Here is a 261,152-nt window from a genome sequence, read left to right on the forward strand (position 1 = left end):
CTAAGAAAGGATATTGTCAATGGGGGAAAATGTGACAAGTGGGGAGTGGGGCATACGGGAATCCCCTATACTTTTTATGTAACACTTATGTAATCTAATTATCTTCTAAAATATTTCTAATATATATTTTTAATTTTTAAAGGGCTTTATAAAACAGTATGTGGTAGTGGACATGGCCCAAGTGGTTGAGCTCCTGACTCCCACAGGAGGTCCTGGGTTTGGTACCTGGTGCCTCCAGAAAAAAAAAAGCAAAACAAATGAAATAACACCAACCAGGGAACCTGATGTGGCTCAGTAGTTGAGTCCTGGCTTCCCATAGATGAGGTCCCAGGTTCAATCCCCAGTTCTGGTACCAAAATAAGCAAATAAAAGCACAGTTATTGTTTGAAGACTGGTATGGCTAGATGGTATGGGCCTCATATTATCACACATGGTGGCCAGTATGGCTTTAGGATGACAACAGAGGTCTCCCCAGGCAAGAATATAGGAATGTAGTGACCAAGGCCCAGTTAGGCCAAGACGACAGAAATAAAAGCACAGTAAAAATCACAATGATTGGTGAGCTCAGTTGTCTGAGTACCTGCTTCCCATGTAGGAGACCTAGGTTCAATGCCTGGTGCTGCCTTTTAAAAAATTATGATCGCTAGGATGGCTGTAATGAAAAAGACTGACAATAACAAATGTTGGCCATAATGTGGATAAATGGAAACTATCATACATTGTGATGGGGATATAAAATGGTGCACCCCTTTAGGAAAACAGCTTGGAAGTTCCTCAAAATGTTAAATATATAATTAGCACATAAGCCAGCAATCCCACTCCTAGGTACATATTTGAGAAATTAAAATATGCATGTCCACACAAAACTTGTACGCAAAAGTTCATAGCAGCATTATTCATGATAGCCAAGAAGTAAAATTAACCCAAGTCCATCAACTGATGGATAAAAACTTGGCGTAGCCGTACTATGGAATATTACTCATCTGTAAAAAATAATGAAGTACTGATACATTACAGCATGGATAAACCTGGAAAATATTACACCAAGTAAAAGAAACGAAATAACAAAGACCGCATATTGTACAAATACATTTATAGGAAATGTTCAGAATAGGCAAATCCAGAGAAAGTAGATTTGTTGTCAGAGACCCAGGGGAAGTAAATGGGAGTGACTGCTAATGGGTACATATGGTTTCTTTTGGTGATGATGAAAATATTCTTTTAACTAGATAACACTGTGCATAATCTAAAGCCACCAAATTCCATTTTTTAAGAGTGAATTTTATGGGATGTGAATTATATTGCTGTTTTTTAAAAGTTGCATGAGAAATGGGTTAATTAAAGCATTTGCTCAAAGTGGTCCACAGGCTTGATAGGAGGCAGAAAACAGGCAGGCACTGAGAGGAAAGAAATGATAGAATCAGAGGCTGACATATATTAATATATGAACTACAGCTGTGTGTATAGGAGCCAGAAATAATGAAGGGCCTGGGATTGGGAATAAAAGGAGGCAAAGCTGGAAATTGTGGATCTATAAGCTTTAATTCAAAGGGAAGGATGAATCAGAGAAAGAGGTTCACTAAGATGTTAGAATGGAAACACCAGGCAGGTTGAGATCTCCCTTTTATTCCTCCTTACAAACCAAAGTGACAAAAAAAAAAAACATCTGGGACTTATACTTGATGGGTGAATTAAGGTTAAAGGAACACAGGTATATTTAATTGGACCCTAGAATTACTCCCTTCAAAAATATTGGGGGTAGTGGGAAAAATTTGAACATGGACTGTATCTTAACATATAAATGTTGGGAAGCAGACTTGGCCCAGTGGTTAGGGCGTCCATCTACCACATGGGAGGTCCGCGGTTCAAACCCCGGGTCTCCTTGACCCGTGTGCAGCTGGCCCATGCATAGTGTTGATGAGTGCAAGGAGTGACATGCCATGCAGGGGTGTCCCCCGTGTAGGGGAGCCCCACACGCAAGGGGTGCGCCCCGTAAGGAAAGCCGCTCAGCGCGAAAATGCAGCCTGCCCAGGAATGGTGCCACACACATGGAGAACCGACACACAAGATGACGCAACAGAAACACTGATTACTGTGCTGCTGACAAGAGAAGCTGACAAAGACGACGACTCAGCAAACAGACACAGAACAGACAACTGGGGGGTGGGGGGATAAATAAATAAATCTTTAAATTAATAAATAATATCAATGTAAAATTATCTGATAAGTGGCTTACCGTAATATAGATGAAAATAATCTTTTTAACTGAAATATTGGGGGCAATATTAAGAATATCTGCAACTATTCTCAAATGGTTGAGAGAGGAGAAAGCAAACAAACACTACAAAATGATAAATGGTGAATCTAGATGAAAAGTATATGGGTTTTCAGTATACTTTTCTTGCAACTTATCTGTTTGAAATGTGTGAAATTAAAAGGGAAAACACAGATGAGAATGCCTGCACATATACATACTAGTTTGAGCAATATTAAACCCTTTTGGACTTGTCAAAATGGAAAAACTTCTGAGCCGATCATAGAGGTTTCAAGAGAATGCTTCTGTGATTGCATGTGTCATATCAAACCTTACCTTCCCCAACACCTGTCTTAAGAGAAATATGTTTAATGAACACTTACTAGAATGCTAGAGTAATTAATCTAGAAATGCTTTGTGGTTCAATTAATGGTATCCTTGATACATTCCTTTACTTCTTAGTACAGAATCTACACTTCCATAATATGCTCAATTGAAAATAATTTCAAGTTAAATAAAAACTCCACTGTATTTGGTGTGTAAGATTTGCGCTTTTAAGTTTTGGCCTATGGAACCAAGTTTTAAAAATTTACAAAAAACTAAAAACAATCAACCAAGTGATCATGTAAAGCAAGCACTGTGAACGTTTTCTAAATGGTGGGAAGAGACTATGGCACACTATTTCTCAGTATGGTCCATGGACTAGCCAGATTGGTGTCACCCAAGAGACTATTTGAAATACAGTACAGTTATTTGTCCATACCCTACTTTGTCTTTAAATAAATCACTCAATACATTAAAGAACATAAGAGGTTCCCATATAACCCATTCCCCACTCCTCCCACATTAACATCCCCTTTCATCAGTAAGGCACATTCATTACATTTGGTAAACACACCCTGGAGCACTGGACCATATTCGTAGTTCACTCCCCCCAACTCCAACCAGTGGGTTATGGAAGGCATACACAATGTCCTGAGCATCTGTCGATGTAGTAGCATTCAGGAGAACTCCAAGTCCTGAAAATGCCCCAAATCACACCTCTTCCTCCCTCTCCCTGCCCTCAGCAACCTCCACTGTCTATACCTACTGAATCAGAATCTGCATTAACAAGATCCTCCCCCCATATTCATTAAAGTTTGAAAAGCAGTGCTCTAGAGACCATGGTTCTAGTTTTAACAGATCACTATCAGTCGAGTGTCACAATTTATTAATAAAGTACTAAAATTTATCAAGAATTTCCTTGATATTTTAAGCCAATTCAAAATTACCCCTAAGAATGTCACTAACACAATTGCATTGCCACACTTTTCTAAAGGGGTATAAAGTAGTTATAGCTGCAGCAAGAAATTGGGTATAACCTGCAGGTCATTAAATGCCATTAATTGTAGCGTCAAGTAAAAGCTGGTATATGTAGTGTTCTGCCTTTCCCTGCCATAGGGTTTTTCTGTCTAATGGGTTCCCTTTTTCCCCAATCAGATTTTAGCTCAAATGACCATTCCCTGACTAGAGATCACCCAAGTCCACCAATGAAAAGCTTTTTACTCTCCATCCTAGTAGTAATCAGTTCATAATTATAAAAAATGATCACACAAATATCTATAACTCCATGAAGAAAAAGATCACATTATTGTATTAGGATAATTAACACTAGGCTACATTGGTAAAAAACAAGCAAGCAAATAAAAAAAACAATCCCCAGTACCTCCCAAAAAACAAACAAAACCACATACCCACACATCCCTACTTCTTATTTACGCAAAATCTGATTTCAGTTGAGGTGACTTTCCTCTATCCAGTTGAGTTAAGGATACAGGATACCTCCATCTTATAACTGCCAATTTAGGAAGTGGTTTCCAATACCACATTAGAGAGATGAAAGGGGACCATTTCTGACCATGGTCTGAATTGGCCACATGGCACCAATTAAGTGCAAAGTAGCCTGGAAAACTGAGGGGATCACAAGGATTATTTTAATAAGCACTGTTTCTGCCTTATCTGTTATGCACCCTTAGTGTTAGCACAATGCCTGGCACATAGTAGGGACTAAACTATCTACATGAACAGTTTTAACATAGGAGGCAAGGGAAGGGGATGCAAGTTGGTGCATCTGCACTTACATGTAGAAACAAAGCTTAAATTGTTCTTTAAGAGGATAAATTAACCAGAAAGGAGTCCACTAAACGCTATGCTTATTTTACAAATTCATAGTTTTATATCAAGATTGTGCCCACTGTTGCCAGACACTGGGGTAGGTAAAAGCCTTCAGGAAGTCTGTTTATAAGCATATAGACAGGGGAATTAAAAACTTTTGATTAAAAGGAAACACTTGGACCTAAAAAGGCTCTTACTTGTTGAATATCGTGTTGTATATTTTCTCTATGCTGATAAAGAAGCTGAAATAAAGACCTGGTGAACTAAGTAAGAGCCCTGGTTAGTACTGGTGGCCTTTTCCATTATGCGCAATGGATCTGTTTTCCTGACATTCCATACAAAGAAATAAATACTCTTATCAAAATGATTTACTAAGAGCACTCATTTATCTAAAATGTAAACCTATTTAAAGGACCTCAAAATTTTCTAAGTCCTAGATACTGTGAAAATAAAACATGGCCACTATAGGAGGAAAAAAGTTTAAAATTAATCACTTTAGATTTAACTATTTACAAAAGAAATAGTTTATAAAATTCTTTCCCCACCTAGGTTAATCCGATCGTTGTTCAAGCCTATTCAACACTCAGCTAAACTATCTTCTAGCTGCTCCCACTTACAATTGAATTAAATAAGGCTTCTAACATATTTAAAAACTTAACATAAAACACAGTCTCACTCTTCTACATGTATAATGCCATTAGTATTATCAAAGGGTGGACAAAGCAAATGGAGTTAGTAATAATGCTTACCTACTAATATGGCTATTTGTAACAAAAAACTAATATAAAACTTAAGAAGACTGCTTGTTCATATTATTTGATTACCTTACAAATATTCAGTAGGTGCCTAAAATATAAAGATTCATTTTAATAAAACAACTGAATATTTTAAGCATTCAAAGTCTTTTTACTTTTCCTTATTACAGTTAAGTTCTTCAAACAGGGGAAGCGGACTTGGCCCAGTGGTTAGGGCATCCGTCAAACCCCGGGCCTCCTTGACCCGTGTGGAGCTGGCCCATGCGCAGTGCTGATGTGTGCAAGGAGTGCAGTGCCACGCAGGGTTGTCACCGGCGTAGGGGAACCCCATGCGCCAAGGAGTGCGCCCCATAAGGAGAGACACTGAGCACGAAAGAAAGTGCAGCCTGCCCGACAATAATGGCGCCACACGCGGGAGAGCTGACACAAGATGACTCAACAACTCAACAAACAGAAACACATTCCTGGTACCGCTGATAAGGATGGAAGCAGGCACAGGCGAACACACAGTGTATGGACACGAGAGTGTACACAACTAGGGGAAAGGGAAAGGGGAGAGAAATCTTTAAAAAAAAAGTTCTTCAAACAGATCATTTCAACAAAAAGATCCAAAAACCTCAGTTGACTATTAACCACAAAGGCTTATTTTCCACATATATTACACAGACCTAATGGGTCTTCGCTAAGTTTTCTCTCCATTTCTCCTTACACACTTTGAAAGGCTGATAGAACAGCTACCTTCTCAAAAACTGTCATGGAAAAGGGGACAGTGAAGTAAACCACGTACTGGCTCTTAAATCATCCATCGAAATGAAACATGTTACTTTTGCTCACATTTCATTGGCCCAAGAAAATTAGATGGACCTTGCAACCTTACCATGTCTATATCCAGAAATCAGATGTGAGAATTCGGTTAACAGTAATCATGATTACCAAGTTACCTTTATTCACATTATGCCTCTCCCCTACCCTAAATCCCTGGCAGTATTTGCTTTACTTTTTCTCTAAAAAGAAAGTGTACATGTCCACATATGTAAACAGCCCTTATTGTGTGTGCTGGCAGGAAGGAGGTTGAGATCATACTTTTGTGCAACTGAGAAAGTGAGAAGTTTCACCCATCACTGTTTATCCCCTTACTCCTGTTGCAATAGTCAACTGCCCTGAAAGAGATTGCTGTGAGGAAAAAAAAAGTGCTCGCTCACAGTGACAGGGTGGCAACAGGCACTGTGAATTACTTGGAGTAATACATGAGCTTCTACTGCCTTTTCCCAAGTTACAAAGGCAGCTGCTCCAAATATAAATCTTAAGGTCCAGAGGCAATCTATTATTATCACTGCCTGGATCTTGCCTATACCATTCCCATGCTTCCCACCCTCAGATATGCAGACAGAGCCTGCTACTGCCAGATCTCGTTCTACTTTCCAGTAATTTCCAGTAACTAAAAAATCCGAGGCTTTTAAATATCTCTCCCCTCCTTAATCTCTCCAGTACTTTCACCTTTCCTCTGAAGCTCTTCAGCATTCCTCTGGGTGGTTCCCAGGATGGAAGGATCCATAGCAACTGAAGGTAGGCTTCTGACTCTTCTGGAGAGGCAGTGGTGGTACATGAGCTTACAGAAACATATAGTCAGAATCCACAACTGTTAGCATGATTACAATATGCAGTTTATATACAATTCCTAGAGGTGGAGGTAGTTTCAATAGCGTAAATTTACTGAAACTGAGAAAAAGCAATATTTTTATAAATTAGTACTGCAAAGAGGCCATATGAATGAAGGTCTTCCATAGGAATGACAGAATAGTTTTTATTTTAATAATTCATAATAAAATAATTAAGTACCCTTTCAAAATACAGTATTTGTGACCCACATGATTGTTATTTGAGGGTGTTCAGAGTCCAAATAAAAGCACGTAGTAGCAGAAAACTGACAGTGTCTTTACTGATAAAGGTGGCCTAGATTTAGCTTTGTTAAAATTCTAAAATATGGAACAATGTGGTGATCCCGTTGGTAAAGTTTCTCTTTCTCTCTCAAAAGCATTTCTTAGCAGGCTGGAAGGCTGGATGTCTTGTAAGAGGTGTTATTCTTCTGACCGAAACTAGGTCTATGTAAAATGACTTAAATTGATTAAGTGATCAAAGACTCCAAGAAAGAAACAAATGTTATACTTCAATGTCTGCACATTTTATAAGAGCTCATTACACAAAAACAGAAAGCCAACCTTTTTTTTTTTAAATTGTTTTATTTGGGAAAAGTGCTTCTTACAAAAGGGCAGCTGCAAAATACAGAGACCTCTGCAACAATTACTGGTTTTTTCTTAAAGTGAAAGAATGGTTGGGATCCAAGGAATCAAAGCAGTAGACGGACAAATCAGGAGCATCTCCAAGCTATTTTCAGGAAATAGAGCAACAAAATGCAAAGCTAAAATTTCCGATTAAGGGATTCTTCTAATGACTTAACTTTAGTTCGCCTCATGGATGACCACCCCTCTCCCCCTTTAGTGGGTACTACAGCAAACCAACGACTCCACCACTACAATAAACACTTTAGAAACAGTTTTGAATCACATCTGTCTACCTGTAAAAAGCTCAGGGGTGGAAGGAGGCAAATACCCACAAAAACAAACACAAAAAACCCAACAACAAAAGCCCTCATGAGGACAAAGATTTCTCAAAAAGTGCTGGACTGGAAAGGCTAGGAGATTATAAAACATTAAATACAACTGTGTATCCGAGACCCAGTTTGTGTTAATATATGGGATAACCAGATAGTTTTAACCTCTATGGCTAACCCCATTTTGATATTTATATAGACAGAAAGAGCTAGTACTGCTATATTAACTACTACCAATATCAATATACTGCTTTGTCCTTTAAGATCTATCTGCCACACTAGGCTGAAACCACTAAACCAAGTTTTCCCACTAAGGCTAAGAACACTGCATCTATGCAGGGATCAAAAGTTTATCACACATTCGCACTCATACATGCCAAGTCTATCAGCCCTTGGGAAACACCTGCCAACTCTGCATTTATTTTATGCCACCATAGCTTTTATATGCATTCTTTCACAATTTTCCCAACATGCTAAACACAGTAAAAATCTCAACACATTCGCACCTGGTTCTGGTTACCCAGTAGTATTACTTGTGTGCAATTAAACAAGAGACCAAAACCACGAACAAGTGCATGTGGTAGGATTACAGGGAAGGGAACAGATATATAAAAACACAAATGTGCAGATTTTACCAGGAACCTTAAGTATCCACCTCTGAAGTCTGTAGCCTACTTGCCAGTTCAGATCCCTTCACCTATCACCCCTATTCTCAGACCCCAAAGCACGGCCAGTGCTTTATATTTTGAACCTGGGGTCCTCAAAATGAGTGTGAAAAGTCCATCAATGCTAACCCTAAAACTGTGTGAATCTGGTTGATAACAGATGACGCAACAAACCTACACTGTCTGACAGGTAAATTCATATTACAAAAAAAACTAACTTTAAGATTTATTTTTTGTAACTTTTTAAACAGAAAACACACTCCTTGGAGAAAGGTGAGGGATTGAGAAGACAGACCCTGGGTAAAAATTATTACAACAGCACCTGAAATTGATAGGCCTGCCTAGGAGAGAAACACAGGCACTGCCACACCACCACAGGTAATAGCTACTGTCTGAGGCTCAGCAGACCAGTTCATTCTCCACTGGAAGTTGCTATAGATCCAAGTCATAAAAATCTTCCAGCTCATCATGAAACAAGTCCCACTCATCTTCAGAGTCTGTTAAGTCGTCGTCCCCACCTGCAGCCAAAAGCATAAGCAACATCTCGCCCAGCTCAAAGGTGACAACCTCCTCTTCATCGTTGTTAAAGGGATTGCTGTTCTCTCTTTCCTCAATGAGCTCCCAGAAGTGGTTCCTTCGTTGGGCCTGTAAAAAACAAGGCCATGATAGGGATGGCACTGTCGAGTAGTATCTTCTATTCTGTTGTTTATAAGGCAAAATGTCCAGCACACCAGAGGGCATGACGAACCAGACTTCTTATTTAGGGTTTCCATTTTACCAATTCCTCCCCTCTGGTTACTTGATGCAAACAGTTTTAGTCTAGAACTTTTCCATTCATATCCCTCCCAGTTTTCTGAGGTTTGTTTCCTCCTTTAATACTCTAGTCTCACTCCCAGATCTGTATGTTAATCTTCTTCCCCTACCCCATTATGTGCAGGACTCAACTGATATGTGGTATTTCCCCTCCTTTAAAAAAACAGTGAGAGTTACCCGGTATCTGCTTGATGTTCCCACTTTCTGTCTCTGTGGCTCCTCTCTACGGCCATCAGGGTACGCATGCTTGTAAAAACAGTTCCCTCCAAATGGGCAGCTCCCACGTCCTTCATCAAAATACCTGCACGCCTTGTTGCTGGAAAGGAAAATATCGCAACCCTTATTCACAGTGGATTTCAGACCTGTATCTGACTATCATCCAGGATTTCTTTAAACAGGTAGGGATAGAATCAGTATGTCTGTTTACGGCCCTCCCCAAGGTGTGTTCTTAAACGTGTGTGCTAATGCATAAAATACTAACAGGAAAACAGATACTATGGCTCAAGTCTATACTGTTTTAACAGCTCTAGTACCACAGGTCCAGTAGAAAGCCAACATATAAGAATTAATACAGGACAACTACAACATGGATTCAGAACAAGGCACAACCCCAGACATGGGGATTTAGCTATCAGTCAGACTTCATTATAACACAGTCCTGAGGCACATACCCCAAGGACTGTGTTATAACAAGATACATGATGGATGGTATTAGGGGTGACAAAATAAACTGCACCAGGAAGTAAAAGAAAGGGTAGGAAGGAGGTAGGAGTATATAATGCAGCACTGTTCTTTTCAAAGTGAACCCAAGCTATGTTGGGATCTTAGCTTGAGAAAAGGCTGCAGTGCTCATACCTCATTGCCTCCTTGTATTTCTGAATGAGTTTCTGCTTCTCTTCTTTCTCCTCCACCCAGTACTCACTTGGAATGACAAAGTTAGATGTGATCCGGCATTCTGGGCAGGACCTGGGAAACAATGAACAGGCTGCAATGCAAATTCCCTTTTACAGGCCCACTCTTCTTCAAGGACACACCCTGGTGTGTACAGTCCAGATTTTAAGACTTAACTGAAAAGCATGTGGGCATTTCCTGAAAGGGTTCCACACACCATCACAGAACTGACCATTTCTTTTGAGGCAAGACAAAGTATTTTATAAACTCAAATCACTGGCTAGCCAGGTCATTAAAAAATAACTTAGGTTAAAAAAAAAAAAAAGACATTTCACACAGACTCCTTTTTCTTTCGTTTAAATAAATTTATTTCTTGTAACTTTGCTCTGTTTAGATTATGTAGTTTTGTTCAGTTATGAGAACAATCTTAAAGGATGGTGGATCATTGGCTAGCTTAATGGATGGAATAGGAAAGTGGAAAATGTAAAACGTCAGGAAACATACATTCAGAGCTAGGTAAATTTGTTCACTGTGCCTAAACTGGCTAATCCATTAAACACAATCTCCTCAGAAAAAGCACGAAGATTCTATTAACTGATACACAGGGTTTCCTCAATTCAAATAAAAGGTAGATATACCAACTAACCTAGAAGCTAGCTGAAATACAAGGAAGAAATAACCCCAATTAGAATACCCCAGTTTCAAGATAAAATGCATGCATTTAAATGTGGTCCATCTGGTTGAAAGTTGGCACAAGATACTAAATTCTTCCCCAAAATAGAAAGCACAAACGAAGATTGGGGAGGAGTCTCACTTTATGATCTTGCTCTCAAATTGCTTAGCACTCCTCCACTTGCGAATACACTTGAGACAGTAGGTGTGATTGCAGTTGGAGAGAATTCCAAAGCGGCGCTCACTGGGGTTGGCTTTCTCATAGACTACCTCCATGCAGATCCCACAAACCATGTCCTTACTGCGCTGGACAGCAAATGAGAGCTCCATGTCCTTCTCATGGGCCTCAATGCAAGACTAGAAAAGGTGGAAGAGATAAGAAGTGTAATCAAATCACTGAATATGGAAAGATTTAAGACTTGACAGTTAATGACTCAGATAATCAAATAGTCAACTGAAGAAAGGATGGTAAGGGTAACATTCTTAATTTGACATTAAGATTTGCTCACAAGTGAATATAGGTGCACTAACACTTTGTGACTTCATAACACTATAAAATCAGATGATGAAGACTCAAATTCTGGAACTGAAAAATTTGTTTCTTCTATTCTACCCTGCAGCTCAACCCCTAACAATTTTTCATACTAAGTTTGCTGACTTTGTTTTATACTGGAGAATGTAATTAGGATTAAGGCCCTAATCTACAACCTGTCAGAAAAGAATGAGTGTATTGCATATTAACATTCATTAGGTGACAATTATGTGCCAGGCACATATTTTCATGCTTTTAAAAATGTTTTTACGATATCATTCACAAGCCATATAATTCATCCATTTCCAATTAAATAAATTTTAGTGTATTCACAGTTGCACAATCACCACAATCAATACTAGAGTATTTTCATTACCCCAAAAAGAAAACTCCCTATTTATTAGCAGTCACTTCCCATTCCCCCATTCCCTGAGCCCCTGGCAACAACTAATCTACTCCCTATTTCTGGATTGGCCTATTCTGACATTTCGTCATAAATGAAATCATACAATATGGGTCTTGTCTCTTTCACTTAGCATAATGTTTTCAAGGTTCACCATGTTAGAGAAGGAAACTTCACTCCTTTTAATGGCCAAACAGTATTCCATTGTATGGCTATATCACATTTTGTTTATCCATTCATTCATTATCAGATAGACATTTAAGTTGTTTCCACTTTTTGGTTATTGTGAATAATACTATTGTGAATACTGTATTTAAGTTTTTGCATGGAAATCATGGTTTTTAAAAAATTATAAAAAACTGATTATGAATATGAAAAATGCAGAAAGCAATACAAGTCAACAATAATCCTACATAACCACTTAATATTTTATTACTGTTCCTTGTCATTCTTTTAAACCTTTTAAACAATTCTCAGATTAAAGATAAAGAAGGCTTTGATCTGCCTAAATCTACACAGCTAATATGTTATGAAGACAGAACTTAAACTATGTCTAATCTTACACCATAACTCACCCCCCCACCACCATAATTTTTATTAAACAGAAACAGCAATGATGATTAGAAGCAACATTTACTCCAATAAAGACCAAGGTTTGTAATGCAACTCTTCCCACAAAAGAAATTCATGCTGTGGGTGGGTTTAAAATCACAGTCCACAACTCTCAAAACACCTTGTCTAAGGGTGTCCAGCCACTTTGGAAAACAGTTTGGCCACTGGTCAAAATGTTAAACAGAGTGACCATATGACCCAGCAAGCCTACTTAGAGAAATGAAACAAACGTTCACAGAAAAACTTACACACGAACGTTCGTAACAACATTATTCATAATACTCAAAGGTGGGAAAATCGTCCATTACGTCCATTTACAGATGAATGCATAAATCAACATGTAATCTATGTGATGTATACAATGGAATGTTATTTAACCATAAAAAGGAACAAAGGACTGATAGAGGCTACAACATGGATGAACCTTGAAAACATTAGTAAATCAAGACACAAAGGCCACATATTCTATGATCCCATTTTATGTGAAATGCCAGAAAAGGCAAATCCAGAGACAGGAAGTAATTAGCTGCTGCCAGGGTCTCAGGAAAAGGAAGAAGTCGGAGTGAATACTAATTGATACAGGTTTCTTTAGGAGGTAGTAAAAATGTTCTAAAATTAGCATAGTGGTTAACTGTTGCTCAATCCTGCGAATACAATGAACTACTAATGAAAGAATACATTTGACAACAAATGAAATGGATACTTTAAAAGAATGAATTGAATGGTATGTGAATAATCTTAAAAGGCTGTTACTTTAAAAAAAGAAAAACAAAAACAAAACACTCACAATTTGAGGTTATGGCATCTTGACTTCTTGAAAAAGCATTTCGAGAAGCCCAGGTAAGAAAATATTCCTACTCAAAACTATTCAATTCCCCAGTTCTCCAAAAGGAAATGACAATGTTGTAAAAGGGAAAATAGTTTCTCATGCCTATTGACATATATATCTCCCTAAAGACTTACTTTTATATGTTGTGATCTCTGGGCAGCATCCATTGGATGTAGGACCTGCAGCCCACACATATCACATGAATCTCCATGGAGATACACACAGTTCTCCCCATATCGGCACTCTCCCACTGCAGCATAGGGGCAAAGCTGCTTCTTTGTTTCCACAGCGGTTTGCTCTTTCTCTGATTCTTCCTTGGTCACTGAGCCCTGCGGGGGTGCTTCAGTGCAGGAAGGGGCAGCTGAAAATGTGTAAGAGGGTAGTAAAGGTCCAAAATGGATAATGCAGATATATGAACTATAAGGTAACTGAGAACCTAACTGAAAAGAAAAAATACAAAAGAACTTCAATTAAACTCTAAAACAGTCCACTGAACTAATTTCCTCACTCCTGAAATTAATTTTTTCTAATGCTGATATTTCCAAGATCAGATGTGTAGAAAAAGTTTAAGTATTTCTTGTGCAAATGAAATTTAATTTTAGAAAGTACTGATTATAAGAAAAAATGCTTGAGTTTTTAAAACATTCTAAATTTATTACTAGTGGGGCTAAAAAAATTTTCTTTCACTCTACCTACAAATCTTAAGTAATCCGGTGTAATGTAGTAAGATTAAGTTAAATATGAAGATTGGAAGCAGGAAGGTTGTGAAAACTCAGCTAATTGAGGAACTATTATCTAACCTTCTCTTTTATTTTATCCTTCAAAATACTTACTACGGCCACAGTAGGGTTGTCCAGGAACAAACTCAATGGCATTCACCCAGTCTTCTGTGCCTGCTCCTACAACAGTTGCAAAGTTTGAACTTCTTGACTCAGCTTCACCTGCACTCATTTCGACAAGTGGTCCAACTACCGATGAAAGACTTGAGGAAGCAGCAAGGGATGATTTTGCAGTTATATCTGCTGCACTTGCGTCTTCCTGTTTCAATGGTTTGCTATGTTCATATCTAAAAAATTTAAAAGTAAGCTGTCACTGTCAAACCACAACAAGCCTTCGGATGTATTTTCTGACACTTCCATGGATTCCTCTCAAAAACTTTAATGTACATAATCAATCACCTTGAGAACTTTTTAAAATGCAGGTATATTCCTTAGCTATCAAATCCCCATGTCACCAATAATGCTGGTCCAGGGACCAACTCTGTATAGCAAAGTAATAGACCAAATAGACCAGGGGTCAGGAAACTTAAGGATCAAATAGATATTTTAGGCATTGCAGGATATACAGTCTCTGTTGCAACTACAGTATTCAACCATGCAGTTTTAGTGCAAAAGCACTCACAGGCAATATTTAAATGAAAAGGCATAGCTGTGTCCAAAACAACTAGTCTGTAGCCAGTTGGCTTGCAAGCCATAGTTAAAATCCCAGCTGTAGATGATTTATTATCTTTCATATTCCACTCATCAGGAGTTTTATGTAAGTGGACAATTTATAGTTTCCACAATAACACTGCTAAAATGACTATGAAGTAAAAATTAACTGTTTGGGAAAAAATTAACTGGTTGATTAAGAGTATGTTATTTTTTTCTATATCCAGTCACCTAAAACGATTTCTTTTTCCAGTAATTTCCTTACACCTTTTCTCCTTCATCCTTCAACTAAACGGTCATTAAACCGTATCTTCAAGAGTAGAAAAAACCATTTCCTTCAAGGAGCAACTTTCTGGATATTATACTGAGCCTAGGGATTTGAGCACTTTAGGTTAAGTTTCATTCAGACATAAAAAACTAAGCAACAATGTATGTATAAATCTAAACTGTGCTATAACTTCTAGTATGCTTCCTGCAAGTAAGCAGTACTAACCATCTGCTGTTATAAGGTGTCTATGTTTACATTTAAAAAGTAAACCAGAGATTGGTTTTATCTTAGGGCAAACATTTGGCGAGCAAGTCTTTATTCTACTTTATTATATTTCAAACTTTCATATTCCTACTCTTAATTAGGTAACTGGCCATATTTGGCTATTTAAATTTAAATTAAAAAAATATAAAATTCAGTTCTAGTCCTTATGTCTTTAAGTGTTCAACAGCTGCATGTAGTTGGTAACTATCATATCAGCATGGATGTAGAACATTTCCACCACCTTAAGTACTATTGGATGTCACTGCTCTAAAGCCTTCTTTAGAGTTGGCACAACAAACCTTAAATTCTAGCCCCAAATCTCTTTTCAAATTAAATAAATTCCCTACATTGAAAGGGAATTTCAGAAAAATATTTAAATTATTTTTAGTCTTTAAGTTAGAAATAATCTGGGCTTTGGAAGACAGGCTGCCGCCTCAAAGATTTTAGAGATTTGAGTTTTACTCCAGTCCCCAAAGATGATCTCTATAATAATGTAATAGTGAATCCTCCCTCAGTGGGCCTTGTCAATCAGGAACTGGCCAGGGTGGTTAGTAGAGCTGTGTCAAGTGGCTACAGCTACATTACAGTAGGAGAATACCAGTCTGGCCATGGGTACCATTAGTGGCCACACCCAGCACTGCCCCAACCTCTGGGGCATCTGGATTGATGCACACGCTGACATCAATACACCCCTTACCACTTTATCTGGAAATCTCCATGGACAGCCAGTTTCATTTCTCCTCAGAGAACTACAGGATAAAGTACCACAACCCCAAGGTTTTTCCTGGATCAAACCTTTTATCTCTTTTCCAGATACCGTGTATATTGGTTTAAGTGATGTGGACCCGCCTGATCATTATATTTTAAAGAACTATGATATCCAATATTTTTCCATGAGGGATATTGATCGACTTGGTATTCAAAAGGTCATGGAACAGACATTTGATCTGCTGATTGGCAAAAGACAAAGGCCAATCCACCTGAGTTTTGAAACTGATGCATTTGGCCCTACGAAAGCTCCAGCCACAGGTACCCCTGTTGTAGGGGGACTGACCTACCGAGAAGGCATGTATTATTACTGAGGAAATACACAATACAGGGTTGCTGTCAGCACTGGATCTTGTTGGAAGTCAATCCTAAAGTGGCTACCTTCAGAGGAAGAGGTAAAGGCTACAGCTAGCCTGGCAGTGGATGTGATTGCTTCAAGTTTTGGTCAGAAAAGGGAGGGAGGGCACATTGTCTATGACTAACTTCCTACTCCCAGTTCACCAGATGAATTAGAAAGCGAAGAATGTGAGAGAATTTAGGAAATACTGCACAAAGACGGATATTCCAGAGCTACAAGGCATTGAGGGAACAGATCCTAAAGGTTATATTGACTAGGTTTATACTGCCTTAATGCAAACATTTGTATTCTCATAATTGTAGTTTCCGCTCTCCATTTTGGTGACCAATAATACTACTGTAAATTTATTTAGACTTTTGCAGCTTACAGGGGGTTAATATGCTGGAGTATATGCAAACTTAAAGATGTCATGAACAGCATTTATTACCTTGGTATATTAAAAAAATAATAATAAAATGCCAGCTCTGTCAATATACAAAATCTTCAGGGCTTTGAGAAAGTTTTTCTTTAAAAAAAGATTTCTTTCTCTCTCTCCTCCCCCCCCACCCCCGTCCTGTTCTCTGTGTCTATTTGCTGAGTCGTCTTCTTTGTCCGCTTCTGCTGACAGCGGCACGGGAATCTGTGTTGTGTCATGTTGTTGTGTCAGTTCTCTGTGTGGGCGGCGCCATTCTTGGGCAGGCTGCAGTTTCTTTCGCGCTCGACAGCTCTCCTTATGGGGCACACTCCTCGTGCGTGGGGCTCCCCTGCGTGGCACAGCACTCCTTGCGTGCATCAGCACTGAGTGAGCATGGGCCAGCTCCACATGGGTCAAAGAGGTCCAGGGTTTGAATCGTGGACCTCCCATGTGGTAGACAGACGCCCTAACTGGGCCAAGTCCACTTCCCTTGAGAAAGTTTTGAAGGCTTAAATGAATTAGAGTGTACTTCTTGATATTCTACTGTAGAACTACTACTCTGACTAGAATGGAAGAAATTGTAGCACTGATGTGGAGAAAGTGGCCACGGTAGTTGCCGAGGGCAGGGAGAGGGAAGAAGAGATGTGACGTAGGGCATTTTTGGGACTTGAGTTATCCTAAATGATACTGCAGGGAACAGATGCTGGACATTATTTTTAATATAACATTTTTTGGTCATCTATGCATCTTCAAAAAAAATAAAATAAAAAATGATGAGGGGGGAGTGGAATATATGGGAACTTCATGTGTTTTTTTGGGGGGGGTTCAACTTTTTTAATGTAATGATTTGTTTGATCTATTAACTTCAAAAAAAGATAATTAAAAAATTTAATTTAAAAAGGTTTAAATGACAAGCTATAAAGGGTCAAAGAGAGAAAACATTCGTATTTTAGTTCTTTTTTCTTCTCCTTTGCTTACTCACTTTAAGGATTTTCAGGGTAACAAAAAAACACAATATGCAGGACTGGATGTCACAGGATGTCACCATTTAGTTATCCAACTGCAAGTACTATGATTTTTTTACAGGAATGCATTCTGGTTTTTTAGGTAAATTTAGCTATCAAGGTATCAACAAGGTTTAAGACCATCTTTGAAAGTATGGGAAATATTAACAAATATTCTGTAGTTTTAAAAGAACCTGTTTTAAGAATATACTATTACATTCAGGTATTTATTTGATCAGTATCAGGTAATAAATCTCTACCACTCCGTAAGAAGTGTACCATACACTGAGGAGTCAAAAATGAATAAAACAAGGTCCATGCCATCAAGTGAAAACCTATTTTGAAAACTGAAAACTTTTAAAATAGAAAAAAAAAAAAGAAAGAAATACAAAACCCCTGACTTCCATTTTGAAAGTGTTTCCTTAAAAAGTATGGGTTCATGAACAGACATGAACAGGTATTGGCAAACTATGACTCCTGGGTGAAATCCAACTTGAGTTAATGCTAGTTAAAATCATCCGTTCTGTTTTGAGCAGATGTGCCTCAGTGTATGAGAGCCAACTTCCCACATAAGAGGTCCTGGGTTCAATCCCTGGGCCCAGAACCTAAAGAGAACCTAAAAAAAAACACAATAAAACCAACACTCTTAATGGAAAAAAAAATCTGTTTTGACCTTTTTAAATGGTTGGGGAGAAAGTGATTATTTTACAGAAAAATTATATAATGATTTAAGTGATGAATACACAACTATGTGATTATACCAAATACCACTGATGCATTTTGGATGAACTGTTTTATTAATATGTATCAATAAAATGGATTTGTTTTAAAAAATTGTCAAAAAATTATATGAAATTCAAATTTCAATGTCCAAAAATAAAAGCTTCACTGGAACATAGGACCTTTAGGTTACGTATTGTCTGTGGCTGCTTTCACACAAGAGACCATAAAGCCTACAGTGTCAAAAATATAACGCATATCACAAAAATCTGATTCTTTTTGCAAGTGTTAAGTGATGAATTAATAAAGCAACAATGAAACCCAACATTGATCTTTTCCTCATTTAATTAATACTTTGCTATAATATGAATTAAATCAAATTTCTTTCTCCTAACTCCGAGCAAGAGAAGTCAGAACCTTTTCCCTCTGATTGGCTTGCAACTCTTCCATTCATTCCATCTCTAATATCTGTCTTTAAAGACTTTAACTTATGCAATTCAGTAGACTCATATACAAAACTCCCAAGGGAAATGAAAAATCTACCTATAACAATGGTTATCAACCAAAGCAATACCATCCCTTTCCCCAGGAGGTTTTCAAAAACAATGAAAACAATTAACTATATCTGATGGCATTGGGGGAGAGGATGCCAGATGTCCTGCAATGTGCACAACAGTCCTGAATAACGAAAACTAGCTTCCCTAAATAAGAGTGCCGTCATTACAAAACAATAATACTGGTAACACTTCTGAGTTGTTGGAACTATGGCATTGTCTTTGATTAGAAATTTTCCATTACCTCTGGGAAAACTTAAAATCACTTGGAATCCCTGGGCACTGGAGAAGTTGAATAAAAAGACCCCTAATATAGTAAGAGTGAGAAGTAGGCTTAAGTCCCGGGTTTAATTTTAATAAGAAAACAAGCCGTCTTGGAACAAGGATTCCATAAGAATCTTTCTCATCATCTAGTTCATAACCTTTCAAGAAAATCACTTATATTAGCCTATCCCAAACAATTACCACCAAACTTTCCTTTCACACAGGGTATTAAGAAAACAATTATGGAAGCGGATGTGTCTCAAGTGATAGAGCTTCCGTCTACCATATGGGAGGACCTGGGTTTGATCCCTGGGGCCTCCTGGCGAAAAAGAGGAAGAAAAGCATGCCCGCCTGGTGAGCCAGTGCCCCGCAAATGAGTCACGCAGCAAGATGACGATGCATCAGAAGAGAGACAAGGGAAGAGTCAAGGTGAAGCACAGTAGAAGCCAGGAACTGAGGTGGCCCAACTGACAGGGAACTTCTCTCCCCAGAGGTCCCCAGGATCGAATCCTGGTGACTCCTAGGAGAGAAAATGGAGAGAAGACAACACAGACAGCAAAAACAGCAGGGTGAGAGGAGTGGGCGGGGAGATAGATAAATACATCTTAGAAAAGAAAAGAAAACTTTTAGTATGAAGGTTTCCTTAATTTCCTTCCCTTTACCCTAAGAGGTCTAAACTTGGTTTGAATCAGGACCATTCCTTAAAGGATTTTAGAAAAGGACCTGCACTCTTACTGGATTTCAACTATAAAGGATAAACCCAGTTCCTTCAAGTCAACTCATCTATTTACAATGTCAGAACCTCTCTAAAATAGGGAGCCCATCTCACTTCCTGGTCTTAAACCCTGGTCTTCCACAAAGACTTCTAAATTTGGGGATCTGCTTAAGATGGGTCTCTAATATCCCACTTACCATTAAGTTATTATTTTAAATGCTAAATATTAGAAAATAATTTTTATCTCAACAATATAACAATAAAATTGGCTATGACTACCTGAAAGTAAAACTACGTCCACAAATTGTTTTTGACACTCTTCTCCTTCAAAAGGTAGCCAATTCTTCTCCCCTTTAATGTGGGCTGGACTTAGTTTCTTGCTTCTAATAATATAGTGGTAGTAACAACCTGTGACTTCTGAGACTAAGTCATAAAAGGCATTCCTCCTTGCTTTCTCTCTTAAATCACTTACTCTGGGGGAAGGTAGCTATCAAATTGTGAGGACACTAAACTATCCTATGGAAAAGTCCCCGTAAACCGAGACCACCTCTGAACAGCGACATGAATAAACCATCTCAAAAGTGATCCTCGAACCCTGTCTGGTCTTCAAGCTAAATCTGCCCTGGAATCATCTTGCCTATATAATCTCACTGAGAGACCCTGAGCCAGAGTTACCCAGCTAGGCTGCTCAGATGCCAGATCTTCAAGAAACTGTGTACGATTTTTTGTTTTAAACTGCTAAATTTTGGGGTAATTTGTTTAATAGCAATAGATTACTAAAGCACCTTGACATTTTCTAAAGTGGGAAGTTGAAGAGAAGCACTGTTCAACTGCTAAACAAAATCCACAACTGCTGAATTGCAATCTAAGAGATTATGGTTCTAATCCGTGACTAATGATAGAGATTGCTAATCCTTCTTCATTCTCTAACATTCTGAGGTGCTATAGGCATTCCTGAAACATTGTCCCTAAATCTTAAGTACACTCGAGCTTACTATTAGTCTGGTAAGCTCAGGGGGTCCAGGAAGGCCTAGATGGAAGACAAGCCCTCCCTAACTAGTAACCTATTAATGTACCACCAGGGCCTTATGCCTGGTCAAACCTAGATACCAAAACACACAAGTGACAGAAGACTGAAACAAAGTTGCCCATTCATTACAAGCCAATAGAAGGTACGTGTCACACTAATTGAAACAGCCATGTCATTATTGGAAAGAAAACCATTATTCAGAACCTCACAGATGAGCAGAAGACCATAAAAAAGCTGAATTTGAGGTACATGAAGTATATACTATGGATGACTGTCTGCTCAGGAGAGAGCAAGGCTAAGGATGCAGCACAGAGAATCAACACTTACAAACGAGACCCGTCTAAACGATATAGCCTGAAAATGAAAACTTCAAGTGAGACATGATGTTTGATGCCATGTCATTTACTTTAAGAGGATGTGAAAAAGAAGGGCCAGATTTTGTATTAGGTGTGCCAAAACATGAACGCTATAACCATTTAATGCTTTCTATAAGAAGCAGGGTGAAGCTGTTGGCCAGTTTAAATGTACAGTTAGTTCTGCTCAAGCCCAATGCCCCCATGTGGATAAACAGGGATAGGGATCCCTTTGAGTCTGACCCCTGCCAAGTCTGAGATGGAGGTCCAAGATGGGAGCTAAAGGCCTTCTACCAGAATTCTGAAAGTCAGAAAACCTAGAAAAAGAAGAAGAAAAAAAAGACCTCCAAGACTGCAGAGAATACCAGTAGTGGGGAAACCCTAGATGAGAATGAAGCTGGAGACAGAGGTGTGGGTCCCATTTCCCCAGCTTGCCACTCCTGTCTCACCCCCCTACCACCCTCACCCCAGGCTCTTAAGTGCATTTCATCTTCTCTACCCAGGACCACCAGAAAAGCAGGGTCTCCCTGCCCCCATTCCAGTCCCCCAACCCACCCCCCCCTTCCAACAACCAGCTCCAGCTGACTGTGGTCTTAGGAGGCCAGTCTTCCCAGCCACTGAAGACTTCTTTAAATAGAAAAAAAGGGACTGAATAATAAAATCAGGGGTGAAATCAGAAGTTGCTCCTTGAGCATTAAATTTAGGACTGTATTACAAACTCATTCTTAAGAAATGTGATACACATATTCCCCACCCTCCTCCCCCCAAAAGAGAGGTGTTAGTACTTCCTAAGGAGTACTTTTTAAAACTAATATTCATAGCTATTTGAGAATTATGTATTTTACTCATTTTTTTCCCAACTCACCCCAACAAAATTAGCTTATAAACAAATTCTTACCTGCAGCGGTCTCCGTAAATACAGTACCCTCGCTGAAAATACTTGCACACTACACCATATGGACTGTCAGAGAGGTCATGCGAGTAGCGACAGTTATCTCCTTCCTTACAAACCCCATGCATAAAATACCTGTGAGACAAAGGATGATAAAATCGGATTTGACTAAAAGTCAGTGCTCAAAGAATTCATGACTAATATATTCTACTAGTAAATACACAAAAACATACAAAATAAATACACTGAAAGTAATGGGGCTGCGTGGCCATAAAACTACACATTACTATACTACAGAAAGCCTACCTATAGATACATGCACCAATTTAACAATTTTATGTTCTTCATTTAACAGATTACTGTTCTTCTGCCAGGTGCCTTAAAGGAGTGCATGTGTATATTACTAGCAGCTCCCAAAAACCAGGTACTAAAGACTCTGGTTTCTAACTGGTCGCCAAAGGCAATTGAAGACTTGCCAAAATCGCAAATCTTGAGACCCTAGCCTTCAAACCTACTAAATGGGAAATCCGTGTTTTTCTGAGTCCAAAGTGGATTAGAGAAGTGATAAGAAAAAGAGGGAAGAGGATGTGGCTCGACTCATACATTGTCAGTCTACCATATGGAGGGTCCAGGGTTCGATCCCCAGGGTCTCCTGATCCGTGTGGTAAGCTGGTCCATTTGCAGTGCTGCCCCCGCATAGAAGTCCCCCATGTGCCAGCAGTGTGCCCCGCAAGGAGAGCTGCCCTCTGTGAAAAAAGCACAGCCTGCCCAGGAGTGGCACCGCACACATGGAGAGCTGACGCAACAAAAAAAGACGCAGTTTCCCAATGCCACAGGATAACGCAACACACAACGCATGGGCACAGTAGACAATGGGGGGAGGGGGGAAGGAATAAATAAAATAAACTTAAAAAAAAAAGAGGAAATGTATTCAGCCTAAAATTGAAGCTGGTGATAATTCTCCCCCCAAAAAGCTCCTGTTTTGGGTAGATAACCTTGACCCTATTAGGTGGAGTAGAACCTTCCACTATCTTCCTATTACTGACTTCTGTCAGGGTTCATTTTTTAATTGTTTGGCCTTTTTAAAAAAAAAAAAGATATTTTTTATTTATCCACCCCCCATCACCGGTGTCTGCTCTCTGTCCATTCTGCTTATCAGCGGCACCGGGAATCTGGGAATCTGTTTGGAATCTGTTTCTTTTTATTGCTCCAGGTGTGCTGCGCCATTCTTGGGGAGGCTGCACTTCCTTTCGCGCTGGGCGGCTCTCCTTACGAGGTGCACTCCTTGTATCAGCACTGCGCATGGGCCAGCTCCACACGGGTCAAGGAGGCCCAGGTTTGAACCTCCGACCTCCCATGTGGTAGATGGAGGGGCCCTTTCCTTTGGGCCTTTCTTATTTCTCTTGAGCAAGGTTATGAAGATTTCAGTTTGGCAGGCTACACAACTCCCAAAACATGCATCTACAGCTGATACAAAGTTAGTGAAAGAAAAAGTGACTATTTCCTGGGTGTAACTAAAGTTGCCCAAAATTGAAATGTAAGTGGTTCTATTTAAAGATTATCTGCAAGTATTATCTGCAAGTAAACCTTCTATGAACAGGTAACATAGAAATGTAAGGTCTTGGTGAGAACAGTTACAATGATCAAGATTCTAATGTACCCTAGGGTTGTAGTCTATGAAAATATAAGTACATAGCAAGAAGTGAAACTGGAGCTATTATTAACCTAATTCCAACTATTATTAGGCTTAACTTTAACTCAGGTTTGAACATTTGCTCAACTACAGAGCTACTTTCTACAAGCTCTGAGACTGAACTCCAAATATCCCAAGTTTTGTGTTGAGCCTACTGATGCCAACAGATATGACTGCATGGATTAATGGATCAAAAAACTTAAGAACAAAAAACAAAACACATCAAATACAGCCAGCAAGTCAATGATAATTACATTGTAATCATGACTACAGGATAACCATGTTAAAAAAGTAACCACAGTTAATAATGCGTTATTCCCTTGAGGCAGTGTCACCTTTTGAATAGCTTACTGTCCAATCCTAGGTCTAATACACTTCACCTTCTCACATTCTATACACACACAACAAAGTTGGGTCAGATAGGCACAAGGACAAAGACACCTGTAAAATTTCTTTGTTATCAGTTTAAACTCCAAGATACAGATATCGACACAGTTTTAAGACTTAGCAAAATATATCTACTGAGAAATCTCAGGTTGGTATGGTAACATTACATAGCTCCTAAATCTCAGGCACAGTGCTAAGGAATTTTAGGTGTGTTCTTTAAATCATACTTTGCCACACCATCATTCATTCAGTTGTTGGTCATTCCCTCCCAACGTGCACTTAATGTTTATGATGCTCATTATGTCAAATTGTGTCTTCCACCAATCAATACCCCACAGGTACTGATTCTTTAAGTATGTTTCCTCACCAGTTGCTTCAAAGTGCTCAAAGCCCCTAATACCTGCACTCTAGCAACACTTGCCCAACAATTACTTTTTGATACACACGATGGGTGAAAATCGTTTATAGGACTGAAAATGACAAAGTGAAAATGAGAATCAACAAAGAGATTGGCTGGCTGAGAACAGTGTAAAAGGGCCTATTCTAGCAACTTTTGGCCAAGAGCATTTATATATAGCACATTACACCACGTTAAGTTTTCACTATCTGAGACCATGTTAGTACTCTATTTTCTGCAGATTTTTATATAAAAATATTTGTGGGGGGAAAATGCAGGATCAGAGTGAATCAGTCACTCGGGGGAGTGCTAATAAACAAGGTCTGTACCCCCATTTACAAATAAGGAAAATGAAAAGTTAGAGATTAAACAATTCACCTAGAGTCAAACTCCAAAGATGTGAATCAAATTTACAACCCATCATCCAAATGAGTATTCAGGGAAGCCGCCTTGGCCCAATGGATAGGGGGTCCACCTACCAGCCTACCTCATGAGAGGTCCGTGGTTCAAACCCCAGGCCTCCTTGACCCATGTGGAGCTGACCCATGGGTAGTGCTGATGCGCTGACAAGGAGTGCCCTGCCACCCCCTGCATAGGGGAGCTCCATGCCCAAGGAGTGCGTCCCATAAGGAGAGCCGCCCAGCGTGAAAGAAAGTGCAGCCTGACCAAGAATGGTGCAGCAAGATGACGCACAAAAAAAAACAGATTCCCGGTGCCGCTGATAAGGACAGAAGCAGACACAGAAGAACACACAGCGAATGGACAGAGAGCAGAAAACTGCGGGGGGGACGGATAAAAGTTAAAAAAAATAATAATAAAGCCAACCTGAGACACCAGGGTTTCAAAGAAAGAAAAAGTTAAAAAAAAAAAACCAAACAAACAAACAAAAAAAAAACACAAATCAGTATTCATCAAAATGACGGCCTATTTGCCTGATGCTGGGTAGTAAGGAAATAATGGCAATTACACTGATGTCCCTATCTTCACAGAGCTTGAATCTAGCAGAGGCAAGACATTAGTAAAATAATCCCACAAATGTAAAAATAAAATGGCAATAAGTGCTACAAAGGAATTTTAAATTAGCCATATAATGGTGATATGACCTAAACAGGTAGCTCAAAGGAAGGCTTCCTCCCCAACAACGTGATATTTGCTCTAAGAATCAGTAGTCGAATAGGTGGTCCCTGTTAATCTACAATTAAAAAGGGAAGGAAGAACCTCCTAGGAGGAGAGAAAAACATACAAAGGCCTTGTGGTAGGAAAGAGGCATGGCCAGTACAAGGAACTAAAGTTAGCAGGGAAAGTAAAGAGAACGTAGACCTGGTGGTACATGAGGCTGAGGGATAGCTATTTAAGAGATTCTGTAGTGCCATGTAAGCAAAGTTATCTTAAAGCAGTAAGAAGCACGGAAAGATGTGGTATTGATTTGATTTCAATTTTAAAACACTAACTCCTCATGTGACCTGTCTTGGCTAACTGGTTATATAAGTAAGTCTAGGGACTTTAGCTGATCCCAAGTTTCATGAAGCAGAGTGAATACAGTTATCAGAACAGTCAGTATACAATCACATACAGTAACAGAAGTAGATTGTTCAAATTAAAGTAGTAATAAAAAGCATACATTTTAATGTAACGTTTTGTGCATCTATTAACTTTAAAAAAAGATAAATTAGAGAAAAAAAAGCATACAGATCCATAGCAGGAGCTTGGAACAGACTCTCAGCCAGCAATCCAGAGTCCAATGGCTGAAGTGAGGTACCCTGTACCCGGGCCTCATAACCCAATTCAGACTACTCTCCCCTGTCCTTTAAAAAATAAAAAAATCTGAAAAACCACAGGTTCAGAATCAGGAAGATTACAGCTCCAACCACTCAGACCTTCACTGAACTATTTAATCTGAATTTCACCTCTCTCAAATTTACGTGTTTTTTTTTTTTTAAGTCAATATGTAGTAACTGGCACGTCTTTACCGCAACTAATTTCATTCTCACTTTCCCTCCACATCTTTACTCTGCCCTATCAGACTATATCTGGGACACATCTTTTTCTAAAAATGCATTTTAAGATAGAGACATGAGCGCAGGAGACCTAGATTACACCAATACCCAGCAATGAAACAACTGCATGAAGTACAGAACCATCATCATTGAAGGAATTCAGGGATACACCAAAACCACCTGATATGCAGAATCAACAGAGACACCACAAGCCCTAGTTAGTTTCTGCCAAATAGTGAGGATTATTTTATGAAATTATTAGATATGTATGGTCCAATTTTTTGGCTTATTTTAGCTGACTGCATTTTTGCCTTGTCTCCGTGATAACATTGTTGGTATATCCAGAATTATAAACAAACCTCACGGTAAAATCACTTCTTGCCTATTCCTTGCTGTAGAAATCGAAGAGATTATGGAATGATATTCTAATTACAAAAGATAGAAAGAAAGAAGGCAACCCATTTCCAAACCCCTTTCCCCTACCCCCAATGAAAACATGTGTTTTCAAATACCACAACCAAAAAGTCAACCACCAAATTCACCTTGATGTCACCACCCAGACTGAATCTGCATTGGGAGAAAAGTTGGGCTGATTTCTAAAGTTCTTTCCAACTTCAAGATTCCATGACTCCAAGTAGACATTGTCCAATAATAAAGACTTTATTTAAAAAAAAAACTTTATTGACTAGAAAACCCTTTCTGCTGTACTTCTTGAAAACCTAAATAAGCATGGCAGCCAAGATACATAACAAGAAACCCAACAGTAGCTTATAAAGATACTAAAGAACCAACCCACACTACTCAAGCACTGCCTCTAAGAATCACAAATACTCTAGGGATTTAAAGAGACTACAGATTAACTAATCTGGTATTTAATTTAATCATTTAATCAGCTCCGGAAATGTTTACTTCTATATTCAGTTTTTGGGAAGTATATATCCTGCTTCTCAAACTGTAAATTACTGGTGGGTAAGAACCTACAGTTTACTCTGCTTTTTATCTCCGCCAGCACCTATACCCCTAATACTTAAATATTTGTTTAATAAAACCTGTAGATGACAGCTAGAAGAAACACAGTGCCATAGCAAATTAATTTTCCTTTCCCCAAGCTTTTTAAGTGTACATTGCATCCACCGCGTCCTCACCCCCAAAACACTCCTATAGTTTACAAATAATAAATGTTAACTATGCACATCACAGCACTTGTATTAATAAACTTACTGGGTATATATGGTCTGGCTTTTAAGCTAGGAGAATCCCCTGCATTTTTTATCTATATTAACCATGTTTTTGTTTTGTTTTGTTTTTTAAATAACCAAAAACAGGGAAAAAATGTTTGGTTTAATTAAGTGTATTATTTCAAACTTGCAGAACACCACTCCTGTCATTGTAGAAGCACTCTAATAAAGCAATGTCTCAAATTCAAAATTATAATTTGCAAATTACAACTTTACAAACATCATTTAACCCCCACAATCAAGGAAACTGGAAGCAGCAACAGCATTGCTATTTCACAGTAATCTTCTAATAAAAGATATGGAAACTAAACAGACCAGTGAGGCCAGCATAATACAGTTTCGTAGGAAGGTATACTGAGGATTTTCTTAACCTGCAGAAATATAACAAAAGGAGATAGAATTTCAAGAGGAATATTAAGAAAATAGTAAGCATCAAGAAAAAAATACTGGACAGTTAAAAACAAACATTCTTATTCAGAGATCTTCCAACTTCTAAGAGATTACCTTAGTCAAATTCCTAAATTTAGGAGTGATTATAGTTTCCCTCTATAAACACTAAGACACACCACACCACCCTGAGTTCAGTTCAAAGGAGGTTTATATATCAAACACATTAAAATTACTCCCTTTTACTTCTAGCATTTCCCCTCATTGTAAGCCCTCAGTGCTTAATGAATGATTGAATAAGGTAGTTTTAAAGATATACACGTTCTGTAAGTCCCTTGTCTTTGTTTAAAAAATGAAAGCAATCATATAAGTACACATTAAAAGCCATGTACTTTTAGGTGTGGATATATATATCAACATCAAGCATTTACTGAGTTATCTGCTCTATGTCAAGCACTGAGCAAAACCCTACTGGAACAATGAACAAAATAAGATCCCTGATCTCAAAGAACTCAGTCAAGAATAAAAAGGAAGATATATTTGAGCCTCTTCTATTCAATGAAGAATTTTTTTTTTAATAGAAAATTATGTTGGATACCTAGATTAACTGAAAATGCCGAACATTAAAAGCCAAGACCTTTCACCTAACCTGGACTACTTTTTAACGATGATTGTCTCAATCAAGTTATATAAAAATATATATATATATATAAATATACACACACACACTTGTACAACTAAACCTGCTTCTTTTTACATAATGTTTTTTCAAATTATTAGGTTACTTGGCAAGGTAAATTTCTTAAATACACAAATTCTCACTAGTCCAGGACAAATGTATTTTCATTAAGCCAAAGATCCTACAGAAAGGCAAAGAGGCATGATTAGTCTGGTCGGCACTGTTTCTGATTCTGAAAATGATACTCCTGAGGAACTAGCAAAGAGAAGGGGAAACGGAATAAGGGAAAGTGCCTAACAGGGGAATGGAAAGTTTTGTAAGTGGACCATGACTTCTATGCAGAGATGTAAAACTGGGCTCAAGTTACAGACCCAAGAGAGGGTAAGTATAGAAAAGTCAGTTTCAGGTTGATGGAAGAGGCTAGACTATATTTCAATTAGAAATGGTGGGTAAAAACAAGGCACTCTAAGAGTTAAGAATTGGTAATATTCAATAAAGATTATTTTCAGTGCATGGGGGTAAATTGTTAACAGCAGAACGAATGGCTAGAAAGTTCAGGAATAAAATGATTATTTCAATTATTTAATTTTAAGAGTCAGTACATATCGGTTAGCCCACTGTTAAGAGAGAAACAAGCAGGTTCAAATAACTGGTTCCGTGAACGGGAACTTTAAAACTCTTACTCCTTGGGATATTCACTTGTTCCATTCTTAAGATCCACAGATGAATTCCAAGACAAGCTACCTAAAACAGCTTTTAGGCTTTCCCCATCCCATTAGTGATATAATAAAGTTAATTAAGCTTATTCACGCCTTATATGTATCAAATTAAAAACCGGGAAAGCTTCGTTTTCGCGGTTAATACTATGACGCCGAACGCCGCATACTAGGAATATTTTTATGTATTTACATATAAATTCCAGCAAGGTGAAAACCAGCGCTTCAGGTATAATTTTCTAACCGATAGAAAGAGAAAAGCCTACAGTAACTACTGATTACTTTTTAAAAATCGAGGTATAACAAGCGTACAGTTTAAATGCCTTAATCTTAGTTGTACGGCTCGCTGATTTTTTACACGAGTATACATTCGCATAACCGCCATCCGCCAATCACTTATTTCGGCTTTTCAGCTAACGTACTACAAAACCCAAAAAAAACCTTAAGGAGGGACGAGGCTTTTCACTCCTTGAAGGAAGATGGGTGAATTTCAAGAGAGAAACATTTCCGTGGAAGAGAGTAATGGCATAGCTCATAAAATTAAGAATGCTGGAGACGACCCAGGCCAATCCCTTCATTCTAAGACAAAGGTCCGAACCGCCAACCTCGATAAACACACAAAGAAGAAACAGAAAAGCTACTTCCCACGGCTGGGAAGGGAGCGGGGGCGGAAAAACGTGAAGAGATGTTATAAACGGATCACACAGAAGAGAAGCCCCCGGAGCCAGGCAATCTCGCTGGGGCCCTCTGCGGGGCATCGTAGGTCCGGAAAAGGTCGTTAGAAGACCGGCTCCAAGTGACAACCACCCACCCCCTTCCCAAACCTCAAGAGCCGGTAGGTAGGAGGAACGAGAATTAAAAAAAAAAAAAAAGAGGGGAGGAGTTATCCTACCTCTCTCTGAATGGTGCAAGATGCCGAATCTAGGCTAGGGCGAAGGGAAAGGAGGAAGTGGGGGGTAGGCGCTCCGAAGGCATCTCGCGCGGCGGCGGGGCCTACGCGGACCGCGCTGGGGCCTATGCGGACCAGCGGGGGTTGACGCAGTGAGGGAAAGGGGAGGCCGCGGCCGCCGCGCAGGCGGCGCGAAGCGCGCAAACGCCAGGTTCCCTCCTCCTCCGCTCACTTTCAATCAGCCAAGATCCCTCCCTTCCTCCTTTCCTCTCCCACTCCGACCTAGGCCCTAGGCCCTCGGCCCTCGACCCCCTCCCCTCGCTCTCGGCTCAGGCACGCAACGTCTCACCTGCAGGTGACCTGTTTAGTCCAGCCGCCGCCACTGCCGTCGCTGCCGCCTCCCCCTCCTCCCGCCCCCAGGGACGGGGAGGTGACTGTGGGGATAGGGGTGGGGGAGGCCGCTGCCACCGCCGCCGCTGCCGCTCCTGCTCCTGATGGTGTGGCTGTTGTTCCGGGAGCTGCAGCCTCCGCCATTACTGTTTATCCCACACAGCAATGGCACCGGAACTTCCGGGATCACATAGTTCCGGCCCGGCTTCGGGGAGAAGGCGGCGAAAGGAGGGGAAGGGGATTGAGACTTCGGCTCGCCTCCCGGTGCGGCTCTGCGCCGGGTCTCCTAGCGCTCTAGCAACTTGAACTGCAAGGACGCGTCCAGAACACCCTCGGCCCGCCCCCAGCGCCGTCTGATTGGCGGAGGAGAGACCTCACTGGGAAAGGGGAGGAGCTAGAACTGGGGTTTTATCCAGGTGTGTGTCGAGGTTCAAAATCTAGGGGGACACAAGTCCAAAGTTAACGAGCCACTGAGTCAGAGGATTATTTCTTAGTAGAGGCTACTGTTCTGGAAGGAATTTGGGACCTGGAGTTGGAAGACGTGGTTTGAATTAGGATTTTCCATTTATTGGCTCGCCCAATTATTAACTGTATGAATTTAGCAAGATACTTATTCTCTGTAAACCTGTTTGCTAATCTTTCAGATGAGGATGATGATAGACCCTATCTCATAGGGTTCCTGTGAGGATAATGTGATATGCGAGGGAATCACTGAGCCTGGAATGTAGTAAGCAATAAATATTAATTCTCTTCCTCTAACCAGAGGTGTGACCTTGGTCAAGTTTTTTTGTTTGTTTGTTTTTTGAGATACTTGGGCAGGTATTGAACCTGGGACCTCATATGTGGGAAGCCAGTGCTCCATCACTGAACCATATCGGCTGTTTGGCCAAGTATCTCAACCTCTATAGAAGCTCAAGAGAAAAAGCATGGCGGGTAAGTGCCAAGCAAAAGCTCTGGAGTCAGCTTGTATCTTGTTCAAACCGCAGGCTCCTGCTATTCCAGGCTACATGTTTTTGAGCAAGTTATCTTACCACGTGGTGCTTTGGTTTTCCCCGTCTGTAAGAAGGGGATAATAATAGTACCTGCCGCAGAGGTTGTCTTAAAGATTAAATGAAAGTCCATGTAAAATTCTCAGTGCTGTACTTCACGCTGCAGTTAGTACTTAGTAGAGAACAGTAACTAAAGGTGTCTGGAATATCTCAACTTTTGAGAGTAATTTCCAAAACTATGAAAATTAAAATGTCTTTAATCCTGTTTCCCCATTAGTGCCACTGTCCACTCAGATGCTGCATATTAAATTATGATCTTCCATAGGCAGTTTTTCATAAGCCCTTACAAGTCTACTTTTCTATAGTCTGCCTTGAAAAAGTGAAAAATCAGCCCTACTGATAATTGGACCATGATGTACCTAATAGATGCAAACAAGGACAGTGGCAAAGCCAACAGAAAACAATGTTTCTGTCAAGGTCATACCACAGCAGCAAAATGACTATTAATTCCCTTCTTTTGAGTAATTTCTACTTTTTTACTAATGACTTCCCCAGCCCTACTTCATTTCTCCTTCCCCCTCCTGAACAAAGACTGCTGAGATACCCAGTGCCTAAACAGTCCCCACTTCATGACAGTACCCAACCTAAAGCTGGTCTCCACTTTCACTTGTCCTTCCTCAGAGTCAGCCAGCACAAACTTGCACCCTGTAAGCACCCCTCTCTGCTCCCTCTTTCCAAGATGCCCCACAATATAATACCTCTGCTGCATGATTTCTCCTGCTGCATAATGGATTTAACTTTGTGTGAATACAAGTGTGTTCCCGGTAGTCTTTACCTGTTGGATTTTATCAGTCTAGTATTAACTTGGAAAAAAAAAAAGGGGAGAGGAGCACACACACTTTTTTTTGTATAAGAGTCACTTAGAACGGTTCTTCTATTTTAGATAAACCCTTTTGTAAATTATGGATTCTTTTTGTCCTTTTTACTGCTGCCCTTACCTCAGAAGCTTTGGTGTCCAGTTCAGAGTCCTCGGTGCTTTTCATATGAGATCACAAAAGATATGAGTCTTAGCAACACACCTTGCAAGGCCTTGTGCCTGAACTTTATTAACAACCAGACTTGGATACTTAAGTGTGGAGGGATGAGAGGACCCAGCGCTGTTCCCAAGTCCACACATGCCCCACCACAATGACCACACATGTCCCACCACAATGAGAGTCTTGAAATTTAGATCTTCCTATTCAACATGGCAGCCAGAATAATGCTTTTAAAATGAATGCAGATCATGTCACTTCTCTGCTCAGAGCCCTCCAATGAGGATTTCAACCAGGGTAAGTCCTTACAAAGGCCTAACAAAGCCCTATATGATCTAGTTTCTCTCTGTCCCTGTTCATCTCCTCTATTTTCCCATTGCTTGCTCCTTTCCAGAACTCTGGCCTGCTCTGACGCAAACATATTAGTCACACTGTCAGTTTTGCTCAAATCTCAGTTTCTCAGCAGGACTTCTTTGACTGCCTTTTAAAATATGGCAGCCTGTTTCCTCACCCCGTCCCTTCTCTCATCTCTATCCCCTTACTTTACTTTTACTTTTTTACTTTATCCCCTTACTCTATTTTTCTTTATTTCCTAGCATTTGCACTAATTTACCATAGAAGTTGCTTATTTATTATGTTTATTGTCCGTCTCTCTAGCTAGATTATTAGCTCTATGAGGACAGGGATCTTTGCCTGATTTGTTCACAGATGTCCCTTAAGTGCCTGAAACTATGCCTGGCAGTAGTAGGTGCTCAAGAACATTTGGGTAAAGAAGGAGGGAACTCTCTGATGTTTTGAAAGTGCCTGGCAGTACTGTGTCTTGGCTCACCATTCATACCAAATAGGAAAAATGTTTTTTTATCATAAGAAAACAATATAAACAAAGCAAAAATCCAGTCTCTGGGGAATGGATGTGCCGCCAGCAGTTGAGTGCCTGCTTCCCACATGAGAGATCCCAGGTTTGGTTCCCAGTACCTCCTAAGGAAAACAGAAACAAACAACAAGCAAAAACATATGTAAAAACCAACTCAGGGGAGCCTATGTGGCTCAGTAGTTGAGAGCTGGCTTCCCACATACGAGGTCTGGGGTTCAAGTCCCAGCACTGGCACCTCAAAAAAAAAAAGCCATCTCTGGCTTAGATTGTGGGGTGAAAAGTTCAGCAAAAGGGCAATTCATACATTTTGTCATTTACAAAATATTTATTAGTGACTCTGCTGTACCCACACTCTAAAAATACCAGGGTTTTAATTATAGGTGGCTTAGATGGCTGCCTATTTGGTGTAAAATTAAGGAACCAAGAACCTCAGATTACGAATGCCTTCTCAGATGCTGGAAGTCCAGAGGAGGATGCCTATATGCTGGAGGAGCTCACCCGGGAGCCAAAGAGACTTGTGTTATCCTCCTCTGCTGACTGGGGATCAAGGCCAGCTTAAGGAAACATTTGGTAGGAAAAAGAGAAGGAAAGAAAGGAAGGCTAACAAGCAGAGTGTGTGGAGGATATCTCTTCACAATTTCCCATAAAGCTACAGTCCTTTTTTGAGTGGACAGTGATATTTGTTCGAACAAAAGTTGCATAGTTTGACAAGGAGGGTGCAGTGAGAATAGGAGAACTCAGGATACTGGGAAACTTAAAATTGGACCTGAGCAGAAAAATCCAAGGATATGTGGTTATAGAATCATGCAGGACTATTGTGCCTGAGCATAGTAACTGTCTGACATTGGGCAAGTTACCTACTGCCTCAGTTTCCTCATTGGTAAAATAATACCCTCCTTATAAATATTAAGTAAGATAATATATGCAAAGCTCAAAGGACAGTCGCTGGACATACTAGATACTTGATAAGTGTTTGCTGTTATTGCCTTCTGCAAGATTACATGGCGGGGACTTGGCCCAGTGGTTAGGGCGTCCGTCTACCACATGGGAGGTCCGCGGTTCAAACCCCAGGCCTGTAAGGAGAGCCACCCAGCGCGAAAGAAAGTGCAGCCTGCCCAGGAATGGTGCCGCCCACATGGAGAACTGACACAACAAGATGACGCAACAAAAAAACCCACAGATTTCCATGCTGTGGTCAACAACAGAAGCAAAGAAGAAAATGCAGCAAATAGACACAGAGAACAGACAACCGGAATGGAGGGTGGGGGGGAAGGGGAGAGAAATAAATAAATAAATCTTAAAAAAAAAAAAAAGATTACATTAGAATAGGGTTGCCAGATTTAGCAAATAAAATACAGGATGTCCAGATATTTAGATGAATAACAGACAGGGTGTTTTTTAAAAAAATATATTCCAAATATTGCATGGGATATACTTATACTAAATAAAAATACTCATTTCTCTGAAATTCAAAAATAACACACATCCTACACTTTCTCTGGCGACTCTACACTTGGTGGATTTTCAAAGGCCTTTCACCTATCTACATTTGCTGTTATGGCTCTCACAATAAATAGCCTTTTGAAGTAGGAAGAGCACAGATCACTTCGTCCCTTTAAAGCTGAGTAAGTTGGAGAGACATGCAGCCCAGGATCACACAGCCAATAAAAGACTGAGGAGAGTTTGGAACCTGAGGATTTTAGGTTCTAGTCCAATCCTTAGCTCCTTCCCCTGCTGGTGCTGGAAGTCAGGTGCCGCCCTAAAGGAGCTCTAAACCTGAAAAGGGAAGATTACAAACATGAAACAATCAATCACACTTATTTGTCGGGCACTTTCCCCCTGCTAAATGCTACAGAGCTAAAGAAAGTATCAGATAAATCTGCAATTTGTCAAACTGTGGAGTATTTTATTGGGAACAGGTCCAGATTGTATTTTTATACACAAGCTTTGAAAACCTTAATCTGGAAACTCTAGTCTACATGACAAACACAATGCTAAAACATGAGTTATTTTCTTTCCAATTTGGGATTTAAATATGATTTGGTCCCTCTAAAAACAGTTTATATTCTCACATAGGTCAGTAGTTCTCTGTCATTTTAATTTTAAATAACCCACACACACCGCATTTATGAATTATTTTTTATTAAATGCTGTGCTAATTTTTGGTTTGTTTAAAAACATTTTTAAAAGTAAGGAAAAAGAAAGAAGGAATGCAATCACATGGCTCAAATAATCTAAAGAGTGGAAAAGGATATATAGTGAAAATTCTGTCTCCCAATCCCCATACTTTATATACAAACAAATATGTCTGTGTACTCTTTTTTTTTTTGTCTTTTAAATAAAAAACAGTGGCATATATCTTTGCTCCCCCACCCGTCCACTTAACTGCCATATAAGTTGGCACTCTATCCACATGAGAACCTAAAGGAAATCTTCACCCTTTTTAATAGTTGCATTGTTCTTCATTGTGTGGATATTTTATAATTCAAATAACCAGTCCCCTACTATGGATAATTGGTTTATTTTCATACTTTTATCATAGTGAATAATGCTACCTAGAGGTTGTTCCAATTTACAGTCCATCTAGCAATGTATGATAGCAACTGTTCATAACTCTCACCAATCCCAACAAGACACCAAACCTTCAGATATTTGCCAGTCTTATTTCTGAGAAGTTTACAAGATAATTGATTTCCTTTTATCTCCATATCCTTTGTACATTTTTCTATTAGGCCGTTGGTCTTCTTCGTATCAATTTGTACACTTGATAAGTGGAGTTAAGGAAATTATTATTTTGCCATGAACTGCAAATGTTTCTCAGTGTTACTTATCTTTTGAGTCCCCTTGCTTTTTTTGCTACACAGACCTTTTTATAATGCAATTGAAATGCATAATTTCTGGATTTTGTTGTCATAAAAGTTTTCCCTCTCTGAAGTTACTGAAGTATTTGTGCAGTTTTCCCCCCCAAATTTTATGGTTTAATATAAATTTTTGTAATTTACCCAAATATAAGTTGTTAGCTGTAATTACAACTTTGATTTTTTTCCTGAGGGTTACCTAGTTGTCCCAGTACCATTTATTGTAGAGTTCATCTTTTCTCTGGTGATTTGAGATGCTTCATCACATATTAAATTCTTGCACTGAAAAAAAAGATTCTTGTACTTGAGTCTGTCTCTGAACTTTGTTTTGTTCTCTTTATTTAAAAGCCACACCATTATTGAAGCTGTATCTTTCTTAGGGCTTCATTAAGTTTCTTTTTCAGAAATGCTCTGGCTTGCCTAATTTTACATATTAACTTTAGAATATGATTATCTTATTGTGGAAGTCCTGCTATATTTCTTTCGCAGGACCCTTATTAACAGGAAAACATTTTGAGGACCCACCCCCATCCCCATTGTCTACAGACAATGCTTGGTGCTCTTTATCATCAGCTCAGTGCCTGACCCAAAGTAGAGATCAACAAATATTTGGTGAGTAAACAAATGATAAATCAACCAAGGCTTACAGAAAGGAACACAAATTTAGATATGTAAGGCCCTTACCCTAGCTCCAAGGCCCTCACCCCCAAAAGAGAAGGGTTGGGAACCAGGGTTTTAGGAAATTAGAATAACTTGGAGGAATTACTCAAAGCCTCTCCTGTAAATGCCCAGGTACCTCAGTCTTCCCTCCCCCTCAGGGGTTGGTAAAAAGCCTTCGTGCGGACAAAACAGCTTTTCCTGCTTGAGGGCATTCTCTTAGGGAGGGACGGAAGGGGACAAAAATGCTAAAAACATTCCATCTTCGCTTTTCCCCCACTGCTCCCTTGAGCTGCTGTCCTCCTATCTCCATAAGAATAGTAAGGGCCTGGGGCCACCCACGAGAAGGAGAAAAACTAAATTTTAGAAAAGCGTTGATAGTAACCATTTAAAATACCAACAACTTAACAGTTAGGAAAATCTTATCTCCTTTAACCATTGTTTCCCAAATTCTTTGTGATTTAAATGTTTAAATGAGACTACGTGCATTCTTAATTTGTCCCACCCAGTTTGATAGAAAGCCTACATTGCCACGTGAGTTGTGGGTGTGCTTCAGCCCTTTGTACAAAGGCTGCTCCGACTTCTTTTGTCATAATTAAACCAAAGTTTCCAGGAAAGGAAGTCTGGGAAGGGCAGTCTAATTTCCATAGAAAAATACCCATTTCAGAAGAGTTCTTAAGTCCAGGCTAACAAGTGGATGCTAAAAATGAATTTGAGAGAGGATGTGTGTGGCTCAAGCACTTGAGCACAGGTTTTTTGGTTTATTGGTTAAATTACAGAGCTGCTTAAAAAAAAAAAAGGCATCTTTCTGGTACTCAGCTAAGTGGGCCACGGTCTTAGGGGCTGATGACATGAACTCATTTTATTCATTCATTGAGAGAGGGTGGACAGGGAGCACCTCTCTAACAAAATGACATTTGAACAGACACCTATAGGATTTTTAAAAGTGAAGACCTAAAGGAAGGGGCATGAAGGGCAGAGGGTACTGCAATTGTTAAAAGCCCCGAGGTGAGGACAAGCTTGGTGTGACTGTGGAGCTCCAAGAAGGCTGGCGTGGCTAGAGCCCAGTAAGAGCTGAGAGTGGTCGTTAGATAGCGGGGCTGGCTAAAGAGTGATGGGGAGAGATGTATGCTACTAACATCTCAGCTCTCTGACGTGTGCTTTGGGGTACCATTTGAGTGTGACTCTACTAGCCACACAGAAGGTACTGAGCCCCTGGGGCTGTGGTTACGTAATGGGCTAGCCAGGGGTAGCTACCTGAAGGGATGTTAAGAGAGGGGTCAGAGATCACACAGCCTTCTTTGTAGTCCTTGGATAATCATAGGTGCAGAGTGTGTACCCAGTTTTCTGGCAGCTTCTCGTCCTGGCTTCACACATGTCTGGGTTTTTTTTTTTTCTGAAGAACTACAGCAGGGCACTCTGGACTTGATAGTTCTTTAGCATATATCTCATAGCATCTTGTGATTAAAATTTAAAAACCGCACATCATTGGTGGATGAAAACAATGTCCTTGGGTCAGAGAACTGGGCAGATGACACCTGCATTTATCTTCCTTACTGGAGTGGGAACTGAGCTTAGGGACTTGAGAACTCACCTCCCAGAGTAGTATACGCCTGCTCCTCAGCCTACTGGGGAACCTGCTTCTTAGTGACAATGTGGAGCAATTGATTCAGGGTCGGCAACCACCTTCTCCATATTTATTGTGTGAAAAATATAAACCTCAATTGGTGTAAGCCACAGGCAGTCAAGTTTTTCTGAGCCCAAAGCACTTCTAACCAATACATAACCCAAACCTTTGCACATCTTTTCCTTCTTTCTGGAATGCGTTTCCCTCCTCTCCTTCTCAATCTTCAGGTCTCACTCACGTGCCGTTTCCCTCGGGAAGTATTCTCTGACTCTTGACCAAGGACTACTCTCTCTGATCCATTCTTATACCCCTGGTACCTGGCCTTTATAACACTGTCATAGCTGAAGCATTACATTTGTTCGCATGTGCTTTTTCAAGTGTTTTTCTTCTCCTCATAAGCTCTTTTTTTTTTTCTTTTCAGGCACCGGCTGGGGAATGAGGACCTCGTACATGAGAAGCTGGTGCTCAACCACTGAGCCACATCGGCTCCCCTGAGTTCGGTTTTTATGTTTGTTTTTGCTAGTCTGTTTCCATTTTCCTTAGGAGGCACCAGGAACCAAACCCAGGACCTCCATGTGGGAAGCAGGCACTCAACTGCTTGAGTCACATCCTCTCCCCACACCCCCACACCACATAAGCTCCTAAGAGCAGGAACCATCTTTGTATTTGTTCACTCTTTTACCTCCAGTTAGTCTAGCACACTCTCTAAAATGAGTGACTATCAAGATCACTGAAGCTCAATAAGTCTATGCTTAAGAGTAAATGAATGAATAAATGGGGGATACAAAGATGAGAAGAGATCATGCTTGTCCTCAAGGAGCTTGGAACCTAATAAAGGGAACAAATACAAAAGCAGATCATTTTATTGGGGAATGTGCAGTGAAAGAGGTCTCTCTGTAAGTTACTGTGGGAGTTCAGAGAAGCAGCATTTAACCTTGCCTGGGTAGGAGTGAGGGTAGCATGCAAGGCACACAAGGAGCTGAGTTTTAAAATAGTTGGGAGTTAGTGGTGTGTGCCCAAGTACAGGCAGCAGAAGCACAGGCGCAATGCTGAGAGCCAGTCTCGTATAGGAGCGAAGCTGAAAGCAGATCTGTATTCATGGCCAGAGCATAAAGTCCTAGGCAGGAGGGGCAGGTTGCAGCCAGCTGGCGCGGGGAGGGGCTTGGACTGTTCCTGCAGGTAATGGGGAACCCCTGGAAGGCTTCAGGCTGGGGACTGGCAGGTCAGATTACATTTTAGCTGAGGAAGAAAACAGGAAAGCATTGGTCTTGATGCTGCCAGCTCTGCCATTGTTATCTCCCCACTACTCTGCTAACTGGGATGTTTCCAAGTCCTAGGGCAAGGTTTCTACACATGGGCAGTTCTGAAAAACAAATCAACCTTGTTAAACTGAGTCAAATAAACGGGTCCTGACAATTCATTGGATACCTTGTCACCTGACTTACAGTCTCTCTACCCCAAGCCGTATCATAATGCTAGGTGTCTTTTAAAACCATGTGGATTGTAATGACCTCTGGTTTTTCCAGGTGTTGTGGTTTGTAGTTTTTTTCTTTTCTTTTCTTTAACCCTAGCTACACTCTAGTAGTTACATCCAGGTCTTTTCAGCTCCCATAACTGCAACATCTCTAACCACTACTGACATATCCCATCGTCTGACTACAACCTACCTCTCCTCTTTGGACCCTTCAATCTAGGCACCTCTTATCTTAGTAGGAATCTGAGGGGCAATCATTTTGTGAGCCCAGGACCAACCCAGAAAATGCCTTTTGTCATAAAATCCTTTGTCATCAGATCCTCCCCTAAATAGTGAAAGGCTTTAAGTATAAAGCTAGCTGATTCCATTTGATTATAATCTAGCAGTAGGAACTGTGGTTCCAACATTATATTAAAAGTCTAGAAATGTATGGTGTGCAGTGCTTGGCCTTTGCCTTGTCAACCCCAACACCTTTCCTGTCCACATGCCCCAGCCCTGCTCAGGTTTGGGGCTCTTGCCAAGCTTCAGATCACCTTGAGTCATGTATGTTATTGGATGCACCATGTCATGTTGGAATCATCTTCTCTGCTACAGAAAGTTCCATGAGGATGAGGAGCCTCACATTTATCTTGTGCCCCTTTACTTGCCAGGGTACCTGGCCCACAGAAGATGCTAAAGGAACATATCTTGAAGGGGATCACAATTACCATTGGTTTTAGGGGTGGTTCTGTGAGTTGGGGTGGGGTGGGGATACAGGAGGGATGTGGAGCTTTGTGTCTTGATTAAGTTAAATGCAGTGGCCGCAGCCTGTGCTGAAGGAAATCTAGAGGGTGTTTGGGGAAGGATTCAAGAGGGAGAAACTTGAAAGCTGATACTTTATAATTCAAACATCTCTTTTCCCCCCAAAATAAATAGAGCTGAACAAGAGTCCAGCTCAAGATGTTCTGTGTAAAATCAGAGAACAGAGAAGAGGTGGGGAGAGGAGAGACTGGTACCCATAGTGCCCAAAAATATGTCACAGGAAGGGAATGGGTGATGCTTGTGAAAGTTTAGGTGGTTGGTGAGTATCTCGGATTGGTGAGAGCAGGCAGGTTGCGGTGAGCCCCACCAAAGAGTGGTGTCTCACAGAGGGTCCTATGCCCCATTTTCTTCCCTCCAGGCTCCCACTAGCCCTAGGTAGAGTCAGTCTGAGGAGCCCTGGGAAGGGGCAGCAGCTCCAGGAAAGGTCTCCTTCCCCTCCAGGGTGGGGTTGAAGGTCAAGAGCCAGGAAATAAGCTCTGCCAATTGGATTTGATTGCTGAATGAAGGCCTATTCACAAAGGAATTCCATCAGCATTGATTATAATACTGAAAAACCAGAAGCCTAAAGGCCTAACAATAGGAACCAATTTATGGGATACGCACAAAATGGGCCATTGTATGTATGATTACGAAAAACCTATTTCCATAGATACATGAGAAAGGATGCAAAACGTGTACAAGATGATTTCAACCAATATTTAAAATATGCTTAGGTAAATAAAATGAGGATCCTGGCTTCTCTGATACTCTGATACCATATTATAGCAAGATGGGTAAGATAGACAGATTTAATGGGTATATTTGGGACAGCATGATTAAAATAAGGGCCATGTGGCCCACACAAGAAATTCACCATGTGGGAACCTGGATGGCATCTCAAAGAGCAGATTAACATCTTTTAAACATATGCCTAGGAGGAAGAGTAGAAGGAAATTTACCAGAAGAACCAGGGGGTCATTTTGGCTGCTGGATTAAGGGTGTGAATGTATTCTTTGTATGCATGTTTTGTATTTTCCAATTTTTCTACAGTATATGGGTATTATTTTTAGAATCTGAAGAAAGTCATGAAAATAAATGGATTTAAGGAGCATTTGGAATAGATAGCGCAGAGTGGAATGCCTATTCTGTGTAAAGCCCTCTGTGAGGCAGACCTGCCTCAGATGCCTTGTCTGCTGTCAGGAAGGTAGATGTCCATGTGGAGAGAAGACACAGCACCAGTAGTGTAGTCAGCTGCCAAAGAAGGAGGGAGGTGGACAAGCTCTAAACTGCTGATTTTGAATGTAATATTTTTTAAAAAATGAATTAAAAATAAATAAATAAACTGCTGATAACGCAAGCTGGGACCTGTCCTTACTTTAGGGTTAGCTCAGTCATTAGCTGCCTGGGAGACACTGGGGCAACAACTAATTCTTTGTCCCCTCTTTCCTCAAGCTCTACCTATCTTTTCAGGGAGTCCAGCTTTTCTCTCTCTCCCAATCTGCTAGTGGGATCATCAGTTTTAGGCCCCTGGCATCCTGCCTTGGACCAGGCTGTGATGGGCACAATTCCTGCATGTGGCCTCAGGTGTTCCTGAGTAAGATAAGGCTGGGGTCAGAAGGGACACCCTACCCCCACCTTGTTTTATAGATGCAGAAACAGAAGGTCAGGAGAAGAGAGACAACCCACGTGTGTTCCACAATAATCTGGAGGCAGAGCTGGGTGAGGATGCTGCGTGCCTTACTCTTTCTCTAGTACCAAACTGCCCCTTTGGTGCCATGGCCTCCCTGGGGGACAGTAAGGATCTGGAGCAGTGGCTGGAGCAAATCACCCCCTACAGCCAGGTCAAGCCAGGGCCTCATTTATTTGCCAGTGAGATGCCAGCCTGCTGGGCTTGGCACATAACACCCAGGTCTTCCTGGGATGATGAAGCTTTCTTTTCTTTCATTTTGGGGTATGTTATGTGTGAAAACATATGAAGAGAAGGATGTGTAAAGCTAATGTGCACAGTTTAAACACATATCCATGTACCTACCACCGAGATCAAGAAATAGAATATGAATGTACCCTAGAAGCCTTGCTTTGGGGGCAGACCTGTACCACAGCCTCGCCACCCCCCACCCAAGTAAACTACTCCCCTCAATTTCATGTTAATCGTTTTCTACTCTATATGAATCCCTAAAAAACACATTTGCCTACTTTTAAATTTTATTTAAATGGAATAATATCCTTTTGTTTAATATTATGTCTGTGAGCTTGATCTACGTTAATGCATGTAACCAAAGTTCATTCATTTTCAGTGTTGCACATTATTCCATTGCATGGTTCTATTATACCTTATCTATACATTTTACTGTCAATATTTCATTGCTTCCAGTTTGAGCTATTAAAATTATGCTGTTCTGAACTTCTCAGCAGACTTAGATAAGTAGAGATACTATATTAATGTATAGGAAGAGTCAGTATTATGGAGTTATCAGTTCTCCCTATATTAATCTATAAATTCAGTATAATTCTATTTTAAACCCCAAGAGGACTTTCTGTGAACTTTATAAGCAGATGCTAAAGTAGCCAAATTTGACTACTAGAACTGATGAATGAATTCAGCAAAATTGCAGGCGACATAATTAACACACAAAAACCAGTTGTGTTTCTATACACTAGCAAAAACCAATGGAAAATGAAAATTAAAAACACAATTCCATTCCCAATAACTTCTAAAAGAATAAAATATCTAGGAATAAATTTAACCAAGGAGGCGAAGGACTTGTACAAAATTATGAAACCCTGCTGAAAGAAATTAAAGACCTAAATAAATGGCAAGACATCCATGTTCGTGGGCTGGAAGACCTGATAGGTTCTGAAGGCGGTACTGCCTAAAGCCATCTATAGGCACAACCCAATCTCTGCCAAAATCCTGGCACCCTTTATTGCAGAAATAGAAAAGCCGATCCTCAAATTTAAATGGAATCACAGGGAGCCCCAAATAACCTAAATCATCTTGAAAAAGAAGAATAAAGTATGTCAAAGGTCATTAACAAGAAAAAGGAAAGACAACCTACAGAAAGAGGGAGAAAATCATGGCTAACTATATATCTGGATAAAGGTTTACTATCCAAAATATAAAAGAATTCCTTTAACTCAACAAAAAAGACAAACGACCCAATTAAAAAAATGGGCCAAGGGTTTGAATAGACATTTCTCTAAAGAAGATGTACAAATGACCAATAAGCTCATGAAAAGACATCAGCAGGGAAATGCCAGTTGAAACCAAAGTGAGGTGCCACTTCACACCCACCATAGCTGTGTGAAAACTGAAAGGAACAAGTGTTGGCAAGGATGTGGAGGAATAGGAGCCCTTGTTACATTGGTGGTGGGAACACAACATAGGTGGAAAACAGCTTGGCGGATCCTCAGAAAATTAAATATGGAACCATATGACCTGGCAGTTCTGGTCCTTAGATAGCCAAAAATAACTGAAGCAGGGACTGGCACAGAAATTTGCACACTGATGCTCATAGCAGCATTATTCACAATTGCCGAAAGGAGGAAGCAAGCCAAGTATCCACCTGCAGATGAACAGATAAACTGATATATACACACAGTGGGATATGACCCATCAAAAGGAATGGGTTCTGCTACGTGACAATACAGATGAACCTTGAAGACACCATGTTGCATGAAATAAGCCAGAGACAAAAGGACAAAAATTATATGATCTCACATATATGAAATACCTAGAATAAGCAAATTCATAGATACAGAAAGTAGACTGGAGATTCTGTGGGGCGGGGGGTGAAGGGAATGGGGAGGTATTGCTTACTTAGTGCAGAGTTACTGTTCGAGGTGATGGAAAGGTTTTGGTGATGGATGCATTAATACCATGGAATTGTACACTTGAATGAGGTCAAAATGGGAAATTTTGAGTTGCGTTAGTGCAATAAAACGCTTAAAAACAAAAAATTATGCTGTTCTGAATATTTCCTTACATGTCTTTTGGTGCATAAAGGTATACATTTTTCTGGGTGTACACTTAAAAGTGGAATTGCTGGTCATAGGGTATGTGGGAGCTCAACTTTACTTGGTAGTGTCAGGGTTATACTCCTATCATCTCCTGTTCTATATCCTCATACTTTAACCTGCGTACTCAAAAGAAACTAAGTGTTCCCAAGCTCATGCTTCTCTACGCCAGGTCATTGCCTGGAGTCAAATTGCAACACACATCAGTGAAAATGGTTCTAAAATTTTTTGTGGTTATGAATGCACAACATTGTGATTATACTAAAAGTCATTGGTTATACACTTTGGAGCAATTGTATGGTATGTGAATACATCTCAGTAAAACTGCTTAATAAATAACTTTGCAAGAATAACCAGAAACAGCTGCTTTGTACACCAGGGGAAGCAGAGAGAGATTGAGAAGTGAAGAATTTTGTTAGTCTGTTTTTTATTATTATTATTGAAATAATGAAAATGCTCTACTAGTGATTGAACTGATGAATGCACAACTATGAGACTATACCAAATACCATTGATTGTACTCTTTGGATGGATTGGATGCTTTATTAATATGTATCAATAAAATTGATTTTGTGTAAAAAAAAAAAAAAGAAAGAAAACACTGAAAAGCTCGAGCAGAACAGAAAGAGGTAACTTGTTTCTAGCAGAACCTGTTTCAGATATCTAGAACCTGCTTCTGAAGTTACTGATATCTCACAATGCCTCCAAGAGTAACTGAAGCATCTTTCCCTGAATTAATAACTTTTTGAATATATTATACCTCCTGTCCTTCCTCATTCATGCTATGAGTGCAAATAAATGGACAGCCAACGGCAAAAACAAAACAAAACAAATAACAGTGTTGAGAAAGGGAGGGTCCTGTGGAAGTGGGGGGAGCAGAAAGCCTGTGCACGAAAGGAGGGCTTGGCCCAGGACACAAGTGTCTGAGCTGCTTCAGGTTCACTGGCTGGAAGCACCACCAACATCCAGTGAAAGCTTGAAGTCTGAATGTGTATGGTGAGCAAGTGAAGGGTCGTTTGGGATGAAACTGTCAGCTGTTGCAGTGAAAATAAGCTTTACTAATTAGCAAGGGCTTTAATGATTATGATTGCATTAGGTTATTGGTGCTGCACTAGTTCTCCTTCCCACAGGCCCCAAAGTCAAACACCCAGATCTAAGGGCTTTCTCTCTTCTGGTCTTGGGGCGGAAGTGCTGCTTATACTTTCTCCTGCTTGCTTGGTCCCGTGACTTCAGCCGGTTAGTTTCAGCTGCCTTATCGGTCAAGCTTTACTTCCCCTGGCTTGTCCTTCAGTGGCTGGTCTCATCTTTTTTTTCCCAGTTGAGATATTATTCACTTCACAAGCCATAGATTTCATCCTTTTAAAGCATACAATTAGTGGGTTTTAGCATAGTCACAGAGTCATTGTGCAATCATCACAACTATCTAATTCCAAAACATTTTTATCACTCCTGAAAGATCTCAGCTCTTTTTCACCTCTGTGAGCGGCCTCTTGGGCAGGACCTGGAGTGGAGGAGCACTGGTTTGGGAACACTTCCTTTGGAATAGTTTAAAGTGAAGAGGCTTCAGTGTTCCCCTGAAGGCCATCAGTAGGAGGCCAGGGGAGGGCAAGTGGCCCAGAGCAAGTGGTGGCTGCCTTAGATGTTGGGAGGGTTTGGATATTGGGGGACTCACTTCAGTTAGGCAGGTCGAGTCAAAGTGGGGATGGCAAACTACAGGATAAAAGTCAGGATTGTGATCTATTATCTTTTTTTAAAAAGACAATTAAAATTTTTTAAAAAGGACATTGGGGGAAAAACAAGGGGGAAAAAAATAGTCAAGATACCTTCACCCAGAGGCTATCTTCTCCTGCCAGTCTGAAATCCACTCTCTGCCTGTAATGCCTGTAAGAGCAACTCCTAACGCTATTATCACCACAGCCAGTTTTCTGAGCTAGTTTATCTTTGAGGCCCTGAGGGAAGGACAGATTGAGCTCTGGAGATCAGTGGAGAAAGGGGTGGACTGATAGTCCTCTCTTCTTGGGGTTAAGAAAGTGGGGCAAAGGGTGTGCAGCAGGGCTGACCTGCCTGGAGCTGCTATTTAGGGACAGGGGAGGAGAGAAAGGAGACTGAGTTTTACCAAAATCCTATCTGGGGCCAGGGAGAAGGCAGAGATAAAGGACCCCTCAAGGCGCCACTTCTCATTCTTCTGTCTCTGAGGGAGGGTTTTAAAAATTCCTTCAGTTTCCTTGACCCTTCCTGGAAAACAGTTTTAAGAGGAATACACATATATATATAGTGGCAGGTAGACTTAGGAGGAAGCACTCTTCAGGTCAATAACTGGAATGGAAGGGAAGGAAGCGGACCTTCATAGAGGAGAAGTTGTCATTAATCATACAGAAATACACCTGCGGGAAAGTGCTGTATACCCATGGTGAATGTAATTGTATTAGAATATAAGTGTTTTGCAACATTGTTTTTCTTTACAGAGGCATATTTTGCTGTGGCCAGGGAGTGCAAGTCAAAGACCATCCCAGTTCGGTATAGCACAGCCCTTCCCCTACTTTCCCCCCCAGAGGGCAAATGTCCTGATCTTGAGATGTGGGTGGCTTTTGGCTTTACTCTTTATACTCCTTGCTCACAAGTCCATCTTGACTAGCCTGGCTGGAAGCAAGGACATGGGGACTAACGGAGCCCATGCCACCAGAAATGGGACCAATGTACATCATATACAAACCACCCTGGCATGGCTGGCTTAGGTGCAGGGCTGCCGAGCTGCTTTGGTTCCAGTCCAGAGCTTCCCACAGGCCAGATACAACAAGGCAGGGAGGGGAGAAAAGCAGCCTTTGCCCCAGGATCTGAGAGCTCCTGCTGCTGCGGTGGTTCTGGACCCTGCCTTCTTCAGGGCAAGGTAGCTGTCTGCTGCCCCCTGCCTTAGTGAATCCCTGCTCAGCCCCAGCCACCCGGCCAGCCTCCTGGCCTGCCACCTTCTGCTGCTACTCAGAACCCCATTGACTAAGCCCTTGCACACCTGTCCATGGGTCTAGGGAAAGGGTGAAGGGTGGGTCTGTATGAATCTGGAGTTCTCTGCCAGAAAAGCAACTCAGTACACACTCCACCCATGGTGGCAACAGAAACTGGAATTAGCTCTCTTGTAGGAAGGGCATCCTCGTGTGATGTTTGGTTGTGGGGCTTAACTGTAAATGCTCTTAGGATTATGGCCTGGTTGGAGGAAAGTGTGGTGGTGGGGAGAGGCTGGAGGCAGAGCCAGAGGAGAGGAAGAGGGGACAGGTGAAGAGCCCAAGGTTGGCTGTTCTCTCATACCTGATCAAAGGCAGGGTTATTTGCTGTTTGGCCCATTGCTATGTAAACTGGCCCTCCGCCTCTGTTGATTATAGCCAGAAAGAAGTTTAAGGGTTGGCAGTTGCACCACACCCAGGTGCTGGGTGAGGGCAAGGTGTGGTCACTGGCCAAGGAACTCAGTGAAGTTAACTGGTTTTGACAGGTGCAAGCAGTTAAATGGCCCTTCTCTTTTGCTCTCCTTATGACCTTTGTTCAGGCCTGGAATCTTCCTTCCTCCTCTGCGGGTTCAGCCCCTCCCATCTATCAAGTTCAGCTCAGAATCCTTATCAACTCACATCAACTCCCCATGAAGCCTAAGCTGACTGCCTTCAGCTCTTGCCAATCTTGCTCTTCTGAATCAATTCCCACACTACTCATTCTCTCAGGCTTCTTTGGGGCCTGCCATGCATGGTGTTGTGTTCACTTTTCAAGTGTGTGCAAGGTATCCAGAATAATGGGGCCTTTTTAAAAACTAATTTACCAGGTTTGATCTACCAAAGTGAGTGTGGACCCTCTGTAGGGCCTTGGAAGCTTACAGCCATTAAACTGATGTTTTCGTTCTTCAGAGCATTTAAGAAGCTCTTTGGTAATTCTGTACTCAGAACATGGGGTTGGGGGTGGGGGCTGCTAAAGACTTATTTACAAAACTTTGCCCCAAAATTACTGTCAGTGAAACTTAAGGGAGAATTTACATATAACGGATGAGGTAAGTTTCCTAAAGAAACGACTCACCTAAGACAATCCTGGTAATGTCTGCATGAAGATATTTTGGGAACCCCCAGCCCATCAGGGGTTCTAGATGAGTTGAGGTGGGTCTAGGCAAGTGACTTCAAACAAGTATCCCAGGAGAATCTGAGGCAGGTGATGTCAATCACCCTTGAGAAAGCTGGGTCCTCTCTGAGGTATGGCTGGAAGGTAGCAGATCTAGCTAAGAAAACTGGAACCTGTCTGAAGAAAGGAAGGAAGCACAGGAAAGCGGGGAGCCAGGAATGGAGAAGTTGGCAGGGCTATCCAGCACTGCCCAGGCAGAAGAGGCAAAGGGCCTGGCGGGTTGAGAAAGAGAACGTTTGTCAGGCTTCCCCATCTCTCCTCAGGGAAGTGTCCCTCACGATTCACTGACCCTCTTTGCTCTGACTTCAAATTCACCAGGCAACCTAATGATTATTAATCTCCTAGACAGGTTCCTTGATGTGACAACAGAGCACCTGAGATAAAGGAATGGCTGCTCCAGCCAATAGAAAGGCCCCTCAGTAAAGGACTACATTGGCTCTGTGGTGTACACAGCCCTCTCTAATGGGCTCGCTGTCCAGAGAAAGGGACAGTAATAAAACTCTGAAGATTGCTGTGACAGTTGCTCATTTGTTTTGCATTGGTGTTTTGGTTTTTTTGTTTTGTTTTTCCCACAGATATTCACACAGCATTATTCATAATAGCAAATGGTAGAAACAACCCAAATGTCCAACTGTTGGATAAACAAAATGCAGTACAGCCATACAATGGAGATATTACTATGCCTTTATAAAGAATGAAGTTTTGATATATGTCACATGGATGAACCTTGAAAACACGCTAAGTGAAAAAAATAAACCAGACATAAAAGGCCACATTGTATAATTCCACTTACACGAAATGTCTAGAATATATCTAGAACTCTGAATACTCTAAAAACCATTGAGTTTTACAATTTAAATGGGTGAATTGTACGGTATATGAACTATATCTCAACAGAGCTGTTGCAAAAAAAAAAACAACCCAAAACAAAAAAAAAACCTCCCTAAACAAAAATATTTCCTTTTAGGGTCCGTATTGTACCCCCAAGGCCTATAATAGTGCCTCATCTAGAGGAGGTCAGCACTGTTTTCAAGCTCTGGGAGTTAAGCAGTGAACGAGACAAATACGGTCCCTGCCCTCATGAAGTCTATGGTTCTAGTGATTCAGTAACACATGGGAAGAACTTAATGTAGTGATGGGCAAAAACAAATGCTCAGTCATGGGCAGTTTGATATTTTTCCTCTGAGTGATTAGCTTCTGTGATAATTTCTAGGAATTTGTTTTGCCTTTGGGCCAGCAGTGGTGATGGCACTGTCTTCTCCCTCAGTATAGCTACCTATGGCCTCTGACTGAGACATGCCAGTTGTCCTTGCTCCCCCTCAGCCGTTCTTTTGCCCACCAGTGTCTCTGATATTCCACAGCAATAAAATTGACTCAACGATACTATGGCAACTTTTTTTTCTCATGACCATAAAGTTTACTGTACATTGAAAAACAGTAATGGAATGTTTGTAAACACACATTCTTCATGATAAAAAGTAGGTTTTAAATTGGAATTATTATAGGTTTTCATTCTTAGCCAGAGGGGTTGGCATGAGGCAAGCCACGATGGTTGAGTGGCAGTGATCTGGTCCAGCATGCCCATACTTTAAAGCTACACTTGAGTTTCGGAACCCAAACAGTATTATCTACCAAGGATCTGCCCTAGGTTGTAAGCAGGCATCATGACTGCACTTTTTCCTTCTGCATTAGCCCTCCTCAGCGTAAGCTACCACTTTGCATGCTGTAGTCAATTTAACAAATGCAGTATAGGATGGGACAAATGCGGAGAACTGGGGCAGGAAGGGGTTCCCGGGGTTCTGATGATCTGCTTTTTGATCTGAGTGCTGATTACAGGATGTGAAAGTTTGTCAGGCAAGCTGTATACTCATAATTTGTTCACCTTTCTGGGTATATTTTACTTCAATAAAAAATTTTTTTAATTTAAATAAAAACCAGGCAAGTATCTAAAATACTTGTACAAAGATGTTTTTCTCAATGCTCTTTAAGATATTAAAAGCTGGAAACATACTGCATGTGTAAGAGTAGAGGATGGGTGAAAAAATGTCCAGTATATCTATAAAATAGAATATTATGCAGTCATTAGGAATGTTAGTGAAGATATATATTTATTTACTTGCATGTATTAAGTAAACAATATAATATGAAATAAGTTAGAAAAGGAGGTATATCCCAAAATATTAAAGGTGATTATCTCTGGGCAATATAAAAATCTGTGGAATATTGTTAATAAACTTAACTAATCCAAGGAACTTGTTAAATACAATTTCTGGGAACTCCATACTCAGATTCTTTTGTATGCCTACCTCTACCTGCGCCCCAACCACATACACCTATCCAGGTTAATTTTTATGCATAGCTTGAGCCCTACCATTTTGGGGTTATCTTGGATCTCTCTGAGGATCTGATCTCTCCCTTGAAAACTGAATGGATACACCAAATCTTGGATACAATTTGGCGGGTTTAGGGAGTGAGCGGTGGTCCATGACTCCAGCTAAGAACCTCTGTTGGGTGGCACAGGCCCTGTGGGTCACTGCCAAGGTTAGAGCACATCCCGTTTGTGTGTTTTCGTCAGGGTTACCGTGGCATCCATTAGCAGGATATGCAGGCGGCAGGTAGGCTGACAGCGCTGCTCACATGGGGTTCTTCTACCTCCCCGCGGTGTCTCCTGCAGGACAGTTCCTAGAATGCAGCCTTTTCCTGCACTCTCCCTGCTTCTGGTTCAGAGGCAAGCTGCCTTTCTGGCAGCACAAGTCTAATGAAGCTGCCCCCGAAGTTTTGCTCCTTCTTGCTGTTAAAAGCATCGACAACAAATGTCCCTGGCATTTATCCTGCATATATACCATTTCATTTATGTTGCTCTGGGTCCCTAGTATAAGATGGAAATTACATACATTATAAATGGGCACTGGGCCAAAGTAGGAACTTAAGTGTTACAAGGCGGGCTCTAGGGAGAATCATAAGCTCTAGGACCCCAAGGACATTTTATTAACAGATCTTACGAGGAGATTTCCTGTTTTTGTATGTACCTCTTAAAGTCATGGACTGCTTTGGCAGTAGATGGTTCCATGGCTTCCTTGAGGAAAAAACGCAGTCAAGAAGGCAAGGGTCCACTGGGGACGGGAAGAGTCCCTGGCGTGACAACAACTGGCCTTGGACACCAGGGGGCATCACTGACCATTCTGGAAAAGCAGCTCATCTCAGGAAATCCCTCTAAAGCTCCAGGTTTTTCCTTCTGGCTCATTCCAGCAGAGGACAGGCACCCTGAAACCTGCAGGCCTCACCTCCTCCTCCCCTAACATCCTGCATTTGTCCTTCATCCCGCCTAGAGGAGCTCCTTTGTTCCTAATCCCTGGTCTTTGCTCCTTCCCATCTCTTCCTTTCCTCCTGGCTCCAGAGCTGAGCTGCCAGGCAGGATGAACAGGGAAAGACGAAGTAGAGCAGGATAGATTTCCTTAGCTCTGGCATAATAAAATGAAATCCAAATACTCTTCTTTTTTTTTAATATCTAAGATGAAAAAAACGAAAAGATCAACAACCGAAACAACCTATTTGAACGGCAGCGACGTGCCTGGTCTCGGACTCCCTTTCCAGTGCCGTCTGAAGAAGCGGGGCCTCCTGGGCTGTTCTCGGGCCTGGATCCTGGGAGAAGGCTCCCCAGTGGTGGCCTGAAACCATCCTGGACTTTCCCAGCACCTGGGGCAACCAAAGATCCAAACCTTTCAGAAAGGCACCAGCAACTTTTCTTAACACATGTGGTTGCTCTCGGATGAAGTTTTCTCTTGAGGCTGAGCGGAGAACTACTTCTTGTGGAGAAACTTCATTTTATTGCCTAAAACAATTAAATGAGGAAATGTCACCAGGCAGACAGAGGAACGAGTTAAGTCTTGCCCTTTGCTTCCTACATGCAGTGTGGACAATCACGGCCTCCCAAGCCCCTTCCAGGAACCTCATCTCTGTGCCCTGGAGAAATGTGGGGAGGAGGGATCCATTCACCCCTTCCAGAGTTTCCCCTGCTCTGAGCCCTTCATGCGCCTGCCCCTTCCCTAAGGAAAAGCCATTTTAAGACCCCCCAGGCTAAATTTTTTTCTTTTTTTAACAAATCAATTTTATTGATACCTATTAATAAAGCATAAATCCATCCAAAGTGTGCAATCAATGGTATTCGGTGTAAGCACATATGTGTGCAGTCATCATCTCAGTCATTCTCAGAGGACTTTCATTATTCCAAAATAATAATAAACAACAAACAAACCTCATCATTTCTCAATCTCTCTATGCTTCCCCTGCCGTGCGTAGCTGCTATTGTTTCCTTCTCTCTAGTACATTTATATTTTGTAAAAACAGTTTTATATATGCAATATCACTCATATTCGTGTTTTACATGAGGCTTTTTATCTTGTACAGTCCCATATTACATTTCTTAGCTTTCCTTCTAGTGATATACATGACCTGAGACTGTCCCTTTCAACCACTGTCATAAGCTTGGGGAGTTTTGAAAGGGAGAATGTCAGAGCTTTGGGGAGGGTTTGCTTCCGAAATGGCAAAGAAGGAAACACCAAGTATAACGGAGCCGGTGGGGAGAAAAGCTCTGGGAGCCCGGGTGGGGAGAGGGTCCTTTTGGGAGTGGGCTGTCCTTAAGGAGGTAGCCACACAGCCTCTCCTCGGTCCTCCCGTCCATGTGTCCCCACCCCACAGGCTCTTCTTTACTGGGCCTGCTCCTTCATTCCTCTTTTTTTGCTGTCTTCTTCATCCTCCCTTTTCCAGTCAGAGTCTTTCTACTGACTTAACCACATTTCTTATAATTCCTACATTTCTACTTTGCAGGGGGAGTTTTGGAGGCCAGTCCAGGTCTCTTCTTTCCTCCTGCCCTTTTTTCTTCCAGACTTCCTTCTCTGGTTCCATTTCTTCTTCCCAAACCCAACTCCTCAGACGCTTATAGCAGAGGGGACAGATAATATAGAAGGAAGATAGCAAGATAGCTGTGGGGCCAAATAAAGGGGGGGGGGGGGATACTTCGTGTCCTTTGTTTACATTTAGGGGACAGATGAACAGGAGAGGGAGGTGAGACCGCTGACTGATCCTACCTGCCCAGCAGACTGTGGACTGCTGCATTATATTGCTCACACACCCCTCACCCCCACCCTGCTCCAAGGGAGGGAGCTGGCCAAGACTCCACCACTGCTAAAGAGGGCAGGCTGGGGACAGAGAGCCTGGGACTTACCTAGTCCCTTTAGGAACTTATTGACTCCACTGTGTTCTCCACTGGGGAGCGTGTCCAGGTATTCTTGGGCTCGGACTTCAAAGAGACCTATTGATAAGAAAAGTCCCAGGCTTTTTAGTTCCTTCTCTTTGCACTTCTCAACACAGACATTTCCTTACTGATAGAAAAGAGAAACCTTGCTCCTGAGAAGAAACTGCTCCTATAAACATGCACTGAATCATAAGGTTTATAGGCGTTTTTATGATCTTTAAAATTTCCCAACCTTGTGCAGTAACTCTTTGGAAAGCTGCAAAGCTAACATGTATTCAAAATCCCATTTTTATTCAACAAACACCTACCAAGCAGCTACACTGTGCCAGGCATGGGGTTTCAAAGATGAAATAGACGGGTACTAGCTCCACGTAGTCTCCCATTACTTGCATTCCCCTGTAGAGGGACCCTGGCCAGGCCACTTAGCTTCCCGAGAATGTTTCCCATCTGTGACCTCAGGAGGCCGAACAGGAATCTTTGGGGTCTGAGCCTCAGATGCTGCCTTCGATCATGACTGATTATCTACCACGGACAGAGGGACCCTTTCATTTTACTTCTAGCATTTTATGTCTCCCACCCCTCTATCAAACAGTGATCTGTAAATAGATATTTAAATGTGCCCAGCTGCTCGTTCCATTTAAAAGAATCCTTTCATCAGGTACATCATGTGACTCAACGCTCTCTGATTTTCTTTTGTCCCTTCAGATAGGAAAATATCAGAATTACCTGAAATGTGGAGCACTTCTTTGCAAAGAGCTCTGGGAATGTAGGCCTTTGCGTTTCTTAACTTAGTTCCTCTGAGTTCACAGCACCAGGGCACACCAAAGCCTTGAGGCCAGGTACTCACCTGGAACCTTCCCCAGTCCTGCCTGATTTCCTCACACTATAGCCATTCTTCAATATAAGCCTCTTTTCTTTACTGAGGTTTAACTGTCATCTGTAAGAGCCTTTACTAATGTTTCTAGTTTTCAGATTTCCCCAAAGGGCTCAAGATGATGTTGGAAAGAATTTGGAATGATTTCTTTCTCTTTTCTCACACCTTTCCCTTCCTCAATCCCTGGAAATAGTATGATGGAACAAAGCAGAGAGTGATAGAAGGAAGGAGAGAAAGAAGAACTCAGAGGAAAGGAGAATGAAGGATGAGATGTGGAGGTCTCCACTCCTCCTCTACCCGTCCCCAACGCACCCCTGCCTTCTAGTTCCACACCCCGTTGAGGTGGGGAAAGAAGGGTGGAAGGAGCAGGTGCCTGAAGAAAAGAGGGGCAATACAGAGAGGAAGGAAGGGGCGTTTTTGAGAGTTTCATCAAGTTGGAAAGAATGGAATAAAAGGAAAACTTGCCAGAAGAAACTAGAGTGGGGTTCTGGGACAGACTAGTAAAGGGGAAAAGAGAAGACCAGAGGAGGTGGGCGGGACATCGGGGGCAGTTTTCACTGGCTTGGATGTGGCAGGAACTGAAAGTCCTCCAAGGGAGCTCTTCCCCCACAACCTGGTCCCTGTTCGCCAGCCGCCTGGAGGCTGGGCATCCCTAGCTGACGCGGCCCCAACGTGGAAGATGCCCCCTAACCCTTGGCATCCTGCCGGCGCAGCTCCCGCTCCTGGATGAAGCCCCGAAACGTCTGGGTTTCCATGAAGATCTCCAGGAAACGGCGGAGGCTCTTGGAAGAGACGGCTTTGCGGAAGGCTTCTCGCTGCAGGGTCCTCTCTTCATGCTCGCCCAATGTCAGGAACAAGGAGTAGTGGCCCACGATCTCCACAAAGAAGCGGACAAAGGCTTCAGATACCACCTCATTCAAGGGGCTGGACCCTGGGCCTGAGCAAAGTAAGAAAAAGGCCAGGAAGGATGAGACCCCAGGAGGGACTTACCTGGAGCTTCTGAGACTAGCTCATTGGAAACACAAGTAAATGTTAGGGGGGGGGGGGATGTAGCTCAAGGGTTTGAGTGCCTGCTTCCCCGGTACCTCCTAAGAACAAACAAATAAAAAGAAACAGCTCTCACTGGGGAGAGGATATAGCTCAGTGGTTGAGCACCTGCTTCCCACGTATGAGGTCCTGGGTTCAATCCCATGTCCCCACTCCCCCAAAAAAAGTAAATGTTAGTTCCCTCAATGGCAGATTGTAATTACCCATGAAAAAAAGTTGCCTAAAATTATTGTCATGCCTTTCCCACTTTAAACCAGTATCTAGGATCAAAATGGGGGAGGTGGGAAAAATGTTTCCCACAATTCATCATTTGGATGACATCCAGAAAAAGCAGCTAAGCTCCCAGTTTTTCTCCATTGTCCATTTTCCTAGTTAGCTTAAGGTCAAGAGAAATGGACAGACTGACCATCTGCTATTTGTTGGGGACTGAATCATGACCCCATAAAGACATGTTCAAGTCCTAACCCCTGGTCCTGAGGTTTGAACCCATTTGTAAATAGGACCTTTGAAGATGTTCTGATTAGTTAAGGTGTAGACTCATTTGTGAATAGATCTTCAAAGATCCTATTTAGATGAGGCCAAATTGAATCAGGGTGGGTTTTAATCCACAGGACTGGAGTCCTTATAAGCAAAGGAAATTTGGAGGCAGTCAGTCAGTAGAAGCCAGAAGTCTGTGGAAACCCGAGGAGCAGACACAGCAGAGAGACTGCTGTGTCTGGAGGATTTCTGGAACATTCCGGTCTCCAGGAGAAAGGAAGCCCTGAGAAGACCTCGATGCTAGACTTCTAGCCTCTAAAACCTCAAAGGCAATCCTTTCCTTTGTGTAAGCCAATCCATTGTGTGGAATTTGTGGTAGCAGCCCTGGCAAACGGGCAACACCCCTAACCCTAATGGGGGAGATGGCAGGCAGCAGGTGGGGTTTGAAGGTAGCCATGCAGTTACCATGCCTGCAGTCCAGAGGCCCTTCATCCTGGTCACTGGCCAGGTCATTCCTCTGTTCCAGAATGTGTTCCAGGGCTACCTGAAGCTTCCGGGGCAGAATGGAATCCTCGTCATCTATCTGTAAGGCAGAAAAAGCAGGTGGGCTGTCACCCCAGTGCTGCTGGTGATGGTGGCTGTAGCTGGCCAGCAGGACACACTGGGTCCACCCCAGGGCAGGCCTGCCTCAGTCCTGGGGCTCAGTGGAAGGAACACTTTTAGGGCCAGAGCTCTGAGAGTTGAATCCTGGTTCTATTTTTTTTTACAAGCTCTGTGAGCCTTAGTTTTCCCACTTGCACAGTGGGCTACCAAGAGCTACCTCATTCTGAAGATTAAGCTGCAATGCAGTTACCTCGTGGAAGTGCTTAGTGCTTAGTTCCCGCTACCTTCAACCTGAGTGGTGACTAGTGCTAATCGGGGGACTCTGGTCAGGGCATGACAAACAGTCTGATCCAAAGCTGACCTTATGGTCTGGGCCTGAGCAGGAGGGTCTCTGGGAAGGGCCAATGGTTTCATCTGGCACTGGGACCCTGCCAGCCTCTTGGAAATGAAGGTAGATGGAACTAATGATTAATTACAGGGAAGCAGATGTGGCTCAACTGAGAGAGCATCCGCCTACCATATAAGAGGTCTAAGGTTCGAACCCAGGGCCTCCTGGCCTGTGTGGTGAGCTGGCCCATGCACAGTGCTGCCTCGTGCAAGGAGTGCCGTGCCATGCAGGGGTGTCTCCTGTGTAGGGGAGCCCCACGCTCAAGAAGTGCACCCCACAAGGAGAGCTGCCCTGCGCAAAAAGCGCAGCCCACCCAGGAGTGGCGCCGCACACGTCGTGAGCTGAGCAGCAAAATGACGCAACAAAAAAGAGACAGAGATTCCCGGTGCCACCAAGAATGCAAGGGGACACAGAAGAACACACAGTGAATGGACTCAAGAGAGCAGACAATTGAGGGGGGAGGGAAAGGAAGGGGAGAGAAATCTTAAAAAAAAAAAGATCAATTACAGAAATTAACATTAGTAAACATTTTAGCAAGGTGGCGACTCCAAGTTTAAAAACCATCTGTCAGAAAGCCTAGAAAACCTTTCTGTAATTATTCTTTACAACATCTGATTGAAGTTAGTCCTCTCTGGCAAATGAAGAAAAGAAAATAAATGTTTGTTATTTTAGCTACTAATGAAAGTAATTTATGATCATTATAGAAAATGCATGAAAGTAATAAGACAATTTAAAATCACTCTTAATATGTCTCCCTTTCAGTCTCCCCTGCCAAGACAACCAGTGTTAGCATTTTGGGTTAGTTTTTCTTTCAGTCTTTTTAAGATGCATAAATGCTTATATTTTCTTTGTCTTTTTCTCTTTTTTTTTTGTAAACCACGATCAACAAAATAATGGTTATAATTTTGCATCTTAACTTTTTCAACTTAATATTATATAATGAATGTTTCCCTTTGTCATCAGATATTCTTTAAGCCTTTCTGGGGACGTTTTCTAGAGCCATTCAAAATGGTTCAGCGTTTGACATACCGTCGTAGGCTGTCCTACAGCACGGCTTCTAACACAAGTAGGCTTTCCCGGACCCCTGCTAATAGAATTGTTTATCTTTACACCAAGAAGTTGGGAAAACACCAAAATCTACATGTGGTGTGTGTCTAGGTCGACTTCGAGGGCTTCGTGCTGTGAGACTTAAAGTTCTTATGAAGTTATCTAAAACAAAAACACATGTCAGCGGAGCCTATGGTGGTTCCATGTGTGCTAAATGTGTCCGTGACAGGATGAAGTGTGCTTTCCTGACTGAGGAGCAGAAAATCATTGTGAAAGTGTTGAAAGCACAAGCACAGAGTTAGAAAGCTAAATAAAAAAATATGAAGCTTTTTTGAGAAATAAAAATCACAGACTTGTAAAAAATAAATTAATAAAAACATGATAAGTATTCGGTACATTTAATTGAGAAATGTATGTTTTTATTCGACTGTGTTTTCTTTTTAGTTTTTAATTGTTTATATTTTCAATTATTAAATGTACAGAATAAAGTTAAAAAAAATGTTGAAAGAGACAAATGCCTATAGTTTTAACCTTATAACCTATAAGAGTCTAATTGTGAGGATACCATTTAGTGACAGAACACGTGAAAGCTTATCTTTCACCCAAGCCCTCCTCTTTGCTCCCTTCTGCTTCATATTCAGTCCAGCTGTAGTCTGGTATCCTCCAACTCAGCCAGCCTGTTTCCTTCTCCCAGGCCTAACAAGGAGCCTTTCCAGAGCTGGAAAGCTGAGCCCCCAAACAACGGAGAGGTGAAAACACAGCAACAGGCTGAAATGGGCTTTCTTACTCACCTGTCTAAGGAAGCGATTGTTGACGAGATCAACCACGAGGACCTACAAGGAGAGAGGAAAAGGGGCTATTATTGCCACTGGAGCCTCCAGAATATAGAGAAGGACTCTTAGCCTTCTTCCTTCTTGGCACTCAGGGATGCGCTGGGGTGGGGAGGGGAGAATGACCCATCTGTGGTTTCCTGACATTGCCACAGTAGCCACAGACGATGAAGAGGGGAGGTGGGGGCAGGGGTTTTCGTGACTTGCACGCTTTCAACACTGAAACCACAGGCTGGGATGCACTTTTGCCACAGGCTGAACTCTCTGCCCTGTCCTCAGACTTGCTAAGGCAGGGCTTCTCAGACTCCTCGTGTGTGCATGTTTGGGGGGTGGAATACTGAGGTGGGACAAAGATGCTAGAGGTCCCCCACTTGTTCCCACCCACTCAACTCTGCCACTCCCTATCTCCTGGGCATGTCTCTCCTTTATCCTCTCAGCTATCCACTTAATCTTGTCATTTCCCTTTGTGGGAAAAAAGGGTCCATGCCTCTTGGATATGAGGAGAGAAACGCAGAGGAGAGGGACCCACCTGAAGAGTGAACCCGGCTGCTGGTGGTAGATCTCCGTTAGTTAGAGCTTTCAGATAAAGCACCTTCCCCCTCCCTCCTCAGAGTGGGGCTGAGACCCCGGGCCCAGGACGAGGATGAGACAAGTGAGGGACCTAGGGTGCAAAGTTTAGAGGGTGCTCATTCTTGGGGTCATGCCAGGGCCATCCCTTCCCTGCAGGACCTTGCGAGTGAGACCCTCATTGAGGCCCCAGCCTCTGCCACGGCTTTAAGGAGAAAGAGCAAGGGGCCTGGATGGCCAGCTGGAAACACCTGGACTCAAGTATACCCCAGACACCTGCCCACAAGCCGAGGGAGGCCCCTCCTGCCTTCTCAAACATGCCCTTCTGGGGTTGAACTGGGGCATTTCAGGGGTCACAGGTGCCCAGAAAACCCTCCACTAGAAAACCTGGGACTGATGCTTAACATTGAGGGGCTTTAGGACTCCGGGCAATTAGAGCAGCTGCATCTAGTGAGCTCCCCCACTTTCCCTGAGCTTCTGGGGACCCAGGGAGAATTTCAGGGATAGGGCTCCCCTCGTGGTTTGGGCCGAGCGGCATTATTTAGGCCCTCAGGCTATTGCTCTGACTGTGGAGACGTTCCCAGTTCCCAGGGCCAGTAACTCTCCAGAGGAAGGCAGCAGTGTGAGACCACAGAAATGCCAAGCAGAACCTCCCCACTTGGATGCTAATCTGAGAACCCAGATTTTGACCAGCACAAACATTCTGGCTGTCTTTTAAAGTGATATGAAAGAGGTCCAATTTATAAGAGCATAATCTTTGTCAACTTTATGAGCCAAAGCATAAATGCCAGTATATCTCCATGGGATGCCCCACCCCCAGCACTGGGGAGTGGGAGGGAAGGGAAGGATAGGGTGAGTGGCTGTTTGTCCTAGGGGCCTGGACATCCAGCACAGTTGTGCACTGCTGCCCTTCTCGCTGCGTGGTCCCGCAGGCAGGTTCATTTAGAAGGGAAACCACCTTTGCAGCCGCTGAGGATCTGCTGAGTCAGATGTGTGGAGGTGACCTACTTGACAGACAAAGAAAGGCACAGTGTCCCTCTGCGCCACTCTACCTGCTCACAGAAGGACAGCCAGTACCTTCCTCTGCTCTCGGCACAACAGGCAGGGTCATCCCAGGAACTCACCTCTTCGAGGGGCAGCTCCCTGAGCAGCGGCAGCGAGCTGGAGAGCAGCCCGATGAGGAAGGGGGTGGGCGAGCACACGATGTCGATCATGGAGGGCGGCAGTACGGGGATGTAGGTGTGCTGCCAGGTGAAGGGGTAGATGAGCGCCACCATCGCGTGGCAGCACTTGGACAGGGTGCTGTGGTCAAGGAGAGAACAGAAGGAAGAGGCTGCTGCGGGGAGGGCCATGGAGACGCGGGTGGGGAAGGGCTGGAGGGAAATGTTCAGACACACTCCCAAAGGCATGTTGGTCAGAAAAGGTGTCATGCACGTCTTAGGCACATCCAATAACCCAGTCCCCATCCAGGTTATACCACCACATGGCACCTAAGCCAGAGGATTTAAGACAGAGTGAGAGGGATTAATTTAAAGTCTCAGATAGGGTAGTGGGTGTGGCTCAAGCAGTTGGGCACCTGCTTTCCACACGGGAGGTCCCAGGTTAGGTTCCGGGTGCCTCCTAAAGAAGATGAGCAGAAAAACAAGGGGGCTATGGGTGGAGGGAATTTAAAAAATACAGAAATAATGCCTCAGGTAATATTTATTAGTGTGCTTTCACATGTGAGGTCTTGCTTAAATCATTCACTCCTGCCCCTTATCCCTCATTCCCAGCAAAAAACAAAATAACTAAAGCCTTCTCCAGCATGCTTATTCTCTTCTGGTGAAAGCTTTACATTCTTACAGCCTGGATTTAAATTTTCTTTGTTCTATTCCAAATTTTCACTCAGTTGAGCACAAATATGTAGAGGTAGATGTAAACAGAGACAACTAGGATGACTCCTTTAGTATTCAAATGTCAGCCCTCAACTCCTCAGAATTGGTCTGTTTTGTAAAAGTGAAATTCATATACATTTACCTCTTATCCAGAATTCTGGTCAAAATAATCTAGATAACTGAGGGCTGAACTTCATAAGCACCAAAGCTCCAAAAAAGAAAATGCTTAAAATGAAAAATTTTATGCTGTATATGTGTTACCATAATGAAAAAAAAATTAAAAAACACAACTGTACAACACAAAGAGTATACCTTCAAGTAAACTAATATTTAGTTAATAATATAAATATAATATTGGTTCATCAATTTGAATAAATGTACCACAGTAATGCAAAATGTTAATAATGGCAGAGGGCCCTTAATGTCAGCCAAAGGGTGTTGAACTTTGCTGTGCAGAACCTGTATGATGGATATTATTTCTCCTGGCAATGCCAATTGCTAGATGGGGCTACCTCTCAACTAAGTGGAGAAAGAATCAAGCTATCCCCAGTATCAGTAGGAAATAACTTCATGGTCAATTAGGGATGTCTGACCTAATTGGAGGAGGGAGGTACCTTCCTGAGGTGCAGATGAGCTAACTGTGCTGGAGGCAAGACCTGGAGAAACAGGCAGTCCTGACAGTAATGTTTTTTTTTCATGTGTGTGATTGATATATATATATATATAATTATCTTTAAAAAAAATCACATACATAGATCACACAAAATGTTACATTAAAAAATATAAGAGGGGAAGCAGGTGTGGCTCAAGCAATTGGGCTCCTGTCTACCATATAGAGGTCCAGGGTTCAATGCCCAGGGCCTCCCAGTGAAAAGCACACTGGCCTGTGTGGCGAGCTGGCCCACGTGGAGTATGTGCAGGAGTGCTGCCCTGTGAGGAGTGCTGGCCCGTGCGGAGAGCTGGCACAGCAAGATGATACAACAAAAAGAGACATAGATTCCCGGTGCTGCTGACAAGAATACAAGTGGACACAGAAGAACACACAGCAAATGGACACAGAGAGCAGACGGCGGGGGGGGGGGGGGGGCAGGGAAGAGAAATAAATTGAAAAAACCATACCAAAATAAAACAAAAACACATTAGAGGGAAGCGGACATGGCTCAACTGATAGAGGGTCCATCTACCACATGGATTGTCCAGGGTTCGATCCCCAGGGCCTCCCGACCCATGTGGTAAGCTGGCCCACACGCAGGGCTGCCCCCACATAGGGGTGCCCCACGTGCAAGGAGTGTGCCCTGCAAGGAGAGCCGCCTTGTTGAAAAAAGCGCAGCCTGCCCAGAAGTGGCACCGCACACACGGAGAGCTGATGCAGAAAGATGATCCAACAAAAAAGAGATGCCGTTTCCCAGTGCCGTCTGGTAATGCAAGTGGATGCAGAAGAACACACAGTGAATGGACACAGAGAGCAGACAATGGGGGGGAGGGAAGGGGAGAGAAGTAAATCTTTAAAAAAAAACACGTTAGAGGCATACAGCAGCAGAAAGAGAAGAAAGAATAAGTGATACAGAAGACAGAACAGCTGAAATTGAAGAGAGAAAAGAATGGGAAAAAATGAGCAGGGCCTCAAGGAGTTAAATGATAACACAAAACACAACAACATATGTCATGGGAGTTCCAGAAGAAGAGAAGGGAAAAGGGGAAGAAAGAGTATTTGAGGAAATGATATTAATAGCTGAGAATTTCCTAACTCTCATGAAAGAAAGAAACTTACATGCCCAAGAAGCACATCTTATCCCAATCAGAATAAATCCAAACAGACCAACTCCAAGACACATACTACTCAAAAGGTTAACCATCAGAGATAAAGAGAAAATTCTGAGAGCAGTAAGGAGGAAGCAAACCATCACAAACAAGAGATGCCCAGTAAGACTTAGTGCAAAATTCTCATCAGAAACCATTAGGTGAGAAGACAGTGGTATGATGCAATTAGGATACTGAAAGAGAAAAATTGTCAGCTGAAAATTCTTTATCTGGCAAAATTGTCCTTCAAATATTAAAATGAATTCAAAATATTCACAAATAAAGAGAAACTAAGAGAGCTCATAAAAAAGAACCCTCCAAGGGAAGCAAGTGTGGCTCAACTGACAGACCATCCGCCTACCACATAGGAGGTCTAGGATTCGAATCCAGGTCCTCCTGACCCATGTGGTGAGCTGGCTCACGTGCAGTGCTGATGTGCACAAGGAGTGCCCTGCCACGCAGGGGTGCCCCACACACAAGGATTGAGCCCCGCAAGGAGAGCCATCCTGTGTGAAAAAAGCGCAGCCTTCCCAGGAGTGGTGCTGCACACATGGAGAGCTGACACAGCAAGATGACACAACAATAGAAAAAAATGACACAGTTTCCTGGTGCTGCATGACAAGAATGCAAGCAGACACAGAAGAACACACAGTGAATGAACACAGAGAGCCAACAAGGGGGGGGGGGTGGGGAGGGGAGAGAAATAAATAAAATAAGTCTTAAAAATAAATAAATAAATAAATAAATAAAAAGAACCCCTCTTTGCAGGAAATAGTAAAGGAAGCCTTACAACCCAAAAGAAAAAGATAGGAGAGAGAGGCTTGGAGGAGAGTGTAGTAGGTAAGAATAGCAGAAAGAATAACCAAAAGAGTAAAAGGAAAGATGAAAATAAGATATGACATAAGAAAACCAAAGAATAAAATGGTGGAAATAACTAATGCACTTAAGTAATATCATTGAATGAATGGATTAAAGTCCCCAGTCAAAAGGTATAAAGGGGAGAAGCATATGTGGCTCAAGTGATTAGGCTCCTGTCTACCATACAGGAGGTCCAGAGTTTGATTCCCGGGGCCTCCTAGTGAAGGCAAGCTGGCTCATAGGGCAAGCTGGCCTGAGCAGAAAGCTGGCCCACGCAGAGTGCTGACACGCGTGGCATGCTGGCTTGTGCGGGACTGCTGGACCGCAGAGGAGTGCTGGCTTGTGTGGAAAGCTGACATAGGAAGATGATGCAACAAAATGAGACACAGAGGAGAGACAATAAGAGATGCAGCGACTAGGGAGCTGAGGTGGCGCAAGATTGAGCACCGCTCTCCCACTCTGGAAGTTCCCAGGATCAGTTCCTGATGCCATCTAAAGAGAAGACAAGCAGACACAGCAGAACACACAGTGAATGAACACAGAAAGCAGACAGCAAGCACAAAACAACAAGATGGGGAGGGGAAAAATAAATAAATAAAAATCTTTAAACTCCCTCTTAATTGAGAGGTGGAATGAGCATCACTATCCCAGGGTCCTCAGAATTGGGGAATAAAATATGGACTAGAGTGGACTTACTGGTATTCAACTATAGTATTATTCTGACTCTAGCAATGGAAGAAATAATATCATTGATGTGGAGACAGTGGCCACTAGAATTGCTGAAGGCAGGGAGAGGGAAAAGGAGGTGTGATATGGGGGCATTTTCAGGACTTAGAGTTGTCCTGAATGATACTGTAGGAACTGATGCAGGACATTATATTTCCTGCCATAACCCACTGAATGGACTGGGAGAGAATGTAAACTATAAACCATGCTGTGTAGCAGTGCTTCAATATGTAATCATCAAATGTAATGAATGCACCATACTAATGAAAGAAGTTACTGATGTGGGAAGAATGGGGGGTGTGGGTAATTGGGGTATATGGGGACCTCTTAAATTTTTCAATGTAACATTTTGTGTGATCTATGTATCTTTTAAAAATAAACAAAAAATATATTTTAAAAGAAAGGACAATTTTTAAAAAATCTTTAAAAACAAAAAGATATAGGGGTAAGCAGATGTGGCTTAAGTGACTGAGCTCCCACCTACCACATGGGAGTTCCCAGGTTCAGTTCCCAGTGCCTCCTGGAGAAGATGAGCAAGACAGCGAGTGGTGCGATGGGCTGGCATGGCGAGCTGATGCAACAAGATGACACAGTAAGAGATACAAAGAGGAAATACAATGAGAGAGAACAAAGCAGGGAGTGGAGGTGACTCAAGCTATTGAGTACCTCTCTCCCACGAGAAGTCCCAGGTTCGGTTCCTGGTGTCTCCTAAAGAGAAGATGAGGAGACACAGAGAACGCACAGTGAATTGTGATGGAGTAGATAGTGAGCACAAACAATGAGGAGGGGGGAGTAACTAAATAAAATAAATCTTAAAAAAAAAAAAAAGCTGACAGAATAGACAAAAAAACACAAGCCATCCATATGCTGCCTACAAGAGACTCACCGTAGAACCAGGGATACAAACCAACTGAAAGTGAAAGGTTGGAAAAAGATAATCCACAGAAACTATAACCAAAAAAGACCAGGGGTATCTACACTAATATTTTTCACAACAGACTTCAAATGCAAAAAAGTTATAAGAGATACAGAAGGCTTTTATATAAATATAAGGGTCAATCTACCAGAAAAAAATAAGAGTCATAAATGCCTATGTCCCTAACCAGGGTGCCCCAAAATACATGAGGCAAATCTGGCAAAACTGAAGGTAGAAACACAATCAGTGGTAAAGATAAAATTGTAAATTACATCAGTAAATATATTGATCCAAATGAAAACAAGAACACAACTTATCAAAACTAATAGGATAAAGTTAAGGCAGTGCTGAGAGGGAAATTTATAATCCTGAACGACTGTATTTAAAAAGAATAAAGAACAGGGCCAGGATAGTTCAGTTGGGAGAGCATTAGACTGAAGATTTAAAAAGAAGAAAGAGCCTAAATCAAAGATCTAACTGAACTGGAGAAATTAAAAAAGAACAGCAAACCATTCCCATAGCAAGAAGAAGGAAAGAAATGATGATGAAGATCAGAGGAGAAATAAATGAAATTGAAAACAAAAGAAAAACAGTAAGGAAAATAAACAAAACCAACAGATCAATTTATTTATCAGTTTATTGAGAAGATCAATAAAATTGAGAAACCCATAGCTGGACTAAAAGAAAAAAAGAGAGAAGATGCAAATAAATAAAATTAGAAATGAAAGGAGGGAAGTTATAACTGACACCACAGAAATAAAAAGAATCATGAGGATATTATGAGGAACCACGCCAACAACCTAGACAACCTAGATGAAATGGACAAATACTAGAAACACAAAAATAACCTACATTGATGCTATAAGAATTACAGAACTTAACAAACCAATCATATTTAAAGAGATGGATCTTCCGACAAAGAAAGTCCAAGATTGGATAGGTTCACAGGTGAATTCTACCAACCATTTTGAAAAGAATTAACACCAATCCTGATTAACTCTTCCAAAAAATTGGAAGAGGAAAAATTACCCAACACATTTTATGACGCCAACATCACCCTAAAATCAAAGCCAGCTAAAGATATTTTAAAAAAGAAAATTATAGACCCATCTCTCTAATGAACATAGATGCAAATATTCTCAACAAAATACTTGCAAATCGAATCCAAGAGCATATCAAAAGAATTATACACCACGATCAAGTGGGATTTATTCCTGCTATGCAAGTGTGGTTCAACATAAGAAAATCAGTTAATGTAATACAGTACATTAACAAACTGAAGCAAAAAAAATTCCACAGAATCATCACAACTGATGCAGAAAAGGCATTCAAGAAATTCCAGCATTCTTTCTTAATGGAAACACTTCAAAAGATAGGATAAAAGGAAAATGCCTCAATTTTATAAAAGGCATATATGAAAAACCCACAGGGAAGCAGACTTGGCCCAATGGATAGGGCGTCCGCCTACCATATGGGAGGTCCGCAGTTCAAATCCCAGGCCTCCTTGACCCATGTGGAGTTGGCCCATGTGTAGTGCTGATGGGCGCAGGGAGTGCCATGCCACACAAGGGTGCCCCCACATAGGGGAGCCCCACACGTGGGGAGTGCACCCTGTAAGGAGAGCCGCCCAGCGCAAAAGAAAGTGCAGCCTGCCCAGGAGTGGCACCGCACACATGGAGAGCTGACATGGCAAGATGACACAACAAAAAGAAACACAGATGAATGGACACAGAAAGCAGACAACTGGGGGTGGGGTGGGGGGGGGGGGGGAGAAATAAATTTAAAAAATAATAAAATATAAGAGAGTTTTAAGTTCATTTAAAATTTAAGAAGAAAAGAAAACCCCACAGCCAACATTGTATTAAATGGGAAAAGTTGAAAGCTTTTCCTTTACAATCAGGAACAAGACAAGGATGCAAGGATGCTGTCACCACTGTTATTCAACATTTTGCTATAAGTTCTAGCTAGAACAATTAGACAAGAAAAAAAAAAAAAGGCATCCAAATTGGAAATGAGGAAATAAAACTATTGCTATTCACAGATGACATGATCTTATATTTAGAAAATTCTGAAATATCTACAACAAAGCTACCAGAACTAATAAATGAGTTCAGGAAAGCAGCAGGAAACAAGATCAACATGCAAAATCAGTAATGTTTCTGTACAATAGTATTTAAAAATCTGAGGAGGAAATCAGGGAAAAAAGTCCCATTTACAATAGGAACAAAAAGACTCAAATACCTAAGAAGCAATTTAATCAAAGATGTACAGGACTTATACTCAAAATATTACAAAAACAATGCTAAATCAAAGAAGACCTAAACAAATGGAAAGACATTTTGTGTTCATGGATTGGAAGACTAAATATTGTAAAGATGTCAATCCTACCCAAACTGATTTATAGATTCAATGCAATGCTAATCAAAATTCCAATAGCTGAAGAGCAAATGTGGCTCAAGCATGGTGTCTACCTCCCACATGGGAGGTCCTGGGTTCAGTTTCCAGTGCCTCCTAAAGAAGATGAGCAGATGCCACAACAAGCAGATGCTGCAATGAGGAAACACTGCAACCAGAAAGGCACCTCAATGATCAAATTCCACAACGAGCAGACACCGCTAGGAGCAGATGCTGCAACCAGTGGACGACGCAACCAGCAGGTAGTGGAAGTAGGTGAGGCAGTTGGGCAGTTGCCTCCCCCATGGGAGGTCCCACTGCCTCCTAAAGGTGAGCAGACAACGAGCAGATGGATCAGGGAGCCATCTCGGGGTGGGTAGGGATTAAAATAATTCCAACAGCCTACTTTACAGAAATAGAAAAGGCATTTACCAAATTTTTGGAAAGGGAAAGTGCACCCAAATAGCTGAAAGCATCCTAAAAAAGAAGGGTAACATGGGAGGACTTTCTCTGTGTGGCCCTGAAACATATTAAAAAGCTACAATGGTCAAAACAGCACAGTACTGGCATAAAGAAAAGACATACCAATCAGTGGAATAGAATTAAGAGTCCAGAAGTAAGCCCTCCCCTCTAAGGTGAATTGGTTTTATTATTATTTTTCAAACTATTAGTGCTTTTATTTTATTTATTTATTTCTGCCCACCCCTGTTGTTGTTGGCTCTCTGTGACCATTCACTGTGCGTTCTTCTGTGTCTGCTTGCCTTCTTTTAGGAGGTACTGGAACTGATTCTGGACCTTCCAGAGTGGGAAAGAGGTGCTCAATCTCTTGCACCCCCTCAGCTCCCTGGTCTGCTGCATCTCTTATTGTCTCTTCTCTATGTCTCTTTTTGTCATGTCATCTTGCTGTGCCAGCTCTCCATTTGGGCCAGTTTGCTGCACAGGTCAGCACTCCTGTGCGGGCCATCATTCAGCTGGGGCCAGCTCACTGCGTAGGCCAGCACTTGGCGTGGGCCAGCTCTCCACTTGGGCCAGGCCCTTGGAATCAAACCCTGGACCTCCCATATGGTAGATGGGAGCCCAATTACTAGAGCCACATCCGCTTCCCTGAACTGGTTTTTGACAAATGTACCAAGTCCATGTTAACAAGCAAAACAGTCTCTTCAATGAAAGTTATTGGGAGAAATGGATATCTATAATCACAGGAATGAAATAGGACCCCTACCTTATTCCCGATGCAAGAATCAACTCAAAATGGATCAAAGACCTAACTATAAAGGTTAGAACCATAAAACTATTATTCTAATACTAGAAGAAAATGTAGTGAAACATCTTCAGGATCTCATGGTAGGTGGATTCTTGGACCTTACACACACAGCATGTGCAACAAAAGAAAAAATAAATGGGACCTTCTCAAAATCAAACACTTTGAACCTCACAGGATTTTGTCAAAAGGGTAAAAAGGCAGCTGACTCAATGGTAGAAAATATGTGGAAATCACATGTCCCAGAAGGGTTTAATATCCACAATACATAAAGAGATGTTACAACTCAACAGTAAAAAGACAAACGACCCAATTAAAAAATAAGCAGAAGACTTGAATAGATATTTGTCCAAAGAAGAAATAGAAATGGTAAAAAAAACACTTGAAAAAAAATGTTCAACATCATTAATGACTGAGGAAATACAAATCAAAACTATGAGATATCATTTCACTCCTATCAGAATGGCCACTATGAAAAAGACAGAACTACAAGTGTTAGAGAGGATGTGGAGATGGGAATACTTAGTCACTGTTGGTGGGAATGCAGAATGGTACAGCCACTGTAGAGGACTGCTTGGCAGTTCCTAAAGAAGTTGACTATAGAATTGCCACATACACTGCAATACTACTACCCAGAAGAACTGAGAGCAGTGATACAAACAGACACCTGCACACCGATGTTGACAGCAGTGTTATTCACAATTGCCAAAGATGGAAACAACCCAGGTGTCCATCAACCAATGAATGGATAGACAAATTGTGGTGTATATATATATGATGGGATATTATGCACATGTATGAAGAAAAGAAGTCATGAAGTAAATGACAACATGGATGAGGCTGGAGGGCATTATGTTGAGTGGAGCAAGCCAGATATAAAAGGACAAATACAGTATGATTGTGTTACTATGAACTAAATATATTGTGTAACATATTGTATGATTCCATTTATATAAAATGTAAATACAAGTCAAGTTATAAAGAGAAAACAAAAGTAATTTTACAAGAATAGCCAGAAATGGGAGCAGTGGACAGCAGGGGAAGCAGAGAGAGAGCGAGAGGTGATGGGTTTTCTTGTTTGTTTTTTGTTTTATTGAAATAATGAAAATGCTCTAATGATGATTACGGTGATGAATGCACAACTATGTGATTGTGCCAAATACCACTGATTGTGCACTTTGGATGACCTGTATGTTTTGTGGATAAGTATCAATAAAATTGATTTGTTAAAAAAAATTGTCAAATTGTACACCTTAAATATATGCAATTTATTGTATGTTAACTATATCTCAATAAAGTGGATTAAAAGGGAAAAAAAGAGCCAGAACAGATACTTCTGTTGAAGTCTTGAAAAGAATCAAGGCTTGTCATCAGAAAGTAATTCTAGGTCTCATTAATGGAGCTAAGACAGAAGGACAACGGTGACACCTCACTCTGAGAAACTGATAGATAAGAGTGGTTAAGATGTTTTCAGCCACAAACGGCTCAACGGGAAGATTACAATACAAAGCCATCACAGCCTAGAAGGAATCTGACTCCAAGAGAAGGAAGATTACATTAGTGATGGGTTTGGAGTAGAAGACAACACCTTGTGGCTGTGCTATTCTGTAAATCTTGCTTCAAATGGTATCGTCTTGGTGTTCATAAGCAAAAATAGGTAGTTACTATTTAAGCAGACTGATGGTATTATGTTATTAAAATTGTATTTTTCATAGGACTTTGCTGAATTGGATGTATTTATCTCTAAGACTCTGTTAACCACAGAGGTCTGTTAATCAGACCTCTGAAGTGGTATTTTGGACCCCAGAGCACACTTTCGGGTAGGCCTTGGTCAAACTCAGAGCCTAGAGAAGGGTGCTTTCAAATCCAACCTTCTTCTGAGATGGCAAACGTTGTTGGATGCAACAGGTTCAAGAGAGGATATGGGACCCAGACTTAAGGTTTTGGAAAATGATTAAAAATGGACCCAGAGAACACTGAAAGATGAAGGTGCACAGCTGCATGTGAACTTACTTGTATAGTTGCCTATTGCCAAAGCAAAAGTTCAAATGCCAGTATGTGTCAAGTTTTGGCCATCTAATCTTATTTAACATTAGCCAGTAGTCAGTCATTAGGCTTATGTATGGTCTTAATGTCCTACAAAAAAAAGATAAAGAGTAATTTCTGAAATATTAGAGGGGAACAGATATAGTTCAAGTGGTTGAGTCCCTGCTTCCCTTGTACAAGGTCCTGGGTTTGATCCCTGGTACCTCCTAAAAACAAACAAACCAACAATTTGGGGGAGCCACTGTAGCTCCGTGGTTGAGCGCTGGCTTCCCATACATGAGATCCTGGGTCCAATCCCTGGCCTCAGTTACCTCAAACACACACACACACATATTAGAAACTTTGCCTTATCTAAAATGTTTGTTTACATACACCTCTGATTTTATTATTTAGCCTGGTCTGTAAATTTAGCCGAAATTTGGGGGAATTGAAATTAATAAACTAAACAACAAAATGTTTATCCTCAGGGAAATGAAGAAAAGGGTATAGGGAAATATTTATTTGGGTTGTTATGCCAACAGGATAAGCCATTGCAATAACATTCTCTCTTTTCCCTCTGTCAAACTTTGGCTTGACAGATCTTTAAGAAACACTCAGTGTCCACTCTAAAGATGAAACGGAGCAAAAATGTTATTCTAAATTTATTAGAATTTTGGCTCAGCTTAAAACCCTTTTGTAATTCATACAATATTTGCCACAATTCCCTGCTATTTCCTCTTGCAGTGGACAGATTCACTAGCGATGATGAATAAATAAATTATGTGCATGTGGGAGTACACTGGGGGGAAGTGTCCAAAGTCCTAAAAGAGGCTCATCTCTACCCTGGGGATGTCACAAGGTCACTCAGTGAGTTCATGGCATGTCCTGTTCTCATGCGCTTTCTACGGTCTCACAAAGATTGGGGTTGCAAAGGGATATCTGAAGAATGAGGAGGTTTCCTCCAGCTTCAGCAGAACGGGGTTGGGAATCAGGGCCTGTGCACCTTGTAGAGGACTGTCCCAGGTGACGGGTTGAAAGCATGAGCTATAACTTACACTGAAGACCTTCACAGACTTTTCCAGGTCACACAACTTGCAACCAGTGACTCTTCCCCAAACACTTGGTTGTCCAATTTCATAGCATGGCCAAAGAACCCTTTGATTCTCTATGGCCATTTTCCCACAAATCAGAAAGAACTAGGTGATACCTAGATTTTTCATTCCTTTCAGAGGAACACCCTTTAAGTGGAGCAGGCCCCAGAAGAGACGATGGGTTTCTTACCTTCTCACTCAGTGAGCGCACCACCACCCACCCCTGCTCTCTCACAACACACAAAACCAGTGTTCTCAGGTTCTGTGCTTTGATCATTACCTTTCACTTTCCTGAACTGGCTTACTTGGCCTGCTATAGAGGCACCACTGAGGGTCAGAGAGACACAAAACCAGAAGGTTAGACTGAGGCTGTGCAAGATTAAGCAGTTAAAGCTGCAAGAGGAGTTGCTGAGGTACCCCTGACTTGTGAGCGCTGCTTAGAGCAGGGGCCGAGGGTGGCCATTTGGGTTTGAGGATCCCATTAGAGAGGACCTAAAACAGGGTGTATATTTATCTTAGTCTGAAAGAGAGGGTTTAAAGTTAAGAGGGGCATTGGATGAGCACTCATGGGCTACTTCAGCACCTCCAGCTCCTAGAAAGTTTGACATTCCCATGATTAGAATCCTTCCTCTAAGTTAGGCAGCAAAGGTAGGGACATGGTAGCCAGAAGAGTTTTCCTGAACCGAGAGGAGAGGAGCAAGTGGTGTGAGGGCAGGAAGGAGATGGAGATTTAGTGCTGACTTTGCCTGGGGAGCAGATTCACAGACCACAGAGCATCTGAGCCCGGGGGGCCCTCAGGAATCAGGAAGCCCACTCTCCCATTTCACAGTGATCGCAGGAGGCGGATGTTCCCTGGGACACTTCGGGAAGCACAGGGAGTGTGAGGGGATGAGTCCTGGGTCAGGAAGGGGCAGCTGAGCAGGTTCTGGACCACAAACACTGGGAGGACACCAGGGAGCTGTCCCAGGAGGCCTGGCCCCCGGGGCCAGAGAATTTCAGAGCTGGGCGAGATTTGGGGGGTGAGCCAGTCCCCCCCTCACTGGAGGGCGAAGGCCTGCTGCCAGGGAGGGAGGGAGGGGGCCCTGAGGAGGAAAGCACAGACCTCAGCGCTTCTTCAGGAGGCAGCTCTGACCTGACTGCCCAGCACAAAGGGGGTCGTAAATGGCATGTTTGACAAAAGACTGTCTTTATCGCCTTCTGTAGACAGACAGGGTCACACACACTGCCCTTCAGCCCCAAGCCCCTGACTGTCTCACTCTGCTCCTTCCTTGTTTCTCTGGAAACGGCTGCCTGGGTCTGAATCCCAGCTCTCCCACTCACTGTTTCCTCAAGCAAAGATACTGGATCTCTGTGTGCCTTGTACCTTCCGGACAATAATACCTCTCTGATGGGGTTATTGAGAGAATGAAATAATCCAGGTAAAACCCTTAGAGCAGTGCTGGCCCGGAACCAACATTCCAGGGCATGAGGCAGGTGCCACTGTTATTATTCTCATCAGGTTTGCTCACTCTGTTTTTCCTCTTCTTTCCTAAATGCTTTTTTGGCCTTCTCTCTACCCCCCACCTTTTCACCTCTTCAGGGCCACATGGAACTAGAGCAGGAAAGATAACTCATTGATAAGAGAAAACGTTTCAAGCCATTTGTAATAGGAAAAGCACAGGCTGTCGTCTTTAGGGAAACAAGTTCAAGAACTTTAAAGTTAATACAAAGTTTACATTCTATATTCCAATTTTCCCTATGTCCCAATAGTGTCCTTTTGAGCCTTTTCTCCTCCATTCTTAGATCTCATCCAGGATCATGGATTGCATTTAATTGTCACTGTCTTTTATGTTTTCGGTTTCTCTCGCTTTCTCTTCTTTTCTCTCCCCCCTTCCTCACCTCCCCTTCCTCCTCCCTCACTTCTTTCCTTCCTTCCATTTATGGAAACATATATACAATATAAATCTGCCCATCCCACCCCCTCCCAAGTATACCATTCAGTGCGATTAATCACATTCACAATGTTGCTGTACCCTCACCACTATCCACTGCTAAAACTTTCCCTTCATTCCAAACAGGAACACGCCACTCATTACTACTAATTAACTCATTGCATTAACCCTCCCATTGCCCCTGCCCTCGAATCCTGGTAACCTGTACTCTCTGTCTCTATGAATTTGCATATTCACTGATATTTTCTTTTTGGTTACCAAAGGGCTTAAATTTAGCAACCTAAATCTCTAACAATAGCCTCTACTTTGATACCAGCTCAATAACTTCAATAGCACACTTAACTTATGTTCTTAAACCCCTCTGTCTCTCCACTTGTTTTTTTTAGAAGGTACCAGGGATTGATCCCAGGATTTTGTACATGGCAAGCAAGCGCTCAGCCACTGAGCTCTATCTACTCCCCAATGAGGGTTGGGTTTTTTTGTTTGTTTTTAGGAGGTACTGGGGATTGAACCGAGGACCCTGTACATGGGAAGCAGGTGTTCAACCACTTGAGCTACATCTGCTCCCATCCTCCCACTTTTATGTAGTTCTCACAAATTACATATTTATACATTATAAGTCCCACATCATTGATTCATCATTATATATTATGCATTTTCCTTTTAGATCTTGTAGGAAGTAAAAAGTAGTGTTACAAATACAATAGTACTGGTATTCGAATTTACCCATATCATCTTTTCCGGAGGTCTTTATTTCTCCATCTGGCTTCAGTCAATTCCCTAGCATCCTTTCATTTCAACCTGCAGAACACCCTGTAGCATTTCTTGTAGGGCTGGTCTAGTGGTGAAGTCCCTTAGCTTTTGTGTATGACATGTTGCTTCTTTCACATCTCTCAGAATTTTCTATAATTTGCATTAGACAGTTTGATTATAACATGGTGCAGTAGGGGTCTGTTTGGGTTTAACCTGTTTGGAATTCATTCAGTATCTTGGATATGTATGTTCATTTGGAAGTTTTCAGCCATTATTTCTTTGAATAGTACCTCTGCTCTTTTCTCTCTTTCTGCTCCTCCTGAGATTCCCACAATGAGGATATTGGTACACTTGATGGCATCCCACAGGTTCCTCAGGCTCTGTTCACTTTTCTTCATGCTTTCCTCTTTCTGCTTCTCAGACTGAATGATTTTAGTAGTCTTATCTTCAAATTCACTGATTCTTCTTTCTGTCAGCCTTTCAATCTGCTATTGAACCCTCTATATAATTTTTAATTTCTGTTACTGTCGTCTTTGGCTCTGGTTCCTTTTCATAATTTCCATCTCTCTGCTGATATTCTTTTTGTCTTCATCTATGTTTTCCTGATTTCCTTTAGCTCTCTGTCCAAGCTTTCCTTTAGCTCTTTGAGCATATTTAGGACCATTTTAAAAAGCATTTGTCTGGCATGTCCCAGGTCTGGTCTTCCTGATTGATGGTTTCTAGTGCTTTAATTTAATCTTCTTTGTCTGGGCAATCATTTCCTGCTTCTTTGTATGCCTGTCATCTTTCGTTGATACTGGGGCTTTTTTTTTTTAAGGAGGTCCTGGGGATTGAACTTGGGACCTTGTATATGTGAAGCAGGAGCTCAATCACTGAGCTATGCCCACTCCTTGATACTAGAGCATTTTGATAGTTTAATGTGTTTTTACTGAAATTTAGACTCTGAGGCATCTGATCCTTATGCTTGCATTCAGCTAGTGTTATGACTGAGCTTTCCTTGAATACCAGGAGCTAACAACAACAACAACAAAAAGAAAACACTTTTCTCAGTTTTTGCAGTTTGACCTGTGCAAGTGCTCTCCTTCAGGGATTATCTGTATAGTATGATGAGTTTGGAGAATAGCTCCAGGCCAAATAGGGGCCTCCCAGATCCTTTTAGTGCATGCTTCTTGACTTGGGCCTGTGCTTCTGGCCCTAGGAAGTCCCACATTTACAAAGACAGGAATGTCCCCACTTCCCTAGGAAACAGTTTCCTCTCAGCTGGGCACTGCACTGTCTGTTCTACAGTCAGCAGCCCCTTGCCCCTGGCAGCACGAATTGGCTGCTCTCCACAGCACTCCACAGGAGAGTTCTGTGAGGGGCCTTCTACACCCAGGGCAAGTTCTGGGCTGTGGGTCGCTCAAGTCGCCACCACACAGATTGGGCCAGAAACGCACTGTGTCCAAAAGTCATCCTGCTTCCTCCGAAACTGGGACCAGGGACCTGCACAGGGAGTATGGGCCAGCACCACACCGAGCTGCTGAGGGGGTGGGGAAGGGGCCAGCCAAGGCACCCGATATCCTACTGCTTTTAAATTGCCTTTTATTTGATTTGGCTCCCACCCTTAAGTGTTTCTTTCAGTTCTGGCTTGTTCAAAGTGTGTGTGTGTGTGCGAGTGCATGTGCGTGTGTGTGGTATCGGAGGAGGGGCTGAAGCGCCCAGAAGCTTCTCACTCTGCCTTCTCATGCTGGAGCAGAGGTGAGGGGCTTCCTACATATTGCCTGAGCCTTTTTGAAACCCATCACTATCTCCTCCCCCAAATCTGAGCCTGAGAATTCTGTGCCTAAAGGACAGTGGGAGTGGGGGAGTGACAGATCTTCAAGAGAATAAGGACAGTTACTATAGTGCTGATGAAATCTGATCTCGGTCACTGAAGGGTGATTACTCATCCCAGGCTTCCAGGGCTCCAACCTTGAGAATTCTCCTCTGAATTCCCCAGTGCCCAGTGAGCTTGGAGAGCTGCCCAGCACCAGCTGTAGACTTCAAGAGCGGATTTGCTTCCTCAGCTGACAAAAGTGCACAGGGGAGTACAATAACTATGACATTAAAAGTGAATTGCTAACTAAAACCCAGGGTGGGGGCCGGCTGAGAATAGCCAAGTGGCTGCTGTCCAAAGAGGAGTATCGTAAAAGTGACCAGATGGGCTGCTGTGGGGAGGAGAGGGCTGGCTTTCTATTTCCTACCACGCCTCAGGACGAAGTCCATGTTGATGCATTTTGTTCTTTCCATTTTTCTTTCCCTTTTCTTCTTCCTTCCTTTTGTTTTCCAAAGCTGAGAGTCATATTTCCTCGCAAACCACCATTCTTAGATTTTTTTTTTTTTAGTTTTGGCATTTCTTTCCTCCAGATGAATTTCTCAGGTGGCTTCATCTGTCTTTCCTGGTGGGTTGGCCCATCTCTAGCCTGGCCCCCCACATCCCAGCCCTTCCCAGAAATTGCAGTCACCACTCATGCTTCTGCACCCTCAGCTTCAAAGTAAGAAGGCTGTGATTCATTATTTTCAAATGATAAAAATGATGAAAAAACCAGGATTTAAAAAAAAAATTTTTTTTTAAGTTCAGAATTAGCTCAAACGTCTAACAGTATCTCCTTCTGGACCTTCACCGATTTAAGAAATGGCTTTTGCAAATCAATGACTAGGTTATTAGATCAGAGCCAGGGATCCCCTGATGGGGCAGAGACCAGATTCAAGGGGGCCTGGGGATAAGGACAGGGGAGACTCCAAAAAGCCATTTTCCCCCATCATTCCCTGGCCTGCCAGCAGGTGGCACTCTTCAGCGAACTTTTCCAATGAGGCAACTCAACCTCCACTGGCTTATCTTTCTGTGATGGCCTGAACTACAACTCAAACTGGGGCCCTCCTATCCAAAACCACTTGAGAGAAAGCACACTCAGACCTCTGCCTCACTCCCCACCCCTTCCCAGGGAGGAACAGATCAATTCCTCTCAGTTGGCTGCACCAGCCATAGGTTTTACAATACTGTTCACTTGTGACTATGGGACTCGGTAGCATCCTACTGTGCAGTGAGTAGGTGTGTGTTTATACATATATGCTTTATTTTTATTTTTATTTTTAGGAGGTACTGGAGATTGAACCTGGGACCTTGTACGTGGGAAGCAGGTGCTCAACCACTGAGTTACATCTGCTTCCAATGATTTATTTTAATAGTGAGAGAAAGGGATGCCTTTAGGGTAAAGTGTGTACTTTTTAGCATGGCACTGGAGACCTTCATGAACTGGCTCTGCCAACCTCTTGCTAATCTGCCTTTCTCCCTCTCCTCCAGCCACAGCAAACTACTCTGCAGGTCTGAGGGTGACGTGCTTGGCCGCCTGTCCCTGCCTTTGTGTAGACAGCTCCTTTTGCCATCTGAAATGTGTATTCTACTTGCTCTTGGTTTTAAGACTCAGAACTTGCCTCCTCTGGAGTGTGTGCCCTCTCTCAGTCTCTAGAACTCACTGCCTGTAATCAGCCTTTACCACATGATACTGTTACGGTCTGCTTACTTTTCTGTTCCCCCCACTGGACTGAGAACTCTGAGGACAGGGCTGTGTCTTTGATCTCAGTTTCTCTGGTACCTAGTAGAGTAGCAAAATGTGTGAAAAGTAAGCCAGAGACCAGTTAAGTAATACACAAGTGCAGGCTTACCCCATTTCATACAACAGATGTGCCTTACAAACATCCAATCTTAGCTTCCTACAAACTCTGATCTCAGAGGAGCTTCACCTTCAATCCTAGGCCATCATCTGTTCTACACACTTTAGACAGTTCAAGACTAACTGTTATTCAAACATTTCTGCAGAAGTAGCCAAGGTCGGTACCTGAGCTTGTCTGCAATGAAGATGACCCTCCTTTCCAGAAGCAGGGAAGCAAAAACACAGACCAGGTGGCGGACGCTGAGAGAGGAGAAGAGAGACTCAAAATCCACGTGTTCAAGTCGGGAGTCCAGTGGGCGACACAGTTCAATCACCTGCCAGGGAACGGGAGCAGCCATGAAGGAGGGGCCCAGCCTACTCAGCCAGGCCTCTCAAGGTGCTGCAGTCCCTGGGGCTTGGAGGTCCTCAGCAGGGTGACCCACTGGCAGGGGAAAAGGGAAAGAAAACAAAAAGCAACACAAAAGGGATTGGGGAAAACAAAGATCCCGGGGGGCTGGGGTAGGAGGTACCTCAGCAGGGAAGTGAGAACCTCCCACACAAATGCAAGGTTCCCCTCACTGAAGTGCCACTGCCATAGGTCACTTCAGAAGGCAGGGCTCTAACCAGCTTGAGAAGAAGGCCAGAATCAGGTGGAGATGGGGACCGAAGAAGGCATGATCAATGGACCTTGGCCCCAAATGGTCAGGAAGCTCTCCCTGGCAATGACATATCTGGACTCTCTATTGAGAACTCCACGATGGTCCAAAGCTGTCTTATCCATGACAGTTCTTAATCCATGAAGTATCTCTGTCTCATGAGGTCACAGTTTATGCAGAATGACTGGCAGATCCAAGCAGCATTTTCAAGACTCACTTTCTTTAGAGGCAATTCTTAACGAATCTTAACCTGTTTCAATCACCTTCTACTGATGCATCTTTTCAGCTTTTATTGCTTATAGTACGCATCTCATTATTCTGTACTTATCGAAATGTTCCTTAATTCACCTCAAGTTTCTACTCAGGTGTATGTTATGTTTTTTTTTCTCATTAAATGGCCGGCTCCTTCACAGTGAGCAGAGATGGTCTTTATTCTCAGCACAGCACTCACCCAGTCCAATGCTCCACGCAGTGGGGCTCCCACTGTTAACCTCCCTGCCATATTGCCAAGGCCAAACCCTCTATATTTCTGGTATGGAGATGGTTTGGGGTTCTCCATCAATAAGGAGACTGCTTCTCTCTGTGTTGGGAAATTGCGTTGTCCCAGAATGTCCCAGACTCATCTTCACTCCCTCCTTTGTCTCCAGAGGTGACATGGTAGGCTGAGGGCCTTTGGAAATGGACATTCAAGGCCAAATGGTGTCTGCCTCCTGATGTCCACAGAAAAGGACAATGAAGGAACTGAAAGGATGAAAACAAACTCTTTCATCAAATCCCAGTCAGGCCAAGGGAAAGGATATATTTCAAATCCTAGAGTGAATAAAAAATAGTACCTAACCTTGTCTTCCCTGAAAAGAATTGGTTTTATATGTTGATTTTATAGGGGTGAAGCAAACCTAAAAAGTATATAGGCTCAAGTAAAATTTATGAATGATAATGAGCTATTAAGAAAAGTCAAGGCTGTTCAGTGTCTGTCTCTAACCTGCAAGGCCAACGTCTTACAAAAAAGCCATCATGTGCTGTCATAGCATCGTTCTTGAGAGTTGCTCTCTATGATAGAATCCTGGGCTGGATGGATTGGACTCAGGATGGAATTTATGTTGCTTTTATATATGAGTGATCAGGGCCAGGCTGAGGAGTAGAAGAGGACAACACAGAACTTGGGGGCCCCTTGAAAGCCTGTCGCTTTACCATGGAGTCTTAGCTGTCAGGGCCACTCCCTCCCCTACAACAGGAAAGGAATCTGACAGCTTACCTCAGTTCCTGATCCTGGCAAGAAGTTCTTGACAATGATGGTTTTGCCCAGAGCTGGGAAAGGCGCCTCCATAACACTTCTCATGAGGGGCTGTACTAGGGCAGGAGAGATGCCTCGTCGTTTTTCCACCTCATCCAAGATCTACAAGGGTCAGAAAAACAGCTCAGCTTTTCTAAAGTGCAGAGTGTCAAGGTGTATATCTATTCTAGACAAAGCAGGCCTGTAGTGACTAAAGAATTATGGGCAGCCCTGCAGACCTCATCAGGCCAAACTTACTGTCCTTCTGACCCAATGCATTAATGGCTCCAATTCTCCCCTCTAGGAATACACTCCCTTTGCCATTTGACTCTGTAGTTCTTCCCACTAAATGGGTGAAGTATATTTTCTTGCCTCCTTGTCTTGCCTCCTTGACTTTGGGTTTGGCCAGGTGACTGACCAGGCATATATATATATATATATATTCTCGATGAATGCAGTATTGTCTCCAAGGGGGTGAAAACTGGTTGGATATGGGGCTTAGATATTATAATGATTCCATAGTACATAAACAGATAAACAATGTTTCTGTGTTATTAAAATTTCATGGGGGCTAGTAAGCCAATGAAAAGATGCTCACCATCATTAGCCATTAGGGAAGTGCATACCAAAACCACAGTGAGATACCATTTCACACCCACTTAGCAGGGCTGATATTTTAAAAATGGAGAAAAAATTCAGTGTTGATGTGGTTATGGAGAAACAGGAGCCCCCATACATTGTTGGTGGGGCAGTAAAATGATGCAGCTGTTGTAAAAACAGTTTGGTGCTTCCTAAAAAAGTTAAACATAGAACTACCAGAAGACACAGCAATCTCACGTCTATGTTCATGCCTCAAAAGATCTGAAAGCAGAAACTTGAACAGATATTTGTACACCAAAATTCATAGTACCAATATTCACAATAGCCAACGGGTGGAAGCAAACCAAGTATTCATTGACAGATGAATAGATAAACCAAATGTGGTATAGACATACAATGGAATTTTATTCAGCCATAAAAAGGAATGCAGTTCTGATATATGCGACAATGGATAAGCCTTGAAGACATCACGTTGAGTGAAATAAACCAGATAAAAAAGGACAGACATGGCATGATTTCACTGATATGAAATAACTAGAATATGCAAATCCATGGAGTCAGAAAGTAGACTGCAGGTTGTCAGGGGTGGGGGAGAGGGAAAGGAAGTCAAGGCTTAATGAGCGCAGACTTCGTTTGATGGAAAAGTTTTGATAATGGAGGGTGGTGATGGTAGCACAACACTATGAAAATAATTAATGCCACTGAATTGTGGCATTAAAATAGGAAATGTTATGTTGTATACGTATTGCCATAATATTACAAAAAAAGTCATGGTGATAGCCATTAGGCAACTGCAAATCAAAACCACAATGAGATATACCACTTCATACTCATTTAGGATGGCTATAATAAAAAAAAAGATGAGATCTGGTAAAGATGTGGAGAAATCAGAACCCTCATTCACTGCTGGTAGTAATGTAAATTGGTACAGTCACTCTGGAAAATAGTCTGGCAGTTCTTCAAAAGGTTAAATATCGAGTTACTATATGATCCAGCAATTCCAGTCCTAAGTATATTCTCAAGAGAAATGAGAATAGACCTCCACACAGAAACTTGTACATGATCATTGTGGTGCTATTATAATAGCTGAAAAGTGGAAACAATTCAAATGTTGATTAACAGATGAATGGATAAACAACATGTGCAGTACCTCTACAATGGAATATTATTCAGCCATAAAAAGGAATGACGTAGAAGAAAGAAAAATAAAAAAGAACAACAACAAAAAAGGAATGATGTACTAATACACACTACAACATGAATGACCCTTGAAGAACTTATGCTGAGTAAAAGAAGCCATTAACCAAAGACCAAATATTGTACAACTCCATTTGTAGGAAATGTTCAGAATAGGCAAGTCCATAGAGATAGAAAGTTGTCTAGGGCTGTGGTGGAGGTAGGAGTAATTGGGGGGTGACTGCTAATGGGAATAGGGTTTCTTTCTGGGGTGATAAAAATGTTCTAAAATTCTTTCTGCTGGTTATACAACTTTGTGAATATGCTAAGAGCCATAGGATTACATAGTTTAAATGGGTGAATTGTATGGTAGTAAATTTTATCTCAATTAAAACTGTTATTTAAAACATCCAGGGAAGCGGATTTGGCTCAACTGATGAATCGTCCGCCTACCACATGGGAGGTCCAGGGTTCAAACCCAGGGTCTCCTGATCCGTGTGGTTAGCTGGTCCATGCATAGTGCTGACATGCACAAGGAGTGCCATGCCACGCAGGGCTGTCCCCCGCATAGGGGAGCCCCACACACAAGGAGTATGCGCTGTAAAGGAGAGCCTCCCTGAGCCAAAAAAGCGCATCCTGCCCAGGAGCGGCACCGCACGCACAGAGTGCTGACACAGCAAGATGACGCAATAAAAAGAGACACAGTTTTCCGGAGCTGCTGACAAGAATCCAAGAGGACACAGAAGAACACACACAGTGAATGGACACAGAGAGCAGACAATGGGGGGTGGGGGCCAGAGAAATAAATAAAAAATAAATCTTAAAAAAAAAAAATCCAAATGGAAGACCTTCCATAATCTAGATGTAAATCAAAGAGTCTAAATACAAATGCCATTTATAATAATATCATATGTAGCCACTGAGTGTTGAAATATACCTAGCCCAAACTAGGGTGTGTTGTAACTGTAAAATACTCACTGAATTTTTAAATAACACAATTAAGAACATTAAACATCTCAATGATTTTTTTTTAAAGATTTTTTATTTTTTTCTCTCCCCTTCCCCCCCCCCAGTTGTCTGCTTTCTGTGTTCATTCGCTGTGTTCTTCTGTGACCGCTTCTATCCTTATCAGCGGCACCAGGAATCTGTGTTTTTTTTCTTTTCGTTGCATCATCTTCTTGTGTCAGCTCTGTGTGTGTGTGGCGCCATTCTCAGGCAGGCTACACTTTCTTTTGCACTGGGTGGCTCTCCTTACGGGGTGCACTCCTTGCATGTGGGGCTCCCCTACACGGGGGACACCCCTGCATGGCAGGGCACCCCTTGCGTGCATCAGCGATGCGCGTGGGCCAGCTCCACATGGGTCAAGGAGGCCCAGGGTTTGAAGCGCGGACCTCCCATGTAGTAGGCGGACGCCCTATCCATTGGGCCAAGTCCGCTTCCCTCAATGATTTTTATATTGATTTATAAGTTGAAATAATATTTTGGATATATTGAGCTAAATAAAATGTATTGTGAAAATTTTAGAAAAATTTCTAGGGGGACAATTAGGAAAAAAAAGTTTAAAAAGGCTGCTTGGGGGATGATAATAAAAAAAAGGTTAAGAAACACTGGGTTAACAGAATGAAGCAGAAGTAACAGTATGCCAGGAATAAGCCTTGGCCATAGGAGGCCCGCCCTACGTGTTCTTGCTTGCCTTCTATTGCCTCTGCCATAGCCATGAAACTAGCATACATGGGACAGGCCTACTGCTCTAAGGAGGATGAGAGATAAGTAGGGCAGACCCAGCCCAGACCTGCAACCTAAAGCAGAGATCAGCCAGCCTAGATCAGCCAACCCTTGGCCTACTTGCAGACACAAGCAAACCCAGTGGAGATTAGCAGAGCTGAATGCCAGCTGACCTGCCCATCCATGAGAATAAATGACTGCTGCTTGAAGCCACTAAGAGTTGAAGTGATTTGTTACTCAGCATTATTATAGCAATAGTTAACTGAGACACCTTTCTTCAGAGATTCTGAGAGCTACACTTCTTTATCTACAATTCCTCTTTTCTGTTCTAAATGGCAGTTTGCAATTTTAGCTATCCTCTTCCATACCTAGAAATAGCCTGAGTTCCGGGGATCACTTAACCAAAGCTGAATATTCCTTATATGGTCTTTGACAAGTCATCATATGACACTCCTAAAATATCCCCAGTCATAAGGCTGACATGAAAAAACAGGATCCTGCACCACACAAGCATGTTAGCACGCGTACTTGCTCTGCATCCCCTGCCCATGGCACAGTAATGAGGCTTCTATGCACTCCAAACCTCCACTTGAATACTGGGCTAATTCACATGAGCTCTTCCACTTCTAGCTAGGACAACCATTCCCACACAAAGGCTAAGACCTACGCCTTATTTTCACTTTAAAGAAGCCCACGTGAAAGACTGGCATAAGCAGCCACATACAACTATGCTGAACTTGAAGATGACCAACTTTCATGTAAAATTATTACCACCTCAGGTGAAGTGGAGGCAGGACCATGTTTGAGATTACATGAATAGTATTAACTGTTTTCCCATTAATACTTTTTTTAAAAAAAAGATTGATTTATTTATCCCCCCCCGACTTCCCCTCCTCCCGCCCTGCTGTTTTTGCTGTCTGTGTTGTCTTCTCTTCTTATTTTCTCTCCTCTAGGATTCACTGGGATTCGATCCTGGAGACCTCTGATGGGAAGAGAGGTTCCCTGTCACTTGTGCCACCTCAGTTCCTGATTTCTGCTGTGCTTCACCTTGACTCTCCCCTTCGTTCTCTTTGATGTGTCATCATCTTGCTGCGTGACTCACTTGTGTGCGGGGAACTGGCTCATCATGTGGGTACACGCATGGCACTTGTGTGGGCATGGTCTGCCGCATAGGCACACTTTCTCTTCTTTTTTTTTTTAAAGATTTATTTATTTATTTTTAATTCCCCCCCTCCCCCGGTTGTCTGTTCTCTGTGTCTATTTGCTGCGTCTTGTTTCTTTGTCCGCTTCTGTTGTCATCAGCGGCAAGGGAAGTGTGGGCGGTGCCATTCCTGGGCAGGCTGCTCTTTCTTTCCCGATGGGCGGCTCTCCTTACGGGGCGCACTCCTTGCGCGTGGGGCTCCCCTACCCGGGGGACACCCCTGCGTGGGGTGGCACTCCTTGCGCGCATCAGCGCTGTGCATGGGCCAGCTCCACACGGGTCAAGGAGGCCCGGGGGTTTGAACCGCGGACTTCCCATGTGGTAGACGGACGCCCTAACCACTGGGCCAAGTCCGTTTCCCTCTCTTCTTCTTTTTCACCAGGAGGACCCAGGGATCGTATCCAGGTCCTCCCATATGGTAGGTGGAAGCTCTATCCCTTGAGCCACATCCACTTCCCTCCCCATTAATCCTTTATATAGACTTACAGAGGAGTAAAGTTCTGCCAAAGCAGAAGTTCCCACTATACCAGTATAATTCAGGCTTCCTCTGAGCTCTAGTGTGGTGGGGGGAGCCTTTTGTTGGTAACAGTTGAGAACACTGCCTAAAAAGTGCTACTTTACACCAATGGACAGCAAATGTCCAATCCTCCAAGAGAAAGTTAGGACTGAAATATATTCAGAAGGATTTAGAATAAAATTATGGATTAGGTACTCATGTCTTGTTAATAAAGAATGTGACTGTTGAGTTGTATCTAATTTTTAGATCATATCATCTAGGATTGAAATTATCTCCTATACACCAACCCACAATACTGGGGCAGATGACCAAATTCAACATGGCAATCCTGTGTTTTGATATACTGACTTGTTTTCCAGAAAACAAAAAGACCAAAGTCTATATTAGTTTTTGATGGCTTTGGAACATTATCAAAATAATAAACTTCACACACACATATAACTCATAAACGCACACACACAGAATACATAGCAACATATATACACAGACATACCTCAAGATGGCCTTTTTGTCCAGCAAAAGGTAATACGACAAAAGACAATGCTTAGAAGAAGGGATATCCTGGGAGGCTCCCCTGCCCCTCCCTCCCTCTTCTCCAAGCACTCTGATCCTCCTCCCACCCCACTTTCTGAGCCCTGACCTCTATTAACTCTTATTTCCTATTTCAGTGATAAGAGAAGAGAGGAGGCAATGAGAAGTTGGGAGGGAAAATAGAGAATAAGATGATAAAAGTACCAGGAGTGGCGGGTATTTCTTGTCTCTTTCTAGGACCCTGCCTTTCCTTCTCTCCCTCCTATTTCTGGGGCTCAAGTTCTCACCTTCGAAAAGAGGCTGAAGCATCCCAGGCGGCTCACAATGCAGTAAACTTCAGGGAGACGCTTCCCTTTGCCACCAGGCTTTGGGAGAGAAAGACAAGGAAATCATGAGTGTTACCAGCTTCAGGGAAGGGAAGGACCTAAACGTTTTTGAGTGTCTCGTGCCAGATGTTTCCACAAACCACAGTTTTTGAAAACCCAATGAGATAAGTAGGTATCAATACACCTTTTTTTAGGTGGGAAGAACCTCTGGACATGTAATTTAAAAAAAAATTTCTGGAGGGTTCAAATGAAAGAATCATGTACATAGTTGGTGCTCAGTATTTTCTGCAGTAAAGTAAAAAGGCTTAACTCTTTTATACAAATCACTGTAGTCCCTCTTAAGGAGTGTTGAGACTATATGCTTATTATAATTGTCAATGAGAAATCATTTCTGACAATTCTGTTTGGAAACTGACTTTAAGCTAATTTTCAAACCAAAAAGAAAACTCAATCTCAATAGTTTAACCCTAAACTAATTTTGTCAGCAAAAATTATGATACCATTTAATTTTTTCAATTCATATCTATTATTTTTAAAGAAATCAATTTTATATTTTACTGATACATATTCACAAAGCATACTATCATCTAAAGTGATTATTTGGTATAATCACATAGCTGTGCATTCATCACTCCAATCATTACTAGAGCATTTCATTATTTCAATAATAATAAACAAAAACAGACAAACAAATAAGAAAATTCTTCATCTCTCAATCTCTCTATTCCTCTGTTGTACATAGCTGCTATTTCTGGCTATTCCTGCACAATTATTTACTTATTAAGCAGTTTTGTTGAAATATATTTACATACCATACGCTCTATCCAAAGTGTAGAATCAACGGCTTTTAGCATAATCACAATGTTGTACATTCATCACCACAAAAAATTTTAAAACAATTTCATTATTCCAAAAAGAAAAACTCCACACCCCTTAGCAGGCCTTCCCCACTATATAATCACTAATCTAATTTCATCTTTATAAATTAATTTATATTTACATTTTATATCAATAGAATCATACAATATGTAGTATAGTGTGCCTGGTTTCTTTCAGTTAGCATAATTTGTTTTTTTGGTCTGATAACATACTGTAGTATTAACAGACATTTGTTCAGTTTTGAAGAAAGACAGTCTAATATATTCAATTTTACCCATTTCATATTCCACTTGTGGTTTTACTGTGCTATACAGTCCCATGTTACATTTTTTAGCTTCCCTTTTAGTACCATATATGACCTTAGACTTGCCTTTTAAACCAATTTCATACCCATATAATAGTACTGCTAGTTACAAACATTATGTTGGAATTTCACCTTTTCTATTCATTTCCAAAGATTAACACACATCCTTTTTACCAATTCTGCATAAGTTAACCCTTAGCTTTCCATTCTCTAATCTCATTCTATTTTCTGGTGGCCCACAGTTAAGTTCTTTACTCCATGAGATTGCACAATATATTTAGTTCATAGTAGTGCAATCATATAGTATTTGTTTTTTTGTGCTTCACTCAACATAATGTCTCCAGGTTCATCCATGTTGTCATATGCTTCACAATTTCATTTCTTCTCAATGCTGCATAATATTCCATTGCGTGAATACACCATGGTTTATTTATTCACTTATCAGTTGATAGACACCTGGGTTGTCTCCAACTTTTGGCATTTGTGAATAATACCACTAAGAACATTGATATGCAGATGTCTGTTCATGTCACTGCTATCAGTTCTTCTGGGTATATACCCAGTAGTGGTATTGCCAGGTCATGTGGAAAATCTATATTCAGCTTCTTTTTTTTTTTTTTAAAGATTTGTTTTTATTTTAGTTCCCCTCCCCTCCCCCGGTTGTCTGTTTTCTGTGTCTTTTTGCTGCGTCTTGTTTCTTTGTCCGCTTCTGTTGTCGTCAGCGGCACGGGAAGTGTGGGTGGCGCCATTCCTCGGCAGGCTGCTCCCTCCTTCGCGCTGGGCGGCTCTCCTTATGGGTGCACTCCTTGCGCGTGGGCCTCCCCTACGCGGGGGACACCCATGTGTAGCACGGCACTCCTTGCGCGCATCAGCACTGCGCATGGGCCAGCTCCACACGGGTCAAGGAGGCCCGGGGCTTGAACCGCGGACCTCCCATGTGGTAGATGGATGCCCTAACCACTGGGCCAAAGTCCGTTTCCCATATATTCAGCTTCTTTAGGAACTGCCAAACAGTCCTCCACAGAGGCTGTATTCTGTATTCCTACCAACAGTGACTAAGTGTTCCTATCTCTCCACATCCTCTCCAACATTTGTAGTTCTCTGTCTTTTTAATAGTGGCCATTCTTTTTTTTTTTCCCAAGATTTTATTATTTATTTATTTATTTCTCTCCCCTTCCCCACCCTCCCAGTTGTCTGCTCTTTGTGTCCATTCGCTGTGTGTTCTTCTGTGTCCACTTACATTCTTGTCAGTGGCACCGGGAATCTGTGTCTCTTCTTGTTGTGTCATCCTGCTGTGTCAGCTCTGTGTGTGTGCGGTGTCATTCCTGGGCAGGCTGTGCTTTTTTTGCGCTGGACAGTTCTCCTTATGGGGCGCGCTCCTTGAGCGTGGGGCTCCCCTACACGGGGGACACTTCAGCGTGGCACAGAACTCCTTGCACGCATCAGCACAGTGTGTGGGCCAGCTCATCACACAGGTCAGAAGGCTCTGGATTTGAACCCTGGACCTTCCATGTGGTAGGCAGACGCTCTGTCCATTGAGCCAAATCCGCTCCCAATAGTGGCCATTCTGATAGGTGTGAATTGATATCTCACTGTAGCTTGGATTAAAAAAAATTTTTTTTTGGAAGTATGAGATATTAAATCCAGGATTTCATATATGCAAAGCAGTCGCTAAACCAGAGCTACACCTGCTATTTTTATTCATGAATTGATCCAACAAATACTAATTGAATGCCTACTATGTGCCATACATTATACTAGACTCTAAATTATATCAGCCTATTTCTAAGACTCAAATGCATTCTCAGTGGAAAAAGGTTTGCTACCCCTGAAAATTTTCAAAAGCTTGTGCCTCAAAAAAGACAAGTTTGAAAATCAGCACGGTCACTTCATTGGAATAAGTTTTGGGCATTTAAAGGCAACTGTTCTGAAGGGAACGCTCCTGAATTATTAGAATCATAAACAATAAAACCATCCCTCTTCTGCCATTTGCAACCATCATGAATGTTCTCTGTAAGTCAACAGGGTTTGTTTAGCACATTTTATTACAAGGACATTTGGTGTAAGGAGAGAAAGTCCTTTTATTTGGTAGGGAATACAATGGAGAAAGTTTGTTCTTTCTGAAGGAGACAGTGCTACTATTTCCTTCTATCAATAAGAACCAGGCGAGCCCCCCAATCATTTCCCATGTTTTTAACTTCCCCAATTAACCTGCCACACCTTCTGATCCTTCTCTTGTGGCACGTGGTGAAATCACAGACCAAGGGACTAGGAAGGCAGACCTGGCCCTCCAAGGAGCTCTTGCTGGCTGAAGAGCAAAAGGTACTAACCAGCAGTCTTCGGCAATAACCGAACCTTCTGCTTCCATCTTCTCCGGTTAAGACAAATGAGAATGTTTCACTGTGGTTGGGAAAACAAAACAAAAACTACATCACCACTCTTGCAGTGAGGTGTCAGTGAGAAACCAGAGGACATCTGGGGGAGGCTATCACAAAGGGCTACTCTCTCCTGCTTGTCCATCTCTGTGCTGGAACTGTGGTCACCTAGTTTCTGAGTGCTCGCTGGGGAAGGGAAGACCTAAAGATCTCACCCTAAGAGGAAACGAGGCATTTTTTTCAGTCATCCTGAGCGAATTCCAAAAGCTCTGAGATAATTCTACCACCTGAGCTATTATTCCACTGCATAAGATGCAACAGTCATCTATTGATAAACTGTTAGGGATAAAGAGATTGAAGAGGTATGTGGGTGCTGCCCTCTGTGAGCTGGAAGGTGAGGTAGCAGCCACTGAGTAAGGGATGTAACTCAGTGACAGGACAGTTGAGGGGCTGCTGCTGGTGCAGCTCTCCCAAAGCTTTGTCTCTATAGAGTTACCAGAGACTTGGACTGTCCTTTGAGATTGCTGGACCAACTTCAAGGTACCTAGTGTCCTGTCCCTCCATCACTTATGATACACAGTCTAGTGAATTTGCCAAAATATCTGATAACAAAACACTGGATCTTAAGAACATGGGTTAAAGCAGAAATACTAAAGACATCAAAATCTGAGTAACAGATAGATGGGCTATAGAAGAAATGTTTCAGGAGCACTAGATGAAGATGAGTGAAGGGCGATATTCCCCTAACCTTTCCCAGACTATGTATCACTTTTTTACCCTCAGAGATGCTCATGAACAAACATTCCCAGATTGAGTGGGAGGCTGGTAAATCTGCATAGTTAGTAAGGGGATTTTTATCTTCAGGGAAATTTTACAAACACTGGTGGGGCAAGTGTTCCCCTGTTTCCTCTAGACCAGATCTCATCAGGACTGCTTGATGGCAGGGGTCTGCCACCTATGAGCCCATCTCTAATCCCGGTCTTAGTCTTTGGGGGTGGGGAGGGGAGATGGCAGCACATACCTGGTGAACTGTTGGACAGGAGTCCAATCCTTGGCATCAGGGAAACAGAATTGGGGAATAGCCTTCAGCTGGTCCTCAGCCTCTCTCATGAACTTGAATGACCTTTCCAACTGCAGGGAAAGAGGTGAAAGACAGTTGGAAAATAAATGCCAAATCCCGGCATGGGAGAGTGAGGCAGATGCTTGGCAAGGACCACATCTCCCACTTTCTCACAGCGTTCACAGCCACCTTAACCTCCTCCCTTGGGAAGGGTTTGCTACTCAGTCTAGTGGGGCCTTATTATCTCCATGGAAGGTCCACCTATAGTTTCATGGGGTAAGTCAAGAAAAAAATTAATCTGCCTTAGAGAAGTGTTCTCGATGCCTACCATTCTGAAATATGACTCTGTAGACTGAAAAGGAAAACCTGGCATGGCAATCCCTTCCAAATAGGAGACACGTGAATCTGGAAGGCAGACCCTCACGTCAGTTCTTCCAGCCTCCGGGCCCCAGGCAAAGTCGCCCCTTCTCAATCCAGGCAAAGAGATTTAAAAATATTTCTTAATGAAAATATACCATGAAGTTATAGTATACACTGAAATTCAACAAATTTCAGAGAGTCTTTGAGTGTCAGAAATAGAAGCGACTCTAAACATCAACCAGACTGACATTCTTATTTCAGGGACAAGGAAAGAAGACTTGAGATGTTAAGTGATTTGTCCATGATCACATAACTAGTGCTAGAGCCAGGAATAAAAATGAAAAAATGAGCCTAATCTTTCATCTTTCATTTTATTCACTCCTGCCCTATGATACTCCAGTACCTGGAACAGGATCTGGCACATTGTAGCTGGATGAATTTTATCTTGTTAAAGAACAGGGTGAATGAATAAAGTCTAATAAATCTGATTTAGAGGTTGCGTTCAAAGTCATGAGTTTGCTTATTAGTGCACGAACAAGAATTAGTGCTTTTACAAAGCACTCCAAGAGCAAGTTTGGGAAACATAAAAGAATAATTTGTAATTAGCATGTTTGCTTATAAATTGGTACTTCTACACTATTGAGAAGAATTGTGGGCTTTTTTTTTCTTTTTGGATAAGTTTATACTTGTTGAATTACCTAAATAAACAGTTAAAGAAAATCAATTATGCTGAAGTACCTATAGTAAGTTGAAATATCAGATATTTGAAGTGAGTGAGGTCTCAATTTCTGAGGTTAGGAGGAAATATAAATGTTGAACCCCAAATCTTTCCAATTAATTTCTATCGATTTCTTATTTTGTCTTTAGTAGTCTGTCACTGACCTTTAAAGTAGCCTTTGCGGCAATTTCTGAAACCGACAGACTAGCAAGATCTTTGACAGCTTCACAGATTATCTATAAGCCTGCCCCAAGTCACCAGGTGTCACAGAAAGGAGGTCTCTGAAGAGAGCACCCAAAGGAATAGAGACCTGGGAGGATTGCTTAGAAAATGATTTTAGTATGACTTCTCCTTAGGTTAGATCAAATTTAATGAAAGGTATGGGCTGCTACTAATATCAACCAATGAAACATATATAGCTATTAAAACATTTAAATCTAGCCATGAATTACCCTTTAGTTTTTCTTCTTCAGTATACAGTACTATGCCTCTCCTCTATAATGGTGTTCTCTTCCATCCTTGACACAGAAGATTTCAATTGGTCCAGGAAAAGTCTCTGAGTTGATAATTCATTTACTCAAAGATTGTTCCCAATGGCGTGGTTTATGACCATACTTGGACAGTCTTAGGGAGAAGCAAATACCAGCTGGGTGTAATTGCAGGAAGGGGTCATTAATCACCACAGAGTGAAGAACCCCAAATTATAAAGAATACAAAGGAAGGAACAGCCACAATTCCCCATATGAGAAGTAGCATTAGAGAACTGAAGAACAGGCATTTTAGGCAAGCAAATATCAGCACTTTTTGACATGGCCCAGGCACCATTTGGATGGACCCACTCCCAGACCACATGTAAGATAAACACATACAGACACACATCACCAACATTGAGTTATCATCTTATATGTGCACATACTTGCTCATATATGCACACGAGCACATTCGTAGGAAGCTGCGCATAGGGATCTCTCACAGACACAAGCTATTAGAGATGGCTGAAAAACATCCCACTCTCCAAAAGTGATTATGTTAGCACATGTGATAACATTTATCTGTGATAGATAAATGTATGATATCAAACATTTTACTGGAATAGGAAAAGAATGATCTTTAGCATTCAAATATAAACTGCAAACCTTTGTTAATGTGACTAGGGGAATAAGGGATAAAACTCATGGGGATAGGGAAGTGAACGTGGCTCAACTGATAGAGCGTCCGCTTACTATATGGGAGGTCCAGGGTTCAAACCCAGGGCCTCCTGGCCCATGTGGTGAGCTGGCCCATGTGCGGTGCTGCACATGCAAGGAGTGCTGTGCCATGCAGGCGTGTCCCCCGTGTAGGGGAGCCCCATGTGCAAGGAGTGCGCCCCACATTGAGATGCCCTGTGCAAAGAAAGCACAGCCCGCCCAGGAGTGGTGCCGCACACATGGAGAGCTGAAGCAGCAAGATGACGCAACAAAAAGAAACATAGATTTCCAGTGCCACCGAGAATGCAAGCGGACACAGAACACTACACAGAGAATGGACACAGAAAGCAGACAATGGGTGGGGGGGGCGTGAGAAGGGGAGAGAAATAAGTAATAAAATAAATCTTAAAAAAAAAAACAAAAAACTCATGGGGATAAGTTAGAAAAGAGAAAGAGAAGAGGAAGAAAAGATCCTTCAGACAGAGGGAGTACCTGAGCAAAGTTGTGAAGGAAGTAGAAAATAGCCTTGCATGCAAAAGTGTATGAACAAGGATGTCCATCAAAACATTTAAAATATATATCTAAAGAAACTTTGGAAGTAAGATATATTTCCAACAGAAAGGGACTGGCTAAATAGATTGGGGTATACATACATAATGGAGCAGTATGTAACTTAAAAAATGATGTTTTGGTATTTTTATTAAATATGTTTATAAACACAGTGCACAAAACATGATACAAAAATCATACACGGTCTTATCCTAGTTTTGTAAGGAAATTATATTATGAGAAAGACTGCAAGAAAATATATCAAAATGCTAAGATTGATGATTTCTGTGTAGTGAGATTTTAGGTGAATTTTTTTTCCTTATGCATTTCTATATTAGTCCCTGTAGAAGTTTGATATGGTTATAAATTCCAAAAATAAGATACTGGATTATGTTTGTAATTTGGTCTGTACCTGGGTGTGACTGAGTTATGATTAGGGCTTTGACTGGGCCATGTCATTAGGCGTGATAAAAGGCATGGCAAAGAACAGAGTTAAGGGTTCTTAATGTTGGAGTTTTGATGCTGGAGTTTGATGCTAAAGTCTTAAGCTGGAACCCTGGGAAGTAAGCACACAGAGGAAAGAGAAGCAGCCCCAGGAAGAAAGGAACCCTGAGACCAGAAAGAAGTAAGACCCTGGAAGGGAGGAACCCAGGAAGCCTGAATCCTGGCAGATGTCGGCAGCCATCCTGCTCCAATACGTAAAAACAGACTTTGGTGAGGGAAGTAACTTATGCTTCATGGCCTGGTATCTGTAAGCTCCTACCCCAAATACCTTTTATAAAAATGAACCAATTTCTGGTATTTTGCATCAGTACCTCTTTGGCTGTATTCAGTTCTTTCAACAATGACTATGTATTATATTCAACTAAAAAGAAGTCTCCGAGAAAATACTTTCTAGTTCCCAATACTAATTTTGTGGGTCTCTAGGAGGCTGGAGACCTCAGGTTGGAAACTATAAGCTTAGAGAAGGTGCCTGCAGAGAATGTCTAGAAAAATTATTTTATGCTTCAATAGTTATGGTGTTTGGGAACAGATGTAGCTCGAGTGGATGAGCATCTGCTTCCCATGTATGAAGTCTCAGGTTTGATCCCCAGTACCTCCTAAAAACAAAACAAACAAACAAACAAATGAAAAAACCAACGCAGGGGAATGGGTGTAGCTTGGTGGTTGAGTGTTGGCTTCTCACATACGAGGGTCCTGGGTTCAATTCCTGGCCCTGGTACCTCAAAAAAAAAGAAGTTATGGTGGTTAAATAAGTAACTAACTAATGCATGAATGAAACTCCTGGAACATCAGGTATTACCATGTGTCCCCCATGGTGCCAGGTCCCGAGAGGAATAATTAGGATGGGATTTTCAGGGCTTCCTTCCTTACACAGTGGCAGCTGGAGCAAGGTGAATAACTGGGAGGGTGGAGGGCTGGTGTCTATGGTTTCTTTCAATTAGAAATAGTTTATAACCTAAATCTCCTCATGTGAAGACAGGACTTGATTGTGGTGCGGGCCCACAGTGGGCAGGATGGTAGCCATGGGGGACAGCTATGCTCTGGGCCATGGCGGATGCTGGGATCAGGCTGGGGTGGTGCCGCAAGGAGAGACCCCGTGTGGACCAGCACATGGGCTCCTCCCACGTGCCCTCCTCTGAGCAGCCTCAGCTTTGGGTTTGAATGAATCTTACAGAGTGTCACATTCTACCTTTGTATGCGTCTCTTATCCCCGTCAGGGTGTCAACTCCTTAGGGACAGGAAACAGGTTTTGTTCATCTTTATAATCCCCTGAGACCACTAGGATCTCAGTAAATTGCAGTTGAGCTGAATTAGAATGTGGGGAACCTTTTTAAGACTGGAGTGAAAGATGAAGAATGATTTATATATATAAATTTTATATTGCTATTCTGTTTTAGGCTTTATTGTATGCCATTCTATTTTAGGTGCCATGATTTAATCGATGGTAAAGCCAAGTCAGCAAACCTATGGGCTGTGTTATAGTAGAATGGAAATCTGCATATTTACATACAGAGACACTCTGTGTGTATTCAGATATTTAACCAGACACAAACGTTACCCTCCTTGGGGAGAGTTAGTGTGGCTTGGTGGGAAAGAGAAGAAAGGCTTCTAGGATTGGGAGATGTATCTGGATAAGGAGATAGGGAGAAGAAAAAGAGGATGGCATGGCCAGCACAGAAACCACAGGATGTGAGGAGTATTTTTGCCCATACTTTAGCCTTTGAATCTCTCTTCCCTGGGGCCTCCCAAATAATCCACTGGCAGTTTTTTTTTTTTTCCCATTTGATATATTCTAATTAGGATCCCTTTGCAAGAGCCTAGGAACCCTAAGTGTTCTTCAGCCTCCCGCGCCTCTCTGAACCTGTGAGTCGCGTAAGGCATCGGCTAGAATGCCCAGGCACAGGGGCCCGGTCCACCCTGTACCTTCAGAGGGAACTGCTGGGTAAGTTCTGGCACATAGGCAGCCCCTGCCTGCTTCTTGTGCAATGACACGACCACAAAGTACTCAAAGAGCTGCCTCTCCTGGTACTCGATGAGATCCCGGTCAAGGGCTGGATACCGAAGAGCCTGCTTCAGGCGTGACTTCACATTGACGAGGCGTCGGCTGTGAGCTGGAAGAGAGATGGAGCCTGAAAAGGATTCCCTTTCAGATCTGGAACTGCACAGAGCTGAAACACTTTATGTGGTTGCCAGCTCAAATACTTTTTCTAATCCTAAAAAAGTTTCTCCAAAATAAAAAATATATATAATAGAAAAAAAAGATTTTAAAAGAAAAAGAAAAGACACCAAAAAGGAAAAAAAAACAAAAAATAAAACAATTTTAACAATGTGTTCCACATCTAACAAATCAGTACAAAACTTGCCGTTTGGGGTCCTTGTCCAGGTTCTGGGAAGAGCAATACTCAACAGGCTCTCAGGCCAACTGGGGTGCAGGCGGCTGGGGCTGCAAGGCCTCGGCTCTGCCATGGCTTTGCTCTCTGGGCCTTGGGCAGCGGCTCACAAAGTCCTCGCCTTCATCTGTCAGATGGGATGGGGCCACCCACTCCTTCCCTCACTACTTTCTTTCGTCCTTCAGTTTGTGCGATGTGACAAATTCCAGACCAGATTGCTTTGGGAGCTGGGAGTTCTGTAAACATCCTGTGTGACTCAACTGGCAGAGACCTCACTGGCCCAAGAGTTCCCAGCTACCACCTCTCCTACCACCCACACTACGCAATGGAAATGTACTTGCTCCATTCTAGAGATGGGAGAGGGAGCAGTTAGTTGTTAGAGGGGAATGAGTCAGGGCCCCTGAGTGGACAGGTCTCCATCGCCTCACTCAGCAAGCCTGGGGTCTGAAAAATTGTGGCAATCTCCCTAAACTCACTAAAGCCTAGACCTAGATTACTGAATATTAGAGCCACAGGAACCAACTAATTCAACAACTCCCCTTGGCAGCTGAGGAGCCAGAGGCAGGATGTGATTTCCTCCAGCTTATATAGCAACATGAGCAGGAGGAGGGCGGCAGCACAGGTCTCTGGAGTCCCAGACAAGCACTGCTGTATCTTACAGTATGCAAAACACTTCTGCCGTGAGGGAAAGGCGTGGGAACGAGGGGCGATGCTTACGGGGGCCAGCCCTGGCTCTCTGGAGACGCCCGCTGATGGAGCATTCTGCCGTGCTCCTGCCTTTGGGCCTCACCTCCTTGTGCCCATCCTGCCCCCCACACCAAGTCGGAAGGGCAGTCATTGCAGATCCTAAGCCACCTGCATGAGCCCTGCACAGCAACTGCTCTTCTCACCTTTCAGCTTTTCCTCGGTGTCACTGTCAGACTCACTGTTCTCATCTGTCACTAGACCAAAAAGACAAGGAAGAAAGTTAAATGTGAGTTCTTCTAATGCAGGAAACTTTTTACACACAGTACTACAAATCTAAGATTTCCAGTTCAGTGGGGGGTGTTTTCTTTTTGTCTGCTTAAAACTATGTCTTTGTTTAACTGAATATATTTCCAAATTAATTCATCTTTAATTAATCTGATTTATACAATAAAACATCAAAAAACACTGGAACCCACAGTGGCCAAAAGGTGGAGACAATCCAAGTATCTATAGACAGATGAATGGAGAAAATGTGTTATAGACACGCAATGGAATATTATGCAGTCATAAAAACAAATGAAGTTCTGATACATGCTACAATAGACATCATGTAGTGTGAAATAAGCCAGACACAAAAGGACACCCATGTGAAATAACTAGAATATGCAAATCTATAGAGACAGAAAGTAGATTATAGGTCACCAGGGGTGGGGATGGGGGAATAGGAAGTTATTGTTTAATGAGTACAGAATTTCTGCTTGGGGTGATGGAAAAGTGTTGGTCATGGATGGTGGTAATGGCAGCACAACATTGTGAATGTGGTTAATATCACTGAATTATATACTTGAAAGTGGTTAAGATGGGAAATTTTATGTTGTATATATGTTACCACCATTAAAAAAAAAAAGGTACTGGTGCCTAAATGCTAAGCAGGAAGAGAGCCCGTGTGGGCAGGGTCGGGCATGCAGCCCTGGGCTACTTGATGGGGACCAGGGAGCGGGGCCAAAAGGATGTGCCCCTGCAGGCTCCTGCCTCTTCGCTGTCCTGAGGACAAGTGGAGCTGAAACCAGAACAGGCACTTATAAAACACTAACTTGATCCCCTCCTTGGTGAGCCAACAAGAAACAGGGCACAATTTCAAGGAAGTAGTAGCTTTCAGGTACTTTGGGGAGGAGGGAGAGTGGTGGAAGTTTCTACCTTTTCCTGAGTTGCTCTCCGTTGACTGGGACAGCCTCTTCACCCGTTTCTTTCCTCTCCGGGCCTCATAAATGGCATTGATTCGCAACACCAGCTGCCAGACAGCAGGAGAAGAAAAGCCAGTGTTAGCAGGCTCCTCCCTAGGGCAGCTGGGATTCCGTTGCTGCCCCTTCTCCTCTAGGATGAAGGTGGGCCATGGTAAAGAGAAGGAGGGCAACATTTCCCAGGCATGCTTTTCTGTCAGACAGGAACGTGACCCTCAAGAACAACGAGTGGATGCACCAGCCTTGCTGACAAATGGGAGGGTGCTCTCTAACCATGTGGGTGCATTCCAGTCGAGACTCAGGTGGTAAAGTCCCTGGCTCCTAGTGTGACAGCTGCTCCCCCTCTGATACTGCGGGAGGCAGTCACTGTGGGTTGGGAAGGAGCTTTTGCTCCCAAAACAAAACAAGAAAAGGAAGAGATAGTGAAAAAAAAAAAGGGGGGGGGGGAACTTCCAGGCAGGGCCCGTTTTGTGGGAACCATGCCAAAGGACGTCTGAAGAGCACTGCGTGGGAAGGGAGCAGGGACCGGGGCAGCGTGGAGTTGGACACGCACACTGCGGAGAAGCACTCCCTCCAGCCGGCGCGGACACCCCATGGATCTGCAGGGTACATGCCTGGTGGCGTGTAAGCGGATGTGCTCGCTCTGGAGCATAGCACTTCCCAGTCCCTCGAAGAAGGCCACCCGCTGCGGGCGGCCCCTCCCCTCTACCATGGCCAGATGGCCCTGCCCCTTGCCCCCAGCAGGCCTAGCTGTTTCCTGCATATGAGAGCAGACCTGCTTCAAAGGAAACATTAGTCTTGCTTCTCATCAAAAAAGTTTGGTGTTCCATGTGTTTGTTTTCCCTCTTCTCTCCTGAGAAGCTGGTGAGTGTGAATTTTGCTTTTCCGGGTCCCTAGAGACCAAAGCTGTCAGAGAATCCATATTCACAGGGCATTGGATTTAGAATCCCACACACAGAGGGTCTCTAAAATTAGATTATGTATGGCTTATAAAACTACTCTTTACTTTATACACATATGTTCCATGTTCTATGAACATTTTTAATCCTTATTTTTAATATATTTTAAATCTTCAGGTCCCCCTTCTGCCTCTGATTGTCTTGGTGCCTGTGGGGCAGTGACGTGGCCCCCATCATCTGATGAATGAGGGGATCAGAGTATTTCCAGAGTCTCTCCCAGCTCCGACCTGGGATCTATGACCAAAGTTCTTAGCTGTCCTCACACTTGCTGAGTCCTTCCATGACCTCTGCTGTGACTCCGAAGGTGAGTCCTTCAACAGGCACTGCGACTTAGGCCTTTTCTCCAGCTGGACTGTAGCAGAACCAGGCGTGGCTGAATCCCGGGGTCCCCTCCACTAGGCTTCACAGCACCACTTGTTCCTCAAGAGGAGAAGCTTCCCGGATTACACCAGGTGGGGAGAGCACGGGAAACCCCACCTGTGCACAGGTGAAGCAAGCCAACTAGCAACTTGAAACGGGGGCTGTGCTCCATAGCTGACTTGAAACGCTCTAAATTCTTTCATGCATGGGGAAGAAGAGGAAGGGAGACGTGTGCAGCCTGGGCATCAGTACCAGGGGGTGCAGTGGATTAGCTGCAGCCAGTCCCCGGCTCTGCCCTCCCCTCCTCTCCAGCTTCTGATGTGGCTCACCAGCTCCTCCCCACTAGCTGGGGCACTGGCCACTGCCTGGAAGGAAGGTGGCTTATTAAGGCGTCCGTGTGGTGGGCTGGGGCCTGTGACTCGTGCTCTGCAGGCTGTGTGCTCAGCCCACTGCCCTGTGGTAGCCTCAGACCCCTGAGCACTCTGCCTCCTGGCTGCCAGGCCAGCGCTTGTCTTGCCAGCATTCTGTGAGCTCACTGTCTCTTAACGATGTGTTGGTTTTGCCATTGCCCTGCCTTGAAACAGACTCAAATGGGTCAGATTCTCCCTTAACTACCAAATTCCTGCCTGCCTGGTAGTCATTTATATTTTGCTCTAATATATTTTGCTCTCCTTGAGAGCTCACATCCCTGAACTTGGCCAGTTCTCTTTCTCAGACTCATGTTCTAGCCATCAGGATCTTAATGCTAACCCCATTTTGCCTAAAAGCAGACACCTCATAAATGAGTTGCTGGATCAAATTCTTTTTTGGGGACAGTATTTTTCAACCCATTGAAAAATCTATCCCCTAAAATATCCAAAAATAACTAGAAAGAAAACAGGATGTATTTAACATTCTTCCACTTATTCAAACACAATGAACACTAGGATGTAAGCTCCATGAGGGCAGGGACTTTTATTAGAGCTATTTACTGCTGTAACAATACCTGTAAGGGCTGGAATAGCACCTGGCACAGAGTAGGTACTCAATAAATATTTGTTGGTAGTGAATTGTTACATGAATAGTAAATATCTACTATGTGCAAGAGATTTTGCCAGAAGCTCTAAAGGATAAAAAGATGTATGGGGTGTAGTATCTGTTCTCAGGGAGTTTACAATCTAATACGGAAGACTCAGATACTTATATAAATATCACATGAACCAGGTATTCTCTAGACAATTCCTGAGTGCTATATGACTAGTAAAACTAATGTCACAGAGAATGTTTTTCTCACTTTAAATCAGGTTATGAAATAAGTGCAAGTCATATAGACTTTGTCTAATTAGCTGAAAGCAGGCAATTAAGTCTTGCTGGATAAACAAAAACAAAATAACCAAAATAATAAACAAAAACAAGTGTTTTTTTTTTAAAAATTTATTTATTTATTTCTCTCCCCTTCCCCCACCCCACCCCAGTTGTCTGTTCTCTGTGTCTATTTGCTGTGTCTTCTTTGTCCGCTTCTGTTGTCAGTGGCATGGGAATCTGTGTCTCTTTTTGTTGCGTCATCTTGTTGTGTCAGCTCTCCGTGTGTGCGGCGCCATTCTTAGGCAGGCTGCACTTTCTTTTGCGCTGGGCAGCTGTCCTGATGGGGTGCACTCCTTGCACGTGGGGCTCCCCTTCGTGGCAGGGCACTCCTTGCGTGCATCAGCACTGCACATGGGCCAACTCCATACAGGTCAAGGAGGCCCGGGGTTTGAACCGCGGACCTCCCATGTGGTAAACGGACGCCCTAACTACTGGGCCAAGTCCGCCGCCTTAATGCAAAATGTTTTAAGGTTCCAAAATAGAGAAGTCATGAAAGCAGCTTTACCTTTGACTTGAGGTAAAGGATTCAGAGCATTTTGAATGAAAAACATTTCTCAAGAGTGGGGATAAACCCAGGTTAACATTACATAGCAAGTGATAAAACTGATGATTATACCAAAGTGTATTTAGTCATTTGTTTTATTTTCAAAAGTTCCTTTGAAAAATTATGTACTTCATTTTTATGATTAACAGTTTTAATAAGATCTTGCTTTTGTTGTTGTAAAACACTCTGGTAAAACATACTAATTTTTTCTCGGTTTCATGATGCCTGTCAAAAACAAGCCTGTTTGATAAGGGGCCTGTGCTCACCTGGTAGCAACTCACTTTAATTTCAAGCAATAAAACTAGGAGGAAGTAAACTTTCAAAGTTACAAATTAAACATATATAAAATAATGGTAATAGTTTTACCTTTCCACCTTGCTACTCTCACACACATTCTCTTCACTGCAATCTCAAAAAATCTTTAAAAATTATTAAAATAGTGTATAGGGGAAAGTGATGGGTAAGAGCCTGAGGCTGTAAGAGAGAAGTTAAATGCTTATAAAAAGATCACACACTCAAACTTGGAATTGAAACAAAGTTACTTTAACCTAAGAGCCAATTCATTTGGTTATTCCTATTTAATTTTCTAAGACAATGGTGAATCTGGGGAAGCAGCTGTGGCTCAAATGGTAGGGGGTCTGCCTACCATATGGAGGGTCCAGGGTTCAAAACTCAGGGCCTCCTAACCCATGTGGTAAGCTGGCCCACGTGCAGTGCTGCCACACACAAGGAGTGCTGTGCCACATACAAGGAATGTGCCCTGCAAGGAGAGCTGCCCTGCACAAAAAACAGCACAGCCCTCCCAGGAGTGGTGCTGCACACATGGAGAGCTGACAAAGCAAGATGATGCAACAACAAAAAGAGCGACACCGTTTCCTGGTGCTGCATGACAAGAATGCAAGCACACACAGAACACACAGTGAATGGACAGAGAGAGCAGACAACTGGGGGGCAGGGAGGGAAGAGAAATAAATAAAATAAATCTTTTTAAAAAAGAAAAGGTGAATCTGTACAGATGTTAATAATATTCACTTTTAATTATTCCACCATTGTAGGTTTTTGACATTAAAGGTAAGTATGTACCATGCCAGAACAAGCAGAAGGTGAGTTAAGGGAAGGAGTGGCTTGAGGCCCCATCCTTTAGGGTTCCCATGAGCAACTACAATGACAGTGCAAGACAGTGACTTTGGATCTGGAAGGCAGCTGAAAGGACAGTGGAAGAGACTCTATGTCCAGTGTTGAAAGAGACCTGGGACCCAAGTGTATAGATGGGGTTTACTCAGTATACATTCAATTATCAATATACAACCTACACTGTGCCCTAAGCACGGAAGAACAAGGGGAACAGTATGGGAAATAAGGCACGGCTCCTACCCTGGCCTCTCCTTACCTTCCAGCAATAAAACGAAGCAAGATGTCTTCTCCCCATTCCCCCACCACCAAGGCTGCAGGTTTTAGGTCTTCTTCTTGACCACCTGACATTAACTGTCCTCTACCCTTCAGAATGCACTCTTTTTTTTTTAATTTTTATTTTATTTTATTTTTTTTTAAGATTTTATTTATTTATTTAATTTCCCCCCCTCCCCTGGTTGTCTGTTCTTGGTGTCTGTTTGCTGCGTCTTGTTTCTTTGTCCGCTTCTGTTGTCGTCAGCGGCACGGGAAGTGTGGGTGGCGCCATTCCTGGGCAGGCTGCTCTTTCTTTTCACGCTGGGCGGCTTTCCTCACGGGCGCACTCCTTGAGCGTGGGGCTCCCCGACGCGGGGACACCCCTGCGTGGCACGGCACTTCTTGCGCGCATCAGCACTGCGCATGGGCCAGCTCCACACGGGTCAAGGAGGCCCGGGGTTTGAACTGCGGACCTCCCATGTGGTAGACGGACGCCCTAACCACTGGGCCAAAGTCCGTTTCCCCAGAATGCACTCTTGGAAGAGCTGATGTGGCCTAGTGATTGAGTGCCACCTTCCCAAATACAAGGTCCCAGGTTCAAACCCAGGACCCCGGCACCTCAAAAAAATTAAAAAATAAATAAATAAACAACAAACAAATAAAAATTTAAAAACAGAATGCATTCCTGACTTTGTTTGAATAAGAATGTTGGGGGCAAAGTGGATGGAGGTGAGGGAAGCAGATTTGGCTCAATTGATAGAGCATTTGTCTACCACATGGGAGGTCCAGGGTTCAAACCCAGGGCCTCCTGACCCGTGTGGTGAGCTGGCCCACACGCAGTGCTGATGTGTACAAGGAGCGCCATGCCATGCAGGGGTGTCTCCCACATAGGGGAGCTCCATGCACAAGGAGTACACCCAGTAAGGAGAGCTGCCCTGTGTGGAAAAAAAGCGCAGCCTGCCCAGGAGTGGCACCGCACACACAGAGAGCTGATGCAGCAAGATGACGCAATGAAAAGAGACACAGATTCCCGGTGCTGCTGATAAGAATGCAAGAGGATACAGAAGAACACACAGCAAATGGACAGAGAGAGCAGATAATGGGTGGAGGGGAAGGGAAGAGAAATGCATAAAAAATAAATCTCAAAAAAAAAGGGGGGGGGAATGGAGGTGAAATGGTGGCTCCAAACACTCATTAACCAAACTGTGTCAAGAGAAATTAGCTTGAAGATGTACATGCCTTTCTTTCAGATCACGGGCCACTTTGAGAAAGCTGACAGAATCAAGAGACAATCTCTCTCCCACCTCCTCAACACTCAAAGCTCATCTACATAGTTTTACACAGTTTTATGGGTTTCATGATCCCCTAAAGCTCATCCAAGGGCTCTTAAGTTAAGAATCCCTGCTCTGAAAATTCCTGTAGGGAGTTGGTACTCAACTGTCAAAGAGGAGTGACCAGCATGCATGGTAAAAACTGAGCAAAGGGAAATTTAATCAACAAGAGACACATAAGGATGTATACTCAAGCCATCGGTGTGTTTTACCTTTTGGATTGCAGAGAGGAAGGAAAGGTGTATTATTGACAAGTGCTGCCTCAGAGCAATTGCCATGTGGTACCTGCCTCTGTCATGGGGGTTGACAAAGTTTGAGGTTGGAGCATGATGGCTACAGCCCTACTTTTTGAAGATATAAAGGAGGAGGAGGAGGCCTTTGGTGACTAGGCATTGCAATCACTTTCTGGGGTCAGAGAAGTAGGGCTGGGAGGGCGATGACTAAGAGGATGCCTACTGGCCCACAGTGATTACTAGGACAAAGGCCCAGCTATTCCAAGCCTGCTGGTGTTCCTGCAGCAAAGCAGATGGTAGGGGGTCCAGTGATTTGTTCTCTGCCCAAACTCTTTCACAGCCTTCCTTGCAGAGATGTGAACACAAAGCTAGGTGTAGGAGTTACCTTGGGTATCTTTCTCTTCTTCTTGCCGTTTTGTGGGTCTCCAAGATTGAAGAAGGTATCATCAGGACTGCTGGGAGTGGAAGGGGGACTGACTTTGGAAGGGGACCCAGTTCCATCCCGACTCAGCTTCCTAGTGTCCAGCAGTTTGAAGTTCCTCCTCTCCGAATTTTGCCAGAAGAAAGCTGGTTTGGACAATGATTGCTGTGAGGAAGAGAATACAAGAGTAAATAAGTATGGAGGGGAATAATCGGGAAATGATGTGGGATGCCAGGGATGGAAATCATAAAGTTGTAAAGGGGAACTGGTCTAGGGTGAGTTGAGTTTGAGTATGAGCATAAGTGCCCAATAAATATTTATCATTTAATTTTAGAAAAATGGTGTGATAAAGGATGTAAATATAGTCTTGTCTCTCTTTTTATTCAAGTGGGAACTTACCTTGCTCAATCCTCTGTCTTTAGAGAAGATGCTTTTTGATAATCTAGGATTGTAGTTAGAGAGTTACAAGACCAAGGCTAGTTTGAACCCTGTCACTTGCCAGAATGCCATCAACTCAAGTAATTTCATTTCTCTGGGCCTCAGTGTTTTATTTCTAAAATGAACCTTTTTAAAGTTAAAGGTAAATGAAAAACTGTTAAAAGATATTTACTAATAACAAAAAAAAAGAGCTCATTTTCCTAACACATACTACAAATTAATGAGAAAAAAACCAAAGAACTCAAAAGAAAAATGGGCAAAAGAATGGAAAATTTATAGGAAAGGAAATATAATGCTTCTTAGATATATTAAAAAAATGCTCAACTCTATTTATAATAAGAAAAAAGAAAACAAATGCTATATTGAAGAAACATTTTCACTCAAAGATCAGCAAAGATAAAAATTTCTTTGATAACTCACTATGTTGGTAAAACTGAGAGTCATGTCCACACTTTCATATACTGCTGGTAGGATTGTAAATTGGTACAGCTCTACGGAGGACAATCTAACAAAATTATAAATGCATACACCCTCTGACCCAGTAATTCCATCTCTAGGAATTTGCTGCTGACACACTCATACTTGAGCAAAGCTATATGGTAGAAGGAAAGTTATATTGTGCAAAGTATATTGTACATTGTGACATTGTTTATAATTACAAAATAATGGAAATGACCTATATGTCCAAAAGGGCTACTTTGCTGATGCATGCATAGAAAAGCTCTGGAAAGATACACAAGAAACTGATCAACCATGGTTGCTCTGCGGGACAGAAATAGAAGGACAAGGGTGAGAGGAAGACTTTTGATTGTATTCTCTTATTTTGAACCATATGACTGTATTAACTAATCACTAAAGAAGAAATATTACTAGAATGAAATAAAAGGAGCTACTTTGTCTATGTGTTTTCTATGGGTACTTCCAGGATTCATGTTTCATGATACTATAGATAGAGAAGCAAAGTCTCATTAATTAATAAGCCTAAATGAAATAAACGTACATAAAGCACCTAGCAGAGGACCTGACAGACAGTAGGCATTCAATATATTTCTCTCCCTTCTCCTTAAGACACTGACATTTTCTCACACTTTAAGGTGCCAATTGCATCTTTCTTTAACATTATTCTTTATGTTCTTTGCCTGTTTATTTTTGGGGGATCTATGCTTTCCTTATTAATTTGGATGAACTCTATATGTAACAGATCAACTATTAATATTTGTAAATTTTGTTGCATGTGTGATTTTTTTCTTTATTAGAGAAGTTGTGGGTTTACAGAACTGTCACATAAAATAAATGCCATATACCACCCCACTGGCAACACCTTGCACTGGTGTGGAACTTGTTAAAATTGCTAAGAGCACATTTTGCAACTGTTATAACTATAGTCCGTGGTTTAACTTCAGATTCACTGTTTGTGTAGTGTAGTTCATGGATTTTTTTTCTCTGCCCTCCACCCCCACCCCATTGTCTGCACTCTGTGTCCATATGCGCTATGTTCTTGTGTGTGTGCTTGTCTTTTAGGCAGCACTGGGAACCGATCCTGGGACCTTCTGGAGTGGGAGAGAGGTGCTCAATATTCTGTATCACCTCAGCTCCTGGGTCTGCTGCATCTCTATTGTCTCTCCTCTGTGTCTCTTTTTATTGCATCATCTTGCTATGCCAGTACTCCATGTGAGCCAGCTCACTACATGGGCCAGCTTGCCTTCACCAAGAGGTCCCAGGAATTGAACCCTGGACCTCCCATATGGTATACGGGAACCCAATCACTTGAGCCACATAGGCTTCCCAGATCTTTTAAAAAATTTTATTCTGTTACCATATATACAATCTAACATTTCCCCTTTTAATCAGATTGAGATACATATTTCAGTCCTGTTAAGTGTGTTCACCACGTTGTGCCACCATCACCACCATGCATTACCAAAACATTTCCATCATTCTAAAAAGGAACCCTGCATATCGTAAGCCTTTAACTTCCCATTCCTTATCCCCACTCCATCCCCTGGTAACCTATATTCTGGATTCTGACCTTTTGAGTTTGCTTATTCTAATTGTTGCAAATCAGTGAGATAATATAATATTTGTCCTTTTGTGTCTGGCTTATTTCACTCAACATGATGTCTTCAGGGTTTATCCATGTTGTCGCATGTATCTGGACTTCATTCCTTTTTGGGGCTGAATAATATTCCATTGTATGTATATACCACATTTTGTTTACCCATTTATTGGCTAAGGGACATTTGGGTTGCTTCTATCTTTTGACAATTGTGAATAATGCTGCTATGACCATTGGTGTGCAAAAATTTGTTTGAGTCTTTCCTTTCAATTATTTTATATACCTAGTAGTGGGATTGCTGGGTCATATTCTATACTTAGCTTTCTGAAGAATGGGCTAAACTGTCTTCCACACAGGCTGAACCATTTTACATTGTCACCAGCAATGAATGAGTGTCCCTATTTCTCTGCGTCTTCTCCAACACTGGTTGTTTTCTGTTTTTTTTTTTTTTAATAGCAGCCATTCCAATGGTATCTCACTGCACTGTGGTTTTGAGTTGCATTTCCCTGGTGGCTACTGATGTTGAGGATCTTTTCATGTGCTTTGTGGCTATTTGTATGTCTTCTTTGGAGAAATGTCTATTTTTAATTTTTTTTCTTTTTGTTGTTGAAGGATTTCTTTATACGTTCTGGATATTAAACAATTATTGGTATGTGATTTCCACATATTTTCTTTCATGGTATAGGCTGTCATTTTACTTTCAAGATAAAGTCCTTTGAGGTACATAAGATCCCTCCCTCCCTAGAAGGCTCCCTCATCTGTTTGCTTGTTTTTTTGCTCATTGTCTGCTCATTGTCTGTTTGCTTTTTCTTTAGGAGACCCTGGGAACCAAACCCGGAACCTCCCACGTGGGAGGTGGGCACTCAACTTCTTGAACTAGATCTGCTCCCCTGGTACATAAGTTTTTAATTTTGATGAGGTCTCATTTATCTATTTTTTTCTTTTGTTGCACTGCTTTGGGTAAAAAGTCTAAGAAACCATTGCCTAACACAAGGTACTGATGATGCTTCCCTGTGTTTTTTTTCTAGGAGTTTGATAGGTCTAGTTTTAAAATTTAGGTCTTTGATCCATCTTGAGTTAATTTTTACATATGGTGTATGGCAGTTTGAGATTATTTATGAACCCCAAAAAGAGAAGGATGGTGTTTGTAAACTGGTCTGTTCCTCTGGGTGTGATACCCTTTTAAATTCAAAGGTTTTAAGTTTACTTGATTAAATCAGTTTAGGTCCTTTGATTCAGGTTAAGTCCCTGCCCCCTTGATAGGCTGATATAATGGGCACTCACAGAAGAAGACACAGGAAGAGAGAGAGCTCCATAGACATGAAGAGGAGAGGACTTGTCATTTTGGTCCTGCCATGTGACAGAAAGAAGAAGGCTCAAACAGCTAAAGCCCCGGGAAAAGAGATGAACCATTTGCCTGATAGTTTGCAGGCAAAGAGAACAAAGCTACTCAGAAGCTGAGAAGGCCCGAGAAACCAGGCAGAGATTGCCCACCATCTTGCTTCAACACGTGGCAAGAGGCTTTGGTGAGAAAGCAGCCTTGAGTTGGACTCTTTAGAGCTTTATAACTGTAAGCTTTTACCCCAAATAAATACCCTTTATAAAAGCCAACAGATTTCTGACTTTGCATCAGCACCCCTTTGACTAATACATGTTGTGAGATAGGGGGTCCTCCTTCTTTTCTTTCCAAATAGAAATCCAGTTTTCCCAGCACCATGTGTTGAAGAGACTATTCTTTCCTAATTGAGTGGTCTTTGCCCCTTGTCAAAAATCAGTTGGCCATAAACGTAAGGGCTCATATCTGAGTTCTGTATTCCATTGGTCTATATGTCTGCCAGTATCATGCTGTTTTGATTACTGTAGTTTAGTAATAAGTTTTAAAAAAAATTTTAAAGAAGCTTTAGATTATATAAATGTTACATTGAAAACATAGGTGATTCCTAAATACCCCACACCTTTCCCTTCCAATGCTTTCCCCATTAACAACGTTTTTCGTTTCCCCAACAATTTATTACAATTGATGAGCACATACAGAAGCACTGCTACTAACCATGGTCTGTAGTTTACATTATGGTTCACACTTCACATTGCACAATTTTATTGGTTTTGATAAAATGTATAATGGCCTGTATCCATCATTGCAATGTCATGCAGAATAATTCCAATGTGCCCAAAATGCCCCAGGTTAACACCTATTCTTCCCTCTCCTTCCCCTCAGAACCTCTGGTGACCACTGCCTTTATATCAATGCTACAAGTTCTTCCATTACTAGAACAGTAATAAGTCTGTTTTAGTCTAGAATTGCATTTCCCCCTTATGTTTGTTCCTTGCTCAATCTTGAGGATTTTGTGATGGTGATGCCCACTCTGCTTCTGATTGAGAGGGGAGCTTAGATCCAATGGGACAGATAGATGGATGGAATTGTTTTGCTAGCAGTTGTAGATACTCTCTGTTCCTTGGGATAGGCATTGTCTGTCATTGTCCTTTTGTTAGTTGTCCTGGGGAGTCTGATGAACTGGAGGGTAGGTATTGGCTGCAACTCTGCTGAGAACAGCCAGAAGACTCAAGTCTCTGGGAAACATATTTAATGGGTATAGTGCTAAATATAGGTTCAAATAAAAGGGGCATAAAAACCATGTATAGGAAAATTATAAAAGAGCCCAACTCTGATACATTATCATATATTCCAAAGTAAGGCCCACTGACAGGATGCCAAATTCCTGGGGTTGTCTGCCCTGCCTATAGTGTCTCTAGTGCCCTAAGGAGCCCCCTGCCTGAGGCACTGTTTACTGTGGTAGTCAGTGAGATCCTCCTGAGACATGCATAAGCATAGCCTTTGGGATGACCTCCTGACTTACTTTGAAATCTCTCAGCCATAAAAACTTTTTTTTCCTGTTTAAGTGTAGATTTATTTTTTTAAAAAATTTTAAATTAATAGATCACAAGGAATGTTACAATTAAAAAACATAAAATAAAAACTTATTTGTATTGAATATTTCCCCTTTTTGGTTCAGGTCTTTTTCCAAATGCATGGCTAGTTGGTATTTGGTAATAATCCCTTGGTGCCAGGAGGCTCATCCCCAAGAGTCATGTCTCATGCTGGGAGGGGAAGGTAGTGAGTTTATATGCTAAGCTTGGCTTAGAGAGAGGCCACATTTGAGTAACAAGGAGGGTTTCAGGAGTTAACTCTCAGGCAATATATAATACTAGACTAAGTTTCAATTTCACAAGAAGAAGGTTCAGAAGTACAAAACTCAACAATGCAAGGTGTTGGTGGAGGGTTGATGTATGGGACCCCAGTATGATGTTATACATGTATGCCTTGTAAGTTCACAACTTTTCTATACACTTAATTGTTTATGTATGCTTATATATAAATGATATAAAGATAATAATAGGGAGGGTTGGGGGAAAATACTTTGGTTAGTAGTAATATTTTGACAATGCTCTTTAATCATTAGTTAAAAAGGTTTAACAATGTAAGGTGTTGGTGGTAGGGTGAGTTATGAGAGTCCTGTATGATGTTATATGTTTGTTTTGTAAGTTCACAAGTATTACTATACACTTTGTTTTGTTTTGTTTTTTACTTAAAACATTTTTAATTCATTAATAAGTCAATGAAAACATTACACCAGATTCAGGATTGAAAAGATTAGTCCCCCATGAAGATTTCAAAGCCAGGATTTTCACCTCAACCTTCATTTAAAAATACTTTATTGCTGAAAATGTAGCCATCATCCAAGCCTTCATTGAGTCATAATCTTTTGCTGCTGGAGGGTCTTGCCTCAATGCTGATGGCTGCTGACTGATCAGGGTGATGGTTGCTGAAGGCTGGGGCGGCTGTGGCAATTTCTTAAAATAAGACAACAATGGAATATGCTGTATCTTAGACAGCTCTTCTGGATAACTTGCTGCTTCACTTGGCACTTTTATGTTATAGAGACAGCTTCTATCCTTAAACCTCATGAACCACCCTCTCCTAGCCTCAAACTTTCTTCTGCAGCTTCCTCACCTCTCAGCCTTCATAGAATTGAAGAGAGTTAGGGCCTTGCTGTGGATTAGTCTTTGGCTTAAGGGAATAGTGTGGCTGGTTTGATCTTCTATCCAGATCACTAAAACTTTCTCCAAATCAGCAATAAGGCTGTTCGGCTTTCTTATCATTCGTGTGTTTACTGGAGTAGCACTTTCAATTTCCTTCAAAAACTTTTCCTTTGCATTCACAACTTGGCTGCTTGTCACAAGAGGTCTAGCTTTCAGCCTTTCTCAGCTTTTGACACGCCTTCCTCACTAAGCTTAATCATTTCTAGCTTTTGATTTAAAGTGAGAGATATGCAACTCTTCCTTTCACTTGAATACTTGGAGGCCATTGTAGTGTTATTAATTGGCCTAATTTTCAATATTGTGTATCTCAGAGAATAGGGAGGCCCAGACAGAGCTAGCCAGCCGAGGTCCCACAGCCCAGCTACACTTATTGTTTATGTGTGTCTGTGTTGTGGGCGATTAAGGCAGCATGCATAGAATCTACCTTTCAGCAATGCCGGTAACATGGCAGCCCGGGCTGATACAACAATAGCTTAGGTCACCCTCTCCCTTCTTTACAGAACCAGTTCGCGCCAAAAGTTCTTACCTCAAATCTGCCTTCCGCCCTAGCAACAGCAGCTGCCAATCCTGGACTGCCACCTATCCTTACCCGCCACCCCCCTCCTCCCTAGAGTATATATGCTCAGTCCCCTCAATAAAATTTTGCAACTTGATCAGAATACTGTCTTGCTGTCGTTCTTTGTGTCTCTTGTCCCATACCATTCTTCCCTCATAGGATCTAGAGCTCCTGTTGATCGTCCCGCTGGCCGGGACATGTCTGTGTGTGGGTTATATATTTCAATAAATTAATTCTTTAAAAGAAATACAAGGCTCAATATCAAGGGCCTGGTGTATTGTGTCTGTCCTTGGCTAGGCACTGTCCATGTAATCTAGGGATTCTAGCAACTCTATTAGAGAATGTAGCAGGATTCTCCAGGATAGGAATTCAATATTCTTTCAGTTATTGTTTGGGTCTCCACCCACTGAGACAACGCCCCATGACCAATTGAGCACTAAGATAAGGAATTCTGAGTCCTCTAACTTCATTTTTCTTTTCAAGAATTCTTTTTATTTCAAGTTTATTCTTCTTTTTATTTCAGTGGGGTTGGTATAATGCCCCCCTTTTCATTTCTGATTTTCGTTACATGTATTTCATTTTTTCCTTTCTCAGTCTAGCTAAAGGTTTGTCAGTTTTATTGATCTTTAAAAAAAAAAACAACTATTGGTTTTGCTGAGTCTCTCCCTTTTTTATTATTTATTTCACTTATCTCTGGCCTAATCTTTGTTATTTCCTTCTTTCTGCTCACTTTGTGTTTAGTTTGCTCTTCCTTTTCTAGTTCTTCCAGTTTTGAGGTTATGTCTTTGATTCAAAGTCTTCTTTTTAAATGTAAGGATTTAGAACTATAAATTTTCCTTTCAGCACTGCCTTTACTGCATCCCATAAATTCTGGTATGTTGTATTTTAATTTCCATTCATCTGAAGAGAATTCCAGTTTTACTTGTAACTTCCTTGTTAACTCTTTGGCTGTTTAAGAGTACATTGTTTGTTTAGGGGAAGCAGATGTGGCTCAAAAGATAGAGCATCCACCTACCATATAGGAGGTCCAAGGGTTCGTTTCACAGGAACTCCTGGTTCATGTGGTAAACTGGCCCACATGCAGCACTGCTGTGTGCAAGGATTGCTGGCCCACCCAGGGATGCCCCCACGTAAGGGTGTCCCCCCACGCAAGGAGTATCCTCTGCGCAAAGGAGAGCCACCCCTCATGAAACTGCAGCCCGCCCAAGGAATAGTGTCACACACACCAAGAGCTGGAGCAGCAAGATGATGTGACAAAAAGAGACACAGATCCCCAGTGCCGCCTGATGAGAATATAAGCGGGTGCAGAAGAACACACAACGAATGGACACAGAAGCAGACAAAGGCGGGGGGGGGGGGGAAGGGGAGAAAGGGGAGAGAAATAAATAAATCTTCTTTTTAAAAAAAGAGTACATTGTTTGGGAAGCAGATTTGGCTCAACTGATAGGGCATCTGCCTACCATATGGGAGGCCCAGGGTTCAAATCCAGGGCCTCCTGACCCACGCAGTGAGCTGGCCCACATGCAGTGCTGATGCGTGCCAGGAGTGCTGTGCCACGCAGGGGTGTCCCCCATGTAGGGGAGCCCCATGTGCAAGGAGCGTGCCCCTGCAAAGAGAGCCACCCCATGCATAAAAACAGTGCAGTCCGCCCAGGAGTGGTGCCACACACATTGAAAGCTGATGCAGCAAGATGACGCAACAAAAAGAGACACAGATTCCCGGTGCTGCTGACAAGAATGCAAGCAGACACAGAAGAACACACAGTGAATGGACACAGAGAACAGACAACGGGGGTGGGAAGGGGAGAGAAATAAATAAATAAATCATGAAAAAAAAAAGAATACATTGTTTAATTTCCACATATTTATGAATTTTCTCCGTAACTGACTTTTAGCTTCATTCTGTTGTGGTCAGAGGATATATACTGTATGATTTCAACATTTTAAAATTATTGAGACTGGTTTTGTGACCTAACATATGGTCTATCCTGGAGAATGATCCATGTGCACTCAAGAAGGTATTTTCTGTTTTTGTTAGGTAAAGTGTACTGTATAGTTTTCTTTTGTCTACTTGGTTTAGATGATCTTTCAAGTCTTGTATTTCTTTACTGAACTTATGACTAGATGTTCTATCCATTATTGAAAGCAATATATTAAAATCTCCTAATACATAGAATATATATACGTAGAACCATCAATTTCTCGCTTCAAATCTGTCAGTATTTGTTTCATATATATTGGGACTCTGTTTTTAGGCACATATATATTATACCTTCCTGTTACATCTTCCTGTTGAATTGTCACATTTATCAATATGTAATGACCATCTTTGTTTCTTATAATTGTTTTTGACTTCAAGTATATTTTATCCAATATTAGTATAGCCACCCTAGCTCTCTTTTAGTTACTACTTGCATGGTCTATTTTTTTCCATTCTATCACCATCAACCTACTAGTACCTTTGACTTTAAGGTGAGTCTCTCGCAGACAGCATATAGTTGGGTCATGCTGTTTTTAATACATTCTGCCAATCTCTGTCTTTTGAATGGAGAGTTTAATCCATTTCCATTTAACATCACTACTGATAATACAAGACTTTCTTCTGCTATTTTGCTACTTAGTCTTTGTGAGTATTACATCTTTTTGTCCCTCACTTGGTGTGTTAATGCCTACTTCTATATTTATTGATTTTTTTGTGTTGTACCATACTGAGTGCCTTCTTTTTTCTATCTTTTTTTTTTATGTTTCTCTTGTGCTTAGCATGGGAGTTAAAATTTAACATCCTGAGAACTGAATGGTTTATGAATATGTTTTAATAAAATTGATTTTAAAAAATTAACATCCTAAATATATAACAATCATTTTTAGTTTGATAACTTCAATAGCACACATATACCCTGTCCTCTCACCTCTTTTTTTGTACTTGTTACCATTTAATATCTTTGTACATATCTATATATGTTCAAAAACATAGATTTGGTGGCAGACTTGGCCCAGTGGTTAAGGCGTCCATCTACCACTTGGGAGGTCCACAGTTCAAACCCCGGGCCTTCTGACCCGTGTGGAGCTGGCCCATGCACAGTGCTGATGCACACCAGGAGTGCCGTGACAAACAGGGGTGTCCCCCGCATAGGAGAGCCCCATGCACAAGGAGTGCACCCCGTAAGGAGAGTCGCCCAGGACAAAAGAAAGTGCAGCCTGCCCAGGAATGGTGCCGCACACACGGAGAGCTGACACAAGATGACGCAACAAAAAGAACCACAGATTCCCGTGCCACTGACAACAACAGAAATGGACAAAAAAGATGCAGCAAATAGACACAGAGAACAGACAACCAGGGTGGGGGGGGGGAGGGGAGAGAAATAAATAAATAAATAAATCTTTTTTTTTTTTAAAAGAATGCCAATTCTTAAAAAAAAAAACCAAAACATAGATTTATCTTTTTTTTTTTTCCAGCTTTTGCACTTTAGAAGTGTAGTTTCATCCCAGACAATACAACAATACTGGCATTTATAATTACCCAAATGGTTACCTTTACCACAGGTCTTTATTTCTTTATGCAGTATTTCTTTGAACCAATGTCTAGAGTCCTTTCATTTCTATCTGAAGGACTCCCTTTAGCATTGCTTGTAGGACAGATCTAGTGGTGAAAAACTCCCTCAGCTTTTGTTTATCTGAGTATGTCTTAATGTCTTCCTCACTTTTTTAAAAAAAGCCTTGCCAGATATAAAATTCTTGGTTGGCAATTATTTTCTTTCAATGTTTTAAATATTTTGTACCACTGCCTTCTTGCCTCCATGGTTTCTGATGAGAAATTGACAATCTAATTGGGACTCCCTTTTACGTAACACATTGCTTTTCTCTTGCAGCTTTCAGAACCTTCTCCTTGTCCTTTGCATTTATTAGCTTCCTTTCTTCCTTCCCTTCCTTCCTTCCTTCCTCCCTCCCTTTCTCTCTTTCTCTCTTCCCCTTCTGGAACTCCCTTTCTTTCTGGTACTCCCATAATGCATATATTGGTGTGCCTGATGGTATCCCAAAGATGTCTTAGGCTATTTTTTTATTTTAATTTTTCTTTTTTCTTTCTGTTTCTCAGCCTGACTCATTTCTGGTGTCTTGTCTTTTTTGTTGTTTGTTTTGTTTTGTTTTTGGAGGTACAGGGGATTGAACCTGGGACCTCATACATGGGAAGTAGGCACTCAATCACTGAGCTACACCCACTCACAAGTGTCTTGTCTTTGAGTTCACTGACTCTTCTGCCAACTCCAATCTGTTCTTAAAATCCTCCTGGACATTTTTAAGTTATTGTGGTCTTCAGCTCTAGTAGTTCCATTCAGTTCCTTTTTAACATTTTTTATCTCTTTACTAAGGCTCTCATATTGCTTATTTATTGTTTCCCTGATTTTTTTTTTAAAGATTTTATTTATTTCTTCCCCACCACCACCACCATTGTCTGCTCTCGTGTCCATTCGCTGTATGTTCTTCTGTGTCCACTTGCATTCTCGATGGCATCAGGAATCTGTCTCTTTTTGTTCCGTCATTTTGCCGTGTCAGCTCTCTGTGTATGCAGTGCCACACCTGGGCGGGCTGCACTTTTTTAGTGCAGGGTGGCTCTCCTTGAGGGATACACTCCTTGCACGTGGGGCTCCTCTATATGGGGGACACCCCTGTGTGGCTCGGCACTCCTTGCGCACAGCAGCACTGCGCATGGGCCAGCTTATCACATGGGTCAGGAGGCCCTGGGTTTGAACCTTGGACCTCCTATACAGTAGGCAGATACTCTATCAGTTGAGCCACATCTGCTTCCTGTTTCCCTGATTTTTATTCTCTTCCTTTGGATAAGCCATCATTTCCTCTTCTTTGTGCTATACTCTTGTTGCACACTGTACATTTTATTTATTTATTTTTTAAAGATTTATTTATTTCTCTCCCCTTCTCCTTCCCCTTCCCCCCACCCCGGTTGTCTGTTCTCTGTGTCTACTTGCTGCATCGTCTTCTTTGTCGGCTTCTGTTGTGTTTCTTTTTGTTGCATCATCTTGTGTCAGCTCTCCATGTGAGCGGCACCATTCTTAGGCAGGCCGCACTTTCTTTCGCACTGGGTGGCTCTCCTTATGGGGTGCACTCCTTGTACGTGGGGCTCCCCTACGTGGGGACACCCCTGCATGGCAGGGCACTCCTTGCACGCATTAGCACTGTGCATGGGCCAGCTCCACACTGGTCAAGGAGGCCCAGGGTTTGAATAGCGGACCTCCCATGTGGTAGACTGATGCCCTAACTGTTGTAGAATTTGAGAGAAGTTCAATTACGTGAGTATAGAGAGGCCAGGACTCAGGAATGATTTTGAGAAGGAAAAATGGTTTATTGACGGCCGGCTGGACTCAGGAACTTTCTGTTTGAATCCCCAGCCCCGAACAAGATTTTTTAGTCCCTTTTAATCAGAGAGGAAAGGGCAAATGGTCCTTTTGTTTCAGTTCTCAATAGGTTTGAATTAGCATATATTTCCACATCTTAGTAAGCTTTTAGCATGGACCTCAGGCATTCCATAAGCTTTTAGCATATTTGCTTTGCATTTCCCCTGAATACTTAAAGTTTATAGACCTTGCATTGTTAAACTGTTTCCTGCTCACCAAGGGCAGGACTGCAACCTTTCATCATCCCACACCCACAAGTCACAGATAGTTTAGGCTATCTCTGAAGAGACAAAGAGCCTGCCACCCACAGCCCACATCATAACCACTGGGCCAAATCTGCTTCCCAACACACTGTACATTTTAATATTTCAAAATGTTAACTCTGGGATTTATTCCTTAGATGTCTGTTTCTTGATTTTGTAATCAGCTGGTGATAAGATTTCCTTGAGCTTCAGCCCTTCTATCAGGAAGGTCTGCCCAAGGCAAATGCAGGATGCAGGGTTTTTCTTGTCTTTCTGGGCCTCTGTCTTGTCCTGGGTTTTTGCCTGTTAGTTGTTTTTGGTGTACCCCTGTCTTCAGGAGTTTGATTGTCCCCTCTGTTTTCAAGGAGACAGACCTCCCTCTCCAGGCACTTGAGGCTGGCAGGCCTTTGCCCTACACTGTCCACCTCCAGAGTTTCTTAAACTCCTTTCATTGTCCCAAGCTGCTTTTTGCCTGGGGGATGAATTCTGGGAGGAGAGGCGCCAGAGAGGACTTTCCCACATCAGTCTTTCTCAGATGAAAGAGGGCCAGGGACCTAAGAACAGGGTGCAGGCTGGCTCCAAGGTGCCCTGGGGAGGGGATCAGGAAGGATGTCAAGAGTTTCTCCAATGGCCCACCAAAGCTGAGCTTCCCTGGTCTGCCCAGCAAATGCAGCCCTTCAGCTAAGTGTCTCCTGAAGCCCTGAGGAAGGACAGAGTCTTTAAGTGTCTGCTGCTACCTTTGTCCAGGGAGGGTGGAAACAATGGCTGCCCTCAGGGCCAGGACCCCAGGGACTGGAGTTCATTATTCAAACCCTGTCTTCAGGCCAACAGAATATTTTAATTTTTTTCATCAGTTGCAATAAAGATACCACACTAACCCAAAGTGTAAAAATGGGGAGGGGGTATATGGGAATGCTGCATTTTTTTACATGACTTTTCTGTAAACCTACAACCTCTCATTTAAAAAAAAAAAATTACAATAATTAAAAAGAAACCATTATGCTAAGTGAAAGAAACCAGGCACAAAGTACTATATATAGTATGATCCCATTTACATAAATGTACATATAAATACATTTATAGAGATTTGATTAGATTAGTGGTTATGTAGGGTTGGGAAAGGATAGAGGGATTGAGAAGTGACTGCTAAGGGGTATGCAGTTTTTCTTTTTTGGAGAAATGAAAATGTTTTAAAATTGGTGATGAATGTAGAAAGAACTGTGGGATTATACTAAAAGAGAATGATAATATACTTTGGATGGATTGTATGATATGTTAGTATATCTCAATAAAACTGTTTAAAATGTAACATGGGACTGTATAGCATAGTAAAACCTCAGGTGATACATAAATATGGGTAATATTGTATATGTAAGATTGTTTCTCTTTGAAACTTAAATGTGTATATATATATATATTTTTTAAAGATTTATTTTTATTTATTTAATTCCCCTCCCCTCCCCCGGTTGTCTGTTTTCTGTGTCTTTTTGCTCCGTCTTGTTTCTTTGTCCGCTTCTGTTGTCATCAGCGGCACGGGAAGTGTGGGCGGCACCATTCCTCAACAGGCTGCTCCCTCCTTCGCGCTGGGCGGCTCTCCTTATGGGTGCACTCCTTGCGCGTGGGGCTCCCCTATGCGGGGGACACCCCTGTGTGGCACTGCACTCCTTGCGCGCATCAGCACTGCGCATGGGCCAGCTCCACATGGGTCAAGGAGGCCCGGGGCTTGAACCGCGGACCTCCCATGTGGTAGACGGACGCCCTAACCACTGGGCCAAAGTCCGTTTCACTAAATGTATAGTAATGTTATAAGATGTTCATATCAAGAAAAAGAAAACCCAACAACACATTATGCTACGTGAAAGAAACTAGACACAAAGTACTACATATTTTATGATTCCATTTATATAAAATGTAAATATAAATCACTTTATAAAGATGGAATTAGATTAATGGCTATGTAGGGCTAGGGAAGGATAGAGGAATTCAGAGGTGACTACTAAGAGGTGTGGAGTTTTTCTTTTTGGAGTAATGAAAACTGCACTAAAATTTTTTGTGGTGATGAATGCACAACACTGTGATTATACTAAAAGCCATTGATTTTACACTTTGGACAGATTGTATGGTATATGAATATATCTCAATAAAACTTTTTTAAAAAGATCCATGATTAGTCATCAGCCATGCCCACTGTAGCAGTTTGTATGGTTATGAATTCCAAAAATGGATATTGGATTATGCATGTAATCTGATCTGTACCTGGGCATGACTGAGTTATGATTAGGGCGTTGAATCCCCACCCAGTCCCCACCCCTTGCTGGGTGGGGACTCACAGATAAAAGGCATGGCAAAGAACAGAGTTGAGGGTTTCTGATGTTGGAGTTTGATGCTAAAAACTTAAGCTGGAGCCTTGGCAAGTAAGCTCACAGAGGAAAGAGAAGCCAGCCCTGGGAAGAAAGGAACCTTAAGCCCAGAGAAAAGCAAGCCCCAGGAATGTAGGAACCCAGGAAGTCTGAACCCTCACAGACGTGGGTGGCCATCTTCCTCCAAATCGACTTTGGTGAGGGAAGTAACTTATGCTTTATGGCCTGTTATCTGTATGCTCCTACCCCAAATAAATACCCTTTATAAAAAACAACCAGGGAAGTGGACTTGGCCCAATGGATAGGGCATCCACCTACCACATGGGAGGTCCACGGTTCAAACCCCGGACCTCTTTGACCCGTGTGGAGCTGGCCCACGCACAGTGCTGATGCGCGCAAGGAGTGCCCTGCCACGGGGAGGTGTCCCCCGTGTAGGGGAGCCCCATGCACAAAGAGTGCACCCCATAAGGAGAGTCGCCTGGTGAAAAAGAAAGTGCAGCCTGCCCAAGAATGGCACCGCACACACGGAGAGCTGACACAACAAGATGACGCAACAAAAAGAAACACAGATTCCCGGTGCCACTAATAAGGATAGAAGCAGTCACAGAGGAACACACAGAGAATGGACAGAGAGAGCAGACAACTTGGGGGGGGGGAATAAATTTAAATAAATAAATAAACAAATAAACAACCAATTTCTGGTATTTTGCATCAGCACCCCTTTGGCTGACTAATACACCCACCTCTGTTCTTGTGGAAGATGATTTTTTTTTTCTTTAGGAGGCACTGGGAACCAAACCTGGAACATCCCATGTAGGAGGTAGGCACTCAGCTACTTGAACCACATCTGCTCCTTGCTTGTTTTTTCTTGTTGTCTGCTCATTGCTTTTACTCATTGTCTGCTTGTTGGTTTTGTTTGATGTCTGCTTGCTGCCTGTCTTTAGGAGGCACTGAGAACCAAAGCCAGGGCCCCCCATGTGAGAGGTGGGTGCTCAGCTGCTTGAGCCACGTCCATTCCCAGGAAGATGATTTTTATGTACCTTTCTGTCACCAGTGCGCTGGCCAGAGGCTGGACCCCATGGCAGTCTGCTGTGAGAGTGGGGGTTGGGCACCAGTAGCCATTGTGTAGAAGGACCAATTTACAGTTCTTTACCACAATTTATCAGCCTCTTCCACTCTTGCCTGGAAACCATACAGTGTTCTTTTGGCCTCCTGAGTTTCTAAATAGTTGTTTCAGACAGTTCCTGCCTATTTAATAGTTCTTTTGGTAAAGACTGAGTCCTACAGTTCCCCACTCTGTTGTCTTCTCACAATCTGGAATTGCAAATGTGATTTTGCAGTGTGGTTTGTTTGTATTTTTACTTTGGTTACACGGAATTTTTTACGTAACTTTTTTTTTTTTTTCGGTATGTTACTGGGCCAGGGATTGCAACTGGGAATTAATATGTGGGAAGATGGAGCTCAACTACTTAGTTACATTGGCTCTCCTGAGTTGGTTTTTTCATTTGTTTGCTTGTTGTTTATTTTTGTTTTTAGGAGGCACTGGGAACCAAACTCAGGACATCCCATGTGGGAAGCAGGCACTCAACCGCTTGAACCACATCTGCTCCTTACGTAACTTTTTTTAAATTTTATTTTTTATTGTCTATTTTTAAAAAAGATACACAGATTGCATAAAACGTTACATTAAAAAATATAAGCGTTAAATATATCCATATATCCCACTCCCTACCCCCTACTCCTCCCACATCAAAACCTCTTTCATCAGTGTGGCACATTCTTTGCATTTGATGATACATTTTGGAGCACTGCCGCACCACATGGATAACAGTTTACACTCTTCCCCCAGCCCTTCAGTGGGTTATGGCAGGACATATACTGTCCTGCATCTGTCCTTGCAATATCATCCAGAATAACGCCAAGTCCCAAAAATGTCCCCATATCACACTTCTTCCCTCTCCCTGCCCTTAGCAACGCCTGTGGCCACTGTCTCCACATCAATGATACATAAAGTAATATATATATAACTTTTCAATATACTAAGATCTGACAGTCTTTCCCTTTGTAATTGACTTGATATCTTATTTCTTTGTCTAGAAAATTCTACTTCCTTTTGGAAGTTTTATTTATTTATTTATTTAGTTAGTTAGGAGGTATTGGGGTTGAACCTGGGCCCTCATATATAGGAAGCAGGCACTCAAGCACTGAATTATATCTGCTCCCAAAAAATCTTGAATTCTACTTTCTTCTGGACTTTTTTGGTTTGCTTTGGCTATATTTTATTCATTTATCCATCAATAATTCAATTCATTGTATATTAACCTAAATCGATTTTTTTCCTGTTAATTTATCTGTATTTCATTTAATGAACAAGCCTGTCCTCTATCAACATACAATGCCACATTGATTGCATATTAAACCCTCATAAAATAGGCCTATTTTGTTCCATAATTTCTCCACTCTCGTGTCATACCAAGTAGAATGTAACAATTATAATTTAAACTTTTCCTGTTACAAGATTTCTAGGAATAAAGTTTCCTAGCCTTCCTAAGTGCCCTGTTGCAATTGTTTTGCCATGGGTCTACATGGAGCCATAAATTACTTACTACTGCAAACACTGAGTAGAAGAAGCAGCCAGCCTGGCTTGGTTGCTAGAGGCATGTTAATAATCAAACTTGCTCCAGAAGTAGGACTAGTGGCAGTCCTTTTTTTTTGGCAATCCTTCTTAAAGGTCAAGTTCCATCTGCAATGAAGTCCAAAGAAATGGCTGTAATTCTTTCACTGCATTGGAATCTCATATCAAATGTTTGGCAAAAAAGCAGGTGTCTGTTTTTTGTTAGAGATTTAGATTATGGTAGTATTTGTTCAAGGGAGATTTGATCTGTGAAAAAGCCTAAGAAGAAAGAAGACAGAGAAGGAATCAAAACATAGCAAACAACTTTCTAAAGGATGCCAGGACTCCTGGTGGAGGCTGTGGTCACACGACTGAGTGCATCCCAGAGCACCCAAAATAAGACACCAAATGTTCAGAGAGCTTTCTAGAGGGTAGAATTTTGGTAGCTACTCAACTGACACAAGGAGAAGACTTAGTAGGCTGTAGGGGAGAGTGTTATAAATATACCACGCAATTTGGGAATAGGTTTAGTAGTGAGGGTGAGCCAAGTAGACCAAAGAGAGTGTTTGTGGCTGAGAAGGGGGCAGAGAAAAGGATGGGAAGAAATGACAGAATAATGATTGACTGCTGAAGGCTTCTGAAAATGAATCTTGGACATAGCAGGCGTCGGTAAACTTTTTCTTCAAGGAGCAGATGGTAAATATTTAGGCTTTGAGGGTCATATGGCCTTTATGCCAACTACTCAACTCTGCCATTATAGGGCAAAAGCAGCCATAGACAACAGGTACATGAATGAGTCCATCTGCATTCTAACAATACTTTATTACAAAATCAGGCAGCTGACCTTCTGGCCACAGTATGCCAATCCCTGAACTGTAGTACAAAAGGGAAATCAGGGAAGCGAATGTGGCTCAACTGGCAGGGCTTCCGCCTACCATATGGGAGGACCTGGGTTCCATCCCTGGGGCCTCCAGGTGAAAAAGAAGAAGAGAAAGTGCACCTGCAGGGCGAGCCAGTGCCCACGTGGTGAGCCTTTTGAGTGCTCACTCAAGAGAGTAACACAGCAAGATGTTGACGCAACAAAAGAGAGATGAAGGGGAGGGTCAAGGTAAAATGCAGGAGAAACCAGGAACTGCAAGATACAAAAGATCACACAGCAAATGGACACAGCAAAAACAGCAATCAGTCAATCAATCAATCTATAAATGGAAATCACTGCAGGACCCTAAGGATGATTATGTCTGAGTGATCAACAAGCAAAGACTTGGAGGTCTGGAGCAGAGCCTCCCAGCAGCACACTGACCCCCGGTGATAACATACCCAAACTCGTTGTGTGTTTACCCTCAGGGGCCTTGCTCTGTTTCAGAGGCCGAGTCTTCCTACTCTTAGAGGCAGTCAACTCACAATGGGCACAACAACAGATCAGCAGTGTCCAAAATGCAAAAGCAGACAAGGACACGTTTGCTTTAAAGTCTGACCGCCTGGCTGAAGCCTCAAGTTATTTCAGGGCACTGCGTACAGCAGCCCCGGCCTGGGAGCATCCTGGTGAAGAGGAGGCCGCAGCAAGGAGACTGGGTGCCTCCACAGAGGCCTCTTCTGGGTGCCAGCTGGGTTCACTCGCCCTTCTTGACTGTGAATGGTGGCCCAAGGGGTTGAAGGCTTACCCCTTCCTGCCCTTTATCATCCCCACCTTTACTGCCTCGGGGACATTTGACAGCAGGCAACTAAAGGGGTCCTTGATAAAAAATGTCATCTCCTCCTCACCCATCTTAACCTCATTCCTATTCTCTTATAAGACACCTTCCCCTAGGAAGTACTCAGCTGCCATTCACACAAACATGCACACGTGCTCATGTTCACCTACAAATACATGTATTTACATGAAAACAGACACTCCTTTAAATATACACATGTAATAGAAATACATAGAAAGGTATATCTGCACATTCTAACTAGGGCTCAATGAATGAATTATAGTACATTAAAAATGATGGAATACCATGAAGTCAATAAAAATTGTTTTTGAAAAGAAGTTAATGACATGTGGAAATGCTCATGGTAAATATAAAAGATAAATTTAATATACAATATGATCCCAAACCAGTTTTTTGAAATGAAGTTGTCTTATCTTTTCCCATGGTCTATAGTATACATTATGGTTTATACTTTGCACCCAACAATTTTATAGATTTATAGATTAAATGGCCTGTATTATTATTTTTTTAATGTACACATAGACAAATAGTGCAAGGGAAAAAAAAGTCTAGAAGAACATAAATCAAATTTCTGTCAACAGTTACCTCTAGGTGTTGGGAGTGTATCCAATTTTTCAAAAGACCTTTAAAACACACACACACATAATATAAATCTACCATAGAAAAAATTAGAAAATACAGGTGGGCAAAAAGAATAAAAATTCTCAATTATGGATGTGTTTTACTATTTTCTTCATTACACTTGTCAATATTTTTAAAAATTATTTTTACAATGAGAATGTTTTGTTTTCAGGAAAAAAAGGGAGGTTATTTTTAAATATAAACAACATACTGGAAAGCATAGAGCTACTTATTTAGCAAACGCATACAAAGAATATACATTGCAGACACTAGTCTAAGTGTTTTAAAAATATTAATTTGTTTGACCTTCATAAGACCCCTACAGGCCATATACCATTATTTTTTTAAGATTTATTTACCGCCCCCCGCTCCCCCCGCCCTGCTGTTTTTGCTGTCTGTGTCCACTCACTGTGTGATCCTCTGTATCTGTTTCTCTTTTTGTCTTCTCTTATTTTTTCTCTTCTAGGATTTGATCCTGGGGACCTCTGATGTGGAGAGAGGTTCCCTGTCAAATGTGCCACCTCGGTTCCTGGTCTCTGCTGCACATCACCTTGACTCTCCCCTTCGTCTCTTTTCTGTTACGTAGTCATCTTGTTGTGTGACTCACTTGTGCAGGCACTGACTCACTTGCATGGGCACTGGCTCACTGCGCAGGTGCTGGGCTTGTCATGAGGGCACTGGCTTACCATGTGGGCTTGGGCGGGCACTCGGCTTGCCATGCAGGTACACTTTCTCTTCTTTTTTTTTCTCCAGGAGGCCCCAGGGATTGAACTCAGGTCCTCCCATATGGTAGGGGAAGCCCAATCAGTTGAGCCACATCCACTTCCTGCCATATACCATTATTATTCCCATCTTACCTGTGAATAAACTAACACATGTAGCTTATATAACCTGCCCTGGCAAGGGGCATGGGCAAGTTTCCAATGTAGGCAGTCAGGCTCTAGAACCTTCATACTTAAGCATGTACTGCCTCTCTATAGGTACAGCTAAGTGACATATGATTTGTTGGTGTGAGATGGTGTGGCTGGGCTATATGAGCAACTAGAGAATGCTAAGAGTGATATATTTTTCCTCTTGGGTGTCAATACAGTAAAAAAAATAATATTTCATATTAGCCTAGATTTCCTTTATTATAAAAATTAGTTCCTATCATCTTCACTATGCTGTATTAGGTTTGGAAATGATGGGGTAACATGAAGCAGGAAAGAAAACGATCCCTTCGCAGGAGCTTGCATTTTGTGTTAATAAGCATTCTCATCTGCCACAGCTGCAGATGTCTGCTCCTTTCTGTGGAAAGTCTGACCAACCAACCCTTCCCTTCCTACTGGGACTAGGCATAATTTAATTAAATGGAAAGTCCAAAAGCCATCGTAGGACTTTCTGTGGCTGGTAGAGGCTCCAGAAGAAGTGGATAAAGAGGGATTGCTTCAGCCAGTTCTAAGGTCTCAGATGCAGCCCAGATGCAGCAGATGCCCAATGAATATTTGATGAGCTAAACGGAGGAAGCAGAGAGGTCTGCAGCTGTTCCCCAGAAGAGGGGGTGCAAACCAGACACTTGGATGTGGGAGAGTGGAGTAATGAGCGCAGACACGGCACCCTGCTGATGACTTGAAAAGGCCCCACCAGCCTGTATCAGTGGCAATCAGACATGCATTTTTTTCACATCTTTTTTCAGGATAGTTGCATTGGGGTTTCAAATTCTTGTTGACATTATTACCTACAGTGTTTACATGTTTTGTTAACAGAGGTGGCTGGTTTTCTCTAGCTTTGCAGGAACAGGAGGAAAAGGGATTTTAAGCCTTTATTTTTGGCTGAGGGAGGAGTGCCCTGCTCTGAATGCAGAGCTGCTTTGGGCAGATGGTTTTTATTGTTCCTGAGAAGTGAGGCAGTTCACTCCCTGCATGAAGTAGGACCTTAAGGGAGCAGACCAGGGCAGCAGCTTTCTTCCCTCTTCTATGTCAGGCCTTTACGATATGGATCTGCTATCACACAAGAAGGATTTCTTAAATGTTGAAGATATCCATATATCAATGAAAACAATAAACACATTTCATAGGCAAGTCGAAGCCACTTGCTGATTATTGGGTATCATGGATTATTCATGATGATACTCTTTTCCATATGAGAAAAATGGCAAGTATTGTAGCAAGTGGTTTGGGTCTGTAAGATACAGCCTTCATGATACATTATATCTTCACCTCTTTTCAGGAAGATGGGGAACAGAGAGATTCCCTTTGTTGGGAAGTCCAAGTAACTCTAGTGGTTCAGTGTCTGCTTCCCATATACGAGGTCCTGGGTTCAATACCCATTAACCTCCTTAAAAAAAAGTAAAATAAAGATATCCCTGAGGGATTAAAGAAAAAACAAGATTCCCTTTGTGAACATCAAGCACAAAAGGCATGCCTTGTAAGAAGACACCCCCACCCGCCAGCAAATGCTGACCCTGCGGAACGCTAAGAAGAAGATGGCTTCTTTTCTTAGTCTGGAAACAGATCCTTGATGGGATTTAAGCTGACACTTGCAGGTTGGATCTGCCCTTCATTTAATTTCTCCGATGACTGAATATTACATAACTACTGCTAGGCCTTACAGGAGACACAAAAAACAAAACACATAATTTCTTAAGGAATTTATCCTCTAATTGAGGAGCTGTTTTCAAGACACATTATATGACTTTACTCATAATTTGAATTATCAACATAATTGATGTCACAAGGAGGTAAGTAATTTGGTGTGAAATGATTGAGCTCTGAGTGTTAATAAGTGATTTGGAAGTGAAGAAGTCTCAGGGGCCAGGATTACCTGGGAAGCTTTGTAAAGGAGACATGACTGAGCTGGGCCTTAGGTCCAGGTAAAGGCCGAGGGCAGAGGTAGAAGTGCCCCAGCACAGAGACTGGCAAATTACAGCCTCTGGACAACATCCAAGTCAACAACTTGGATGATTAGGTTTTAAAATCAATTAATTAATTAATCATTTTTAAAAATTTATTTATTTTCACCAACAGTGTTTGAACAGGTGGTCAGTCAGAATAGTATTTACATTTTTAAATGGCTGAAAAAAATAATAAATTAATATCTCTTGACACACGAAAATTACCTAAAATTCAAATTTTGGGGTCCATGAATGTCCAGTCTTGTGCTTTCATTTACATATTGTCTGTAGCTCCACACTACAAGGACAGTGTTGAGTAGCTACCACAGAGATTGGATGCCCCACAAACCTAAAATGTTTACTCTGGACCTTTACAAAAAGAGTTTGCCGAACCTGGGCCTATACTATCAGAACAGCATTAGGAGGGTCTGGCTGGAAGGGAGCTTTTGTATGTAGGAATCATAGGCAAATAGTAATCACGGCCAGGGATCAACTATGAAGGGCTTTTAATGCCAAACTAAGGAATATGAATGCAATCCTGTAGGCAATGGATCAATATCATAATTGTGCACATGAATACAATTATATTATGTATATATGCACATAGAACAGAACTCCAAAAGGTTCAAAAGCATATTCTGTAAAAAGTAAGTCAGCCTCCTACTCTGATTTCTGGCTACTCAGTTCTTTCCCACAGAGGAACCCACTTGCTCATTCTTAGGTATCATTACAGAGATGTCTTTGTACATATACAAATGTATGCATATATATATTTTATTTAAACACCCACAATGGTAGCATACCTTGCCTTATATCTTAGAGTATGTGTTCTATGTCAGTACGCTCTTCTTAATAGCAATGTAGTATGCAAGGTATGGCTGTACCATCATTTACTCAGCAGTTTGGAGAGGTTCAAATGGTATTTTAAGAAGATTTGTTGATTACAGGAGAACTAGGGCAGCAAAAGTAAAAATTCAGAAGCCTAGCGAGGGTAGCCTGGACTTCCAGTGCAACCCAGAACTCCAGGCTGCTCCAGCCCACTGTGCCGGGGACCCATCCCCCACCATCTCTTCCCTGTGGACTCATACCTTGGTAGGCGTGTCAGGGATGGAACTGGTGGGAGAACCAGGAAAGTTCAAGACACACTTCTTCCCCAGGCAGCGACCATGTAACTCAATGTCCTCATAAGGGTTTTCCTTCATGGGTGGATCTGTGGTCAAAGGCAATGGGTCAAGAACCTGAGAACACTGAGGAATTTTTCCCTATGGGATCCCTACCCAACATCCTGGCCTCTCCTACACTGGCCCCCTTTTTTTTTTATAAATTTTTTTTTTTTAATTTCTCTCCCCTTCCCGCCCTCCACCCCAGTTGTCTGCTCTTTGTGTCTATTTGCTACGTGTTCTTCCATGTCCGCTTCCATTGTTGTATTGTTGTCAGTGGCACCAGGAATCTATGTCAATTCTTGTTGCATCATCTTGCTGCATCAGCTCTCTGTGTGTGCGGCCACCACTCCTGGGCAGGCTGAACTTTCTTTTGCACTGGGTGGCTCTCCTTATGGGGAGCCCTCCTTGCGCATGGGCTCCCCTACGTGGGGGACACCCCTGCATGGCACAGCACTCCTTGCGCAACATTAGCACTGCGTGTGGGCCAGCTCCACAAGGGTCAAAGAGGCCAGGGTTTGAACCGCAGACCGTCCATGTGGTAAGTGGATGCCCTAACCACTGGGCCAAGTCTGCTTCCCTGCACTGGCCCTTGTGTGGGACATCTGTTGTTTTGGGATCTATTTACCCTTTCTTTTGGGTGATTTTCATTTGTCTAACTTCCCATCTTCCAATTCTTAGCCATATGAGATTAATACCACTGCCACTTTCAGGGCTTTAGCCAATCCATGTATCCCGAACCCCTGTCTCAGTGATCAGTTCAGGAAAGGGCTCATACCCAAGCCTAAGCCAATCACTGGATGGCACTCCCTGGGCTTTGAGGGTGGACACTGATCTACACTGGGCTAAGCAAATGAAGTGCAGGATGTTTCCTGGGACATGTGGAACACAGGCTCTCCTTCCCCACTGGGCATGAATGACAAGGTATGGGTTCCAGAGAGTTACTGGCAGCCATCCTGGGACCATGAGGAAAGAAAGCTGGAGCCTGCTGTGAGTGCAGCTAGCAATGAGAGATAATAAATGGAGAAAGAGCCAGTCTTTTGAGCCAACAAATTCCCTTTCTTGTTTCCACCTGTGTGAGGTGATTTTTTTATTCCTCATATCTGAAAGCACCCTGCCTGATATATACCCTGTTAAGAGAAATCCATATCTCACACTCTGGATTGGGGAAGCCTACTGTTTTGGCAGGAACCCATCTCCAGCAGCCTGGACCCTGCAATTCAAGCCATCTATGGTACAAGTTGAATAGCTCAGCTGAGTATATGGCCTTCTTTAAGACTTGTACTTCCTCCTAACAGAATTTCTTCTGGTATTTAATGATGATAGGCATGCCTACATGTGTATATATGCCCTACCTGCCCCTCACGTGTACACATGCATGGGTTTCTCTCTCTTACCAGCTGGTCTCTCTTCCCGAAATCCACAATAAGCAGAAAGCAGGTATGAGCTTGTGCCTCACCGTAACTGTGATTTTCCCTGAAGACTATTTAATGTACTAAATTTAAATGCAGAAAAACCCTGTTAATCTGAGTCCCACTTTAGAATCTGAGAGGATTTTCCAGAGCTCGGCTAAAGTTTTCTTTTCTAATAGTAGACATTCATTTTAGTCTGAATTTTGATGGCATATTAGTGCCACCCTCTTATAGGTTCTGAAATAGTAAGGTGGTCATTAGTATTTTCTTTCATTCAGTAATCCCTACAATTTTTTGAATGTCTGTTATAAACCAGATCCTTAACATACCATTCTCTCCTAAATAACCTTGCAAGGTAGCTATCATCATCCTCAGTATCCAGATGAGAAATATTGAGGTTCAGAGAGGTTAAGTCACTGGCTCAACGTCACACACAGAAAATAAGTAGCAGAGCCAAGATTTAACCCTGGATTCTGAGACTCCACGTCTTGTATATCTCCCATACATGATACTGCCTCCTTGGCTGTTCAGTGCCAGCCTCATTTTCCCTTCACTTATCCCACAAGACTCACTTTTCTACCCCACCTACTACTCTCTCATTCATTTGAGTATGTGCATGTATGCCTTCAAGTGTTTTTGTGTGTGTATTTCTCTTCATTTTAAGCAGCTAGCCCCATCCCCACTCTGCCCTTTCTCAGACACATTCATACCCACAGAAACATACTGGCCTCTTACCTAGAATGTCTTCATAGACATTCTCCTCCGATAAAGTGCGTGTGAGTCCCAATTTAGTCTGAGCGTACCAGTCCACTCTGCTGTTCTCAGAGGAGCACTGCAGTAAGTCTTCAAACTCATATGACTTCCTGAGTTGTGCAAGATGGGAGGGAAAAAAAACAAGAACTTGCATCAAATTGGGATGCTTCAGAGCATAAATACAAAAAAAGGACACTTCTTTTGTGCAAAAATTACTCTTATGGTGTGGTAGATTAGGTTATGTCCCCAAATTCAACATGGTCTTATTCTGCATCTCTGTGGGTGTGACACACTGTAAAGAGGACCTCTTGACCATGCTTCTTTTCAGTTAAGATATGGCCCAAATGAAGCAGGGTGGCTCTTAAACCATGTCAGCGAAAGCCTTTTTACAAAGCAATCCTGGAGGTCACAGGAACCAGAAAGGAGGGGACGGCACTGTGTGAGGAGAGGTGACATTCGAGCCAAGGCATCCCACGGACTGACGGCAGCCAGCACCAGCACCAGCACGCCACAGGCTTCAGAAGAAAGCAGACCTTGCCCAGGTCTTGATTTAGGACTTCTTTTAGCCTCAAAACTGTGAGCCAATAAATCCCTGCCCTTAAGCCAAAACCAGCTTGCAGTATTTCTGATAGCAGCTCTGGCAAACTAAGACCTACAGAAATCAACTCTATTTTTTTGTAAGAAGGTGGGAAAATGCTTGAATGAGATGTGGTTTTTACTTATGAGAAAACTTATGCTATTATGTTAAAAAATAGCAAATTATATATATATATATATAAATACAATCTCAAGTTTGTAAAAAAACTGAAAACATAGAAAATAAAAACAAGAGAAGGAAATGAAACATACAACTGCTATCTCAGGACTGAAGGATGACTGCTGGCTTCTTTTTATAATACCTTTAATTTTCTGGACTTTTCAAAATTTTTTACAATCTGCATACTTTACGCTGAAAATCAGAAAGAAGTGGTGACAGCAAACCCAGACCAGTCCAGAGGCCCGGGTGCCTCCCCTTTCTCTTTACCCAAGTGGTTACGACCGGGGAGAAACAGAGGCCAGCTGAGACACCCCAGGCCCCTCCTCGTGAGCAGACCTGGCTGTCCTTCCGGGCTCGGCAGTCTGGGGCTTCCTCGGCCCACCTCTGCTCCTGTCCTGCTGCAGTCAATACTACTGTAGAGTCCAGCCCCGTCTCCAGATCACACACACACACACACACACACCTCCACTCCTAAGTTTCTATGATTTTTATAACTTCACTGGGAATTTGGGAGGTCAGGAGGAGGGTCAGCTACCTCACAGGTTCACCCACCTCCCTTTTACTTCTCTCTCTCCCTCTCCTTCTCTGAAGCAACCCATAATATCCCCCGACTGTAGCAGAACAGCCCTGCCACTCAGGCTTTGGCTAACCCAACTCGATTTGTCAGGAATTTGTTCTGAAAGGAACTTGGGCCTTCCTGGAAGGGCATTTGGGTGAACACGCAGCTCTCCCACGTTACCAAGGGCACATCCCCTCAGCTGGCCTTGGCTGGGTCCTGCCCCTCAGTCCTCCGCACAGCAGGTCCAGATGGTGACAATCCCACCATAGTGGGATGCCTTAGTCATACTAAGGCATCGTTGCTCTTCTTTCTTTTCTTCCCACGTGTCTAGCACAGTGTTCTGCACAAGCTAGGTTCTAAGTAATGGTGGCTGGCTACTTAGAAGTGTAGTGTCTTTGTTTCTGCAGCCACACTCCAGCCCTGAGGCAGGTGCCCTTCTGGTGGGCCACTGGCTAATACTGCAGGTGCTAGGATCACAAACCTGGACTGTCACTCACAAGCCATTTAACCTTAGATGAGCGGCTTCCTTGGGCTGAAACACAGTGTTCTCATTTGTAAAATGATAACAAATAGGACTGGATGAAGAATAGGGAAGACAGTGTTTGTAAAGTGCTTATCAGGGTCCCTGGCACCTAAGAAGCAATCAACAAATGTTAGCCGTAACTATTAATGAATTATGTTTGTTGAACATTTACTGCATGTGAGGCACCATGCTCAGGATTCAATAAATAAGGCACGATTAAAACAGCACCCCTGCCCTCATTGAGCTTATGCTCTAGAGAGGTGGACAGACTACACACACAAATAAATATGATTATAAATTCTATTCAGTTCAAGGATGGAAAGAACAGGTTACTACAAGCAATTAAGTCAGGGAGGATTCAATTTATTTTGGGGAAAGTGTCAGGGAAGGCCTCATAATAAAAGTCACTCATTAGAGCCAAGACACACAGGATAGAAAGAAGTTAGCCAGGGAGGTGATCCAGGCGGAGAGAGGGCCTGTGTGAATTTCCTGAGGTGACAGAGAGATTGGCGCATTCAGACATTCCGCAAGGCTGGCCTGCACAGGGACAAGGGCGGAGAGTGGGGGCAATGAGGCAGGCGGAACCAGGCGAGGCCACTCCCTGCCTGAGGAACTCTGGGGGAGGTCTTGAATTTTAAATCCTTCCCTTTCCCTCTTTCTCTAAACATACATGGGTTTCTCCTATCTTGAAAAACTTTCATTTGAAGCAATGGACCTTATAGTCTGCCATTTCTCTCTTTCTTTGTTAAAAATTTTTAACGGTGGTGAAGTAAGTTAAAAGAGGGTTAGGGTAAGGCCCCGTTCCAATTAAGATGGCAGAGATGCTTCAGGGCTCCATCGACCTGACAGAAGATTTGAACAACTAGCAAGAACTGGCAGAGGCGGTGGACTTGGCCCAGTGGTTAGGGCGTCCGTCTACCACATGGGAGGTCCGCGGTTCAAACCCCGGGCCTTCTTGACTCGTGTGGAGCTGGCCCACGAGCAGTGCTGATGCACGCAAGGAGTGCCTGTGCCAAACAGGGGTGTCCCCTGCAGGGGCGCCCCATGCGCAAGGAGTGTGCCCCGTAAGGAGAGCCGCCCAGAGCGGAAGAAAGTGCAGCCTGCCCAGGAATGGCGCCACACACACAAGAGCTGATGCAGCAAGATGACGCAACAAAAAAAGAGACATGGATTCCCGTGCCGCTGACAACAGAAACGGACAAAGATGACGCAGCAAATAGACACAGAGAACAGACAACAGGGGGGTTGGGGGGGGAGAGAGAAATAAATAAATCTTTAAAAAAAAAAAAAGAACTGGCAGAAACAGCTTTCTAAACACTCTGGAAATCAGTTAAAGGACTAGCTGAGCACCAACTCAAGAAAGCTACTTAAAAGCAGTAGGATATTGTGGTGCCCCATCTGGTACCTCCTGCATCCCTCACCAGCTCAGCATGAAGCTGGCTCGAGCTTGCAGTAGAGATCCCTGGACCAGGTTCCAGGGGTATGTATGTCTGGATCCACTGTCTGGTGGTTGCTCTGAGAGACTTGTTCAAGAACTTGCCCTGCAAGTTCCCAGAGCCCTCCTACCAAGGGCTGTGGGAGAGCAGTCAAGTCATGCAGCCTGGGTCAAGGGATTGCTGGCTGGAGGACATAAAATACAGTGTCCAGACCATGAAGAAGAAACTGTTTCCTATGGAAGAGGGGACATTTGGAACTGTGTACATGGAGAGGGGACATTTGGAACTGTGTACACGGGGAATTCCCAGGGTCACACATGCATGCCTAAGACAAGAGGCATACCACCCCAAAAGGATCAGGGAACCCCTATGCTATAGCCTGGAGCTATTCTTGAAACTCATTGTATGGCTAAATCCTGAAGGAGAGCACTAGTATAGGAAAATATGCGAAGACTAGGAAAGGTGTTTTTTTCTTCTTCTATTTATTATCTCCTGGAATTCGAGGAAAGCTCTGTCACAACACTAGCTGGATACAAGCTTAAACAACAGATGCCTCAGAGTCTAAATTCCAGCAATAACACTAAAATATCAAAATGTCCAGGTTTCAAAGAAAAGATTAAAAAACAGGGGAAACGGACTTGGCCCAGTGGTTAGGGCGTCCGTCTACCACATGGGAGGTCCGCAGTTCAAACCCCGGGCCTCCTTGACCCGTGTGCAGCTGGCCCATGCGCAGTGCTGATGCGCACAAGGAGTGCCCTGCCACACAGGGGTGTCCCCCGCGTAGGGGAGCCCCACGCGCAAGGAGTGCACCCGTAAGGAGAGCCGCCCAGCACGAAAGAAAGTGCAGCCTGCCCAGTAATGGCGCCGCCCACACTTCCCGTGCCGCTGATGACAACAGAAGTGGACAAAGAAATAAGACGCAGCAAATAGACACAGAGAACAGACAACCGGGGGAGGGGGGAATTAAATAAATAAATAAATCTTTAAAAAATAAAAAAAAATAAAATAAAAAACATACAAAGAAACAGGAAATGATGGCCTAGATGGGGGCGAAGATTCAAGCATTAGAAACTATGAATGAGGAGGGCTAGACCTGGGGCATTATGGGCAAAGATATAAATAAAAGTGGCCCTAAATGTGCTCAGAAAGATATAGGGAAACTTGAACAAAGAACCAAGGGAAATCAGGAAAATGGTAGATGAACATAAAGAGAATATCAATCTAGAGATGGAAATTTTGAAAAGGACCCAGAACTCAGGACCATAGGAACAGAAATTAAAAATTACCTAGTGGAGGAGGAGTTCCGGGAAGACAGCATTGGAGTAGTCAAGTAGGGCTCAATTCTCTCACAGAAATAATGGAGAAAGGGCCAAAAGCTGTCCAAAGGACCAGATTTGGGGGTGAGCAGGCCAAAACAGTGCTACATAACTCCCAGGAGGGTAAGGGATGGAGAGACGAAGAACCCAAAGCAAGAAATGTGAGTTACGAAAACCTAGCACTGGCCAGGAAGGTCCCCCCTTCCCCACCCCCAAGATATTAATCTGGGATAAAACCCCTGGCTCACTGCAGCCAACTGAGAAGGGAAGAGACATCTTCCTCCCTGTCAGCTGTTACAAGGGAAAAGGAAGGGTGAGTTGGGGGCTTCTCTTCAGTGAATTTGGTCAGCAGAGCCTGCTTTGAATCTAGGCTCTGGCCAGACCCAAACATAGGAAAACAGAAATCGAAACATCTTGGTGGAAGGATGTGCTGATGAGTACCATGTGCTGGCCGGTCTGGAAATTGCATGGAGAAAAACCACTTTAAGTGCTCTCTTAACCTGATCTGCTGGGAGAAAATCTGTTCCCCATTAGTGAGTGCCTGGCCTGATTTTGGTAACTTAAGCTGGGCAATATTAAAGACTTAGAATAAGTTGAACCAAACATCAAAGAAGAGCTGTGGGGAAAAAAAAAAACAATATGCAAGGGAGAGAAATTTGCCATCAGAGTAAATTCATCAACATATTCAGATGCCTACACATGAACAACAACAAAAAAATTATAAGCCATACTAGGAAACAGGAAGGGATGGCCTAATAAAAGGAACAAACCAAATATCCTGAAGAGATACAGGATTTAAGACAGTCAATGATAATCATACACCTCTCCTAAATCAATTCAAAGAATTGAGAGAAAATATGACTAAAGAGATAAGGGACATTAAGAAGACATGGGGTGAGCATAAAGAACAATTTGAAAGCCTGTAAAGAAAACTAAAAGAGCTTATGGGAATGAAAGACACAATGGATGAGATTAAAAAATACAGTAAGGGAAGCAGACTTAGCCCAATGGATAGGGTGTCTGCCTACCATATGGGAGGTCCGTGGTTCAAACCCCGGGCCTCCTTGACCCGTGTAGAGCTGGCCCATGCGCAGTGCTGATGCACGCAAGGAGTGCCGTGCCATGCAGGGCTGTCCCCTGCATAGGGGAGCCCCACACGCAAGAAGTGCGCCCCGTAAGGAGAGCCGCCCAGGGTGAAAGAAAGTGCAGCCTGCCTAAGAATGGCACCACACACGCGGAGAGCTGATACAACAGATGACACAACAAAAAGAAACACAGATTCCTGTGCCGCTGATAACAACAGAAGCGGACAAAGAAGAAGACATAGACAAATAGACATAGAGAACAGACAACTGGGGACAAGGGGGGAAATAATAAATACACCTTAAAAAAAATAAAAAAGAATGAGCAAACAGATGAGGGAACCATGGGGGGGAGGGGAGCAGAAGAGCTAAAACTGAAGATCTAACTGCATACCTGGAGGAACTAGAAAGAGAACAGCAAACTAGTCCGAAACCAAGCCAAAGGAAAGAAATTGTAAAGATCAGAGCAGAACTAAATGAAATCAAGAAAAACAACAACAATAAAAATAGAATCAACAAAACACAAAATTGGTTCTGTGTGAAGATCAATAACATCTAGCAAGACTGACAAAGAAAACAGAGAAGATACAAATAAATAAAATAAAAAATGAGAGGGGGGACACTACCACTGACCCCACAGAAATAAGAGAGATCATAAGAAGATACTACGAACGACTTAATGCCAAAAGACAAAAAATGTAGATGAGATGGACAAATTCTTAGAAACATACAAACCACCTACACTGACCATAGAAGAAATATAAGACCTCAGCGAACCAATCACAAGTGAAAAGATTCAAATGGTTGTCAAAAACCTCCCAAACATGAAAATTCCAGGACCAGACAGCTTCACAGGTGAATTCTACCAGTCACTCAAAGACGATCTAATACCAATCTTGCTCAAGCTCTTCCAAAAAAATTGAACAGGAAAGAAAACTACCAAACTCATTCTATGAAGCCAACACCACCCTAGTACCAACCTGATAAAGATACTATGAAAAAAGAAAATATCAGATGAATATCCCTAATGAATATATATGCAAAAATCCTCAACAAAATAACTTGCAAACCAAATCCAAAAGCACATTAAAAGAATTAGGGGGAAGCAGATGTGCTTCAAATGACTGAGCTTCTGACTACCATGTGGGAAGTCCCTGGTTCGATTTCCAGTGCCTCCTAAAGAATACAGCAAGCTGGTACAACGAAAAGGTGCAGCACGCTGACACAACAATTTGACACAACAAGAGACGGGAGGAAAAACATAATGAGAGACCAAAAGCAGGGAGATGGAGGTGGCTCAAACAATTAGGTGCCTCCCTCCCACATTCAAGGTCCTGAGTTCAGTGCCCAGTGCCTCCTAAAGAAACAAGGAAAACAAACAGACACAACAAGAGCAAAACATCATGGGGGTGGAGAGAAATAAATAAATAAATAAATAAATATTAGGGAAGCAGATGTGGTTCAAGCAGTTGGGCGCCTGCCTGCCACATAGGAGGTCACAGGTTCAGTTCCCAGTGCCTCCTGAAGAAGAGGAGCAAGACAGGGAGCTGGTGTGAGGGGTTGGCATGGTAAACTGCTGCACCAGGAAGACGGAACAAGATGATGCAACGATGAGACACAACAGGGAGACACAATGAGAGACAACAAGCAGGGAGTGGATGTGGCACAAGCTGCCTGCTCCTTGTGTCTCTCATTGTGTCTCCTTGTTGAGGTCCTGGGTTTAATACCCAGTGTGTCCTAAAAAAGAAGTTGAGTAGATACAGAGAGCACACAGAGAGCAGGTGGTGAGTGCAAACAATGGGGGCAGGGAGAGAAATAAATAAATAAATCTTTTAAAAAAGAGAGTTTTAAAAAACTATACCACAATCAAGTGGTGTTTTTTCTTTTAGGTACCTGGGATTGAACCCAGGACCTTACATATGGGAAGCCAGTGCTCAACAACTGAGCCAGACTGGCTTCTCTGAGTTGGTTTTTTCATTTCTTTTACTTGTTGTTTCACTTTTGTTTTTTCAGGAGGCACTGGGAACCAAACCTGGGATCCCCATGTTGTAGATGGATGCTCAACTGCTTGAGCCATATCTGCTCCCTCAAGGGCTTTTATCTCGTATGCAAGGGTGGTTCAATGTAAGAAAATCAACTAGTGTAATGAATCACATTGATAAATTGGAGAAGAAAAATCACATGATCCTCTTCATGGATGCAGAAAAGTTACTTGACGAAACATAGTACCCTTTCTTTTTTCTTTTTTTTTTGGTCTTTATTTACTTTTTTAATGTTACATTTAAAAAATATGAGGTCCACATATACCCCCCAACCCCTCAGCACTGTTTCTTGATAAAAAACACAACAAAAGATAGGAATAGATGGAAGCTTTCTCAATATACTAAAGTGGGCAGTGGACTTGGCCCAGTGGTTAGGGCATCCGTCTACCACATGGGAGGTCTGCAGTTCAAACCCCGGGCCTCCTGGACCCGTGTGCAGCTGGCCCATGCGCAGTGTTGATGTGTACAAGGAGTGCCGTGCCACGCAGCGGTGGCCCCCACATAGGGGAGCCCCACATGCAAGGAGTGCACCCCGTAAGGAGAGCCACCCAGCATGAAAGAAAGTGCAGCCTGCCCAGGAATAGCGCCACACACACGGAGAGCTGACACAACAAGATGACGCAATGAAAAAAACACAGATTCCCGTGCTGCTGACAACAACAGAAGCGGACAAAGAAGATGCAGCAAATAGACACAGAGAACAAACAACCAGTGTGGGGGAGGAGGGGAGAGAAATAAATAAATAAATAAATCTTTAAAAAAAAATATGCTAAAGTGCATATATGAAACACTTACAGCTAGCACTGTACTCAATGGCGAAAGACTGAAAGTTTTCCCGCTGAGATCAAGAGCAAAACAAGGATGCCCACTGTCACCATCGTTATTCAATATTGTGCTAGAAATTCTAGCAAGAGCAATTAGACTAGATAAAGAAATAAAAGGCACCCAAATAGGAAGGAAAGAAGTAAAATTTTCACTATTTACTGATGGTATGATCCTACCTCTAGAAAATCCTAAAAATCCACAACAAAGTTACTAGCATTAATGATGAATTCACAGGAAGCGGACATGGCTCAACTGATAGAGCGTCCATCTACCACACGGAGGGTCTAGGGTTCGATCCCCAGGACCTCCTGACTGGTGTGGTGAGCTGGCCCACGTACAGTGCTGCGGTGTGCAAGGAGTGCCGTGCCACGCAGGGGTGCCCCCATGTAGGGGTGCCCCACACGCAAGGAGGGCACCCCGCAAGGAGAGCCACTCCACGTGAAAGAAGTACTGCCTGCCCAGGAGTGGAGCTGCACACACGGAGAGCTGATGCAGCAAGATGATGTAACAAAAAGAGATGCAGTTTCCTGGTGCCACCGGCGGTGCAAGTGGACACAGAAGAACACACAGCAAATGGACACAGAGAGCAGACAATGGAGGGAAGGGGAGAGAAATAAAATAAATCTTAAAAAAAAAACCAATGAATTCAGCAACGTGCTGGATAAAAGATGAATATACAAAAATCAGGGAAGTAGCTGTGGTTCAAACACATGAGCTCCTGGTTACCATATGGAGGACCTGGGTTCAATCCCTGGAACCTCCTGGGAAAAAAAGAAAAAAGGCGTCCCAGAACTGCGCAGTGAGGCACAGGTCCCAGCGTGGTGCAAAGAAAGGCAAGCCCCTACCTGGCAAAGCAACACACCAAAAATACTATGATGCAACCAGATAGAAGAAGAAGAAGAAAAGTCAAGAGCATGTCTATACACTACTGATGTACAATCTGAGAAGGAAATCAGGAAAAAAATTCATTTTTTGAAAGTTTTTAAAAAATTTCTCTCCCCTTCCCGCCGCCCCCCCACCCCGAGTTGTCTGCTCTCTGTGTCCACTTGTATTCTTGTCAGCGGCACTGGGAAATCTGTGTCTCTTTTTCTTATGTCATCTTGCTGCTTCAGCTCTCCGCATGTGCGGCACCACTCCTGGCTAGGCTGTACTTTTTTGCACTGGGTGGCTCTCCTTATGGGGCACGCTCCTTGCGTGTGGGGCTCCCCTACACGGAGGATACCCCTGCATGGCATGGCACTCCTTGTGCACATCAGCACTGTGCGTGGACCAGCTCATCACATGGGTCAGGAGGCCCTGGGTTTGAACCCTGGACCTCCAATGTGGTAGGCAGATGCTCTATCCATTGAGCCAAGTCTGCTTCCCAAAAAATCCATTATAATAGTGATTAAAAGAATCAAATATTTAGAAATAAACCTAACCAAGGACTCAAGGACCTGTACTCAGAAAACGACAAAACATTGCTAAAAGAAGCCAAAATAAATGGAAGGACATTCCATGTTCATGGATTGAAGACTAAATATTGTTAAGACGCCAATTCTACCCAAACATATTTACAGATTCAATGCAATCCCAATAAAATTCCCAATAGCTTTTTCTGCAGAAATGGAAAAATCAATTATCAAATTTATTTGGAAGGGTAAGGGGCCCCAAATAGACAGAAATGTCTTTAAAAAGAGCAAAGTTGGAGGACTCTCACTTCCTGACTTCAAAGCATATTATTTAGTTACAGGGGTAAAACAGCATGGTACTGACAAAAAGACAGACTGACCAATGGAACCAAACTGAGACTCAGAAATAGGCCTTCATATACAGAGTCAAGTGATTTTTGACAAGGCAGTCAAGCCCTCCCAGTTGGGCCAGAACAGCCTATTCAACAAATGGTGCTGGGAGAACTGGATAGCCATATACAAAGAGAAAGAAAGAGAACCCCTATCTTATATTGAATACCTTATCCAAAAATTAACTCAAAATAGATCAAGGACCAAAATATAAAAAGCAACAACCACAAAACCCCTAGAAGAAAATGTAGGAAAACACCTCCAAGATCTTTCAATAGGCGGTAGTTTCTTAAACCTTACACCCAAAGCATAAGTGACAAAAAAAAATAGGATCTGCCCAAAATTAAACACTTTTGAATCTCAAAGGACTTTTTCAAAGGGTGAAAAGACAACCAACTCAATGGGAGAATATATTTAGAAATCACATATCCAATAAGTGTTTAATATCCATAATATATAAAGAGACTGTACAAGTCAAAAATAAAAAGAACCATGAAAAAAATGTTCAACATCACTAGTGATTAGAGAAATGCAAATCAAAACTGCAATGAGATACTTCATACCTATTAGCCTGGCCACTATTAAAAAGTCAGAAAACTGTAATTGTTGGAAAGGATATGGAGAGATAGGAATGTTTATTCACTGTTGGTAGGAATGTAGAAAGGTACAGCCATTATGGAGGACTGTTTGGCAGTTCCTAAGGAAGTTGAATATAGACTTGCCATGTGGCCCAGCAGTACAATTACTAGGTATATACCCAGAAGAATTGAAAGTAGTGACACAGACACCCGCACACAGAAGTTCATAGCAGCATTATTCACGATTGCCAAAAGCTGGAAACAACCCAAGTGTCCATCAACTGATGAATGGATAAACAAACTGTGGTGTATTCACATGATGGAATATTATGTAGTGGTAAAAAGAAATTAAGTTGTGAAGCATATGACAACATTGATGAACCTGGAGGACATTATGCCAAGTGAAGCAAGCCAGACACAAAAGGACAAATACTGTATGATTGTGCTACTATGAACTAAATATATTGTATAAACTCATGGACTTAATAATTAGTACACAGTTCCAAGAAAATAGAGTAAGGGTAAAGAATGGAAAGCTGCAGGTTCGTCTGTGCAGAATTGGTAAAAAGGTTGTTTGTAAATCTTTGGAAATGAATAGAAATGGTGAAGGCACATCATAGTGTTTCTAACTAGAAGAGATATTAGATGGGTATGACAGTGGTTGAAAGGGTAAGTCTAAGTCATGTATATTACTAGGAGAAAAGCTAAAATATGTAACATGGAACTGTATAATATAATGAAATCTCATATAAAATACAAATATGTATGTTTAATATATATAACTGTTTTTATGGAACATAAAATACAAGTAAACTAGAGAGATGGAAACAAAATAGCAGCTATGTATATACTGCAGGCACAGCATAGAGAGATTGAGAGGTGATGAGCTTTCTTTTGTTGTTCATTTGTTTTTTGTTTTTAATTATTATTGGAATAATGAAAATGGTCTGAAAATTATTGAAGTAATGAATGCATAACTATGTGATTATAATGAATACCACTGCTTGTACACTTTGGATGGATTTATGATTTATTAATCTGTATCAATAAAATTGATTTGTTAAAAAAAATTCCCTAGAAGGCCTCAATGGAAGATTGGAGCTGGTAGAAAAAAAGAATCAATGAACTTGAGATAAGACAGTTGAAATCATCCAGTCTAAGAAGCAAAATGAGGAAAGAATGAAGAAAAGTGAACAGAGCCTGAGTAAACTATGGGACACCAAGAGTGCCAATGTAAGCAGGACGGGAGTCCCAGAAGACAGCGAGAAAGAAGCAAAGAGAATACTCAAGGAAATAATGGCTGAAAATGTCCCCAATTTAATGAAGACACAAATATATACATCCAAACTGCTCAACTAACTCTACACAGGATAAACCCAAATAGACCAACACAGAAGCATATTATAATCAAACTCTTGAATGCCAAAGGTAAAGAGAGAATTCTGAAAGGCTCAAGAGAGAAGCAACATGTCACTTAAAGGGAGCCCCAATAAGATTAAGTGTCAATTTCTCACCATAAACCATGGAGGCAAGAAAGCAGTGGTAAGACATATTTAAAGTGCTGAAAGGAAAACACTGACAACTAAGAATTCTGTATCTGGCAAAACTATTTTTTAAAAATAAGGGAAGAATTAAGCCATATCCAGATAAATAAAAACTGAAGGAGTTCATCACCACTAAACTGGCCCTACAAGACGACAGGTCTGCAGGTTGAAAGGAAATGACGTTAAACAATTGACTGAAGCCACATGAAGAAATAAAGATCTCCAGTAAAGATGATGACATGAGCAAATAGAAATATCAGAAATATTGTATTTTTGATTTGTAACTCCACTTACTACTTCCTACAGGATCTAAAAGGAAAATGCATAATACGTAATGATAAATCAATGGTTTTAGACTCATAAATGTATAAATATGTAATTTATGAGAAATAAATAAAGGTGGAAGTAGAAAGGGTATAGGAACATGGTTTATGTTTGCTATTGAAGATGTTAAATTGGGATCAAAGCAAACAGGATTGTTATAGACATAGGCTCTTACATTTAAGCCCCATGAAAACCACAAAGAAAATAGAGAATATGCCAACTCATAGAGACAGAAAGTCAATGTAGATTAACAGGAGTAGAGGGTCAGGGGCAATGGGGAGTTAGTGTAAAATGAGTGTAGGGTTTCTATTTGGAGTTAAGGGAAATTTATAGTAATGGATGGTGGTGAGGGTACTGCAACTTTGTGAATATGATTAATTCCACTGAACAGTATGTTTGGGAGGGGGTGGGATAGTAATATTTATGTTATATATATGTTTCCACAATTTAAAAAAAAAGAAAGAGAAACTAAAGATATAATGACAATTCAATGCAATACATGATCTTGGATGGGATCTAAGAATGGAGAAGAGGCTTGGAAGGACATTATTGGGACATAGAAAAAATATAAATATAAAATGTGAAACTCTATACCAATTTTCTTGAACTTGATAACTGCCTTTAAAGTGACTACATAAGTAAAAATCTTTGTTTGTAGGAAATCTAGATGGAAGTATTACATGTTTAAGGAGTATGACATGTGCAAGCTGCTTTTAAATGCTCAGAAAATAAAAGGGAATAAACTGATAGAGTGATAAATGGATCAAAGATAGATGGGATGATATGGCAAAGGTGGCAAAATGTTAAAATTGGTAGATCTGGGTATCTGGGCAAGTGGGATATTTTGGAGTTTGTTGTGTTTTTTTTTTAGGTACTGGTGCCAGCGACTGAACCTGAGACCTTATAAGTATTAAGCCTGGTGCTCAACTACTGAGCCACATTGGCTCCCCTAGGTTGCTTTTTTTGTCTGTTCGCTTGTTATCTGTCTTTGATTTTAGGAGGCACCATGAACTGAACCCAGGACCTTCCATGTGGGAAGGAGGTGCTCAACTGCTTGAGCCGTATCACTCCCCTCTCTGTATATTTTTACAGCTTTCCTGTATGTTTGAAAATATGTAAAAATAAAAAGTTGTAAAAAGGGGGAACAGAGATTAGCGGGGTTGTGGGGTGGTGGTATTTTAACTATTAGCTCCCTGTTTTTTTATTTCCTGTATTCTCTTCAATCTTGCTTCTATTTTTATCCCTTTTTTAAAACTGCCCCTCAAGGTCACTAGTGAATTTCTCAGTTCTTTATCACTCCTTTCTTTATATAACACCAACTGGCTACCAATTTCTTCTTGAAACTCTTACTTGGCTTCTCCAGTGTAACATGGTGCTGCTGAAAGTGCAAGCCATGGACTGGTGCAGGTCTGTGAATTGACTGCTCTGGGTCCTTGATGAGATAAGTACAGAAAAATAAGTGTTCAAAAACTTTTAAAGCAATTTGACAGGGGAGCCAATGTAGCTCAGTGGTTGAGCATCTGCTTCCAATTTATGAGGTCCTGAGTTCAAGCCACAGTACTTCTTAAAAATAAATAACCTAATTAAAGCTATTTGGCAGAATAATTCTATGAATTTAGAATCTAATAATAATAACTTAAAAATGAAACTTCCTCAACATGACAAGGGGAACATATGAAAAACCCACAGCTAACATCATACTCAATCATAAAAGGCTGAAAGCTTTCCCTCTAAGATCAGGAACAAGGCAAGGATGCCTGTTTCACCACTGCTATTCAACATTGTACTAAAATTTCTAGCCAGATCAATTAGTCAAGAAAAAGAAATTAAAAAAAAAAAAAAAGGAAAAGAAATAAAAGCCATCCCAGTTGGGAAACTATCTCTATTTGCAGATGACATGATTCTGTATTTGGAACATATCAAAGAATCCACAAGAAAGCTACTAGAGCTAATAAACAAAATCAGCAAAGTTGCATGATAGAATATCAACACACAAAAATCCATTGTTTCTAAAATTAGCAATGAAAAGCCCAAAAAGGAAATCAAGAACACAATTCCATTTACACTATTGTCTAAAAGAATAAAATACCTACTAATAAAGTTAACCAAGGATGTAAAAGACTTGTACACTGAAAACTACAAAACATTGTTGAAGGAAATTAAAGAAGACCTAACTAAACTGAAAAATATCTCATATTAGTAGTTTGGAAGACAATATTGTTAAGATGTCAATACTGCCCAAAATGATTTATAGATTCAATGCAATCCTGATCAAAATTCCAGCAGCCTTTTTTGTAGAAACGGAAAAGCCAGTCATCATATTCACATGGAACGGCAAGAGGGTCTCAATAACCAAAATTATCTTGAAAAAGAAGAACAAATCCCACTTCCTGATTACAAAACTTACTACAAATCTACAGTAATCAAAACAGTGTGGTACCAGCATAAGGACAGACAAAACAAATGGAATAAAATTGAGAGTTCAGAAATAAACCTAAACATCTATGGACATTGATTTTTGACAAGGATGCCACATCTGCTCAATGGAGAGAAAACAGTCTCTTCAACAAATGGTTCTAAGTAAACTGTATATCCACATGCAAAAGAAAGTGTATGCTTACCTCATACCACTTACAAAATTTACTTAAAATAGATCAACAATTTAAATATAAGAGCTAAAACCATAAAACTCTTAGGAGAAAACACTCAGGGCCTTGAATTAGGCAATGGATTCATAGACATGCACCAAACGCATGAGCAACTAAAGAAAAATTAAATAAATTGAACGTCATCAAAATTAAAAAAATTTTTTTTGAGGTACCAGGGATTGAATATAGGACCTCATACAGGGGAAGCAGGCACTCAACCACTGAGGAGCTCCATCCACTCCCCAATGAAAGTTGGGTTTTTTTCCCATTTGTTTGTTTTTAGGAGGTACCGGAGATCAAACCCAGGACCTCATAATTGGGGAGCAGGAATTCAAACACTTGAGCTACATCTACTTCAAAATTAAAAATCTTGGTGCATCAAAGGGCATTATCAAAAAAGTGAAAAGAGGGGAAGCAGACTTTTCCCAGTGGTTAGGGCGTCCGTCTACCACATGGGTGGTTTGCAGTTCAAACCCCAGGCCTCCTTGACCCGTGTGGAGCTGGCTCATGCGCAGTGCTGATGCACGCAAGGAGTACCTTGCCACGCAGGGGTGTCCCCCGTGTAGGGGAGCCCCATGCGCAAGGAGTGTGCCCCATAAGGAGAGCCACCCAGCATGAAAGAAAGTGCAGCGTGCCTAAGAATGGCGCCGCCCACATGGAGAGCAACAAGATGACGCAACAAAAAGAAACACAGATTCCCGTGCTGCTGACAACAGAAGCAGACAAAGAAGATGACGCAGCAAATAGACACAGAGAACAGACAATGGGGGGGGGGGGAGAGAAGGGGAGAGAAATAAATGAATAAATCTTTGAAAAAAAAAAAGGATTTGCTGATAGGTTGCTAAAGGGTACAACAGAAATCAAAGGATCAGGATAATGAGAATTCCATCTATTGATGGAATTGTCCATCAATAGATCATACTAAGACTGTTTGGAAACACTGTAAATTACTGCTTTATTTACTTGATCTAACCATTAAAGTTTAAAAAAAAAAGTGAAAAGATAACCTATAGAATGGGAAACATAGTTGCAAATCATTTATCTGATAAGGGTTTAATATCCAGAATATATAAAGAACTCCTGCAACTTAACAACAAAAGACTAACAAACCAATTAAAAAATCGGCAAGAGACTTGAATAGACACTTCTCCAAAGAAGGTATACAAATGGCCCATAAGTACATGAAAAGAGCTCAACATTATTAGCTATTAGGAAAATGCAAATCAAAACCACAACGATAGGAGGCAGAGATGGCTCAGGTGATTGGGCTCCCATCTACCCAATGGGAGGCCTTGGGTTCGATTCCCAGGGCGTCCTGGTGAAGGAAAGCTGGCCCACGCTGCTGCGGAGAGCTGAGAACAGACAGCAAATGCAAACAACAAGTTGGGGGGGGGGCAGTAAGTAAATGAAGTAAAAATCTTTAAAAAAACAAAACAAAAACAAACCCACGTGATACTACTTTATATCCACTGTAGCTATTATTTTTAAATTGCAAATTAACAAGTGTTAGAGAGGATGTGGGAAACTGGAACACTTTTACATTGCTGGTGGAAAGTAAAATGGTGCAGCTGCTGTGGAAAACAGCTTGGCATTTCCTCAGAAAGCTAAGTATAGAATTACTGTCTGACCTGTCAATTCCACTGCTAAGTATGTATATACCCAAAAGAATTGATAGCAGGGGCTTGAACAGATATTTGTACACCAATGTTCAAAGCTATTCCACAATAGCCAAAAGGTGGAAACAACCTGTGTCTATTGACAAATGAATAGATAAACAAAAGTGCTCTACACATACAATGGAATATGATTCAGCTATAAAAAGGAATGAAGTTGTGAAGCACACTGCAATATGGATGAACCTTGAAGACACCATGCTGAGAGAAATAAGGCAGACACAAAAAAACAAATATTTTATGATTTTGCTTATATGAAACACTTAGGATAATCAAATTCATAGAGGCAGAAAGTTGATTACAAGTCACCAGGGGCCAGGCTGGGGGACAGAGAGTTGTTGCTCAATGGGTACAGAGTTTCTGTTTTGGGTAATAAAAATGCTTTGGTAATGGATGGTGATGATGGTAGCATTATTATTGTAAATGTACTTAATGCCACTGAATTATACATATATAAGAGTTTAAAGTAGGAAAATTTGTAATAAATACATGTTACCACAAAATTTTTTTAACTAGGCTTGTACTACAATGCAATAACTTTCCCCCAGCATGGGACATGACTCCCAGGGATGAGCCTCCCTGGCACCAAGAAATTACTACCAAGCAACAACTAGCAAAGCAACTGGAAAAAGACCTTGGCCAAATGGGGGAACGGTAAAGATGAATGAGTTTATATGGCTAAGAGACTTCAAAGTGAGTCGGGAGGCTATTCAAGGGGTTATGCTTATGCACATCTCAGTGGGATCTCATTGACTGCCAAATTAGACACTACCTCAAATAGCAGGGCTATTTGTCTCCTGAGGGCTCTGGAGACACCCAGGCACTACAGTCAAGGCAGATAGCTCATAAGTTTGGTGCTTTGCCAGTGGGCCCTACTTTGGGGTTTGTGCTCCCCAGTGTGACAGAATTGAACTCAGTTGTGGTTTCCCTACGCATGGCTCTTTGGTTCCTTCTATTTGAACCTATAGCTGCTGCTGGAGTTGGTAAGTGTACATCTGAGAGACTTGAATCTTTGGACTGTCCTTTTGCCAACTGGGCCCCAAGCCTCAACAGAGTTGCAACACCTATTCTCCAGTTCACTGGACTTACCCAGGACAACAAACATGGAGATGATGATGGACAACCACCATACCAAGGAACTGAAAGAGCCTATAACTACAAGCAAGAGAATCCTATTCATCAGTTGTATGGGACTAAAGCCCTCTCTCAATTAGAATTGGAGTGGGCATCACCATCCCAGAATCCTCAGGATTGGGGAATGAACTACGGACTAGAGTGGATTACTGGTATTCTACTATAGACTTATTGTGATTCTAGCAATGGAAGGACTTTTATCATTGATGTGGAGCAGTGGCCACTGGAGGTTCTAAGGCAGGGAGAGGGAAAACAGGTGTAATACATGGGCATTTTTGGGACTTGGGAATTGTCCTGAATAACACATCAATGACAGTTGCAGGCCATTATATATTTTGCCATAACCTACAGAACTGTGTGGGAAAAAGCATAAACTACAATGTAAACTATAATCCATGCTTAGTGGCAATGCTCCAAAATGTGCTCATCAATTGCAATAAATGCATCACACTAATGAAGGATGTTGTTAATGGGGGTAAATGTGGGCAGTGTGGAGAGCAAGGGCATATGGGAATCCCTTATATTTTTTATGTAAATATTTATATAATCTAAATATCTCCTAAAACAAAACAAAAAACAAGGCTTGTATATTGTCTTTTTTCATTTCATTTTTCAAGTAATTTTTTAAAAATTATATTTTACAAAAATATTCAACAGTGAAGGATTGGAAATATACACACATACATATCCTACCTTATGAGGGTGGGGGCAAGGATGCTATTCTAACTTTATGTCCACTCTCAGACCAATTCTTCTTGTACCTTAACTGGTGCTCTCTTCCTCTTTCTAGACTACATGATTTCCCAAGGTTTAACACTCATTTTCTCTCCTGAGTCTCTAAACTTAGCATCTTCAAATCAGAATTCAGCACTCCCTATCTCTACCCCACCTTCACTCCTTTATGCATCAACTGGTCATCTCTGACTCAGCATTCAACCAATAACAGAAAGAAAGGCCAAGCTGAAAGCTTGAAGGCCAGACCTGCGGAGCTCTGTAATAATAAAATAATATTATTAGCATGGGGTGCCTGACTTACTAACAGAACTCATGCCAGAAGGAGGGGCTACCAATCCATGAGCCTCTTCTTCCTGCTATTGGGGTGTCCAGCCAAGAGAGGAAAGGACCAAGTTTCAGAGCTCTGGTAGATGGGACCTGGGGGATGGGGAGACAGGTTCTGAGATGTTTTCTCCAGATTTTTAGAAATCTCATGTGAGCCCACCTTGAACATTTTCTAGCTCAGGTTGACATGAGGTGAGGCAGCTGACTGGGGATGGAGGAGCGATATATGGCCCAGAGCAGAGTAAGTAGCCTTCAGTGGGCCAGAGCTCCTGGGTTCCACTGGTGAGCTAACCAGATTATGGTTGAGAAGAACCATCAGTGCACACACTACCTCGATTTGATGGAGAAAATGTAAACTATTCAAAGAAATCCTGGAATCATCTATTCAACAAATATTTATTGACTACCTACACTAAGTGTCAGGGACTATTCTAAGTGATTCTTATGAGGTACCTCACAACAACCTTGTAAGGAATTACTATTATTATACACATTTTATATATGAGAAAACTGGAAAACGAGAGTGTTTACTGCTCAGGGTCATATGGGGAAAAGTGGTAGTTCCAGGATTTGAACGCAGGAAGTCTAGTTGGAGACTGGTCCTCTTAACCACACGAGGCATTAGGAGAGCACCTAAGTAAGACAATGCAGTAGCAACGTGGCATTCATAGTCCCCCAACTACAACAGGTTGATTTCAAAAGTCTGTTATTAGAAAATTGAACTCATTTTCCCTAAAAAAAATATATCGCATATCTCCGTATGTTACCTAGGCAAGACCTCATTTCCCTCATATGTAATTAAATTATCCATGAAGAGAAGCCATGAACAACTAGGTCTGCAGAAGGAAAAGAGGGGAGGTGAGGGGTCACTTCCCAGGGCGCCGGGCAGTTTCCACCATAATGTCAGAAGCCCCACTCGTGGCAGCAAAGAGACAAGGCAGTGGCCATGGCCTGTCCTTGAGTAAGCATGACCTTGACTAAGCTTGGTCTTTTGTCTGATATCAGAAAGTGGCTGGAATGGTGCTTTATTTACCATGGAGAGAGCACTATAATTGCTTTGATTTTTAGAAATCTCATTTGAGGTGCATATGAAACAGTATTTGTACAGGTAAAATATTAATAAAATGATTGTAAAGCACCTATGAAATAATACCTGAATAGTTCAAATTTTTTAATGATAATAATGTTTGTATAGTGTTGTGGGTTGAATTGTCCCCCCAAAAGATCTGTTCAAATCCTAATCCCTGGTACTCTTGCATGTGACATTATTTGGAAAAAGAGCCTTTGGAGATGTAATCAGAAGTTAAAATGAAGTCACACTGGATTAGGGCGGGCCCTACTTTCAATATGACTGGTATCCTTACAGGAAGAGGGAAATTTGGACACAGAGACAGAAACACACAGGGAGAAGACCGGGCCATGTGAAGAGGAGGAAGAGACTGGAGTTATTCCACCACAAGCCTAAGAACACTTGGGAGAAGCAGATATGGCTCAAGCAACTGCGCTCCCACCTACTACATGGAGGTCCCAGGTTTGGTTCCCAGTGCCTCATAAAGAAGATAAGCAAGACAGTGAGCTGGTACAACAGGCTGGTGCAGGGAGCTGACACAACAAGATGACGCAACCAGAGACACAAAGAGGAAATACAATGAGAGAGACAACAAAGCAAGGAGCGGAGGTGACTCATACGATTGAGCACCTCTTTCCGACATGAGAGGTCCCAGGTTCGGTTCCTGGTGCTTCCTAAAAAGAAGATGAGCATACACAGAGAGCATACAGCAAATAGACATAGAGAGCAGACAGGGACTGCAAACAACGAGGGGTAGGGAAAATTTTTTTAAAAAAGAACACCTGGGGCCACCAGAAGCTGGAAGAGGCAAGGAAGTTTTCCTCCATAGGGTCTTTAGAGGACTCTTGGCCCTGCTAGCACCTTCGTTTTGGCCTTCTGGCCTCCAGAACTCAGAATAAATTTCTGTTGCTGTAAACCACCTGATTTCTGGTAATTTGTTGGCAGCCCTAGGAAATGAACACATGTGTGTAACAATCTCCAAGTCCCAGCTAATGGCTCATTCTTTAGAGCAATATGTAACACCATAAGAATCTGGATTAATTGTTGGGGTGTGATGGTTGGGATTAGCCCTTTATCCAAATGGCAACAGTCAGACACCCTGGAATTACAAGACATATTTGGAATGCTTTTTATAATCGTTCCATACTTCTAAGAACAAGATGTTAATGCAAGAGTTCAACCACAATTTGCATTTGATTCCCAACACATTAGAAGTACTGCCAAGTCTAAATAGCAGCAGCAAAGCTCAACCTAAAAAAATTAAAAATTTCCAAAAAAACCCACAAAACAACTGATTAGAGGTCAGTTATTCACAATACCAACAATTATTTAGATGCAAAAGAATTCATCAAAAGGCATCTTAAATAGCAGCACCATTTCTGGATTAATATGTTCATTTTCAGATGACTACTTCCTAAATGGGATGTCTGAAAGACATCGAAACTTTAAAATCAACATGACACCATGGTCTATATAAGATCAAGAAGAAACCAGAGGGAAGCGGATTTGGCCCAACAGATAGGGCGTCCACCTGCCACACGGGAGGTCAAAGGTTCAAACCCAGGGCCCCCTGACCCATGTGATAAGCTGGCCCACGTGCAGTGCTGATGCAGGCAAGGAGTGCCGTGCCCTGCAGGGATGTCCCCCGCGTAGGGGAGCCCCACCGCAAGGAGTGTGCTGCGCAAAGAGTGTGCCCCGTAAGGAGAACCACCCAGCGCGAAAAACATGCAACCTGCCCAGGAGTGGTGCCGCACACACAGAGAGCTGACACAACAAAAGGAGACACAGATTCCCAGTGCTGCTGACAATAATATAAGTGGACACAGAAGAATACACAGTGAATGTGAAAGCAGACAACTGGGAGGGGGGGGGGGGCGGGGCAAGAAAGGGGAGAGAAATAAAATAAAAATAAATCTTTTTTAAAAAAAAGAAGAAGAAACCAGAAATCTTTACATGGCCAGTTTCTAGAACCCGTGGGAAAACGGAATTCAAGTTACAAGGTTGCACTTATCATTGTGAGGTGTTGGTAACACATTTGCAAGCAATGGCTTTAGGCGGTTAGTTCCTCCTGAACCACTATTGCTATAATCTGGATGGCAGTCCTGGGTTCTGAGGTTCAGGTGGGTAATTTGGCTCCCTGAAAAAGAGATATATGAATGAACTAATTACCCAATGTTTCGCTAACTCCTTTTTATAAAAACATATTTTTAACTTTAAAAAAGTTTACTATCTTTATTTTCATATTGACTCTGGGAGAAAGTAAATTTCAAAAGCTTAATGACAACCACATCCAAATTGGCTTCTTGACTCTAGTTTCCACTGTTCTCAACATTCACTCCTCATCCAACCTGCATGTTTAATTAAGTGCTTCCTGAGGGTCACATAGTGCTCAGAGCTGATAATGAAAGAAGTTGCCGCCTTCAGGCAGCCCACAGCCTGGTGAAGGCTGGGAACCCACCCTAAAACTGAGTTTGCTTCCCAGACTCTCAAATCATCAGACGCGAGGTATTTGTTGGTTTTAGAATCATCTGACTGACCAATGGACGTTTGCTGAAGTTAATGACAACCTATGTAATATCCAAATTTTACAACCAATGCCAAATGCTGTGATTTCAAGTAATATTTTGAATGTTGTGACTTTTCCATATTTTTGTAATTGAAACGCTAACTTAAGAAGATGGAAATCATCAAATCAATAACAGTACAGTATGATCTGGCACCCTGTAAGGAACAAGATTTCATGTCCTCTGTCCTCAAAAAGTTCTGAAATTCTTACACTAAAGCCCCAAGGACAGGCTGAATCTATGTGATGCCAAAACAATCACATGAAAAGTTGAAATTCTGGTCAAACTAGCTATTTGGTTCCATAAAGATCTAAAAATTCTATCACATGATCAAATTAAACTAAAATAAAAACCTGAATTCAAGTTAAAACATTTTGGGTATGTAAATACACGTGAATTCAGGATGCTGCTTATACTTAAAAAATAATAATTTTCCTTGTTAAATGTCAGCCTTAGGGAATTCCTGCCAAAGTTCTTAAATGTATGCCATAAAACTTAAAAGTTAATGTTGCTGTAGGAGCCTTATCTTTGGAATTTCCTGACATTTGAGGGTTTCTTGTTTTCCATTTTGGGATTGAAGGCATAAATCCTTGCATTAAATTTCCTGGGGTTTTAGAGAAATGATAGAAGAGAGAAGAAAGGGAAGAGAGATGGAGATGAGAAGAGAAAAAAGGGGAGGTAAAAATAGGGAGAAAGAAAATTAAAAAATACATTTTCTCAAGCCAAGGCTCTGAATCCACCATTTTGGTTCTTGGCGAGGTGGACTAGTGGGCATATATAAACAAACTGAATATACTTTTTCAAGTGCACAGCCTGGCCATGTAATTCTAAACCTTCATAATCTCAAAATCTTTAATCATTTCTCTCTTGACTTTCAACCTTGGCTTGACTTTCCTTCCTCAGAAAGGGCGATAAGTCTGCCAGATGTGAGGTTGAGCCTTTTTTTTTTAAGAGATAGGACCACAATAAAGAGCAGCACACTTTTTTTTTTTTAGGAGTAGTAAGTGAATATCTTGCCCTAATCACTCCCATTGTACTATTTTAAACAAAAGAAAAAAGAAAAAACCTAAAGCCAAAATTCTTAAAACACTGCTGATGCAACCATATTTATACTGGCCAAGGAAAATTTCGTCTTTGGACTGAAACTAAGTAACTCTAGCTGGTTTTAAAGTAAATATTGGAAGACTGAAAAGAGCAGATGGTAACTAAGAGAGAAAAGATAATGGGAATAGCTGTTCACTAGGTTGATCTGCCTGCCTAACACACACACAGGTGAAGGACTCCAATTTCCCAGAACCAAACTGTCCCTAGGAGACTGCGGCTTCTCTGGAGGAACAGCCTAGAAGGGGCGGGAAGGGCTGCTGTTGAAAAGCACGGAGAGGGGAAAGATTTAGAATTGGAGATAGATTCAAACTTCTCAGAATACAGAGAAGAAAGAAACCTCAATTCTTTTATAAAATTCACATACCATTGATACCAAAGCCTGTTTTAAAACAGCACAATAAAAGCAAAATATAGACCAGTCTCACTCCTTGCCATACATTAAAAGAATAATAAACCACGACCAAATGGGAGTTCTCCCCAAAAATGTAAAGAGGGGTAATCATTAGGATATCATAAATTCACTATTACAGGTCAAAGAAGAACCATATGGTCATAGAGAGTTGCTGAAAAGTAATTTGATAAAACTCAATATCCAGGGAAGTAGACTTGGCCCAGTGGTTAGGGTGTCCGTCTACCACATGGGAACTCCACGGTTCAAATCCCGGGCCTCCTTGACCCGTCTGTAGGTGGCCCATGCGCAGTGCTGATGCGCGCAAGCAGTGCCGCCACGCAGGGGTGTCCCCGCGTAGGGGAGTCCCGCGTGCGGGGCGTGCACCCCACAAGGAGAGCCGCCCAGCGTGTAAGAAAGTGCAGCCTGTCCAGAAATGGCAACACACGCACGGAGAGCTGACACAACAAGCTGACGCAACAAAAAGAAACACAGATTCCCGCGCCGCTGACAACAACACAAGTGGACAAAAAGAACACGCAGCAAATGGACACAGAGAACAGATAACTGGGGGGGAGGGGGCGGAGGAAAGGGAGAGAAATAAATAAAAAAATATTAAAAATCATAGCAATACTCAAAATCACCAAAAAAAAACACCACCTCAATATCCGTTTCTAATTTTAAAAACTCGTGGTTAAAAAAGAGAACTAGATGGATAGTACCTTGACAACATAAAAACATATTATCGCAAGATTTCTGAGAGTGAAAGGCTAGAAGGCTAGAAGAAGCATTACCATGAAAGTTAAGGGTGAGATAAGGTGCTTCGAGTTATCCATACTATTTAGCACAGTTCTCAAAATATTAATTAGTGCAATTAGATAACAAAAAAGAAATAGGAGGTATAAATTTAAAAGAAAAGATAAAATGATAATTCTTTGCAAACTATATGATTAAATACATAGAAAGTCCAACAGAATCAACTGACAAGCTAATAGAAACAAGAAATATCTTTAAAGTGTCTGTTTATAAAAATAATACACAAAGTCTATGTAGTGAGAAAAAAGATTAACAATTGTGACAAAAAGAAAATACTTAGGAATAAACTTAAATGCACAGAAACCCAGTTGAAGACTAACATGAAAAGATGCTCAACATCATTAGCCATTAGTGAAATGCAAATCAAAACCACAAGATACCATTTTACACCCACTAGAATGGCCACCATTTGAAGAAATGTATTGACAAGGATGTGGAGAAATAGGAACCCATGTATATTGTTGGTAGGAATGTAAAATGGTACAGCCATTGTGGGAAACAGTTTGGTGGCTCTTCACAAAGTTAAACATAGAACTATTATATGACCCAGCAATATCACTTCTAGGTATGTATCAAAAGAACTGAAATCAGGGATGTGAACAGATATTTGCCCACTGATGTTGATGCAGCATTATTTATAATTGCCAAAAGGTAGAAGCAACACATGTCCATCAACAGATAAATGGACAAACAAAATGTGGTTTATATATACAATTATTCGGCTGTAAAAAGGAATGAAGTTCTGATACATGATGAACCCTGAAGACATCATGTTGAATGAAATAAGCCAGACACAAAAGGAAAACAATGCATGATCTCACTGATATGAAATAATTAGAATTAGTAAATCCATAGACTCAACTCTAGAATACATGTTATATGAGGCTGGGGTGGAAACATAGAATGGGGAGGTAATTCTTAATTGGTACATAATTTCTATTTGGAGTGATGGAAAAGTTTTGGTAATGGATGGTGGTGATAGCAGTACAACATTGTGAACATAATTAACAGCATTGCAGTATATATGTGAACGTCACTAAAATGGAGAATTTAAGATTATACATATGTACTAGAATAAAAAAAATTTTTTTAAGACCATGGGACTGTACAACACAGTGAACCCTAATGAAACCTATGGACTATATAATTAATAGTAAAATTACAATAACATGCTTTCATCAATTGTAACAAAATAACCACACTGAGGCAAGGTGTTAATAATGGGGGAAGGGGGTGGTATATGACCCCTACCTGTGGTCCGCACTGGATTTCTGTCTTCCGTTCCCTAGTCTCCTGTTCACGGAGGAAGGGGGAGGAGAGGAGGGCAAAGGAGGGGGAGGTAGAGAGGGCAGAGGAGGCAGGTTTCTTCTGTCTTTCCTGAAGTAGATGCCCGGGCTCCCACCCTTGTCCCCTTCTCCGTGTTTGAACGTTCTCCTAGGCTTTGGCAAGGGGTTGATGAAGGGCTTGGCGGGGGGCCCCTCTGAGTCCCTGTATACGCTCTCCAGGCTGTGGTCCCAGGGCCGACCGTACATGCCTTTCCTTTCCTCTGCAGCCTCTGGGGTGGGCTCCCCACCTTCCAGTTCCGAGTTGAGGAATCTCCGGCTGAATTCTGAGCCAGCCCCCCCTCCGTGGTTCTTAGGAAGGGCAGCCCCCTCCTCTGCCTTGTCAGGCAGGCGGTGTGGGGAATAACAAGTCCCTGGTAACTGGGGATCCAGGCCTGCAGACCCATCCTTCAAAGCCTGCTCCAGTCTCTTGACCTGCGTCAGCACAGAGAGGCTGTCATTCTGAAAGCGCTGTTTGCCGAGCCTGGGTTCTCTGCCTCTGCCTGAACTGGGATCCAGCTCCCCATCTGGCTGGGAAAGGTCTTGCCTCCACTCTGCATCCTGTCCCCCAACTTTCACTACCCCTTTGTTCCTCTCATTCTCCTTGCTCTCTGTTTCTGACTTAGCTCCACCCTTAGCCTCGATAACCCGGATTCTCACACCATCACTGCTTCTCCTCCTCTCGATCACACAGGACATCATGTAATCCTCTTGTCCATCTGCTTTCCTGCCTGGTGCAGGGGCGGGCAACTCCTTTTTCCCTTCCCATTCCGATATCTTGTCCTTGATGCTGAGGGACTTGTGCCGGGCACTGGCTCTGGCAGCTGGGCAGGGGGTCTGAACACTGCCTGGCTGCTTCTTCACATCCCTGCTGGCATCTTGAGCCCTGAGATCTGAAGCTGGGTCACTGATGATCATTTTCGGGTTGAGCATTTTCTGCTGAAAACAGTCCACTCTTGACCCTAGCATCAGGTTACTGAGGGCTTCCAGGGGGCTCCTTCTGAAGGGTGAATCAGTCTCTAGAAAAAGAAGAGTAGGCCCCAGGGCTCCCGGGGAGCTGCTCCCGCTGGAGGACCTGAGGGGCCGCCTTTGAGGGTCTTCCACAGCCTTTGGACCTTCCACCTTGCCCCTAAACAAGAAAGACAAACACCAGGTAAGGGAAAGAGGAATTCTTGGCTAGTCACAGAGATTTACTAGAACGTACATGGAGATTTGCTAATTGCAAATCACACACATTGAAACCATTTTTAAAAATCACTTTGTTTCTAATAATAATAACTACAAAGTCCCAGGCTCAATCCCCAGTACCTCCTTTTTAAAAAAAATCACTTTGTGTTTTTCTTGTGGAGAGAGCATGGCGGAATGAAAGGAACTGTTAAGTTTTGGGGTCCAGCAGACTTGGGTTAAATCCCAATTCAACCACTGACCAGCTGTGTGTCAACCTTGGGCAAGTTGCTTAACTCCTCTAAACCTTAGTTTCTTCACCTGTAAATGGGGATAATAATAATGCATATCTCTTAAGGTTGCTGTAAACATTTAATGGACCAACCCACAGAAAGTGTCTAGCATGTAGTGAATATACAATAAATGGTGGCTGTCATTGTTAGTCATCTTCCTTGATGAAAAAGTGAAATATATTAAACAGTCTAAGTTTTCCCTGCTTCTGTTATCAATGAGTGAGCCTTTCTAATGACTACTTAAAAATTAAAACACCACCACAAGTCATAGATTTTTGCTAATTCTGGGCGTGGTATATTGTCTTGATTTGAGTGGGTAAAGCCACATTCACTGGGTGTATTTGAATTGAACCTCCTCTAGAATGAGAGCCCTGTTAGAGGGGACACTTCATGAGGGCAAGGATTTCATTTTTTATTTCAGTCTGTTTTGGCTAGTGTTGTGTCCCTAACACCTAGAACATTGCCTGACACTAGTTGGTAGTCATAAATATCTGTTGCATAAGTGAATGAGTAAATCAAATTTAGAATTCAGGCATGGCCTAGAACTGTACTGTCCAATACAGTAGCCACTGGTCACATACGTGGCTATTTAAATTTAAATCAAATTAAATTAAGAATTTAGTTCCTCAGGTGCACTAGACACATGCCAAATACTCAATAGCTGTATGGGCCTAGTGGCTACTTTATTGAGGAGAGCAGGAAAATATTTCCGTCATTGCAGAAAGTTCTATTGGACATCTTTGGACCAGGATCTACATATGAGGATATATGTTGCCAAATTTGATTTTAGGAGATTAGTTAGCATCATGAAGATGGCAGAAATTATTCTGTGAGAAAAGTGGAAAGACATTTTTTAGCTAGTCTCATTAGAATGGAGGTATTTGTGTTTCTAAAGGCAAAACATTCTTCCACCAGCAAAGGTCATGACTGATCCTACTGACCCTACCTTAGCAAATATGCATGGACCAACCTCATGGTACACAGATTTTTACTGTGTCAGTCTGACTGTGCAGGAATTTAAAAACTCCAGTTAGGGTTCATAGCAAGGGATAAATAAAATTCTATTGCAAAGATTAATGGTTGTTCGTGTAAAGGTTTCTTCCTTGATTGGGACATTAGCATCTAAATTGTGCTGCTGTTCTTGGCTGCATGGTATAAATTAGAAACTTGTGAAAATGCAAACTTTTTTTCATATGTTCAATATGGTTATCAAAGCAGGATCCCTTATTTAAATAAACAATTAGAGTGCTTATTACAGAGATACCCATTTTTAAATTGTTCTGTCACTACTGAGGACACTAGCATGAATTCAGATTTTAGTCAGAATCAGAATCAGTTTGACATTTTCCTGAGGGTTCAAAAGGCAGAAATCATAGCCCTTACACTCTCAGTGCTAGAATCAAGATAAAAAGACAGGAAAGACACATAAAAACATGACAATTCAGGTTAGCGGATGCTTAGGGACAATCATGATAATGATAATATATAACCATTAACAACATATATACTATTAGGCAATATTGCTCAGGAGGTAAACACATGGGCTCAGATGGATCTGAGTTTGAATTCTGGTTCCATTTTTTTCATCTTAAAATAAGAACACTCTCTCTCTTCTTTAGACTGGAACTGTATGAGTGTAGAGGCCAAGTTTATTTTGCTCTCTCTGCCTGCTACATAGTAGGTAGTCATTAATATTTAGTAAATGAATGAATGAATGAATGAGTTAATAAATGTAATGTGCCCAGTGTCTAGCATATATTTTAAGTCTTGCTATTAATAAATGGTTATTTATTATTGTTGTAATGATTATAGTTGTTGTCTAAGATCACAAACAACTGGAATGACTTCCCAGTCACTGAGGGTCTATCTGACAACTAAAGAGGAAAAGATGGATGGTTTGCTGAAAAATCACAACGGTTTTACAAAACTCAAGCAATTTGATGAAACCCTTTAAAGTGTCCCCAAGAGCAGAGTGCATTCTCCACATGGTTGTTGCACTCAAGAGTTTCCCAAGTGCCTGTTTCCACGATTCTATCTCCCTTCCCACCAGAAGGGATTCTGATCTGAACACAGAACTGTGAGCAGCCCACTGATTGCAAATGCTCTGCAGAAATGTGAGAGAATATCAGAGAAAAGGGTTCCAGCTGGGGAGAAAAAAAAAAAACCCATCTAATATAAGATGGGTAAATCTGGCTAGGTGGACAAATACAGCTGAATAGATTTGAGCTCAAAGATAATTAAAATACCTCGTGGATAGAAAAATAAGCCCTGAATTGGAATGCGTAAAGGGGGATATGGCCTGAAGTTATCACAGCTACTACCATCCTCTTAACACACTCGGCACCAGGCAGATCCTTCTTTTCTGGACCACTCTGGTCTTGAGTTCTTAAATAAGACAAGACTTACAGGAGGCTCATTAAAATGACTTTGAAACAACACCTCCTTAGTTCAAGAAAGCAGGCTTAGTGAAGAGGAGAAGATGGAGAAAGGAAGGAGACTATGGATCTGGACCAGCTTCTACACTCTCGGAGGAAATGTGCTTACTTGCCAGCCAATTTGCAGCTCAGGTTTTCGGTCTGGCTGTTGCTGCCGGTGACTGTCCTGCACACTGTCATCGTGTCAGCACCAAGTGCAGCTCCAGGTCACCTAGGAGAACAGGGATGCACACCCAGTGAGCCAGGACAATGGCAAGGCCCTGCTCAGAGGGACGCAAACCCAGGGCTCCAGTGCCCCAGGCTATTTATTCCTGACATAGATTTCCCCCAGGAGTGGGGTGACAGGAACGTACTATTCAGAATCCCTGACCCAGAAAACTAGGTATCCACATGTAAAAGAATGAAAGCAGACCCTACCTCACACCATATAGAAAAATTAACTTGAAATGGAGCACCAACCTAAATATACAGCTAAAACTATAAAACTCAAAGAAAACATAGGGAAAAATTGGTGGGATCTTATTTTAAGCAATGGATTCTTAGGCTTTACTCCAAAAGCATGAGCAACAAAAGAAAAAAATTGAGCTTCATCAAAACAAAAAACCTTTTGTGTATCTAAGGAACTTATCAAGAAAGTGAAAAGACAAAAAAAAAATGGGAGAAAATATTTAGAAATCTTATCTCTGATAAGATTCTATGTCCAGAACCCCTAGTCCAGGAAAGTGGTAAAAGGGCACAGAATCCTGAGGTCCACACAGATTCAGATCTGCCAACTTCTTCTCATATATATATATAAAATCACCAAAAATTTTAAGAAAGCACATACCCTTAGAAAATAAAATATAAATAACAGCACAACTCAACACTATTTTCAGTCTCTTTAAAAATTGCTGATGAGCTGAAAGTCCTCACAGGAATTTAAAAAACAAGAGATAAACTGCACACCAAAGTGGAAATACACAGAGATACTTCACTCTTCAGCTGACACCGACGGCAGGTAGAAACCTGTGCTGATCTTCACTGTGGAGCGTCGCACTGAGAACGCTCCAGCAGCTTCCAACCAAAGAGGAGGGGAAGCTTAGCCACTTGGACATCTGTCTAAGAAAAACTAGGAGATGGTTGCAGAAAACCAAGGAGTTCTAGTGAATTCCTTAGACATGAAAAAATAACAAAACTGTGTGAATACCAAAAAAAAAAAAAAGCCTCTACTCAGTAGTAGCAGTTTTATAATATTTTGGTACCTGAATTCCAAATGAACTGAAGTTACCAATTAATATGTATAATTTTAATAATAAGGCCCTGTAGAGCTCTGAGAGAATAAGTGTCTTGCAACACATGGAAAGACTGACATTGCTGTGGAGTCAGGAGCTAGGAGGATAAGCCCCATCAAAGATACCAATAGGATCAGCCACACAAACCCCACGTAACAGGGCCCTCCTAATGGAGAGGATGTAACTCCTGGACTAGAGGTTCAAGCATGTGAAGTCCAAGGGATTCATGTTTCTTTTCCCCTGAACCTCCAGGGAATCTCTCTCCGAACTTGATCTTAAGTTTCCAAGAGTTCTATCACCTATCCCAGCATGATTTACCTGCAAGGTAACTGGTGTCTGTCCAACGTTCTGGCCTGGGCAACTCACCCCCCACCTTCCTCCATAAGAAATCAAAGGTCTGGATTTCAAGAAATACATCTCTCTCTCTCTTTTCTTAAATGTTTTTTTTTTTTAAGATTTATTTATTTTATTTAATCCCCCCCCACCGTTGTCTGTTCTCTGTGTCTATTTGCTGTGTCTTTTTTCTTTGTCCGCTCCTGTTGTCGTCAGCAGCACGGGAAGTGTGGGCGGCGCCATTCCTGGGCAGGCTGCACTTTCTTTTGCACTGGGCGGCTCTCCTTATGGGTGCACTCCTTGCGCGTGGGGCTCCCCTACGCAGGGGACACCCCTGCGTGGCTGGGCACTCCTTGTGCGCATCAGCACTGCGCATGGGCCAGCTCCACACGGAGCAAGGAGGCCCGGGGTTTGAACCGCGGACCTCCCATGTGGTAGATGGACGCCCTAACCACTGGGCCAAGTCCGTTTCCCTTAAAATTTTATTTTAACATCAGATAATAGCTACAATAACAATAAATCTGCTTTAGTCTGTGGCTACACTCCCCCCACACCCTTATTTTTATTCATTCCTCAATCTTGAGGGATTTGGGATGGTGTCCACTCTGACTGCTTCAGGCTGAGAGGGCACATAGAAATCATGCGGCAGAGGAATGGAACTGTTTTGCTTGTATGTGAAGATGCTCCTTGGTTTGGGGGTGGGATTTGTCCGTTATCATCATTTTGTTAGTTGTCCTGGGCAAGCCTGAAGAACTGGAGCGTAGGAGTTGGCTGCAACTATGCTGGGTTTCAGGAATCAAAGAGCATAGGAACAATTCAAAGATTTAAGAGACTTAAATCTCTGAGAAATATATTTAACAGGCTTTGAAAATTATAGGTTCAAATAAAAGGGGTAGAAGAATCATGTTAGGGGAATTATAAATAAGTGTAACTATGTTATATTAGGGAACTAGATTTTCATATATTCCAAGATAGGGCCTGCCAAGGTGGGGAGTTGATTTCATGAGGCCATGTGGCTTTGCTTATGGTGTCTGGACATTCCTAGGGCCCACAGAAACACTTCTGTTTGAGGCTTTGTTTCCTGTGGCAGTTTGTGAAATCTGCCTGGGACCTGCATAAACGTAACCTCTAGAATGACTTCCCGACTCACTTTGAAATCTCTTAGCCATGAAAAGTATTTTATTTAATATTTCCCCCTTTTAGTCAAGGTCTTTTTCCAAATGCATCACTGATTAATGCTTGGGAACAATCCCTCATTGCCTGGGAGGCTCATCCCTGGAAGTCATATCCCACAATGGGGAGGAGGTAGTGAGTTTATTTGCAGAATTTGGCTTAGACAAAGGCCACATTTGAGTAACAAGGAGGTTTTCAGGAGGTAACTCTTAGGTATTAATTATAATTAGGCTTAGTTCCATTATTACAGGAATAAGGTTCATGAAAGTAGCAGGAATTCCCCAGGAGGGAAGTTTAATATTTTGTTAGCTACTATGTGGGCCTCTATCTATCCAGAAAACGTATCTTTGGCAGCAAAGATACATTTATATCCCATAGAAGTATGCTTTAGTTGCAAGAAATGTATATAACTCTTGCTGATTGTGGAAAGGGAAGACAGAGATAGAATGAGAAAAAGGAGGGTGAACATGGGAAACAAAGAAAAAAGAGGGAGGCTAGGGAATGGTGTGCTGAGAAAACAAGGATGGGGACAGACAGGTTCAGGGAAGTCAGACTGGGTGTTTGGGGGAGAAGAGGTAAATGCAGAGGGAGCTCTGACCTCCATGTGGAGCTCTGGCTGTCCCCTCACCTAGGAACTCATCACCATACATTTTGGGATATGAACATATTAAAAACAACTATCGTTCTTTAAAGAAGTCAGGCTCTAGGGTTCTCCCATTCCAAAGGCCTTTCAGGGACAGGAAGGAACTTATTGTCCCTCTCATGCCCCACAAAGCTGCAAGTTTCTGGAGACTTTCCATTTGGCTGGGCTGACAGACACTGCTCTTCTGTCCTGCTTCTGGCAGAGGGCCCCACCAGACGTCAAGAATAGTAGCTCCTCCCCACCCCCGCCACCCATGGATGCACTCTGCCTTGACACAGCTGAACCCCACAATAATCCAGCCTTGTTCCATGTTAGCCAGCTCCTCTCTCCACCCACCCTCTTTCAAGCTGGCCTTCTCTTTCACGGGCACTTTTTTTCCTCAGGGGCACTTTGAATAGTGCCAGACCCTGTGCAGCATGCCCTGGGGGATTCAAGGTTGGGTAAGAATATTCTCTGCCCTCAGGGAGAGCACCCAGGATTGTGCTTCACTCATGAACAGCCCTATCACCGGCTTTCCCTGAGAGGGAACGGTTTCCCATACTTATCAGGCAGCTATAGCTTTTCCAAAAGGGACAAAGCCCAGTGTGTCTAATGCATGGAGAACCAGGTATGGACCTTGAAGTTAAAGAGCACAAGAAGCCCTTCATCAACACGATACCCAAGTGAACTCATATCACATCCGGCTACAATAACTTCCAGTAGTAATACCGCAGTCTCTTGAAAAACAGCCAATGCCATATTTGGAAAAACAAATTGAAGTAGGCTTGAGAGGCTGGAATTAGGGGTCAGAGAACACCCACCACATGCTGCCATCAACCCATCAGCATTTTGGAATTCCAGGAGGTATGGAGAATGCTGCTTCTCCAAAATTTGACCCTTTCCTTCTGTATCTTATCTTTAAAAGCCATTAATGGATAACAAGCCAAACCTAATTTGCTAGCCGGTAATACTCCATAACTTAAATTAGCATGATAAACTCCTCTATCACTTTCTTCTAGGTCTGGGACTGCAAGATGGAATTGTTTCCCAAAATGTGGATCTATTCCAGTCCCCTTGGGGACCTCGTTAGACATGTAGATTCCTGGGCTCACACACACCAAAACGCACGATCTGGGGGCTACCTGTAATCTACATCTACTAGGTTGTCACAGGCCTCAGGTGATTCTTACCAAGGTTCCTTATTTCTTAATTGGTAATTTAGCCTTGTGGTTTCCAAGAGGTATAACCAAGGAGCAAATAGTAATAATACACTATTCCATTCAAGTGTGCTTTTCCTAAAAATATAACTTCCCATTAACCAGGTAGGCACAATTATTACTAATAATTTTAATTAGATTTTAAATGTGCAAAATTTTGAAGCTAGTTGGTAGATACATGAGAGTCCATATACTCTGCGGATATTTGAACATTTCCATAATAAAAAGTTTTTTAGGCTGTTTTACAAACTGTAGAAAACTATTTTTGTTTATCAGTTGACTCCCTAATCTAACCTGTTTTACTTCTAATTACCTCTCTGAATTACCTTAACTTTTTCAAGAGAATACAGGGAATAGGTCATAGGGGATTGCTTTTAGTGATTCTCAAAAGCCTAGAGAAAATATAATTGCTCCAAAATTTATATTTCTAGACCCAAAACTACTATTTTACAATTCTTTTAAGGTTATCTACACCAAGGTTTAAAGTTCAGTCTGAGTTCTAAAAAAAAAAACTTATTTTTCTTTTTTTAAGGGGCTTGGAGAACTAAAATGTTGACTCATCAGTTAAAAACCAAATACCTCTAAAAATAAAAATGATGATGATGGACAAGTCCCATCCTCAAAACAAAAAGTATCTACAGCTGCAAGAACAATTCCTTCCCTGAGCCCCATCATATATCTAAGTCCCTTCTCAGCCTGAAGCATTCAAAGCTGACATCATCTCAAATCCCTCAAGACTGAGGAATGAACAAACAGGAGGGGGGAGTGGTCACCACAGACCAAAGCAGATTTACTTTATTTTAGTTATTATCTTGTGTTAATGAAGTAACTGGTAACACTGATATAAACACAGTGGTTGCCAGGGGTTCAGAGGGGAGGGAGAGACATGAAGAGGTGGAACCCAGGGCATCTTCAGGGCAGTGAAACTGTTCTGTTTGATACTGTAATGACGGATACATGACATTATTCGTTTGGCAAAGCCTATAAAAGTGTACAGCACAAAGTGCAAACCACAGTGTAAACTATAGACTGGTTAGAAGCAACACTTCCACATTGGTTCATCGACTGTAACAAATGTACCACACTAAACTGAGATGTTAAGAATACAAGAAACTGTGTATGTGTGTTTGCGGGGGGGGGGGGGTATATGGGAACTCTTTGTACTTTCTATGCAATTTTTCTTAAATATAAAATTTTGCTAAAAAGAAAAAAATTTTTTAAATCAAAGTAAAAAGTTTAAGGTTTTAAAACTGACAGGAAGTGTTTTCCCCACAGGTAAGAAGGCTAAAGCACCTGATAGATCTTTTCCTAAGAACAGTTTTCACTGGAGGAGGTTGAGGTCTTCAGGGTGCCGGAAGTGGGGAAGGGGCAGAGCTGCGCATAGAGAGGCAAGGCGGCCTCAGGTGGGAGGGGCAGCCCATGGGCACTCTGCCCACGCCTGCCTCTGACTGCTCTCTGGCCTCCACTGACATCTGCGAATATGAACCCAGTGAGGCAGCTACTTGTGGTGGGAGGCCTAGCCTCTCAGACTGCTTCTATTTATAATAGAGCATTGTTCGTATTTTGTTCTGGGCATTAGTTAATTATTCATTACGATATTAATAAATTAAATAGGATGCCACTGAGATCTCATCAACAGTAACAACATTCTTCCAGTTAACTCTAGTCGGGATTTTGGTGGTACCAGGGAGCTAACAGATGATCTACAGAAATTTTACAGTCAAAGTCACCTACAAAAAGAAGTCTGGATGCTTTTTTTACTGCTTTAGAGACTGCTAGGGGTAAAAATATGAACATGTTTACACTACAGGGAAAAAAATTGATTTTCCCCAAATCTTATACCAAAAACAGTGATTCAAATAAAAACTGAAATCTAGGCAGGGGAGGAGTAGAGTGGGAAATAAATGACCATGGTCATTATTGCTCTAAAGTTAGTATGTTAGTTATGAAATATAAGTAAATATACACTATATAATTTTATTCAGAAAATGGTCACACTTGATTAATGAATTTAAAATTTAGATCATAAATAATTACATACTAACAGAATAAAATTATAAATGTTTTTTGTTGCAAATAAAATGATAAGCTTTAATAATTCTAACAGCCCTTAGTTTTCTCAGCTTATGGGAAAAAATGGAGAAGAAACAATAACAATTACAGAATAGAAAAAGTATAATAAGTATAAAAAATAGTTGTTTTTCTCAACTGAGCAGCCTTATTATTAGCAAGCATACCTAGAAGGTATTTTGTTTTCACAAAATAAGCTCAGAAGGAAGGGAAAAAAAAGTGCACAATCAACACAACTCTTGCTGTCTAACTGCATTATGAGACTCATTCCTGAGCCAGCATCAACACTTGCTTCCCCTGATGCTTCATCTTCATCATCTTTTTCAACAAAAAAGGTGTGAAAAAATTAAAATAGGAAGCTCTAGCCCTTTACATAACTGTTTTATTTTTTTATTAGGAATACTAAAAAAAAAACAGTTTTTTTTTTCACATTTAGAAGATGGAGGGCTCTGAAACAGGTGAGGAACAGAAACTAGAGACATGGGCTCCGTCAGAACAACTCCCAGGGGGACACACTTGATAAGACTGCAGCCTGCATACTTGGGTCAAATGCCTAAACGGGGCCCACACAAGACACCACTGGCCATCAAGTCAGCAGTGGACCACATCAGGTTAAAGACGGTGGCAGTGAGAGGGTAATAATTTTTTTGCTAATAAGCAAAGTCCCTCTATTTCCAGGGGTTCTGCTTTGGAGTCCAGAAGATTTCTCAATCAAATGAGAGCATTCAAGAAATGTGTGGGGAAGCGGATGTGGCTCAGCAGACAGAGCATCCACCTACCACATTGGAGGTCCAGGGTTCAAACACAGGGCCTCCTGACCCATGTGGAGCTGGCCAACGCGCAGTGCCGATGCGTGCAAGGAGTGCCGTGCCACGCAGGGGTGTTCCCCACATAAGGGAGCCCCATGCACAAGGAGTGCGCCCTGCAAGGAGAGCTGCCCTGCACAAAAAAAGCGCAGCCCACCCAGGAATGGCGCTGCACACACGGAGAGCTGACACAGCAAGATGATGCAGCAAAAAAGAGACACAGATTCCCAGTGCCACCGAGAATGCAAGCGGACACAGAAGAACACACAGCAAATGGACACAAGAGAGCATACAATGGGGGGGAGGGGAGAGATAAATAAAAATAAATCTTAAAAAAAAAATGTTGAATGAATTTATGCATACCATTTTCTTATATTTCTGGGTTCTCTAACTTACTATGATTATTTCTTAAAGAGCTACTTGCAGATGGTTCCCTTTCAAAGGACAGCTTACCAGCCATCTGCATAAAAATCAGCAGAGTCCAACTCAACAGAGAAAGAATATCTTTTCAACAAATGGTGCTGGAACAATTGGATACCCATATGCAAAAGAATGAAGCTGGATCCCTCCATTATACCAGATACAAAAATTAACTCAAAATGAATCCGAGATCTAAATATAGGAGCTAAAACTATAGAACTTGGTAGAAAGCAGAAGTAAATCTTGGTGACCTTGGATTAGGCAATGATTTCTTAGATATGACACCAAAGCAAAAGTAACAAAAGAAAAAATAGATAAATTGGACTTCATTAAAATCTAGAACTTTTGCTTCAAAGGACATGAGTAAGAAAGTGAAAAGAGAGCTTGTAGAGTGGGAAAAAACAGTTGTAAATCATATATCTGATAAGGGACTTGTACCAAGAATATATAATGAACCCTTATATTTCAACGATAAAATGACAAATAACCCAGTTTAAAAATGGGCAAAGGATTTGAAAACATACTTCTCCAAAGACATATGATGGCCACTAAGCATATGAAAAGATGCTCAACATCATACATCACTAGGAAAATGCAAATCAAATCCACAAGGAGATAGCATAGCTAGATAGCATAGCTAGGATAGCTAGAATCAAAACGACAAAACAAATGTCAGAGAGGATGTGGAAGAATTGTAATCCTCATATACTGCTAGTGGATACACAGATTTCCAGCCTCTTTTTTTCCCCTCAAAAAGTTAAATATAGAGCAAGAACAAAAAGACAAACGACCCATTAAAACATGGGTAAGGATCTTGAATAGACATTTCTCCAAAGAAGATATACAAATGGCCAATAAACACATGAAAAGAAGTTCAAGATCATTAGCATTAGGGAAATAAAGATCAAAACCACAATGAGATATCACTTCATACACATTAGGACAGGTATTATTTTTTAAAATTTACAATAACAAGTGTTGGTGAGGATGTGGAAAAACTCGAACTCTTATGCCTGCCAGAGGTACTGTAAAATTGTGCAGCCACCATGAAAAACAGTTTAACAGTTCCTCAAAAAGTTAAATATAGAACTACCTTATGACTTAGTAATTCTACTCCTAGTTATATACCCAAAAGAATTGAAAGCAGGGACTCAAACAGATAATTATAAACCAGTATTCATAGTTGCATTATTCACAATAGCCAAAAGACAAAAACAACCAAAGTGTCCAGCAGCAGATGAATGGATGAACAAAATGTGATATATATCTACACAATGGATTATTAGTAGTCACAGAAAGGAATGCAGTTCTGAAATGTGAGAAAACATGGAAGAACCCTGAAGATACCATGTTGAGAGAAATAAATGCAGTGGTTTGAAACTGTACCCCAGAAAATCATGCTATTAAAGCTAACCCATTCCTGTGTGGAAACCTATACCATAAGTAAGACCTTTTGATGAGGTACTTCAGTTAAGCTGTGGCCCAGGGTGGGTCTTAATCTTTTTACCAGAGTCCTTTATAAACATGGGTATAGACCCAGTTTCTCTTTGGGGTGAAGAAAAAGTTTTGGTAATGGAAGTTGGTGATGGTAGGTAGCACATCATTAATGTAAATTAATGCCACTGAACTGTACACTTAAAATGGTAAACATGGCAAATTTTAAATTTTACATATATATATATATATAAACACAATTTTTAAAAAGTAAACATAGAGTTACTACATGGCCCAGCAATTTCACTCCTAGGAGTATATTCAAGAGAAATATTTGGATATACGTGAAAGCCCATGTCCATGCAAAAACTTGTACATGAATGTTTATAACAGCATAATAGCCAAAAAGTGGTAACAAATCAAATGTACATCAACTGATGAAAAGACAAACAAAATGTGATATATCATATAATGGAATACTATTTAGCCATAAAAAGGAATGAGGGACTGATACATATTACAACATGGATGAAGCTTAAATATATTATGCTAAGTAAGAAAGGCCGTTCACAAAAGACCACATATTCTATAATTCTCTTCATATGAAATGTCTAAAATAGGCAAATCCATAGGAACAAAGTAGATTAGTTGTTCCCAAGGCCTGAGGAGGGGCGATGGAGAATGGCTGCTCATGGGTATGGGTTTTTGGAGAAGGCTTTTGGAATGTTATAAAAATTGGTACTGGTAATTGTTGCACAAAACAGTGAAAATACTAAAACAAAAAATCACTGTATTATATACTTTGAAAGGGTGTATTTTATGGTGTGTGAATCATATCTCCATAAAGTTATTATTTCAAAGAATCAGCAGAGGGAAACGGACTTTGGCCCAGTGGTTAGGGCATCCGTCTACCATATGGGAGGTCCGCGGTTCAAACCCCGGGCCTCCTTGACCCGTGTGGAGCTGGCCATGCGCAGTGCTGATGCCCGCAAGGAGTGCCCTGCCACGCAAGGGTGTCCCCCGCGTGGGGGAGCCCCACGCGCAAGGAGTGCGCCCGTGAGGAAAGTCGCCCAGCGTGAAAAGAAAGTGCAGCCTGCCCAGGAATGGCGCCGCCCACACTTCCCGTGCCGCTGACGACAACAGAAGCGGACAAAGAAACAAGACGCAGCAAATAGACACCAAGAACAGACAACCAGGGGAGGGGGGGAAATTAAATAAATAAATAAATCTTTAAAAAAAAAAAAAAAAAGAATCAGCAGAGACAAGTACTAAAAATGGGGAGTCCTGGCCCCATCCTGGACTGAGTGAACAAACATAATTAAAAGAAAAACCAAAGTAGGGCCCTAGTAATCTGCATGTTTTCATTTGAAAAACAATTTACTGAAGTCTATCATTCATACATGAACATACACAAACAATAAGCATTTAGTGAAAGTTGAGAACTTATAAAACAAACATGTATAACATCATAGAGGGCTCTCATACATCACCCCAACACAAATACCTTGCATCTTTGTGAAATGTTTTAACAAATTATGAAAGAGCATCATCAAAGTATGACTACCTATAGTCCATATCTTACATTTGGTATATTTCTCCCCCAACCCACCCCATTACTGTTTTGTTCATAAAGCATACAGTTTATCCAAAGTGTACAATCAATGATACTTGGTATAACCACCGAGTTGTGCATTTATCACTTCAATCAGTATCAGAACATTTTCACTACTCAAAAAAAACACACAAAAAAACTATCATATCCATATTTGTAATTAGCACCACTAACTACAAATCCTATGATGTGTGTCTGCCATTTCTATTCATTTCCAAACAAATTTTTACCAATTCTGCACAGATTAAACCTGAGCTTTCCTTCTCTGACCACATTCTTTTTCTCTGGTGTCTTACATTCTACCTATTAACTCCATGAGTTTGCTCATTATATTTAGTAGAAAATAGTGAAAGCATACAATATTTGTCCTTTTGTGCCTGGCTTGCTTCACTCAACATAACATCCTCCAGGTTCATCCACACTGTCATATGCTTCATGACTTCATTTCTTCTTACAGCTGAATAATATTCCATTGTGTGAATATATCACAGGTAGTTTATCTCTTAGTCTGTTGATGAACACCTGGGCCGTTTTCAACTTTTGGCAATTGTGTGCAGATGTCTGTTCATGTCACTGCTTTCAGTTCTTCTGGGTATATACCTAGTAGTGGATTGCCAGGTCTCACAATAAATCTATATTCAACTTCTTTAGGCCTTGCCAAACAGACTTCACAGTGACTGTACCGTTCTACATTCCCACCAGCAGTGAATAAGCATTCCTCTCTCTCCACATTCTCTCCAACACATGTAGTTTTCTGTTTTGTTAATTGTGGCCATTCTAGTAGGTGTGAAATGATATCTCATTGTAGTTTTGATTTGCATTTTCCTAATAGGCAGTGATGCTGAGCAGTTTTTCATGTGTTTTTTTCACCATTTGTATTTCTTCTTTAAAAAAATGTCTACTCAGGTCTTTTGCCCATTTTTAAGTTGGATCATTTGTCTTTTTATTGTTGAGTTGTAGGATTTCTTTATATATCACGGATATTAGAACCTTGTTGAATGTGTGATTTCCAAATATTTTCTCCCTTTGAGTCGGCTGCCTTTTTACCCTCTTTACAAAATCCTTTAAGGTGCAGAAGCGTTTAATTTTGAGGAGGTCCCATTCATCTATTTTTACTTTTCTTGCTTGTGCTTTGGGTGTAAGGTTTAAGAGACACCAACCTAGTACAAGGTCTTGTAGATGTTTCCCTACATTATCTTCTAGGTATTTTATGGTCCTGGCTTTTATGTTTAGGTCTTTGATCCATTTTGAGTTGATTCTTACAAAAGGAGTGAGATAGGGGTCCTCTTTCATTCTTTTGATTATGGATATCTAGTTCTCCCAGCACCTTTTCTTTTTTTTGTCTTTACTTATTTTTTAATGTTACATTCAAGAAATATGAGGTGCCCATATACCCCCCACCCCCCACCCCCCCACTCCTCCCACAACAACCTCTTCCAACATCATGGGACACTTACTGCACTCGGTGAACACATCTCTGAGCACTGCTGCACCACATGGTCAATGGTTCACATTATAGTTTACACGCTCCCCCAGTCCACCCAGTGGGCCATGGGAGGACACACAATGTCCAGTAACTGTCCCCGCAGTACCACCCAGGACAACTGCAAGTCCTGAAAATGCCCCCACATCGCATCTCTTCTTCCCACTCCCCACCCCCAGCAGCCATCATGGCCACTTTCTCCACCTCAACAATACATTTACTTCCATCACTAATCATAACAATTCCAGAATAGAGCATCAGCAAGTCCACTCCAATCCATACTCCACTCCTCCATACTGTGGACCCTGAGATGGCTATGTTCACTCCACCTCTGTATCAAGAGGGTGCTTAGATTCCACTTGGATGATGGATGCAATTCTCCTGTTTGCAGTTGTAGGCACTCTTGGCTCCCTGGTGTGGTGGTTGACTTTCTTCACCTCCCTGTTAGCTGGCTAGGGTAAGTCCAATAAACCAGAGGATAGGAGTTGCAAGTCTGCTGAGGCTCAGGGCCTGGCTATCACATGGAGTCCAGAGATTCAGGTCTTCTGAGTATACACTAAACCCCAGCGCCAACCACAGGTCTGGTAAAAGTCAGTACCATTTTTTGAAGAGTGTTCTGTCCCCAAAAAGTGGACTTGGTAAGCTTATTGAAAATCAGTTGACCATAAAGGTAAGTGTCTATTTCTGAACTCTCAATTCAATTCCATTGATCAATGTATCTATCTTTATGCCAATACAATGCTGTTTTGACCACTGTAGCTTTATAATACACTTCAAGGTCAGGAAGTGTGAGTCCTCTGACTTTACTCTTCTTTTTTAGAATGTTTTTGGCTATTAGGTATTCCTCTCACTTTCAAATAAATTTGGTAATTGCTTTTTCTATGTCTGTAAAATAAGCGGAATTTTGATTGGCATTGCATTGAATCTATATATCAGTTTGAGTAGAACTGACATCTTCATGATGTTTAGTCTTCCAATCCATGAACACTGAATGTATTTCCCATTTGTTTAGGTCTTCTTTTAGCTTTGTTCTGTAGTTTTCTGAATATCGGTCCTTTTTTTGCATTTAAAGTCTGACTCCTGCTCTCTTTTGGTCACTGTTTGCATGAAATATCTTTTTCCAACCTTTCACTTTCAGTCTGTTTGCATCCTTGGGTCTGAGTCTCCTGCAGATAGCATATGGATGGCTCATGTTTTCTTATCCATTCTGTCAGCCTATGTCTTTTGATTGGGGAATTTAATACATTAACATTCAATGTTATTACTATAACAGCATTACTTACCTCAGCTATTTTATCCTTTGGCTTTTATATGTCATATCTTATTTTTGTCCACCTTTTTACCTTTTTGGTTACCCTTTCTGATTGTCCTCACTTCTACATTCTCCTCCAAGCCCCTCTCGTCTTATCTTTTCTTGCTACAAAACTCCCTTTTGTGTTTCCTACAGGGCCACATTCTTGTTTATGAACTCTTAGTGTCTGTTTATCTGTGAATATTTTAAGCTTACTATCATATTTGAAGGACAGTTTTTCCAGATAAAGAATTCCTAGCTGGCAGTTTTTCTCTTTCAGTACCATAATTATATCATACCACTGCCTTCTTGCCTCCATGGTTTCTGAAGAAAAATCCACACTAAATCTTATTGGATGTTCCTTGGATGTGATGTTTCACTTCTCCCTCGCTGCTTTCAGAATTTTCTCTTTATCTGGCACTTGGCATTCTGCATATTATGTGTCTTGGGGTAGATATATTTGGATTTATTCTAATAGGAGTATGCTGTGCTTCCTGGACATGTATATTCATGTCTTTCATGAGAGTTGTGAAATTTTAGGCCATTATTTCCTCAAATACTCTTTCTGCCCCTTTTCCCTTCTTGCCTCTTTCTGGAACTCCCATGACAAGCATGTTATTGCACTTCATGTTATCATTCAACTTCCTGAACCCCTGCTCAGTTTTTTCTATTCTTTTCTCTCTTGTTCTTCTTTCTCTTCAATTTCAATTGTTCTTTCCTCTGTCACAGATTCATTCTTCCATGATTTCAAATTTGCTGTTGTGTGTCTCTATTTTATTTTTTATTTCATTTGTCTTTCATTTCCATAAACTCTGATATTTTTCTATCCAAGATTTCAAATTTTTCTTTGTCTCATTCGGTGTCTTCTTAATGTCTTTTATTTCTTTAGCCATGCTGTCCTTCAACTCCATTATTTAATTTAGATTTGTATGACCCTCATTGATGAGCTGTTTCAAGTCCTGTGTCTTGTCTGGAGCTTTGATTTGTTCCTTTGCCTGAGTCGTATCTTCCTTTTTCTTTGTTTGGCTTGTAATTTTTTGCTGATGTCTAATGCTGACTTTGCTCTCTTGCCTAGGGATTTACTATGAAGTAGCTATATGCTACCACTGTTCTTTGACTCTTGGTTCAACTTCTTCTAGATATTTAGGATTTCCCCTGTTTAACTGATCAAAACAAGGCTGAGGACCCAGTAATGGGGTTACAGGCCAGTTTCCAAGGACCTTGGAGAGAGTGACAATAAAAGCACCTGCTTGCCTCTTATTTTTATTTTTTCCTTTTGTGCACTTTTATGTTCTGGCCAGCAGGTGGCACTCTTTAACAGCTCTCTCAGCTCAGACCCCAGGTGCTGGGGGGAATGCTTTCAGTGTAACTCCTCAGGTGGGTGGTCCATGCAGAAGCTATATGCTCCAGGCTGGCCAAACCTCAGAAATACACTTTCTCAGAGGCTGTTCTCCACCCTCCCTCCCTCTGCCTCTTCAGCAACCAGCCAGGGCAGCAGGAAGATGTTTGAGACTGCAATTATCTTTAGTTCCCTGCAGGCACTCAGGGCGAGCAATGCCAGAGGCCCCCACCCTGCCTGGAAGTGTGTGACCCTCCAATGCAGCAGACCAAGTTCACTGGCCAATATCTGAATCTACTGTAGGCTGGGTCCCTTCCTCTAGCCTTTCTTGGCGAAGAGGACCCCTGCAACTCTCTCAGTCTATAGCCACTGCAGTCCATAGAGTGCTATTTGCTTTGTAGGTGGGGGGAAGGGCATCTGCTGCTGCTTTTGCAGCTCTACTCATAGGATTTTTCAGCCAGCTGAGACTTCTTTCCTTTACCCGTTCTCTTCCTGAGCCCCAGAACAGCCTTCCAGTCTCTGCCTGTCCTCTAGCTATTTTTTTTTTTCTGGGAAAGAAGTGATTCCTCTGCCTCTCTAATCCTCCATCTTCCCAGAAGTCTAGTAATCTGCATTTTTAAAATAAATTCCCCAGGAGATTCATAGGCATGTGTAAGTTTAAGAGCTGCTGGCTTACAGCTGAACTATAGAGTCTATTCTTCTGTTATATGAATTGTTAGTCAACTATTTTACCTCTCCTTTGTAAGGCAGTATTTTATTTCAGTATGTCTGTTTTCTCCTAATTTTGAGCATCTTTAAAACCTGACTGCGGTGTTATAAGTACAAAGTGAGTTGCTGCTTTTCCTAAATTTGGATGTAAATGTGCTAAGATGCTGTTTCAAATTCTTCCCCACAGAGGCTTGTTAAGAGCCCACAGGAGGCTTTAACACAGTATTTAACACAATACAATCTGAATAATTTTAAGACATTCTGTTGTTATGAATACTCAGTTACTGACAATAATATTTTCTTTTAACAACTTGATCAGTATTTTCCTGACCTAATGCCTGTCAGTTTGTGTGACAAATGAAACCCCTGGGAATCTGTGGCTAGAGCAGCCTGAGAATGCAGACTGGACCATACTTGGTGATGCTCCTGGGACCACAGAGGCAGTTAATGATTTTTAAAAATTGTTTTCTCACTTTATAAACCCAGGAAGGATTTTTTTTCACATCAGCAAAACATTCTTACATATAGAGATTTATTTTGCCAAATTAGAATGGAAACACATTTCTCAATGTGAAAATACTTCCATATGTTTGTCTTTGAGTTCCCCATTTTGTTGAGGATAAAAAGAGAAAAAATACAGTTTTGAAGGATCTATAACAAAGGATTAGCAGTAGTTGTCACTGGGTAAGAAACTTTAATTTTTTCCCTGTTACTTCCTTCTACTCATCTCCTTTTCAACCACAAAACACAGATTTCTAAATTTTCTATCATATACATGTACTATTATTACCATTACAAGTAATGGGGAAAAATTAAAACCCACTGTCTCTGGGTGTTTGGATCTGCCCTACAGTGCCCCCCAGAAGGATCCACTGTTACCTCGCAGCCACAACATAGCTGCATGGCACTGGCTCAGCTGGACCCGTCGCTCCACAGCTAGTTTTGCTTTGCCACAGTGTCTCTATGAGTGGAAAGCTAAAAGATACTTTTTTCTCATTACCTCCTTTCCCTTAGTGACCACCAAGATTTGGATCCTCATCTGCAGTATCCACTTCCCAGTGCTTTGTTTCAATGGGTCCAAAGAGTGGTTATACAGAAAATAATGGCTAACAGGGAAATATGCACGTAATTCATTTTTCCATCTAATAGTGTGTCTACTCCATACAGGGAACTGAGTGAAGCCTATGAGAAATGTAAAAAGATATGAACCTTGGGCTCCAAGAATTTCATTATAGTACACCTGAATGCCTCCAATACAAAACACACTAACAAGGAAAACAGGTATATCACTCACAAAGGCCATAGAAGTTCAGGTAAAAGTGAGCAGGACGTGAGCTGGGCTTAAAGGAAGGGCCAGATTTCCTTTGCAGCATATAAATCAAAGGCATAGATTTTTTTTATAGTCTTAGGATGGCTAAACTCTTGAGGAAGCTCAAACCACTGACTGAAAAGCACACTGATTCTATACGGAGATTATTGCCAGTTGTTTTGCTGGATTTCTTTGCAGGAGTCAATCAATATGGAAAGTGGAAGCTGTGAACACTTTTATGTACTTTCTGAAAGCTTTTACCAAGATACTACCAGAAGTATAACTACCTACTATTTTACTTTGAAATAATTTAAAGTTTAAAGAGCCACTGCAAGACTAGTAAAGAAAACTCCTAATACTCTTCACCCAAACTCACCAAGTTTTTAACATTTGCTCTCCAAATAATAAAGGCTGTTTTAAAATGTTCTTTTGGAGATTCAGGGAAAATCAGTGCTCCAGACCCAGCCACCAGAAGCTTTCATTGCTCATGAATCTAAAAGAATAAAGAAGCATATCCAACGAATGGATAGAGTATCCGCCTACCACATGGGAGGTCCGCAGTTCAAACCCCGGGTCTCCCTGACCCGTGTGAAGCTGGTTCATGCGCAGTGCTGATGCGCACAAGGAGTGCCCTGCCACACAGGGGTGTCCCTCACATAGGGGAGCCCCACACACAAGGCGTGTGCCCCATAAGGAGAGCTGCCCAGCGCAAAAGAAAGTGCAGCCTGCCCAAGAATGGCGCCACACACACAGACAGCTGACACAACAAGGTGACGCAACAAAAAGAAAAAGAAACACAGATTCCCAGTGCCGCTGGTAAGGATAGAAGCAGTCACATAAGAACACAAGGTGAATGGACACAGAGAGCAGACAACTGGGGGGGGGGGGGGAAGGGGAGAGAAATAAATAAAAAATATTAAAAAAAAAAAAAAGAAGCTTATCCAGGTCCAAAAGACAACTACACCCATTCCACCCCCACTGGTAGAGGGGACTAGCCTACCAGATACTAAAACATACTCTAAAGCCTCTGTCATTAAAACAGCTTGAATAAACAGCCCAGTGGAATAGAACAGAAATTCTAGCCATAAACCCAACTCCTGTAGACCTTTATATATGATAAATGTAGCATCTCAAATCACTGGGTCCAGGATGGGTATATTAGTTAGCCAAAGTGGTGCTAATGCAAAATACCAGAAATCTGTTGGCTTTTTTTTTTTTTTAAAGATTTATTTATTTAATTTCCCCCCCTCCCCTGGTTGTCCGTTCTTGGTGTCTATTTGCTGCGTCTTGTTTCTTTGTCCGCTTCTGTTGTCGTCAGCGGCACGGGAAGTGTGGGCGGCGCCATTCCTGGGCAGGCTGCACTTTCTTTCACGCTGGGCGGCTTTCCTCACGGGCGCACTCCTTGCGCGTGGGGCTCCCCCACGCGGGGGACACCCTTGCGTGGCACGGCACTCCTTGCGCGCATCAGCACTGCGCATGGCCAGCTCCACACGGGTCAAGGAGGCCCAGGGTTTGAACCGCGGACCTCCCATATGGTAGACGGATGCCCTAACCACTGGGCCAAAGTCCGTTTCCCTCTGTTGGCTTTTATAACAAGTATTTGTTTGGGGTGGACGCTTACACTCACAAGGCCATAAAGCAAAAGTTACTTCCTTCATCAAAGTCCGTTGCCACATGTTGGAGCAAGACAGCTGCTGATATCTGCAAGGGTTCAGCCCAAGGCTTTGTGGTCCCAGCTTCTTCAGTTCTCAGCTGTAGGTTAGTCTAAGGCTCTCTCCTTGGGGTTCCAGCGTCCAAAACTCCCAACTGTCTCCCTCTGCCTTGTTGTTTTCTCTGCGAGTCCCCACCCTCTTACTGACATCCTACTGATGTGGCCAAATCAAAGCCCAATCTTAATTTAACAAGTAAAAATGAAAACTCTGAATCTAATACATTCTAATATGCCCAGAGGCACAGACCAGTTTACAAACATAATCCAATATCTATTTTTGGAATCCATAAACAATAATAAACTGCTACAACAGGCTTTTTAAGAAAAGGTGCAGGAATAATCAAAGGTGCTCAGGTGAGATCACTCTGCATATCTGCATGTGCCCTCAGCACTGGTGAGCATCTGGGAATGACCTGGGCCCCTCAGCAGTAAAAGCCAGGAGACCAGCTACAGACAAGAGCTAGAGTTTCACAAAGGGGCTTGGGGAACCGACCAGCTACAGCCTTCAGGGGTTTACAGCAGCCCCGAAAGAGCCTGATCATGCCTGCCATACCTCCTGAAAAGCTCTAACTGCCTGGTGAACCTGCCGTAATTTAAACTGAGCTTCACAAGCGTACTGACTATTTTCTTTGGGCAAACCTAGAGCCTATCATACATTCGCAAAGTACCTTACTTTCACATATGCACACATTGTAAAATACACACCCCTCTTGCCCCCAATTTCCACATGTAATTATTGTTATCTTTATTTTGAAGATGAGAAGACCAAGGGTCAGAGACACCCAGGGTCACAGTTCTTAAGCAGAAAACTGGGTACAGCTACCAGTGCATTTCATCCCTAAACACTTTAGCATGCATGTCATACTAAATGAATTTAAATGACTTCAATATTTGTTTACGGTTCTTTTCTGGTAAATTTTACATGAAGTGAGTTTTGATAAATATGTATATAACCCAAACTCCTATTAAGATGCAGAAGTTTCTCATCACCCCAGAAAGCTCTCTAGTGCCCCTTTCCAGATGGCTCCCATGCCCATTCCTACTGGAGAGGCAACCACTAGTTTGATTTTTTTCATCAGTCTGGTAGATTGAATTACGCACATGTTCTTAATCTTAATCCACATCCCTGTGGGTGTGAACCTGTTATAAATAGGACTTCTGGAAGACGTTATTTTTGGTTAAAGTATGGCCCAACTGAAGGAGTGTGAATCTTAATCTGGGTTACTGGAGGCATTATAAAGGCCACAGGACTAATCAGAAGTCAGCTGGAACCCAGAAAAGAAAAGGAGAGGGCATCGCCACTTAAGATACAAGCCCAGGAACCCCAACTGTTGCCAGCAGTCAGCACAAGAATGCTATCCACCCCAGGAGAAAGCATGGTTTTGCCAATGCCATGAGCCATGAGCCATGAGCCAATAAATGCTTGTTGTTTAAGGAAAAAAAAAAAAAAGAACTGGGAATTCAATTCATACCTTTCTACTCCAAATTCTGTATTTCTCCCCTCAAACCTTAACACCTGTCCTCTCAATACCTTCAACCAGAACCACTCAGGAGTGCCACTTCTTGCAAGCCTGATACAAAAATCTGCTACTTAGGCCTCAGAGCCAGCTATGTCACCTTACTGATGCCAGGATCTCCAGGGACCGTAACCTCAGTGTCTGACCCATAGGAGTTCAGGCTCTTTGGGGGAGACTGACTTTCTTCCAAAGGAAGGGTAGGGGAAAAAACACTGTTGCATTCTACGATCTATCGGGCACTGCATTAAGCACTTTACAAACATAATCTTAGAAATAATAAGTCTCCCTAAGAGAAATGAAAACATATGTCCACACAAAAACTTGCACATGGAAGTTCATAGCAGCATTATTCATAATAGCTAGAAGGTAGAAATGTCCATCTACTGATGGATAAAATGTGGTTAATTCATACGGTGAACTATTATTTAGTCATAAACAGAAATCAAGTACTAATACATGCTCCAACATGGACAAACCTGGAAAACATTATGCTAAGTGAAAGAACCCAGACACAAAGGCCATATACTATAAGATTCGATTTACATGAAATGTCCAGAATAGGAATCTATAGAGTCAGAAAGTAGATTAGGACCAGAAATATATGAGGGAATTTGTGGGTCATCTAAGGGGTATGGGGTTTCTTTTGGAGGCGAAGAAAATATTCTAAAATTGATTGTGGTGGTTGCTGCACAACTCTGTGAATATACCAAAAACCACTGAAGCATGCACTTTAAATGGGTGACTTGTATAGTATGTTAATTACATCTCAATAAAGCCATTACAAAAAGAAAAGAAAGGAGGAAGGGAAGAAGAGAGAGAGAGGGAAGGAAGGAAGGGAGGGAGAGAGAGAGGGAGAGAGGGTCGATCTAAGCACCTAGCACAGTACCCGGCAAATAACAGGAAGTCAACTTCATTGTACAGGTGAGGAAGCTGAAGCACACAGCTGATAAACAGCAACAATGAGATTTAAAAAGACGTGTCTAACTCCAAAGCCCTTACTCTGTCATTACCTCCTTTCAAAGAATATAGAGTGAATCTGAGGAACCAGGGTTCTTAGAATACAGTCGTTGAAGCACAGGAACTCAAAATGGTTACAGAATCAAAACACGCTTAGTAGATAGGGCAGGGTGTGGAGACAGCCTGCCTCAAACGGAGTCTCCTCCCGAGTCACAGGGACCTACCGACCACCCGCAGCCACATTTGATCTCTGTGATCCCACCCCCAGGCCACAGCTTGGCTGGGTGGAGCCGCTATCTCAGGTTAGGCCAATCAGATTCCCTCCTAGGGAGTTGTGTGGCCCCAACTGTAATGTGTGAACATCCCATTTTCCAGGACATGGACCGGGAGCAGAGAGAAATGGGCTGTGGTAGAAAAGAATGATGATGACAGAAAGATGGCTTTGCACTCCCTGGATCTAACTCACTCCCGAGGCCAGGATGCCTTCCTGTCTGCGGTTCCACAACATATCTTCATACCCGTTTTTGCTTAAGCCAGCTTAAGTGGGTAACTGTTTGTAACCAAAAGGATATCCACTAACACATAGTGCCATGTTCAATCTATGTTCAACTACTTTCCCAAAGTGAAAAAAGGAAAGCTATTGTGTTTGTGACTGTTTTAAGCATGAATCCGCATCCATCTGGCTGAAGCAGAGCACTCTTTGTTACTGAAGAAACTAAACCCCCATTAGGTTTCTCTCCAGTCTGGCCCCAGGAAACAGCCCTTACCACCCTACCAAGGAAGTTGGATGTGAGCCCATGGTTCCCATTACAGCATCAAGGGCGGAAGAGCTGCTCTCTAGATGCCCCTTTCCCTCCCTGAGGAGACTCTTCATGAATGGGAAGTGCTTGGGACATCTAAAGTCTTAGGAAGGCCAATCCCACCGGCCCTAACCTTCCTGGAGAGCTCAAAAGCAAAGCACAAGCATTACTGCAGAAGTCCTGCACGACCCTTGGATGAAGCTGACTAGGAAATGGGATCAGAAGGTATACAGTTTCCTTCCTCCCCAATAAAACCGCACTGAAAAAACTCCGGCTGTATATTGCAATGACTATGAGAGGGTACTGTGGGTAGATGTACCCACAGTATGTTTGTCCTGTGTGCTGCTTCTTCAGATCTTGTTTTGAATCCATAATATACCAGAAACATGACATTTGGAAGGCCCCCCTCCCCCCCTCCCCACCGACTGACAGGGACAGTCATGAGATGCTGCAGTCTGGAAGATCAGAAGGAAGAGCTGAGTTGACAGGAGGAAAGGGATGACCAATCTTTTTCCAATCCCTCTGTCTATTTATGGGAGTCACTTCCCTTCAGGAAATGCTAAGCCCCTTCTCCCAGGACCCTGTGGGGAGTGACGCCTGCACTGACTGACACAGCCCTCCACATCCCCCTCCTGGCCTCAGCCAGCTCACCCTGTGACCCACTTGGTCACTGGGAACCCAGCATCTAAATGACAGCATTTCTTAGAGGCCCCAGTCTGGAAAGGAAATGCAAAGAGGAAAAATTTTTATGAGCTATACTAAAGCCCCTAGGATGGAGAAGCTTCAAAACGTGAACAGATGAAGGTGACAGGTAGGAACTGAGAGCTGGAAATCAGAACCCTGCAGCCCAGAGGTTCTGTGGTTCACCAGCCTCAGCAGCATGGCTGGAAGGTGGCACGAGCAGGACTAGAGGCTCCTGTTGCCATCGAGAACTCACTCACCGCCTCTGCTCTCCTTTCCCTTCCTGGGACAACTCACATTTCTATGGAGAAGCTATCCCAGAAGGATCTGGGTCTAACAGTTACACATTCTTTTCTTTTCTTTTTTTTTTTAATTTTTATTTATTTCTCTCCCCTTCCCGCCGCCCCACCCTCAGTTGTCTGCTCTTTGTGTCCATTTGCTGTGTGTTCCTCTGTGACCGCTTCCATCCTTATCAGCAGCACCGGGAATCTGTGTTTCTTTTTGTTGCGTCATCTTGTTGTGTCAGCTCTCTGTGTGTGTGGCACCATTCCTGGGCAGGCTGTACTTTCTTTTGCGCTGGGCGGCTCTCCTTATGGGGTGCACTCCTTATCCGTGGGGTTCCCCTACACGGGGGAAACCCCTGCGTGGCACGGCACTCCTTGTGCATATCAACACTGCTCATGGGCCAGCTCCACATGGGTCAAGGAGGCCCGGGGTTTGAACTGTGGACCTCCCATGTGGTAGGCCAACACCCTATCCATTGGGCCAAGTCTGCTTCCCCAGTTACACATTCTTGAAGGTGTTTCTGAATATTTTGGGGGGTGGGAGTAGGAGAGGGGGTAGGTCTGCTCAAGAGTCAGGCTTTCAGAAACAGAGATTTCTGCGGTTAGCATATTTTCTAGAAGTGAGAAGAGTTGTTTTTTTTTAAAACAACAAAAACCATTTACCTCAGAGCTGCCAGGTAACATCAGCCACTGGCTCCTGCTAATATGATTTTTTTCTTTCATATATAAGAAAACTAATGTTGTGTGGAGCGCTCTTGTCTGCCCTGAACCAAGGAGGTAAAGGGACTTAGTATTAGCAGGTGAAAGGACATGAAGTGGACACTAAGGGTGAGACAGAGGGTCAGAGAGAGGGACAGAGTCTGAAAACCAAAGAGCAGCAAGAGAACTTAAGCAGTCAGAGGCCCACAGAATGAGAGACCCATCAAAAAACCATCCAAGAGAATGAACAGGTGGCTATGTTATTTCACATCTGGGAAGTCTCTCCATTTCATACAGCATCCTTGTGCTCAACTTTTTTTTGCAGCTGAAATGTATATAAATGAAATACTATATCCAAATGCATATTGTGGGGCAAGAGAACAGGTCAAAATTCCTATTATCAAAATTACTCTTGGGCTTCATCAATTAATGTTCCCACTCCACACTTTTGTTCATACTGTTATACTTAGTTGTCACCCTGCCTTCTTCTTTGTTATATTCTAATCTACCCTCCAAAATCTAGCTTAAATCCAACTCTTTCATAAAACCTACACAGGCCATTCCAACCCAAAGTTCTTGCCCCCTTCTCTGAATTTCCATAGCCACTATTGTTAATTTATCTGCACATGAATATCTAATTAAAGGTCTGTCATCTTTTGTTATTTCTTCTGTGACTGGCTTACACTGTTATCCACTTTTATTCAAGATTTCACATGTTCAGGTATTGACACGCCCAATTAAATTGCAATAACAAATGAGTGGCTAACATTTATTGAGTACTTACAATATGCTAGACAAGATTCTCCATGGACTGTCTACATAAAATACCATGACTTTAAAATGCTGTTTGACCTAAAGTAAGGGGGAAATGGAAAGGAGAAATGAGTTTATATGGCTACGAGTTTCTAAAAAAGAGTCTGGAGGCTGGCAGAAGGTTTGCCCTCATGCACAACTGAGCAGAGTCAGAGAGACAGATAAAGCAGATACAACCCCCAGATATTGGTTCCTTTGAGGGCTAAAGAGACCCATGGGAGTTATGGTCATGGCCGATGGGGTTAACTACCAGGGCAGATGGCCCCTCTTTGGAAATGGTGTTTATGTGTGATGAATCTGGACTCAGATGGGATCTCCCTTCATAAGACTTTCATGCTAATGTGCTGGAGGTGCAGTTAATGTTGGGGTTTAAGATATATTTAGGGGATTTGAATCTCTGGACTGACAATGTGATAGCCAGATCCTGAGCCTCAACAGACTCCAGCACCTACAATCTGATTTATTGGACTTACCACACTCAGCTAAGATGGAGGTGAAGAAGGACAACCACCACACCATGGAGCCTAGAGTGATTACAACTGAAAATGGGAGGATTGCATCCAGCATCCAGGTGGAATCTGAGCCTCCTCTTGACATAAAGGTGCAATGGACACAACCAAACCAGTGTCCACATAGAAGAGGTGGCATTGGATTGGGAAAAGTGGACATAATGGACAAAGGGTATGGGGAAAGGCAGGAAGAGATGAGAGGTGGAGGCGTCTTCGGGACATGGAGCTGCCCTGGATGGTGCTTCAGAGGTAATCACCGGACATTGTAAATCCTCACAGGGCCTACATGATGGAATAGAGGAGAGTATGGGCCATGATGTGAACCAATGTATATGAGGTGCAGAGGTGCCCAAAGATGTACTTACCAAATCCAATGGATGTGTCAGGATGATGGGAATGAGTGTTGTTGGGGGGGGGGAGAGGGGGGGTGGGGGGGTGGGGTTGAATGGGACCTCACATATATATTTTTAATGTAATATTATTACAAAGTCAATAAAAAAAAAATTAAAAAAAAAAAAAAAAAAAAAAAAGAACTTAAAAAAAAAAAAAAAAAAAAAAAGATTCTCCATGGACTATTTCATTTAATCCGCACTCCAGCCTTACCAGATGCTCCAGGTGCTCAGTGTCTAAATGAGGGCCTTACGGGTAGAGAGCAGGCCTTCCATCCTGGATACAAAGTAGGTACCCAGGCCATTTCTATTATTTGATTTTATTCAAAGGACACAATACCAATGCCTTCTTTTTGCCTCTCCAGCCCCTACCTACCCTGCACATACCCTGGCACCACAGGACTGCCTAGCCATCCCCTTCCACTCTCAGATGCTGCCCTCCGGCTGCCATTTTGTGGCTTCTTTTCCCTCTGCAGGCTTTCCTGGTGTTCATTTTAACCTGTCCTCCCGGAAGTGTTCCTGAGGAGGGAGGAGGGGCCCCGCGTGTGCCCTGTCCTGGCTCCTAGGCACCTGGAGAGCCCCAGGGCCTGTGCTTTCCGGGGGTGGCCACTCACATCACACCACAGAGCAGCCTCTTTACTGCCCCTCGTGAGGAGACACACCTTCTTTGTGTCTAATGTTTCAGACAGAATGCACCTTAAGGTCACATACCGTTTGCTTCCTGGCCCTCAAACCTGAGCGCGAGCTGTGCTGCCCACAAAGCCCTTACTTTCCCATCTCCTTTCTCCCTCTCATCTTCCTGCTGTCCTCTTCCCTTCCTCCCCCTCAAGCTCCTTCCCACCCTCTTTGGCTGGCTTCTGTTCTTTCTTTCCATGAGCAAAGAGTGTCCAGGCCTGGCCCCCGGCCAGCACATTTGGACAAAAGGCAGCAATCTTAGAGGGACACGTCATCTCCCATCCCTTCCAAAGGGCCAGCACTGTGGCTCCCCCAGCCCAGGAAAAGAGAAGGAGCTGGGGCCGCCCCTGTAACTGTGTCCAGGGTCTGGGAAAAGGGCTTGGGAGCTGGTGTGTCACAGTGGTGAAAAAGCAGAGGGCTTGGAATCAAATAGACCCGGGTTCAAGTTCCACCTCTGCCACTTGAGAGCTGTGGGATCTTGGGCAAGTTACTTTTCCAAACTTAGCTCTCTCCTCTGTAAACTGGTTAGGTTAGCAGCATCAACATTTAAAAACTGGGAAATGGACTTGGCCCAGTGGTTAGGGCATCCGTCTACCACATGGGAGGTCCGCGGTTCAAACCCCAGGCCTCCTTGACCTGTGTGCAGCTGGCCCATGCGCAGTGCTGATGTGCGCAAGGAGTGCCCTGCCACGCAGGGGTGTCCCCCTGCATAGGGGTGTCCCTCATGTAGGGGTGTCCCCCGCGTAGGGGAGCCCCACGCGCAAGGAGTGCACCCCGTAAGGAGAGCCGCCCAGCATGAAGGAGAGTGCAGCCTGCCCAGGAATGGCGCCGCCCACACTTCCCGTGCCGCTGATGACAACAGAAGAGGACAAAGAAACAAGACGCAGCAAATAGACACAGAGAACAGACAACCCGGTGGGGGGGGGATTAAATAAATAAATCTTTTAAAAAAAAACATTTAAAAACTACCGTAAAGGTCAAATGAGATCATATTTGTAAAGCACTCTGCAAGGAGCATGTCCCATTCAAGTCACTCAACAAACGTCTCCTGTTATGAAGTGAACTAAACTCTGCCAAATAACAATAGTAATACAGGGCCCTGTAAAACAGTATTAATAATAATAATACCATCTCCAAAATTCATCTGCAGGGCTGCTTACCCAGCCTTGCTTGTTTGCAGGTGTGGTAAAGCTCTAAAATACTCTGAAGCATATTATTGCTGTTACGATGTAATCTGTAAAAGTTGGTTTTGAAATGAGAGGAGGAGCTGGCTCCCTTCCCTTTTCAGCAGAAGGCAGGACATAGTGAGGTCAGCGTTAGTGCTACAGCCTTGCAGGCTGTAATGCAAGTTGTGAAAGTAAGGAGGCGCCCACCCTCAGATGGGCACGGCCTGACTTGCCATCTGACTTCTCTCCTTTTCCACCCTGTGTTCCAGCTCCTTCAAAACTGAAGCCCTATTCCTGTTTGTTTACTATCTGTTCCTGGTCTGCACAAGACCTACACAATGCTTAGGAATTTGCTCATTTTTATTTAGCAAAGTTTGAGATATGGGGAATGGTCTTTCCCCTATGATTTCATTGAATCTGACCTAGCATTATGGATGTGAAATTAATCAATAAGATTAATCAATAAGCTGAACACAGCACTCTGTGGGAGGCGCTGTTGTGAAATATAGAAGTATAAGGATATTTCTTGCCCCTCAAGCTAGGGATAAAAAATATAAACCCAAGCAACCAAATACCATAATTGCAGTAATTGTTCAAAACAAAAAGTCAAGATCAGTAATGAACACAATCTGAAGAGGAAATCAAGGGAAAAAAATTCCATTTACAGAGCAACTAAAACAATCAAATATCTAGGAATAAATTTAACCAAGAATGTGAAGGACTTAGACATATAAAACTACAAAACACTGCTGAAAGAAATTAAACCTAGGGAAGTGGACATGGCTCAACTGATAAGAGCGTCCATCTACCATATGGAGGGTCCAGGGTTCAATCTCCAGGGCCTCCTGACCTGTGTGGGGAGCTGGCCTATGTGCAGTGCTGCCGTGCACAAGGAGTGCTGTGCCACACAGGGGCGCCCCCAGGTAGAGGTGCCCCACGCACAAGGAGTGCACCCTGCAAGGAGAGCTGCCCTGAGTGAAAAATGCACAGCCCGCCCAGGAGTGGTGCCCCTCCCCACACACAGAGAGCTGACACGGCAAGATGATGCAACAAGGAAAAAAAAGATGCAGTTTCCCAGTTTTGCCAGATAATGCAAGCGGATGCAGAAGAACACACAGTGAACGGACATGGAAAGCAGACAAATGGGAAGAAGAGGAGAGAAATAAATAAAAAATAAATCTTTAAAAAAAAAAAGAAAGAAATTAAACCTAAAGAGAGTGGGTGTAGCTCAGTGGTTGAGTGTCTGCTTCCCATGTATGAGGTCCCAGGTTCAATCCCCAGCGCCTCCTTAAAAGAGGGGAAAAAAAAAACCCAGCACCTAAATAAATGGAAGGACATTCTGTATTCCTAGATTGAAAGACTAAATATTGTTAAGATATCGATTCTACCCAAAGAGATTTTGAGATTCAGTGTAATCACAATCAAAATTCAACAGACTTCTTCACAGAAATGGAAAAGCAAATCATCAAATTCATATGGAAGGGTAAGAGGGTCTGAATAGACAAAACCATCTTGAAAAAGAACAAAGTTGGACAACTCATACTTCTCAATTTTAAAATTTATTACAAAATGGCAATAATAAAAAAAAAATGTGGCCCTGGCACAAGGACAGATGTCTAGACCAGTGGATTCAAATAGAAAGTTCAGAAATAAACTCTTGCATCTACAGCCAACTGATTTTTATTTTTCACTTTTTTTCCAGGGGGTACTGGGATTGAACCTGGAACCTCCTACATGGGAGGCAGGCACTCAATTACTGAGCTACATCCACTCCCATGATCTTACAAGGGAGCCAAATCCACTCAATTGGGAAAGAATAGTCTTAGTCTTTTCTACAAATGGTGCTGGGAAACTGGATCTCCACATGCAAAAGAATGAAGATGGACCCCTACCTCATGCCATATATAAAAATTAATTCAAAATGAATCAAGTACCTAAATATAAGAACCAAAACTACAAAATTCCTAGAAGAAAACAGAGAAACATCATCAGGACCTTGTATTGGCAATTCTTAGATATAACACAAGAAGCACAAACAACAAATGAAAAAGTACATAAATGGGATTTCATCAAAAAAACTTTTGTCAAGGACTTTATCAAGAAAGTAAAAGGACAGTCTTGAGAATGGGAAAAAAATATTTGGAAACCATATATCTGGTAAAGGCTTACTATCCAGAATATATAAAGAACTCCACATATATATGGACAACTCAACAACAAAAAAGCATAAAAAATTAAAAATCGGAAAAAACTTGAATAGACATTTCTCCAAAGTAGATATATAAGTGACTATCAAACACATGACAAGATGCTCAGCACAATGGGGGGAAAACAAATCAAGACCATGCAATACCACTTCACAGCCACCAGGATGGGTATTATTTAAAAAACAGAAAATAAAAAGTGTTAGCGAGGATGTGGAGCAATTGGAACCCTTGCACATTCTTGGTAGGATTATAAAATGGTGTAGCCACTGTGGAAAACAGTTAGGCAGTTCCTTAAACAGTTAAGCATAGAGGGCGGCGGACTTGGCTCAGTGGTAAGGGCGTCCATCTACCACATGGGAGGTCCACGGTTCAAACCCCGGGCCTCCTTGACCCGTGTGGAGCTGGTCCACGCACAGTGCTCGTGCACGCAAGGAGTGCCCTGCCATGCAGGGGTGTCCCCCACGTAGGGGAGCCCCACACGCAAGGAGTGCGCCCTGTAAGGAGAGCCGCCCAGCGTGAAAGAAAATGCAGCCTGCCCAGGAATGGTGCCGCACACTCAGAGAGCTGACACAACAAGATGACGCAACAAAAAGAAACACAGATTCCCGTGCCGCTAACAACAACAAAAGAGGACAAAGAAGACACAGCAAATAGACACAGAGAACAGACAACTGGGGTGGGGGGGGAGGGAGAGAAATAAATTAATTAAAAAAAAAAAAAAGTCCCAGTTTGTATGGATGGATACCCTCTCCATTACCTAGAGTCGATTGATAGAGAATTTACTGCTAAATCAAATTCAACCCTTCTTACATCTTTTCTTCTGAGAAGTAAAGAAATAGTTGGGAGAAAGAATGAGGCACTTTGGGTGATTTCATAGCGTTGGCTCTTTTGTGTCACCCATCCCACCATACCAGTTTCAACCTACCTAGTAAGTGGAATCATGGCTATGTGGGATCAAGGTTATGGGAACACAGAACTCATAGAAAGAAAGAAAATTGGGACAATTTATTAGAAGACAATCTATAAAAGAATTTTGAAAATTTCTTTGAAACCAATTTTAATGTTGCCTTTTAAAATTTAACAAAACCCAAAATAATTAATTCTTCTGTGAATGTGCTACACTATAAGTTTTCATTTTCATACTGATTTATATAGAAATTCATAATAAATTCAGTGGGGTACTCAGGTGGGACACTACTGGAATTTGAGAGAGGCAATATATTTTATAATTTTTTTAAAGACAGTATTGGAATCTCATTTTAAAATTAACCACCACTGTGCACAAATACATTCAATATGTATTTGGCTTTGAAATCTATTTTAATCTAGTAATTCCACTTTTAGGAATTTATTTTACAGTAATATTGGAACAAGCGACAGGAGTGTTTGTTGCAGCATTATTTGTAGTAGCTAAAACTGGAAACAACCAGTTGCTCATAAATAAATATTTGGTTAAACTAAGGTAACCGCTACCAAGGAATATTAGGCAGCTGCTAAAGATTGAGAAGGGAGCAGCTTGTCTTCAAGGTCACCTATTTGGAGCCTGACAAGCCAGGGAAAGGGAAGCCGATAAACTCCTAGCAATTTTAGATGTTGAAAACATTTCCCTGTGTGCGGGATTTGACATTATATACTTCATTAGGATCTGTTAATCCTAAAAATGCCTTGGACATTTTTTATTAACTAGTAGAATCAAAAGATCATGTAATGTTGGAGTAGATTTATTTTGGTAACTTCAGGACGCTGGTTCCACTATAGGTATAATTATGCAAAGTTAAGAATCCTGGGAAACAGATGTGGCTCAACTGATAGAGCATCTGCCTACCATATAGGAGGTCCAGGGTTCAAACCCAGGGCCTCCTGGCCTGTGTGGTGAGCTCGCCCACGCAAAGTGCTGCTGCGAGCAAGGAGTGCCATGTCATGCAGTGGTGTCCCCCATATAGAGGAGCCCCACGTGCAAAGAGCATGCCCTGCATGGAGAGCCACCCCACATGAAAAAAGTACAGCCCACCCAGGAGTGGCACCGCACACATGGAGAGCTGACACAGCAAGATGACGCAACAACAAAGAGACACAGATTCCCAGTGCCACTGAGAATGCAAGCGGACACAGAAAAACACACAACAAACAGACACAAGAGAGCAGACAACTGGGGGGGGGGGGATAAATCTAAAAAAAAAGTTAAGGATCCAGGAAAGAACTGCCAAAAGAGGAATTAAAAAAGATTTTTATGAAAGCACCCAACTTGATCCTAAAAGAAAACAAACTAAAAACAGCAGCAGCACTTGCGCGTCTTGAGCAGAGAAAACCAAAATACAATTAATAGAAATCAGCATGGACAAAGCTGAGATCAACTACATAAAACATTTGATGTATAATAAGAAAGTTTTCAATTAAGTAAAAAAAAAAAAAGAGGAGAGGGTCACAATGAGATACAATCTCACACCCACTAGAATGATTACTATTTAAAAAATGGAAAATAAGTGTTGGATGTGGAGAAATAGGAACCCTCATTCATTATTAGCGGGAATGTAAAATGGTGCAGCAGCTGTGGAAAACAGTTTGGCAGTTCCCCAGAAAGTTAAGTATAGAATTACCGTATGACTTGGCAATTCCACTCCTAGGCATATACCCAAAAGAAATGAAAGCAGAGACTCGAACAGACATTTGCACACTGATGTTCATAGTGGATTAACAGAATGTGGTGTATATATATACATATACCACGGGTTATTTGGCTGTAAAAAGGATTGAAGTTCTGATGTGTGCAAAAACATAAATAAACCTTAAAGACATCACTCTGAGTATAATAAGTCTACAAAGGGACAAATACTGCATGATCTCACTTAAATGAAATAAGCAGAATATGCATATTCATGAAGTCAAACTAGAATGCAGCTTACCAAGAGCCAAACGGGGGGGAGAGGAATGGAGAGCAAATGTTTAATTGATATGGAGTTTTTGTTTGGAGTGATGGCAAAGTTTTAGCAATAGATGATGGGAGTGGAGGCACAACTGTGTACGTATTAACACCACTGACTGTATATTCAGAAAGAGAAAAAAAGGGAAACTTTAGGTTGTATATAAAAACCACACGCGCCTCTCATAGAATCATAAAACACTGTGTAAATAGTATGCTAAAGTTAATAGCTTAGTTATCATACTGTTTCATGGATTGTAACAAAGGGACTATAACAATGCAAAACGTTAACCTAAAAAATGTCAATCATAGGGAAAACTGTGTGAGACAGGGTATATGAGAACTCTGTACTTCCTGCATGATGTTTCTGCAAATCAACAACTGCTCAAAAAAAAAAAAGAGCGTTGTCTACATACAACATGAATTATTCTCACACGATACTATTTAGTAGGTTCCAGAACAATCTATAGAGCATGCTTCCATTTTTGTAAAAAAAGCAAACCTATTCTACATAAAGATAAAAAGATCTAAAAAATTTGGTGTATATGCCAAATAGTGATTGCCTCTGAGGAGGGGAAATACAACCATGGGTTGAATTTTCATTTTTCATTGTATTCTTTTTTTTGTATTGCATAAATGTTTTAAAATAAATATAAACTTCATAATTTACAAATAAATATGTACATATAGAAAAATAATCTTAAAAATTTAAAGTAACACTTTTTAAGGAAAAACTTAAAAGGAAATGCATTTGATACCTCTACTTGAACTGATCTAGTAATAATAAGCCTTTCCAATAAAACAAGCGACCCCACCAGAAGGCCTGGGTATCATGGGTCTCGGTTCCTGGGCCCTCCCACGTTCCAGCTCAAATGCCTGCTCTCATCTCCTTCTGAAGGGAAGCATGCACCGCCCAGCTCCCCACTACTGATGATAGTTAACCTCTTCCCTAAGCTTACTGCAAGGGTGACTCACCCATCATCCTTAAGGCCAGGGGAAAAAATGACAACTTCTGCGGGTTAGAATAGGGGGTCTCTGGCTGGACTGCAGGCCAAGGGGGAAGCCAAGGACACGCTACAATTCTGGGCTCCAGCTGGTAATGGGCTTTATTTCTAGGTATACTAAAAGCGGATGGGATAAATGTGTGCCCAAAGCAGACACTGATTTTAACACAAGAATAAAAGACAATCTGACTTTGGCCTCCCGATATATTGCTGCCTTTTGAAGGTCAGATATGGAGAACTGAGTTAATCCTCACCTCACTTGCAGGCACTGACTTTCCTCCAATAATTAAAGAGGACTCATGTGCCCGTTGACCTTTCTGTTTGCTAGAGCCGAGAATTTAAAGAGGTTCTGGGGTTCCCGTGGAGGAAAAAGCCCACAAAGCCTCAAGGGAGCGTCCATGCTTGGGTACACTGGGGTGATGGCTGGTGCCCAAGCCCGTTCCTAGAGCCACAGGGAGTAAGGAGAGCGCTCAGAGGCAGCTGAGGGCAGTGAGGTGCCACAGCCCATAAAGGGTCTGCACAAGCAACCCAGGAAAAAGCTGTTTGCTAGAATCACTCTAAGAAACACAACCCAGGACAGCGCCGGGGTAGGAAACTCTTCAGCAAGGTGACTGCTGGAAGGAACAGGGAAGCCCCACAAAGGCCTCAGGGGAGAGCAAGCTGAGACCTGGAGGAGACTGTGGGCAACACGAGGCACAAGCAGGTGTTACCCTCCGCCACTTAGAAGGATCTGTGACACATTCCACGGCCGCTTGGGAATCAGAGAAGAGCCGTTGGGGTTCTAGGGATAAAGAAGGAGGTTGAACTAATTTTGTCCCAAGTATGGTGTATTTGAAGGTTGCTGGGAAAAACAACAGGCTTCAAAATACCTCCCCTACTAGCCTGTCAGAGTTGCTGATATTCATCCCTTAGATAGTCATTCCTTTGGCTTCAGACTATGCATGTGAAATTGCAAACATTCTCCCAGCTCTTTCCCAACCTAAAAGACATGGGTCATGGAACAAATACATCTGAGTATCAGGAAGGAAGTGGAGAGATACCCTGAGCTCAGGAATTCAGCACACAAGCAGGGCTACATGGTGTTTTGGGGTTTTTTTCCCTCAGGAAAAAAACAAGTGCTGAAGATTTTCACGATTTCGGTATGAACACAGCATACAACAGGATCATACCAAATAAATAACCGAAGAAGCCTTGTAATTATACTTTTAGAATTTCTGTTAAAAAAATGCTTTACATAAATTTTTATTACCACTTTCTTATCTGTTTCTGTTTAAGATGGCTTTAGATCTTTGTGTTGAAGGCTGACTAGCTAATTGATCTCATCATGATTAACAGGCTTTCTAATTTAAAACTCTTTGGGGTCCTTGCTTTTGCAATCTGAGTTTATGTTGGTCAATATAATGAGTCCTCCAGGTGGCTGTTAAAGCAGGCACTCTCAACCTTGGCTATACCTTAAAATCAGCTGGGGAACATTATAAAGTACTGATGCCCATGGGCCCACTTCCAGACAGTTTGATTTGATTGTCTAGGGTAGGACTTATGCATCAATCATTTTAAAAATGCCCTTTCCCCAGGACATTTCAATGTGTACTCTAATGTGAATCCAAAGTTAAAAAAGTTAAGAAATTTGATTGGTATGGGGTTAGAATCCCATACCTATGCAATGTTAATTTAAGACATATATATCTATAGTTGGCAAGAAATGTTTTAAACTTTAGAAGGTCCGTTAGCAACCCATTGCCACAGATTCTGCCATTATTTCCCTTCTGCGGCAACCAAAGGCAAAAGGCTGGCCAGGTTACAGAAGCTCCCAGCTCTCAGCGGGCACTCCTTGATCCTCCGTGCCTTCAGAATGATCCTCTTCAACATTCACTGGGTTGCAAAAAACAAAACCCCTCCTCCCTGGACTCACTTGGGAGAGGATTTCTGGTTTCCTAAGTCCCACCCCTTCCCCACCCCTTAGGAGCAGACTCAGCGCTAACGCTGAGGGCAGAAAGACCCTGAACTCGATGACCCTGAGAAGTGGATTTGCCAATCAGAACTGGATCCAAAAATGCCATACCCACTCTCCCTGCTTGTTTCCCTTTGGCCAGGATTTCTGGATGCTGACTCTTCCAACACACTCAGTATTTGGACTGTGCCCTCCCTGGCTCCTTCTCCAGGTCAGAGTCTTAGCCCACCCATCTATAATGTGCTTCCTTCTCCGTCATGTTTGGGTGCCCTCGATGCTCTGCTCTTACATTCATGGACATAGACATCACATCTTCCTCCGTTTGAGGGGTCACTGTCCCCCCCATATATGATTCCATTCTCTGGGCCCAGCCCCAGCCCTGTGCCGTGACTGCCAACAACCCTCAACTGATACTCAGCCCCTCACAGAAATGCTGTCTGTTCCCAAGTCATAACAGGAGGACGGTATCCGATGAAGACATTGTTCCTCTGTGTCACATTTTAGCCTTTACATAAAGGTTCACATGACAAATCTCATTGAGTTCAGTTCCAGGAAAAAATTGTGTTCTCAGAATTAATTTGTATGCTTTTTGCTGTCCAAAATCCAAAACTATGCAATCCAGTGTATTTTTGTTTATTGCTAAGCTACAAGAAAATTTTGAGCCAAATTCATTGTCCAAGTGTTGTAATCTGCTAACTTCAGCCCATTCAAAATATCCACTCCTTGTGCTTTGCTTTGTTTTTTCCTTGGCTTTACTTAAGGAATTTATTTAGTGAAGTTATCAATTCACTACTCACCCTGTGCCCAAGTCAGTCACCAGTCACCTCCTAAATACCTCTAGAACGCATTCTGTCCTTGCCCACCTCTCCACTATCTTCCCACCTCTCCACTATCTTCCCGGTCCTGCTTGGGTCTTTCTCCTCCAGGCCTCCGCCCAACAACCAGAATGAGCTTTCTAAGATGCAAATCTATCCCATCCCTCCTTGCTTCAGTAACATCCTCCTTCCCCCAGGTCCTTGCCCTGCCCCCAGTCCCCTGCCAGCCTCTACCCACCAGCTCACCTCCCCCCCCTCCGGCACACCCACTCCACACACCAACGTGAACATGCAGCCCCTTCATGTGAGCCTTGCCTGCTCCCTATTGGTGACCTTTGCACATGTTGTTCCCCCAGCCTGAAACAACCGTCCCCATTTGATTTTCTTGGTAGTTTTCAGGACTCAGCACAAGCATTACCTTCCCTGAGCTGGCTGCTTAAGCCAGCTCTGTGGTGTGCAGCACTCACAGCCAGGCCAGATTGGATGGGTTTTAATTTTTTTGACTACCCACCTAGAATGATGTGCTCTGTCTTCTCATCACCATGTCCCTAGAGTTGCTCAGTGAATGTATGCATGCCATTGGCATGCTTCAAACCTTCCAGAAGAAAGACTGGAGGCCAGCCTCTCTGTTTGGCCTTGACTTCCTCCCAGAATTCCGCTCCATCCCAAGCTGCCCACCCTAAAAACTGTTCTGCTCCACTCTTTTTGTGTATTTGATATTTGATGATACAAGGAGAAAGGATTTTGTTCTCCTTTATGTAGTAACTACAGAGGGTCTAAGAGTTTAATAACAAAATTACATAAAGTGCCTGTAATAACCCTATTACCCTGGCCGATTATTAAATGATTGCATTTAGAGCATTAGTGAAATCACATCCCTGAAGCACATCTAAACACTAGCTAGAAGTGGGCCTGATCCTTCGCCAGCATCAGCTGGTTAAAGCAGAGCCACTGCACTTTCTTTGCCCAATCTACACGCCAGACAGCACTGCCCAGCTTCCTGCCCCACTCCACTGACGGACAAGGTCTGGCTCCACACTGCTTCTCCTCCTTGCAAAAAGCTCAGCGATCTGAATTCAGCTTCTAAATAAGAATATATCCTGGGTTATTAAGAGATTTCCCTGGGCTCCATTCTGTCCCCAACTCCATCCTTAGGGACAAAAGTGAGACAAAAAAGATCATTCATTTTATACCTTCCTGCTTTTCCCAAGACTGCAAATCCTGACGAGTAAGGGGGTCTGGTTGCTCAGCCCGTGTGGACTCTTTCCCACTCTAGACATTTGGGTGATGACACCGCCACATCCCTCCTTCCCCCCTCCCCCCATTCACGTGCCCTGAGACCCAGCACGGCGCAGGGTGGGCGATCTGCTGAATTTCCGAGGCGCGGGACGACGGCTTCCCGGCTCGGCCCTGGAACTTGTCCCAGGCCCCCGGGAAGGACGGGCTGGAGCGCCCAGGCAGGACGGCGTCTCACGGTCCACACGTCCACCCACCCGGGAAACCCGGTCTTCGGCCTCCAAAGAGCCCCTTCCCAATTCCGGGTTCGGTCAGCTTGAGCCGCTCCCTCCCTTCCCCGCTTCGGTCCCCTGCCCGGTCTCCCTCGCCCCGCCCGCCGGCCCCCATCCCCAGCCGGCCCCTACCTTCCCGCGGGCCGCCGCTCCGCGGGCTCCGGGGCGCATCTCGGGGCGCCGGGCGGGGCGGGGGCGGCGGGCGGCGCGGCGAGGTGGGCGAGGGGCGGCGAGGGGGGAGGGGGGAGGGGGGCGGGGGCGGCGGGCGGCGCGGCGAGGTGGGAGGGGGGCGGGGGCGGCCGGGGCACACGGCCCGCGCCCTCCGCCCTTTTGTTCCGAGCCCCTCGCGGCCCCCGGCGCGCCGCTGCGCCGCGGGGCGGCGACTCCTCCGCGCGCCCTCCGCTCGGCTCCCCGCCCCCGCCCGGCGGCGGCGCAGTCCCCTCCCGGCCGGGCCGCCCCTCTCGCCGCGAGTTCACGGGGCTCCGCAGTCTCCCCCTCTCCTCTTCCTCCCCGGGCTCGGCGCCGGGCTCCGTGACGCCCCTCCCCGCCCCGCCCCCGGCCCGCCCGCCTCCCTGACCCATCCCGACTCGGCTCCCGTGAGCTAATCCACAGCTGGCGGGAGCCGGGCGCGTTGCCACGGCAACCCCTCTCCGAGGGCCGGCTGGGCTCGGAGGAGCTACAGTAAACAGGACCTTCTGCCGGACTCTTTCCCCCTCGCCTTTTTTGGGGGGTGGGAGATATGGCGGCTTAACTCTTTGTGTGCTGAAAACCACTGGGTAGCCTTCGCGGTTTATTCACGTGATGCGCTCGGTCCGGGGCTGAGTCCTGGAGACCCGGACGGCGGAAGTGGCCCCTACATTCCCTGCCCTCAATTCACTCGGGTCGTTTCACACATTTAGGGGGGGCACCTTCGACGCGTCAGGCGCAGGTCTGCGTGCTCGGACACCCCAGGCCATGAGCAGAATCCCACCACCGTGGCCCCACGCAGCTTGCAGCCGGGCTGGAGTAATGACAGGCATAAAACACGCAGTGAAAGAGTGCGAAGGGCTATCTGTGCAGGGGAAGCCAGGGGCTGTGAGCTTGCGAAAGGGCCCCCAAACCGAAGGCTGGGGGTAGAGGGGCTAAGAAAAGCTTCCCAGAGGAGAAGTGACTTTACAGTCCCCCTTTCCCCCATTTACATAGGAGAAACAATAAAGGAACATAGATTGCATGCTTTAGGGTTGTGAAATAAGTACGCTGTGAAAGTAGGTTGGGTTTCAGGGCATTTGAGGAAGGCTCCCCAGAGCTTTGATTGGGCCCAGAAAGAAGAATAGACCTGGGTAAATGGAGAAAACGGGAAAGACATTTCTCAGCGTGGAGGAGAAAGCATGAGAAGAGGCCTGCAGGGGAGACTAAAACACAGTGTCTGAGGAACAGCTCTAGAGCCATGAATAATTTCAAATGGGTAGGCCTGTCTGGGTTTTGGAAGACCTAGACGGAATTTGGAATTTATGCTGAGGGAAGTGGGGACCACTGAAGGTTTTTGATCAGAGGGGTTTCCAATGGAAGAGAGATAGAACTGGCAGTGGATTTATGAGTGTGGGGGAAAGGCTAGAGGCAATTTAGACACTCAGAAAAGTCTGTGGTTAGAATCATTCTTATCTTTAGCTCAGGGACTACTAGAAAGGTTGAGTACTGCTCGGGGTGGCCAATGGGTCTAAAACCTAGGCAAGGGGAGAAAAAGAGAGGCTTAGTCTTGCAAATACACAAAAGGGGTGCACAAGAGAGAGGAACAAGGTGAGTGAGAGAGAGAAGATTGCATATAATGGAGAACACAGATGTAGGCACTAGCTAGGCAGTCCCCACAAACTTGGGGCTTAGGATTTCAGAGACTTGTTCAGATATGAAGATATCTGGGGGGAAAACTCTGGTCTCTGTCTTAGCTGAGGGTCTTTGCTCATTCTGAGATCTTTGAACCTTCTCTGGACCCTGCTAAAGCTTCTTCAAGTACTTCATGCCATCCCTATTTCAGCTAGCTTTTATTTTTATTTATTTTTTTAGCCATTATGGGGGATCGAACCCAGGACATGGGAAGCAGGTGTCCAACCACTTGAGCTAAAGTTGCTCCCTCAGCTAGATTTTTTTTATTTTTTATTTTTTTAAGATTTATTTTTTATTTGTTTCTCCCCACCCCCTTGTTTTTCACTTGCTGTGTCTGTTCGTCTTCCTTATTTCTTTTTTTAAGATTTATTTATTTATTTCTCTTCCTTTCCTCCCCACCCCGGGGGGCTGTTCTCTCTGTCTATTTGCTGCCGTCTTCTTTGTCCGCTTCTGTTGTTGTCAAAGGCACAGGAATCTGTTTCTTTTTGTTGCGTCATGTTGTTATGTCAGCTCTCCGTGTGTGCGGCACCATTCCTGGGCAGGCTGCACTTTCTTTCGCGCTGGGCGGCTCTCCTTACAGGGTGCACTCCTTGCCTGTGGGGCTCCCCTACGCAGGGGACACCCCTGTGTGGCAGGACACTCCTTGCACGCATCAGCACTGTGCATGGGCCAGCTGCACACAGGTCAAGGAGGCCCCGGATTTGAACCACAGACCTCCCATGTGGTAGGCGAACGCCCTAACCACTGGGCCAAGTCTGAGTCCCCTTATTTCTTTTTTAGAAGGTACCAGGAGCTGAACCAGTACCTCTGATGTGAGAGGGAGGTGCCTAATTGCTTGAGCTACCTCTGCTCCCTGCTCTGTTGTGTCTCTCATTTTGTTTTTCCTCCCTACGTCTCTTGTTGTTTCATCTTGTTGAGTCAGTGCACCTGCTCGCTGTGCCTGCTGATCAGTCTTCTTTAGGAGGCACCAGGATCTGAAGCAGTGACTTCTTGTGATAGGCGGGGGCCCAGTTGCCTGAACCACATTTGTTTACATCAGCTAGCTTTTAGAAAACAAATTTGCAAAGTGCAATCATTTAAGTAATTATTTTGCTTGCCGAAGCATCATTCAATAAGTTTTCATTGTCTAAATGAAGACCAGACATTTGGCTTCCTGAGGGTTAATTACTCCAGGATGCTGGGGTAGAACTAGACAAAATGGCAAAAAGCATGGGAGAACAACTGAGCTGAGAGCCCAGCTGCCTGCTTCCCCCAACCCAAAACAGCCCAGCTGTCTTTGATTGTGTGGCTTCCAAACTGCGGGCTGTGTCTTGGGTGGGCACACCAAAAGAGGAGGTCGGGGAGCTCCTCAGTGGCAATTCCTCGGCCACAGGCTACTGCTCCTCCATTGTCTTTGAATTCTGGGCACTAACTTATTTTAGAAAAAGATCCCTGTACAAGAGGCCTCAGTTCTTCAGGTCAAATTGTGATGACTGCTGTTGGGGCCTGGGCTTTGCACGCCCCCATCCCTGCCTTCCTCTCAAAGTCCCCAGTGCCACCTCTCCTCAGGTCCAGCTGCTCCTATTGCAGGTTCTGTCGCCATGGCAGGGGTCCCCCTCAGGGTCCCTTCTCCTCCTTCCTTTTGTGAGGCCCTGCCCCACCTGCTTCCCAGCATTTTCCCAGCTGATTCTACCAGGTCCCTCCCAAACTTGGAGCCCTCCAAGAGAGGGGCTGTGCCTGGGAGCCTGCAAGACCCACTCAGCAGTCCTCTCTTCTCCCACCTCCACCCTGACTACTCTAACATTGCCTTCGCCTCCGTCCTCTCTGTTGTCCACTTCTCTCCATGTTGGACCAGCCTCAAGTAGGGAAAGGAGAGGGTAGGAGGAAAAGGACAGAGCTGATTTTTCCAGTTGAGTCGTGAATCCTCTTTTTCCCTTGCAGAGTAGATCACTGCAGACCATCTCTTACTTCTTCTTCCTCCTCCTCCTTTGGCATCGCATTTAAGAGCAACAGACCCTGGAGTCAGATGGCCAAACTCCACTCTTGAGGAGGTTGCTCAGCCGCTCATCCTGAGCATCTTCATCTGTCAGGTGGAAATGGCCAGAGCTCTAACCTCCATCACAGTGCTGTCATGAGAATGAAATCAGATCATCCCAGCAAAGGGTTTTGTCCGTGCCTGCCCCCTGGGAGGACTGCCAGGTGTTGTTTGGCTCCTAACCTCCTCTTTCTTTTCACCAATATAGGGTGTATCAGGGTTGAAGAAGGGGACCGGGCAGTTTTTCTTCTCCCCTATCAGTGCTCAACGTTCCCTCTCCCCCCAACACTTTTAGATCCAGGGCCCTTGGATCTAAAAGCACAGAGCTCGTTTCATCTCTGATAAAAGCCAAGTGAAATGAGAATGTGGGACATGAGAAGTCTAGCCTGATTAGGACTGAGACAAGAGCCTGAGATGGAGCATCTCAAACACCTCCCCCAGCCTGTTTAATTTCTACTTAAACCTCTTTCGGATGCTAAGCATTTACTGAGCACCCTTCTGCTCTGGGCACTTTTACCTATGTCATGCCATGAATCCTGACCATAACACCAAGCAATTAAGTATCATCTCGGGAAGTGGATGTGACTCAACTGATAGAGAGTCTGCCTACCATATGGGAAGGTCCAGGGTTCGATACCCAGGGCCTCCTGACTGGTGTGGTGAGCTGGCCCACGCGTAGAGCTGCTGCGCACAAGGAGTGCCCTGCCGTGCAGGGGCACCCCCGCGTGGGAGTGTCCCATTTGCGAGGAATGCACCCTGCAAGGAGAGCCACCCTATGTGAAAAAAGCGCAGCCCGCCCAGGAGTGGCACCGCACACATGGAGAGCTGATGCAGCAAGATGACGTAATAAAAAAGAGATGCAGTTTCCCAGTGCCACCGAGGGTACAAGCAAATACAGAAGAACACACAGTGAGTGGACATAGAGAGCAGACAACAGGGGGTGGGGGGAGAGAAATAAATAAATCTTAAAAAAAAAATCATGCAATGGATGTATCACGATGATGGGAGAGAGTGTTGCTATGGGGGGAGTGGGGGGCGGGGGCGGTGGGGTTGAATGGGACCTCATATTTTTTTTAATGTAATTAAAAAATAATAATAATAAATAAATATTAAAAAAAAAATCATCCCCTACTGTTTTATGGATGAGAAAAGGGGGCCAAGCTCTAAGAGGTTATGTGCCTTATTTAAGGTTACACAGACCAGACCTGGCTCAAACCATGGTCTTTTTGTTACATTTCGTTGCCTAAGAGCATGGGCTTTGTCAGGGACCACCCGCTTGGCAGGGTTTTCTGAATCAGTGTTCAACCCAGCAGCTGGTTATGGTTCTGCCCTCAGGAAGGTAGAAGCAGTGCAGTGCCTCTGAGCATCCCTGATAACCCTTCTGTTTGAGGCCTGGTACCCTTCTTGGGTGGCTGTGATCCATTCCTACTCAGCCTCTTGGCTGGCAGGACCCCTCTTTCATCTCATGCCCCTTCCCTGCCAGTGTGTAGTGGCAAGGTAGGTGATGGATGAGAGGTTGGCTTTTTTTTTTTTTTAAATCTAGAAAGCTGGCATGGGAAAAGGAATAATTTATCTATGCCCTTGACATTTGGATGAGGGAGAGCAAGGAAGGAACTTATTTTAGGGGTAGGGAAAATTCTAGAGCCTCACCTGGACACACTTGTCTGGAGATCAGCCTCATTCCTAGGATCTGCAAACCAAACCTCCCAGCAGACTTTCAGCCCAGGGAACCATCTTGGAGAGCTGTCTGCCTCCTTTTGTATTCTCTTACAGGTATCTACCTCCTCCTTAGAGGCCACCTCCCTCCATACTTTTCATTCCATCCCTAGTTCCCGTCTGTGGCCAATTCTCCCCTGCCTAGAGTCAACTGGGGAAAAGTTCCTTCCAGTCCCACTACAACTGCACTGCTGCCTTCCCTCTACGGAAGTAAAACCCAACATCCCACCCAAACCTCAAAGCAAGGCCTGGTTTACTCTTGGTTCTAATGAAATGTAATCCAGGAAGTATGGGATGATTGCGGGAGGATCGGAGGGGGAGCAGAGGCCACCCAGGGGAGGGGATATGCAGAGCCCACACTGAGAGGCCCCAGGGCTGGTTTATCCTCCTCTGACTGCGTAGGTAGGTCTTTGGCCCCTCTCTCCAGATGCTCTTGTGCCATCTACCTCTTTTGCTGCGGCTGGAAGACAGGCAGCTGTTAGGGCCTACTAGGGTGTGCTGTGGAGCAAAGGTATTTAATACAACAGACCATTGACATTTGCAGGTACCACCTTAAATCGTGGAGAATCTCCAAATTGGCAAATAGCTCAATAACATAAATTTCAGCTGAGAACCATCTGTTTCACTTCCATGCCATTCACTTACCTTGGAAGACCTTTTGTTTTCTTTCCTCTCACAAAGCATTCACAAAGCTTTACAAGGATTAGCGTGTTTATGACAAAAATCAAAGAAGGAAGTCATGGACTTTCCATGTCATTTCCCAGTTAGACAAAAGATCAAATATTCTCCATGCTTGTACTCTTTTCTCTTCCTTTTGGGGGAGCTAGTTGAATATTAAGGGAAGGAGCAAGACTGTGGTGATAGGAATACTTTTTTAGAGACATGGATTTCTGTATTTTAGCAATTCTAGCTCTTCCTGAAGGCTGTGATTCCAAAACACAACAGGAGGGTCAGACAGGCTCTGAGTGGTCGCTTCTGTTTGGCACTTGGTGCTCAGGATTCAAGGCTCCCAGGTCTAACTCTGGGAATCTTCCTGCCTATTTCCTGGCACAACTAGATAATCTCATCAGACTCAGGGGGCAGGGGGAGGTGAGAATCATCATCAAATATTTGAATCACCCGGGGTTACGAGTTGGGTACTGTACCCAGAGAACAGCTTTCATGGATTTGAAGCCTGCCAACTCTCCCTTCGCCCTGCTGACACCCACCCCAGGCCCTAATCTCAGCCTCGTGTGCCTCCAAATGACAGCAAATCACCACGCTGCCTCTCATAGGCCACACCTTGTGGGGGGGGACATTTTTCGGCAAGGCCCTAAGATCCGATCTACTTCTTACATCTCTCAGATCAAATAAAACCAAAAGAAAATGTCAAAATATAAAGGCAAGGTAGGTGATCTACAAGTGTGCTAGCTGGCAATGTGACCTTGGGGATGTTCCCTCCCCCCAAAAGGACCTGTCGGCTTCTGTTCACACATTCTTACTCTTTTTCCTGGATGACTATAGCTAACATTTTAAACTACATGGCAGGTAGTGTCATGGTTTACTGTGATTACCTAGGAGGTAGGTTCTAATATTAATCTTCTCTACTGAAAAGGCCAAAAGAGGTTAGGTACCTTGCCCAAGGCCACTGTGAGTGCGTGCCAGAGCTGGGATAGATCCAGGCAGTCTGACCCCACCCCAGGATAACACCTTTCCCAAAGCTTCACAGACTGGCCCCCCCAGGTCAGGAGTTACCTTTGTTATCTGATGGGTGTGAGAACAGAGAAATTGAAGGACCCTCAGCAGCCTTGCTGCTCACAGCTTGAGTGGTGCATAGCATGTCAGAGAGGGAAGGGATCTCAGAGATAGGTACATGTGGGAAACAAAGGCATGTTGTTTCCATGGTAGCAAGTTACTTTCTGACCGCTGGGTCATGCTGTCCCTGGAGATGTACGTGCAGGTGGCTAATCTCTCTGTGAAACACAACATTCCAGCAGTACCCAGACTTGATATCTCAAGTAACCTGGGCAACAAGATTTATGAGTATACTTGTTTCAATAACATAATAGAACATCTTGGGCTTTAGTTACTCTCTTATACACTGTGCACTGTGTTTTCATTAATGAAGTTATGGGAATAGTTAGCTAGAATAGTTGCTGGTTCTCACGGTTGCTTGGGGTATATAAAGAAGCCCCTGATATTAATAAACTTGTCTGATGAGCTTGAGAAATCAATGCTCTCAGAACCCCTGATCCCAATCTCTCTTTGTCTTTCATTCCCGATACCCTTCGGGTCCGTCACTCCAACAGGTACACCCCACCCTGCTGTGGAAGGATGAGAGGGGGCTTCCCCGCCCACACCCCTGGTAGTGTGAGCTTCACGGCACTGCTCGAAGCTGGTCGGGAGCAACCCTTCTAGGAAACCAGAAGGTGGGAACCACAGGAGAAATACTCATGAGAAGAAATAACAGAAACAACGGAAACCGACTCAGCAAAGAGTAGGAAGGAAGGGAGGGAGGGAGGGAGGAAGGGAGGCAGTGGTTGGGCCTAAAGGAAGAAGGAATGTGAAAATCACTGCTGCACGTAAGGACAAAGACAGTGTGTGCTTACTACAGCCTCCTCCCTTAGTTCAGTACTTTTTACGGGTATTTTCTACTCTCCTTGGGGAGAGATGTACATGGATGGCCCAGAGCCAGAGTTTTCACACCAGTGTCCACCTCTCAGGAGCTAATTGCAAGTCAGGTGTACCAAGGAGGGCATGTGTGTGTGTGTGTGGGGGGGAAGCGGGGGTAGGTTGTCTCTTATTTCTCAAACTTATTTTCCATTTTCCTGAGAATCCCCTTGGGCTTGTGGGAAGGAAAAAAAAACCACCCCAAACGCAGATTCTGGCCTTCCTCACAGAGATCCCTATGCAGAGGGTCTGGGATGAGGACCAGGAATCTGTAGTTTTACCCCCAGGTGTTTTTGATGGCGGTGACCTAAGACCCCATGGGAGACACAAAAGGGCAGGAGTGGGATGAAGGGCTGAAACTGCAGCAGGTGTGCAGGGTTTGGCCTCCTCCCATATTCTGTTCTGAATAAAGTGGTGGAGTGAAAGTGGGTGCTGGAAGTGTCTCAGCAGAGACCCTTCCTCCACAAGGAGTTAAGCCCAGTGTTCTCATCCAGGGGTGATTTTGCCACCCAGAGGATGTTTGTCAGTGTCTGCAGACATATTTATTTGTCACAACTGGGAGGGGGAGGGTGCTACAGGTATCTAGTGTGTAGAAGCCAGGGACACTGCTAAACATCCTACAATGCCCAGGACCTACCCACCCACTCCACTCTTGCCCAAGAATTACCCAGCCCCAAATGTCAGGAATGCTGAGGTTGGGAAATCCAGAGCAAGACAGTTCCCCACCTCCATCCCATTCCCCAGGCTACTTGAACAACAAATATTTGCCCTTCATAACATCTGCTATGTAAAAATGTTACATGGGCTATGCTAAAAATCACAGTAATTTGGTTCACATGCAATCATAAGCACAGCCAGATGGGCCTTTGCATCGCTTTTCCCTTCCGTTTCCTTCCCATGCCTCTTGGTTGCACTCCACAAGTGAACGGTGCCACCTACTGGTACCGGCAGGAATATTTCTAAGGACTGGAAACTATTAAGAATTAGCTGTTCTACCGCTATTGGGAAGAGTCTGTGAAACATACGAAGACCACCCAAATGAGAACAAACAGGCTATTTATTCAGAGCTTTCTAAAGCAAGGGAGCACTTGCATTTAACAGAGAGTCAAAGGCAGGAAGGGGAGTGGTAAAGTTACATAGTGAAAAAAGGAAAACCTTTAGAATGCCCTGATTGAAAGTTCTCGGTACCAAATGCAATGGATGTGTCATGATGATGGGAACGAGTGTTGCTGGGGGGGGGGGAGAGGTGGGGTGGGGGGGTGGGGTTGAATGGGACCTCATATATTTTTAATGTAATATTATTACAAAGTCAATAAAAAAAAAAAAAAAAGAAAGTTCTCGGCATGGGGAAGCTGGAGGCAGGGGTGTCTTATGTGATTGATTCCGGGAGGATATTTGGCTTTCTCTGGTTGGTCTTGAGTTGCAACTGGGATGACTGATCTAGGCCAATTGCTGCAGAGGTTGTGGTTTCGCTTCCTGGGCTGATTGCTGCAGATTTTATAGGTCAAAGTTCTGTTGTCATAAAAAGCCAGGCCATTGTCCATTTGTACCTTCTGTCTCTGAATTCATAAATAATTCTAAATATGTCCATTTCTGCTCTTACTAATCCTGAAACATATTTCCTTGGGTTACCCAAGCAAGAAGCAAATTGACTGTAAATCAACACCTGCAATTTTTTTCACCCCCTTCTCCCCCCCAGCCCTCCCCCCCTCACCACTGTTTTTGCTGTCTGTGTCCATTTACTGTGTGATCTTCTATATCTATTTCTCTCTCTTTGTCTTCCCTTCTAGTCTTTCTCCTCTAGGATCCACCGGGATTTGATCCTGGGACCTCTGATGTGGAGAGAGTTTCCCCGTCAATTGTGTCACCTCACTTCCTGGTCTCCTCTAGTCCCCTTCGTCTCTCTTTTGTTGCGTCATCATCTTGCTGCATGACTCACTTGCGCGGGCACTGGCTCACTATGCGGGCACTTGGCTTGCTGCATGGGTACTTGGCTCGCCACATGGGCCCTGGCTTGCTGCGTGAGCACTGGCTCACCACACGGGCACTCGCACGGGCACCCGACTTGCTGTGGGCACTCACATGAGCACTCAGCTCACCACGCAGGCACTTGACTCGCCACATGGGCACTTGGCTCGCTGTGTGAACACTGGCTCACTGCGCAGGCACTCTTTCTCTTCTTCTTTTTCACCAGGAAGCCTAGGCATTGAACCTGGGTCCTCCCATATGGTAGGTGGAGGTCTTATCACTTGAGCCGCAACTGCTAACACCTGCAATTTTTAAAGGCAGCTCTTACAAATTTTGATTTAGGGTTCATATATGATATAACATTTTGTTTTTGCTTCCACGGTGCTTTAATATATATGGCATCATTTTCCTAATTGACATTCACATGGCTGTCAGTAACTCTCAACTTCACTTGCTTGGGAGTTAACTATAGCTCTTTGAAGTACTTCCAGGATATGCTGCCACCTTCCCCCAATCCTCAGGGTTCTCAAACTGTGTTGCCAAGACCAGCAGAATCAGCATTTTACGGAGGCTTGTTAGAAATGCAAATTCTCGGACCCCACCTCAGAACTTCTGAATCAGAAAATGGAGGCCATCAGCCCTCCAGGTGATTCTGATGGATGCCAAAAATTGAGGGCAATAAGGCTTTATCTTAAGCCTTATCTACAACATATCCTTCAAATCTGTGAAAATGTCTTTCATATGAAGTAGTAAGAAAGAAACAGGACAAATTTGTTTATTTAACTGGATAATACACACGACAATATTTGCTAACATTTATTGAGGTATGGTGCTAAGCGTCATATACATTTTCTGGCTTAATCCTTACCTTGATTAAATCTTACCTTGAGAGATAGGTACTATTCTTATCTCTATTTTTTTAAAAATGAGGAGAGGAGGCTCAGAGAGTTTAAACAACTTGTCTCCAAGGTTATACAGATTACATAAAGCCAGGAATTAAAGCCAGGGTAGGTAGCTCTGATGGATGTAGGATGACCGAATACCTGAAAAGAACTTGTTTCTCTCCCTGTTGCTAGGATACAAAGAAAAGAATTGTATGTAAATCAGAAGGTAGTGAAATGGGCAACCCTCTCTTTGGGCCAAATTCCGCTTTTGGTGGTCAAAAATATCCTGCTGAAGCAACGAAGTAGGAAAACCAGGTTCAACCAGTTGGCGGGATCTGTGCAGAAGCAGCCTGGTGCTGTCCTCTCTTCAACTTGCTTAATTAACATAGTAAAATTCCCACTCAGGGGTGGATTTATCTGCCCCTTTCTTGATCATGCAATGTATGTACAAGCGTGATTTCCTAAACATACTAATCATACAATTATATAACCAGGTATGTGTATTCATCCATATGCATAAAAACTAATGCATAGTCAAAGCAAATGCTAAGTAGTAACTTGGGTATTTAAACAAGAGTGAAACTGCAGCACTGGGAGTCGGTCTGAGTCACTTTGGACTGACCTTGGCTCCTTACCTCTGCAGACGTAATAAATGCTAGTTTGCCTAATGTGTTGAAGTTTTCTTCATGCCATCTCTGGTTATCCATAAAGGCCCTGCTTTGAGGCCTAACAGCTCCAGAATTTGTGTTCTTAAATACTATTAAACATTTTTTCTCCCAGAATCATAAATCAAAGCCTAGAGAACTTTGATTGACTTAGTTGAACTTGTATAGTTTTAGTTGAACTCCTCTCTTCATTTTGCTTAAGGAGAAAAGGAGACGCAGGGAGACCTGTCTGAGGTCACAGTTACCTCTTAATTAAGGAGATAGAACACTGGGTCCCTGGTTCTAATTCAAGTCCTCGATAAGCAGTTTGGTGAGTCATGTATATACAAGAATACACACTTTTGGGACACTGTGGGTAGATAAATCGGACAGAACTTCAGGAAGGGGATAATTAATGGCTGGTCACATTTCAAACCAGGGGTGGAAGGTATGACTTCTACCTTGGGAGCTGCAAAGGGGCCTGCAGCTTCTTGTAGAAATAGGAAAAGGATTTTAAGTTAATGCAGGAGTAGCCATTGGCCACTCCCCTTACGGGTCTGTATCACAGTCCAGGCCCCCACATTTTCCTGCCAGAGTGGCAATCACACTTGAAAAGAAGGAGTGTGAGTGTCGGTGTGGGCCCTGTCCCTATTTCTGTATCTCTAGTGCCCCTTCCATTTGTGAGGGCCATAGATCCTCCTCTCCTACTTCCCCAACCAGACTTCTATGCAAGTTTCTCACTGACTTGGAGAGGAACACTGCTTTATATGTAGAGGAAGGATGTGGTACCCCAGGGCAGGCAGCCTCAGAAATCTGGAAAAGCAGAGAAAATGGGCTAGGGGACCCCTACCACTGACCCATCAATGACTGTGCTGGTTGATTTCCAAGCTCCATCTCTCTTTCCACTTGCTTACCATAGCCATCTTCCTTTGGTTCTTCAAGGTTTTTTGGTGTGTTTTTTTTTTTTGAGTTTGCTTTTGTCTGTTTCTTTTTTGAAAACCACACACCAATGCTTTCCTAGTTTAGGGCTTTTATTCTTTCTGTGTCTGAACCCTCTCCACCCCTCAAACACACACACACAGGGCCCACCCTGGTCCTGCTTTCCAAAGAAGCCCCAGCCCATCATTGCTCCCTGCTCTTCATTTCTTTTATGGCTCATTCCGCATTTTGAAATTGCTCAAGTACGTGTTCCCCCATTGGGCCCCCCTCATTAAGTGATTAGCCTGTGAGGGAGGAAATATGTGTATCTCCTTCCCCAGGGCCCAGCACAATGCCTAGCTCACTACGTATTACTGAAGCTCAAGAAATGTTAGATTGAGCTCCAGAAATATTTATTGGGCTTAATAAGTATTAATTGAATGAATGGACATGGCGTTTCCGGAGCGATCTGCCAACCGCCCAAGCACAATCACCAAATCAATGCAGCCTGGGACCCCCCGCCCCGCACCCCGTCCCCAGCGGTCCAAGAACCTCTGAGTTAGGTCCTGGTAGTCACTGCTCAGCTGAAAAGCCGGACCCGTGTTCGGAACCTGCTTTCAAGTTAGCGTGTGTTTCAGCGTTTCACTGTTTGTATTAATGAAGGTAAAAGTGTGAGAAACGCACAGGCGGGCTGTGGCGGGCGCCTCTACGTCTTAGGTTCGCTCTACTTTTGGGACCCAGGCCCGAAGTCCCGAAGAGCCTCGGCCGGCGCAGGCGCGGCGGCGGCTTTAAGAGGCCGGGGCGCGCGGGCGGGGCGCTCCCGGAAGACGCGGCCGCCGCGCCCTGCGCACGCCGCCGCCTCCCGGCTCTGCTGCCGGCCTGCGCCGCCCCTTCGCAGCCCCGCCGCCCCCAGTCCTCTCTCGCGAACCGGCTCTCCGCCCGCTCCTCCCCTTCCCGGCGACGCGGCCCTCCACCTCCTACCCGCCCCGGCGCTCAGCCCGCAGACCCCGGCCCTCAGCCTTCTGCCCTTCCTCACCCCGCGCCGTCGCCCTCGGCTTCCGGCCCGCAGCGCCCCAGCCCTAGGCCGTCTCCGGACCAGCCCCGGCCACCTCGCAGCCACTCGCAGCGCAGGTCGCGTCCCCGTCTTAGGCCTGGCTCCCCGTCTCTAATGGCTCTTCCCGCTCTCACGGACGGTTCCGTTCTGATCGCCCCTCTTTAGGCTCCCCTGATCTGGGGTGTAGGCCCAGGCGAGGTACGGGGGAAGGAAACGCAGCGGTACCTGTGGAGTCGTTACCTGTGGGGTGAGGGGCGAGCCAGGGACAGATGGGGCGCCTCTCCTGCAGCCCTGGCAGACCCTACAGGAGCAGGACGGGGTTTAGACAGCAGAAGGGAGACAGAATCTGAGCATCGCTGGATTTCACCGTTGTCCTAGGTGGGCCCATTGCAGCCATTTATGGTCATGTCAAAAGCGTGACCATAAATGGCTGCTCCTTAAGTGGGGCAGCAGCCAAGGCGGTCGACCTCTGCGAGAGGATGGTGACCCCCTGGCGCTTCTCTGTCAGGTTCTGCTTTTCATACCTCAGGCGTTTTGAGCTCAGAAAGGGATTTGCTCTGTTAAGACCCTCCAGGTGCTGTCATAATGCCAGACTCTGTTGGCTTCTGCTTGGTACTTTGCCCAAACTTATCTCAGCCCACGAGAACATTGGTGAAGGGTCCCCTAAGAGCTTGTGTTCACAAAGGGGTGGCTGGTGTGACCTGGCTGAAAATGGCTCAATGGAGACAGTCTCCCAAGATGGGCTGCTAGGCTCCCTCTTCCTGCACCTCCGTATCTGTCTCCGGGCGGGGATTCTCTTTGTGAAATTCTTCCCCCTCCTTCTCCTCTACCCTTTCACTTACCTGGCTCCCAGCATCTCCAGCCTCTGGCTCCACCTGCTCCTGAAAGCTACAGAGACCTCTGGCCCGACATACATCAAACTGGGCCAGTGGGCCAGCACCCGGCGAGATATATTTTCAGAGGCTTTCTGTGTCCACTTCTCTAAGCTGCATGTCCAAGTGACCCCTCACTCTTGGACTCACACTGAACACTTCCTCCAGCAGGCATTTGGAGGGGACTGGGGGAGAGTCCTCTGCTTTGAGAGCCAGGAACCTGTGGGTTCAGGCTGTGTGGCCCAAGTATACAAAGCATATGCCAACGCTGCCTTCCTGGGGAATGAGAGCCTCCAGAAAATTGTCAAGGCCTCCAGCTTACAGGCCTCTCTGGAGGCCTGGAAGGTCTCTAGAAGCTTTGGAAAGGAGTGGAAGCCTGATGGAAGTCTTGCTGACCAATTGTTTCTAGAAAGGTTGCTGTTCCCTAAAGCTGACCTGGTTGGATCAAATGCGGTCGAGTCTCAGGCTTCGTCCCCTGCCCAGCAACCTGAGCCAAATCACCGCATCCCTGTGGCAGTGAAAGTAAGTGCTTGTGGTGTCTTTAGCCTGGCCTTTCCTGACAAAACAACAAAAATCTCTCCTAACCCAGAGAGCTTCCCCAGATCAGGATCCCCTCCCCCAAGCAATCACCTCACATTGCCTTCCATTTATTCATGTGACCAATCCAGTTATGTGCCAGCTGTTTTATTTCTTGGCTTGTGGGAGTGGTGGTAAGAACAGGCTGAAAAAGGAAAGTGAGGAGGGTCGAAGTCCTCTGCCTCTGAGGGTGGAGGAACCTTCGTCCCTATGACCTGCTCCCTGAGGTAAGGATAAATCAGAAGCAAACTAGGTTAAATGTGCCATGGTAGACCCAAGAGGATGGTTGTCACATTTTGACAGAAGTGATTTCCTTCTTTCTTCATTTCTAGTCACCCTGCTAGTTTTCCATCACTTCCTGTCTGAACTCTTTTCTATCCCCATTCAGGATGTCCCCAGGGAGATGGCAGAAACAAGTAGTAGGTATCCTGAAGCTCCCTTTGGGAAAAAATCCCAAGTGTGGGTTCAAGACCTACTGAATCATATTTTCTAAGGGCTCCGGCCTTGGCCCATTTTTATAAATGCTGCAAAATGATTCTCATAATCAGACACAATTTGAAAATACCAACCAGAATATCTAAGGTTCCTTTAACTCTGCAAAAGACAAAAGGTGTGAATGGGTGGAAGGTACCATTTACTGTTTGCTTACTGTGTACCAGGAAAGTGCTGGTCATGTCATATTTATTCCTTAATATTTTATAAGACACTTTTGAGGTAGGTGTGCCCACTTTCCTACAGGGAATGAGTTGCATTATTGGAATTTGAAACCAGAACTCTTTGCATCCCACTTCAGTGTATCCCTGTTAAGAGTTCTGTGCCTCTGCAGCATTATCAGACTACCTGATTCACAGAAGCTCAGTAAAATTCAGATTCCTGGTCCCATTCCCAGAGAGTCTGATTTAGTGGGTCTTGGGGTGGATGTGGGCATCCACATTTTCACTAACACCCCAAGGTGACTTTTAGGCCCTCTTAACATTGGAAAACTACTGATCCAAATTTAATGTATTTGTAAGCAAAGCCCACATATTCTTTCCATCAAATCTAAGGGCAGTGCAAAGGAGATGCCACCAGCTTCTCAGAGAAAGGCACATGAGATTGAGGGGAATGGGTTTTGTGACCACTTCCCTTTTGCTCTGATGAGAAGCCAACCTGCTGTCTTTGATGGTGGGAACCAGTCCTGACTGGATGAGCTGTGACCTCCCTGATCCCTTTTTCTGTCTCCCGGTTCTTCTGGCAGGTATTGCACCCTGGCCTACTCTCTCAGGTGCATATGGACCTGCTGCTGATGAAGTTTGGCAGCCAACTCCTTGGACTTTTGCCAGGAATCAAGTGGCTTAGCTTGCCTGAAATTGTGGAGGAATTTGAGAAGCTCATGGTCCAACAGGTGAATAATCTGCTTATAGCTGTTGTAAGCAGCACCTAACATAGTTCTCTGCCGTTAGCAGCTGCTTAGTAAATGCTGAATGAATGTTTAATTTCCTAGTATGTCATAGCTAGTGTGACATTATTACTCAGGGTAGGTAATGCTGGCTGATACAGTGTAGAACACCCAAATCTTATTTCTTGCTTATATCAAAGTTCCATGCAGGTGAGAGAGAGAAAAGGAGCTCTATTCCATAGTTATTCAGGGACCCAAGCTCCTCCTAGGTTTATCACTGCCGACTATTTGTATCGTCTAAGGTTGCGGTGGAATGAGGAGAGAGACCATGGAGTATCATGTAAGAGATTTTTGTGGCCAGGCCTGGGAAGTGATAAACATCACTTCTTCCCACAGTTTACTGATTAGAAGCTTAACCACATGGCCCCAGTGTAACTGCAAAGGGGCTTGGGACATAGTCTTCCTTTGTGCCTGTGAGAAAAATGAAATTATTCTGTTGGAACACAGAGCATTATCTCTGCTACCATTAATAACCGTTCTCCAGGGTGAGAGACTAAGTAGCAAAGATACACACTGTGCCTGTGTTTTGTTTTGTTCCCAGGACTAATTGAGTACACAAGGACCTCCTCCCTGCTCAGGACCCTTGGGACACAGGATGCTTGTTTAAGTAGCGAGGCTTGGCAAACACGTATTAGAGGGGCTCAGGGCTTCAAGTCAGCATCAACACTGGCTTCTTGTTGTAAAGTGCAGACATTGACAGTTTTTTAGAAGCAAGTCTTCATTTATATGCCCTGATTAAAGGCTTTAAATTACAGGGATGCGTTTTCACATTGAGAAAGCTTTGCTTTATCCTATGGTTTTGATAATGCAAAGAAAATTAAAACAGAGAAAATAGCCTCTATTCCAACAACCATCTCTATCGTTCTGCCATCTACCTGGGCTTCATCTCTCCTAGAAGTCTAATAGACATGATGGGGTCCCATCACTTCAAACTCAAATCTCCGCATCTTATCCCATTTTGTCTTAAAAATCAGCTCTTTCTGCCAGCCTGTCTATAGCTCTCAGTAGTCCCCTTGTGTTCCAATTTAAAAACCTTAGAGTTGTAGGTCTGTGTATATGTATGTAAGCATTTCTCTTTTATTCATTCACTCATAAATTCTTTTAATATTTATTGAAAACTATGTTAGAAGCTGGTGAACTAACTAAGGAAACAAATGAGATTTTCTTGTCCTTAGGGAATACATAGTATGTAGAGGGGAACTGAGATGTAAATACTTGCACATAAAGTCTTGCAATGAGAATATCCACATGGTTCACTTGGGGCTCTTGGGAGGAAGTGGTCATTTCACTCTGAGGGCAAAGGCTACCTACCCTAGACTTGAGCTGAGTCTTGAAAGGTGAGTAGTGTTCTCATTTGGACCAAATGGGGAAAGGATATTCCAGTCAGAGGAAAGGTCAAAAGGCAAAGGGTAGAGAGAAGCAGAAGCCAAATCACCATCCACCTTGGATATCATTCTCAAGAATTTAGACTTCATTCTGTAGGCATGGATGAATCGGAGAGGGAAAATGAGAGGCCAGGGCCTATCTGAGACATGTTTATTTTTATGGCTCAGGTGATTGGCTGCAAGGACATGAACCTTGGGAGTTGCAGTGGGAAGAGAAAGGGACAGATCCAACAGTTAAGGAGGCAGAGTCATAGCACTGGGTCACTGAGTAGATGTAGAAGGTAAGAGAAAAGCAGTACCCTGCAGTGACACTCGGGTCACTGAGTGGTTGGGGTGTGGTGAAAGTAAATTCAGTTTAGACATAGAGTTTAAAGGATCTCACTTCCTTGGAAAAATGTCCAGGTGTAATTGAATATGTCAGTATGGGATTGGTGGAGAAGTCTGAACTGTGGAGCTCAGGATTCTGTCAACAGGAGGCAATAGCTGAGGATGTGAAAGGATGTTGGGGAGAACAAGAGTAGAAGCTTAAATCAGCATCCATGTGGGACACTGAGGAAGAAAAGCCAGGAGAACAGACCAAGAAGGAACAGTAAGAGAGGCAGGAGGAGAACCAAGGACAGTAAAGGGGCAAATGCCAAAAGGAGAGTGGTTCAAGAAGAATGGGGGAAAGTGGACTTGGCCCACTGGTTAGGGCGTCCGTCTACCACATGGGAGGTCCGTGGTTCAAACCCCAGGCCTCCTTGACCCATGTGCAGCTGGCCCATGCGCAGTGCTGATGTGTGCAAGGAGTGCCCTGCCATGCAGGGGTGTCCCTGCACGGGGGAGCCCCACGCGCAAGGAGTGCACCCCGTAAGGAGAGCCGCCCAGCGCGAAAGAAAGTGCAGCCTGCCCAGGAATGGCACTGCACACATGGAGAGGTAACACAACAAGATGATGCGACAAAAAGAAACACAGTTTCCCGCGCCGCTGACAACAGCAGAAGCGGACAAAGAAGAACAGGCAGCAGATAGACACAGAGAACAGGCAAGTGGGGCGGGGCGGAGAAGGGGAGAGAAATAAAATAAAAATAGATAAGTCTTAAAAAAAAAAAAAGGGAAACGGACTTTGGCCCGGTGGTTAGGGCGTCTGTCTACCACATGGGAGGCCGGCGGTTCAAGCCCCGGGCCTCCTTGACTCGTGTGGAGCTGGCCCATGCGCAGTGCTGATGTGCGCAAGGAGTGCCGTGCCACACAGGGGTGTCCCCCGCGTAGGGGAGCCCCACGTGCAAGGAGGGCACCCATAAGGAGAGCCGCCCAGCGCGAAGGAGGGAGCAGCCTGCCGAGGAATGGCGCCGCCCATACTTCCCATGCTGCTGACGACAACAGAAGCGGACAAAGAAACAAGACGCAGCGAAAAGACAGAAAACAGGCAACCAGGGGAGGGGAGGGGTATTAAATAAATAAAAAATAAATCTTTAAAAAAAAAAAAAAGAACAATGGGGTATCAACTGTACTGGATGCCCTGGAGAGGTTAATTAAGGTAAAAATGGAAACTGGTCCACTGAGTGTGGCAAATGAAAGGCTATTGGTTTTGTGAGAGATGTCTCAGTGTAGTGGGTTGTAGCGCAGTGCCAGCTCTGTGTTGGGAGCAGCTGTGGCATATTAACCTTAATAGAATGGAAGGACTGGAGAGCTGGGCTAGTGGAGGGGCTTTGGGGAAGGAGGGCAGAGAAGAAATATCCAAATCCTACTAGGGTATCTGCTGTCTATAGCTTAGGGGAGTTGATATGGGGAAATCAGAACTTCTAAGCCTGCCTTTAGCCACAGAGTGTCTTTTCCTGAGTCTCTTGGGGAGTTATGCAGGAAAAGTTGGTGGGGAAAGCAGGGTGACTCTTTTGATTTACTAGCTAGCTCTTTGGCATCTCAGATGATGCTCTTTTCCTGCTCAGACCACCTCTTCATCTTCTTTCTTCATTTCACCATAGATTGACTTGCGTTATGAAGCTCGGAACCTAGAACACTTCCAAGACAACTTCCTGAATGTGAATTCTGTCAAATTCCCCACGCCACTGCGTCCCTTTGTCACCAGAGATGTCTTGGTGGAAACATATGAAGTAAGAGTGTGGCAGCTTCGCCTGGCTGTGCCTTTTACTCACAACTGGTTCTGTCATAGCTCTACATTAAGGCTTTAGTGTGAAAAGACAAGAGCTGAGAGAGGTTGTGATTACTGTCAGTAGAACTGTGAGGAGTTTGGACAGGGCTGGTGTGAAGGCGGGAGGCAGTGTAGGAAGGTGCTTTTGGGTGTGGGCTCAGACTTCCTGGGTTTGAAAATCTCCTGTACGATTTTATTAGCCAGGGACCTCAATTTCCTCATCTTTGAAATAGGGATAATAATTCTTGCCTCATAGTTGTCACAGGAGAAAATAAAATACTGAATGCAAAATGCATTTGACACAGTGCTTGTCATATAGAAAGTGCTCAACAAATTTGAGTGTCGTTGTTTGTAATGTCCTAGTCCAGCCTCTTCTTTTTCTGTTGTTTTTTATCTTTTTTCCCCTAAAGATTTATTTATTTATTTATTTCTCTCCCCTCCCCGCCTTCAGTCCAGTTGTCTGTTCTCTGTGTCTATTTGCTGTGTTGTCTTTGTCTGCTTCTGTTGTTGTCAGCGGCATGGGAATCTGTGCTTCTTTTTGTTGCATCATCTTGTTGTGTCAGCTCTCCATGTATGCGGTGCCATTCCTGGGCAGGCTGCACTTTCTTTCGCGCTGGGCAGCTCTCCTTACGGGGCGCACTCCTTGCGCATGGGGCTCCCTCGCGCGGTGACACTCCTGCATGGTAGGGCACTCCTTGCGTGCATCAGCACTGCGCCTGGGCCAGCTCCATGCGGGTCAAGGAGGCCCGGAGTTTGAACAGCGGACCTCCCATTTGATAGGCAGACGCCCTATCCACTGGGCCAAGTCCGCTTCCCTATCTTTTTTTTTTAAAGATACATAAATCACATCAATTGTTACATTAAAAATATGAGAGGGAAGTGGACTTGGCCCAATGGATAGGGTGTCTGCCTACCACATGGGAGGTCTGTGGTTCGAACTCTGGGCCTCCTTGACCGGCTAGAGCTGGCCCACATGCAGTGCTGATGCGCGCAAGGAGTGCTGTGCCACTCGGGTGTCCCCCACATAGGGGAGCTCCACGCGCAAGGAGTGTGCCCCGTAAGGAGAGCTGCCCAGCGCGAAAGAAAGTGCAGCCTGTCCAAGAATGGCACTGTACACACAGAGAGCTAACACAACAAGATGATGCAACAAAAAAAGAAACACAGATTCCTGGTGCCACTGATAAGGATAGAAGCAGTCACAGAAGAACACACAGCGAGTGGACACAGAAAGCAGACAACTGGGGGGTGGGGGGAAGGGCAGAGAAATAAAAATAAATAAATCTTTAAAAAAAAGTATGAGAGGATCCCATATACCCCACTCCTTACACCCTCCACTCCTCTCACATCAACAACTTTTCATTAGTGTGGTACATTCATTGCATTTGATGAGTACATTTTGGAGTACTGCTACACAGCATGGATTATAGTTTACTTTGTAGTTTACACTGTCTCCCAGTCCATTCAGTGGGTTGTGGCAGGACATGTAATGTCCTGCATCTGTCCTTGCAATATTCAGGACAACTCCAAGTCCCGCAAATGCCTCCATATCACACCTCTTTTCCCCTCCCCACTCCTCAGCAACTCCCATTGCCACTGTCTCCACATCAATGATATAGTTTCTTCCATTGTTAGAGTCACAATAATTCTATAGTAGAATACCAATAAATCCACTCTAATCCATATTTTATTCCTCCATCATGAGGACCCTGGAATGATAATGCCCACTCCACCTCTAAATTGAGAGGGGGCTTAGATCCCACATGGTTGATAAAATGGGATTCTCCTGCTTGCAGTGGTAACTCTGGTTTCCTTGGTGTGGCGGTTGACCATCCTCACCTCCTTGTTAGCTGACCTGGGTAAGTCCAAGGAGCCAGAGAGTAGGTGTTGCAACTCTGCCGAGGCTCAGTGCTCAGCTGGCACATGGACAGTCCAGAGAGTCAAGTCTCCTGGGCATACACCAAGCCCAGCACCAACCACAGGTTCAATAAAAGTGACAGAAGAGGCATATGTAAAGAAATCCGAGTCCAACTCCATCACACAGCCTCCTTTTTAAAGATGTACTTTGAGATCCAAGGAGGTGACATGAACAACCTTATGTCACTAGCTGTGTGACCTTGAGTGAGTTACTTTAACTCTCTGGGCTTTAGTTCTCTTCTTTGTAAATTATGGATAACAACATCTATTTCAAATGAGTTGTTTTGAAAATTAAATAAACTAGCCTATATAAAATGCTTAGTTATTTGCTCTTCTTCTCTCTTCCCTTTCCTTTTCTTTTCCATTTTCCTATTCAAGGTCACAGAGCTCATTCATGTCCCTGTTGGCCAATTCTTGACTAGATGATAGCTCTCTTGGAGCCTACTGGTCTCTTTTTCCATGACATCATAACATCTCTAACCTGTCAGTAGCAGAGTCAATGGGTTTCTTCTTTAATAAACCTAGGGGATTTGTTTTCCTTTGAGAAGTGTTACAGAAGGAAAATGTAAATAGGTAAAAATAAATTTGCCAATGACAGATTCATAATGGTTCTAAGAAAGGTAGAACTCCCAGTACTCACTGCCTCCTTATTCAAGGGGGAGGTGATACTGATATGTCATTAGGGGATGAGGAACAGGGCAGGGGCTGAGGCTTTCCAGGGTTAAGTTGTTTCCCTGGCCTTTCTTTTCCTTTTTCTTTTATTTAATCTTTTAAAAATTAAAAAAAAAAAATTAATTTCTTTTTTTTCCCTGGCCTTTCTTAAAGGAGAGTGTGCCTGTGTCCAGTTACCAGCAGTCAGGGATTCCCACTGACCTGAAGAGGAAGATTGCATGGCTGGGGATACACACACTCCTGAAGATGGTAAGCTCATGGGCCAAGAGTGGATGCTTAGGCCCAAAACATGTTTAAACTGCATGTGTGGGGAAATGGCTGAGACGCCGCTTGGCTATTGTGGGTAGGAAGGTGAGCCAAGCTCAGCCTCCTGAAATAGCTGAGCTTACCACAAATGTCCACTCCTTCAGCTTTCTATTAAGCCCTTCTCAGTGGTATGCAGTCTGTCACTTTGCAGGGTGCTGTGGAAAGAGTGGTGAGCAAGACCTAGTCCTTGCCCAGGTTGTCTACAGTTTAGAAAAACAGCCAAAGACAGCAAATGCCCCTTCCTTCCTCCCTTCCTTCCTTCCTTCTATCCATCCATCCATCTTCTGGGCACTGAATGAAGGGCTGGATTTACAATAGTGAGCAAAACAGGCATAATGACAATATCTGTGGAACTACTGTTCAGTGGGAGACAGGCAGCAAATAAATAAATGATATATAGGGTTAAGTACAGGGTACTAAGGGTCATTTAGAAGGGCCTTGCCTTTATTAGGAAGGAGATGTCTCTTCCATAGGGGCTGGAAAACTGGCTTTCAACTGGGGGAGATTTTGTCACCCAGAGACATTTGTCAATATCTGGAGACATTTTGGGTTGTCACAACTTGGGAGGGTGTGGATCTAGTGGGTAGAGGCCAGGGATGCTGCTAAACATCCTACAATGCACAGGATGCCTCCAGTCCTACCCCAAACAAAGAATTGAGAAACCTTGGTCTAGAGGGAGGGAGGAAAGGACAGGAAACAAGTGACCTGTAGGTGTGGGGACAGAATTTCAAGGAGTGCCCAAGGGAATGTTTCTGTTTCTTTTTTTCTTCAAGGGAACTAAGAGTGACTCGGGGTGAGGTGGCAGGGGCAGTGGAAGAGGAGGTTTGAGGAGAACAGGCATTTTTAAAGTTGCTGCTTTGGGACTCAGAGTGAGCTGACCAGGGAGATAGGGGAAGGGTGCCAGGCAGTGTCAGAGCCTGTTGGCCTGGAGCCTTGCTGAGGCATGATGCTGGCCTGCAGCACAGTTGGTGATCAAGAGCAGGGACCCTGGAGTTGGGCTTATCAGGGTTCAGGCCTCCGTTCAACTGAGATGGCGAGCTGGGGTCAGGGGTGCTGAGGCAAGTTACTCAACTTCTGTCTTTTAGTTTCTCATCTGTCAAAAGGGGATCTGGAGCAACTCCCTCAGGGTTGTCATGAGAATTAAATGAATTAATATTCATAAAAAGACCTAATAAGCACTAATTAATGTTGGCATTCATCATCATCATCATCATCATTAGGAGAAATAGTAGAGTCCCAGCATGGTTAGCAGCTCATACAAGGGGGACAAAGATGATACATAGATTGTTCAAGGTCTGATCTTTTCCTGGTGATTAGGACAGAACCTTTTCCTGGTGATTAGGACAGAAGAGAAGCATTGAAGAAATAGAGGGTGGGGTCTAGGTTGGATAGGGAGGAAGAGCTCCCAGAGATGCTGGGTCTCCAGGACAAAGGCTCGGGGGCAGAAGGGACCAGGGTTGTGGTGAGAGAGGGGGCAAGTGAATGGATGGTATCCGAGGTGGAGCCGTCGGGGTCGAGTTGGGTCTGGCACGCGACTGTGAGAGTGGGTGGTGGAGTGGGCAGAGGTGAGGGGTTTTTGAGTTGAGAGCAAGGAGCTAAGAGCAGGATGGGGAAGTCCTGAGAGCTCCTAGCATGCATGGGGGCCAGGAGGCTGTGAGCCAGATGCTCCCAGGGAGAGGCCTCAGGGAGAGGGAGGTGGCAGGCGGTTGAACAGAAGTGTGTGGGGTGGGGGTGCATGAGGGTCAGCAGCTGTCACTGGGGAATGAGGAGGGCTCAGTTCCCACCTCCAACCTCAAGGTCCATGGGGTAGAGAATCAGCATCCCACACTCAAGTGACTTCTGGAGAGCTGAGGTTGTTGGGGGAGAGCCTGGTGGTTTTGATTAAGTCAGTGCAGTGACAGCTCAGTGGGAGAGGACTTCATCACCACTAGCAGGACTCCAAAAGGCACCATGGGAAGATGGGGAAGGTGCAATGGGGCAATAGCCGGGGGAAGTAGTATTAAGCAGCACCCAGGGGTGGAGAGATCATGGGGGGTTTCCAGTTCATGTGGGTCCAAGGATGACAGGGGGTGAAGCCCAGGGGTTGAGCTGACACAGGGGTCCAGGAGCTTCAGTCCCAGGGTGAGGGAGGACTCCAGCTTCTCTGGGGGGCAGCCCTGCCTTCGGTGAGGCAGTTTTCCTGCAGGGCTTCAGGCCCAGGGCTCCCCCCTAGTCCCAGTATTCACCATAGTAGCAGCCTCCTTGACCTCATCAGAGCCAGGGGCTGGACTAGGAGGATCTCTCAATGGCCAAGTGTCACGGCAACCACAAGGGACAGGGGGTCAAGAAAGAGGGATGAGCTGGTGCTCAGGTCCCTGCTCCACGCCACATTCAGGCTCTCCTCTCTCATCCCCCCATTAAAGGATTCCTGAGGTTTCTCTGACCACCAAGGTGATCTTTCATAAGAGGTGGATTCCTGTTCCACAAAGCCATGCCTGGCTTCCCTGTCCATCACGGTCCCTCGGGCTTTCTTTCCTGCCAGTTTCTCCCTGTTCAACCAATTCTTTGTGCCAGGAATCTTCTCCAAGTCATGCTCTCTCTACTGTACAGATGAAGGGCAGCAGTGCACAGACTATTATTACTTCACTAATAGAGAGAAATAGAAGTAATAGAGAGAAAGTCTGATTTATAAAAAATTTTTAAAGAAATATTTGATTAATTTTAAGAATAGAAGTTTCAGGAGAATCTTCAAGCAATGAATGGCTAATTATTATTATTTTTTAAAGATTTATTTTTTATTTCTCTCCCTCTTCCCCCCAGTTGTCTGCTCTTTATGTCTATTTGCTGTGTGTTCTTCTGTGACCATTTCTATCCTTATCAGTGGCACCGGGAATCTGTGTTTCTTTTTGTTGTGTCATCTTGTTGTGTCAGCTCTCTGTGTGTGCGGCGCCATTCTTGGGCGGGCTGCACTTTCTTTTGTGCTGGGCCGCTCTCCTTACGGGGCACACTTCTTGCGTGTGGGGCTCCCCTATGTGGGGGACACCCCTGCGTGGCACGGCACTCCTTGCGCGCATCAGCGTTGTGCATGGGCCCGCTCCACACGGGTCAAGGAGGCCCAGGGTTTGAACTGAGGACCTCCCATGTGGTAAGCAGACGCCCTATCCATTGGGCCAAGTTCGCTTCCCCTAATTATTTTTTAATAAGCAATATTCATTGTCTTTTCAAAACATCCAGTAAAAATAAGTTGTTTGAAATGCAGTTTGGGCTTAGATTTTTCATGTTTCCTTATCTTTTTAAATTTTTTACTTTGAAAATAATTTTTCCCTTGAAAACTTCAGCCTGGCTTGTCTTTGTACAAATTTTGAATGTCTGATTCCAAACACTGAGGCTTTATAAAATGTACATCTCTCTGCTGTTATTTTAGCTCACTGGGAACTTCCTGTCACCCTAAAAGTCTTTTCTGCTTTATGGCTTGGTGTTGATGGGTAGCAAGTGCTGATTTACCCATAAATAGTGCTCATCATTTTCCAGATATTTGTGGACAACTTTGTTCATGCAGACCTTCACCCTGGGAACATCCTGGTCCAGGGTGCTGACTGTCTTTCCAAGAGCCAGGAGGCTCAGCTGCAGCAGGAGGGTGCCTGTGACACACTGGTGGTGTCTGTGATGCCTGCCCTCTGCCCACTGCGGCTGGTGCTGCTGGATGCTGGCATCGTGGCGGAGCTGCAGGCAGCCGACCTGAAGAATTTCCGGGCAGTTTTCCTGGCTGTGATGATGGGGCAGGTGAGGCATGTTGTGACCACAGGAGTTGGCGTTGAATCTTCTGCACTCTGAGGAACTTCCTGTACCTTTCCTGTGGGGCTCCTCAGACCTTCAGCATTCTTGGAAATGCCTACATTTGCCAAAGCTGCTCCTGAGGGAAATGAGTGGAATGTGGTGAGGGAGGGAGGAAGGAGCAAGGAGAGGAAATAAAGCCACTTTTAAAGGGTCCTTAGTTACCTTTTGCTGGTGCTGGTATCCGCAACCAGTTCTGAGCAGCCTTATGGTTTGGGTCAATGGGCAGAAATGCCTCCTTCCCAAATGCTGCTGCATATTGGAAGTTTCTTATTCTTCAGCAGTTATCTGGGTGGGCACCAGGAGCACTACTTTCTTAACTGATTGATGCTCACCACCAGTCTGTGCCACTGATGGAAGGTGCCAGGTCAGAGAGAAGCAAGCTGGGGAGAAGCAGGTTGGTGAGAAGTGGGGGAAGACATGTTGGAATCCTTGCTGCTGGGGACTGTGAGTGGTTTTTAAACCTCTCCTGTGTTTCTGAGGGGCTCCAGTGACTGAGAAATATTATTAAGAGGAAAAAATTCAGAAAAACCTTCAACTTGGCTCAAGCCAAGTTGAAGTAATCCATCAAGGGTGAACATGAGGAGATCCTCTGGTCGACTGGTGGAGAATTATGCCGCAAGAAAGACTCTGGGAAAGAAAGAGCTAGTTAAAAAAAAAAAGGTAAGCAAAATTCAGGGGAATCCCTGATTAGGAGGCATCATATCAGATCGAACCTGAAGCCAGTTTGAAAGGAGGTGTGGTGGCCGGTGGGGCTGGGGGTGTCCCTGTGCGCAGGTCTGGATGAAGGGAGAAGATCTCAGACATGGGAAGAAGAGCTTGATTCCTAGGCTGGGGCCACGGGAGGCAAAAAGGGATTGGTGATGACCACCTGGTTTAGGGTTCAGGGAGACTGCGGAGGCTTTGGTCAGTGAGGGTCCCAGGTGGAGGAATAGAGAGAAGCCTGGAGCGCAGAGCTGGTGGGGAATTCTACTCAGGGCAGAGTGCCCAAGAGGAGAGACTGCCAAGTTCGGCTCTGCAGGTAGCTCTGGTGGCCTGGGGCTGAAGGGGTGGGAACGTCGGCATGCTGGCTTGGTAGCAGTGCCCCTTGGAGCGTGACAGGCTTTTCTATAGGGTCCTGTGTGGCCCCAGACGACCAAGGAGGTGAGCATATGCCCTCTCCCTGGCTGAACGAATTCCAGGTGTGGTTCCACCAATCCATGGAGACTTTGGTCAGTGACCAGGTATTCTGAAGGGTTAAAATTAAAAAAGGAAGGGTGGCCAGAAGCAGGATTGTGGAAAAATGAGCGTGGAAGCAACAAAGATGTGAAAGAACTTTGGGCAGAGCATCTAGTTTTGTTGCTTGAGGGTGGACCCTACCAAGTTTCTTTTCTTTTGCATCTTCCAGGGCCAAAAAGTGGCTGAGCTCTTCCTGCATCATGCCCGGGCCAGTGAATGCAGAAATGTGGAAGGATTCAAGGCCGAGATGGCTGCCCTAGTGACTCAGGCCAGGAAAAACACTGTCACTCTGGAAAAGGTGGGCAGGCCAAGGGAAGGGCAGGGCTGATGCTGACAGGAAGCATTGACCCCTGCCTCTCGGCCTTTGGCTGTTTACTGGCCTTGCTCTGGGATGTAGCAGATGTCCAGTTTAAGGTTATGATATGGGCAGAGGTCTCCAAGGGATTTGAGTTTTAAGGCAAATAAACAGTTATTTCCCTTCCACACATCTTCCAGGACTGAAAGGCCCTCTGACATCCCTGGTTCTCAGAAGGGTGGCTCCTTCACCAGGCTCTCCTGGGGTGATTCTGGCTTAGTGACATTCGTAGTGCTGCAGACTTGCTTGTCTGGGATGGTGGCACCTCACTTACCCACATGTAGCTGTTATGCTGCTTCAGCTCTAACCAGAGCACAGCCACACATGGAAGAAGCAGGAAAATAAGGTCTCTGTGCAGCCAAAAAGCACTGCAAATAGTCCTGTCTTGTATTCAGGCCTGAACCAGAGCCCACTTACTTTGTATTTTATATACATTACTACAGACTTGACTGCTTTCTTCCCAAGTTCATGGCTTTCATTAGCAGGAATGAGTCAGAACAAGGAATGGGCCCCTGGCAGTGAGGAGTAACACTTGACATTTATTCAAATGTGATGTTTTTGTGTGTGCTGGAGTGAATGGGTAGCCAGGCTTCAAAAGCAGGTCTGTGAACTCAGGGTCAGGATGGAAGTTTGGATTTGTGTGTGTACCATCCTTTCTGGAATTCTCCAGTGTGGTGGTGGTGGTGTGTGTGTGTATTTATGTGTGTGTATAAGTGTGGTGGGAAAGGAAAGGGGGGCAGGACAGGGGACTGGAAGAGAAAGAAGTGCTTCCCTAAAGCTCTGTGCTTTATTATCTTCCAGATTCAAGTTTCCAGCCTTCTCTCCAGTGTCTTTAAGTTACTGATGACTCACAAGGTGAGGAGCCTCCCTGGGCTTGGAGACTGTGCACTGGTCAGGCCTGGGGAAGCCTCTGGGGAAACCGGTGTAGTCAAAGGCAGGTACTTCTCTCTTATAAGAGATCACATTTTTAAAAGCATTTTAAATAAGAGGATCCATTTGCATTCGAATGCTGTTTTTGTTTCCTAATGTAGGTACCTAATGTAGGACCTTTCCTTTGCAACTTTTAGTCTGTGTATCTATCGTCTGTGCAGTCTAACTATGTGATAATTAGATGTAGAAAATGTATTTTAAAATGAGAAGTCTAGCTCAGGCATTTCATGGATTTAAAATGGTCTTTTCCTTCCTCAGCTCATAGTAGCGATGCTTGTCGTGTAAGTAGTGCTTACGCGGCTCTTTCCTGAGAGGGGTAAAGTCCTGTGGTCGGGTGGCTTCCTGCAAGGAGGTGCTTCTTGGCCTGTCGCTTCCAGGGGCCTGTGGGGACTGTCCTGGCCTCTCCCTGGCTGTGCTAGTTCCTTGGGGGGAGATGGCTTCTTGGTCCTGCACTTTCACTTTTTCCCAGCTCGGTCCCCTTGGCATGGAGTGTGGTCTTGGGACACTCACTAAACTACAGCTACTATCAAAGGGTATAAATTGTTAAGGACAGAGAAGGGAAGAGTTGCCTCTGAATATTGGACCTTCAAGTTATGGCCTCCCCTATCATTTCCTGGAGGTTCTATGATCTGATAATAAAACACAGCATGGATGGGAAGCAGATTTGGTCCAATAGATGGGGCGTCTGCCTATCACGTGGAGGTCCAGGGTTCAAACCCAGGGCCTTCTGACCCGTGTGATGAGCTGGCCCATGTGCAGTGCTGATTTGTGCAAGGAGTGCTGTGCCACCCAGGGGTATCCCCTGTGTAGGGGAGCCCCACATGCAAGGAGTGCACCCTGTAAGGAGAACCACCCAGCACGAAAAAAGTGCAGCCTGCCCAGGAATGGCACAGCATACACAGAGAGCTGATGCAGCAAGATGACACACACAAAAAAGAGACATAGATTCATGGTGCCACTGACAAGAATCCAAGTGGACACAGAAGAACACACAGCGAATGGACACAGAAAGCAGACAACTGCAGGGTGGGGAAGAGGAGAGAAATAAATAAAACCAAAAACAAAACAGCATGGAAAAGGCAGCCAGTTTTCAAGGATCGTAATATACAATTAAGAGTCAAAAAGGATCTTAAAATTGTCTGATCCAGCACCCTCAGGTGAAGGCAGGGAGGTCAGCTCACTGGGTCAGGGACTCACAGGCAGGACCAGGACATGATCTGCAATGCAGGTCTCTCAGTTCAGTGCCATTTCTGCTGTCTCAAAATCCCTCTGTGATAGCAGGTGTGCTTGGGACAAAACTCATACACACAGACTCTTGGGCTCCCCAAGCACGCCACAGACCAGTGATGAGAATAGTAAGGGCTCTAGCTAGCATTTGTGGAGTGCTTACTGTGTGCGAGTTGCTGGACTGGGTGCTTTGCATGGCTTACACGACAAGCGCCGCTAATGTGAGCTTAGGAAGGAAAAGACAATTTTAAATCCATGAAAAGCCTGGGCTAGATTTTTTTTCTTTTAAATCTCAGGCCACTGAAGCAGTTGGAAAAAAAAAAATCTCAGGCCCATCCCATCTGTGGGTATTATCCTAGTATATTATCCCCCATGAGGGGGCTTGGCCCTGAGAGGTTAAACCGCTACCCAAAGTCCTACTGACAGGGCCTGGCGGAGCCAAGGTTGAACCTGCTTCCAAATCCAAAGCCTGTGGTGGCTTTGTTGGCTGGTTCTATTTTTGTTCTTGTTTTTAGCTTTTGGGGAACAGCTTTTATTTTATATTTTCTAAACTTTTGACAAAATTCTATTTTAAAAACAATTTAAATATCACCTGAAGATTAGGGGAAAGCTTTAATCATTGCTAGGGAGTTGACTTGGAGATAAAAAGGAATGAACATATATAAACTCTTGGGAATTAAGAGCACAGGATGTGGGCCAGGTGGATGAGTGGTCACATCCAGCCCTGTCACCCTTGTACTCTGACCTGTGCCAGCCTCTCCAAGCCCACAGGGCCACTGGGAGGGCCACATGAGGCCATGTCAGTGGCATCATAGCAGTGCACCATGAGAGACCACTCTGAGCGCCCTGTGGTAGCTAATTTAGCTGTATAATAGCTATGTAGGATCCAATTGAATCCCCTTAACAATCCCGTGTGGGAGGCATCCAGGCCTTCCCCTTTTATAGAGGAGGAAACTGAGGCCCGAGGGGCCATGCAGCTTGCCAGCACCATACCTAACTCAGTGGCAGCACCAGGACCAGACACCAGCAGTCTGACCAGAGCCCTGTTCCCAGCTGCTTTGTTCTGCCTCCTGTGCTCTCAGGCTGCACACATTCTTCCTTCTGCGCACTGGGCCACAAAGTCAGAGTTTCTTAAATGTTTGCTCTTGTTATTCCCTGCATGGAAGATCCAAGAGGGGCCTAAAACAGGCCTTATAGTCTAAGCCCTTCACTAGGTCCTTAAAGTTTTTAAAAAGTTGACAATAACCTAGAGTAGAAAGATACTACAGCAAACACCCCAGAACTGACCACTCAGCTTACGACTGAAAGCATTACCAGCAGTGTGAAGGCCCAGGTCCCCATCCTGGTCAGGCCCTGTGTGGCACAGGGCCCCGGTCCCCCCAGTCACATCCAGGTGGGAACATGCTGCTCTCTCCTGGGTAAGCCTATCTGATCCCCCAGGCAGCTTCCCAGTTCTTAATTGGGACAAACAATCTTTAATATCTAACAAAGAGTATTTCTTCATGAGCCCAACCTTCCATTTCCTGACCAGTTACTTGAAAATTAGATTTCTGTTCTAGGTTCAAATTCTGGCTCTCGTCTTCCTTACCCAGGGGCCTTGAGCTTACCCCCTAAGCCTTTGTTTCCTTATCTGTACAATAGGGATAATATTACTTAAGGCTGTGATGAGTGATCGCTGTAAGTTGCTTTTATTATTAATTTGACTCCAAGGGCGAAGCTCTGTCATGTTTCAGCAAAGTTGTGTGTGGTTTCTTATAAAGGCTAGTGTGGGAAGTGGACTTGGCCCAATGGATAGGGCGTCCGTCTACCACATGGGAAGTCTGCGGTTTAAACCCCGGGCCTCCGTGACCCATGTGGAGCTGGCCCATGCATAGTGCTGATGTGCGCAAGGAGTCCCGTGCCACTCAGCACGAAAGCAAGTGCAGCCTGCCCAGGAATGGTGCTGCACACACGGAGAGCTGACACAACAAGATGACACAACAAAAAGAAACACAGATTAACACACAGTGAATGGACACAGACAGCAGACAACTGGGAGGGGGTGGAGAGGAGAGAAATAAATAAAAAATCTTAAAAAAATAAAATAAATAAAAAGGCTAGTGTAGATATTGAAGAATAACCCTTATTTAAATTTACCGTTTTGGGTAGATCTGTGGATAGGTGAGTAGAACAATTGGTTGGGGAAAAAACAATGGGGTTGGAAAAAGAATGTTAGGTAGATGGGGAAAATCATATGGGGCAGGTACAAGAAGAGACCAAAAGTAGACTGTGGCATGATTATCCAGGATACTTGTCTATAAAGTAGGCTCTGGAAAGAACCACTGTTTTTTGTTTTTTGTTTTTCTATTTCAGGTAAAGCTTGAGAGTAACTTTGCCTCAATTGTGTTCGCAGTCATGGTGTTAGAGGGGCTTGGCCGCTCATTGGACCCCAAACTGGATATACTGGAGGCAGCAAAGCCCTTTCTTTTTAAAAAGCTGGCATCCTCTTCCTGACTCTGGCAGTGAGCATCAGTGCGCCTTTACCTGAGAACTGCAGGCCACGCCTAGAAGCCTCTCTTTGGCAGTTTGAACTTTTGAAGATTGGGATGCTTGAAGGACCCATGCTTTTTTGCCACTCTAGTTTGGTTTCAGGCATCTGTTTTAAAAGCCTTGGGTTATTTGGGGCAGTAAAGGGAGGGAAGGGTCCTATCCTTGAGTCATGGAAGCTTATATTTCAGGGACAACAGTTTTGTAGAAAAATAATAAAATTAGGTATTTTGTTTCCTTGTTTTTCTCTTTTCTAAAAAAATACTTTAAAGATTTATTTATTCCCCCACCCCCTCACTGTTTTGCACTTGCCGTCTGTTCTCTGTGTCTCTTTGCTGTGTGCTCTGTGTCTGCTTGTCTTCTTGTCTTCTCTTTAGGAGACACTGGGAACCGATCATAGGACCTCCGATGTGAGAGAGGCACCCAATCGCTTGAGCCACTTCAGCTCTCCTGGTTTGTTGTATCTCTCATTATCTCTCCTGTCTCTCTTGTTGTGCCAGCTCTCTGCATGGGCCAACTCTCCCTTATCAGGAGGCCCTGGGAAACGAACCCGGAACCTCCCATATGGTAGAGCCACACCCTCTTCCCTCTCTTTTCTTCTTTTTTTTTAAAGATTTATTTTTGTTCATTTATTTCTCTCCCCTTCCCCCCCGCCCCAATTGTCTGTTCTCTGTGTCCATTTGCTGCCTGTTCTTCTTTTGTCCGCTTCTGTTGTTGTCAGTGGCATGGGAATCTTGTGTCTCTTTTTTCGTTGTTGTTGTGTCATCTTGCTGCATCAGTAATTGTTTTGGGGATGGATATAAGGAAGAGAAATAATCAAAAGGTCTCGGGCCTTGAGTGCCTCTAGCAACCCCACTTTTTAAAGGCTATATGGTTGGCAGAATAATAGGCCACCCCCAAGAAGTCCATACCTTAATTCTCAGAACTTGTAACTATGTTACTTTACTTGGCAGGTGTGATTAAGGTTAAAGACCTTGAGATTGGGAATATTATCCAGGATTATCTGTGTGGGCTCGATCTAGTTACATGAGTCCTTAAAAGCAGAGAGCCTTTCCTGGCAGTAGTGAGAAAGAGATGTGATAATAGAAGGTAGCTAGAGACATGCAACAATGAAAATGGTGGAAGAAGCCGTGAGCCAGGGAATATAGGTGGCCGCTAAAAGTTAAAAAACATTCTCCCTTAGAGCTTCCAGGAAGGAACGTGGCCTTGCTGACACTGATCTTAGCCCCAGGAGACTCATCCTGTCAGACTTCTGATCTACAGAACTGAAAGATGATAAATTTTGCATTTTATCCACTACATTTGTGGTATTTTGTTATACCAGCAATAGAAAACTAGTACAGGCTATATCAAAGAGGAGAAAAATGATGAGTGCTTTAAAATAGGTAATTTGCTGATTTTTTAAAGTATCTTTTAAAAAATCTAAATTTGATTTATAAAGCTAGCTTAAGTAGAAGTGGATGTAAGGGGATGAAGTGGCACCACAGCATTTCCCCTGAAGAGAGTTCAAAACTCAATCCTCTCTGAAGTATTAATAGTACAAGATTCATTTCAGTGTTATTTAAACCACTGAACAGACTATTCTTTTTTTTTTTTTCTTTCCAAGACTCAGGTAAATGGAAATTAAACAAGCCTTTAAGAGTAGGAAATTAAATAAACATAAATCTTCGTGGAAAAAAAAGTTTTTACCCCCCTCATTCCCTTATTTTGTTTTCTATTTTCGGTTATGGAATAGGTTATTGATTTGGTGTTAGATGCTGTGTGTTAGGTCAGCCTGTTCTCACCATTTGTTAAAATTTGATTGGAATTTGCTTTTCATTTAGAAGCCGAGACAATGCCAAGACTTAGTATGCCTTCCCTCGCCTTCTAAAATGCATACATTCAAATAGGGTACTCATTTGATAACCATAAAAGAGAGCCATCAGCCACCCTGCAGAAGGCAGTGAGTGAGATTGGCCCTCAGCATTCTTAAAGCATACCAGAACACAAATGTGCTTCATTGTTACCTAGTCAAAATAGTTTGTTGATTGGGACCAAAGCTTTATATAGTAAAAAAAAAAAAAAAAATCAGAATTTGAAATGTGAAATGCAAAACAGTACGGTCTAAAGGATTTATAGTCTATAGAGATTAATATTGCTTTAAATACAAATAAACCTTTGAATTTATATAAAAATTCAGCAAGAAAGATGAGGCTGAATGAATTTTTAGTCCATGGAGCTACCAGGAAAGGAAGGTATAATGAAGGAATAAATAAAAATCTCCTGCATTACATGCTGGGGGCCAGGTACTAACTTAAATGACTCACAGTCAGATGAAGGTTATTGGTGCTTCGAGTGGTAAAGTGACGTGTCCAAATTCATAGAAGTAATACTTGGCAGAACTGAGGTTTGAACTCCAGGTCTTCAGATTCACAAGTTTTATGCTCTCTCTTTTTTTGGTGTAAACTGTGCTTTGTTTAAACAGTGCAATCATAGCATTGTTCCTTACTGGTGGCTTCTTCAGAGAACTCCCCTGAAAGGACAGGAGCCCCTGTCCTCTCAATTCATGGACTCTATACCTTAGTGGGTTTGTACATGTCATTAGCAAAAGTAACTGATAAAAGGTAGCCCAAGGAAAACCACTCACTATATTGCATATCAACTGGAAAGTTAGTCATCCAGAAAATAGTGGATTCTTTCCTCTAATTTATATTTTCATTAGAAGTTAGGACGGCAGGAGAACAGGGACAGAGAGTATTCAATTTCAGAGGATCAATCAATAGGTTTTTTTTTTTTTTAAGATTTATTTCTCTCCCCCCTCCCTCCGCCCCAGTTGACTGTTCTCTATGTCAGTTTGCTGCGTGTTCTTCTTTATCCGCTTCTGTTGTTGTCAGTGGCATGGGAATCTGTGTTTCTTTTTGTTGCGTCATCTTGCTGTGTCAGCTCTCTGTGTGTGCGGCGCCATTCCTGGGCAGGCTGCACTTTCTGTCACGCTGGGTGGCTCTTCTTACAGGACTCACTCCTTGCGCATGGGGCTCCTCTGTGTGGGGACACCCCTGCGTGGCAGGGCACTCCTTGCGCGCATCAGCACTGTGTGTGGGCCAGCTCCACATGGGTCAAGGAGGCCCCGGGTTTGAACTGCGGACCTCCCATGTGGTAGACGGATGCCCTAACCACTAGGCAAAGTCTGCTTCCCTCAATAGGCTGTTTGAAGGGCATGGGACAGCTCAGCAATCACAAGATTCCTGTGGGCCTAACTTCAGGGAGAGAGCTTTCCTGTTTCAGACTGAAGGGCATGTAGAGAACCATATCTTGGTACAGAAGGAGGGTATCATTCACATCCAGTGCACTCAAATCCCTAAGTTCAGATATATATTTCTTTCCATACATGTCCTATTTTTCACATTTTTGACTGCCAGTGTTCAGTGTGAAAAAAAAAACAAAACCCATGGAACTTAGTAAGGAGATCCATTTCAAAATGAATTCTTCAAGGTATAAGGCTGTCAGGCTTAATTCATAATTAGTCAAACCTGGAGGTTCTTCAAAACACTATAACCCAGAGAGGAGATCCTAAGAATTTGGGCTCTAGAAGCTGGGAGTCCATCCAGGATTGAATAGAAGGCAATAATAAGGGTCCTAAGGTTAATGGAGACATGGACCAAAAATACAGGATTGGCTAGGGATCAAGTAATTCAGAGCATTCCTAACTTGGAGGTTGTGCCAAAATGCAGATTCTATGGCCCTACTTCAGGTTTAATCAGATTCTCAGGTGATTCTGATACCACCAGTCCACATACTGATATTTGGAACCAGTGGCTGCCAGGTTAATAATCAAGTCCAAGGTTGCAAAACAACTATAGGACAATTAAGTAAAATAAAATGGCCTCCTTCACTGGGCATTGTCCAGAGAGACCCCTGTCTGAGAAAGGCTTTTCCAGAAGATAAAAACGATTGGCCTGCAGGGGCTTTGGGAAAAAACGAACAATGGAATTCTCACTGCAGAACTGCAGGTAAGCAACACCTGGTGAGCAACAGAAACCTGCTTCTCACTCTGAAGACACTCTCACACACCCAGCCCTTCCCCCACTGTAAAATGGAAACTTAACGTCAGCCGATCAGAACATTTTCTCACACGCTTCCACATTTGCCTTATATAAGCTCTCCCTTTCCAACTCTTTGGTGGAGTTCCCTTCAACTCTCTGGACGGGATGCTGCCCAATTCATGATTCACTTAAAGCTGTGAGATCCTAAATTGCATGAAAAGTTTTTCTTTTAACACAATGAACACTTAATGATACCATTGTGAACCTCTTGGAGGAGAGAAGGATAAAAGAATACAGCTTTGGTAAGGAATACTGGTTCAGAAAAGATTTGGTCAGTATACATAAGAAGGTCTGGAGAGCAATTTAAAAAGGACGAGCAGGAAGAGGTAGCAGTTCCAGGTGTGAAAGTTTAGGTCAGCAAAGGCAGGAAGGAGCAAGATCAGACATTGTCAGGGCTTCTTAGCAAAAATGTAACAAAACCGACGACCTCCTGAAGAGAAGCACTGAGGACCAGACAGTCCTAGGCAAGAAACAATCTTTTAGAAAATCCTCAAGTCTCTCTGAGAGCCTTGAAACAACACTTTCCGGGATGAAAAACGAGTGGCTTCTTCCTGGCGCGGGTCTCGTCGGAGCCGTCTCTTGGCAACGCGTACGCCAGCCTAAACCACCAGCATTTTCAGAGGGGAGACCCGCCACCAAACGCGTTAGCAGAAGAGGTGTTGCGGGCCCGTTCATGCTTTCAGGCGCTCTCTGACAGCAGCTGTAGAGTTTTCCATACCAGGAAAGGGACTGATATGCTAAGGCTGCGAACTGGTTATACTTTAAGGCAGGAACAGCGGTTTCCTGCCCCCTCGGCAGAGTGGATGACGCCGCTCACGTCGACCCGGCGGGACGGGGCCCCGTGGGAAGTGACGTCCGAGGAGGCGGTGCGGCCTGGTGTTCGCCGTCTAGCCGCAGGGCGTCATGTCGTCTCTGGCACGGCTGACGCCTTTGGTTCGCGTTGGAGGCCGTCTCTTCAGGGGCTGCCGCGAGCGGACAACTGGAGGCGGTGGAGTCCGTCAGTGAGTATCGGCGTGAGGGCGAAGTCTCGCCTGCGCGATTCTCCGGGACGCCGTCACCTTGATACAGGGCACCTGGAGCGGATACGGGTACCCGGAGCGACCTCCATCTTGGGGCATGCTGGGTCTTGTAGTTCAGCCGCAGGTGGGGTGGTCCTTCTTGTTCAGAAACGGAGGGACCCCCGTCAAGGGACGCCGCTTTAGGCGCTCCGGCTCACCGACGCTAGGGCTAGGGAAGAGAGGCGGAAAGAGTAGGTTCGTTCCGCAGACGCTAAGTACTGACTGTCGAGCCATCACTCTATTAGGGAGAGCCATACGTTTCCTTCTCTCGCGAAGTCTACAGTTGAATGGCCGGACGACCCTGAGCTAAGTCTGGAAAGTAGAGCAGGAGTTGGTAAAGGGCAGGCAAGGGCATTCCAGGCATAGGAAACAATCTGTAAGGTGTGTTTTGAAGCGTCAAGTGTGAGAGGCAGGGAATGGCAGAGGTGAGGCTGTAACTCTTGGGAGAGGATCCTGGTCCCTTGCTGAGGAGTTTAGAATAGAGGCGATAGTAGACGCTGAGAAATCTTAAAGTTGTTATATGGCCAGATTTTAACTCTGAAAAATAACTCTGATTGTGGTGTGGAGAATTAGTTCTCTCAGTCATGGAAATGGAGGTAATCACTCGCTGAGAGTGCAGAGGGTGGGAAAAGAAGAGAGCCAAAGGTGGATTCTTGGACAACACTGGAATTTAGGGAGTAAGCAAAGAAGAGTTACCCATGAGGTAGCTCAAGAATGAGACGGGAAAGAATGGTGCTGGGAAGCCAGCCAAGGGAGGGCATGCCTTCCAAAAAGGAGTGATCCGTGCAGAGAGATTTGCTAACAGCAGGACTAAAATTGGTACACAGGATTTTTGCAGGTGATGTACCAGGCTCCTTAGACCATCACCCATACTTTACCAAGAGTCAGTGTAGGGTAGTGGTTATGTGTGAGATTCTTGCTCCAGACTGCCAGTATTCAGATCTCATCTCTGCCACACTCTTATATGACTTTGGAAAAGTTTCTTAATCTCTCTCTTTTTTTAAAAGATTTATTTATTTATTTCTCTCCCCTGCCCCTGCCCCCCCCCATTGTTTGTACTCTGTGTCTATTGTCTTCTTTTCTTTGTCCACTTCTGTTGTTGTCAGTGGCACGGGAATCTGTGTTTCTTTTTGTTGCATCATCTTGTATTGTCAGCTCTCCGTGTGTGTGGCATCATTCCTGGGCAGGCTGCACTTTCTTTCGCGCTGGGCAGCTCTCCTTATGGGGTGCCCTCCTAGTCCGTGAGGCTCCCCTACGCGAGGGACACCCCTGCGTGGCATGGCACTCCTTGCGTGCATCAGCGCTGCGCATGGCCCAGCTCCACACAGGTCAAGGAGGCCCTGGGTTTGAACCGCGGACCTCCCATGTGGTAGACGGACGCCCTAACCACTGGACCAAGTCTGCCACCTCTTCATCTCTTAATGTCTCAGTTTCCTCATCTAAAATATGGAAGAATAATAATGTAGATTTCCTAGGGAACTAAGTGAATTACCATTCTCTAAAATGTTCAAAACAGTTTCTGGCACCTATTAAAGACTACGTTGAGTATTATTTAACTGTTATTATTATTAGGAACTAGGCTTAGGAAAATTAAAATAGTGACCTGCCTGAATTCACATATCTATTAAGGATATGGGGCTGGGATAGTTGTGGGGTCACAGAAGGAAAAGCCATGTGTGAATTAAGCAGAGACATTTAGGGGGAGCTGCCAGCGAGAGCCCTTGACCCTGTGGTGAAGATCGGGGAGTGCTTCTCTTTGCAGAGGTCTTGGTACTTCCATAACACACACTATGTCAAAGTGTGTGTTAATTGAATAAGTATTTATAGAGCATCTTATATATGTGTGTGTGTGTATATATATATATATATGCCAGGATCCTTTCTAAGTGCTGGGGGTTGAGCAGAATTCAAGGAAAATAATGTAGCTTACATTCTGGAGAGAAGACACAAATAGAAAGTAAGAAAATTTTTAGGTACTCTTGAGTGGTATGAAGACAGTAAAGCAGGGGACTGATCTACAATGTGCCTGGGATGGGGTTGGATTGGTTATTGTACCAGGGATGACATGGGGATGCCTCTCTGAGAGAATTGGATTTGAACTAGGATTTGAGTGATGAGAAGCAGCCAGCCATGCAAAGATCCCAGGGAAAGGGCTTTCAGACAAAGGAGATAGCAAGTGTAAAGATCCTGAGTGTGATGATTGGTAAGCGAACTAGTGAGAGAACTCAAATACAACCCTACCACCCCAGATACCCAGACCTACCAATTTTAATATTTTGCCACATTTGCCTTTTTATTCTATCTCTCCTTTTTTCCTTCTGTCCATCCATCCATCCGTCTGTCCATCTGTCAGTCCATCCATCAAGGCATATTCTGAACACTTGAGTGTAGGTTGTATACATCATCGTTCCTGAACACTCAGTACTGCTAAGCACATTTCCTAAGACCAAGATTATTCACTTATGTAACCTCAAATACAGTTATCAAGTTCAAGAAATTCAACATTGATGTAAAGCTTACAGTCTGTATTAGTCAGCCAAAGGGGTGCTGATGTAAAATACCAGAAATTGATTGGTTTTTATAAAGGGTATTTATTTGGGGTAGGACCTTACAGATACCAGGCCAGAAAGCATAAGTTACTTCCCTCACCAAAGTCTGTTTTCACGGGTTGGAGCAAGATGGCTGCTGAGGTCTGTGAAGGTTCAGGCTTCTTGGGGTCCTCCCTGCCTGCGGCTTGCTTCTCTTTCCTCTATGTGTTTACCTCCTGGGACTCCAACATCAAAATTGGCACAAGAGTTTTCCATAATTACTTAATTAAGTAGACCTATGATTCCAATGTAATCTAATATGCCCAGAGGAAAAGATCAGTTTACAAACAAATCCAGTTTTTCTTTTTGGAATTCATCAATTAAACTGCTACACAGTCTGTTTTCCAATTTTTTCATATGTCCTGATAATGTCTGAGTCTTTCTCCTCCCTTGCTAGAGTCAAGCCAGGATCATATATTGCATTTAATTGCCATTGTCTCTTTGTTTTTCTTTCTTTCTAAATTGTGGTAGTATATACACAGCATAAACTTGCCCATTCTCAGTATTGCGGTACCCTCACCACCTTCCATTACTAAAACTTTCCCATCTTTTCAAAAGGAATTCTACAGCCATTATGCATTAACTCCCCATTCCTCTTGTCCCCCACCCCTGACAACATGTACTCTGATTTCTGTCTCTGTGAGTTTGTATGTTCTCTGATATTTTCTTTGTAGTTAGAATGGGGCTCAAATTTAACAACCTAAGTATGTAACAATCCTTTTTCTTTGATACCAGCTTAATTTCAGGAGTAGACACAATGTTCCCATACTCTTCTATTCCCCATCTTTATGTAGTTCTCACAAATTACATGTTTATATATTATGAGTCCCAAACCACTGATTTATCATTACATTTTATGCATTTGCCTTTTAGATCCTGTAGGAAGTAAAAAGTGCAGTTACAAACCAAAAATAGAACATTACTGGCATTTATATTTACCTATATCGATAGCCTCTTGGGAGAGCTTTACTTCTTGCAGCTTCAGTCTGTTGTCTATTGTCCTTTCCTTTCAACCTGCAGAACTCGGCATCTCTCTTTTTTTTTTTTAAGATTTATTTATTTTATTTCTTTCCCCTACCCCCCAGTTGTCTGTTCTCTGTGTCTATCTGCTGCGTGTTCTTCTTTGTCCGCCTCTGTTGTTGTCAGTGGCACGGGAATCTGTGTTTCTTTTTGTTGCGTCATCTTGTTGTGTCAGATCTCTGTGTGTGCAGTGCCATTCCTGGGCAGGCTGCACTTTCTTTCATGCTGGATGGCTCTCCTTATGGGGCGCACTCCACCCCTGCGTGGCAGGGTACTCCTTGCACACATCAGCACTGTGTATGGGCCAGCTCCACACGGGTCAAGGAGGCCCGGGGTTTGAACCGCAGACCTCCCTAGGGTTTCCAGTGAGAAATAAGCACTTACTCTTATGGAGCTTTCCTTATATGTGGCATGTTGCTTCTCTCTGTGGCTTTTAGAATTCTGTTTGGCAGTTAACAGTTTGACTGAAGTATGCTGCAACTTGGGCCTGTTTAGGTTTATCCTTTTGGAGTTTGTTGAGCATCTTATTCATGTATATTCATGTCTTTCATTAAATTTGGGAAGTTTCCAGCCAATATTTCTTTGAATATTTTCTCTGTACCTTTCTCTTCTTCTTCTGGAACCCACTGTATGTACACTGGTACATTTGATGGTGTCCCACAGATTCTGCAGGCTCTGGTCACTTTTCTTCATTCATCTTGCAGTTCCTCACACTGAATTTCAATTACCTTCAAGTTCACAGAATCTCTTCTGTCAGCTCCAACCTGCTGTTGAACTCCTGTAGAAAGTTAATGACTTCATTACTGTGATTTTCAGCTCTGGTTCCTTTTCATAATTTCCATCTCTCTACTCATATGGAATCATCTTGGGCATGTGCATTTGGCCCTATGATTTCCCCGTTTAGCCTGAGATTTCCTTGTTTGGTCTTAGGATTTCCCTGTTTACACAGATACGAATGTCCCCTCTTCTCAAGGGAACAGTTTCCTCATGGTCCTGGGCACTGCACTGTATGTCTTAAAGCCAGCGATCCCTTGCTCCAGGCAGCATGATTTAACTTGCTCTCACATCATTCTGTAGGAGAGCTCTGTGATTTGCCTTATACATGCAGGACAGGTTCTGGCACCATGAATCCCAACCACCAGGCCCATTGGGCCAGACATACATGCTTCCAGTATGTAAATGAGGGTTACTCTGTTCCCTCTCGAACCAGAACCAGGAATATGTGCTGGGTGCATAGGCTGGCTCCCTGCTGAGGCTGTGAGGGATGGGGGCAGGGCCAGCCAGGGTGCCATGAGATCCTACTGCTTTTTGTTTTCTCTTTTCAAACTTTCAATAAAAATGATAATAGCTGAGTTATTACAGAGTGTCTATTTTTTGCCTCAATTGTATATGAACTCTAAAAAACATTTTGACCTGGGTAGATATCCCATACATTCTGTTGCAGCTGGATATTTTATATAACTAAGAGAAATAAAATAAAAGCAAATGTTTGATAAACATCCACAGTAAAAGATGAACCTATTCCTGCCTTCTCTATACACCATCTGGTTTTGTTTATATTTTGAACCTGTTTACACAACATACAAAACACAGACTTGATTTAAAGGCAAAAAGCACAACTTTGTTCTAAATGCCAAAGACAACGTAAAGTATCCGTAGTCTCTATCAATAATAATGTGAACACAGTAACTCAAAAAAGGATTCCCACTAAAGCATAAGTAACAAAGTATAAAAGAACCAGGAACATCATATTTATGTACAAACAGCTGATGGAGAAAAAGGTGTTCATGGAAAACTAGGAAGTCATCTGAAAAAATTATCCTGATGAATTATTCTGGTGAAGTATCTAAGCAATAAAAATCTTATACTGTGTCCTTCCTATTAATTTGATAATCTAACTAGCTGCCTGAATCACAAATGGCAAGCTTTTCTGGAAGAGCTTGAGCAAGCTTGCTATTAGATCATCTTTGAATGATTGGTAGAATTCACCTGTGAAGCCATCTGGTCATGGGCTTTCATTTTGGGGAGGTATTTATTTATTTATATTTATTTATATATTTTTAAGGATACTTAGATTATACAAATGTCATATAAGAAATATTGGAGACTCCCATATACCCCGCTTCCCCCACCTCCCATGGTTTTCCACATTGAGAACATCCTTCATTAGTGAGGTACATTCATTGCAATTGATGAACACATTTTGGAGCATTGCCACTAAGTGTGGATTGAAGTTTACATTGTAGTTTACCCTCTCTCCCACCCAATTCTGTAGGTTATGGCAAGATTTATAATGGCCTGTATCTGTCATTGCAGTCTCATTCAGGACAATTCCTGAGTCCCCAAAATGTCTCTGTATTATACCTGTTTTTTTCTCTCCCTGCCCTCAGAACCTCCAGTGGCTACTGCCTCCACATCAATGATATAATTTCTTCCATCATTATAATCACAATAAGTTGATAGTAGAATATCAGTCAGCCTATTTTAGTCCTTAGTTCATTCCCCAATCCTGAGGATTCAGGAATGGTGATGTCCACTCTTACCTCTAATTGAGTTGGGTCTGTGATACAGTAAGGTTGGCTGGAGCTCCCTTGCAGTTATAGACTTTCTTGGTTCCTTGGTATGGTAGTTGTCCATCATCACGTCCATGTTAGTTGTCATAGGTGAGATCAGTAAAACTGAAGAGTAGGTGTTGCAACTCTGTTGAGATTCAGGGCCAGTTGGCACTTGGACAGCCCAAAGATTTAAGTCTCTTGGATGTATACCTACCAACTCTAGTATTAATTATAGGTTCAAATAGGACAAAAGGGCCATGTGTAGGGAAACAACAAATGAGCCCAACTCTGTCACACTGGGGACCATAAATTCCAAATTAGAGCCCACTGGCAAGGCACCAAACTCCAGGGCTGTCTGCCCTGACTGTAGTATCTGGACGTCTCCAGAGCCCTCAGGACCCCTGCTACTTGGAGTAGTATCTACTTTGACAGTCAAAGAGATCCTGCTTAAATGTGCATAAGCGTGACCTCTGAAATGACCTCCCGACTCATTTTGAAGTTTCTTAGCCATATAAACTAATTTGTCTTTACCTTTTCCCTCTTTTGGTCAAGATCTTTTTCCAGTTGCATTGCTGGTTGGTGTTCGGTAGTAATCCCTTGGCGCCAGGGAGACTCATCCCCAGGAGTCATGTCCCATGCTGGGGGAAAGGGAATGCATTTAAATGCTGAGTTCAGCTTAGAGAGAGGTTGGAGATTTTGATGACTGTTGGAATCTCTTGTAATTGGTTTGTTGAGGTTTTCTATTTTTTCTAGGGTATGTTGTTTAGTTTGTTGGCAGTATCCTCTCATGTCTCTCTCATTTCTGCAGTGTCAGAGGTGATGTCCCCCCTCTCATTTCTGATTTATTTGTGTCTTCTCTCTTTTTTCCTTTGTCAGGCTAGCTAAGGGTTTGTTGATTTTATTGATCTCAAAGAGTCAACTTTTGGTTTTTCTCTCAATTTATTTCTGCCCTAATCTTGTTTATTTCCTTTGACTTAGTTTGGGATTAGTTTGCTGTTCTTTTCCTAGTTCCTCCAGGTGTGTAGTTAGGTCTTCAATTTTAGTTCTTTTTTAATTTAAGTATTGAGGGCTATAAATATCCCTCTCAGCACTGTCTGTGTTGTATCCCATAGGTTTTATTACGTTGTGTTCTTGTTTTCATTCATCTCAAGATATTTACTGATTTCTCTTGCAATTTCTTTTTTGACTGATTATTTAAGAGTGTTGTTTAATCTCCATATATTTATGGATTTTCTCTTTTTCCATTCATTATTGATTTCCAGCTTCATTCCTTTATGATCAGAGAAAATTCTTTGTATAATTTCTTTTTTTTTTCTTTCAATTTATTGAGACCTGTTTTGTGACCCAAAATATGATCTATCCTGGAGAAGGATCCATGAGCACTTGTAAAGAATATATATCCTTCTGTTTTGGGGTGTAATGCTCTATAAATGCCTGTTATGTCTAGTGCATTTATCATATTACTCAAGCTGTTTCCTTATTTATTCTCTGTCCAGATGTTCTGTCCAATGCTGAGAGTGGTGTATTTTTTTTTTAAGATTTATTTTTTATTTCTCTCCCATCCTCCCTTCCCCCGCAGTTGTCTGCTTTCTATGTCCATTTGCTGTGTGTTCTTCTGTGACCGCTTCTATCCTTATCAGCAGCACCAGGAATCTGTGTTTCTCTTTGTTGTGTCATCTTGTGTCAGCTCTCCGTGTGTGCGGTGCCATTCCTGGGCAGACTGCACTTTCTTTCACACTGGGCGGCTCTCTTTATGGGGCGCACTCCTTGCATGTGGGGTTCCCCTATGCGGGGGACACCCCTGCGTGGCAGGGCACTCCTTGCGCGTGGGGCTACCCCCTACACGGGGACACCCCTGCGTGGCATGGCACTCCTTGCGTGCATCAGCGCTGCGCATGGGCCAGCTCCACACGGGTCAAGGAGGCCCAGGGTTTGAACCACAGACCTCTCATGTGGTAGGCGGATGCCCTATCCATTAGGCCAAGTCTGCTTCCCTGAGAGTGGTGTATTGAAGTCTCCAACTATTAAGGTTTTAATTACAGTCACGATCTGGTGTTGCCATTAACACCATCCTTTACCAAAATTTTTTCATTGCCCCAAAGAGAAAACTCTCTACCTTTTGGAGAATAACTCCTCCATCCTCTCTCCTCCCAGCCCCTGGTAACCTCTAAGATCTATTTTCTGTCTCTCTGAATTTGCTTGTTCTAGGTATTTCATATGAATGGAATCATACAACATTTGTTCTTTCATATCTGGCTCATTTCACTCTGCATAATAAACTACAAGGTTTGTCCATGTTTGGTTTGTAGCATGTATCAGAACTTCGTTCCTTTTTATGACTATACAGTACATTTTACAGATAGGAAATTTTAGTGCAGTTTGGTACAGGCATTCATTCTAGTCCTATGCAAAAGAGAACATTATTATATAAGCTGATTCTTAACTTACCTGGACTGAAATTTGTGAACCCCTTTTAATACAGGAATTCTCTTTGAATTTTTGTATCCATTTCTGTGTATTAGCCTCTATTAGCTGCTGAATAGGACTTTGAAATATCCCTATTAAGTACAGATTTCATCATTTAAATTACAGTCAACTGATAATAATTATAGCTCAACTATTGAATAAAGTGATTTTGGCCCTTATGAACTGTATGCACAGCTTGTCAACAGTGTCTGAATGAAAAAACAAACAGAAACTTGATTCAAGCTTACTATTTAATGTTCATTACCTTGTTCAGACTTATTAGCATATGAAAGGGGATTTATTGAGTTTTCATTCTTATATAGTGGTCTTCTTGTGTTTCTTTTTTCTTTTTTTTTGTTTTTTATTTTTGATTGTTTTTTTTTCTTTAGTGGTTTTTAAATAAGGATTATAATAGGGAAGAGGACATAATTTGACTTTGAAATAGAGGGCCAAAGAGAGCATAATAAATTTGCTGATTTCTTTTTCTGAATAAATACTAGTATTGACCTACTACTCCAGGTTCACAATCTCTTAACCCAAAACCCTTGGGGCCAATACCTTGTAATCAACAACACATTAGTAGTCATGAATAGCCACAGAATGAAAATCATAATTAGCCTCTTGTCAATTCAGGTCAGTTTTTGCTGCAACAGAGTTTAAAAAAAGCTTTTGGAAAAATGGGTATTTTAAGGGATTGTGGACCTCTGTCCCCCTGTCTCTGTTTTGTTGAAGGGATGAGAAATGTCAGGCTTAGTTTCTTAACTCCAAGTTTTGAATGGCTTAATACTTTAAAGATGCAGCAAGCTGTTGAGCACCTTTTCCTTTTTGTCTTGTAGTGCTGGAGGTGGTGTCCACATTGAGCCTCGCTATAGGCAGTTTCCTCAGCTGACCAGATCCCAGGTGATTCAGGCTGAGTTCTTCAGTGCAGTCATGTGGTTTTGGATTTTCTGGCGTTTTTGGCATGATTCAGATGCTGTGCTGGTAAGTACAGGAGAATAATTTTTGTCCTATTTTTGGGTGGGGAAGGGAAGATGTATTAATAGCTTAGCGTGCTTAGTTTTCTGTTTGTAGACCATTTTTCTATCTGGAAATATCCCTTTGCCACCATGTTTTCTATATGTCTATGCAAGGAGTTCCATTATTTAATGAAAACGTGTCTTCTGACCCTTTCTATTTGAGAATGGACATTCAAGAGTAGTCCACTCTTGTGGTTTCTTTTAGGTTGCCACATTTGAAGCTAACTCTTTACCTTCGGAACTAGGGGTTCATTGGTAGGTCAAGGATGCGTGTGTGTTTTTTACCAGTTTTCCACTGTTTCACACTTAAATTCCTTTAAAGGATGAATGTCACACAGTTTCTCCAGAGGCCTAGGGCAGCCAGGTTTGGGTGGGATGGATGTGGATTGCCTTGTCTTGAGGAGGAAAGTTAGTTACTGCTGATGTTCTAACATGTCCTTAGCCTCAACAGCTTTTTATCACATTTGCAGACCCTATTCTCTAGAGAATTAAACCTTTAAGATATTGGAATCTGTGCTGATCCAAAATATTTTGAATTTTAGTACATCAGGCTTTGTTTCTAGGAGAGGAAAAAAATCCTAAATTTAAACAGTGTACCAGTTTTAGAAGCATCAGATTGCTTAATAAACACTTTCTCTTAGAACTTCTCTGTGCCTTTCCCTGTAAGGAGCTGCTTAGGTGGTCTGTGAGCTGGCAGTACATTTACTATTTATAACATGCATATTCATTGTAGGTCAGTTGTCAGAAATATATATCACTATTTGGCATGAAATTATGATGAAGCCAGATGACCTTAGATTAGGATTGAAGAAGATGAAGTCAACTCAGGGCTCCCAAATCTCACAGCAGGAATGATAGGAGAGTTTGAAACATTTATATTTTGCCAGGGCATCAAGACATAGCTAAGATATGGGGTGTCTTTGAAATCTGTTGCTTCCATTTCCCCATCCCTTGTCACAAATACATATTGTTGGCTCAGGCTGATAGCTACAAATGGGGAGGCTTTTAAAATTCAGGCTATAGCCAGTAATGGGCAGATTGAAGAACAGTTGAGCCATCAAATAGTTAAAGTAGTTAAATTTGTTCCTGTGAAATGGCAGTTAGCCATATCACCTTTTTTTCTTCCAAGATTTCTCATTAAATTTAATCAGTTGGATGGTTCATAGATTCTTGACCTTTTTAAAATGGTTGTCACCAGGGTCACTTTCCGTATCCAGATCCTTCCCAGTGGACAGATGAAGAACTAGGTATCCCTCCTGATGATGAAGACTGAAAATGTAGACTCAACTCTTTACAAGTGAGTATACCCAAAATTTCTATTTTTTTTAAAAAGTCATCTTAGCCTTGTTAGCATCATTTGTTTTGCTTTTCTATCTGTGATGGTCTTAAAGAAATAGCACATATTCTAACTACACAAGGCACAATTAACCATATCACTTGTCTAATTTCTGCCGTTATTATTTGCCACCACTCCCTCTCCACATTTTTGGTCTCATCTTCCTTTTCAGTGTAGGTTCTAAAAAATTATTCTTTCTAGGGTTTGTTGCAATTTAGGGCCCCATTTATCCATCCATTGACCAATACCAACGGTCTGTTCAAGGCACAGGGAACAATTGTAAACAAGACAGATATAGGGTTTACAATGCATAAATAAAATGCACTTATCGTTGCAAAATACAGTTTTCTACCCTCAGTGTTTAAGTCAGTAGTGACAAAAATGGGAAGATCCCGCATGCGAAGATACTCTATGAAACTGTATGTAAAAATAACTCTTCAGACAGCAAAAGGTCATGGACCTTTCATTTTTAAGATCAGGAAGACAGAGTTTTTCTTCTTTCAAAGGGAGGTACTAGGATTTCCCCACCCCCAAATCCTCAGGGGTTAAAATACTCTCATTTAACAGTTTTTAAATGAATAATTGCATTTTAGTAATTGCTATGATTTAAAATGTCTTAGAAATTGGTTTAAAGAATAGTTAAGCATTAAGTGATAGTTAAGTGTTGGAATTAAATCTTACTACTAGAATTACTATTAAAATTTTAATCAGTAACAGTATATTGGCATTACCCATAACAGCAAGTTTTGAGTATTTAGGGATGAGGAGGATGGGATAAAATGTCATCCAAGGACACACAGGTAAGCTGTTTCACAGCTTGTCTTTGTGTCTCTAGTTTTGCTTATGGACAGTCAGGAGTTCCAGTCTTTACGAGGCCTTCCACTGTCTATGTTAACATGTCTAACCAATACTGATCTCTTTTTCTGTCTTCCCATAATACTAGTCTTTGTCTCTTTTATTTTGAGGCTCTGGTAAAATGTTTTAAAAACTATCCAATATTTCCATACACAATCATTAACATTTTGTTTAATGACTAGATTATAAACCCTTTGAGAGAGCAGACTGATTTTGCTTCTTTTCTCTTCAAGGCTATTCATGTAATCTGTGTTCAGTAAGTGCTTCAAGAATCAAGAATTATGGATTTGAATTATTGAAAAGTACTTAAAATTTTCTACTTTTGTTTTCCTGCAGGAGCCAGGTGAGAATATCAAGAAATTACAGACTTCATATTGTAAATTAAAGTCGTAAATTAAAGTGGCTTGCTCAAGAATGAGGAACTGAGTTATGGATGTTTCTGATGACAACTACCCTTTGTGGATTATATCCTATGTTCCAACTGCTGTGCTAAGTGATACTCTTTTAAGCGAATCCTCTTGGGTACCCCATGATGTTGGTAGGCATTAGCTCTGTTTACCAATGAGGACTTTGACATGGAAGGAGATGAGTAACTTGTTTAGGGTCACACAACTAGTGTGTGAGCTGAGCTTAGGTCTGATTCCAAAGCCTACACTTAAAACAATAGTGCTGTACTGTCTGTCTACCTAGCTCATGTTTTAGTTATATCTGTATTGTTAGTGTGAAAACTCTTTCCATTAATCTACTGCAGGCATATTCTGACCTTAAGTATACTGGGGATAGAGCTCATTGCAGTCCATTTATTGTGATTAAGTATCTACTGTGGTCTGCATTGTGTTGAGTGGCCATTCGTGGAACTTTTTTTTTTCAAAAATTTTTTTAATTTTTAAAATTTTTTAATTTTTTAATTTTTATTTTTTTAATGTTACATTAAAAAAATATGGAGGTCCCCATTTACCCCCTCGTGGAACTTTTAAAGACAGAACTATCTGGGAATTCTTATGGCTGGAGAATGGAAAACAAAGTTGGCATAGGAATTTTCAATTTTTCTAAAATTTGTTTCAAAGTACTTTCCAACTTTATGTACTATCACGACAATTTTGAAAGTATATAGAACAGGATTTTCCTCTGTCCACTCAGAAAACTATGGTAAAGTGTGCTCTAATGACCTGCTCCAACACACTTCCCACCTACACACTGGGAATATAGTGCTAAACAAGACAGATAAAATTCTGCTCTCAGAGAACTTTTTAGGAAGGGAAACTTGACAATAAGTAAATAAATACGTAAGACTTAATAATAAGTGCTTGGTGTGAAGGTGGCTCAAGCAAGTAGGCAGCTCTCTCCACATGGGAGGTCCTGGGTTCGGTTCCTAATGCGTCCTGAAAAAGACCAGCACACAGCAAAACAGACACAGCAAATGCAAAAGAACAAGGGGGCAGGGAGAAATTAAATAAATAAAAAAAAAGTGCTATGAAGTAAGTACCATGGGGTTATAGGCTGCAGCAGGTGGGTGGAGGTAGGGGTGGGTGGATCAGAGAAGGCATTTAACCAATCTGGAGGAACTAGTTTTGTGATGGTTTGAGGGGAAGAGTGTGCCAGGGACATATCCCAGCTGATAAATATTTAAGGTCTTTACTATAAAAAATCATCACATCTTTTACTTTGCACTTTTTAGGTCTCATTTTTGTTGTATTTCCCTTACTTTACTATATAAAAGTTTTTATCTTGAAAGAACACAACCTATAACTGAACTCAAGTAGAATAACCTTGTTCTTTTCCTTAGAAATCAATCAGAATTGCTTGAAGTAAAAGGTAGCTTTTAAAAATAGCTTGCTTTTAAACTCAGTATACCTGTCCTCCATATATTATAATCTTTTCTATGCTTATGAAGCCAGTTTGAGCTGGTGTAGTTCTCTTGTTCCCAGCCTTCTCTCAAAGGAATGGCCCTCCTTACTGCTATATAGCATATGGGAAAAGACTTTAAGTGGGAGTGGGCCCTAAAGAGATGTTTAGTACAACATTTGATTGATGGCTATACATAAAGGAATATTTAAAACTTTTTTTTACTATGGGCCAGGCACTGTTTAAAACACTTCACATGCATTCACTTATTATATCCTCATATTCTATTTGTTTTATGGATGAGGAAATTGAGCTATAGATAAGTTAGGTAATTTGCTCAAATTCATATAGCTAGGTACTTGGAGAGCTGAAGCCTGGCTGTCTGGCTTTAGGTCAGGTCAGATTATTTGAGTCAGTAAAGCATTATCAGACTTTTTTTGATCATGACCTATGGTAAGAAATAATGTTACATTGTGATCTAGTGTATAAATATGCTGTGTACATACACATAACTGAATCAGAAGTTTATGAAACAGTACTTGCCTATAATGGACACTGATATTCTCTACTTTTGTATTCTATTCTGCATCTTTAAAAAATAATGGCCAGGTGAGACCTCTTAAACTCATTTTATTATCCACTAATGGGTCCCAATGTGCAGTTGAGAAACTATAGTGCTTAAAGAACTCAGGCTCTGGAAACAAACTTGCTGGGTCTGATTCTTAGCTCTACCATTTACTTGTTGCAAGTTTGGGCAAATTATTTGATTTATGCCTCAGTTTCCTCATTGTAAAATGGATTAGAACAACATATGGCATGAAAGAAATACTTTCTAAATGGAAGTGATTGTCATTTCTAGACCATTGGGTCTAGGCTAAGTTTATAATGACCTTTTTCTTTTTTTTAAAGATTTATTTATTGCTCTCCTCTTCCCCACCCCTCCCCCTCCCGCCCCAGTTGTCTGTTCTCTGTGTTCATTTGCTGTGTATTCCTCTTTTTGTCTGCTTCTGTTGTTGTCAGCGGCATGGGAATCTGTGTTTCTTTTTGTTGCGTCATCTTGTTGTGTCAGCTCTCTGTGTGGGCGGCAATATTCCTGGGCAGGCTGCGCTTTCTTTTGCGCTGGGCGACTCTCCTTACGGGGTGCACTCCTTGCACTTGGGGCTCCACTACGCGGGGGTCACCCCTGCGTTGCAGGGCACTTCTTGCGCGCATCAGCACTGCGCATGGGCCAGCTCCACGTGGGTCAAGGAGGCCCGGGGTTTGAACCGCGGACCTCCCATGTTGTAGACGGACGCCCTAACCACTGGGCCAAGTCCGCTTCCCTATAATGACCTTTTGAATCCCAGTTTGATTTTTATATAAAAGCTTCCATATGCAGATAGGCTAAGCTGTAAACATATTCTGACACAGGTAGTGCCATCCCTACTCTACCCTCTCCCAAAGCAAGGCAAAAAAACCACGTTTAGGATACCCTTTTATCCCTTCCTGATGACTAGGTAAAAGTACAAAGTATATTTTAGGGTGTGTGATCTTGTAGGAGATATGGCTGCATAAATGGAAAGGTAGGTGGCAAAAAGAATCGATTATAGGAAGTGGACTTGGCCCAGTGGTTAGGGCGTCCGTCTACCACATGGGAGGTCCGTGGTTCAAACCCCAGGCCTCCTTGACCCGTGTGGAGCTGGCCCACACGCAGTGCTGATGCGCCCAAGGAGTGCCGTGCCACACAGGGGTGTCCCCCACGTAGGGGAGTCCCACGCACAAGGAGTGCGCCCTGTAAGGAGAGCCGCCCAGAGCGAAAGAAAGTTCAGCCTGCCCAGGAATGGCGCCGCACACACGGAGACCTGACACAAAATGACACAACAAAAAGAAACACAGATTCCTGTGCCGCAGACAACAACAGAAGTGGACAAAGAACATGCAGCAAATAGACACAGAGAACAGACAACTGGGGCGGGGGGGAGGGTCAGGGAAGGGTGGAGAAAAAAAAAATTAAAAATTATAAAAAGAAGAATTGATTACAACAGATTGTCATATTTTAACAAATTTGTAACTTTACTAGTTTCTAGTACCTTTAACACAGTTGGTTACCTAGTAAAGTGAGGAGAGGTTCTGTATAAGGAACAAGTAGTTTGCAGGTTACAGGAAGATACAGGAAGTCATCTTGTTTCCATTTACCCCTGAACTGCGCTGTAGGTCTACTCTGTTGTCTGCTACCACCATCACATCAGTACTAATAGTACAGAGGTGTGCAGTGTCAAGGAAATGAGCTGCCTGAACTAGTGTGTTGACTTGCCTCAGTAATTGCACCTTTAGCTTTTGTCACCTGGACTAGTAGTGGCTTACCTGATTGGTGTTAAGACAGCAGAGGCAACTGGTGTAGGCCTAGTACACATCCATTTCCAGCTGTAAACTCAACTGTCTTAGAGAACTGAGGTAAATTCTGTCCTTTGGGGCTTCGTATTCAGCAAGTGGTATGAGGGGTCTTGGTCCAGGTTATATTTGAGAACGCTCTGCTCTACCATTTTAGGAGTCTAGAATAATATAACCCAGAGAGTAGGTCCAGTTATCATATGGCTTCTGATAAAATTCTAGAAGAGCTAGTATGGTGTTTTATAACAGATTTTGACCACAAAGACATTCATAATTCTGTGCTAAATTTTAAGGAAAACACTATAACTATTTTAAAAATAAGGCCACAATTACCATTTTAAGCATGTATGAAAAATTTAAAAGTATTATAGAACTTTATTGTTCAGATGAAAAAAATGCAGTTCAGAGAAGAATTAGGTCTTAACAGCATTTTATGAATTGAAGAGATGTGAGGACCAACCAGAAACCAGATTCCCCAAATTATGTGTCCTCTTGAAGACTTTTCTGTTCCTTCATATTGCTCTCAGACATTTGGTTTGTAGTTGATATTGTGTGTGTGTGTTTAGGGGTACCGGGGAATGAACCCAGAACCTCGTACATGGTAAGCAGGTGCTCAAACCACTGAGCTATACCCACTCCCGTGTAGGTGATGTTTTAAAAGTGTTTACCTGTCTTCTGGAAATTTTACCTCAGTATTTTGATATATTTCATCTGAGGATATCATGCATGAAGTTAATTCTGTGGGGGTAACCAGCACTTTTAAACAATGAAATAGAATAGAAAACATGAGTGCATAGTTTCAAATATATGTTTATGTGTATATTTTCTGTGCCACCATAGAAAATGTATTATTGTGAATTGTGTCAAAAAAGTTTGAAAATTACAATTCAAAGGTGAACTACAGATACATTCTTTAAATTACTTAATTACAGCACACATTTCATCTGAAACAGGTAGAAGAGCAGTCATTTTAAACTAAAAATACATCAGGTCACATTACAAAATACTTGAAGGTCATTGCCTGACAAAATATGGTTACAAGTAGTATAGCATGTATAATATGCCAGGCATTAATCTTGGCAAAATACTCCTCATAACTAACTTCTATCCAGTAAGAACTCATTAACATGTATGAAACAAAATGTACATTTTCACAGTCCCTCCACTGCCTGGAAGAACTGTCAAGACTTCTATTTCTGTTATTGAATGTGATAGTGCTAGAAAAATAATCTTGATAAAGACTTCTCCATGCATTCAATCTTTATTATAGCAGTATTCGCATATTCACATCAAGTACATATAACTTTTTTTTGCCTTTTATATAATAGTTTTTAAATAACTTTACACAGAAATAAATTTCTTCAATCTGAATTTCAGCTATTTTTTAAAAAAATTCTCCATGCTTTCTATCCAAACTGAACAATATTTTCCATTGTACAAATTTACATGAGAAGAACTCCAAAGTACAAATGAAGGGACCTGAGCAGGAAAGTGAACCAAAATATCAGGAAGTGGGTATGGAAAAGAATTAAAAATAAAAAGATTCAAGCAAACACTGAGGATTAAGGGACAAGAGGGAGATGTCATTTAACAGAAAATAAATCTTTTTTTTTTTTTAATGAATTGAAAAATAAGCTTTAAAAATAGTTACTCCATTGTAATTTTTGCAAAAGCAGGTATAGAGAGGTCTGTGGACAATTAAAAAGTTCCCATCTTTTCACTGGGCATACCCCAGACTCCATGAGAACCTTTTTCAATGCTTAAGTTGATCTGAAAGTGAATTAAACCCAAACCTTTGGCAGTAACAGAAGAGGAATGTATGTGAGTTGCCGTAAGGTCTGGAGTGGTAGAATAGGAGCCTGCATTCACTGCAGTTAAAACATGAAGGGTTTCCCTTTCTTCTCCTTTATGGGAGAATTGTCTTTAAACCAAGAAATAACATGAAAAGGGGTGTGTGTGTGAGATTTCCTTTTTCTTGGTCTATACCAAAGAGCAATCACAACTACTAAATAGGATTCAAAGGGACATGTGTCGATGAACAGTAAAAGTCAATCCCCTTATCAGTTGCCTTCTTCTATTTCAGGAGAAGCAGCAATTGCTAAATGAGGGAAGGGTCAGAGTGTACAATGAACAAATGAGATTACCACAAAAATACATCACTGTGATAAGTCCTTTAAATCAGGTGACATCATGAAGGCCAAACTATAACATGTAGCATGGCCAAAGGAAACACAGAGGACCCAATGAATACATTTTCAAATGAAGGGAGGAGGAAAGAGTACAGTATATACACACATATGCCCCTGTCTGTAAACTAATATAACATGAAGATAAATAAGACATAAAGGTTAGCCACTTATGTTGGTAATTAACATGAATAAAAAGGCATGATTTTAATCAGCTATGGAACACACAAATGTATTAGGAAGGAATGACAAAAAAATCGTTCACAGCTTAGAATAAAAAGCACACTTATTGCACTCTTACATTTTATTTCAGGTAATTATTGTTTATTTCCCACCCTTACATCATTTTTTCCCTACCCCCAAACTCAGCCCCCTCCCGCCATTTTGGTCCATTTTCTCTACATTTATGCCTAGTTTGTAAGCTTTGTTGCTTATGCTAGTCTGAAATTTTCTCCTATATAACTCTTATTTCACCAAAACACACGTGGGGTTAAACAGGCTTAGCACATACAAATGCAACACAGAGTAGTTTTCAAACCAACACCAGTACTAAGCAACTTAACTCATAATCCCCATTCCCACCCCTGTAAACTTCACTATTCCTGTTGCATTTCTTAAGTAAATTTCATGTTGATTCCACTACATAGATGAGAACTACTCAGTCATGAGGACTGGATAATGTGTTCACCCTGCCAGGATAAGCAGTTGGTTTGCATGGATAAACTTACTTCAGCTCTTTGTTTTCAAAGAGTACTTCAATCTACAGAATTCTTTATAAAATGCACCACAAAAACAAACACTGGCTGTGTAATCATGTACAACTAGTTATATAATTTACTTAGTCAAAACCATTAAATAAAATGAAATAATGAAACTGATTTATTAATTAATGAAACTAAACAGTTGAGGTTGTGCATGTTGAAATCAAGGATCTACTTGAATAACTTTACTGAGGTGGGGACTAACTGTCCCTATGTGTTTTTTTTAAAGCACTGTTACCTTATTTTAAGATTTTAGGACTTAAGTTTCTGTCCTCATCTATCTTAAAAATACCTGATAGGAACTGTTAATTACCTTTTACATAATTAATAAAATTTAGTACTAAATTTCAATTTAAATGTTTTTGCCCAAAATAGGTTATCTGAAGACCAAAAAACAAAGCTTACTTTCTAGTGTACTGATATAACAAAAATCTTACAGTATTTTAAATTTTACCAGAACCAGCAATATGGGACGTGAATACACTGGCCACTTCATTCTCCTCTGGCCAATATACTAATTGTCTTCTTTGCAAGCTTAGATGCTAATTGCACTACTCCACTACCTAAGGGTATTAGTGACACGTCCTCAAACACCTCAAGAACTCACTGAAGACAAATATTGACTTTTTTGGGGGGATGGTGAGGAATGAAGCAAGATACAAGAATCACACCTTAAAGAATATCCAGTTTTATACCCACCTGGCCATCAAAAAATTTCAATGCCCCTTCATGAAGGATGCCTCCAGACGCACACCAGAATAGTATTAGTAGCACAGTCTTGCTTAATTTGCATGCAAGTCCTGGGAGGCAAGTTTACATATCAAACTCTGAAAAATCAGTGTCAAGTTTGGCAGCAATACTCTGGAAACTGATAAATCAAATTCTGTCCTTTGTTTTGATTTCCCCTTTCTCAAAAAGTTCATACACATGATTGTTGCCCGGCATACAGTACTTAAACCCTAAACTTCAGCTTCTTAAAATGTCTTTCAAACTTCCTTGTATAAAAGTTCCATGTTTGAATAACCAATGGGAATAGAAAAAGTTTCTCTAGAAATGTCACTTATTTTCAATGTACTTGCTCTATGTGATAAATATATCTGACTATATTAGATATTATGTGCTTTAAAAAAATAACTTTGTTCACTGAAAATTTACCTGTGTGTGTTTTCATTTTAAATGTAATTTTGGCTATAAATTCTTTAGTGCATTTATCTTTGCGGTCTAAATTGCACTCTTAAGAAGTATTAACACAGCTGAGTTAAACCAGGGTGGCTGCTTTCTTCACAAATCACTGATTTATGCTAAAATTTTACCTTTTTTTTTTTTTTATTGCATCATGAAGGCACAGTTAAGATCATTTGGCAAATTGTCAAGGTATTTTCTAGAGCCTCACCTATACCTTTTCAGTGTATGACCTGTAAGCTATTAGTTGTTCATACAGTAACCCTTCCGTCTCTGGCTATGTGATTTTTATAGCCTAGTGGTTGGAATATGCTAATCTCAAAGTGCTGATACTCTACCACTTAAAATGCCAATCTGGACAAAGAAGGGGATCTTGCAAAATGGGTAATCTATCTACCCTCTTAGCTAGGCAGCTTCTCCTTATGAATATGTGACCAAGCTGTGGCTCACTCACTCATTATGAGGATGTACTTTCTTGCCAAGCCTACTGAAAATCAGAATTATATCACAGTTAGTGTGAAGTGATACCATAATTATTTAATGTCATTCAACTGACTTGGTCTAAGATTCCACAACATACCCCTAAAGAGATTCTGGCACCACTTTCAGTAACATTCAGATACTCTGCGCTACACATTTTTTCAGTATTACTGCTTAAATGTACAATGCCCTTTAGGACAAAATGAGAGTGCTCATATACAAGTACACATAAAAGTTAAAATTTTAAATCATCTTCATGTTCTAGAGCTCCTGACTTTTCCTATTTTAAAATAAATAACTATCTATTACACCTCATTCTGAGGAGGTAGTTTTTTGAAGAGGTCACCTGAACCCTGCAATGTGTTTCAAACTTAAGCTAAATGAGGTTTGCATGAGGCTGGAGAGGTGAATGTACAATTGGGACAGGTGAGATCTGAGTAGGGGTGTGCAGCAGCTCTAACAATGCCTGAAGAATAAAAGATAACATTGTTCGATAAGAGAGCTGTGACTGCACCAAACAAGGATCTAGGAAATATTTACAAAGTTTCAGGTTGACAGTGCTGAAGTCTTGAATTAATTTATAAGGGATTTTATCTTGTAGGTTGTCCCAGTATGCCCTACCAAATCTCAAATACAAGCAGGTTCAGGAACCAGAATTAGACAGTTAAGACAGAATCTTCTTTTTAAAGTGCACATAAGTACAAATGATCACATTGGATTTTCTATTCACAATTCCCCTTTACAAACTGCTTTTTTGGTCAATATTACTTCAATGGCAAATGTCGAAGTCCTACACTGTAGTTTGGCGATTACACTTGCTCTCAATTTTTCAGAAGGCTTCACCTCTCCCTATCAAAATAAATTATACTACAGAAGGCACTGCAGCCATTTTACAAAAAGACTGATAATTATAGTCTTAAGAGATAATCAGTGAAGCAGCCATATACTAACTAAACAAATTACTCATAAAGTGCTTTGCACAAACAAGGAGTTTTATTCCTTGTGCTTTTTTAGGAGCTCAAAAGTCTGTCTATAGACCAAGCATCAAAAAATAAAGCAAATTAAAAAACTCAAAAGGGAACCTCTTTTTCATGTAATTTGTAATCTAAAGAAAAAATATTTGGCAGGAAAAGAAAGAAAAGGTAGCTTTTAAAATTTTACTTATCTTTGTTTTTTTAAGGGCTC

General features: G+C 42.7%; 4 protein-coding genes, 1 long non-coding RNA gene and 2 pseudogenes across 13 annotated transcripts; 4 read left to right on the forward strand and 3 right to left on the reverse strand.

Annotated features, from left to right (window-relative positions):
- Positions 1-7,383: 7,383 nt before the first annotated feature.
- On the reverse strand, positions 7,384-31,337 carry MKRN1 (makorin ring finger protein 1). 3 transcript variants are annotated; one of them, XM_058297470.1, is made up of 8 exons: positions 30,938-31,337; positions 22,212-22,340; positions 14,025-14,257; positions 13,326-13,552; positions 10,958-11,172; positions 10,108-10,218; positions 9,430-9,568; positions 7,384-9,084 (listed from the first exon to the last, which is right to left on the reverse strand). In XM_058297470.1, exons 1-8 carry the CDS (start codon positions 31,120-31,122, stop codon positions 8,872-8,874), a joined length of 1,452 nt encoding a protein of 483 aa, XP_058153453.1. In that variant the 5' UTR covers positions 31,123-31,337; the 3' UTR covers positions 7,384-8,871. The 3 variants fall into 3 exon arrangements, with proteins under 3 accessions (XP_058153453.1, XP_058153455.1, XP_058153454.1); XM_058297472.2 differs by lacking the exon at positions 30,938-31,337 and adding an exon at positions 30,592-30,906; XM_058297471.2 differs by lacking the exon at positions 30,938-31,337 and adding an exon at positions 22,809-22,964.
- LOC139438982 (arginase-2, mitochondrial pseudogene) lies at positions 15,087-16,503 on the forward strand (annotated as a pseudogene).
- Positions 18,127-21,898, forward strand: LOC139438983 (proliferation-associated protein 2G4 pseudogene; annotated as a pseudogene).
- A 4,663-nt stretch (positions 31,338-36,000) lies between the features above and the next one.
- LOC139439041 (uncharacterized) lies at positions 36,001-39,847 on the reverse strand. The gene is made up of 2 exons (XR_011648883.1): positions 39,803-39,847; positions 36,001-36,638 (listed from the first exon to the last, which is right to left on the reverse strand). It is a non-coding gene; the product is annotated as an uncharacterized lncRNA (long non-coding RNA).
- Positions 39,848-50,103: 10,256 nt separating this feature from the next.
- DENND2A (DENN domain containing 2A) lies at positions 50,104-215,062 on the reverse strand. 7 transcript variants are annotated; one of them, XM_071215312.1, is made up of 20 exons: positions 215,046-215,062; positions 163,514-163,615; positions 159,442-160,641; positions 132,951-133,078; positions 130,732-130,853; positions 106,626-106,826; positions 100,040-100,133; positions 99,046-99,096; positions 97,689-97,894; positions 92,409-92,518; positions 91,343-91,412; positions 87,791-87,868; positions 81,736-81,876; positions 80,011-80,159; positions 61,649-61,826; positions 59,919-59,960; positions 57,555-57,672; positions 56,257-56,502; positions 54,662-54,748; positions 50,104-53,269 (listed from the first exon to the last, which is right to left on the reverse strand). In XM_071215312.1, the coding sequence occupies exons 2-20, from the start codon at positions 163,582-163,584 to the stop codon at positions 53,238-53,240; spliced, it is 3,324 nt and encodes a 1,107-aa protein (XP_071071413.1). In that variant the 5' UTR covers positions 163,585-163,615; positions 215,046-215,062; the 3' UTR covers positions 50,104-53,237. The 7 variants fall into 7 exon arrangements, 6 of the variants coding, with proteins under 6 accessions (XP_071071413.1, XP_058153457.1, XP_058153458.1 ...); XM_058297474.2 differs by lacking the exon at positions 215,046-215,062 and adding an exon at positions 206,623-206,689; XM_058297475.2 differs by lacking the exon at positions 215,046-215,062 and adding an exon at positions 201,231-201,290 and having other exon boundaries at positions 97,689-97,876.
- Positions 215,063-215,178: 116 nt separating this feature from the next.
- On the forward strand, positions 215,179-234,404 carry ADCK2 (aarF domain containing kinase 2). Its single transcript, XM_058297480.2, has 8 exons — positions 215,179-216,199; positions 217,491-217,637; positions 221,040-221,168; positions 223,946-224,041; positions 227,609-227,860; positions 229,299-229,427; positions 230,286-230,339; positions 233,994-234,404. Exons 1-8 carry the CDS (start codon positions 215,285-215,287, stop codon positions 234,132-234,134), a joined length of 1,863 nt encoding a protein of 620 aa, XP_058153463.1. The 5' UTR covers positions 215,179-215,284; the 3' UTR covers positions 234,135-234,404.
- A 4,196-nt stretch (positions 234,405-238,600) lies between these two features.
- On the forward strand, positions 238,601-251,561 carry NDUFB2 (NADH:ubiquinone oxidoreductase subunit B2). The gene is made up of 4 exons (XM_071215313.1): positions 238,601-239,250; positions 248,773-248,917; positions 250,151-250,249; positions 251,480-251,561. The coding sequence occupies exons 1-3, from the start codon at positions 239,153-239,155 to the stop codon at positions 250,223-250,225; spliced, it is 318 nt and encodes a 105-aa protein (XP_071071414.1). The 5' UTR covers positions 238,601-239,152; the 3' UTR covers positions 250,226-250,249; positions 251,480-251,561.
- Positions 251,562-261,152: the final 9,591 nt, after the last annotated feature.

This window comes from Dasypus novemcinctus, chromosome 5, assembly GCF_030445035.2.
Source record: "Dasypus novemcinctus isolate mDasNov1 chromosome 5, mDasNov1.1.hap2, whole genome shotgun sequence".
NCBI lineage: Eukaryota > Metazoa > Chordata > Mammalia > Cingulata > Dasypodidae > Dasypus > Dasypus novemcinctus.

What these genes read in the sequence shown, in the direction of transcription:
- ADCK2 (XM_058297480.2), top strand. Translation starts at nt 215,285, where the DNA reads ATGGTGACCCCCTGGCGCTTCTCTGTCAGGTTCTGCTTTTCATACCTC. An exon ending in AGAAGCTCATGGTCCAACAG is followed by an intron (nt 217,638 to 221,039) that starts GTGAATAATCTG and finishes ATTTCACCATAG; the next exon opens with ATTGACTTGCGTTATGAAGC. An exon ending in TGGCTGTGATGATGGGGCAG is followed by an intron (nt 227,861 to 229,298) that starts GTGAGGCATGTT and finishes TGCATCTTCCAG; the next exon opens with GGCCAAAAAGTGGCTGAGCT.
- MKRN1 (XM_058297470.1), bottom strand. Translation starts at nt 31,122, where the DNA reads ATGGCGGAGGCTGCAGCTCCCGGAACAACAGCCACACCATCAGGAGCA. An exon ending in ATTTACGGAGACCGCTGCAG is followed by an intron (nt 14,258 to 22,211) that starts GTAAGAATTTGT and finishes TAAATTTTTTAG; the next exon opens with ATATGAACATAGCAAACCAT. An exon ending in AAATACAAGGAGGCAATGAG is followed by an intron (nt 9,569 to 10,107) that starts GTATGAGCACTG and finishes TTTCCTTTCCAG; the next exon opens with CAACAAGGCGTGCAGGTATT.
- DENND2A (XM_071215312.1), bottom strand. Translation starts at nt 163,584, where the DNA reads ATGACAGTGTGCAGGACAGTCACCGGCAGCAACAGCCAGACCGAAAAC. An exon ending in TTCATTGCAGACAAGCTCAG is followed by an intron (nt 61,827 to 80,010) that starts GTACCGACCTTG and finishes CCTTGACCACAG; the next exon opens with CACCCTGTCCAAGTGCTGCC. An exon ending in GCGCCGGCAGGATGCCAAGG is followed by an intron (nt 54,749 to 56,256) that starts GTTAGGGGGCAT and finishes TCTTATCAATAG; the next exon opens with GTCTCTTTGAAGTCCGAGCC.
- NDUFB2 (XM_071215313.1), top strand. Translation starts at nt 239,153, where the DNA reads ATGTCGTCTCTGGCACGGCTGACGCCTTTGGTTCGCGTTGGAGGCCGT. An exon ending in GGAGGCGGTGGAGTCCGTCA is followed by an intron (nt 239,251 to 248,772) that starts GTGAGTATCGGC and finishes TTTGTCTTGTAG; the next exon opens with TGCTGGAGGTGGTGTCCACA. An exon ending in ATGATTCAGATGCTGTGCTG is followed by an intron (nt 248,918 to 250,150) that starts GTAAGTACAGGA and finishes GGTTGTCACCAG; the next exon opens with GGTCACTTTCCGTATCCAGA.